At 35.7% G+C, this 284006-nt stretch overlaps 2 protein-coding genes and 2 pseudogenes across 10 annotated transcripts; 1 reads left to right on the forward strand and 3 right to left on the reverse strand.

The window, feature by feature from the left end:
- Positions 1 to 19388: 19388 nt before the first annotated feature.
- ADD3 (adducin 3) lies at positions 19389 to 187649 on the reverse strand. Of its 9 annotated transcripts, none has more exons than XM_074233741.1 (17): positions 185721 to 185831; positions 122385 to 122458; positions 50019 to 50066; positions 46363 to 46573; positions 34407 to 34545; positions 32238 to 32389; positions 31203 to 31283; positions 29819 to 29968; positions 29130 to 29273; positions 28918 to 29016; positions 27881 to 28057; positions 26972 to 27229; positions 25763 to 25882; positions 25085 to 25171; positions 24149 to 24272; positions 22297 to 22392; positions 19389 to 21678 (listed from the first exon to the last, which is right to left on the reverse strand). In XM_074233741.1, the coding sequence occupies exons 4-17, from the start codon at positions 46555 to 46557 to the stop codon at positions 21386 to 21388; spliced, it is 2115 nt and encodes a 704-aa protein (XP_074089842.1). In that variant the 5' UTR covers positions 46558 to 46573; positions 50019 to 50066; positions 122385 to 122458; positions 185721 to 185831; the 3' UTR covers positions 19389 to 21385. The 9 variants fall into 9 exon arrangements, with proteins under 9 accessions (XP_074089842.1, XP_074089843.1, XP_074089840.1 ...); XM_074233742.1 differs by lacking the exon at positions 185721 to 185831 and adding an exon at positions 185535 to 185612; XM_074233739.1 differs by lacking the exons at positions 50019 to 50066; positions 185721 to 185831 and adding an exon at positions 187435 to 187649.
- Positions 105517 to 123009, reverse strand: LOC141522704 (succinate--CoA ligase [ADP-forming] subunit beta, mitochondrial pseudogene; annotated as a pseudogene).
- LOC141522705 (uncharacterized) lies at positions 178061 to 189097 on the forward strand. The gene is made up of 4 exons (XM_074236205.1): positions 178061 to 178099; positions 185262 to 185432; positions 185562 to 186389; positions 187502 to 189097. The coding sequence occupies exons 1-4, from the start codon at positions 178061 to 178063 to the stop codon at positions 187676 to 187678; spliced, it is 1215 nt and encodes a 404-aa protein (XP_074092306.1). The 3' UTR covers positions 187679 to 189097.
- A 33712-nt stretch (positions 189098 to 222809) lies between these two features.
- On the reverse strand, positions 222810 to 222927 carry LOC141523171 (U6 spliceosomal RNA; annotated as a pseudogene).
- Between the last annotated feature and the right edge of the window lie 61079 nt (positions 222928 to 284006).

The raw sequence follows: 284006 nt of genomic DNA on the forward strand, positions 1-284006 counted from the left end.
CATAGGTCTAGTCCCAGGAACTATTTTGTTTTGTTTTATTTTTGTGGGGCAGTGGGGTTAAGGGACTTGCCCAAGTTCACATGACTAGTATCAAGTGTTTGAAGCTGCATTTGAACTCTGGTCCTCCTGACTTAGGAACTGATACTCTATCCACTGCACCACCTAGCTGTCCCTCCATGATTATTAAAAACTTAACATCAAACAGAAAGTGTCTGAGGTTGGATTTGAACTCAGGTATTCCCGACTCCTGGACTGGTGCTCTATCCACTGCGCCACCTAGCTGCCCCCCAATGTATATTTCTAACAGTGGAATGATGGGTAAGACCTCAAGGGTTTCAATTCAGGCTTAATGAGATAAAGAAATCTTGTAATTCATAGAATTCATACTAGATCCTATGAAAGCATACCCAAATTGGTTAATATTTTGAGATTTTCCTTTTTTTATTTCTATGGGCATATATCAAGGGAATCTTGAGGAAGATTCTTTCTAGGAGTGACAGGTTTGTCAGAGTATATGGAAAAGAATCACAAGATGGGAAAGCATAGATGTGTTAAAATCTGCATTATTGGGGGGAATAAAATATCATGTGAATGAGCTCAAGGAGAAGATGATCAAAGGGCAAATCCCAGGGGAGATGGGAAGGAATAAAATCAAAGGCAGAAGTAGAAACAAGGTTGGTCTTGGTGTGGAGAACTATTTTTTCATTAGAAATTGAATCAAAGAAGAGAATGAGGGGTACAGAGTCAGTGAGGAGGGAAGAAGAGGGAACTTATGATAGATGGCTTCTATTTTTTCCTCAAAATAAGTCTTGGGTCCTCAGTTGAGAGGGGGTAGAAGACATGAAAAGAAAAAAGGTTTTGAACTACTGCAGTAGAGAGTTTTATAGTTAATTAGGAAAGAATAAAAGAATGCCATTCCATGCTGAGTGCCTCATCAAGATGGTATAAATTTGTAGTGTATATATACCACTTAGCCCAGTGATGTGACCACTTCTAGAAATACAACCCTTCCTTAATTGCCTCTGCTGCTTCTTCATCTATATTCTATCTCCTAACCGTGGTTGTCTACCCAGGCTCTGTATTGGACTTTTCTGTTCATTTTCTTTCTTGGTGATTTTATCAATTCTTTTAGGATATATTATCATCAGTCAGTTCGGTTGGATAGAATGCTAGACTGGGATTCAGGAATACTAAAGTTTAAATCTAGCTTTAGATACTTACTAGCTGTGTGACCCATGACAAGTCACTTAACTTCTTTGGCCTCAGATTCCTCATCTGTAAGATGGGGGATAATATTACCTATCTCTCAGCATTGTGGTGAAGATAAAATGCCTTGCAAACCTTAAGGCACTATATAAATACTAGCAGTTATTGTTATTATTATTATCATCATTATTATGCAGGTGACCTCACTCTCTATAGCCAGCCCTAGTTTCTCTTTTGACTTATATTACCAATTATCTATTGTTCCTTTCTACCTGGTTGTTCCATTGGATTTCATAGAATAGCTTATCTCAAACTCATATTCGAAAAGGACTCATTCTTTTCTTTCTCCCTCAAAAACCCCAACAGCAATAACAATTTATCCCTTTTTTGAACTTCCCCTTTTCTGAGGAGAGTATCCTCATCTTCCTCATCACCTGTATCACCATCTAGAAGCCATCCTTGAATCTTCTTCTGTCTTTATCTCCTACATCCTTATCAGTTGTCAAATCTTAATTCTTTTCCCACCACATCTGTTCTTTTCTTTCCTTTCACATGACTACCAACCTAGTCCAGCCTTCACATCCTCTTGCCTGAATTACTAAAAGTTTTCTATAGTCTCTCTTCTGCAAACCATCTTATGACAGCTACAAAAATTACTTTTCCTAAAGCACAGATCGATCTAAGTTGCCTTCCATTCAAAAAATTTCCATGACTTCATTACCTACAGGTCTAGGATAAAATACAAACTACTTTCTTCAATAACCTGACTCTTGCTGACCTTGTTGGGGTTTATTGCCGATTACTTGTCATGTACGGGGTTCCAGCTAAATGGGTCTGCTTATTGCTCTTTGCATAAAACGTCATTTTCCACCTCCGTACCTTTATGCAGGTTGTCCCCATACCTGGAATGCACATCTTCCTCCACCTTTAAAAACCCTCACTTCCTTCCAAGTTCAGTTAAGTGCCCTCTTCTCTAGGAGGCCTTCCTTACTTCTCCCCTTGGTAAAGCCTTTCTAATGTGTATTTGTGTTTATATGTGTATGTATAGACACATGGATGGAAACGTGATTTCACCCCCTATTTGTTGCAGCCTCTGTATCTTTGGTGCTTATATATGATAGGCACTTAATAAATACTTGCTAAATGAATGACACAGTGAACTTCAGCAAAAGTTTGAGAGTTATGGGGACTAAAGGACAGAGAAATTGAAATTCAAAGGGAAAATCTTCAGCTACAAAATTGACATTTTCTGCTCTAGAAAGGGTCTAAATTTTTTATTTTTTTCCCATTTACATGCAAAATCAAGTCTCAATATTCACTTATAAAACCTTGAATTCCAAATTCTCTCCCATCCTCCCATCCCAATCCCCCTATTGAGAAAGCAAGTTATTTGATATATGTTAGAAATGTGTAAGTCATGAAAAAATTACCATAATCATCATGTTGTAGGAGTAAACATAACTCTCACCCCCAAGAAAAATACAGTAAAAAAAAAAAGTATGCATCAATCTGGTTTCAGATACCATTAGCTTAGTCTTTGGGATAGATAGTATTCTTTACCATAAGTCCTTAAGAGTTATCTTGGTTCACAGCAGTGTTGAGAAAAGTTAAGTCATTCACAGCTGATCATCCTACAATATTGCTATTACTTTATATATAGGAAAGGAACTAAGTTTTGACTAGCTTCATTGCATATGAAGATGCCACAGAGAAAATGCAGTTCATCTGTATAAGATCCTCAAGGGACTATAGGAAGTGGAGTTGATCAGTTGGGAATGAAATTTTTAAGGCAATTTGGAGTGCTTTCCTGAGGGAAAAGACTTTTGAACCAGAAAAAAAAACAAAGTTTCAGGCTCTGAGGGAGTCAAAGAGAAGCATCCCACTGACCCAACTGAAAGAACACTATCACACAGCAACTGAAGAGAAAGTACATGATACCTCCTGGTATAGTCAGTAGTTAAAGGTAGAAAAAGTAATGTTTTTTTTCTGTCCCTCATTTTTGAGGAAGACCATGACATCACATGAATTGGATTTGAATGAGGGGGTGCTGTGCTAAGTCATCAGCCTCACTTTCTCCTCCAGAGTCACTTGGTTCCAGTGGTCAGATATGAATCAGGATGACTGGAGATGACCCTGGATTGGGGCAATCAGGGTTAAGTGACTTGCTCAAGGTCACACAGTAATAGTCAAGTGTCTGAATCTGGATTCAGACTCCTGATCTCCTGACTCCAAGGCCAGTGCTCTCTTCACTGTGCCATCTAGTTGCCCAGAGAAAAAGGTAAAAAAAAGACTGCAGCATTGGAGGAAAAGCAAACCCAGGAAATAACTTTTCAATTCATCCAGGATGGTGCACTAGAAAAAGCACTGGCTCCAAAGATTTGCTCATTAAAATTTTTAGTGCATACTTTGGAAATGATGGAGAAATTTTTATTTTTTTAGGTTTTTGCTAGGCAATGGGGTTAAGTGGCTTGCCCAAGGCCACACAGCTAGGTAATTATTAAGTGCCTGAGACCGGATTTGAACCCAGGTACTCCTGACTCCAGGGCCGGTGCTTTATCTACTGTGCCACCTAGCCTCCTCGATGGAGAAATTTTTAATGATAATGATTAATTTTAAAAGTATGTCAATATGTCAACCATACCTTTTTTTTTTTGAGAGGGGGTTAAACATTTTCCAGCAAACTGCTGAATATCTTTCAATTCCAAGGCCTTGGGTTCAATTACATCATACTATCTGTATGGCCTTGACCAAATCATTTTACTTTTCTGGGCCTCAATTTTTTCATCTGTAAAATTAAGGGAACTGAATGAGATGGTTTCTATGTTTCCTTCTAACTCTATTTATGACCCTATTTACTACTGAATCAAATCTAAAATCCTTTGGCTGGCTTTCAAAGCTTTCCACAAGTAAAATGATTACAAATTTAATGTGAATCTCAACAAATACAATTAAATAAGCAAAATGAGAAATTAAATCCCCAATAAAACCTTAAACTTCAACTTAATGTACATTTTGATAAAAAAGAAAAAAAAAAGCTTTAACAAAAAACTGTAACAACCCATTTGCTTTGGTTTCTCTTCTGGTTTTCTTTCTGTGTCCTGATAAAGACTTGTTGCTTTTTAATATAACAGCACTCTGGACTTATCCACACATGTACTAGCAAGTTGAGTTCTCAGAGTAAGACTCTTCTTCAAGTTTCCTGGGGTGAGAGATGATTCTCTAGTTCTATTATCTGGTGTTTTTCCCCCCATCGTTAATTAACAGTTATACAGTTATTTGTTAGGTTAATGCCTTTTGATTACATGTCTGGTTTTGGCTTAGCCAATCAAAAAGTTTTTTCTTTTTTTTTTTTTGAAAGGCAAGGGGGTTAAAGTGACTTGCCCAAGGTCACATAGCTAGGTAATTATTTAAGTGTCTGAGTTCACATTTGAACTCAGGACCTCCTGACTCTCCTGGGCAGGTATTCTATCTACTGCAGCATTTAGCTGTCCACAAAAGTTTTATTTTCTTTACATTCATGTTCAAATCTGGGGATTGCATCAGTAGGGTAGACTACATGTAGTCCTGAGAACTGGGCTCATTCTATTATATTCTATAACATTCTATTACAAAGTGGTGATTAATGTGTCATTTCTCTAATTTTGCTTTCTTCTCTCTAAAGCAGCCTTTCCATTTTTTTTTGTACTCTTCCTACCCTGATGACTTTGCTCAAGGTCCTTTGACCTGGATCACTTTATCCCTTCTTCCTCTAAATATTATCTATTCTTCAAGGGTCAGATTAAGTTCAATCTCCTCAATGCAGCCCTTCCCTGATTATCCCATCTTTCTTTTATATTCTCCAACTTCCTACAGCTCTTCATCATATGCTTTTAAATATAGTTCACTGTCTTCTCTTGCCAGCTAGATCATTGGCTCCTTGCTTGATAAATTTTGATTGAATATTTGATAGACACAGAGGAAAAGTCATTCATTCAATAAACATTCATTTAGTGATGTTAAGGGCTGGGGGATACAAAAGAGGGAGAAGATAGTCCCTGCCCTGAAGGAGCTATAAACTAATGGTAGAGAGGATGTGCAAATTGTGTGTGTGTGTATGTATGTATGTGTGCATACCTATGTGTGGGATAAATAGGACAAAATAGAGACAGTGCTAGAATTAAGAGGAATGGGGGGGGGGAAAGGCTTTTTGAACAAGATGAGATTTTATTTGGGACTTAAAAGGAAGTCAAGGAATTATTTCTGAGATTATTGTTTTGTCCTGGCTTTGTGGTGTGAAGGATAAAGATGCTCTAGACCTCCCTCAGAGGCCTGCCACCAAGGTGCTCACTTTAGTAAATTATTAGATGACTCCTTTGCTTCAAGGAATCACTCAGGCCTACTGATCCAGATCCCACAGGACATAGATTTTAGCCTGTCATTCATTCATTCATTCATTTATTCATTCTGATGGATATCATCCTGATGGGTGTCTTGCTACTGGATCTGGATGGTTCTGGAGGAGAAAGTGGGACTGATGACTCTGCACAGCACCCCCTCCCTTAAATTCAATTTATTTAAATGTCATGGTCATCTTCAAGAAAGGACAAACAACAACAATATTCATTTATTCACAAATTTGCTGGTCTACTATTTGCTCTAGTATTTACCTTGATACCTCTTAGACCCATCTGAGCTCTAGATGACTAAGCTCTAAGTCATTTTTAAGACAGAAGGAATGCTTTCCCATCTGTTGATCTGAAGCATCCTTATCCTTCAAGGCCATCTTTTCTTCTTCTCTTCCATGAGGTGTCCTGTGGATCCCCTTCTCTCTACATTTACCCCTCTTCTGTACCCCTAAAATACTCATATTCCTATAATTTTCCATTTCCTTTACTTAGCACTTATAATATATTCATGGTAATATTCATTACCACCTTTTCAAGTGAACATAACTGTAGGACAACGATCCTATATCAGTGTTGTTTACACTCATTCACAGTAAAATGCATAAGGAATGAACAAGAGGATGAAGAGGGGGAGAACTCTGACTCATTTCCAAATCCTTGATGGACCAAGCCAATATCAGCTCAGTAAACAGAAGGGAACTGGGACTACTGAGTTGGGGACAATATGGGAAAACCATCCTTCCCAGAAGGTCCTTGCTATTCCCCTTTGCTCTAGAAAGAGGGCATTGGCTGTAGGTGGGTTCTGAGAAGAAAGCCATCCATCTTTGCTTTGTCAATTGACGCTGGGGCCATGAGGTAAGAGACTGAGGATCTAGGCTCCCTGAGCCAAGCCTTCCCAGGCATCATTTATGCCTCTCCATGTACTTGGCAGTCAGCAGAGGGCCCAAGGACCCCCTGGCCACATTAACATTCATGCTGTCTATATGGAGGGCCAAATATGCTTCAGGCAGTTCCTGGCTTCCAATCACAAATGGGTGCTCGGGTCAGGGAAGTGGTGATGGGAAAATGAGAAATAACTTCTGAGGGTGGAAGGAAGATTAGTGGCAGTGGGGGCTGGATTATGAAAGATCTCTCATAGCATTGACTGGTGTGGAATGGAAAACCTCTTTCCCTCCTTCCCTCCCTCCCCAACTCCCATACCCACTGATACCCTCCCCCAATTCCTCTTTCATCCCCCACACATGCTTTGTCTCTCTAGAATCGCACTTGGCTTCAGGTTAAAGCAGCACCCCCAGGCCCAGACACAGCCCCTCACAGGAAATGTGGCTGGGAGCCATCTGTTCTTTCCCCAACTCCTCCACTCCCCCCATCCCTTCCTCTCCCACCTCACCAGTCACTTCTCATCCCCTCCCAGCCCCCAAACTTCTTTATCCATGTTTACTAACTGTCAATTAGCCGGGCTCAATACCCTGAAAATAGAAAGGCAGCCATCCGCAGCAATCACTGTTTCTCCCCTTCCTGGCAAAGAAAAGGGGAGAGAGCAGGAGAGAGAGGGAGGGAGGTGCCGTCACCAGGCTGAGGGCTCTGAAACCTGATCTCCCTCCTCCCCCTCATCCCCAAAAGTGAAGAGGGAGTTGGCCTGTTTAGATTTGGCTGCGTCTCCCTCCTGGCTGACCCCCAGTGTGAGGGGTGAAAGGGCCTGTTGTGAAGCTGAGAATGGGGGGAGACTTGGGGGTTTAGGTACTTCTGACAATAGGGAGAGGGGAGGAAGAATGGAAAAGAAAAAAAAAAGATTCCATTGTATAGGGAGGAGTCTGGTCTGAAAGCTGATAGATCTTGACCTAAGTTGTTACTTTCTCATTTTAGCACCCCTCCTCTCTCTGCGCCCCCCCATATACCTACCCCTCTATAAATTCCTATTCTGCTCGACAGGCTCCGTATACTCTCTCCTGGCCTGGGCTGAGTTGCTGTCTGTCTCAGTAACCCTTATGAGAAAGAAGCATCCCAGGCTGCCAACACATCTACCCTTCTAACCCCTCCACAGATTTAATCATTGTGCAGCCAACACTCTAGCCCTTGGGGCCTCTACAGAGGCTTACTTGCCCTCCTTCACAAGATGCAGTTCTGTGTGAGAGGATGTCTCTGAGGAAGTTCCAGGAGAGGCTACTGGTCTCTAAAAAGCCTGTATCTTCATGCACCGCCCCCCCTCCCCCAGCACACTTGGAGGGGTCAGGAGACACAATTTTTGAGGCAGGAAGATCCAGGTGAGGTTAATATTCACCTCCTATGGAGGAGAGCAGAGTAAAGAGGTTGAAAGACCAGGACATGGAGCTGGGGGGGGGGTGCATTTGAAAAAACAACTGTTCTTTTGAACAGACAAAAAGCTGGTTCCTGGCTCCCCTTGAAGGCTTTTGAAGCCCTGTTGGATCTCACAGATCAGTTTGGACTTGCATAACACATTCTCGAGTCTCACACTGAATGTTACTCTAGGTGTTCTCTGGATCGAAATAGCTCCACAAAGGAAAGGAAGCAAAAATTCCACCTTATTTCTCTAAGTGGAGAGAATTCATCGGGGAGATGAAAAAAGTCTAGTTACTCAGTTTCACGTCTGGTCCTTTTGTAGCATCTTCCTTCCCCTACAGCACTGATTCTGGCTTCACTTCCACATCTAATCAGTAGTGGCTATGGTAACCCAACCTAATGAAATCCCACAGCTCAGAAATGCATATACTTGCAGGGCCATGTTGCCCCAAACAATCCTACTCATTAACCAAGAATGAAACAAAATCTCCAAACTTTAATACAAAGCGACACCCCCTTTCCCCCTCCCCCCTAGACCTTTCAGAAGGAACCACTAGGGGAGCAGAATTCCAGTTCATTTTTCAGTAAGAACTCTAGCTGGGAGGAGGGGTAGGCAATGTGGGCCAGAGTATCCTCTGGAAAGAATCCTTAAGCTGTCCTGAGTGCCCAGCAGAGCAAATACCCTTGGCCCCAGGGGAAGCTGGGGGCCCCTGAGCACTGGCTGCTAGAGTCAGCTCCCAATTGCCCAGCTACTCCATGGACCCACTTATATCACCAGTTAATGCATAACCCTATAAGCCCCCCCCCCCCCATTTATCTTTAATTGAGCCAACCGATCTGAAAATGAGGCAGGGAGAGGTTAGTGGGATGGGGAGACATCTATATGTGGAAGAGTAAATAAAGCCAGGCAGGTTCCTCCCTTGTGTTATCAGACCCGAAGCAGACCTGCATCCATATGTCTGGCAGTTACCTCTTCAGGGCCAACAGGACCTGTTATCTCCATTCTGCCTGGTTCCCAGTTCTTCACCAGCATCACCCTTCTCAGAGCTAGGCCGCCACAGTGACCTCATTTGATTTCCAAGTCTCAGCCAGCCCCATGTGAAAGAGGAGCTGGGTGCCTTCCAAGATCAGTGCTAAGGGAGAGAATGGCAGTGCCTGGACTCCAGCCTTTCACATGCTCAGGGACCCTGTTGTGCAAATGCAGGTCTCCTTATTACTCTCCTGCTGTGGTAGACACCATGGGGGATATAGGCTGGCATGAGCTATTGAGAGTTAGCACCCTCTCTGAGGTCAAAGTACCTGGAAAGAGCTGAAGCAGCCTTAATATCAGAATTCATTTAACAACTTGAGTGACATTTAATCTCAACTATCAGCAGTCATAAAAAGGAACCTCAGGTTGACTAGCCCAAATCCACAGAGGTGGAATACTTTTCATGATTTATACTTTGCCTTTTTTCACCTTTGATGCTGCTTAGTAACTACCTGTATTTGGCTTATTCCACCACTACCAAGTTTTCTCCAATTATGATTTGTACAAAAGTACAGAATGTCCATGTGCAAAGAGACCAACAGAGCAGTGCACTTGCAGCCTGTTTGACATCAATGAAATTCATGGAGTGGCTTTCAAGAGTATTGTATTATAAAAGTAAAAACTACTTGCATCTATTTGAATAATTTAAGTTAATAATGAGTTAACAGAATAATTAAATAATTTTAAAGAAATATTCTTTATTGAGTGTAATGAATACTCAGGGGCCAGCTTGCATTGTCTACCTCAGTATTGTGTAGAGTGGAGGGGGTGGGGTGGGGAAAGGAAGCACTTTGTAAATCTTAAAGTCTTCTGTAAACGTGCTTTACTGCTGTTCTTGTGATTTCCTGAGTATACTCCCACTGATAAGTAGGGGAGGTCCAATCTTATTCTATTTGGCTACAGAAAATTCCCAAGATAGAGAACAAACGACCCTGGTGGGCTTAATTAAAAGGAGAACTTACTCCAGTCTGTTGTGGAAAGGTTCTACTCAGTAATACCAGCACTGAAAGACAACCAAAGTTGGGGACCAAACAGTCAAGTTTCATTTCCAGATCAAAGTTGGGCTAGAGATTTCTTTTGGGAGGGACAGGAAAATAGGACATCCTTTCCAGAAACAACCTAGGTGGTTCTCCTAAACACACCTTAAATGCACAGTCCTTTGTGTTTTTAGCTAGATCCCCAAAGAAATTGGCTCATACCCAAGTGTTCTCATTGACCTCCTGAATTTAGTATAAGGTCATTCAAGGCTCTGGAGCTTCTAAACAGTCTGTTGGGTGAAACCAACACAACAGTTCCTTTGTCCATCATCTTTCCATGCCATGTGAGATCCCAAACCACACCTCAAAAAGTTTTCTATTGGCCCATTGGCCCATTCAAGCCAAGCTACATAGAGGACATCTGTTCACTCCTTGTCTCCTGCCTTCCCCTTTCAAGGGAATACAAAGACCAGACGCCTTGTCAGTTAAGCAGAGAGGTTTGGAGAGAACAGGAGAGAGAATCTCTCAGCTGGCCATCAGACAATGGATAATGGTGAAAGGGGTAGGTCTGCTGTAGTTTATCTTTCCCTTAATATGAACTGCTCCTATTCTACTAGGTCACGGAGACACTGGAAAAAATAGAAAAGAAGCCAATATAAATGAGATGAAAACAACAGTCCCGTGCAACTTCTATTCTGAACGCTTCAGGATATTTTAAATACAAATAGTTTCATCTGTTATGTGCACTTTGCTATACAGACATATATACAGTTAATGCTACAGCTTAAATCTTGCCTGACCAACAGAGAATAGAAAGGTGAACTATATAAGCTTATGGTTTATTTAATTGATGGCCACTATCCTCAAAAGTTTTAAGTAAATCTCAAAGGTGCTAAAAAAATTATTATACTTGAGAACCAAAGAGCAAATAATAGATAAATTTACTATTTCTCCAGCATTTTCTTTTAATGGACTCCTAGCAAATCTCCTAGAAAAGGCAACGGACTTAAGTAACACAATAAAATGTGACTGATGACTGTTCGACTTTTTAGACTTTAGGCAGGACAGTGTTCCCCCTCCCCCCACCACAGAAAGACTTGGCATAATTTGCCATGCTGCCATCTCAATGCTGGATTCAGTTGTTAACTGAATTATAATTTTTTTCTGTATTCTTAAAGATTATATTTGGTTTGTAATGTCAGTCACAGAATCTGCCATGATTTGTAGCACTGTCTCAGAACTGGTAGTCCAAGTCTTTGTTTCTGTAATGCCTATTCCAGAATCAGGTTCTGAAATGTGGCAGTTTGCCATATTGGCCAAACACTTCCTTACCTGCAAGTCATTTTCGTCTAAGAGGTGATGCACAGCAATACCAGAAGTCTCAACAGTTGTAGTTCTTAATAAGTTATTAGCACATTAAAAGAGAAGGCTGGGGAAACAGTAAATTTATCTTATACTTGCAATTGCCCAGATTATCACTGCAGACTTCCATGTAATTCTTTCTTTGCCCACTGGCTGGTGAGAAGGACACATCCACTCTTTTCTTCAGATATACAGCCAGAGGAAATGCCTAGAGCCAAAAGTTAGAATCTTGCTTGTGGAACAGCCAGAAGACCCATGTGATTGGATATAAGACTATATGGAGAGGAGTAAGAAGATTGGACAGGTAGGATGGGGTTAAGTTAAAAGACTTTGAATGCCAAACAGAAGATTTTGTATTTGAACCAGGAGGTGATTAGGAATTACCAGTGTTTATTGAGTAGAGGGTGTGATATAGATGGAATAGTACTTTAGGAAAATCTCTTTAGAGGTTGAATGATAGCAGTGGACAGAGATTTGAGGGAGGCATATCAGACCATCCAGTAATAGGGCCTGCCAAGGGGGTGGCAAGACCAAAGGAGAGAAGGGTACATATAAATTAAAAGATGATGCAAAGGTGAAATCAACAAGCTTTAGCAAAAGTTTGGATATAGGGGTGAAAATAGTGAAGAGCTGAAGATGATATCTAGGTTGTAAACCTGGGGGAATGAAGGGACTGGGATGATGGTTCTATCCTCAATAGTAATAGGGAAGATGGGGGGGGGGCTTAGGGCAAAGAGAATGAGTTTGATTTTAGATATGTTGAATTTAAGACATTCAGTTTAAATTGCCTGAAAGGAAATTGGAGATGTGAGATTAGGTCAGTAGAGAGGTTCAGGTAGATAGATTTAAGAATCTTGTTAGCATGGGGGCGACTAGGTGGCAAAGTGGATAGAACACTGGCCTTGGAGTCAGGAGTACCTGAGTTCAAATCCAGCCTCAGACACTTATTACCTAGCTGTGTGGCCTTGGGCAAGCCACTTAACCCCATTGCCTTGCAAAAAAAAAAAAGAATCTTGTTAGCAAAGAAATGATAATTAAATCCATGGAAACTGATGAACTCAATAAGTAAGCTAGATAGAGTGGGGAAAAAAAAGAGGGTCCAGGAGAGGACCCTGTTGGAAGGAGTGATCTGGATGAGGATCCCAACAAAGGAGATGGAGAATGAATCAGGTCAGAGAGGAGCAGGAGAAGAACCAGAAGAGTGATGTATAGAAAGAACAGTATATCAAAGAGGAGTGGGTGATCAACAGTGTCAGCAATTGCAGAGAGAATAAGACAGAGGATTGAGTAAACACTATTGGCTTTGGTACCTAAGAAATCAATGGTAATTTTGATATCTGACAAGTTTTGATATCTTTCAAGTTAAATTTTGGTTGGGATCATTAACCTGAGAATCACACTGTATTTTTTTTCTGCTTTTCTTTGACATGCACTGTTATTGACCCAGTTAGCTACCATTCAATAGAGTGGAATAGAACAGAACATGAGGAAGTGGTAGCAGTGGGGAAAGATGTTTCAGAGAAGTAAAAGATAGAGTGGAAAGGCTGATAAGTCGAAGACCATGGAAGAGGAAATATCAGAGAATAGCAAGGAAAAGCTTGCATTGCAGGGTGGTATTAGAGGAAGACAACTATTAGTTACAGTCAATTATTGGCTTTGGCGACTTGGTGGTTAACTTACGTGGTTCCAAGTTCCAGATTTCTTTGCCTAATGATGGCAGACTTCAGAGAACTCACAGTCATGTCTCCTAGAAGCAAGCATCTCTAAACAGGCCAGAGGATGAATTCAGTGCATGAAGTTATAATTTATAAGCTTCCTTCATTTCTGATACCATTAAGTTTTGTATCCCAAATCATATGTAATCATATGGATGTAGTGGTTGTAACATGCTGGAATAAAGGAATAGATACATTTGGCCTTGGAAAGAGGGAACAAATGATACAATAGAATGAGAAGAAAAGAGGGTCCAGGAGAGAACCCTGTGGGACACCTATAGTTGGAGTGATCTGGATTAAGATTAAACAAAGAAGATGGAGAATGAATCAGGTCAGAGAAGGGTAGTCAGCAGGGATTTCACTTCCTTCCCCTTCTTGAAAAGACTTATATTTCTATTTATGTACCACACATTTTGAAATACAGTTGCCCAAATCATATTAAATACTTAAGCATTGCTCTCTCGCTCTCTCTCTCTCTCTCTCTCTCTCTCTCTCAACATTAACGAAAAGATAAAAAAAAATAAGGCCACTGTTAGGTCATATATCTCAGTGAGAGGAAGTGTAAATATTTTTAGAAAAATTTACATTTTTGAACTGATCCTGAGAGAGATGAGCAGAACCAGAAAAACATTGTATACCCTAACAGTACATGGGAGTGATGATCATCCTTAATGGACTTGCTCATTCCATCAGTGCAACAATCAGGCACAATTTTGGGATATCTGTGATGGAGAATACCATCTGTATCCAGAGAAGGAATTGTGGAATTTGAACAAAGCCCAAAGAATTTTAATTAAAAAAAATTATCTTATTATGTAATTTTGCTATCTCTTATACTTTATTTTTTTCCTTAAGGATATGATTTCTCTCTCACCACATTCAACTTGGATCAATGTATACCATGGAAACAATGTAAAGACTAACAGATTGCCTTCTGTGGGGGGGTGGTGGGAGGGAAGCAAGATTAGGGGAAAAATAGTAAAACTCGAAATAAATAAAATCTTTCTAAAAAAACTTACAATATTTTATAAGAACATGGAAAATAGTTGACATTTATAAAGCAATTTATGATTATAAAATACTCTTGCATGTATTCATAAAGAGGGGAATATGGAGAAGTGCTGAGTGGTAAAATGAATAGAATGCTGGGTCTGGCATCAGGAATACCCAAATTCAAATCCAGTCTCAGACATTCACTAGCTGTATGACTTTAGTGAATTCATTTAACCCTGTTTGCCTTAGTTTCCTCATCTGTAAAATGAGCTGGAGAAGAAAATGGTGAACCATTTTAGTATCTCTGCCAAGAAAACTCCAAATTCATGGAGAGTCAGACATGACTAAATAACAACAAATGGATTACTTAAAAGAGTTCTGGACAGGGAATCAGAGGACCTAGGCTTGACTAGAATTTACCTCCAGTGAGACCTATGGTGACCTTTCTAGGTCTCAGTTTTCTCATATGTAAAATAAGGGAATTGGATGAAGAGATGATTAAGGGTCTCATCTAGCTCTAAGACTATGATCCCATAATAATAATAATAATAATAATAGTTAACATATATGTAGTGCTTAATACATGCCAGACACTGTTCATTTTCTGATCATTATCTCATTTGATCTTCACAACAACCTAGGAGGTAGGTGCTGTTATTATCCCCATCTTTACAGATGAGGAATTTGAAGTAAAAAGAGGTTAAGTGACTTGCCAAGGGTCATACAGTTGTCTTAAGCTGGATTTGAACTCAAATCTTCTGAGTTTAGGTCCCTATCCACTGTGTCACCTGTCATTATCTTATTTGATATTCAAAGCAATCTGGTGTAGCATTTTATAGATGAAGATACAAAGGCTCTGAAATGTAATTGATTTGCTCCAAGTAATACTTTTAGTGACAGACTTTCATTTATTTTTGCTCAGATGATTTAAGTCAATAATTCTAAAATATATTAGTTAGAAAATAATGTTTAGGATCAATATGTTCACACAGTGAAGATCTTTGGAAGAATCTGACACTACATACCAATGGGTTGACTATGATCACTTTTCCTTCAATTAACACCAAGGATATCTGGTAGTGTAGCCTTTAACCATTTGTGCATGAGTAGAACATCATATTTTCCAATAGGAAGGGAACAAATAGTACAGATAAACACTATTTCCTATCAGTTCTTCCACAATAGAAATCTTAAGGACCCATCAATTATGAAGAAATAGGCACCTAGAAATTTGATAATAACTATTCATGTCAGAACATTAAGCAGTCAGACTATTTAGTTTACAAACAATCGTTAAAAAAACCCCACTCAACTCTGTTGCTCTGGTTTCAAGGTGGAATAACAATTATATTTCTTACCCAGAAAAACAAGCAAAGTAAACAGTACCCTAAAGGGAGTCCACAGAACAGCTGTCTCACCTCTGAAAGTTCATAACCATACCTTTCTCTTTACTACAATTGGCATCTGCTAGGGGAATTATTGCTTTTGGCAACCTGGGGCTGTACTCCAAAATCTTCAATTCATGTATTGACCTGATTTGACTCTTTGGCTTATGAAATCTGATGAAATTATTATTCATTTTGCTATAGGGGCCATAGGCTAAGTTACATTGAGAAATTAGCTGGTTCATGTTCTAGTTGAGCTATGTATTTCCTGTATCACTACAACAAGGATGAAAGGGTTGGGAACCTCTTTCTGTATTTCCTTGGCATGTCATCTAGTGTCTATTATATCTTGGAGTGGCTGATAAATTACAGTAGTTTAACCTTTATCCATTTCAGAAGCACAATTTAAGGATAGAAGAAGGGCTCCTTAGCAATCTGATATTCTTCAGTGAACAATTAAAGCATCTTCAAAAAATCAATGGCATTGATTTTAAGGTTTGAGGATTGACACGGAGCTGGTAGTTGGATTTGTGATAGGAGTTATCTGAGACAAAGAATAAGGGGGTTTCAGAATCACAGGCAGCATCATGACTGGACTGGGAGAATGACAAACCCAAAGGTAGTTTATGCAGGAATAAATCTTGTTCAAATCTGGAGACAAAGGAGTAGCTTAATCAGTAACCTGCACTATTGCTCTAGGACAAAGACTCAAACCTTCCTGAAATGACACAGGTTTCAAAAAAAAAAGGAGGACTGGATATCCTTCTATCTTCCCATATGTTACTGAGAGGGCAAAGGAAAATATACATCTTTGTGGTCCAATCATCAAAATACAGCTGCTAGTCATGAGAAGTATAAATAAAATTCAAACAATAAAAAAAATCAGCATCTTCATTCACCCAAAGAAGTATCCAAGGGTCCTCCAAATAACCATTGACATATTCCTGAATAATGGATCACCTTCTCCAATTTGGGAACATCACATGGTAAAGGCTTTTTTTTCACCTTTATCACCTATCATAAAATCCTGCTGATTAATATTGAAATCACTAATGTAATTTAAGATACTGTTTATCAATTCAATACTGAAATGCAATCCATTATAGGAGCATTAACTATTGCATACTCATTTCATTTATTGTTTGGTGTAATTTTGATTTTAAAAAGTCACTTTTCTAAAATATCTTTAATCTTGGTTCTTTTCTGTAAATCAAATTTATACGTATTCTGAAGCCACCAGGTCAAGTCCAAGAAAACAAAACCTGAAAAAAAAGCCTAGATAAGATTTAGTATATTTCCATCTCAAAATAATAATAAACATATGGTCAACTCAAGGGAGTATGTCTAATTCAGAATTGTGGCATACAAGTAGAAGGGCAGAAAGGGATGAATATGTAACTGGAAGTTAGACCTAAATGAACGTCTAAATCTCAAGTGTCTGTTTTTGACTGACTAGGTCACTTTTGTTGATGAGTTGTACAGGTCAACATCAACAACAGATCTATTTGTACACCCAGCATTTTGCCATGATAAGCACTAGTAAGTCTTCATTCATTTGGCAGACTATCACCTATGTCTCCTAAAAGCTTTTACTATACATACCCTGAGTAAAGTTAGGGTTGGCATCTAAACAATATCTTTTAGCCAGCCATAATAAACACATACCTACTATGTGACAGGCCCTCTGCTAGACTCAGGGAACCATATAGGACTGAAATAGAGTTGTCAAGCCATTGGCCAAGGCACAACACCTTTTTAAAAGTAGCTTGTTAGTTGGCTAAAACCAAACCAAAGCAAGCCCACCAATGCCACCTAATGGCCATCTTTCAGTCACACACTTGGTAAGTGATAGTTTTTTGATTCTTGGTGAAAGTTTCAATGCCTTAGCTGTTTTAATTTCCAGCAATTTTTAGAGAATCGTAGTCTGTTTAAGAAGATGCTTTTAAATAAAGGTGTAAGGAGAGGACTTTAGCACTAGTCTGACTTTAGAAATCTTTTCCTAGTTGGGTGGGGGTTCCTTTTTGGTTGAAGTCTACTTTTACTTTGGCCTAGAACCCTAGCCCCATAATTGGGAGGTGGTAATAGTCTTATGTCATATGCCATTTTAATTGCACAGGTATAAAGAAAGGCTCTTCTAATTCTATCTGCAACTGTAATGAAAAGGACAGAGGCTGTTTTTGTTTTCTACATATGGTGATGTGGATTCTAAGAGAAGCCAGGTTCTTATCACCACAGGTCAGTCCGACTTGGAAGTTCTTCAGTTTTCTCATATTTTGTCACCTCATTCAAAAATACTTCCCTTTAAGTTAAAGGTGATTGCTGGCTGCAAACATCCCCCTGACTGAAAGGAATTCAGGGTTGCATGGGAACTCTGACATTAGGTCTTAGGTCACATGTTTGCCCCCCCCACTGGAAAGAATTCAAAAGTTGAGGCACACACAGATATCCAAGATAAAGAATTAAATGATAAATTAAAAGTTTTGGAGAATAAAAAGAGTAAAGTATTATTAGATCATTTTCCTTATACCTGTCCCCTGGAATCCTCTGCTCACAAGCAAGCCAGACTTTTGCTTTTGTCAGTTCATTTCATTTCAATTTGATTCAACCATATCCATCATGTGCTTTCTCTGTATTACAGTGCAGCATTAAGTAGCAGGAGATTCACAAATTAATGCAGAAGAACTTTCTTTCCTTCTAAAGTGAAGGGTCAACTGTGTAGGCATGTCATCTAAGTTTGCAACTGTTAGTGACAGAGAGATACCTTTTTTTCACTCCCAGCAATTCTCAAAGACTAAATACCCAAATGGAGGATAGTCCCCACACCAGTGACATTTTGGGATCTTTGAAATAAATATGAGAAAGGAAAATCCTAGGAAGTGGTTCAGGAAGAGGCCTTTCCTGGGGGTGACTGTGTAGCGAGAACTAGTTTTGGTGGTAACCATGCTGGTGAAACAAGAGAACACCTTCTGCCTTATAATCCTGCAGTGAATGATGAACTGCAAATGGGAATCACTCCCCTCCCAAGTCCCTGGACAGAGTCTGTGTTTTGTAACATACATGAATGATCGAAGCAAAAATAAAGGGGATTTAAAGGGCAGTTGGAACCTTTCCTGCTGGTGGACGACCAGGAACCAGCAATAGGACTAGAAGACAAGACTTACTGCACCCTCTAGCGGCTAATAACTGGACAGAGTTTCAACAAAAAACCCCTCTTCAATTTATATACCACATAGCAGTTAAATAAATAATACTGTGCCTGTTGTTGCATAATGGCTAAATTATTTTCATAGGTTACTATGAAGAAAATTGTTTTTTGAGTTTTATAAATAATAATCATCATCAAAAATTGAGATTTTTTTCCCCCCAAGGTACACATAATGGAGTAGCTTCATTTCAAATGTTCTAGGACAAATATTTTTAAATAAAACAGCTTCAGAGAAGAAGCTGGCAGGGGGATGGGGGAGGGAGTCCTAAGGAGTCATCTTTGCAGCTGAAGGAAAGGCAAGTTTTGAAATGAGTAGTTTACATTGCAGTGTTATGTCAAGGGAATAATTGGCTATGTTTAAAAAAAATGAGTACATTCATTTTCCCATACCTTTAATTTTCATAAAGTATATTAAAAACCTCAGGTAATCAGAACCCTCAATTGACTCCAACTCACAAGAAAATAAGCCCATTTAAGGAATTTAGTTTTTTAAAGCTGATTTCTAGACTGTACCAGGGATTACAGGCACTTGTTGTACCAATGATCCTAGACAATGCTTTCAAAAAATGAACTTTGAGAAAGAGTCTTAGATTTTAAAAAATGTTAACTGGCTAAGACCTACCAGGTAGGGAAAGAAAATCAGGCAATTTTTTAAAAATTTCATCTATAAAGACTCAAAAAGGAAGAAGTTTGTGTTTAACTGAAAGACAATCAGAAAATAACTCCTAGAAATATTAATCCAAGTTAACTGAAGTTTTTATAAATGTTAAGAGACAACAAATTAATTTTGCTAGATGACCATCCTAAAAATTATCTGATACTGGAAAGGTCTATTTAAAATACTGTTTATTTGTGATTTAACATTAATTAGCATTACATCTAGGAGCAATCTCAGATAACATTTATATATTTTTCCACAGGACACAAGAGTTGGTTGGCTCATTCTTTATGCCAAAAGCAAGTCAATAGAGGCATTAGCAGAAGGTGCAAAAAGCTCACTTGCATTTAAAAAATACTTATGCACATTGTATTCATTTAGATAGATTCTTTGTTTAAAAAAAGTTATGAAAAGCATAGTTCACAGATTACTGTTTCTACATATGTTGTAATACAACACAAATGATGTAGAACATAAACAAAATCCTTAAAAACAAAATGAAGCAAAACTGAAAAATTTCACTAAGAGATTAAAAACACTGATTCCAGTAGTTAGTGATATCTAGAAAATGGTTTCCAGGATTCATTTTAACTTGGCATCATCATCAGACATATACAGTCAAAACAGAACCAGCCCCATAACACACCATAATCAACATGATTTTTTGCATGCCAACTCACCCTCCAGAAATACTTTGGATTATTTTGCCCACTGGCCATTTGGGAGTCACAATGATCAGTCACTAATTTGTGGTGGATTCATGAAGTCAAATTTTCACAGAAAGAAAAAATTGCTATGTTAGTTTAGGTTTAGATTTCTATTTACAAGAGAAAGGAAGAAAACAGAAAAGATGAGACGGTTCATAACAGTGAAGAAGTGGTAGTTTCCCCTGGTGGCATAAACCATGCTTACCTATCCTAGTGCTGTCTAGTGGGACATAAGCCAGAAGGATCGGACCCTTTGAAAATGTAAATGCAACCAAGCAAAGAGTTGCTTTTGGCAGAGACATGGATTTAGAAAGCTTTAATACACATTCTCCATGCCAATTTGAGAAATCACAATCTATACTGCATAGTGAACACCAGGTCTTACTAAGTAGGTACTTTTCTCATCCAACGTCTCATTTTATTCTTGACATTTTACTTTCTATTGAACATTTTCTCCCTTTCATTTGGCTGTTTATTGAGATTAATTTTTCTCTCATTACCAAGAGAAAATATTTACTAGGTTTTTAAGCATGAATCCAGTTTCATTTTGATGTGCCACGATTCTTTTGCTCCTGAGCCCCTGGATTCTTGAATTCTATTTAAATACACTCAGTCCAAAGCATTTTCAAATAAGCTCTACTGTTAAATGATTGGCTTAAATGCTTATAACATTTTTTTATACTGAATGGTATACAAACATCTCAACATACAAAAATTTGTTTTGCCAGAGTTAAACTAAGTTATCCATGTTATGTGTACAAAATCCCCTTTATTGAAAAATAAGGGGTTTTCTAACTAATAAAAAAGGAAGTTTTCAAAAATTATATTTCACTAAAATGAAATATTTGGCAAACAAAGTTACTTTAGATGAGGCCATTTTACATAATGCAAAAGATTCCAAACCAATCTTTGCTTAATTTTTTTTTCTATTAGGTGCCAGTGTATACCTGTTCTATAAGCTATAGTCTAAAAAGATTTATATATTCTGTTGCTGTCTATCCACTGAAACAGTGGGTACAGAGACAGAAAAGATGTGGTCAAAAATAATAATAAAAAAGTATAATCTGATTACCAAGTGAGGCAAAGCAGTTGAAAAATAAAAAATTCTCTTGCTTCCTCACTGGTTATGTTCCCAGACAGACATGACGGTGAAGGAAGGCCTGAAGCACTTCAGGAAGAGCTCAGACTATGGGGCACTGGATGAATACCTGCCAGGGCAGATCTCATTTAAACTGCATAATGTTTCAGAACTTGGGAGTAACTTTTGGACCTACAAAGTGAGAGATGAATTTGGGTTTTACCTCTTTTCTTTTTTTACCTTTTTTCTTTTCCAGTTCGATTTTTAATTTTAAAGTCCAGTTTGCTGTCAATCCCTAATGCTGATCTACTAATGTATATTAATGGTTGACTTAAATGTGGTTTTTAAGTGTGCAATATCACATTATAATAAAAAGGAGTTACTTAGGCTTCGACTTTCTCCTTTTTCTTGTTCTTTTTCAGAAAAGATGGAGTGCGGAATTTCTTCTTTTTCTTGGATGGTGATTTTGAAGGAGAGCCTTCTGGGGAGTGGACTTCTTCAATTTTCTCAGAAGACCTGAAGGTGATCTCAACATTCTCTACAGCTTTGCTTGTGGTTAATCGACTCACACGCTTGGCAAGATCATCTTCTACATCATGTAGATCATCTTTGCCATTCACTACCACAACAGGCACTTCCATGGAAAGGATGCTCTTGGAAAATATCTCATGGTTTTCTGTAAAAAAGGAAATTGTCCTGTTACTGTTTAGGCTTAAAATGTTCAAATATTTGGATTTTATGCAAGAATTGCTTTTTTTAATCACATTGAAGAAAAAGCTTTAATAGAATATAGTTCCTCAAGCTTCATTAAATGTCAGTTTTTGGATAATTCTCATGACTATTACATGGGTCTGGAAAACATTTTCATATCAAGTTTGGGGACAATCCAAGAATCATAGCAAGAACTTAAGACATATCAAATTGGATACAATTTAATGCAATTTGAAAAGTCTACTATGTACCAAGACATTGCTATATTACCTTGGATATTACTAAGGTGATATCCTTAAATTGGGCATAAAAACTCAAGAAGGAAAATAGTCCTTCAAAGAACCCAATAAGTGCTTATAGCTGAAGTTCAGCATGTCAATTGTCTTTAAAATAATCATTCTTTTCATAAATTGAACAAAATCATCAACCTTTTATGAAAAATCTCACCCACTGGACAGTTCAATAATATCCAAGGCAAACATATCACTGAGGATTTAATTTCTTTGCATGCAGCAACATGAATGATAGAGGAGGCAAACTCTAAGACCACCTCAGGATGATTATGGGAAACTATATTGAATACCTTCTAATTTTACAGGGACATTTTGCGGTGACTGAGTTTGAGACTGAATTTGTGAGACAGATGAACCATCATCTGAGACTATTTCCTGCTCAGCATCTGTAGGATAAGAGTTTAGTTAAAAGCCATGCAAAATACAAGATCGAATTTTCAGTCCAAGTCAGTGCATTTATTACAGGCTCTGTCTATGGTAAGGCAATCAATCCATCTTCATCAATGAATTTATCACGCTAAAGCTTATCACAAGATTAGTAACTATTAATTTGGGAGGTTAATGCATTGTTAAAGGTTTTGACTGGTACAAGGAAGCATCAATAAATTAGCTTGTTGGTCATCCAAGCAAGAAACCGATATGAATAACTTTCAGTTACAATGCTACCTAGAAAATACAAAATGTACTTTGTGATCTTGAATGGTTATGCAACATCGCTCATCACTGCAGTGCAAGACAAGGCTCTGTGATCTCTTTGAAGAATATCCAATGCTAATTCCTGCCATAGCAATATTAGTAGGCCATTTCAGAATATTACGATGAAAGTGAACAAGCTTTAAAGGTACAGACAGTACATTTAAGTTTCTAAAACATATTTGTTATCCAGAGCTTTAGGCTATCAAAAGTAAGAAATTAAACAGGGGCATTTTATAAATATGGAAACTGGAAGTAGTTATCAACCTTATGTTAATATAACAATAAGTTCAAAAATACTCCTTAAGAGTATTTATTATTTTGAGTCAAGATGGCTCTCTTCTTTAGTAATACACTGATGAAAACTTCTACTGTAGAACATCCAATTATCCTTAATTCCTCTTATATTACTTCCAACAGGGACAGAGTTCTTGAACTACCTTGGCTCTTTGCTTCTGGTTGAGGAGTAAAGAGAATTATTTTTTTCTTAGCTGTGATGTGAGTGAGAGCCATCATGCATGCTAATAGAGTTTCCTTAGGAAAAAAAAGAATTGGCTGGGATGCTTTTGTTAATTCTTCCAAGATCGAGTCCTAAAGCAGACTTGAGGAGACAGTACATTAACTTGGTATTCTGGCATTCATTTGGGCTTTGCCTGCTGGGCTGTCACTGAGGACTGATTTTCTCCAAATACCTGTGAATTCTAGAGTTTGGCTTTTGCCACTGATTTTTCAATTATTATATTGCATAACCATGCACTGAAAGTTATCCAGGGAAGACATATATCTTGAAAGAATGGGATATCTTATACCACAAATTTGAAAGAAAATTATTACTATCTTAGCCTTAGCTTTTAGAATGTGCCTATTTAGTTTTGTAGTTGATTTCTTACTGAGAAACATTGGAAAATTTAGTTTCTAGGGTCACAGAATCATAGCTATGGAGTTGGAAGGGACCTCATAGATCATCTAACCTAAACCTTTCCTTTTATACTTGAAGAAATTGAAACACAGGGAGATGATGGAATTTGCCCCAAATCGCCCAAGTATTAAGTGGTAAAGTCAAGATTTGAAGCCAGGCCATCCAATCACAAGGTCTTCTCCTCTTACAATATAGTTGGAGCACTTACAGCACACTGCCTCTTGGCAAACTTTGCCTTAAGCAAACCCAAAATCCCCTACTATTCCAAAGCTGCCATCTATAGATGTGCTTAGGGTATCAAGAAGGCACAGTCCCTGGTCATTCTTTACTTTGCTCCTTTCCATTTATGTATTAATAATATGTAGAAAAAGGCAGATGACCAGGAAAGATGAAAGAGTTTCTTTTGTTTTTTTAAAGCAAAATACCTTCCTCTGCCCTTCCATTCATGATTCAGAGATCTCACAAAGATCATGAGGAATTCAGGTTCAGAGATTGGCTGCTCAGGACTAATGTGCCATTAAGTGACTGACCTTCCAGGCCTTGCTGTTTGCGTTCGATTGTCTTCTTATACTCTTCAAGTTCCCGTTCGGTCAGATCACTGAAGGGGTTAGGTGGTGCTGGTGGAGCATGCTCATCTTCTTCAAAATGCATGCTCTAGAAAAGAAAAAAACAACTGCTCTGTGTAACAATCAATCAATCAACATTTATTAAAAGCCTAGGGTGTGCCAGACCTGTGTCAAACACTTCTAGTAAAAGATGGGATTTTAATGGGGACTTAAAGTACATGGAGGGTAGGAGGGGAGCATTTCAGATCAGAGGTGGGAATGAGAAAGGCAGCAAAAATGCCTAGAAATGAGACAAGAGTTCATGGAACAGCCACCATTGATCCTGGAGGCAAATGGGAATACTGAACAGGGGAGTTTATTAAAGAGAAGGGTGTGTGTGTGTGTGTGTGTATGTCTGGACTTGGGCTTTAGGAAAACTACTTTAGTGACTGAATGAAGGATGGATTAGGGCTAGCAGAGACTTGCAGTTGAAAGACTCACAAACAATAATAATAGAGCAACAGTAACAAGCAAATGATCTACCTTTTGGGAACAATTCATTTTTGTGGTGCACTTAAGGCTCAGGGTTAAATAAAAATCTCAATCCATTTCCTGAATCTGAAATACTGTGATTGCTGATAGAATTTTACAATTTTCCATTAACTTTGTGGGTCAATTTTAGGGAAGAAATTTATAAACTGAACTTAGGTTCTGATAGATGTTATTAGACAAATACTAATAAACCAAACAAATGATTCTTCTTTTACAAAATAGTAATCATAAGTAAAAAGCTAAAAATATATGCAAGGAATACATCTAAATTTGTGATGAAGATAGACTTTAAATATTTCCTCCTAGAATTACCAATTAATTCCAATTAATGTGGTAGCTTAAATGAAATTATTTGTCCTATTGACTTACCGAAGAAGGCTTATCAACAACAATGCCAGCAAGCAACTGGGATTGTGGTCCTGCTGTCTTCAAGTCATACCTATTTTGTTCCCGAATCTATAATGAAAAAATAATAAAAGCAAAAACAAAGTCTTTGTCATCAATCACACAGATGCCTTGACTTTCTCAGAAAAAACATCAACATCTGTCAGTCAGAGAGTAAGTACATATTAATAACCAAGAATTTCTTTAGTCATTATCCTTTAAGGTATACCATTAGGCTCCTTTTTGAAGCCTCATTGATTACCAATAGCATTTATTATCTGTTCTACTTAATTTGTCACTTGAGTATCGCCACATGGGGTTGTTATGATTAAATGCCTTGTAGGCCTGTGTTCCTACAACAAGATTAATAATAATCCCTTAAATATTAAGATCTTATCTTATACATTCCAGCAAGCTGGACCTGGGTACAGATCTGGGTAGATGTTCAATGAACATTAGTTGAAATGTTGAATCCAATTCAAATATTACAACCTTCCTCTAGCCCTTAACAACTCTATTCCCTCCCCCTTCCTCCCTGCATATTTCACTTTGGAATTGTAGGATTTGATCATGATTTTAGTATAACACTGAGATTTACTGAATTGTGAAAATACCTAGCAGTAATACAAATTAGTCTGATGATCATTCTGTAATAATTATTACCTTATTTCTTTTTTCCAGGACCTCACTTGGGTTTGTATTCAGAGGAACAAACTGATTTGGATCTTCAATTTTGATGGGTGTTCCACCACTAACTTTAGAGGAATCCTCTGCTTTCATCCACTTTAAGAAAGATTAATAATGTATTTAATAGAATGGAAAAGTCAAACATAAAACACTGTGCAAAGGACTAGTTTTATAAAGAATTTCATTAATAATATTAAGCTATTTAATCTGTGGCATCTACCAGTTTTACCTATGTCCCATAATATATGTCTCCTCATAAATAAATATAATAGGCATAATGATTTACTGATTCAAATTTCACTTTTTTTCTTGAGGTAACAAACTTTCTATAAATCTTTTACCCCAAGTAAAAATACAGGAGACAAGTCTCGTTCAGTGCTGCCCTCTGGTATTCAGAAATTCTACATGGCTTTTTCATGTTCAGAGATATGGAGCCACTCAGGAGGTTCAGTGCCCATGCTTTCTAGACCCCCATTTTCCATTGCCAGTCACTAGGAAAACAAGGTGATGCAACTGAATCAGCATTTTGGAAAAGGAAGCACTCTTGGCAGCTCCTCATCCTGATCCTTAAAGGATCATGATAAAGTTTAAAGTTGTTGGGGACAACGATCCCAAGCATAATGCCAGTTGCTGATAAAAATGGATAAGAAAAATTCACAAAGGTAGAAGCTGGTTAAAAGGTTTATCTCACTACCCACAGCTTTACAGGTTGATAGACAATCTAAAATGTAAAGTGAGAAATAGTTAGAATACTTAGATTTTAAGTGAATGCTAGGAATTTAAACATTCTAATATTCTTAACTTACATGATGGAATTGAATATTTTATTAGATACTCAGGAATTTTCATGTGAAATGCCAGATGAAAAGAAAATTATAAGAAAAAAAGTCTGAACCAAAACCTTTGATGAGAAAAATGGATTCATCTGTTCTCCAGTGTCACACACTACACCTTAAAGTGCCACATGGACATAGTAACAGCTTCTGGAAATTTCACCCAACTCTCTCTGGCATTACTTGAGTTAAGTTTTGCTAATCTCTTTGAATAGGTTCTGATACACTGCTGTCATATTAAGTGCTTCTAACTATATCATTAATGATTTGCTAGAATGAAGCTATTCAAAGCCTGGGTAATTCAAGAGAATCATGAAGACAGATAGGCAGAAGACATCAAGTCAAGGCATACTGTGATTTTTGTTCTGGGACTGGTTTCCCCATTCCAAGACTCCTCAGGTACATTCACTCTCATGTAAGTATTTGGTGAGTTCAGCCATCTTGTCTTTTCACGCTGCTGTCTCTGTACTAAGAATTTGAGAGGTGAAAGGGGCATCATGTCGTCTTCAAAGGAAAAGGCTGTCACAGTTGCAGGGATCTCCACCTCACTTTTGTGTCTAGGCTTCTCTCGGATCAAAGGATGCCTATAAGCATAGCCAGTTCTGTACCCCTAAAGGAGGGAGAAAATAGCACTTGGAAAAACAAAACACCCAAATTTCAACTGTTGCTGTTAATACTTCAAAAAAGATGATTGCAAAAGCTGTTTTTTTTTGTTGTTAATCTATCCCCCCCAATAAACCTGAACTGCCTCTCAACCAAAAAAACAAGTTTATCCAACAAAATAAAACTTCTCCAACCTTCCTGTTTAGCACTGAAGTTAGAGGTAAATTCCCTTTTTGCTGAAAATTCATTCCAGTTAATGACACTTTCTAACTAATTATGAAAGTTTCAGACAATGCTACTTTCATAATTCCTGACTAAAAACTATACATTTCCCACCAAAATGTCGAAACATTGAGAAGTTCTTTGCTACGCACTCAGATTTGATGTGAATATTTAGAAGTTTTACTACTAAATATTCCTATGGCTTTGGGGTTTCTTTTCTTCTGTTTTGGGTACTCTATCTCAGGACATTTGTGAAAAGATAGGGAATTCAAAATAAAATGTCATCTATATTTTCCATTCTCACTTTTATTTAAACCAAGATATAACAAACCAGAAAACCTTTCAGAACAATTTTTCTCTGAGAGAATGTAAAGGCAGCCAGGGAACCTCCTGGGGCTGACATAACATCAATGCTCAGTTTGGACTGTCCACGTACCAGGTTGTCCAGCGTCCTCATCAGTCCTTCAAACTCAAGCTCCCCAACTTTCCACTTCTGCTGGGAACTCATGTTCACGCCTCCTCCTCCTGTTGCTGCTACAGAGTGAGTGAAAGTCTTGTATTTCTGCAGGTCTAGTACAAGTAGATTGTCTACTCCTCCTGCTAATGCCCGTACCTATATCCAATGGAAAAATGTACAGACACAGTGATAATGAGTGAATTATAATTTGTTTAAAAGAACAAAATTCTTGATTAGTAAAATGACATGAGTCTTGAGAAGGCTACTAAACCCAAAGAAAAAGGCTAACACCTTTGATGAAATTCATAGTGAGAGATAAAATACCAAAAAAGAAAGGTACATTAAAAATTTTAAGGTCAGTTGAGAGCTTTAAAAAAAAATTCTCAATGAATCAATATTGCTACCTATTTCTCACATAACACAAAGTAGGAGAAATTAGTCTTAAAGTCATTAAAAGAAAAACATAATGATAATAATTTTAATAACATATGCTTCATGTTTACAAAACGCTTTCCTTAAAAAAAAACCATAAGAAGTAGCTAATATTATTGCCACTTTAAAAAGAAAACAAACAAAAAATAAACAATGCTTGAGGAAAGAAAAGGAAATCACTAAATTCAACATTAATCTAATTCCATTGGTTTTAATAAAAGCAGTTACAAGTAACATAAAAAGAGTTGAAAGTTGTGGTTCTTGCTTCTCTTGACCTCTCAGAACCTATATAAGAAGGGAAGCAGTAACAGAAGGACTCTGTTATTAAACTTCTTGTTTAGAGAGTTGACAAAAAGCTTTGGCATGGGGAAGACTGACAATAGATGATATAGTTGGATAATCTTTTGCTTTCAATAGCACTCCCATTTCCAGTTCAACAGATAATCAAGTATTGGCCCTGAGAAGGTTATTATTATTTTTTTTGCAAGACTATGGAGTTAAGTGACTTGCCCAAGGTCAAGAGTGTTGTTATTTATTTTCCAAGTGGAATTTTAGACATTATGAAAACAGAGCATTCATCTTACCTGCACCTCACAGGCTATTTGCACATTAAAAATATAATGAAAGGCTTCCTCTACTGTTTCTCCAAGTGCTACAACACCATGGTTCCTTAGCACCAGCACCTAAAATAGAAGCCCCAGAATTACTTGAAAAAAAATCACCATAGCTCACACTGTTTGAATCAACAGCAGGAACAGCAAAAATAGCTACCAAAGTCAGAAATTCTGCCACATACCTTACAGCTTGGCCCCAGAACTTTCTGTAGCTGAATTCTCTCTTCCTGTTCATCCAGGGATCCTTGGTAATCATAATATGCAACTTCTCCCAGAATCAGTGCCTCTTGAGAGATTGGAAGGATCCCACACTTCATTGAAGATACCTATTTAGTGGTATCAACATGATGATGAAGCCCAAACAGTAGTGAACTTCTACAGGGACTAGATACCCTTCAGACAGCTGATGAAGTACTCGGCTACTCCTTTTCCCCTGCAATCTTCTGCAAAATACTAGATATGAGATCCTGAAATCTTCAGGGTGCCACCAATTTAAATGGTGTGTCAGTTTGTTACTACAGAGAATATTACATGTCCTGTTCCTAATTCAAGGTTACTAACATAACTTCCATCAATTGGCTCAGATTTTTTTTTAAAAAATCCCTATTCCTGATTTTACTGCTCCTTTCACAAACTGTTATAAACAGCAGAATTTAAGCCTCTGGTCCAAAGTATTCTACTTTTACATTTCAGGTACAGAAAAAAAATCACTGGAAAGAGGATTTTGACTGTTAATGACTTAAGAAGAACTTCTGTAAAAAGGTAATAACGTGGAACAGAAAAGAACAAAGAACACAAGGGAAAGTACAAAATTAACTCCTCTCCCCCAGGTCATTATAGGGGACCTTCTCCTCCCCACCCCATAACTTACTGCTGCTGTTGCGGGAGTATGGATGTGTATCACACATTTGACATCAGGGCGTGTAGAGTAGATAGCAGCATGAGGACTGAATCCTGTGGGGTCAATTCTCAAATTTGTACTTCCCTGATCAACTACTTCTCCTATTATATTGACTTTTACCTGCAGAATAAGAAAGAGATACATGAAGCTCTGCTTGTGTCTCTCTAACCAAACTCAAAGAAACTATGGTAGTATTTGCCATCAAACTTAGTACCATCAAGACAGTACAGTCCTTGAGAAGTCTGCCAGAAACTCAAGCCTTTTTATTGGGAAAGTCAGGTGGTCTTCAACTTTTTACTACACTAGCTAGAAAATTTCCATTTTGCATCACTACAGCATCTGGGACCAATGTTAAGTCCTTTCATTCTTGAGGCTTTTGCTAATAGATAGGAATGCCTCCTTTAACAGGTCTATTTACCTCCAATTTCTACTATATGCATAGCTTTAACTGTAGACTCAACAACAAAAACAATAACCACTTCCAAATAAAGCCTCAGTTTATATTCTGGCATTCAATCTAGTGTTGGCATTCAAACACCCTACAATCTTTCCTACAAACACCTTACAATCTACCTCACCTGGATGGATCTCATGCTACATTCCACACATTCCCTCTAGGGCAACTGAACTGCTTACTGACTTTCAAATACATGTTATGTTTTCTCCTCTTGGTGTGTTCATGCTTCTTCTTTAGCCTGGAATAGATTCTTTCCTTTCAATCTCTCCTGTCTGTTCTTTAGAAATCCTTTTCATCCTTCCAGGCTACCTCCTCAATGAACTTTTCTAGATCCCCTCTCACCTCCAGATAAAATAATTTCTCTGAGACCCTCTTCTTCAAAGACTATACATTATTAAATGTATAATATGTGTCCAAATCTTCTCATCCTCACTATATTGAGGGAAAGTACTATGTTTCTTATTTTCTCTATTTTTCTCAGCACCTAACACCCGATATGCATAATAAATGCAAAAGTGCATAAGTGCAAAGTGCATTAGAAATGTTTGTTGAAGAGAAGTGCCAGGCTAAGATACTATGAAAAATCCTTTTTATCCATATCTGTAAAGCACTCTTTCTCCTTTTCTTTAGTAAGGTGGCCACATAGACCACGAAAAGCCAAAGATTACCATTACTTTCAAAATATGAAGAGGGGGACTAATCATACTCAGCTTACTTATCAGGCCACTTGTCTTAAACTTCATCCTTCCAAACAAACAATCACTTGAATAATTTTCACTCAGTCAGTTTTTTCTTTTGCATCTCTATGTTTACTCATTTACACCAACACTGAAAATTGTAAGATGTTCAAGAAAGGCAAGGAATCACAGAGAAAAGTAACAAGAATGAAAATAATACCAAGTTGGAGGCTGTGGCTTCAGAAAAAGACAGACCCCTAGGAATAATGAGAATGTGGTCTTGTTCCTTGCTTATTCTTACCTGGAAATGAGGGGAAAAAAAAGTCAAACACACACAGGAAGTTACAATCTAGCACCAAATATTACATATTTTTTAATAAGTACTACTTGCTATGCACACATACATACATATACATATACATATATAAATTTAGTGCTTTATTAGAGGTTTACAGGATCAATTGATCTTTTCAAACCAGGAGACCAAATATTTATTTCAATTTTAGATGAAGGAAGTAGTTTAAGATTCATAGCTTAAGTAACTTCAACTAAGGACATGGTGAATGGCAGAGTTAAGACTCAAGCCTAAATCTAAGTTTTACTTTGAACTTAATGATTATATTTCAGGAGGTAAGGATCAGGGTATGGTGTGTGTGTGTGTGGGGGGGGGGAATACTTTGTCTACCAAACTTATGTCACAGCAAATTTAATCACAGCAAAACTACCTTGAAAATTGTAATTGTTCTGCCTCTCTTCCTAAGCAACAGAGAAAAATCAGGTCAAAGTGGACAGTGAAATGATCAAAATCATTAGAAATCTTCTATGTCCATCCCTGCCTTTCCCAATATATTGATTTTTTAATGCCACAAAAACTCAAAGGATAACAGGAATGTTTTCTATTACCACGAAAATAATGTGGCATCCTAGGCTTCTAAGACTTAGTGGTAGAGAGATTTAATGACCTCCTGGTTCAGTTCTCTCATTTAGAGATTTCCTGGCCTGGATTAAAAGCATGACAATCAGTGAACTGAGCTGAACAATTTAGGAGAATTGTAGTCTCTTCTTCAGGGATGGTAAGATTTAAATAAATATTAGGTGCTCTACAGTTAGAAGACAGGCTGAAAGCTGCTTCCCTGAAACATTCCCTTTTCTCTTCTACATCCTTACTATGAGGAAAGGAGAAAGAAATCAATGATACTTTCTAAGTAAGAGTGGATTATCAAAAAAGAAAGTTATTAAATGATAAAAAACTCACTGTGATATAGGAATTTGCCAAGTGTGCCCACCCAAACAAGTCAGCAAGTCTATATAAGCTGGCTAGCTTACAACGAGTGAGTTTTTCCCCCTTTACATATGATGTGGTATCTGCACCAGGGAGGTCATTGATGGGTGTAACCATTCCAAGGCCTGAGAGAGAGAGAGAAGTAGACTAAAGTCAATTCTTTGTGAGTACAATTCATATTTCCTCAGAAGCAGTCTAAATTTGGGATAATCCCTGCCCTTTGAGCTCATACAGGTTTCTTCAGATGGGCTTCCTTCATGGAACATATGAAGAGGATACAGAGTAAAATTATTATCAACAACCTTTTCTAGATTCCCTTTATACTTAACTACTATTGAAACAGTAAGACTACTAATTTTGTTACAAGGAAAAATAGTCATATTTCCAATCTAAAAACTACATAAATGCAGAAGGCATTTAAATAGAATGGAGTTAAATAATAATCTGGCTTCTGCCCTCATTAAATGACAGAAACTGCTCTCTCAACAGTCATCAGTGACCTAATTACCAAACCTAATGGTATTCTCTCAGCTTTCACCCACTTCGACATCTCTGCAACATTTGCTTACTCCCCATTCTTGAAATTCTACCCTCCTTGGGTTTCTATGTTCCACTCTTCAGGTTTTCCTTCTGATTGACTTTCTCTACATCTCTTTAACTGGCTCTTCTTCCTTTACTTGACCCCTAATAACTGCACAGCAGCTGTGCTAAACCTCTTCAAGCCGCTTGTTGACCCTAACTCCTTTCTTTCCCAACAGATTGACCTTGCATCCTCTTCTATTTTACTGTGCAGATTGAGACCATCTGTTAGTAATTCTTATTTCCATTCCTCCTTACCTCAAAACCTCTGTGTTTTGACTTATTTCATTCCTTTGAGTTTGAGATGGCCTATGATTTCTCCTTGCCAAGGCCAATCTTTTTACTTACGTACTTGATTCTATCAGCCAGTCATAATTAGAAAGTTTTGTTCCAATATTCTGAACTGAGAAAGGTACTGATGTCCCTTAAAATCCTTTGCAAATGTAAAGAAATAACTGAGTTTAGCATCTAGTTAGCAAGAATAATTACATAAAATAGGAAACCACCAGATGGCATACTGGAGTGGCTCCACCTTCACTTCCACCAAAACTCTCCAGTAGTGACTTCATGCTGTTGTCCCAGATCTCCCCTCATCTCCCCCCATGGGGCAATGTCCAAGCCTTCTGCATTACTTAACTGAAGACATCATGGGCATGGTGGGTAGTACTTGCCTCAGCTCCAAAATTTAGTTATAGTTCTACCAACACTTTTTCTAGAACCTTCATAATGCCATTGCTCATCTTTCCCTATTCTTCCTTGCCTCTCCTAACCCCCCCCCCCCACCATGGGAAGTTTCCCTTACCTCCCTTTGTTTTTACTTGCAATCTTACTCTAGTCTCTTGCATTCTAAAAATGAATAAACCCAATCTCTTTTCCATCACTCTACCTCCAGCTCATACTCTATTCAAACTATGCCCTATAGTAAACCCACTCATTCCTTAGCCCCTAACATCTAACGAGTACACAAACTGCTGAGGGGTTGCAAATAGGTTATCAACTCCTAAATTAGATGGCATATTCTCAATTCTAACACTTGATTCTTTAGTAGCATTTGACATTGTTGATTACCCTCAATATTCTCATATCTCCCAATGCACTCCTCTCTCTTCTTTTTCCAACTTGTATGCCTTCAGCTTGGTCTCTCTTTTGGTAATTTATCTTCTCTTGCATCCTAGATGTGGGTATCCCTCTCTGGAATCTTCTTATTTCTCTATATTTTTCCTCTTGATTAATTATCTACTGCTTAACTTTCTATAGATTTGCCCCTTCTTCCAACTTCTTTGTTTATATTGATGGTGTTTTTCCTTCTCTTAAGTCACCCAGGTTTGAAATGTCATTTATCTTTGACTTTTTTCTCTCCTTCACATTTCCTTTTTCTACTACAAAAATTAGCATGCACAAATGATATGAAACAGTAAAAATAAGTATTGCTATTTTATTTTAAGGATTAAATGCCTTCCTGGAAAATTCTACTTAGAAGACCTGGAGTATAAAGACATAGAAAAGAGCTATGATAGAATGATAGAATCTTTTCAAAGCGAAACCACAGATGATAAAACTTACTGAGGGGAGTTGAAGCAAAACCTGAGAAAGAGCTGGCCATGACATAATCTGCAATCTGTTGCAATGCTAGCAGTCCAGTTGGATTGTGACCCTTTTTCATTTGCTCTTGAATAAGGCATTCCAGGTCTTCTCGAAAGGCCTGCAACAAAGAAGGTTCATCAGTGGGCCCAGTAACTTTGATATAATTAAAAAATATCTGAAATAATAAAATTCTGTTGACTAGATGTGGTTTTTATTTTTTCCCTTTTAAATAAATTTTTAATTTAAAAATTTAAAGCAATTTAAAAATTTAAAATTTAAAATATGGAAACTAAAAAGAAACACTGAGGCCTTGCCTTTCAGAATGAAGTAAAATCAGTAAAGTAAATGAGGCCTTTTAAACAGTCTCCGGCATCAAGGGAAATTAAGTTACTAATACTTTTCACGAGCACAGAATATAAGCTCTTCTGAAGACCCATTCCTTAAATAAGGGAGTTATAATCCTAACCAGGACTGATTCTTTGCCTTTATAGTATTTTACATGGCTTAGTATTTTACATTCAGGCTGCTATTTCTACAATGTTTTAAAGTTTATAAGATGATTTCTTTTTATTGTTTCACAATAACTCTGTGAGGAGGGTACTAAAGGAATCATACCAATTTTACAAATTAAGAAACCGAGATTAAACAAAGTTAAATTATTGTAGGCTGTCCCATAACTAATATCAATCACAGGATTCAAAGGATGTTCTTCCTGATTCTCTCTTCACTCTACCATATTCTCTTACTTCTTCATGACTAGTTAATCATGAATTTCTAGTTTGTGGTTTCCAGGGCAGTTCTTTAGCAGCCTGAAAAACTATGAAAATGAGCTGGTACTGGCTACTTTCCAATAGCAGCACTTTGCAAGGGCCACCAGGTGCTGATGCAATTTAATTCTCCTTGACTTCAAGTTCCAGATGTTTCCATTTTGGCCATAGGCCCATAGCAGAGATTTGTTTCACTTTTAGAGACAGAAAAGAAAAGAGGTATACTCAGAAGTGTTCTTTATGTAAATCGAAGTGTGTGTACCCAGGAGAAAAAACATCATTCTGTTAACTCAGATTTTTCCTACAATGAAAAATTTTTACCAGCCTTATAAGTTCTTTCAGGCCACTCTATCAGCCTAAAAGTTTATTTTACCTTCTGCCTAAACTAATTTTATTAAACTGCTATGTGCCCTCTCACTTATTGTTTTCTCTTTTGTCAGTAGCCTCACATATTAAATGCTTTTTTAATTCATATTTATCTGTCTGCCTTGATTGAATTCTCTAAAGCATAAGAAAACAACATAAATATAAAAAATACAGTATTTAATAGCTCTTGTCATATTCCCCAGAAACAAATCAAAGCATGTGCCTCAAGACTCAAAAAATCTTCTCACATTTGTTTAACTAGGTCAAAGCCTTTAATGTGCATATCAGACAATCTTGGTTCTCCTATGTAAGACTATTTTCCTAATTTTTATTTTAGAAATCTAGTGCTTAAGAAAGGGAAATTGAGAGGATGTCCATCAACTAGGAAAAGGCTGAACAAGTTGTGGAATTGGATTGTGTTGGAATACTATTGTTCCATAAGAAATGATGAAGGTGAAGGTTTCAGAAAAATCTGGGAAGATTTATATGAACTAATACAAAATAAAGTGAGTAGAATCAGAAGAACGTTGTCCACAGTATTGGCAATATTGTAATGATGATCACTGTGAAAGATTTAGCTATTTTGACAATTACTAATGAAAAATGCTATCCATCTTCAAGAGAACCAATGAACTCTGAGGGTAGAATGAAACATACTTATTTCATTTTCTTTTTCTTGCTTCCCCCCAACATGGTTAATATAGAAATATGTACTTCCATGATTTCACATGTCTAATGTACATCATAATGCTTTGCCTTCTTAATAGGTGGGGGAGTGTCCTGAGTGAGGGAGAAAATTTGGAACTCACAATAAAAAATAAATGCTCAATTTTTTTTTAAATTTAGTGCATGTGAGTATGTGTTCACAATACAATCAGAGAAATTGATGTAAAACATTGCCAGTTTGTCAGATGTCTATTGCAATAATTTTCTCATCAATTTTTAACATTAGAAAATCTTATCCAGTCCTTTTCTAATCTATAAGTGAAAAGTTCTCTAAATACAGTGCAGAGATTCCAGGGTATGTCTGAGACTCTGAGTGGATGTCTGTGAGGTCAAAATTATTTCATAATTATACTAAGATGTTTTAATTTCTAATGTGATAAATATAGAAGCAACCCATGTATACAAAAGCTCTTTGGTGCTGGTGGGCCCTCAAAAACTTTTAAGAACATAAAGGGATCTTAAGATTAAGAGTTTGAGAACTGCTGCTCTAAGCATACAAATAGTTAGGACCAAGTTGTATTCTTGTAGCTCTGCTTCCCTATGAGCTGTACTCAAACGTTTCCTTGTCTGCAGCCTTCAATTTTTGGTTTAATTAAATGAACATTAATTGAACACCTATTATGTGCATAAAACTATTTGTCAAAGAGGGACAAAAATATGAATATCATATGATTCCTGATTTAAGGGTTCAATTACCTTCACAAACAAAATGGGATATTCAACACCAATATGGAGGATGCTTCCCTTACACAGTTAATATAATGCTTTCTATGTCCTGAAAACACCCCAAAAAGTACAATCTGAAGGAGCCCCTAACCCTTTAAATTATGGAGAAGTGACCACTACTGGCAAAAAAGGCATGAAGATCTTGACTTTAGGAATGGAGAGGATAATAAGCTAGTTTAAATAATATATATATTGTTCCCAGAGACATATAACACAATGACTTCTTTGGTTTTTTGCATGTGGGAAATTTGATCATCAGATTAAAAGATTCCAATCACATATCTACAGGTCAAATAATTGCTATTTTCCTGAAATGTAGAGGTGATAGATTAGTTTCGTCACAGTTTTAATGCAAACAAAGCTTATGCTGTAGACCAACACAATGCAACTAAACCCTTTAAGGTCTCTCCAGGCAGTGGGGTACAGTAGAAAGTATGCTGAATTTTCAAGTCAGAAGGTTGACTTCAAATCCCAGCTCTTCCAAGGGCAAGTTATTTATCCTCTATGGGCTTCATTTTCCTGATGTGAAATGAAGAAGATGGACTAGCTGAGCTTTAAGATCAGCTCTAGCTTTAAGTTTGGATTCCTGATAGCAATATATAGTTAAAAATTATGATTAAGAAGCTTCAAATTGCAGTAAATATAAATATAACAGCCTTTGGTTTAGCAGAATGATCAAGTGTGTAAATTGTGAGATGCGTAGAACTCTTTGTTCAAATTCCTTCATCTGGCATTCAGAATTCTAAGATATGGAATCTCTATTTATATTTCCTGTCCCATTTCTCCTGCTTAATATTGTGGAGATTAAGAAAGATTATTCAAGTCAGAAAGATGCTCACCTCTGAGCACCAAGCTCCTTCATCTAGGAAGTGATTACAATTCTTAGCCATCTCACAGAGTGTACATCTGGACCTTTGACAGTCATACCGACTCCTGACCTGCCACGGATCTTCAATGAGAGTGAGGCTTTGCGCAGCTCTGCCTCATTGAAATGCAATTCACATACAAGTCAAAGCTTATAATAAATGCTCCAAGCTTTACCTTTTCTACCTACAGTGCAAAGTGCACTCTGTCTCGACTTTGTGTAGCACTTACCATTGCCTATACCATTCATCTAATTCTTAGGATCTGTGATTTCTGTGATTTCTTTTTCATCTGAGTTTCCTCCCTCAATGGGGATAACCAACTCTTTACACCTTTGCAGACTTTTTCAAAAATCTCTGTGGCCAAAAAATTTGTGTCTTTGTGAATAACTTTCTAGCACTGAGCCTCTTGAAATCTAGCCAGACCAGAATTTAGGATGACATAGAGTCTATGGCTTGGTCTATATTCAAAAGCCTTTCTGTATCAGTATAATCTGCCAAAAGCTTGCACTCTTTACTGTCAAAAATCTATGAGAATCTCGTTACCTCCTTACCAAACTGTGACTATAAAAGCTGGGTTTCAGTGGGAAGGGACATTTATTTATACTGGTGTTGTTGGCTTTTTTTTTTGTATGACTACTCTCCCATACAATGAGATCGTTGGTGACAAGAGTTGTGCCTTATGCATCGTTATCCCAGTTGATAGAATATATTAGGCTTATAACGAGAAATTTCAACTCTAATCTGGATGGAATAACAAACAATTCAGTTCACAATATAAGCAGTACTTTTTTTTTTTAAAGAGCCTCATCAGCTAAAAACCATTAATGAAAACTTCTCACCACATAATCCCTCATCTATTAGGGGAATGGGGTCTTCACCTTGAGCTGATGGTAGGGAAACAGTCACCACATTCTTCAACACTGGTCACATAAATGAATGCCCAAAACTTTAGCTCATTCCAAGTATGCTGAAATGAATACAGTGATCCCAAGAAAACAATTCAGAAAAGCATGGCTAAAGTTACCAGGTCAAAAATAAAAGTTTTAAACCAGAGAGAGGATGATGTCTTTTCAAGCTGGAAATTTAAATACAAAAGGGTTTCAAAGTCTGAATTTCACATAGGTTAAGGCTATTCTTTAGTACTCAGTATATTCACATTCTCAGATGTTTAAAAGACTTTTTTTTTTGATAAAATGAAAAGACTTTATAATCTTTTTGAGTTGGGTTTTTAAAAAAAAATTCTAACAGGACTTTCAGGAGAAGAAGTAACAAGAGATGGAAAATGTGAAAACACAAAATAGAATTTAATTTAAATAAAAGTAATAGGAATTATTTCAGTGAATTTTAAACAAAACTAAATTAAGATTAATTTATCAATATTATTCAATTTCAATTCATGGAGGGTCACTTAACAGAACACTGACACATTTTAAGAATATGACAGAGGCTGACATTTTAAAAAAACATATCTGAATGGATAACCTTATAATAAGTAATTACGGAGGGGAGGAAAACTAGGCCGGGGGGGGGGAAGATTACAGACTAACTGTGCCCAAGGAACCTTGCAATTATGTTATTAGATCTCCTCTGAAGGGGGGATTAGAAGCATTACAAATTAATTCAAATTCCTCTATAAAGTAATGTATCCATTTGGAAACTAGATTATCACTATCTGTGGAGGGGAGAAAAACATAATGATATATCTTCTGGAAAAGTTGTCTCTTGTGACAATTTATGTGACATGTTCAAGGTTAGCATGGTATCTTTCCAAGAGACTATATGGGAAAATCACACTCAAAGATAATAAAGAGCTCTTATTTTTTAAATTTTCCTCAAAATTCAAATAGGTAGTTGGGGAATTTGCCAACTATTCAGATTTTTTATATTGTAGGATTTTTAGATCTTGGTTATATGGATAAACATACTAGAATTATATGTGACTTTGAATTTCCACCTAACTTTAAGATGTTTATAACATTTGACACTTTTGATTTGAAAAATTTTCAGGGTACTGAAATGCTTAAATTATCATCACCTACACTCTTGTCCTATTTTACAAATGACATTGAACATTCATTTTAACCAGCCCAAACTGCTTCTTGTGGAGGGAAGGCCCAGAAACTTATTTTATTTTTTCTCTCAAGTCCAGCAGCTGTTTTCCATTTTAGACAGTCAAGTTTAGCTGGGGCCTGTTGAAAAACTTTCATTTTTTTAAACCAATTCAAGGACCACCCAGTTCTTTACCAGTTTTCGAATTTAGACTTTACCTCACTAAGACTTTATGAGCAATGGAATGAGATTACACCTGATTCCTGCCCTGTCATGAGCACTTCATTATTTGTCTACAGAGAGTCCATATATTCCAGTCTAGTTTTTCCATAGACACTATGTAGAGTTTATACAAGGCAAAGAGAACTTAGGCTTTTCCTTTGTTGCCTTAAAGCAATTCATAGAAAAATTAGCTTTATGATTGCTGTTCAATTTCTGTTACTTAATTCATTTTCTCATTAAAATTTGTCAAAGCAGTTTTCTATTTAAGAATCTTATTTTTGCTATACCTTGCAATTAAAATAAGAGGCATGTATCACTTTTTTTGACTGTCTGACAGTGAAGATTGGTAACCATGAAGTTCATTATGAAAATAATCACTCTTCTATTAAAAGAAAAAGAAGACTATAATGTATCATGTTGTAGTCAGGGAACAGTTAGGAAGTATCTGAAGAAAAGTGGATTTGAAATCAGAATCCTGGATAGCAAAGGGAATGGGAAGAGTGTGCTACACCTCTAATTTCTCAGCTCCAAGTGGTAAGAGGTATACGACTTAAGTTTCTGTCACTCATACTTAGGATCACAGAATATTACTGAGGGAAGGGCTAAATATAACCTGGTTTAAGCTAGCAATTTTACCCACTGAAAACAGAGACAAGCAAAATTACTTACCCAAGGCCCTGAAAAGAAATGGTGACAAAGACCCATAGTTCTTCCTATCAATCAATAAACATTTATTAAGTACTCACCATATGTTGGGGAAAATACAAAGGATGAAACAATTTTTCTTCTCAAGAAGCTTAAATTCAAATGGGTAAGATTACATATATAATGTATATACTGAATAATTATAAAATGAATAAATGTAAATATTCCTGAGAGTTTTTATTTTGGGATCTCTTTCAGGAGGCAATTGGTGGACTCCCTCAATTTCTATTTAACCCTCTGCTTCTAGGATATCAGAGCAATTTTCCTGTAGAATTTCTCAAAAAATTAAGTCCAGGCTTTTTTTCTGATCATCATTTTCAGATAGCCCAGTAACATTTAAATTATCTCTTCTGGATCTGTTTTCCAGGCCAGTTGTTTTTCCAATGAGATCTTTCACCTTTTCTTCTAGTTTTTCATTCTTTTTGGTTTTGCTTTACTGTTTCTTGATTCCTCACAAAGTCATCAGGTTCCAGTAGCTCCATTCTACATTTTAAGGAATTATTTTCTTCAGAAAGCTTTTTTAAATCTCTTTTTACACCTGGCCAATTCTACTTTTTAAGGCATTCTTCTCCTCATTGACCTTTTGTACTGTTTTTTTTTCCATTTGACCTAAAATGGATTTCAAGATGTTAGTCTTATTTTTGATCTCTATCACCAAGCTATTGACAATTATGGTTTTCCTGCATCGCTCTCATTTCTCTTCCCAACTTTTCTTCTACCTCCCTCACTTGCATTTTGAAATCTTTTTTTAAGCTCTTCCATAGCCTAAGACCAATTTCTATTTTTCTTGGAAGATTTGGATATAGAAGCTTTGACTTTGTCATCTTCTGAATGTGAATTTTGATGTGGGACCAAAGTATTTGTCTAATGCTCAGATTTTTTTTCTTCTGTTGTTTGCTCATTTCCTCAGCTCATGACTTGATTTTAACTCTTTGTTAAGGTGGGGCTCAGCTTCCAGAGTGGAAGATGCACTTTCCCAAACTTTTAAGGGGTTTTGGATATCCCTCCAGGGACTTCAATTCCTTCAAGGTCTTATGAGTGCCTCTGATTGCTCCTCTGACCTGTGTTCTGGTCTGTGGATGACCACAAGTCCTCCCTTCTGTCTTGCTGCTGTGAGGAGGGTCTGACAGTATGGGGTCCCAGACTTTGATCTAGATCTGAGTATGGGCAAAGCCACAGAATTCTGCCCCAAGAATAACAGAGAGACCTCTGTGATCTCCCCCAATGCCCTTACTGTCCAAGGGATAAGCACTCCTAGGAGCAGCTGCTGGGTGGCTCTGCAGGCCTGCTTCTAGTTCCAGGTCCAGGGCTTTACTTGGGGTTCTTCTGAGGCCTGAACTGGCCTAAGCTCCAAACTCACTCTGGTGTGGCAGTGTTTTCCTTCTGACCTTCCAAGTTGTCATTGGCAATCCCTGGGCTGAGAGATCTGTAAACTGCCCCACTCCCAGGGAACCAAGTGCCCCATGGGTTGTTCCTGGAAGACTAGAGTTGGTTTGCTCTGGCACAGTGCAACCCTAACTGCACTGTAGCCCTTTCCAACCCTGGTGGAATAGACCCTTCCCATGGATTTTCCAAGTTGTTGGCCAGAAAATTGTTTTATTCAGTCTTTCTGTGGGTTCTGCCATTCTAGAATTTGGTTAGAGTAATAATTAAGGTATTTGGAGGGGTTCTGGGAATTCCAACTTCCACTCTACCATGCTGGCTCTGCCCCCCCCCCCCAATATAATACTTTTAAGAGGAGGAGGAGGAGAAGGCATCATCTTGAACAGTTAGAATTTTACCTTATGATGGGCATTTCATCTTAAGAAGAGTATGGTTTCATTCTCACCAAATGGGAGACCTTTTGTAATCTCAATTAGATATATTGAGAATATGCCATAATCAAGAAAAGTCATGGGTAAGAGTTTATAGTACTTGTAAATAATATATTTAAGTGTGCAAAAAAAAATCATTGTTTTATAAGAATCCCGTGAAGATGAAAAATTCATCTACCTCTTCTCCAGATTCCCTTGCCCCAAATAAATCAATCAAACCCCAAAAATAGACCAACCTTATAAATGTTTGGAAAAGCCAGAAGTTTAACCAGAAGATTTGAAAGCATAGTGATGTATCAAAAAGTCACAATGACTACCTTATTTCAGGCATTCATCACCTCTTACCTGGATTAGCACAGTGCTCTTCCCTTCCTCAGGTCTGTCCCTCCTCTAATCTATCCTCCAAAGTGATTTCCTCTAAGCATATATCTTAACCATATCATTCCCCCAATTCAGTAAATTCCAGTGTTTCCCTTTTGCCTCTAGGATAAAATATAAATTTCTCCATTTCACTTTTAAAACCCCTTTACAACCTGACTCTATCCTATTTTTCTAGTTTCACGTACAGTTTGTACATAATACCTCTTCCTGCACTGTGATCTAGCCAAACTGACCCTTCTTTCTGTTTTTCACAACTATACTCCATCTCCCATGGGCCATCCTGAATACTTCACTCCGTGGAATCCTTCTATTCCTTTAAGACATAGATCAAGTACTACTTTCTAAATGAATGAAGTTTTCCTCCCAACTGCTAGCACCCTCTTGCCCCAAATACTTTGTTTTTATTTACATTTATTTACTCTACAAAACTGAACATACTTTGATGGACATTCAATGAAATCGGGAACTTTCAAACTTTCCTGTTGAAATGACCAGAGTTGAACAGAAAATTTGATCTTCAAGTACAGGACTCAAATATTTAATAGTTGTGTGATAACCTTTCTCTGTCTCAGTTTCCTCATTTGTAAGATGGGAATAATAAACACATCTACTTCAGAGAGTTGTGAAGATCAAATGAGATAACATTTGTAAAGCACTCTGCAAACTTAAAAGTGCTTTATAAATACTAGCTGCTATTATTTTTATCTTAATAAGAAATTTGAAAAAAGTAGCAGATTTTCAAAGCTCTCATGCATAGGATTTTAGACTCACAGTCAAGATTTAGAAGAATTACATGCCTATAAATTATTTCTAAAAATTAAATCACTGCCTACATTTTTTCCCCCTCAGATAGTATCAAAATACAGCCACCTTTTATTCTTTATTAGATACCCAGTAAAAAAAGATTCATTTTACCAGACCAGCTGGAAAGAGAAACTCCACAAGATTAATCATTATTATTCATCTCCATTAGGTGTCAAGATATCCAATGTTGTTAAGCCAATTTGCAAAGAGTAAATAAAGGAAAGAGAATGAACCTATGATTTCCTTGGCAAAGAGAATTCCTCCATGAAGAAATTCCTCCAGTGCAAATCTGCTTTCTCTGCAATTTATAGTTCTAGAAAGCTGGGAAGGGTATGAAGAGATTAAGTGATTTGCCAAGAGTTACAAAGTCATTATTTGTTAGAGGTGGGACCTGAACATCTTCTTCACTCTGAGGCTGACCCAGCTCTCTATTCCCTGCTTCCTCCGCCCCATTTGCAAAAAAAGAAAACAAAATTAAAAATTCAATGATTTGCTTGTCAAAGTCAGAGCCTACACAGGTTAGTAAGAGAAAGCCAGCAACTAGGTGGGAAAGCTTATCTGATTTTGCATCTACTAAACTATTGGACAAAACGATGGATTCAAAGATATAAATTTCCTTATACAAATTTTATTTTCTTATATGTACTAGGGATCAATAATCTATTCTTAAGTGTATTTCACAAATAACCTCAATATGTAAGGACTCATCTAAGGATTCTCAATTCTATCTTCTTTAAATTGAAGTGTTACCAATTATTTGCCTATCTAGATTGGTTAATTCAGTTTATTGTATTCTTGTCACAACACATCTTTTTACTTCTTGCCATCTGGGCTACTTTAATTCAGTTGATAGCAATCAACACAGTTAATACACCATTGTAGAATTTAGTAAATAGAAAAGGTGTAATATTTTAAAAAAATTAGATCACTCCTGAATTCTCTTTTTTGTGTTCTTTTATGAGGAAATTATGTTTGTCTAAGCTCTGCCCTCTTATCAGAGGCTAGAAGAACTAATATTCAAACTGAAATACTCATCTTTTCTCCAAAGTTCCACTACCACGATCCCCTAGTATTTGTTACTCCCTTAACAGGCAGGCCTCGTGGCTATTAGTCAGAGTCACTTTTATGCATGAATTGCTTGGGGGGAGAATACCCAGTCTGCTTTTGATTCAAATTTTGCAATTCCATCCAAAGAAAGAGAAATATTTTATTATAGTTGCCTTGAACTCAAGGCCTGTATACTCATTTTAATATCAGTTAGAAATCCAATATTCCCAAACAGGGTTACAGGACCATTCACATAAATGATGCCTCAGGGCCAGAGTAATTTCATTACTAATGCTGCTTTGAGTTCACTGGGCACAAAACAAGCCAGTCTGGCTGCATTAACAGATTTGACCAAACCTTTATAATATAGTACTTGAAAATGTAAATACTCTGGGATATTATCATTATCCAGAAAAACAGAGTCACAAACAAAAATGGTTCATCCAAGAGCCACTTGAGCTGAGTTGGAACCTGTAGTGAAAACAGGCTGAGACTTCATGATCCCTCTATCACCTGTGGAGAAAGTATGTGCATTCTCAGCATCACTGTGGTTTTTCCAATCATGTTCAATTAGATTCTCTCTCATCCTCCACAACCAACACATATAGCCTTTGTGATTTTACTCTAAGGTTAGAGTAACAGTAACAATTCTCAGAGAATCCGGATGTTGTCTCAAAGACAGGATTGCCACCTATTAGTGAGAAGGGCTGAACCTCTGATTTCATAAGTAGGGAGAGAAAATAATAAAGGGTCTCATTTTCTCTGCAATTTTGAATCTTTGGGAATTGACTAAGTCACCGAATAGAAACATGAGTTATGTACTGCTCACATTTAGTATGTGTCAGAGGCAGCACTTGAACCCAAGATTTTTGGCCTAAGTCCAACATCTACCATTCATATTATAGCTTAGTATGCTTTTAAAATCAGTTCAGTCAGGCTGAGTGTTTTTTTTTTTTTATAAAAACAGGTTTTAGATTACAAAATCATCTTTTCCTTCCCCTATCTCTTGCCTTTCTCTAACCCATTTCTGAACATCCAGGTGACTACAGGAAGGATGACATCTCTGCATAAACCATCTCTCACCAAGATCTTGATTCCTACTAGGTCAGTCATGCCTTTCTTCAATTCAGTAATTTCCCAGCCTGAGCTCAATGTTCTTGAGCTCACTAGTTGCTTTTGTATTTCTTTAATGAAGCATAGTCCTCAGAAAATTCACAAGAAGAAGTAATTCCTAGTGAATGCTAGTTTGTTCTTAAGTCTTTACAAGCCAAACATATAAATTAGCTGTCTGTTTCTCTGAAAGGATTGGGGGCAACTGGAACTTCCTCCATGTCCAACCTCATTCTGATTTTTTTTTTTGAGGTGGCATTTTGAGTTTTCCAACTCTATAGGTCAAAGTTCCTAGGCAGGGAATAAAAAAAAAAAACCCAAATGATAAATTCTTTAAATTTCTTTGACTCACAGGACTTTGCAGAATCTGAGTGACTCTCTTCCTTTGCTCCATCATATTGAAGTCTTGTCTCAGGTCTGGAGACATATTCCTTTCTCTAATGTATTCAGGGTCATTTTCATTAATGCGGTCAAAATATCTCTCTTTGTGAGGCATGCTGGGAGGGGGAGGAGAAGTGATCACTTCTGGATTAGCATCTGAACTCATGCTTCAAGGCTGTCACCTGTATCAAGAAAAAGAGAAATGAAAGACATTAAAGTCACTATAAAATCTAACTTAAAGAATACAAGCTTAGACAAATATCTTGTCTTTTTAATAATGATGTTCCCTTAAATAGAGTAGTTTCTCAAATGAAATCAGATCATTGTGAAAGTCTCCTAGGCAAAAACACTAAACTGAAAACTATGATTTGGAAGCTGATGAAAAAAGTAGCTAAATCATGATAATAGAATAAACTAATTGCCAAATAAAACTGTGAAAGAGAACTGATTATAAAATGGAAAACTAGGATATTATTTAGATTTTAAAAGACTACATAATCTGAACAAAACCATATCTCTATTATTATGATCCACAGTGATACTTTTTGCTTTCTTGATAAGTTAAAACTAGGCTTTAATTAACAGGTTCACTTCATTCCAGAGACAATTTGCCAGCACACTAGAAGAAAACATAATTCCAGGATTTTCAAATGATTCAGAAAATTCCTTGGAAAATGAAAATTGTGGGCAGATTAAAAGGGATGTGAGTATGTATATAGGTGTATATTTGCTTATGCCCAATGAAATGCTTGTTTATTATAAGAAATGGTTTTCTTTTCTCCCTTTTTTTAAAGGATTTTTTGCAAGGTAAATGAGATTAAGTGGTTTGCCCAAGGCCACACAGCTAGGTAATTATTAAGTGTCTGAGGCCAGATTTGAACTCAGGTACTCCTGACTCCAGGGCTGGTGCTCTGTCCACTGCACCACCTAGCCGTCCCTCTCCCTTTCTTTAAATGAGATACTTTTAAATCAAAGAAATGTGAACTGGGTACAAATGAGGCAATCATGACGTTAGTTTTGCTTAATTGTTCTACTTTGTTGTAAGAGATTCAGAGAGTAAAGGTAATCAGGAAATGTTTATATTGTAAAAATAAATCATATCATTAATTTTTTTTAAATGAAAAAGATCTGGTTCTTAGTGGACAACCAACTCAATGCGACTCAACAGTGTGATATGAAAGCCTAGACATTTAGTGCAATCTTAAATTGCATATAAAGAGACATCTAAGTCATATTTTAAAGCAACCAAAATGGTGTATGACCTTCAAATCATGCTATATGAGGAATAATGAGGATGTTCAACATGGAGAAGACTTAGAGAAAACTCTGAGAACTCTTGTTGAGTGACAAGGGCCAAGGAGCATAACTAAGGGGAATTAATGAAAACGCAAAAACATATCTTGAATCTAAGCTTTTTTCGAAGCGGGCCAGATGCAAAGGCTGGATTTGAACCCCCTAATGTGTGATCTTCTCCCTTAAGACCATGAACTGTCTTACTTTTTGTCTGTATTTGTATTCCTAGCACAGAGCAGTAAAGTGAATGGAACACTGGGCTTGGAATAAGGAAAGCACCTCTTCCTGAGTTCAAATCTCGTCTCAGTCACTTAGTAGCTGTGTGATCTTGGGCAAGTCACTTGACCCTGTTTGCCTCAGTTTCATCTGTCAAATGAGCTGGAGAAGGAAATGGGTTCATGAAGTGTTAGACAGGACTGAACAATAGCAAATGCTTGTTAACTGAAATGCTCTATTGATTGACTTTAAATGCCAAGATGAAGAGGCCCCCATATTGTAAGATACCTTGCTACTGGTTTATCATGGCAGTGAAGCAGCGCCTTTCCCAACTCCTCCCTATGGAACATGGTTATGGACTGTGATGAATTTTTAAGCCAGTAAGAGTAGGGATTTCTTCTGCAGAGCAGCTATGTTGACTTGGACAAAAGGACCCTGCATTTGCTGCACCCTTGCTCTAGCAGGCAGCCTCTATGTTTAACAGTAGTGTCCTCAGGAGGTGGTAGTAAAGGCAGCAGTGGTGGAAGACCAGCAACTGGTACAGCTTTGTCATCCAGGTGGTGCAGTGGATAGAGCTTTGGGCCTAAAGTCAGGAAGTCCTGAGCTCAAATCCAAACCCAGAAATATTTACTGTGCGATCTGGGAAAAAGTCATTTAACCTCTGTTTCCTCAGTTTCTTCAACTCTAAAATGTGGATAAGAATAGCACCCACCTCACAGAGTTGTCTTTTTTTAAAATTTTTCTTCTTTTGCAAGGCAATGGGGTTAAGTGGCTTGCCCAAGGCCACACAGCTAGGTAATTATTAAATGTCTGAGGCCAGATTTGAACTCAGGTACTCCTGACTCCAGGGCTGGTGCTCTATCCACTGTGCCACCTAGCTACCCCCAGAGTTTTCTTGAGGATCAAATGAGATCATACTGGTAAATGCCTAGCACAGAGCTTGGCCCATAACAGGCCCTATATATTCTCTTTCTACCTCTAGAACAAAACAGCCACTCTGCACTGACCTGGCTCTTAGTAAACACCCAGCTATGCTAGGAAGTCCATCAGACTACATTTCTCAGAGACTTTATAGGTTAAGCAGGAGCTGTGTTCATTAGGCCATGTGCTACTCCTCAGCATTTCCTTGCTAATTATACACTGGGATGTTCCTGTTATAGATGGCTTCCCTGTACAGGTCTGGGATTGACAGTAGAGTCCCTACCATTTTACAATGGAGAAAGGAATTTGGGTAGTGGTGGGAGGAGACTGATCAAGGGAAATTCTAGGGAGGAAGCAAGATATTAACTTGTTATCCTTAATAATAAAAACATTTTTATATAGTGCTTTGTTGTTCACAATGTACTCTAAAAGAATTATTTCATTTGATCTACTCTCTAATCTTGTAAGATATGTAGTTAGGGTAATAGAACCACAAGAATATAGTTGGAAGGGTCATTTTGCTCCCATTTTATAGAAGAAACCATGACTTATTAAAGTTTCTTCCCCCTCTCCCCAAAGATTCAAACCCAGTCCTCTGACTTATGCTCTTCTTATTCCCATATTATAGATGAGACACAGAGTTTTACGAGGTTAAATGACTTGCCTAAGACTATATAGCTAAACTAAGTGTATACCCCAAAGAGATCAAAGGCAGAGGAAAAGGAATGAAATGTACAAAAATATTTACAGCACCCTCTTTTGTAGTGGCAAAAAACTGGAAACTGAGGGAATGTTCATCAATTGAGGAATGACTGAACAAATTATGGCATATGAATGTAATGAAATACTACTGTGCTGTAAAAAATTATGAAGATGGTAGTTTCAGAAAAACTGGGAAAGATTTGGATGAGCTGTTATAAAATGAAGTGACAGAACCAAAACAATTTATACAATAATAAAAATATTGTAAAGAAAACAAATTTTGAAAGATTCAGTAATGCTAAACAATATAATCACCAATCATAGTTCCAAAGAATTAATAATGAAACATGCTCTCCATTCACAGATTGAGAACTGATAGATTTGGAATACAAACTGAAGCATATTTTCCTTTATTAAATTTTTTTGTGGACATAACTATTGTAAGAATTTGTTTGCATGACTATACCTATTTGTATTGAGTTGTGTTTTACTTGCCTTCTCAACAGGTGAGGAGAGAGACAGAAGGATGGAGACAATTTGAAACTGAAATAAAATTGAATAAAAAGATTACATAAGTAGTAGAATCAGTTTTCAGTCTATGACTTCTGATCACAAGTTGAGAAAACTTTATGCTTAGTTCTCAATCTAAAGAATTGAACAAGACAACACATAATCCAAGTCAAATGTAGAAGAAAATATCCAAGATCAATAAGCCCCTTCAAAAGTTTTTTGGGGGGCAGCCACTTAGGTTTTTATCTATTGCAGACTGTGCTTCTCCATCACTCTAGAAGTTCCAGTTTTTACATGGATGAATACCATATAAGCTAAAGTATTAGAATTGCTAGGATGCTAGAATATAAAGATAATACAACAGCATATTTGGATTGGAACTGTATAAGAAAATCTGGGATGTGTAGTTGACACATATAAAGGGCTACTCAAGGGCCCTTTTTCAAGTGAGCTATTTTGAGCTGGTTATGTGTCAGGGGATGTCTACTTTCAGCTTTCAGTTGTGTCCATCTAGAATTTGCTTTTAGAAATAGCTATGTATGTGTATGTCTCTCTCTCTTTGGGTGTTTATGAGTGTGTATGTGGGAGGTGGGGAAAAGAGAGAGGAAAAAAACCCATCCATGTACAGTAACTTCTTAGAAAGTTTAGTCTTCTCTATTAATTTTTGATAATTTGTTGGGAATTTTCTATACTACTGAATAGCACCACAAAATTTCAAATATTTATATATATATATATATATATGTATATATACACCCACATATGTGTATCTATCTATTTATCTATTTAATAGCTACATATCAAGAAGAATTATGAGTTATCCTGTTGGATTTTAGCAGTTTTCCTCTACTAGGGGCTCTTTTCCATAAAAGATTTTGTATTGAAGTATGTGCTAGAGAAGGGAATCTCATCGTTGTCCAACACTGATATGAAAATAAATATAATGTACCTCATAAATGAAGATTTCCTCCCCAGTCCCCCCACCCCCCACCTTGCATCAGATAATCTCACCTCAATATTAAAGAGACATTGTGTGATGCAGGAGGTAGGAAACAGTTAATGAATCTTATAGAATTCAGATTAAAATCCCAGTGGCTAAATCAATCATCTTTGAGAAAGTCTTTATTTCTAAAGTAGTTTCCTAGTAATAGTTCTCCCAGTAAGTTTTCTAGCTACTTTGAATAAATTCAAATAAAAAATTCAAAACCACTTTTTAGTGAGTGGCTTTATAAAACAATTCCAATTCCAGTGCATATAAGAACTTGTTTGTTTTTTACCATGAATATTTGTTACAAAGTCTTTGTTTTTATTTTCTTTTTGACTTACAGAGAAGAAAAGTATGAAGAGGAAAAGGGTAAAAACAACAATAACAAAAAAGAAAAGTCACTGAAGCATCATTTAAAAGTATAACAGTGAGGCAGCTAGGTGGTAGAGTGAATAGAGCACCAGCTGGCCCTGGAGTCAGGAGGATTCGAGTTCAAACTCGACCTCAGATACTTAATAGTTGCCTAGCTGTGTGACCTTGGGTAAGCTGTGTGACCTTGAGCAAGTCACTCAAACCCCATTGCCTTAAATAAATAAAAAATAAAAAATAATAAAAAATATATAACAGAGTAGATGGCAGACAAGTAGGATAGCTTTGAAAGCTATAGTTTGAATTTTTATTATACTTTTAAAATAATTTCCTCCAATTATATATAAAAACAATTTTAACATTTTTTAAAATTTTGAGTTAAAAAATAAAAATAAAAAACTTTTGAGTTCCAAATTTTCTTTCTTTATCCCTCCTCTCCTTCCTTCCCAGAGACTGAGGAAGCAATCTGACATGGGTTATACATGTAGAATTCTGTAAAACGTATTTTTATATTAGTCATTTTGTAGAAGAAAATTAACCAAAAAAAATTAAGTGAAAAATAGTATGCTTTGGTCTGTACTCAGACTCCTATCCTTCTTCTGGAGGTGGATAGCATTTCTCATCCTGAATCCTTCAAGATTGTCCTGGATAACTATATTGCTGAGAATAGCTAAGTCATTCAAATATTGCTTTTACTGTTTACAATGTTTTCCTGGTTCTACTCATTTCATTTTGAATCAATTCATGTATGTCTTTCCAAGTTTTTCTGAAATCATCCTGCTCATTCTTTTTTTTTTTTGCAAGGCAAAGACTTGCCAAAGGTCACACAGACATATAATTATTAAATATTTGAGGTGAAATTTACACTCAGGTCCTCCTGACTCCAGGGCCAGTGCTCTATCCACTGTGCAACCTAGCTTTCCCCTGCTCATTGTTTCTTATAGCACAACATTATTCCATTACAATTATATATCACAACTTGTTCATTCCTCAATTGATGGCCATTCAGACAGTTTCCATTTCTTTGCCACCACAAAAAAGGTGCTACAAATAGTAAATCCTCCCCCCCCCCATCCCTTTTTTGATTTCTTTGAGTTACAGACCAAGTATTGATATTGCTTGATCAAAGGGTACGCAATTTTAGCCCTTTGGGTATGGTTCCAAATTGCTCTCCAGAATAGTTGGATCAGTTCACAACTCCAACAACAGTTCCTTATTGGTCCAATATCCTCACATCCCCTCTTATTTACTTTATAAAAAAGTAAGCTGTACATAATGGAGATCTGCAGTCTCATATAAAATTTTTTTCTTCCTGTTTTACTATATGGAAATGCCTATTTCATCTGTATTTAAGTTCAAAATAAAAATAAGATCTTAAAGATAAAGACAGTTTTGGCTCTATTTTTCAATAGCAAATTTTTCTGAAATAGTTTCTTTTTTAGAAAAGAGGTTAGTATCATAGAAAATAAATATTTAGACCTTTGAACTGTTCACATATATAGCTAAGCCTAAGAAGCGATATGATTTGATACCATGAACTTGTTCATTCTTAGTTTTCACAAAGATAAAACAATTACTGGTATTGATGACAATCCTACAGTTTGTAAAAGGATCTATAACTAAATTCTAATTAAATTTAATAATTATTACTCTCTACTACCAATTCTCCAAAGATTTCATAAAACTAAATATTTTTCAAGTCTTTTACACATGGATAGTCTAATGAATCCTCCTCTAAGGTCTCTGACATTATTTAACATAGCCCCATATTCCTCAAGTTTTACTGTAACAGAAATGGAAAATTGCTGATTCAACTTAGAGTAAAATATATAGCAAGCATAGTCTGTGTTCTAATTATCTTTCCTAACACACTATAAATCCCAACTTCCAGAGAAGGAGGTATTTTAAGTAGTTTAGATTGTTTCTAAAGGAAAAAAACATGGATTCTGTTTCTTTCTCTAGGAAAAAGCACAGATTCTGTTAGTGCCAACTGGTAACTGCAAAACATTTTTCATGGTGAACAATCTGGGAGTAGTTATGGAAAACAAAATGGACTTATGTAACAATTTTTTCCAATCAAGGACAGTAAAATGGGAAGTTGTCCTGGGAGACATGAATAAAATTTATAAAAACAATTTTAATGGGTCATGTCATAAGTAGAGTATTAGTCTTTACATTCTAGAGCAAGGAGAGATATTGCTAATTTTTTTGCATTTATTGGGAAACTTTATTTTTAAACATTTCTTGAGAAAGCCATGTTTAAGTTGAACAAGACTGGAACAGTTCAGTTATCCAGTCAATTAAGACAGAAAGTAGTCACTGCCCTCAGATGCTGACATTTTAATGGGGGAAACAACATGCAAACAACCTTGTACAGACAAAATATTTATAGTAAATTGGAAAAATCTCAGAATGAAGACACCATTATTAAGGGGCATAGAAAAAAGCTTCTTGCAAAAAGTGGGATTTTAGGTGAGACTTGAAAAATACAGGGAAGTCAGGAGGCAGAGATGAGGAAGGAGAACATTCCAGCAAAGTGGGATGATCAATGAAAATGCAGTTGGGAGAAAAGCATTAAATTAGTATCCTGGAAAATTCAAACCATGAGTGACTGAGGCAATTGTTCAATTATTTTTAAAAAGAAAAATGTACATCAATATGCATATTTTGGACAAGTACAATGCAAGGATGAGATCAGTTTACAACTGAGTAGAAGGAAGAGATTAGGTAGTATTGTGCTTGGAACACCATGAAGTGCTTTTAATGATTTCAAACTGCATGTTATATAAACCTTTTTTAATAACACTTATCTAATATTCTCTCATTGTACTAGGTGTCTCTGAATTATTGGATACCATAATTTCAGTAGTCTTAAAGGGTAATGGAAATATGAATGGTGGGTATTAAAACTGTATCAATGATTTGCAATGATTTGCAAATGAGATATGAGAGACCAGAAAAAGATATGAATTATTTGTTAAGTGAGAATGAGAGACGTGATAGGTCCGTTGGTACACTGGTTATCTCTAATATACTATAAGAAAAAGAGAAATCCCCCTGGCACACCAAGTAAGATTTTCTGCGAAATATTTATGGGGAAACATGTATATAAGCCCACAGGATTAGAAGGAATAGAGGAGGTATGCAGGAATACCTAAATCAATTAAATCATTAATTTATCAAGTTCACATATCTTGTTGTAATATCCTTTCCAAAATATTACACTGCCTTCTGAGGAAGCTGAACTGGAAGAATTGAGTTCTAGGTCGTCTGCTGACTAGTCATTGGACTTTAATATATTTTCCTCTCAAAGTCTTTACTTTATCCATCTATATAATGGAGTTAGGCTAGATGATTGAAAGTTCTTCAAACTCTAAAATTCAATAATGTTGTGAATATGTCTTCAAAGACCCATTTGTAAATAGATGTTTGACATTCCTACTTCTGATCTACAGTAGCATTCATTGTCTCTGGAAACATTCTAACAAATAATTGTTGCCCTTGCTTTGGGTAAAGGGTCAGAGTTGGAGATGGAGCTGCTTTCAGAGTCTGAAAGAGAGGAAATGATTGTGAGATTCTACAGATCTTATCTCAAACAAATGATCCCAAACATAACCATTTCCAGTTGATAATTTAAATGGGCTAAATTCTGGATTGGATCCCCCTTATAACTCTGTCATGTCTGAAGAACCTAGCATGACGATCATTCAATTTTGTTTTTAGGAAAAAAACCGTTGTTATAGTCTTTTAATTGAAGATTTTTTTAAAAAAGAAGCCTTCAACATTAATATCATAAAATATTTTGTTGATGCTATGAACCTCTTCCTGAAGAGGCTAATTTACTGGAAAAGATTTAAACCCTAAATAAAACTCATTTGAAAAAAATCTTGTCCAGATGTTTTTTAGAATTGCCATAAGAATATGTTTAAAGTACCATAAGTTTATGACACAAATGGATGAAATAGCCCAGAAATTCAAAATTATGAACAGAATCATTTAGAAGGTGAAGAGGGAGTAAAAACAAAGAGAAAGAAATAAAAGGGGGCAGCTAGGTGGCGCAGTGGATAAAGCACCGGCCTTGAAGTCAGGAGTACCTGGGTTCAAATCCAGTCTCAGACACTTAATAATTACCTAGCTGTGTGGCCTCGGGCAAGCCACTTAACCCCATTGCCTTGCAAAAAAAACCTTAAAAAAAAAAAGAAATAAAAGAGGAAGGATGATGGACAGAGCTAGAAATTGAAAGGAATATTTCACAGATGTTCACTGCATATTTAGATTTCTCTAATAGAGAAGCAATATTGTATAATATAAAGCACCTTGGATTTGGAATCAGAAGCTGTGGGTTCAAGACCCTGACTCATCATTTACCAGCTCCGTGATTCTTACAGCACTTTACTCCCTGAAGTCTAGTTCTTGCTTTCTTCTGCTATAAAATGGGGCTAATCAAATCTATACTATATAAGGCTATTGCAAGATCAAATTAGATAGTTATTTTTATTTTTAATAGTTTGTATTTCCCCCTTTATCCATATTTCCCCAGTGTTTTGTTTCTGAATACCACCACCTTCAGTATGTTTGCCCTCCTATATCCAACCCTCCTTCCCTTTTTCCCCCTTTTCCTTTGTCTCTTCTTCCTTCATAAAATGAATTGAATATACATTAGAATATAAATCACTTTTTATCCTTAGGTCCTATATGAATGTACTACTATTACTATGTATCATTGAATGAATCAAGTCCATATAAAGTGATATTTAATATATTCATATTATCATCATGTTAAAGACTTGGTCATATTAGTAAAATAGGATTCAGCTCATGTGTTAGTTTCAAAAAATTATGTAAACCACATTAACTGTAAAATCATTAGAATTAATGGACACAAATAGAAGTTGGTCCAATGTCAGTTAATATGGATAAATATATGCATATGATGGAGTTTTGTTCAAAATTACATTAAACTGAAAACCTATTACAATTTGAATGTTAAAAGAATTCTAAGTAATTAGTCCTAAAGAAATGTTATATATAAATCTACTTTCTAAAGAGGGAGAGGCTTTGATGATAGACCTATGTTGGGAGGCCTTATAGAGCACATTCCAATGTCAGCTGTAGAGAATGATGAAAGCATTCTAGAACTTTTTGAGGGTATCATGTAGGTCATGGCTTTTATATATCTCTAGACTGTACATTTGGAAAAGCACAATGTTCTTTTCATTTGACTGATGAAAACATAAATGTCTATAATACATACCCTCCAGGAAGGCATTTAAATTCTAAAATACTGACTCCCTTAAGAAAGAAAGAATGCAACCCAAAATGTCCTTCCAAATGCAGAAGATAAATAATATTGGAAGCTTCTGGACTTAATATACATTATTCTCCACATTCTTTTCAGATCAAACTTGTCTTCCTCTTGTTGCTTGTACATAAAACTCTCCTATCTCTGTGACTTTACATGAACTATCTTATACCTCTATTGTGTACTCTGTCTACATCTCTTAGAATCTCCTAGTTTCTTTAAAAATTTATCTCAAAAATCATCTGCTACAAATTCTTGATTCCCCTTTTAGTACCTTTCTCATCTTGTACTCATTTTGTATCTAGCATGTGCATATAAATGTACATTTTATCTCCCACAATAGAATGTAAACTCCTCAAGGGCAGGGACTTCCATTTTTGCTTTTGTATCTAAACCTGAGAGCTTTAAACAGTTCCTTGAACTGATTTTGACCATATTTGGAGAATATTTATACTAAGATTTATATTTATTTATTATAGAATTTATTCCAGCTGGCTCTGAAGTCAGAGAACAGGCTTTCAAATTTCATTTATGACATTGTGTGATCCTGGGCAAGTTTAGTTATCTGTAAAATGAAGAAGTTGGATAAACTAGCTTCTGTTGTCCCTTCTGATTCTAAATTCATGACCCTTTAAATTGATAAAAAAAAAATAGAAATAAAAAAGAAAGCCTGGCTAAGGTTAAGCATTTTTGAAATAGGAGGAGAGATGGCAGAGGATACTGGAAGTGGGATGGTGAAGAAGACACTATATATCCTTAATTAAAAAGGAGCAGCTGTTCCCAGGACTCTGCAGGCAGTCTCTTGCTTCTGTGAATTTGTACAACCCCTTCTCACCTTTGCTTTTCTGAATTCTATTCTTCAAGGTCAAGGATTAGTTCAGATACTATATGCTCTTTGGAAAGTGTTCTTTGATCCTCACAGTTGAAGTATTCTTTACCTTCTCTAAAATGATTTATCCTTAGCCAAGATGGCGGAGAGAAGACAGGCACAGTTCTAAAGTCTCCTGAAATTTTCCCCATCTATCACATGAAACAAACCTCTTAAAAGAAATCTGAACCACAAAACCCAGAAAGAAAAACCAGGAGAAAGAACATCTATCTCAGGATTTGTCTCCCACAGCAGCCTTGGCTGAGTACCGGCCAGTAAGTCTGGGCTCAGAGGGAGGATCAGCCAGATTAACAGCTGAATTGGAACTGGGAGTCTGAGGGCCTGAAAGCTGGACCTGCTGGATCAGCGGTGGGGCTGGACAAAAGGGGCTTGGGTCCCCGGGGAAGCAGAGGTGCTGGTGTTGGTGCTGTCCCCCTGAAGCTTGGGGGAAGGGGCTGCGGGGAGAGGTCTGGTGCAGGATACCTGCGAACACCATTGCGGGGCTCCTTGGGTCTGAGAAACTCTGAGTGCACACCTCCACTGCACTGAGGCCTCCTCCAAAACAAACAATTGCAAACTACTTCTGCCTCAGGCCCAGGTGTCTGAGCAAAAGAACCAGCCCAGCTGAGGAATGACCTCAGGCCAGGGTAAAGCCCACCACTGACTGAAGGCAAAAGAATTCAATAGCTCCAATTCCTTCCCTCAAGCAAAGGGAGAAGGCCCCTCAACCAAGGTCACAGACACTCCAGAGAAAGCAACAAGCAACTCCTACTGGCCAGCCAGAGAAACTGCACTCAGTAAAGTCTTTAGCGATCCCAAGCCCAGGTGAACCAGCGCCCCCCAACTCAAGGTCTTAGCATAATGAGGAAGGGTCAGCAGAAAGGTGGATCCATAGAAAAATTCCTGGAAGGGAAAGACCCCCCAACTCAGAGAGACCTGGAACCTCTGAGAATACAATCTGGTCTCCAGCACAGAAAGACTTCCTTGAAGAAAAAGGAAGGAGCTTAAAAATTTGGGAGAGACAATTAATACCTTGCAACAAGAAAACAAAACCTTAGAAAGTACAACTGGACAAACACAAAAGGAGAATAAATCTCTCATATCCTCAAATGAGCAAATGCAAAAAGAAATTAATTCTCTCAAAACCTTAATTGGTCAAATGGAAAGCTCTTTCAAAAGTAGAATTGACCATTTGGAAAAGGAGTTGCAAAAGGTTAATGAAGAAAACTCCTTCCCCCAAAAAAGAATGGAGTCTACAGAAACTAATGACTCCATGAGACAGCAAGAGTCAGTTAAACAAAATCAAAAAATAGAAAAAATAGAAGCAAATGTGAAATACCTCATCAACAAAACCACTGACCTCAAGAATAGATCGAAGAGGGGCAACCTGAAAATTATAGGACTTCCTGAAAACACTGAAGAGAGAAAAAAAGCCTGGACTTAATATTACAGGATCTAGTGATGGAAAACTGCCCTGACATCATGGAATTGGAGGGCAAAGTAGTTATTGAAAGAGTACATCGATCCCCACCAGAAAAAGATCCTAAAATGAAAACACCAAAGAATGTTGTGGCCAAACTCCAGAACTATCAGATAAAAGAGAAAATCCTGCAAGCAGCCAGAAAGAAACAATTTAAATATCAAGGAGCCACACTAAGGATCACGCAGGACCTGGCTGCATCAACTTAAAGGGATCGAAGGGCCTGGAACGAGATATTTCAAAGAGTATGGGAGCTTGGAATGCAGCCAAGAATCTACTTTCCTGCAAAGCTGAGCCTTCTCTTCCAGGGAAAAAGATGGACATTTAACGAAATGGAAGAATTCCAAAAATTTCTGATGAAAAGACCAGAGCTAAACAGAAAATTTGGACATCAAACAGGAGGTTCAAGAGACACATGAAAAGGTAAAAAAAAAAAGGGGGGGGTGGTAAGAGGGAAAAAAATGCAATCCAGTAAGTTGAAACTGGCTATATCCCAGCATGGGGGAGGGGGGGGGGAAAGATTCTCATAATTCCTGAGAAATGTAACTCTAACAGAGAGAATATACCTAGCCAGAAATGATGGACATTCATGACCTATCCATGAGACTGCTATCTAATGGTATGTAACTGGCTTTAACCCCACTTGGGAGAAAGACTCTAATAACTCTCAGGAATTTTGACTCTATTCAATAGAATATACTGAACTAGAAGGGACAGACACTCAGAATTTTCTATGACTTAGATAGAATGATCTAAAAAAATACACCACCTCACTAAAAAGGGGGACAGGAAAGAGATGGAAGGAGGGAGGGGATTGAATAGGACAAATCTCATTACACTAAGAGGTACAAAAAAACCTATGGTAATAGAGGGGAAGAAGGGAGCAGAGGAGAAACACCTGAATCTTCTTCTCATCAGACTTGGCTTAAAGTCAACCTACACATACTCAGTTAACTTATAAAACATCTAACCTTTCAAGTATTAAAAGGGGAAAAGGGGAGGGGGGAGATGGAGAAAGGGAAGGGGAGTGGGGGAAATAAGGGGAAATAACAAAAGGCAGGGAAAAGGGAAAAAGGGAAAGGGGAAAGAAAGGGGAGGGTGTGATATAGGAGGGCAAATACACTGAAGTGGGTGGTATTCAGAAACAAAATATTGGAGAATATGGATAAAAGGGGGGAAAGGGGGAAAAACACAAATAGAGGGAAGATAGCACAGAGGGCAATAAAGAATTAGTAATCATAACCTTGAATGGGAATGGGATGAACTCTCCCTTAAAACATAAGCAAATAGCAGAGTGGATTAAAAACTAGAATCCTACAATATGCTGCTTAAAAGAATATAGAATAAAGGTAAAAGGTTGGAGCAAAATATATTTTGCTTCAGCTGAAGTAAAAAAAGCAGGGGTAGCAATCCTTATCTCAGACAAAGCAGCAGCAAAAATAGATAGCGTTAAAAGAGATAAGGAAGGAAACTTTATCCTCCTAAAAGGTACCATAGACAATAAAGTCATTTCAATATTGAATATATATGCACCCAGTGGGACAGCACCCAAATTCTTAGAGGAGAAGCTGAAAGAACTACAGGAAGACATTGACAGCAAAACTCTACTACCTCCCGCTATCAGATCTAGATAAATTGAATCATAAAACAAACAAGAAAGAAATTAGGGAGGTAAATAGATTGTTAGAAAAATTAGATATGGTAGACTTATGGAGGAAACTGAATGGGGTTAGAAAGGAATATACCTTTTTCTCGGCAGTACATGGAACTTATACAAAAATTGACCATGTACTAGGACATAAAAACCTAATGATCAACTGCAGAAAGGCAGAAATAGTGAATACATCTTTCTCAGATCACAATGCAATAAAAGTCATGTGCAATACTGGGCCAAGGAGATATAGACCTAGAACAAATTAGAAACTGAATAACATCATTTTAAAAAATGAGTGGACCAAAAAACAAATTATAGAAAGAATTAACCATTTTATCCTAGATAATGATAATAATGAAACAACATACCAAAACCTATGGGATTCATTCAAAGCAACTCTCAGGGGATATATTATAGCTCTAAATGCTTATATGAATAAATTGGAGAAAGAGGAAATCAATGGACTAAACATGCAACTAAAAAAATTAGAGAAAGAACAAATCAAAAATCCCCAGATACCAAATTAGAAATTCTAAAAAATTAAAGGAGAAAATTAATGATTTATCCTTTGTCCCTATCATATTTTATTTATCATTGTACACATATATATTTTCACATGCCCATGGTATGCCACCCCTCAACAAGAATATAGACTTTTTTTTATTAAGCAAGGCTATTCTACTTTTTAATCCTTAAATACCTTACCTGGAACAATGCCCTACACAGACAAAGGAGATATTTAATGTTTGTTGAAGTATACCTTCATAATAAAATACTGCTTTTTTTCCTCAAAAAGTTTGTTTGAAGGCTTTTCAAAGGTAATATAAAAGAAACCTTAGTAATTTCAGGAAAATTAGATCTCTAATAAGTCTGTGGTCTAGTTGATTTTTATAAAACTTTAAAAAGTAGACTATGCATTAATTTTTTTCTTATATTTTACATTGGATAAGGCATGCCTAATGTTGCCCCAACTAATGCTGTCATACAGTAACATTAAGATAAGACTACAGAGTGGATTGAGAGCTGAAAGGAGTCTGGAGGACTCCATTTTGCATTTCATAATGTTCTTTATCTCTTCTTTGGTGATAAATTCTTCTCTCCATAGATCTGACAGGTAAACGATTCCTTGCTGTTCTAATTGGCTTATGGCATCAACTTTTATGTCTAAAGCACAGAGTATGAGATGTTGGTCTTGGCCTAGTTTTTGCCATACTATTTTACAGTTTTTTCAGCAGTTTTTATGAAATAGTGAATTCTTATTACAGAAGGTGGAGTCTTTGTTTTATCAAACAGTAGATTAATATAGTTATTTACTACTGTGTTTTGTGAATCTATCCTATTTCAATGATCCACCATTCTACTTCTTAGCTAATACCAAATAGTTCTTATAACTGCTGTTTTATAATTTTAGATCTGGTATGGCTAGATCACCTTCCTTAGCATTTTCCTCCATTATTTACCTTGATATTATTCCAGATAAATTTTGTTATTTTTTTCTAGCTCCAGAAAATGCTTTTTTTTTGTTGTTAGTTTGATTGTTATGCACTGAATATTGACATTCTTCCAGATAAACTTTGTTATTTTTTTCTAGCTCTATAAAATGCTTTTTTGTTAGTTTGTTATGACACTGAATACATAAATTTAGGTAAAATTGTCATTTTTATTATATTAACCTGGCCTTCCCATGAGTAACCTATATTTTTCCAGTTGTTTAGCTCTGACTTTTATTTGTGTGAAAAGTATTTTCTAACTGCATGCATATAATACCTGGGTTTGTTTTGGTGAGTAGATCCCAAAATATTTTATGTTGTCGAGAATCGTTTTTTTAAAAAATGTTTTGCAAGGCAATGGGGTTAAGTGGCTTGGCCAAGACCACACAGCTAGGTAATTATTAAGTGTCTGAGGCCAGATTTGAACTCAGGTACTCCTGACTCCAGGGCTAGTGCTCATCTACTGCCCTTTACAAGGCAATGTGGTTAAGTGACTTTCTCAAGGATATACAGTTAGGTAATTATTAAGTTATCTGAGACCAAATTTGAACTCAGGTCCTCCTGACTCCACTGCTGGTGCTCTATCCAATGTGCCACCTAGCTGCCCCTAGAATTGTTTTGAATGGAATTTCTCTTATTTCTTGTTGTTGGGCTTTGTTGGTTATGTACAGAAATGCCAATGATTTATGTGGGTTTATTTTATATCCTGCAACTTTGATAAAGCCAACCCTGTATCCCTGGTATATTCCACCTAGTCATAATGTATTATCCTTGTGAAAATTATTTTTGTGAAAAAAACTTTTGCAAAAGTTTTTTTGCATCACTATTCATTATAGAAATTGGTCTTTAATTTTCTTTCTTAGTTTTGGTTCTTCCTGATTTAGGTATCACCACCATATTGTTATCATAAAAGGAATTTAGTAGGACTCCTTCTTTGCTTGATTTTCCAAATAATTTAATTAGTATTGAAATTGATTGTTTTTTAAATGTTTGGTAAAATTAATTTGTGAATTCACCTGATCCTGGAAATATTTTTCTTAGAGGGTACATTGATGACTTGCTAAATTTCTTTTTCTGAAATATTATTCAATTTTTTTCTGAAATATTTATTTTATCTTCTGCTAATCTGGACAGTATGTATTTTTGAAAATATTCATCCATATCAGTTAGACTGTCAGATTTATTGGCATATAGTTGGACAAATAAATTTTGAATTATTGCTTTAATTTCCTCTTCATTGGTAGTGAATTCACCTTTTTTCATTTTTGAAACTGGTTGTGTGATTTTCTTCTTTCTTTTTAAAAATCAAATTAACCAAAGGTTTTTTCTATTTTCTTGGTTTTTCCCTAAAACTCTTAGTTTTATTTGTGATTTTACATTTTTTCTAGCTTTCTTAGTTTCATGTCCAAATTCGTTGATCTCCTCTTTCTCTATTTTAGTCATTTAGAGATATAAAATGTTTCCCCAAGAAATGTTCTGGCTGCAACCCTTTAGTTTTGGTATGTTGTCTCATTATTGTCACTCTCTTGGATGAAATCGATTGTTTCTATGATTTACTCTTTGATCCACTCATTCTTTAGATTTACGTTTTCTAATTTCCATTTAATTTTTATTCTATTTTTCCATGGTCTTTTATTACATGTAATTTTGTTGTATCATAGAAAGATGCATTTCATACTTCTGTCTTTCTGCATTAGACTGTGAGACTTTTATTCCTTAATATATGGTCAATTTTTGTCTAGGTGCTATGTACTGCTGAGAAAAGGATATATCTTCCTTTCTATCTCCATTCAATTTTCTCCAGAGGTCTAACTGTCTAACTTTTCTAACATCATGTTCACCTCCTTCTCTTCTTTCTTGTTTGTTTTTTGGTTAGATTTATTTAATTCTGAGAAAGGAAGGTTGAGGTCCCCTACTAGTGTAGCTTTACTATCTAACTCTTCCTGTAACTCTCTTAACTTCTCTAAGAATTTGGATGCTATATTATTTGATGTATAAATGCTTTTGATTTTACTTCATTGTCTATGATGCCTTTTAGCAAGATGTAATTTCCTTCCTTATATCTTTCTCTCTGTCTTTCTCGCTTTTGCTTTGTCTTAGATCAGGATTGCTACTCCTGTTTTTCTTTTTTTTACTTCAGCTGAAGCATAATATATTCTACTCCAACCTTTTACTTTTACTTCAAATGTGTTTCTTGTAAACAACCTATTGCATGATTCTAATTTTTAATCTACTCTGCTATCTGCTTCTGTTTTATGGGAAAATTCACCCAGTCACATTCACAAAAAAAACATTATTAATTGTATTTTCTTATTTTTTCCTATTTTTTAAAAAACTTCTCTCTCCTTTCACCTTATCCCTCCTCACTAGTGTTTTGCTCCTTCCTCAATCTGTCCTCCCTTCTGTCAGTTCTCCCCCCCCCTTCTTTCCCCTTTTCCTTCCTCCTTCCTAAAGGGAAAAATAAATTTCTAAATTCAATTGTGAATATATATTATTCCCTCTTTTGAGTTAAAACTGTTGAGAGTAAGATTTAATCAATGCTCATACCCCTTTTTCTTTCTCTCTACTATAATAATATGCCTCTTCATATGATATGATTTATCTTCTGCTGTCTCTTCCTTCTCTCAATCTTCCCTTTTTTTTATATCTTAATTGTTATTTTTTAAATATCCTCAAAGTGGGTGCAGAGCCAAGATGGCAGCATGAGAACAGCCTTTCCTAGGGCTTCTCTCCAAAATTTTCCAAAAAAACTTTAAGATTATGGCTCTAAATAAAATTTCAAGAGACAAAACCCACAGAAAGATCTAGTGAGGTAATTCTCTAGCTAAAAGGTAACCTGGAAGATCTTAGGAAAGCTTTGTTCCACAGGGGTGGAGGGGGCAGCAGCACAGCCAGGAAGCTGGAACAAAGGAGCGCCATTCTTATGGGAATAACCCGCTGGGGGCCTGGGCACCTGGGTCACAGGGAGTACTGGTCCTGGCAACAGAAACAGTTTCCTGACTTGCAACCCAGGGAACACCAAGCACAACTTGGAAAATTAGCAGGGAAATCTCTGCCAGAGCAAGTGCAAAGCCCAGGCAAGCATAAGTCTCCTCAGTGCAGTCTCTTCCATTAGCATCCCAGATCCCAGGAAATGGAAGCAGGCCTGTGGAGCCATATAGCAACTGCTTCCAGAGTGCTCAGGCCACAGAAGGTAAAAGGTGGGGGAGATGATTGAGGTCTCTCCTCTGGCTCTGAGACAGGACTCTTGTGCTTTCTCCATATTCAGATCCTGGCCACAGTCTGGGACCCCCCCCCCCCCCACTGCCATAGAGCAGGGACCCTCCTCACAGCTCCAGGGTGAGGGATGTGCTTGTGGTTATCCACAGACCAAAACAAAGACCAGGAGAGCAGTCAGAGACTCTCATAAGACCTTGAAGGAACTGAGATCCTTGTGGGGGTGTTCCAACAATACTCAAAAACTCAAGAAGCATTCCAAAACCAGCACAGGCTGGGGAAATGAGTAAACAGAAAAAAAGGAACCTGAGTTTACTTTGGTCCCATGGAGGACCAAAACACACATACTCTTTAGATGAAAAAGTCCAAGGTTCTGCATCTAAATCCTCCAAGAAATATAGAAGTTGGTCTCAGGATATTTCAGATCTCAAAAAAAGATTTTGAAAATCAAGTAAGGGAGGTAGAAGAAAAATCAGGAAGAGAAATGAAGGAGATGCAGGGAAAACATGAAAACCAAGTCAAGAGCTTGGTCAAGGAGATCCAAAAAAATTCTGAAGAAAATAACATACTCTAGTTTAGATCAAATGGGAAAAAAAAAGCAATTCAAAAGGTTAAAAGAGGAGAAAAATACCTTAAATAGCAGAATTAGCCAGATTGGAAAAGGAAATAAGAAACTCTCTGAAGAAAAGAACTCCTTCAAATGTAGAATGTTAAAGGAAGTTGATGACTTTGTGAGGAATCAAGACACAATAAAACAATATCAAAAGAATGAAAAACTAGAAGAAAATGTGAAATATCTCATTGAAAAGACAATGGATCTGGAAAAGAGATCCAAGAGAGATAATTTAAAAATTATTGGGCTACCTGAAAGTCATGATCAAGAAAAGAAGCTTGACTTCATTTTTAAAGAATTTCTACAGGAAAACTGTCCTGATATCCTAGAGGCAGAGGGTAAAATATAACTTGAGAGAAATCCACCAATCTCTTACTGAAAGAGATCCAAAAAAATCCAATGCCCAGGAATATTATAGTCAAGTTCCAGAACTCTCAAATCAAAGAGAAAATATTACAAGCAGCTAGAACAAAACAATTCAAATATTATGGAGCTGTAGTTAGGATCACACAGGATTTAGCAGCATCCACAATAAGAGTTCATAGGGCTTGGAATATAATATTCTGGAAGGCAAAAGAGCTTGGAATGCAACCAAGAATCAACTACCCAGCAAAACTGAACATTCTTTTCCAGGGAGGAAAGAAAGTTTGATTCTCAAGTACAGGGCTCAGGTGAAGCATAGAGAGGGTGGATGAGAAGGGTAAATTATTAGGGATTTAATGATGGTGAACTATGTGTATTCCTGCATAGAAAGATGATACTGATAATACTCATCTGAACCTTCTCATTTATTAGAGCAGTTAGAAGGAGCATATATAAACAAGGCACAGGAGGGAGCTGAATATGAAGGTATAATTATTTTTAAAATGGAGTCAATAGGTGAAAAAGGAAATGTACCAGGAGAAAGGAAAGGAGAAGTAGAATAGATGAAGTTATTGCATGTAAAAGAAGCAAGAAATAGCTTTTGCAGTGGTACGGAAGGGGGGGGTGAGGGAGGTGAGGGAGCCTTCATTCTCATAAGAAATGGGTCAGAAAGGGAACAATCTATACTTAATAGGGCAAAGAAATCTAAAAGAAAAAAGGAGAGAAAGAGGATGGGGGAAACGGGGCCAGGGAAGGGAGGGAAACATAGAGTACTATTAGTTAAACTGTTTCTTTTGCCCAACTGATATAACTGAATTCTATTAAGCTAAATGTGCACTGTACTTAAGATGGTTTTTACATAGAACTTAGCCTCTTGCCTATCTACACAAATAAAGTGAATGCTTTTGTTCTAGTTGAAATGAAATACAAGGAGCAGAAAAATGTGCAAAGAAGAGAAACTTCTATTAAGTTGGGAAGCAAGTGTTCTTGAAAACAATGGAAGGCAAAAAGGAAGGTAAAGGGAGGAAGGAGGGAAGGGAAAAAAAAGAGGAAGGGATGAAGGACAAAGAAAGAAATTAGGGAGGCAGGGGCCACTAGGTGGTGCAGTGGATAAAGCACCGGCCCTGGAGTCAGGAGTACCTGGGTTCAAATCCAGTCTCAGACACTTAATAATTACCTAGCTGTGTGGCCTTGGGCAAGCCACTTAACCCCATTTGCCTTGCAAAAAAAAAAAAAGAAATTAATGAGGCAATGAAGATTAATGCTTCATTTTGTATTGTTTGTAAGCAGGAACTTAAGGAATTTTGACACCAAGTCACAATGAAGTATTGAAGAAACTAATCTGTTATATGCCAGGTATATCATACTACTCTGGATGTTGAAAAGTTACAGGTTTTTCCTTAAAGCAATGTAAAAATAACCTGAATTAGATTAAGCAGTATTTAGTAATATATGAAGTTTAGTAAGAATAGTAGTTAAAGCCTACCTACATGTTTCTATTCCTTTAGATTAGTGTGTATTTTCTGACTGCCCTCTGTGATTTATATCTAGGGAAAACCTCACCAATCTATCCTTGTAATACAATTGTAATCCACAGAGTAGCATGGAAATCTTCCTGGAATCAGGAGACATGAGTTTAAATCCTGAGACTTTACCTTGGTTTACTTCTTCCTCTATAATTTTTTGAAAAGTTAATAATATTACAAGCTAGTCATACATTTGTGGGTATTATAAGTTTATGATTGTGCTTATGATACTTAATAAAATCTAGATATTATTTTATTGTTATAGCATTTTCCCCTTAGTGGCAAAAAAAACCCCTAATAGATATAGTAGTAGTAGTAGTAGTAGTAGTAGTAGTAGTAGTAGTAGTAGTAGTAGTAGTAGTAGTAGTTGTTATGGGGTCCCTTACTCCGTTGTTGACAGACTCCATATATTTGAGAATCATTGATATCTAAGGACATTAAGAATAGTCATTATTCTTGGTGGCTTATAATATGGGGAGAGCTAAAAGACTACAATAAAAGTTGTCTTGTAACAAACTGTTATTGAAATGGATAGAGAATTAAGGTATATTATATTTGACTTTAGTTCAAATCAAATACTTTTCCAGTGTATCATTAGACCAGGTAATTTACTATGACTTGCTTAAAATATGATCCTAGTTCTTTATCAATTAATCTCAAGTTTAATTGCTACTAGGTAGGGTATGTAAATCAACTACTCTATGGCTCTGCTCACCATTCCATGACTTCTTATTCTTTCCAGAACATCACTTTCCATTTTTTTTGATGGACAATGGGGTTAAGTGACTTGCCCAAATTAACATAACTAATAAGTATCAAACGTCTGAGGCTGTATGTGAAATCAGCTCTTCCCAATTCTGGGATTGGTGTTCTGTGTCACCTTGTTGTCACTCATCACTTTCCTATATGCTTTTCTCACCTTTTTTAAGAATATAATTTCCCTGAGGACAGGAACAGGTTCGCTTTTATATTTGTACCTTAAGTATTTAGTCCAATGTAAGTAGTAAGTGCTAAATTTTTTTTTCATTCCTTCATTTAATGAAAGGTTATCTTGAAATATTGAAATAAGTTGTCTTAAATATTTTTAAATAAACAGGAAAAAACTCAAGTGTTACTTAAACTGTCCAGGCTTTAGCTCTTTTATTTAAGGGAGATAAACTAAATTAGGGCTCGGTATTTTTTTTTTTTTTTTTTTAGGCTTTTGCAAAGCAAACGGAGTTAAGTGCCTTGCCCAAGGCCACACAGCTAGGTAATTATTAAGTGTGAGATGGGATTTGAACCCAGGTACTCCTGACTCCAAGGCCTGTGCTTTATCCACTACACCACCTAGCCGCCCCCGGGCTCAGTATTTTTGAGCAGGAGATTTACAATAATTAAAATGAACAGCAGTCTCTAACAAGGAAGAGAAATAAATTGAAGTTGTCAGCACTACCACCTTCCATCTTGATAATATACACAGTCAGATAAATTGTCATTGGCAACTACTGGGAAGCATTTCCTGATTTACTTTGCAAGCAATAGGGAGAAGGCTATGTTACTGTTGACACAATTCCTCCCAGCATCTCTTGGATAGTTCTAGCAAGAAGGGCTCCATATTCATGGTTGCTAGCCCACAAATGACTTGATTTTCTTTGAAGATTGACTTCATTGACTGGTTGGAGACTTTTGGATTAAATTTTCTATTAAGGTCCTTTCAAACCAATAAAATGTTATGATTTAATGAACATATACTTTGTCTTTCTGAAAAGATTCTGACAACTTCATAGCCATTTTGTCCTTCATCCAATTTCAGATGTTCCAGATGTGGGAAGTTCTTATAAGACAAATGCTCAAACATTCAGAAGTATAATTCATGTCAGTCTCCTCTCTTCATCTTGTAGATGAAGGAAATATAAGGGTCTTACTATTTTAAAATCATTGTAATTCCTTCTCTTCCATAAATAGTGAAGCTAAAGATCTTTGTTATCTTGTTAACAGGATCTAAAACTGGAAAGGATATTATACATTTCCTAATCTAAGACCCTTATTTTACAAATGAGGAACAAGAATCCTGGAGAAGTGGGAGTCAAGCATACTTAGAAAGAAAGTAATACATCTTAGAGATTTAGTTCCAGGTCTTCAAACTTCAAATCTATTACTATTTTTCCTACACAAAACTGTCTCCAAGCAATTCAAATCAACAAATAATTTTGTTTCTACTATGTGTGAAGCCCAACACTAGGTGCTAAAGTTACAAAAACAAAACAATAACTGCTTCCCAGTTGTATTGTCTACTGTATGTCTACTGTATAGAGATAGGCAAATAGAAAGTAATTTGAGGAGGGGGAATGAGCTAACAACTTGAGTGAAATCAGAATAAAGGTTTAAGATGTGGCAATACAGTATATTTTTAACAGTAAAAAGAATATACTTGCCATCTCAACAAGTAGGCATGAATTTCAAGGGAGGATTCTCATCTCTCCAAGCACTAGCAGTAGAGCTTTGTTTCTTCTCTTTTTCTCAGAGCAATGGTGAGGTCTTTTCCCCTCAGCTATATTTGAGGCTAGAGTAGAAATAATTTTTGAGGGCTTATGAAATGTCTTTAGTGACCTCTAGTCACTATCTTACTTTGTTATTGCGTAACTCCTTCCAAATGAATACAGCAAGCATTATTTCTGTGCTGAAAATATGAAAATTAAATTCTCTTATGAAAAGTCTTTCCCAGTTTAAAATTCTTGGCAAGTTTGAGCTAGAATATATGCAATGAAATTGATTTGGTGACTTTGAAGATAGATTGGAATGGTGAGATTTGAGGCAAGCAAAATTGGGTGGTTAAATAAATGTGAACTAGAATGATGGCTATATGAATGGAGAAATAGGGACAGATGTCAAAAATATTGCTGAGGTAGAAATTACAACATCTGGCAACTAATCAAATATATGGGGTGATGAGAAAAAGAGAAAACCCAAATCTAAGAACCTTTGTGATGGAAAGTATGGCAAGATCTTCAAGAAATATAGGAAAGCAGAAGATGGATATATTTGAGGGGAAAGAACAATTTTTGGTTTGGACATATTGAATTTGAAAATGTCTATGAGATTTCCATTAGACATGTTCAATAAGCAGTTCATGATGTGAGACTGGAGCTCAGGAGACTGGGACTGAATTTTTATATATGAGAGTCATCTGAATAGAAATGATAATTAAACTCCATGAGAGGTGATGAAGTTATTGAGAAAGTATTGAAAAAGAAGAGAGTTCAGGTGGATGATAATGTAGCAAGAGACTGAAATGGTCATATAGGTAGAAGAATGAAGAGTGAACAATGTAGAGAAACCCAGAGAGAAGAGAGAAGGTATCTAGGAGAGGGTGGTTAACAGAGTCAAATGCCACTGAAAGGTAATCAGATAAAAATTAAGAAATGATTAGTAACTCTTAAGAGGACAATTTCAATTGAATGAGACATCAAGGATAAATAGGTGAACATTTAGGAGACCAGAAGTATCATGGTTCCCACCTTAGAAATGAGATTTCTAGAAGAAATTTGGGGAAAAGATAATGTATTGCAACTTATCCATGCATGCTAATTTTTTCCACCTAAAAATGTGTGTGTGTGTGTGTGTGTGTGTGTGTGTGTGTATGTATGTATGTATGTATGTAAAGGAAGAAAGAATTAGTCACTGGCTACTTCCCCAGAGAGCAGAACAATCCTACTTGTAGAGGACATAGTGTTAGGATGGAGGAATTTCACTGTACAGGAGGTTAAGGGCCTGATTCAGGCTGTTATATCCTCAAAACTATGAGAAGGGACTGAATAGAGGAGTGTTAAAGGGTGTTATAGTTGCATTAAAGATGAGTCTATAATTGGCAGTGTAGTGGAATGGGGTAGTGGAATGTGGCCCATCTCTTCACTCTTTGATTGGGTGGTCATCCCTGCTTTGGAGCCAAGTAGTGGCCCTCCCCTTGGAAACTACTGCTGTAAATACTAGGCTATTCCCATGACAGTCATTAATGCTTCTATTTCTAATATAATTTCTCTCTCTACATATATCTAATTTCTATAAATTATCATTCTATTTCTAAGAAATGCCTGGTACATTTCTAGCACAAAAATCAACCTTGTTTTAATTTTTCCAATTCTTTAAGATGTGTATTTTGGGCAGCTAGGATGACCTGAGTTCAAATGCGGCCTCAGGCACTTAATAATTAACTATCTGTGTGACCCTGGGCATGTCACTTAACCCCCACTGCCTTGCAATCCCCCCCAAAAAAGATGTATATATATTTTAAAATATTATCAAATTCAAATATTTTTTAGAAAAATGAAGTTGAAATTTAATGTCAGGTTAACAATTACTTTGAATACTCATAATTAAAATCCTTATCTTCCAAATGAGAAAGCTGAGGCAAAATGACTTCAGCTAGTTAAGTTTCAGACAAATCCAGTGTCTGTCAATGTTTCATTTACTTCCACATGACATCATATTGGACTTCTTTTAATCCATCTGGTCCTTTATTATTACTGATAATAGAAAATTTTTCATAGAAAGATGCTCACAGGAAGAGAGAATGAGTTAGCAAGGAAGACAGGTAGAACACTGGATATAATCACATATAAAAGGGGTGAGTATAGTTTATTTCTAATCTAGATTCTGATTTTAGTTGGTGTGATCTTGGTGTGAGACACCCAGCTCCAAATTCTGGAAAGATTTGTTTTTTAATGTATATTCTCAGAAGGACATGCTTATCGGCTCTATCTGATTCTTTGAAAACAATCTTTAACCCACTGGATTGGGAACAAACATATCAAAATAGCCACTATCTACTATTAGGATTGTTATTGATTCCCATCAGCCTTATGTACATATTTGTTCCTAAACCTGAGATAAGGTGTGGTACAGTGGTTAGAAAGTCAGTCAGTTTTCCCAACTATAAAATAAGGGTAATAATACCACCCCGCCTCAGCAAATGAATTAATATTTGTAAAGTTCTGGGGCTTGACACAAGGTAGATGAAAATGAAATGCATCGGGCAACTAAGGTTCTGAGGTGAAGTTCCCTAGGCTAATGAAATAAGAGTTTTCATTCTTGTTCTTCACTTCTTTTGTGTTTAAATGCTGATCCTGAAGGAATGCTCTGAGAAGTCTCCTCAGATTCCCTCCAGGCTGCATGGCTACTCACAGACCTTGGAGGAGGTGGCAATCACTAACCTTCTCCCTTCTCCCCTTCTGGATAGATGGAGGACTCTCCTATGAGAACATCTTGCTTGACTTGCACTGTCATCTGATCTACTGATACAACATAAGGAACCCTGATCTGGCTGAACATCAGCCTTGCAACTGCACTTTTCTTTTCTATGTTAGTTTCCCAAATCAGAATGCCTGTCTGAAAACAAGGAATATTTTGTCTTTTTTCTTTTTATCCCCAACACTTAGGTCCTGTGCTTGGAGCAGAGAAAGTACATATTAAATCTTCATAAATCATTCATTCAATTCATGCAATGAGATGTGGGTATCCGTTTTTGGAAAGATGTTAGGATGGGTCAATGGGATGTTGCCCAGGGGAGGACTGCAAGATGACTCAAAATCAGGTCATATAATCATCGGTTGAAGAGACTGGTGATCCTCAGCTTGGAGAAAGAAACACTTCTGTGTAACAGTGGGTAAAGGTCACCAGTCTTCATGTATTTGAAAGGTTGTCACATAGAAATGGATTTAGACTTCTTCTGGGCTCAAGGGGTAGAATAGGTACAAAGCAATTTTGTTGTGATAAGAGGAAAAATCTTATTCACATTCTCCAGAAGAGGTTGCCTTAGCAGGCAGTGAATAAAAGTTTTATCTATATGTGTCCTGTTAGGAAGGCTTAAGAGATATTTTCTTTTCATGTAGGTATAGGATAGACAAAATAAACTTGAAGGCCTTTCCTAAATCTTAATTTCTGAAAATGATATATTCACTGAATTCAAGCACAGTTGGGGTACATCTGGATTTCTAATAATCATGGCTCAGTGTGGAAGACATTAGGCAAACACCATCTGATTTAAATCCTCATTGCTGATGATGAAATGATATTCTCAAAGTATTGAAAATAATAAAAATTACATAATAACACGGCACAGCTATAAAATTGTTAAATGTGAAGTCAAGCCCCTTCTCACCAATTCATATCAATGAATTGAATACCCATCTGCTTTTCTTAGATCTCTGCCCTTCTGAAACATTATTTCTTAAATATATATATTTAACCTAACCCTAACCCTAACCCTAACCCTAATTTGTATATTTATAACATAAAATCTAGATTTTAATATCAATTCCACAATGAAATCCATCATCCTTCCAAAAGGATACTGGTATCTGGATGACTTGGACTTATCCAACCCCCTTTCCTTAATAAAAGGTGTTTCATTATTGCATACAGTATTATGGGCAAATCCTAAACCCTCAGCTAAAAATTGGACTTTAGGACAAAAAAAAATATTAATCATTTTATAAATACTGACTAGTGATATTGACTACTCGTTTAGAACCTATAGAAAAGCAGACATACTTGTCAACATGAGAGAGTACTGTGAAAAAATTTCAACTTAACATAGTTTTCCATAAATTGGAATAGAACTGGTTACTTGACAGAAATACATCAGAAGAAATGAAAAAGGTTGGTTAGCTGTATGTACCCACCATGGACTACACAGTAAGTACTCCAAGTCGTGAGGTAAGGGAAGTTGATATAACAAGGTACAAAAAATGATATCTAGGTACTTGTTAATCTGACAAATCATGTGGCCACCTGGTACATAGGTAAAAGGATACTGACTTCTGAATATTGTCTTAGATATATTCAACCCCTTTTGTCTTAAAGACACATTACATACATACACATAAAGTCTATTTCATCATTTCCACATGGAAAAAGCAAGTATTGTCTCCTGCACTTGAGAAGTGGAACAACAAAACAAAGAAATCATAATTCGCTTAAAGACTTCAAGTCTTTGCATATCTGGAACTAATTCCTTTTATAAACTTTTTCAAAAACTACTATGTTATATAAAAAGATGAAATTAATTGATAGATACTAAAAGGGTATAAATTAACTTTAAATATTAAAAATATGAATATTTTCTAAGAAAGTTTTCTTATCATCTAAATTACAGAATAATCTAGAATTGTTTTCAATTGTTCCGAACATGAATAACTTGGAAAAACAAGTATGAGCTGAACTTTTAAAAATATAGTCTTGTAAAATAATGGGTAAAACAATTGAGCACAAAGATGCAATCCCTGAGGTCGGCTACAGTTTCTAAAAACACATGAACAGAGTGCCCTTTTGCCTCCTGTCCTCCTAAATATAGTGAGTGCTGCTTACACCCCTCAACTCTCATTTATCTAGAACATCGATTCTCTGGAAATTTGAAGAAAAAACATTTTTTTAAAGGGAATGTTGATGGAGACTAGCAGATTGATTACTCAAATGTGCCTCCCAGACATTTAGTTTCTCTTATTGAGTCCCCTGGTATCAGTGGAATCTTTAAAACTAAGAACCAGGAAGCGATCCAGAACTTGACAGCTTATGATAAACGAGAGGTTTTAAAAAGTGACTCACTAAGGGTTATGTCTTTTAAAGAGAGATTTATTGCCTTCAATTTCAGGAGATATCTTAAATCTACTTCTTTACTGTTTGATAGTGCTTAAGGGCAAAAAGCTATTCTTTAGTAGAAAGCAACAAAACTTTGCATATTTTAAAAAATATCCATTTTGTCATTTGTTCAACTCTAAACTTTAAAAGTTTAGAAGTCCCCTTTTAGAATTGCATGAACTGATGCTGAGCAAGATGAGCAGAACCAGAAAAATATTGTACACCCTATATGCAACATGGGGATGATGATCAATCTTGATGGACTTGCTCATCCCTTCATTGCAAACCACCAAGGAAAATTTTGGGCTATCTGCAATGGAGAATATCCAGAGAAAGAATTATGGACTTTGAACAAAGACCAAAGACTATTACCATCAAATCAGAAAAAAAATGTTTTTTATAATTTTGTAATTTTTGTAATTTGTAATTTTACTATCTCATATTTTATTTTTCTTTCTTAAAGATATGATTTCTCTGTCATCACATTCAACTGAGATCAATATATAATATGGAACCAATGTACTAACAGAATGCCTCCTGTGGGGGGTGGGGGAGGGAAGCAAGAATGGGGGGGAAATTGTAAAACTCAAAATAAATAAAATCTTTCTTAAAAAAATCCCCTTTTAACCAAAAAAAAAAATCATTTGTTAAATTTTCTTGAGCAACATTTGTACTTAAAACTTAATCCTAACTAAAACCCTATAAGCTCTCAAAGAAAACTGTGGCAAAGTGAGCAAGAAAGATTGAAATTTGTTTCTCTAAATGCTTGATACAAGGATTATTCAACCATTTCTAAAATTCTACTCCTTATTTAACTGGAAATGCAATTGCTAGGTAGGGGGGCTCATATACAAATCAAACTCAAGGAAAGACCAATACTAAGAGTGAAATCATTTTATAAAATAAAGCTCTCTGGCCTAAGAATATAGAAAACCAATTTTCAAACTGTGGATATTATCTAATCAGTTTGAAATTTTGTTGTTCTTCAGTCATATCTGAGTCTTCATGGCCCCATTTGGGGTTTTCTTGGCAAAGATACCAGAATGGTTTGCTATTTCCTTCTCCAGCTCATCTTGCAAATGGGAAAACTGAGGCAAACTGAGTTAAATGGCTTTCCCAGGGTCACCCAGTTAGTCTCTGAGGTCACATTTGAATTGAGGAAGATGAGTCTTCTTGATGTCAGGCCTGGACCTTTAAATGTTCAACTAAATGAGTAATTACTGTGCAGAACATTGTGGAGAAAGAGAAACATTATAGTATTATCTTGGTCTCCAAGGGGCTTCTCGTTTGGGTGACTTGAAATATAACTAAAACAAATAACATAGTAAAACAATACAGTGTATGATTAAGTGTCAAATGTCCAACTAATCCCATTTCAGGTGTTTGAGCTAAAGAAAGTAGTTTCATAGTTCTATACTATCAAATAGTCGAAAGAGTCAAATATAAAATCATAGGTAGCTAAACATTTCATTACAACAAACCAACTTAACTTAACTTGGATTTTCCCTGGCAGAGATGATTTCAAGGCCATCATTCTGGTCCTAAGCCCTGAAGATTCAAATTATTAACTGTACATGATAATGATACTTCGTTAGAAAATACCTAGTGATAAAATTTTTTCAACCACTAAAATAAACAAAAAACCCAAGCCTGTAATAATGTATTTTAGGAATGTGATAATAGTTAAAACATGCACTGAAAGAGATGCTTTGAAGACTCAGAGATCCCTTTTCACGTATTACCCACCATCACATACATGAATGATCAATTTGCTCTAAATTTTGTAGTTATATCAAAAAATGTTCATTTTGATATTATGTTTATTTAGTAGGGCACAAAGTAAATGTTTGTATATATTTTCAAAATCAACTCTACAGAAATGACAAAGAAAATTGCAGCTTAACTAAGATGTTTGGCATGTTTAGCAGCAATGAAACATGGGTAGATTCTATAATGACATGACCTTTGCAAACTACAATATTAGACTCGGAAGCAAAGTTTCCATGGAAATCTGAAGCAAACAGATGTGAATGTCCTTATTTCAAAAGATTTTGAACAAAAATTCTTTTGTGAAAATTTATGAGAATCTACAATAAATGCCAACCACATACCCAAGTTATGATGGATGGCCTCTTCCAACTAATCATATTGGAAATACAAATATTTCTTTTTGATTTAGTACTAAGATTGATTACGAACCTAAAATTGTTACAGGTACATAGATATCACAATATTAAAGGAGTATATCCTGATTTAAATACTCTATATCGCTATTTTAAGTATGAGATATTTTGAAATATATATATATATTTTAGATTTTTCAAGGCAATGGGGTTAAGTGGCTTGCCCAAGGCCACATGGCTAGGTAATTATTAAGTGTCTGAGGCCGGATTTTGAACTCAGGTAACTCCTGACTCCAAGGCCAGTGCTCTATCCACTGAACCACCTAGCCGCCCCAAGTATGAGATATTTTGTGAATATGTTTCTATTTCCTAGATGACCATGGGCAAGTCACTTCAATTCTTTCATCTTAATTTCATCATTTTAAAAATAGCTATAATAACATGCATACTATCTATCTCACAGAGTTGTTTTAGACTGTAAATTTTATAAAATTATGCAAATCTGAACTCACTGTTAGAGTTATCTTGTTATTAATCAAAATGAAAAATATTGCATGTCAATTTGCTACCTGTCTTCACTTACCTTCTGGTATGGAAAAAGATAAGATTTAATCTTGGAAAATCACTCTTTCAGATGTTCGAAACTGTCTTTCCCTTCTGTCGTAGTTGTAGGATAATAAGGTATACTATTATGGACTTCTCTTGGATGTCAGTAAAAAGTCTCTAGAAGAGACATATCAGGTTTATAACCTCACTGTCACCCTTGTCTTCTCACTCTTACTCCCTTCACATATCGAATCTATTCAAGTCTTGTTTGTACCTTCACAACATGTCCTATGCTCTCTACCAACACAGTTGCCACTCAAGTGCAGGTGGCAATAACCTTCTGGTCTCCCTGTCTCAAGTCTTTCTCCTCACCCTAATCCATTCACCACTTGGCCCCCAAAATGATTTTCATAAAGAGCAGGTCTGATCATGTTGTCTCCAAATATTTCCTGTCTAACAAATACGAAATGCTCTGTTCAGCCTTTAAATCTCGCAGTAAACTCTAGCCTTCTTGTCCTTTATGACCTAGCTACACTGACTTGCCTCCTTGGTTTGTTGTTTCTTCTACACATATCCCATCTCATGACTTAGGACTTTTCTCCCTTCCATCTCCACTGTGTATATGTCTTGTATGAGTACAATTACTTGCCTTAGAATGTGAGCTCCCTGAAGATAGGGATTGAATTTTTGCCTTTCATTGACTTCCCAATACTTAGCAGGATGTTGGGCATAGTGTTAAATATTAACAAATATTTCCTGTCTAACAAACATATCTGTCTAGGACAGCCCAGGACTTTGTAGGAGGCTCAAGAGAGTGGAAACACGAAGAGCTAAAGAAATGGATTTGGGGGGGCAGAGCCAAGATGGCGACAAGAAAGGATCCAGTCTTAGGAGCTCTCTGATAAAACTCAACTGCTAAGGACTCTAACTAAACTTTCAAGAGACAGAACCCACAAAGGGACCCAGTGAGGCAGTTCTCCTACTCAAGGTAACCTGGAAAAGAGCAGAAAGGTTCTGTTCCCCGGGTCAGAGGGGCGGCTTGCCAGAGGGGTGGCCCACCAGAGCCAAAGAACTTCAGCCTCCTGGAGGCAGCCCCAGGGCGCTGGGAGTCACAGCTCACAGCAGCGGAGGAGTCTTCTGAGCTGCACCCTGAGGAGCACCAGGCACTAAGTGGGGGAACAGCCGGGGACCTCTGCCAGAGCAAGCACATGGAGCCCAGCCCTCAGGGCACACAGCAAGCAGCTTGGTCTTTCTGCAGCCCAGATATGGAAACAGAAGCAGGCAGAGTGGTAAGTAGGAGCCCCCAGGGTATGAGCCCACTGAGCTGAGGGAGGGGAGTGAAGAGAGACTGCAGAGTTCTGTCCTCTGCCTCTGGAACAAGACTTTGGGGCTCTGACCACATTCAGATCATGATCGCAGTCTAGGCCCCCCCATAGAACAACAGGACCCCCCCCCCACCTCAGCCCTGTGGCAGAGGGAGGTGCTTATGGTCATTCACAGACCAGGAGGGAGGACAGAGCCTCACACACTAAGACCCTTGTGGGAGTGGCCCAAAAGCTCAAGAAGCACCCCAAAACCAGGCCCAGGCTGGGAAAATGAGCAAGCAGAGAAACAAAAGGAAGACTATTGAGAAATATTTTGCAAATGAGCCCAAGAAGGCTCAAAATACTCAGTCTGAAGATGAGGAAGCACAAGCTCCTGCATCTAAAGACTCCAAGAAAAACAGAAATTGGGCTCAGCTATGACAGAGCTCAAAAAAGACTTTGAAAATCAAATGAGGGAGTTGGAAGAAAAACTGGGAAAAGAAAGGAGAGAGATGCAGGAAAAACATGAAAATGAAGTCAGCAGCTTAGTCAAGGAAATCCAAAAAAATGCTGAAGAAAATAGCATGCTAAAAACCAGCTTAGGTCAAATGGATAAAACAGTTCAAAAAGTTATTGAGGAGAAGAATGCTTTAAAAAGCAAAATTGGCCAGATGGAAAAAGAGATAAGAAAACTCTCTGAGGAGAACAAATCCTTTAGACAAAGAATAGAATTCAGGGAGATTGATGAATTTACCAGAAATCAGGAGTCAATACTTCAAAACCAAATAAATGAAAAAATTAGAAGAAAATGTGAACTATCTCATTGAAAAAAACAACTGATATGGAAAACAGACTTAGGAAAGATAATTTAAAAATTATTGGAATACCTGAAAGTCATGATCAGGAAAAGAGCCTTGACATCATTTTCAAAGAATTACTACAGGAAAATTGCCCTGATATTCTAGAAGCAGAGAGCAAAATAGAAATGGAGAGAATCCACTGAGCCCCCTGAGAAAGAGATCCTAAAAAACCAACCCCTAGGAATATTATAGCCAAGTTCCAGAACTTCCAAGTCAAAGAGAAAATATTACAAGCAGTCAGAAGGACACAGTTCAAATATCGTGGAGCCGCAGTCAGGATCACACAGGACTTAGCAGCAACTACATTAGAAGCTCGTAGGGCTTGGAATACAATATACCGGAAGGCAAAAGAGCTTAGAATGCAGCCAAGAATGAACTACCCAGCAAGGCTGAATGTCCTCTTCCAGGGAAAAAGATGACTTTCAATGAACCAGGGGAATTTCAAATGTTCCTTTTGGAATGGCCAGAGCTGAACAGAAGTTTTGATCTTCGGATACAGGACTCAGGTGAAGCATGGAGATTGGAGGAGAGGGGGGAAATATGAAGGACTTAATGAGGATGAACTGCATGTATTCCTGCATAGAAAAATGACACTTATAATACTCATATGAACCTTCTCAGTTAATAGAGCTGGTAGAGGGAGCTTTTATAGTTGAAGCACAGGAGAAAGCTGAATTCGAAGATAAAATATGGTGTAAAAATGGAGTCAATAGAAAAAAAGAGAAATGGAATGGGAGAAAGAAAAAGGAGAGGGGGAATAGTTCAAGATATTTCACATAATAAGATTTTTTTTATTACAATGAGCTATTGCAATGATATGGAAGGGGGGGAGGCAAGGGGGAATGAGGGAACCTTTGCTCTCATCAGAGATGGCTAGGAGAGGAAACAGCATATATACTCAATGGGGTATAGACATCTAGAGTAAGAAGGAGGGGGGAACAGGGGGAAGGGGTGGGGATGTGAATAAAGGAGGAGAGGATGGACCATGGTGGGTGAGTGGTCAGATATAACACATTTTCTTTTTTACTTCTTGCAAGGGGCTGGGATTGGAAGGCCTGCCCAGGACCATAGGCCCAGGTGGATTCTGGGCCTAAGGGGTGGTATGGGGTCTCAGGGCTTCTTGGCCCCAGGACCAGGGATCTGTCTGCTGGACCACTCAGCGACCCTACAGCAGAGTCAGAGTGAAAGGAGAGAGAAAATATAGTACATGGTAGTGGAGAAATAAGAAAGGAGGGAGTTGCAATCAGCAATGGCAATGGTGGAAAAATATGGAAGTAACTTTTGTAATGGGCTTATTATAAAGAATGTGATTCACCCGTAACAGAGTTGTTGGTGTTGGAACAAAGACTGAAGCACATTTTTGTTATTATTATTTGGGGGAGGGTGCAGGGCAAGTGGGGCTGGGTGGCCTGCCTGGGGCCACATAGCAGGGTGATCTTTGGGTGTCTTGGGCCGGATTTGGACCCAGTTGCTCCTGGCTCAAGGGTCAATGCTCTGTCTGCCACCCAGCCACCCCTACTATTATTACTATTTTTATTTTATTTTGGGTCTTTCTTTTTTCTTCTTTTTGGTTTTTGCAGGGCAGTGGGGATCGGGTGGCTTGCATGTCACATGGCTGGGTGATTGTTGGGTTTACGAGGCTGGATATGGACTTGGGTGCTCATGGCTCCAGGGCTGGTGCTTCATCCATTGCACCACCTGGCCATACCTACAATTATTACTATTATTTTTTTAATTTTAATTTTTTTCTCTCCCCTTTACTTTTTTCGCCCAAAGCAAGTCTATCTATATTCATGGGGGAGGGGTATTTTGTTTACTTGTAAACAAGAATATTTTTATTAATTTAAAAAAAAATTTGTACAAAATGAGAATAAAAAATTTTTTAAAAAAAACCCATGATGTACAAGGTCCTACATTCATACTGGGGACCTAGAGACAAATTGGGATACAAAGACAAAATGTGCTGCTAAAAGTTAAAATCCAAAATGTTGTGATTTGATTCATAATAGGGGAGTAGTTTAAAGAAATCTGTGATCAATACTTTTGTAAAAAAAAGGATGTTTATACAAAGTCAGAAGTTACCCACAGTTTACCTACTTTGAAAAGTTTGTATTTCATATGGCAAGATTTGAGGTATGTTTGTAGTTTTGGCAAGACTTTGGCACATTAGTACAAGAAGGAAAAACTCATTTAAAATGATAAATCCTTAGTAAATTAATAATCTATACCCTAAAATTCTAGACTTGAGGAACATAGGCTCAGTGGAGGGAAGTCTTTTAGATTTTAAGGTCTGTTTTTTTGTTGTTGCTTAGTTATTTTCAATTGTTTGACCTTTTTTGTGACCCCATATTGGGATTTTCTCAGCAAAAATCATAGAGTGGTTTAGCATTTTATATGTGAGAACTGAGGCAGCAGGGTTAAAGGATTTGTCCAGAGTCATAAAGCTATTAAGTGTTTGAGATCACATTTGAACTCTCGGTCTGGCACTACTGCACTCCCAAGCCATACTTTTTCTTCTACCATCCTTCTTTAAAATTGGGCGTGTGGCTGTATAGTATTTCAATAAATGTTCTCCAGTAATGTCAGAAAAAATGAATTAACCTTGAAAAGTTCTGCCTGGCACATGAATAAATTAATAACATTTTCCCCCTTTCTTCATTACCTTTATTTCTGTTGAATTTGTCATTCTTGTTTTTTGAATTTGCAATATATTTCATTCCCCCCCATTTACATGTTAAAAACAATTTTCAAAACATTTTAAAAAAAGTTTTGAGTTCCAGATTTTCTCTCTCCCCTCCTGAAGATGGTAGGCAGTCAGATACAGGTTACATGCATTCGTTTAAAACATTTCCATCTTAGTAATTTTGTATAAGAAGATTTGAATGAAAGCAAATGAAAGAAAGAAATTGTATACTTCAGTGTGTAGCAAAAACAATATCAGTTCTTTCTCTGAAGATGGATAGTAAGCTTTATTAGTCCTTTGGGATTGCCTTGGATCATTGTATTGCTAACAATAATTAAGACATTCACAAATGTTCATCGAACAATATTACTGTTACTATATATATAATGTTCTCTTGATTCTATTTGCTTCATTTTACATCAGTTGATCTAAGTCTTCCCAGGTTTTTCTGAAATTATCCTGCTTGTCATTTATTAGAGCACAAATATTCCATTACAATCATATACCATGGCTTGTTTAGTCAGTCCCTGGTTGATGAGTATCCCTTTGATTTCAAATTCTTATCTATTACAAAAAGATTCTATAAATATTTTTTGTAGAAATAGGTTCCTTTCTTGGATGCCTTTGGGATATTTCTGGATCAAAGAGTATGCATAGTTATGGAGCCTATGGGCATAGTTTCAAATTGCTTTCCAGAATTAATAATATTTTTGAATGAATTTAGCTTATGTCTCTACTTAAATTACTACATTTCCTATTTTTATTAGTTTTATAGATGCATATTCATGACTAATAACTAATCAACCTTAATGGATTTGTTCATCTCATCAGTGCAATAATCAGGGACAATTTTAGGGTATCTGCAATGGAGAATAACATCTGTATCTAAAGGAAGAATTGTGGAGTTTAAACAAAGACCAAAAAGTATTATCTTCAATTAAAAAAAAAGTTCTCCTATGTATTACATAATTTTTCTATCTCATATTTTATTTTTTCCTTAAGGATATGGGGGTTTGGGGGAGGAATTGAGGTTGGGGAAAATTGTAAAATTAAAAAAATAAAATAAAATAAAATAAGAAGATATTTACTGTAATGTGAATGCTTCCTCCACCAAGTTATTCTAGTCCTTCACTTGAGAGAATATACTGTGCCTCAGTTTTTATTTATATCCACTCAGTCCAATTCTGGACTCCATTTGATTTGCTGCCTCTTTCACATAGACTTGAACTTGGATTTTGACTTTTCCAAAGCTCACTAAAATTATACTCACAAGAAATAGGTACAGTAATCTTTTTAGTTGCTCTTCAAACCCACTCTGCTATCAAATAAAATGAAGGCTATATAAAACTTATTTGTATTAATGAATGGATATCTGGTACACATCTTAAACTAAATATTTCCAAAACAAAACTCACTATCTTTCCTCCTTTCGCTACTTCTCTTCTGTCTTTACTATTATTATAAAGGGCAAAACCATCCTCCAGGTTCCTTTAGGCTCAAAGTCAATAAGTTATCCTCAACTTCGCACTATCTTGTAACTTCCTTTCCCTCCCACCACCCCAATTCTTAACTGTTGCCATGGCCTGTCTTTTTTACCTCTGCAAGATTTCTCCTATATGTCCTGTTCTCTCTGATACTGCTGTAACAGACTCCCGTCATCTTATGCCTGCTGGTGGGTTGGCCAGCCTCAAGTCTCTTCCCCACTCTAATGCATACTTCAGTGATATTCCTAAAATGTAGATCTGACCATGTCAATCCCTCTAGGCAATAAACTCTGGTGACTTCCTATAACCTCTGGGATCAAATACAAATATTTGGCTTTCAAAGCTCTTCATAACCCAGCTCCCATCTTCCTTTCTAATTTTCTTATTCCGTATTCCTTACACCCCAATATATACTCTTCAATTCAGTGACACTAGCCTTCTGGATATTTCATAAATAAGACATCTCTGATCTCTGCGCATTTTTTTCTGGGTGTGTCTTATTCCTGGAATGACAGCATTCTTCAACTCCACCTCCTTATTCCCCACCTTTAAGCCCCAAATATAATCTCATTTTTTTTTGGCAGTAAGCCTTTCCTAACTCCTCTTAATTTTAGTGCTTCCCTTCTATTAATTATTTTCTTTTCATCCTGTACAAAGCTTGTTTTGTACATATTTTTTTACACATGATGGCCCTACTTTAAATGTTAGCCTTTTGAGGGCAGAGGTTGTCTTTTGCCTCTTTTTATGTCTCCAACATTTGGAATAGTGCTTGACATATATATAGTAGATGCTTAATAAATGTTTATTGATTGATAGGTTACTATTAAATATTTCCATTCTATTTTTTAAGTTTTATTGTGAATATGTACTTTGAAATAATGAAATGCTGTTAATAATGATTATTAAGAATCTTAATGAAAGCATTGCTGGTATTACAACCAGTGATTTTCCTTCTATATTAGAAATAAAAAGGCCAGATGATCCAAAGAAATAATTCTTATAATAGCACAGTATCCTGGATCAGAGTCTCATATCAGAATCCAAGAATAATATTCTAATTCCATTATCAGCTTTCTAAATTATACTTCCTACTTGGAAGATGACCTGAAATGGCTTAATTTTATTTGTTCCTTTATATAGGTAGAAATGATTACAGTAAGTCTAAAATTCATCATTAGCTTAAGTACTGTTTTCCTCTTCCCTTTTAAAAGATTGTAAAGTACTTTATGTTCATTATTTGTTGATGGTCAAACTGATTCTGAAGACTACTCAAAGCTTTCTTTTAGGATACTGCTTAAAAGAAAGTAAATGTTGGTTTAGTTATTGTTCACTGTAGTTGCCTCAGCAAGATAATACATTGGAGGAGGGGGGACCATTCCCTGGAAGGAAGTGATTTCCCACTGGCCAAGGCTTGTTCATTATAGGAGAAATAGCAGTTCTCTTCTTTAAGTGCATAATGGAAGAGAGGAATGATGGGATTCTTTTTTGTTTGAAGAGCTTTTTTTTTTGCTTCAACTCAAACTATTGTCTATTTGGAAGACTAATTTTTTGAACTGTTTTCTTAAAACAGCTTCAAAATGCTTTAGAGAAACTTTGTTCAACATCCTGCAGACAGCAACATCCTGTATATCTTAAGCAAGCTATGAGAATTTCCTCAGCTGATGTATTAATACCACAAAGCTTGAATGATAACAATGGTCGGATTGGGTCCTCAAAGCCTAGAACAACCATTGGCAAGCTACCATTTAGTGAGAGTAATAGTTTTCAAAATCAATCAAACATACTAGGCACAGCTGTTCCAACAAGATTTTAATCTCATATATGAATTTTAGCAGATGATACTCATGTGAGTAGACCTAAGTTTAATTTAATTGTTTACTTCTTTTTAAAAAGTAGAGCTGAAAGAAAATAATGTCATTAGTGCATACAAAAGTTGCTCTAATAGGACAGCAGGATTGTTAGCTATGCTAATTCATAATAAAAAATATGCTTCAACTCAATTATTTTCACAGAATTTCTTAAACCAAAGATAATAGGGGAAAACTTTCTTAAGAGTACCACTGCCTAAAAGAGACCTGGAAAATTATCACACTGAAAAAAACAAAAGTATGTTATTTTAAGTAGTTGGCAATAGGAATTTGTGGCATAGAATCAACATTCAATACCAGTTGTTATGTTGTACCCTAATATTTTAGGGTTTTGAAAACCCACTCTCTTAGAAATGAGTCAGCCTTCAACTGATAGCAATTTCCATTTAACATTTAAATTGCATTTTATGCTTTATAACATTTTTTCTCACAATTCTCTGAGGAAAGTAGGACAAATATTATTACCTCTTGTTTTACAGATGCATAAGTTGGGACACAAAGAAATTAACTTACTTGTTCCAGTATGAGGAAAAGATAATTCTAGAAATGTAGAGAAAACCTCTGGGGCCATGATCACTGGAAAAGCTATGCAGTTTCAGTTTGTCTCATTTTTTGACACAGAGCAAGAAACTTCAGTTTTGTAGGCCTCAGTTTCATCATTAGGAGACTGGGATTAGAGCACCTTGAAGGTCATTTCCTACTAACAGTTTATAATCTATAATCTTATGGTTAAATTTATAACAGTAGTCTCCCTATAAATAGGATTAAAAAGTCCTCCTACCTTTAGTTAGTTGTCCTCTTGCTGCAATTCAACAAATGGAACCCAAACTCTAACATGGTCTTGCTTTTAAATCATCTGTCATTTGAAGATATGACCAAGATGAAGATATGAAATTCAGAATGCCAAAAATCCTTTTTGAAGAGCAGCATAAATTCCTGCTTCTGTAACTCTGTAACTTAGTAGGCAGGATGATGGGTTAAAGTTCGGCACTCAGGTTGCTTCCTCAGCACCAAATCAGAAAGCTCTAGTTAAGTCCATTGATGTCAGTTTTGGTATTCAATGAAGCAAGGAAATGGATTAGAGGGCTAGAATACGAAAACAATATTAAACAGGGAGACTAAAGCCAAGTACCAAAGCCCTCAGCTCAACTGTGTATGGCTGGCTTCACTGAAAATTACAAGGATCCTTTTAAACACATATTCACACTCACAAACATACTTATACTTGTGCATACTCTCCCTCTCTTGTAGTCAAGTTTTGAAAAAAGTTTTGTCTTAGGGACATGGATTTAACCTGTGACTTCATTTATAGCAGAATCTCTCACCAATCTCTCAGCAGAATCTCTTTACCAATACAAGAATGCCCTCTGAAACTTAGGAAGAAAGAGGTTTATCATGCAGGATATGATGGCAGTATATGTAAAAGGCAGGATATGAACCCAGCTCTCCCTGGCTCTGAAGTCAGTTTTTTTTAACCAATACCTAGCTCTATCTTCATGAGCTTCATAAACTTGTATCTAAGCCTTGATAGATTTTATTATGCATGAAAATGGAAAATATAACATCGTCAGCTTAAATGTGGTAAAACAGCAATCACATTTTTTCAGGATAACTTTGAATATGTTAAAAATGGAAATATAAAAAGATAGATGCAATTAGGATTAATTTTTCCCCACACAATTTAAATTAAGAAAATTGGATCTGCTCAATGTGGGAAAATACATGAACCACTCACTCCCTTGTGAGGTGGTTGAAGTATTTTTTTTCAGCTCATTAGGATATCACCTGGGTCAATGAAAAAATAATTTACTAAACAATTTATTCTAGGGAAAAAAAAAGAAGTCATCTTTCTAAACTGAAAAATTATTGTCTTACCAGACAAGATTCCCTCATGAGTTGCCCCTGAGTAATATATAATAGTATGGTAACACTGAAGACCATCAAAGTGTCTTTTACTATGAGAGAGGAAACCCTAGTCATAAGATGAAGTAGGGATACCCCTTATCATCTTCTTATTAATGCCTGCAATTCTCTTTCTGCCATGAAACTTGAATTAGAAAAGTGCAGGTAGGAGAGAAGATAGAACCCTGTTACATCCAGAGAATACTTTGACGTATGGAATTACAGAGTCAATTTTATGTTGAATACATTGAGTATTTAAAACTGGAAATTTGACAATAAACAAAAAAATCTTATATATTATTTTTCTAAAACAGTTATAAAAGACAAGGAATCCTAATAAGGACATTTTTAGGAAAACTCAAACATATTAATAAAATAGAAACAGAATGAAAGAATTTTGTTTTGGAAATCCTTAAAGAAGCAAATGCTTCTTTCCTTTCACTAACTCGAACTAATTTTTCTTAAATTATCAATATAGGCCAGACATATTCTGAAAAATGGTTTGCAAGCTTCACCAGAATGCCAAGGTGGGGGGGGGGGTTGTCCATAATGTATAGAAAGGTTAAAGAACCCCTGCCTTAATTCAATAAATATCTTCTGAATATCTATGATATGTCAAGTACTATTTATAACCTGGTCCAAACTTGTCTTTTTTTTTTTTTGCAAGGCAAATGGGCTTAAGTGGCTTGCCCAAGGCCACACAGTTAGGTAATTATTAAGTGTCTGAGGCGGGATTTGAACCCAGGTACTCCTGACTCCAGGGTCAGTGCTCTATCCACTGCACCACCTAGCTGCCCCCAAACTTGTCATTTTATAAATGAGAAAACAGTCTGAAAAATAAATGAGGAGCCCAAGGACACATGACTTGTCAATAGCAAAGGAAAAATCAGAGAGCCCCTTGTTAAACCCCTACATTAGTGTTTCCTCTGACAGATCTCTTGTATTTTACTTAGCATTCTTTTATATGAGAAACAGTCAAAGAGAATAACTATCAATTTGCAGATACTGAAACTGAAATGGAAATATATTTAAAGGGGTAGCTAGGTGGTGCAGTGGATAGAGCACGAGTCCTGGAGTTAGGAGGACCTATGTTCAAATTTAATCTCAGACACTTAATAATTACCTAACTTGGGTGAATCACTTAACCCCATTGTCTTGCAAAAACAAAAACAAAAAGTCTGATTTAGTCAGTTAGATTTAAGTTGGATTCAAAATTAATAGATTGGAGCCCCCCAAAAGAAACTATCTTTCATCCTTGAATGTCTACTGCTTTAGTCATCAGAATCACCTTACTTTTTGAATTGTAAAATTATTTGTGATAAGTGGGGGGGCAGTTGCATAAATTCTCCATTAAAAATTATGATAGCACCATCATTTCAATTCAAATGAAAATGTGAAGGAGATAACGTTCTATACAGATCCTAACAGAAGTCTGTCTAACCAGACTCTTATTAAGTCAAATATAATAAGGCAATTAATGTGAATTTCAAGCTCAGTCACAAAATAAAACCCTTATACATTAAGAAAAAAGGTCAACCCCTATTAAAAAAAAAACCTTAACATGAGCTGTATTGAGCCACAATAACTCAGCTGTAATTCAACTTAGCACTCACGTCACTAATTCTAGAGAGCACAGAAGCATAGAAAAGACAAAGCAATGAACAAAATTTTGGTCCCCCCCCCCAACTCTTCTATCAAATACACAGCAGTAACAGGGACAAAGCATCATTATAGGAGAAATAAAGGCTCTTTAGATGCTGGCTTTTTTATTCAATGAACCCACTCTTACACACAAAGTTCATGCCACGATGTCTCGGAACGCAGTATTGCCAGGGTATGCTAAAAATGGACCTGATAAGTTAAGCATATAAAGCAAAATCCAAGTATTTCTGCATTAAGAACTGTTTAAATCTATAACATATCAGACAAGCTTATATAAATAGTAAAGTTTGTTTCAATAGTTTATGTCATCACAAACTTTTGGTTTAAAAAAAAATCCCCATATTTACTATCCAAATTGATTGAATATTAAGTTTCTTTGCAACTTTTTAAACCCTTCAGAAACAAAAATCTAAAGTATTAGCAGAGTGGCAAAGTCCAGTGGATTCTCCTAACCAGGATATTTTGGCAGTCTATCAGTAGCTGGCACAGAATTATCTATCTATAGGCAGTATATCTCTTTATCTATTGATAGTCATTGTAACAGAAAACTCATTACTTAAGAAAAAAGAAATGAGGTTTTTTAAAAAAAATTTCTTAAACTGGTTAGCGTGTGGCAATTCTGATGCAATGCTGCCCTAAAAATGAACTTTGTTATAAACAGCAAGATATCCCCAGTAAATGTGGTTAGAGCAAGGGTGGAGTACACTCTGGGGGAAATAACACACCCCTGCTAGCTTTAGCTAAACCAAGTTTTGCATGTTAATAAAGTTTTCCAGGTTTTCTCAGACTTAGCTGTCACATTTGTTTATGAATTCTCAAAGTAATGAGGGAGGTGGGAGTATATATCTTCTATCAGTCTCCCCACCTTAGTATGAGAGACAGATTTTTTTTCCAGGTACCTGCTGTTTGTAAATGAAAAATGAGAGGTAGGTCAGGCCAGCCAACCAACAGAAGAACACTAGGCAGAAGAGAACTGGTAAAAGGGAAGTCAGAATATGCCAACTTCCAAGTTTAGAAATAGTAGGTTTTATATATCCCAAGGCATGAAAAAAAGTTGCAATTGGTTTGATATTTCACTTTGATCTGTTTTTCAGAATCTCAAAACTATGAAGATGAGCAAATTCCCTAAAATCCTCACTAATACTTCAGCTAATCTAGTCTCACAAAAGACAGCACTAGGAGAATGCTGCTTGCCAACAAATGAGTTTTGATGGAGAATGATTACCAGTGCTTCATCTCTAATTTGGCTTTGTGATTTGATCGCATATAATGTAAAAATAAGTTTGAAGAAAATGGTCAGCACATGCTCTTCCAAAGCAAACCATTTTTGTTTATACCAAAGACTCTGTCTTTTTATTTCACAACTACCACCCACTCTCTAAACAAGTGATTCAATGTTCCATAGGAATTTTAATTGTTTCCATGACTTTCTACCTGCCAAAAAAGACCTTACTCTACAGGGTACACATAAGAGACCCTTTTAAAAACTGTTTTGGTTTTTTTTTAAAGGCAGAGTTCAAGACTAAATTTTTTTTTACCTACATGCAAGTTTTCCTCAGTGTTATTGAATAACATATCCTCATCCTTCCCCAAAGATAGCCATCACTGAATTCTCAATAGTTAGAAGATACCATAGAATGTAAGGGAAATATCTAGAAACAAGCCACAAAATTGTTGAGACCAAAAAAAAAACCTTAACAATACAATGAAGAGATTATATGACCATATTGACCCCCATTCCCTCCTTCCCACTCAACCCCCCGTCCCCCAACTCCAGTATAATAAATCAGCTTACTTCATTAGATTTCAGGTATTTTGGATGGTACCCTGCAAGCAAGCCTTCTCTAAGAATATTTAAAGGGAGATCTAACAGACCTAATATTCCTTTATATTGCCAAATTATGTGAGCAACATGTTATTCTTAGCATGTTATGAAGTAAACTATATTTTGCTTCAAGCAGAACTGGGTTCTAGTCCTACAATCAGCTGAGCACATCCCTCAATTCTCTGCATTTCAGCACAATCATCTTTAAATAAAAGAATTGAACTAGACTATAGGTTTGCAGATTTTCAGCTAGGAAGAACTTCAGTGATCATTTAGACCAAACCTCTTAAGTGAGGACAAAGACCCAGAGAGATGAAGTTACTTGACTTTTGTCACACAGGTAGTCGCCCAATTTAACCAATTTCCTTTGAGTCCAGTGATGGTTTTCTAATGGAGGAATTGTTTCCACTCCTGGGAATTTAGGGAAGAAAGCTGCCCTTAGTTGGGGATAGCAGGTAAGACAGAGACCCTGGGACACCAACAGAAGGACTAGAAGAGATAAGAGAGGAAAATTCACCCCAGAAGAAAAATTTGGTAGTTTTAGAGATAATCCAGTCTAAAAAAAATCTCTTCTGCACTGAGTATACAAAAACAAAGGAAAACTGGAGTTAAAATGGAGCTTATATTTCATGGTATGGGATGGGGTGGAATATATATATATATATAATTTAACCCAAAAGTCCATGTAAGATCATTTGAGGAGGGGAAAGTATTAAACAACCATGGGGAATTGAATTCGGAAAGACCTGTGTGGGTGATAGCTTATGACCCTGACTGAAGCTAGGGATTTAAGAGTGAAGGTGACAAGGAAGTATAAAGGAATAGCCAGGGGAGACTGAATGCCAAATTCACCTCCAATCCTCTATTCACTGTGCCACCCGGATACAGGAAAACGGTTTACTATTTTAAAACTATTATCACTGGGGTATTATCTAAGCCATAGGATCTTGTTCAGGATGGTTGATCGGGGAGGAAAAGTAAGCCTCTTCTGTCCATTATTAACAACCATATACTCACATAAAAGACAACTCCAGATATTGATTGCTCTCTATTCAAGCTCTTTCATTAGACTTTAAGCTTCTTGAGGGCAATAACTTGTTTTATTGTTGTCTTTGTATCCCCCAAATAGAATAGCATCTGATACATAGTAAATTCTTGTTGAATTGAAGAGGACTTAAGGTGGGCAAGGCCCAGTTTCAGTTTGAGTGTGGTCTGAGGTTACAACCCTCTACTTGGGCTAGAAGGTAGTAGAAATAGAGTAGAAGGGATGCCTGAGAAGTTTCACACTAAATATTAGTGCTTAGAGGCCAGACACCCCAACCTCTTCTTCCCTTTCCCCAATTCATCCTCAATGAAAAGTTTAAAAATCAAGGATAATTCATCACCATATGCCCTCCTGAACTCTACTTGTGAGGAATACAATCTGATGGGAGTCTTTGTGGGTTGTGGGAAGAGGAAATGTCCTGTTAGGACTTCTCCAACATGAGTAAGGGTAGATGGAGCTGGGAAGGTTGGTAGACCCACTTACTTTCACCTCAGCAGACTACAACCAATCTACTGCCTATCCCTTACCCTCATCCCCATCCTGTCCTGTTATGGTGCTCCACTCTTTCCAAGTTTTGTTTCAGCTAGTCAACTTCACCACTTATTTACTAAGCAATTACCATATCCAGAGCATTATGTTAGGTCCTAAGAGAGATGACAAAGATTAAACAAAAATGTTGTCCCTGGGGCAGCTAGGTGGCACAGTGGAATAGAGCACCAGCCCTGGAGTCAGGAGGACCTGAGTTCAAATATGGCCTCAGATACTTAATAATGACCTTTGGCAGGTCACATAACTCCATTGCCTTGTAAAAGCTAAAAAAGAAAAATGACTAAAAATGTTGTCCCTATTCTCTCAGAGTTCATAATTTATTAAATGGGTGCAACACAGGCAGCTAGGTAGTTCAGTAGATAGAAAGCTGAACCTAAAGTCAGGAAGATGTGAGTTCAAATCTCATTGTAGACACTTACTAGCTGAGTGACCTCAGGCAAATCACAACCTTAGTTTGCCTTAATTCACTGGAAAAGGAAATGGCAAACCACTTCAGTATCTGCAAAAAAAAAAAACCCAAAAAGACCCATGGGCAATATTGACTTGCTATGGTCCATAGGGTCATCAAGAATCATCATGACTGAAAAAGACACTATGTACACAACTAATCAGTATGAAACAATACTCTAACAAACAAAAATGTGTACCATTACTGAGGAGATAATGGAAACCTTTGAGCTGAACCTTAAAGGATGAATTGAATTTTAATAAGCAGATTTTGATGGGAAGTGGCAAAAGGTATATCAGGTACACAGAATATTTCTGAAGTTTTAGGATTATAATGCAATATGTTTTTGATGGAGTGATCTTATTTATGACTATATGAATGAATAACCATAAAGCAGTTTGCTACCTTAAATTCACTGAACCAAAAGCACTTGTTGGAGTTTTTCTTCAGCAGACTCTCATCTTAGTACTCTTGAATTTGCATTTTGCTGGAAATATCTATTTTCAAGTCAAACTTGACTTTCCCAGCTGCAGAGGAAATGACAAGAAAAGAAAAACATGGCCAACAGATATCAACAATTAATTCCATGCACAACTACCCAGCTGTTTGTGCATGGAAGAATCAGCCAGATTCCTTTTGGGGTTTTCACCACTGAAAACTGATACTGCGCTTTCAGAGACACAAGCTGTTTGTAACATGTCAGGAATGTGAGTAAGATCACAAAAAGTTGAAGAGGCTAAAATGAAATCCAGAGCTAACTCTCTTTAGTATTTTCCAGTATAATTTCTGAAAAACCTACATACATCTATTTTTTTATATATGAGTACACAAACCCACTTTTTGAAACTCACTGAAAAATATTTCCCCTCTGATAAGAATGGAAAACTGCCAACTATGTCAGAGTCATTATCCAGAACAGACATTGATTTATCAGCAAAGGTATGACATTCTCAGGAATCCATATAACCAAAGAACATTGAATTTGGCAAGTCCTTTTAGATTATAACTTCTTGTGCAATGCTTTAAAAGTTTCCTTATAAATATGAAAGTTACTAGGAGTTAATATTTTGCCCAAGGATAAAAAGAAAAGCAGGTTCTTCTGCCCAATTCTCTTTACACACTTTCCATGACATACAAATTGGGTTATTCAACATTCTCCATTTTGTCCTGCTTTGGCCTTCCTGTATGCATTTGTATTTGTATAAGCCCAACTCCATTTCTTGAAAGAGAACACCATTTTGAACATTGAATTATTTTATTTCTAACATGGTCTAAGTCAGGTGCCATTTTCTCCATAACTTTCCTACAGTTACAGATAAAAATGATATCTGGAAGTCATGAATCTTGGTCACAGATGAACTCAGAGCCAATAATGCCTCCAGAGAATCTATCTCCCTGTTTTTATAGATAAGTGGGATAAAATAATTTTTATTTTATTTTAGGATTTTGCAAGGCAAATGGGGTTAAGTGGCTTGCCCAAGGCCACACAGCTAGGTAATTATTAAGTGTCTGAGGCTGGATTTGAACTCAGGTACTCCTGACTCCAGGGCTGGTGCTCTATGCACTGTGCCACCTAGTCATCCTTTTTTTTTTTGTTATTGAACCCAAATTTTATTCATCATGAAATTCATTCCCAAAGCTAAAAGTAATTTCTACATTCCATGAATCTCTCAACCTACTATTTGACCACTCATATATGCATTTTACAGTATAATTTGCAAAGGTCAAAATTTTCAGTTTTTATTCCCATTGTGCCTAGTACAAAAACACAATACTCTGCACGCAATAAAGTCTAACTACAAGTTCTTTTTAAAAATAGAAGATGTGACTTTATTATAATGTTTTCCCTAAACACTGATAAATAGCTAATACAACTTGTTGCTGGATTCACACCAATTCAATTAATTTTCCTCATCTGTAAAATGTGGGGGGTTGAACCTTTGAATTACATTCTAGCTCCAAGTATATATTTCTAATTGAACTTGAAGTTTATCAGAGACTAAAAAAAATCAAAGCCTTCCAACAGAGAGTGGAATACAAATGAAAACAAAACAGAAGAACTGAAAAGAGGTGTTTTCCTTTTAAACAAATGAATTTAGTCAAGGGAACATTTGAGGAAGGAGTTGATTGTTTAATCTTAAGCTGGTAGACACACATCCTTTTACAAGTCTGATATTATCATAGAGTTAATAAGCAATGTTAGGGATAATCTTTGCTTGATGAACTTCAATTCAATGAGACTTTTAGCTTAGCATAAAATGCCCCAAGAGAGCCATGCTAACCTCCAAGTCTGACTAAAAAGAAAGCTGTGCAGAATTCTGCTACTGCAGGTGGGCAGCAATGACAAGGAACTTTTACCAAATGAAAAAGTCATTAAGCTCTTGGCACATTAACCAAAAAATGGTTATATTCATACATAATCATGGCTTCATTAACAACCAAATTAGAATCTTCTCTGAGGTTCCATATAACTTTCCTACGGTTACAGACAAAATGATTTCTAGAAGTCATGAATGTTGGTCACAGACAGACTCAGATCCACTAATGCCTGCAGAGAATCTATCTCTCTGTTTTTATAGATAGGTGGGATAAAATAATTGACCCCATGGTTATAGAACTACTTAAAACCTCCAGATTCTCTGATAAATGCTCTTTCTTCCATACAAAATTGCTTCTTAAAGGCAAAGAACATATAAATTACTTGGGATGGTATACTTTAAGTGATCTATGAGAGTCTATTTCAAAAGAGCATTGGGCATCTCTCAAACTAACATATTTCTACTACATTCTCTTTTGCTGACCCTCCTTGCCTTTTGGTTTTTATTTTAAATCTTCTAATCAAAACAGGAACTGATAAAATTATGGCATGCTAAGACATGTACAAGTGTGACATTTCCTGAAAGATCACATCAGACTTGCCTAATTTCTTACTGCCTTCTTATCTTCAATTTGATAAGAAGTGGGGAGAACAGGATCAACCTGATATTGAAGAGATTGCTTATGTGTGTCTAAATGGCAGATTCTCCAGGTAGGCCCAAAGATCTCAAGGACTAAAAACAATGATGTACAAACTTCACTGGAGATGAATAGGAATGAAAATATAGTGGAGAATAAGGAGAGTAAGTAAAATAAAATATTATTTTGAGTCTACAATGTATAAAGCACTAAATAAAAAAATAGGTGAAAGCTGAGATTCAAATTTCCCTAATTAGAAGAATTCTTCACTTTGTTAGACTTCCAATTCATGTAAAGTTTCCTTCACAAGAATATTGAAGTATATATAGCCTATTGGGAAGAACACTAGGTTAGTAGCTGAGTATATTCTTGGATAAATCATGGATTTTTCTCTTAATTTTTATGTACACACACACACATATATATATATATATATATACACACATACACACACATGTGTACACATATGTATAAATATAAATCTCACCTCTCATAGGGCTGATAAGAACAAAGGAGACAAGAGATGCAAAAGTGTTTGGACAACTATCAAATACTCTAGAAATATGAGATATTCTTATTGTTATTATCCATGTTAACAAGTGGTCCTTATTGATTTTTGAAGATATCTGAGTTGAACTGCCTGATTTATATAAGTGAGAAAAATCCTAAAACTAAATTTGTGGGCAGAAAAGTCTTTAAAGTCTGAAGAAAGTAGAGGGTTGCTTTCAAAATAGGTATAAAATAGGTCTAAGACAATGTTAAACAAAATGAAGAAGCTCTGGGGAAGAGTTAGATAACTGACAGAGGTGATTAAGTGATTCTTCTTTATAGAGGGGCAGGAATCAATGAAAGAAAGCATCATGGTGGGAAGATCAGCAAAACAAACAAACAAACAAAAAAAGCACACCAGAGAAGAGGAAATAAGAATTGCTGGAAGCCTATTCCATAAATTACTAGTAATTGTTCTTTGTCACTCTCTAGCTAGGAAGTAGAAATACTGCTTGGGCTAGACAATCCCTTAGAAAGTCAAGAGGGAATAGGTGAGAAGAAACAATTCTCTAAAAAAGATTTGTAAACTATTAACATTTCTTACTTTCTTTCAAGTAGGCTTTGTCTTCACCTGAGATAGTTAATAAACTCATTGTTTTCAAACATGTTTTGCCAAAATTTAATCAAAGCTTCATTTTATTTCAAATAATTCTTTGCTTTAGTAAAATATCAATATACTTAGTAAGTGTAGTTTGCCAGTTAATAAGATGTGACAAGGCTTTGAAACTCATGATGTTCTAATAGGCTTATTTATTATTATATTAGAATACTTCTTTTATTGTCATAATATTTCTTTTATTATATTATAAATACTTATTTTATCATAATAAAATTTATTATTTATATATGATAAATATATCTATTATATCTTATAATTATTACATAAAATATTATGTATTAAAATAATGTAACAATACAAAATATATATTATATAAGTCTTTGGGAAATGATTTCAAGTAAAAGATTCACTTTTAACTATTAAATGTATTTTACCCATTCTTACTGTTTCCTACAAGTATTTCTTTCTAAATACCTGATCATTTCTTTAACCATATGATCATCAGTTATTGTAATCTTTGATCAGATATCATTGAAGCAGAGACGTTTGAAAAGCATGCTCAAAAATCAGAAATTTTGGCATTCATTTCCTTCAGAATACTAAACCTCTCACTCTCAAAAAACACTGTACAACCAAAGCATACCTCAAACTTAAACTGATTATTTCAGACTGTAATCCCTAAAAGGCAGAGTTATATGTTATCAGATTTATAGACTCCTTTACACCTCCTAAAGCAGAGGTTCTTAATATTATTTTTTCCCACATATCCCTTAGGCAGTCTGGTAAAGTCTAATGACTCTTCAGATTAATATTTTTAAATTCATAAAATAAAAAATTAAAGCTACAAAGGAAAGCAATCATTGAAATAGTTATAAAATATATTTTAAAACAAATTGATGGACCCCAGGTTAAGAGGATGTGCCTCACAGAGTGAGCACAAAGCATTTATGAAGTGTCTGAGTGTTTGAGGGAGGCATTGATGATAATGGAGACTCAAAAGCAAAACAGGCTGTGCCCCTCAGAAGTTTATATTCCACTGGGGAGACTTGGAGGTATACATGTTAAGTATATAAAAAATAAATACTAAGTAATTAAGGTGCTGTGTTTAGTTTGGCTCCTTAGTGACTTAAAATGCTTGATAAGTATGACAAATCGTTTTTGAAACAACTCCTTAGGATTTTTATTTATACATTTTGTTATCTCCTAGATTTCTTTCTGTATTTTTCCCTTTAACCCCTCCCAAAGAGCTATCCCTCATGACAAAGAATTTTTTTTAAAGGAAGAGAAAGAATAGGAAAAAAAATTACCAAGACTAATCAACTTATTTTTAAAACTCTGATGTTATATGCAATGTTCCAAACCTCTGGACCCTGAACTCTACAGAAGAGCAAGGGGAGGTGTTGTCTCATAGTTCATCTTTGGGATCAAGTTTATTTTTATAATTGCACAATATTTAGTTTCCATCTTTTGGTAGTGGTCCTTTGTTCCATTTCCGTTGTGTTTATTGATTATATTGTTTCCTAGTCTTCCTTTCTTCAAATTGAATCAATTCATACGTAGTTTTACATTCTGCTCTGTTTTTATCATGCTTATTATTTCTTATAACACAATAATATTCCATTATGCTTATTCCACACTTTGTTTAGCCACACTGCCATCAATTGGCAACTGCTTTGTTTCCAGTTCTTTGCTACCACCAAGAATACTGCTATAAATATGTTGGTACTTGTAAAGCCCTTTTTTTTTGGTCAATGACCTTCTTGGGGTATATACCTTGTAGTAGAATCTCTGGTCAAAGTGACATTGTAGCCACTTTCTTCTCATAATATGAAATTGCATTCAGAATGCTTGGAACAATTTATAGCTCCACCAACTATTTGTGTACACTTGTCTCCTTATAACCTCTTAAAATGTTCACATCTTTTGTCATCAATGCCAGTTTGTTGAATGTGAAGTGATTCAGTCTCTGGGTTATTTTGATTTTCACTCTTTTTATTAATGATTTGGAACATGCTTTCAGATGACTATTAATAGTTCACAAATCTGTTTTAAAGAATTGTTTCTTCACACCTTTTCACTCCTGACTTTCTAAGGGATTGTCTAACCCAAGCAGTATTTCTACTTCCTAGCTAGAGAATGACAAAGTAATTGTAAGTTGTGGAATAGGCTTCCAGCAATCCTTATTTCCTCTTCTCTGGTGTGCATTTTTGTTTTTTGCTAATCTTCCCATCATGATACTTTCTTTCATTGATTCCTGCCCCTCTATAAAGAAGAATCACTCAATCACCTCAATAAGCTTTGATCCAGAGATTCCACTAATAAGTTTATGCTTCAAGGAGGTAATTGATAAGGTCACCATGGAACTCAAAAATATTTAAAAGCAGTCTTCTTTATTTAGCAAGGAATTGGAAACAAATTCATCAATTTGTGAAAGGCTAAGCAAATTACTATCCATGTTTGAAATGATAAATATGATGAATACAAAGAAAGATTTACAATTGCAAAGCAGAAAGAGCCAAGAAAAAGGTATGCTCAAGGACTTTAACAATGTAAATAGATCATAAAAAAATCAATTTTGCAAAATTGTGAACAACAAGCATCACTCAAAAGAAAAGAGAAGATATTCACATCCCATTTCTTTGCAGAGGTGGGAGATCCACAGTGTTGCAACATTCCACAAATGCAGATTTTTTGGGGTGATTGTTGGACAACTTGCCAAATGCTAATCCTTGGCTGACTGACTGAAGTGCTGGATTATGAATATATCTTATCAAAACACACCTGAGAACAGATGTGGAATATTGTGCTGTGTTTAGTTTGGCTCCTTAGTGACTTAAAATGTTTGATGATAAGTATGAGCATATTCTTAATACTTACATAGTAGGTAAATGAGAGCAGTTATAAAACGAAAAAATTAAAAATAGCCAGCCAACTTGACAGGAGAGTTTATTTTATAACTTTAATTAAACCAAAAGGGATAATAATGTCCCTTCCAGCTTAATATCCTATGAGCTGGGGACAGCTGGATGGCAGAGTGGATAGACCACCAGCCCTGGAGAGGGATCTGAGTTCAAATCCAACCTCAGGCACTTAATAGTTACCCAGCTGTGTGACCTTGGGCAAGTCACTTAGCCCCACTGCCATAAATAAATAAAATTTAAAAAAAGAACAAGAAATGAAAAAATTCTGTGAGCCTATTAATTTTTTTTAGAAATTATATTGAGACAATAGTATACATAATAAGGCTGTACTTTAATTTCTTCAGTTAAGTCCTCATAAAAATACAATTTATATCCAATATTAGTATATTCCCTAAAGTGATTTTTTTTTTGGTGAAACTTTTTCCTGGACAAATTATTTGAAATGAAAAAGCAAATTTTTCTACTATGCATTGTGGTTGGACAAAAAAATAATACCTAGTATTTACAGAGTACTTTATGGTTTGCAAATATTTAGAGATATCTCATTTTATCTTCACAACTCTGGGAGGTAGGTTTTCTTATTGTCATCTCCATTTTACCAATGAGGAAACTGAAGCTGACAAAGGTTAAATGAAGAAGCTGGAGTCATAGAACTAATATGTACCTGAAACTAGATTTGTATTCATGTCTTCCCAATTACAGGTTCAATACTTACTCCACTACCTCATTATATTGCCTCAGCTCTTTAGATGAAGTCTGCCAATGCAAAAAATTATATTTTTAACAATAAATTGCTCTTTGGGGGGAAAAATGGCTCACTTTTACTTTTTCTCCAAAATATCACCACCATTGAAAACCTATTTTTAAAAAATCCTTCTTGGTTTCTACAGTTTTGTTTTTTTCCTTGAGTAATAGAAATCTTGAAACTATTAGGATAAATAATCCTATCTTACTTTTTTTTTCTCTTGAAGATCTCCCTGAAATTTTTCTACAAGCTTAAGTAGGGTTTCATGAGCATTTCACTTCTAGGCAGATTATTCCCTCTTAGAAAACTCTTGGGGCTGAGAAAAGGGCAAGTTTGAGGACCACAGAGTAATGTTAATTTTTTACTTAAACCTGGATAGTAATTTCCTTAGCCTTTCACAAATTTTGATAAATTTGTTTCCAATTCCTTGCAATAATAAAAAGGACTGCTTATAAATATTTTGAGTTTCATGATGACCTTCTTATCAATTACTTCTTGAAGCATAAATTAGTGGAATCTTTGGATCAAAGTATATGAGTGTTTTAGTCACTTTATTTTCATAATTCTAAACTTTTTTCCTTTTATAGTGATTAACATTAATAATGTACCAGGTAAGGGCACACAACAATTTCATCAAAAATGAAAACAATTAAAACTACCAGCACTTATTCTGTCAATGAATACTGATATTTGTGGGAAACACCAGGATATTTTTTTTTGGTTTAGAAAATTTGGGGAGTAAACTGATTATAAATGCATATACAAACAACACACACACACACACACACACACAACACACAACACACACGCTATGCATACATTTCACATTTATATAAAGGTTGGCAAATTGAATGTCTGAAAAACAAGTGAGCTATACTTTCTCCGTTAGTTACTGTAATCATTATAAAATAGAGTAAAATTAAAGATTTTCCACATTTAAGTATATGTAGATAAATATAAGTTATTGTTTGTTCTTCTGTTATAGACTACATATAATATGTGTAATATTTAACTATGAACTGCTTTGAGAAAACCAGATACTTGTAGCAAATATATGAATTTGTCAAAGTTCCTAATAAAAAGCAGTTGAACTCAAATGAGATAAAACATGTAAGATATTTTGTAAATCTTAAATTATATATTCAATATATAACCATTACCATCATCATGATAGTAATAATTATATTTTATATATTAATAACATATAGTCATATAACAACAACATAATTGTAATGACCAATCTGGGTCCAAGAAAACCCACAATGACATATACTTTCTGTCTCTCTGTAGTAAAGTAGTTGATTACTGGTATAGAATGTTGAGGTTTTGTTTAAATATTTTTCTTTGTTAAAAAGAAGGTTCAAATGGTGGGAAAAAAAGATGGGAAGGGAAAAAATCAATTAAAAACAAATAATAAATTGCAATAATAAATTAAAAAGACAAGTTTATTCCACAAGGTACTTTCTGAATTTATGCACATCTAATACTTTAACCCTAGCAAAGGGAAATAGGCTGAAAAACCTGTCTGTCTTCAAAAACTAGGAGTTCTGAACTTTTGGTAGTTGAATTCGTCATTGAAGCAGATTTCTACAAAGAATTTCAGGGAGATTCATCAAAATATGAATTGCCTAAGTGTTTTCAAGTCACAGAAGTGGGAAGTGATCACACACACACACAAAAACACACACACCCCTCCCCCAAGGAAACAAAGGACAGAAACTAGCAGTGATCATAGATAAGACCAAGTAATCACAGTGGAAATAAGAGACACACCCACAGGAAGATAGTGAGTGAACAACTTTGGTTTTGTTTAACAGAAAGATTTTATAGTCTTCTCTGTGAAGAAAGGGGGAAAAATGTGTATTTTTATTATGGGGGAAAAATTTAGTGTAGAATAAGAGGCTTTCATTTTTAGAACCAATCTAATAAAGGCAAAATGGACTAATAGTAAAAGAAAATCAAATTTACAAATTCTCAGTTGGGAAAAAAGTGGCAAAGAAAAGGATTGTTCTTTTTCCGGGGGTTGCATGATAACTAAGGTGCTAAGTACATAAGCTTCCTAAGTATAACTGATCATGTGATCCTCCTGCTAGAGACCTGTCAGGGTTACTGTGACATCTAAGATGAAACAGAAAACTCCTAGGTCTGACATCTGAAGCCCTTCACAGTCTGGTTCAGATTCCAGCTGAGGCTCAGAGCAGAGCTCAGAACAGGAAGAAGAGAAGGGGATCAGGGAAAATTTGTTCCTGTGTTGTGATCATCATTATTTTACAAGGATTTCACTTTTTAAAATAGGCGTTCTCACTGTAGTTCTTTTTTTTTTTCAGATTTGTAAAGGGTTTTATTTTTCTTCTTGAATTTTACAATTTTCCCCCTAATCTCACTTCTCTCCCCCACTCCCCATAGAAGGCAGTCTGATATTCTTTACATTGCTTCCATGTTATACACTGATCAAAATTGAATGTGTTGAGAGAAATCATATCCTTAAGGAAAAAATAAAATATAGGAGATAGCAAAACTTACATGATAAATAACTTTTTTAATCTTTGGTCTTTTTTTTTAAACCACACTTCTTTCTTTGAATACAGATAGTATTCTCCATCACAGAAACCCTAACATTGTCCCTGATTATTGTACTGATGAAATGAGCAAGTCCATTAAGGATGATCATATTGATTACCATATTGCTGTTATGGTGTACAATGTTCTGCTTTTGCTCATCTCACTCAGCATCAGGTCATGCAAGTCTCTGTCTCTCTCTCTCTCTCTCTCTCTCACCCCCCGAATATCATGTTACAGTTTTTTTTTGGTGAAAAATTGGATCTGTCTAATAAATGTAAATATTTTGAAATCAGGGAACTTTATTTTTGTCTTATATTCTCATGGCCTAACACAGTGCATAACCCAAAATGTAAATGTTGGATATTGTACTGTGCCATGAGAATACAAGAAAAAAATTAAAGTTCCCTGATTTCAAGATTTTCCATTTATTAAGATACAATATTTCACATATATATGTATCAACATGTAATAAATACTAGGAAGATTGGTTTGGACAAAATGAATTCAAGCTTTACTTCCAAAAAACCTTCCTTCAGAAATGAATAAAACATTGGCAATTTTAATTGCAAAAGCATAAATATTACAGCATAAAATAATGCAACAAGTACTAGATTTGGAATCAGAGCTGTGTTCAAATTCCAGATGCCATTGATTTTGGTGACTTTGGGCAACTTTATTACTTCAAACCCTTCCCTACTTCAGTTTTCTTCCTCTGAAAAAATGGAAGAATTAGTGACCTCTGAGCTTCTTTTCTAGCTTTAAGCTTAATTTCAATTATTAAAACAGTAGGTGCCTACTCTGTACATTGCTCATTCATTGGAGATACAATTAAAAATCCCACCATAAAATTATTTCTGCTCACAAAATGCTCACATTCTATTGGGAGCAATATTATATGTACAGTTAAGTACATTAAGTACAAAGTTAAGTATATTACAATATATACCTATTATTCTAATAAAAAAAAAACTTCAGCAAAATAGTGAGTGCATGAAGTCAACTTTGTTATTGATTCTTGTTTTATATAAGAAAAAACACTGAGGTAAGACACCATAAATTATTTGAAAATGCAAAGCTGTAATGTTTGTTGATAAACAGATATAATTCTTTTTTTCTCTCTCTTTTTTTAAAGGGTTTTTGCAAGGCAAATGGGGTTAAGTGACTTGCCCAAGGCCACATAGCTAGGTAATTATTAAGTGTCTGAGGCTGGATTTGAACTCAGGTACTCCGGACTCCAGGGAGGGTGCTCTATCCACTGCTCCACCCAGCCCTCCCAAACAGATATAATTCTTAATTGCTATTAAGAATTCAATTGAACAAAACAGGCATTTACTAAGCACCTACAATGGGCTTACTGTATAATCAGGAGATCCAAAGATGAATAAAATATAATCCCTGTCAGTTAAGGTGATATAGCTAATTCTTTATTTAATAACCAAAAAAAAAAACCCCTTAGGCACTGGAAAACTTTTTTTGGGGGGTGGGGGCTGGGGAGTAGGAGTATAAAGTTGCTGGGTGATAAGGAAAGATACTGTTTAAGATGCTTTTACATTCTGGTCAAAGGTTAAAGAAGTTTAAATGGCTAAAGGAATCCTCAGTGGTTGAAGTTATTAAAACTTATCCCAAGATGTACAGGAGACTGGTATTTTGGCACACAGCCAGCACTGCATACACCATTTATAAACACCAAGACAATTCAACACTTATGTATATATGGGTATATATATATATATATATATATATATATATATATATATATATATTTTCTCTTCTGCTGCTGATCCAAATAAATAATACAGTACTCACAAAACCAACAAAATATTTGGAGTTGCACTTGACTTTAATAAAAAAAATAGAGATCAGAGGAAGTTGGGTAAGACATAATTTTCCTGTTTTCACTTTTTAAAACAACATAACTAATAGGTAGAGAGGCCATGTTTGGAAAACTTGTTACCAGACCAAGTCCCCACACTTAATTGTTTTCTCACATTTAGGGTCAATAGTTAAATACTTTACTGCACTCCCATCTCTTTTCCTTTGCTTTTTGCCCCTTGAAATGAGATGTTTTGTTTTTTCCATCCATAAGCCTATTTAGTAAGTGAACTGAGTCAGCTCCTTCTCCTTAGTATAAATTAAAACAGGACTTCCCCGGAAACATCATGAGATGAATGACATATACCTTTAAGAAATGTTTGTTTTAAGTAAAGACTGAGGGAGTGCTATCTGTGGGGTGGGGGTGGGGGGAGGGAAGCAAGATTGGGAGAAAATTGTAAAACTCAAATAATATCTTTAATAAAAAAACAACAACAACAAAAAAGAAATGTTTTTGCTATAATCAAGATGTATTTGGAAAAATAGTAAACTTAACAGTATTTAAGCTAAGCATAGTCAGTTTATTAATAGTAATTTGGAAACTTATAGTACATTAAGCAAGAGAAAAAGCACAAAAAAATGCAGCTGCAATTTTAATAACTTTTAACTTAATGCTGATTTGTTGCAGATACAGATGAGATGTAAAATTATATCAACTGGATCCAAACAAACATTAGGTTCCTACTAAGTATAGTACATTATGCTGTGTTCTCCTAGTAAAGTCAACATATGGCATGGCCCTTTATCATTATGATCAAAGCACTTCTCAAATTTAAAAGATACTCATACATAATCATAAACAAATCTATAAGAGCTCAATATTTAAGAGAACTTGTCCTATTCCCCTACCTTGAAAGCAGTAATTAGGCTAAATGATATAATAATAATAATAATAATAATAATTACAATGAATTATTTCCTTCAGAACACTGAAGGCAGGGGAGATGAAGATGGTCATGGGGTAGCAGTCCCACATTCTTCTGAAGCATATGTTGTTATACATAAATACCAACTTGTTCTTTGAATTTTGACTTTGTGAACACATTAGCATCTAAACAAAATGATTAATATTCCTTATAAAATTAAGCAAGTTATTTGTTGATGGGCACAATTGAAAAATAAAACACCATCTTAATTCTCAAATATTACATATTAAACTGTTTATTTTCAGAAAAAGTCAAAACAAATCCTAATATGTTGTTATAACTGCAAATATACCAATGCAATACTATCGTAAGTAATTTTCAAATCAGTTTATTAATAAAAAGCACTTCGGTTATGCCAGATTTAAATTAACAAAATATTTATATATGTGTGTGTGTGTGTGTGTATGTATGTATATATACTTTTATTTTCCCAGTCCCAATTAGCTCAAGAGTTTTATCAGTAGTGTTAAAAAATTAATGTTCCACCTCTCTAAATTCAATTGTTTCCTCTCTTCCAAGATACTCTAGTACAAAAAGAACAGTGTAAACATTCATTTAGTATAAAAAAATTTTTTTAAACATATTTACACCAATGTAAAGATTATCAGACTGTCTTCCGTGGGGAAGGGGGAAGTATAAAATTCAAATCCTTACAAAAAAGATAGGTAGAAACTACTATTGTATATAATTGGAAAATAAAATAATTTTTTAAAAAGTCTTCCTGAGAAAGATGGGATTAAGAAAATGTTTATAAGACAAAATTCTGCTTTAAGTCACTTGTAATTTTTAAACAGTTTAAAAAATTAAAGTAAAAAAATCAAACAAAATGCAATCACTAACCTGAAAATAAATGGCCAAGATTTATTTTTTCTTTTTTATTTGTTGTCTTTTGAAATTCAGTTGTCCTTCTCTGCTGGGTTAAGATCTCCAAATTTACTATTTACAGCTAGCACATCTCCAGCTTGCAAAATTATGTCTTAACATAATAGATGTTCTGGTCTTTACTGTAATCAGAGACTTTACATTCAACTTATCCTCCTTTTTACCCTACTACTGTTTTATCTCATAGCCCAGGAATCTGACAGTAAATGTGATATGGAAACTTATCTGCTGACAGAGAGCTGTTTCCATGATGTTTTTGAAGAGCAAAGGGGGCAAGGGAAAAGGAAAGGCAAAGGGGAAAAATCCCATTCATCACCATTCCCCAGGCAATGGGAGCAGAAATTTGCTTTTCACAGATTTTTTTTTACTATGAAAGGTGTACATACACATAAAATTAAAGAAAAAGACATTCATAGTTTTGAGATGAGTGCAGTAAAATTAGTAAATGATAAAGTTTCTATTTTGACATTTCACATTCCAAATAAAATATTGTAAAATATGTTTGCATTCTTAATAATAGCTAACATGTCTATAGTACTTTAACAGTTTAAAAGTTTTTTCATACATTATCTCATGAGACTCTCATGATGACTCTATATAGTAGGTAGCATAAGTACTATTATCCCCATTTTACAAATGAAGAAACAGAGAGATCAAGTGGTTTGTCATCATACCATAGCTAATATATATTTAAGGTAGGATTTAAACCTGTCAAGTTTCATCTGACTCCAAGTCCAACACTCTTACCACTGTACCAAAGTGCCTCTCAAAACAGGATAAGAAAATTTTGATTTTTAATTTGATCTTCCATTTCCTTGAAATTTTATCTTATCCAATTTAGTTCACTCATTGAACCTCAGTCTCCTCATTTGCAAAATAAGAATGATATCCTACTATGTTTTATTTTGCTCACCTTACAAATTGGGAGAAATAAATAAAATATCCTATGTGAAAGCATTGATGTTAAAAACTGATGTTTGAACCAATATAATAAAAATGACTTTACTTAATTTACTTGTTTAGTGCCTTACAAATCAAATGACCAAAGAATTATTTTATAGAGCTAGGAAAAAATAACAAAATTCATATGGAAGGAAAAAAGGTCAAGAATATCAAGGGAATCAGTAAAAATAAGTGTCAGTGAAGGAAGTAATAGATTTCAAACTACATTTTAAAGTGATAATCAAAATGGTTGAGAAATAAGAGTTCTGCATTCAGATAAAAATCCATGGAGTCTGAATACAGAGCAAAACATGCACTAACTTCACTTCTTCAAAATTAAGTTTTCTTCTCTATTTCATGCTTTTTTTCTTTCCCCTTAGGTCTAATTCCTCTTTCATAAAATGACTAATATGGAAATATGCTAAATATAAATGTACATGTCCAACTTTTATGAGACTGTTTGCCAACTGTGGGGAGAGGGGAGGAAAGAGAGAGTGGTAGAAAAATATGTAACTCATAAATTTGCAAATGGATAAATACCAAAAAACTATCATTGCATGTAATTGGAAAAATAAAATAAAATTTCAATAAAAAAAGAAATAGAATGCTGTGTCAGTAGAATAGACTAGGTACATAATAGAGAGTGGTAAATGAACACACTAATAGTAATCAGTGACTAACCCAAAAACACAAGCTTTGGGGGAAAGATCTGATCATTTGAAAAAAAGTGCTAGGAAAATGAAAAGCAATCTGGCAGGTACTAGGCCAAAACCAATATTTCACACTGGATATCAAGATAAGGTCAAAATGGATAAATGATTAAGACAAAATGTGATATCATAAGTAAATTAGGGGAGTATGGAAAAATGTACCTATTAGATCTTGGATTAGGGAAGAGATAAAAAAGATCACAGGAAGTAAAATAGATAATTTTGATTATATGAAATTAAAAAAAAAGCTTTTGCACAAATAAAAGCCAAAATTATAAAAGGAAACAGGAAAGTGGGAAAAAATTTCACAGCAAGATTCTCTGAAAGAGGCTTCATTTCTCAAATATACATGGAACTGAGTCAAATTTATAAAAAATAAGAGCCATTTCTCAGTTGATAAATGGTCAAAGGATACCATTAGGCAGACTGTGGAAGAAGAAATCAAAGCTATCAATAATCACATGAAAAAATGCTCTAAATTACTACTGATTAGAGAAATGCAAATTAAGACAACTCTAATGTATCACTTCACATCTATCAGATTGACCAATAAAAACAAGGCAAATGTAAGAGGAAATGTGGAAAAACAGGAATATTAATGTTCTCTTGATAAGTTGTGAACTAGTTCACAACTGTTTTGGAGAATGATTTATAACAACACCTAAAGGGCTATAAAATTACACATCCTTTGTCCCAGCAATACCACAATTAAGTATTTATTCCAAAGACATCAAAGAAAAGGAAAGAGGACCTATTTGTAGAAAATTTTGGTAGTTAAGGATTGGAAATTGAAGGGATGCATAAATCAATTGAGAAATGGTTAAACAAATTTTGATACATGATTTTTAATTTACTATGCTAAAAGAAATAACAAGATATTTTTAGAAGAAACTGGGAAGACTTACATGAAGTCATGTAAAGTGATGTGAGCAGGACCAGGAGAACCTAGTGAGGTTACCCAGTGGATAAAGCACTGATCTGGAGGTAAGAAATCCTGAATTAAAATTTAATCTCAGACCCTTACTAGCTGTGTGGTTTGGGTGACTTACACCCCAGTTTTCTCATCTATAAAAGGGGAATAATAACAGCACCTCCCTTTTAGGGTCATTATGGGGATCAAATGAGATTATAAAGTGCCTAGTACAATGGCTATTATGTAAATATTAGCTGTTATTCTTATTTGCCTATTATGTGAGATACATGATAATGCTTACTTTTATATGGTGCTTTGAGATCAAATGATTCCATATATCTGTCTAGCCTTTAGCACAGTGCTGAAACTTGAAAAATGTTATCTCACTTGAGCCTCACTGTTATCACCATTTTGCAGATGAAGAAACTGAGCAAGATAGAGTGAGGTGACTTGTTCTGGGTCACATTTAACTAGTGTCTGAGAGTTGATTTGAATTCAGTTCTTCGACTCCAGACCCGGGGCTCTACCCACTGTGCCACCTAACTGCTTCTAATTTAGTAGAACATAGTATATGCCTGACTTTACCCTTCTCCAAAATAATCTCCAGAGATTATGGTTCCTGAAAATAACAAAATTGGCTCATAATGGTTCTCTTAATTATACTTGGCAAATAAGTACCACACAACAGTAAAGGAAAAATAATTCACCAGGTTATCGTTATACCTACAAATGTGAGTATGCTCTCCAGTTATCAATTACTAAGGCTAAAATTTGGAAGGGAACAATATGTAATCAAACTGGAAAGGTAAGTAGAAGCTAAATTGTGAAGGGCTTTAAAAGAGTAAATTGTTCATTATACAAGAAGCAACTAGGATCCACAAAACTTTCTTAAGTAGAGGACTAAAGAACCTGTGTTTTTAGAATGTCAAACTGGCAGTTGTGTGAATAATGAATAGAAGGGATTAAGTGTAGGGCAGGAAACCAGTCAGGAGGCTATTTTAATGTCCAGTTTGGACACAGTTATGTGAGGATGGACAAGAGGATGGATGCAAAAGATGTCATAGAGGTAGACTTGATGAGTGTCAGCAACTGACTGGATATGGAAGGTAAAGCAGAGGGAAAACTGGAGAAGGATAACTAGAACAATGGAGCTGCCCTTGGCAGAAATAAAGGAAGTGAGGAGCAAGTGGTTTTAGAAGAGATTATAACATATTCTGTTTTGGACATATTGGGTTTAATATGTTAATAGTCATTCAGGTAGAAATGTTCAATAGGAAGTTAATGATGTGGAATTGGAGCTAAAGAGGGAGATAAGGACTGGATATGTAGCTTTGGGAGTCATCTACAGAGATGACAACTGAATTCATGGAAGCTTTTGAGATCATAAAGATCACAAAGAGAGAGAGAATGGGAAAGAATGGGAAAAAATGGGGGGGGGGTGTCCAGGACAGAGTCCTGGGATATGCCCCCACATGAAGGAGAGGAGATGATTAGAGATCCTGTAAAGAGTAAGGATTCAGAAAGCTGAGCAGTCAGAGTATTCTGAAAAATAGTCAAAAAATGTCAAAGAAGTTAAAAATGGTAAGTAATGAGAAAATGATTTAACAGTCCAAAGATGATGGAAGCAATGAAAGAAACAGGAGAAGAAAGTTGCTAAAGCGATCTAAGACTAAATTAAAGAGATTTTAACTGGAAAAAAAAGAGGATTATATAGTTATATAACTATAGAATGACCCAAATTTCCCCATAGCAAAACCAACTAGTACTAAGCCTTAGCTCTTAGCACCTTAGCAATTCTATATCACTTTTCATTTTGCATGTCTAATCTTTGAGTTATGTCTTGCACATTTGTAGTGGCTTAAGCAGGCATCATCACATGTGAACCCTACAACTTAGTCTGGAAACTGAGGCTCAGAGACATCAAGTGACTTGCCCATGGTCACACCACTAGTTCAGATGAGATATGGACAAAGGTTTTTCTTACTCCAAGGCCAGCATTCTGTTGATTCTCTTACTGACTCTCATCACTGGAAGACTTTAAATAAACCTCTAAAGAATTTTTTCAATCCCTTTACTTTTGAAAGAAAATAGGCTCACTGTGTGATTCTACTTTTGAAAAGTATACACCCAATATATAATTCTCTCTGTCTATAACCCTGCATTTAACAACTGTTCACATTAATATCTGGGAAAACATCCAGTCCTTTGCTAAGAGATTGCTTTACTAAATCCTGTAATAGTGTTCAATGTATTTGGAAAGTAGAAAGACAGTCAAGTAGAGGTGTGGGAAAGTAAATCATTACCATGCATAGCACAGGATACAGCTGGGACCAGTCAAGCTGATTCAAAGTTACAGTCATTCCCCTTAGCTGAACAGGAAGTAGTAATCTAATAAAGTGATTCCCAACTCATACTTCTTTCTCTCCTACCCACTCCCATTCCACTTTAATAAAGAGCTGTGTGTGTGTGTGTGTGTGTAAGTTAAAGTTTTTATACCACAAAAATTTACATTCCACCAAAAATATTATTATAATGGAAAGAATTTTGAGAGAGTATATAAATTATGCTTTTGACTAAGAAACAATAGGTACAATTGACATATTGATTGCAATCACCTCTGGAAGAACAGGTTATAGCAAAAATGACAAAATCAGTTTTTGGCACCTAGTATAGATTATCTTTAATATTCAATTCCTGGAGTTTGCTTCCATAGCATCAAAATATTACCAAAGTAGCACTGTGCTTCTTTTAAAAAAGACATTGCCCTAGCAACAGATTTCTTCACCATCTTGTTGATAATTCAAAAAGTATCTCTAACCACAATACATTTTTTCTAAATCTGTCCTGACTTCTGAACTTGTTATGAAAATTTGATGTCAATTTTGATGCTTTTTTCATTACTTCTCCAAACCAATTTAGATTCTGTGATTTTCCTTCCATAGATGTGTTGCATCTTTCTACTATTGACCCTACCAAATTTGAGTCTCTTACTGCCTTCATGTTATCCCCTCCAAGCCATCTTTATATTGCTACCTGACTAATCTTTATGCACAGATATGGACCAATTGGTAGTCTGCTAAAAAAAAAATCTCCCCTCTGGTTCCCCACTAGCTAGCAAGTAAAATTTATATACCTTTGTCTCTCAAAGTCCAACAATTGAGTACCACCCAATTCTCTTCAATTCATCTCATAATATTTGCTTGTATAAACTATGTTCTAAACCAGAATTTTCCCCTCATCATGCCCTAAATAAACTTTCCTGACTTCATGCTTTTGTTCATACTACTATGACTTGAAATTCCTACCTTTCTGTCTTTGCCTACTGATTTCTTCTCTTCTCCACTAAGGTCCAACACAAGTGCTAACACCTCCAGGAACCTTTCCCTGGTTGCAACACTGCAAAACTCACTCTCTCTCTCTCTCTCTCTCTCTCTCTGATTTTACAAATCATCACATCACATGTTTCTAATGTACTTGTCACATAAACCTATATGTTATGTTAACTTAATTTTTTTCTTGTTATAATAGGAGCATCTATGAAATGTTTACACAAGATCTAGGCTAAATTCTGGGATATAAAGACAAAATGAAAGCATCTTTGTTCTTAAGGAGCTTAAATCCTAATGAAGGAGACAGTATGTGTAGATAAACTTACAACTATAATATATACAAAATGAATGCAAGGTGGTCATCAAAGAGAGGACAGCAATATCCAGGAACATCAAGAGAAGTTTCATATAAAAGGTTTCTACCTTTTAAAGAAACCAGGGGAGTCTTAAGAGGCAGAAGAAAGAAGGGTGTGCCCAGGTATGCAAAATAGCCATAGGGATCAAAGGCATAGGGATGGGCACAGAATTCAGAATGTGAAATAGTAAGTAGACCAATATAACTGGATCCACAGAACAAGCAGTAGTGCACAAAGACTGGAAATAATAAGAAGGGGCCGGATCATGAAAAGTTTTGAATGCCAAACAAAAGAATTTATATTTGATCCCAGAGGTAATAGGGAGCAACTGAAGTTTATTGAGTATGGTGTGGCATGATAAGATCTGTACTTTAAGAAAATTACTTCAGTGATTGTACAGAGCACAGGAAAGGATAAACAAATGGAACTTTATTGCAATAATCTTCAAGAGATGGACTTAACTAGATTGCCAATTATGTGACCAGAGAGGAAGAACTTGAAAGCTATCATGGAGATGGAAAACCAATATTTAATAATTAACTGGATATGAGAGAAGAGAGTGAGGAGAAATAAGGATAAAATTGAATATGGGAAGATATCTTTTTTTCAAAACTCTGAATCTCCTCCACCCTAAGCAGATTGTGTTATTCTGACACAAAAGGAATTAATGTTGAATGAAGGGCACAAAAACAGCCACTAGTCCACCTTGGATGCATATTGGACAACTCAGGTACAATACCTCCTATCTGCTCCCCCATTTTATAAAGTAAAAACAGAAACTGATATCATTCCATCCACAGTAACTTAAAGGCAATAAGATAAACCCTGGTTCACATTTCCATATGAAAATATGTCTTTGTACACACTATCAAATTACTTATCAGTCTCAAAATAGGATCATAAATTCCCATTATAACTCAGATAAACCAGTCCAGCCTAAACAATAGCTCTACTTACCCAGTACATAAACAAGATAGGTTAAAAACAAAGGAAATGATGGTTGGTGAGTTTAAATGGGTGTGCCCAGAGCAAGAGAGGAAGTGCTAAGTATTTTTAGTGAAGAAGACACTTGATTTACCTTCAAAAGGTTGTTAAAGCAATACCAAACTTTCCATCTTTCCCAATTCATAGTCCTTTTCTTTTTAATCAAAGTTTAGGAAAAGTAAGAATCTATGCCAGTGGTTAAAATAGAAATATCAAAACATTCTTTTTCAGGTAGACAAATGGCTCACATTTGAACAGGAAAAAAAAATCAGCTCTACAGAAAAAAAAACAATTTGATAACATAGAGAGTAGAGAAGAAGCAATATATTTTTCTGAGTTTTTGCCCTTTCTCCACGCAGTTTCCATATTTTATGAACAGCTGGGAAATTTCCTTTTCACAGGAAAAGGATGACTTCATAGTTCACACCGAAATGGAAATGACAAAAACTAAATGCATCATCCAGACAAAGGTGTTTCCTGAAGAAAGGGGACACTGCATTGTTTGAAGAAAAAAAAAACACATGCAAAAAAATAATTCTCTTAGAGGACACAAAAAGAGATTAGACTAAGGAAGTTTTTAAGGCAAAAATAAGCTTCAGTGGGATAAATTATGCCACACTAAAGCATTTCAATTATAAAGATAAAGTTTAGACAAATATTCAAGGAGGAAGACTCTACATTTCCTTTTAAGAATAAAGGGGGGAGGACACTTGAATCTTCAAGTTTTAAAGATACATTTTTAACTTCAGCATTTTCCCAATGGAATAAGGATCTTAACCCCAGCATGAAACTTCCATTTGCTCTTAAAAAACCAAAACACAATACTAATAATTTACTTTTTAAAATGTTTTTCTTAACATCAGTTTTAGTATCACTCCTCTTCTTCTCTGAGAGCCAACAGTATAACAAATAGTATTTTTAAGACAAAAAAAAGAAAAAAGATGATAATATCAGCACAACTGTGAAGATGATGGACAACCTAGCAGAAGGAGATGTTTAGTTATTTTAAACGTAGTTAATAACTAAATGGGTTCATTGCAAAAAGTTGATTTTATAAAAAAAATATGAATTAAGATTATTGTTTTTTACATTTCAAAATCTGTTTATTGCATTTCATTTACAGCACTGACCTTAGGTACATGAGCAACAATTGAATCATGATTATTTTCCTCTGGTTCTCTTATACCAACTTACAGTCTGGCACACTCTTAGTTCTGCTTAGTGCTCAAGCCACCTGAAGCTCTTATAGGTAATTACTATATTTCAACATATTGATAATTGATTTGCCTGACATCAGGTATGATAAAATAGAAAGACAATACCCCAGTGAAGTCATTTAGCCCTATGGGATTTGATGTTAAATGCTGCAGATGGAGTAAGTGACCTTTGAAAGAATGTCCAGAGCCTCAACTGGGGTAGGATTCTCTTAAAGGAATCCCTCACCTGGCTCATTGAAAAGGATTGTCTGTATGACTTCATAAAAGAACATGTCCCCATGTCCCTCTCTACTCTGTAATAGCAATTGCCATGATCATTCCAGGTGCATCATAATTAAGTATGAAAGTGAGGCAGTGGATTAGGTATTGGTATATTTTTAACTACTTTAAAGAGAGATCCATTTTTCAACTGGAATTTTTGTTCATTCTAAACATGGCCAAAGCAAGACAAAAAATTTTGTTGTAAATTACTTTTTGGACACACGCAGTTTTAAAATGCTTTGCAGTACATTTGTTTATACTATTTTTGAGCTTTTATTTACAACTTATGTGGTACCCATCAATGAATCTGTGTCATATTGGAACCCATTTTCGTATTTTGAAACTGGCTTATAATTCTTAACGCCTTATAGACCTTATAGGTTTTTCCTAATTATTGGACCTCTGTTAAATAGCTTTCTCTGTTACAATGTCTCTGGTTTTTGTTTGCTCAGTTTCTTCCCTTGAGTTTTGTTTCTCTTAGCTATTTATCTCTGAGACCAGCCTGTACAGGATACCAGCTAGCTTTGCCAGCTGATCATTTTCTGGACCCTGCCTCAATGAAGTCATCACTGTAATGCATTCATTTCCAAATGGACTCAGAAAAGCCCAGAAGAATCTGGGTCCCAAATAATTTGGGGGGGCGGGGATGATGCAGAGAAAAGATAAAGAGAATTGTGAATGTAGAAGTTGGGTGGAGATGTAAATTGACTATAAACTGACTAGAAGTAGAGATTTAGGATTGTAACAAAAACAATTTGTAATCTGCTCAAATTGGGTGGAAGATACCATTACCATTTATTCATTGTTTAATATAAAATTTGTAACCTGATCTCCTTAGATTTCATCTTCTGCCTAATTCCAGACCCCATAAGGGGAAGGAGTTCACCTTTTTGCCCTCTGGATGAGAGGCAAGACATAAAAACCTGGGTTGGACCCTGGCTTGGGGCTGCAGTCTTCTCTGACTTGGTCCAGTCAATGCTTCTTGGCTATTCTTTTATCTCTCTCTTTCTTCCTCTCTCTCTCTCTATCCCTTCCTATCTGTTGTAAATTCTTTTAATAAATTTTTGTTTTATTTCCACCCTTACTTTCCCAAGTCTGAATAATGATTCCTCATAGGCTGATCCGAACTCAAGTAGGCAGTGGCTACTACTGAACAGTACATTTAACAAATCTCAAAGTATTTAGAATGTTAACACCTGGGATCTCCCACCTCTGCAAAGAGGTAGTATGGAAATTTCTTTTCACAGTTCTTTTGAATCATATATAGTTGGTCATATGCATGTATGTATATATGCATTTATACAGGGGCATGAGTTGTTAATTCTTTATGTATCTTGGATACTAAACTTATCAGAGAAATTTGTTAGTTTTTTTCCTCATTTGACAAGGAACATTAATTTTAACTGTCCAAAAGCTTTTCAGTTTCAAGAAATTTAAGTTATCTTAAATAATTGCCTCTATTTCTTTTCTAATTGACTTTTGACTATTCCTAGTCATAAAACATTTATATTATCTGCTTCTAATTTTTTATTCCTTTAATATTAGTACATTACCTTAAAGTATACTACCTTAATATTAAAGATAACATATTTAGAATATTTTGGAATACAATGTAATTTATCAGTTTAAGTCTAATTTCTGCCAAACTTCTTTCCAGTTTTCCCAGCTGATTTTTTTTATCAAGTACAGAGTTGTTTCTTTTCTTTTTTTTTTTAAGATTGTGCAAGGCAATGGGGTTAAGTGGCTTGCCCAAGGCCACACAAGTAGGTAATTATTAAGTGTCTCAGGTACTCCTGACTCCAAGGCCAGTGCTCTATCCACTGCGCCACCTAGCTGCCCCCCCCCCCCCCGAGTTCTTTCTTAACTTATCTATATTTTCCTTCATCAACACTAAATTATTGAGTTGAATTGTTTCTGATTTTCCCTTGACTGAGTTATATCATTGATCTTCCACTACTTTTTAAGCAATACTAGATGATTTTGATGATTACTACTTTTTAATATAGTTTGAGGTCTGGAAATGTTTTTACCCTTCCTCCACTTCTTTATCATTTCCTTGATAATTGAGGTATTTCATTTTCCCAAAAGAATTATCTTTATCAGGTTCTATATAATAATGTTTTATTAATTTAATTGGTATGACACTGAAAGTACAAATTAACATTGGTAGTAATATCATTTTATTATATTGACATAACCCAACCATGAGATAGAGGAAATCTTTAGTTATTTAAAGTATCCATTTTTTAAAAGAGTATTTTTCTTTTTCAGTTTTTGCAAAGCAATGGGGTTAAGTGGCTTGCCCAAGGCCACACGGCTAGGTAATTATTATGTGTCTGAGGCTGGATTTGAACTCAGGTACTCCTGACTCCAGGGCCAGTGCTCTATCCACTGTGCCACCTAGCCGCCCCTAAAAGAGTATTTTGTAATTGAGTCTATTTAAGACTTTTGAGTGATTTGTTTGATTTGTCAGATAATTTATGAATTTTATAGTTATTTGGAATTTGATTTATCTATTATTATCTACTGCCTTTTAAAATTATTATTATATATAAATTCAATTCAATTTTGAGAATTTATTTTGAAGCCTGAAATTTTGCTGAAGGTATTTTCTCAAATAGTATTTTTGTTTACTCTCTAGAACAGTTCATCAACAAATATAGATGGGTTTTTTTAACCCCCTCTATATCTATGGCAGCTAAGTGGTGCACTGGATAGCATTCAGAGCCTGGAGTCAGGAAGAATCATTTTCCTGAATTTGAATTTGGCCTCAAACAATTACTCACTGTATGATCCTGGGCAAGTCACTTTACCTTGTTTGCCTCAGTTTACCCAGCTGTATGAGGTCACAGAGTTGAGCATGACTGCAATGACTGAACAAAACATTTAATTTTTTCCTGTTATCTTAGTTAAGGATTATATCAAGCATTTCTAGCATTTTCAGGAGTATATCAAGTAAAAATATGGGGAGAGTGGGCATCCTTTTAATTTCTTGCATGTATTTAGAAAAGTTTTGGTATATCTCCACTGCATATGTAGTTGCTTTTGATTTAGATAGATACTTTTTTCTGACATTAAAAATGTTCCTCTATGCCTATACTTTGTAGGAATTTTATCATAAATCAGTATCAAATTTTGTCAAAGACTTTTTTCATGTGTCTTGAGATGTAGTTTTAGATGTTTTTGTTTAATCTGGCCTCAGACACTTAATAACTAACTAGCTGTGTGACCCCTTAATCCCATTTCTTTGCAAAAAACAAAAACAGGGAGGCTAGGTGGGGAAGTGGATAGAGCACTGGCCCTGGAGTCAAGAGTACCTGAGTTCAAATCCAGCCTCAGACACTTAATAATTACCTAGCCCTGTGGCCTTGGGCAAACCACTTAACCGAATTTGCCTTACAAAAACCTAAAAAAAAAGAATAAAACAAAAACAAATTCATCAATGATATTGTTCTGAAGTCCTGCTTTGACCTATCTCTGGTTTAAGTATTAGGATTATATTTGCTCCTAAAAGGAATCTGGTAGGATATTTTCTCAATTTTTGAAAACAATTTTTGATTGGTTTACATTTTTCTTTAAACTAGTTCCTTTGTTGCCAGTTCTATTTCCTTTTCTGAAATTTGGTTAAGATATCAATTTAGTCTTCTTTTAGACTAGTTTTTTTTTTTTACTTTGGAGCCTTTTATTAAATTTGCATTCTTTTGGTTGTTAAGCCCTCAGTAAATATGCTTTATTTGCTCATAAACAAAACTACATAGTGCTTATTAATAGCACCATAAAATCATAACTTTCAGTGCTACAGTATTTTGTAGTGATTAAAATATAATGTCCAAATGATTAATCAGTCACTGTTTACCGAAATACTTAAGGGAATCCTCTGGGGAATGTTTGGAAGCACTGGCTTATAAACAATGATTAAGTTTTTGACAGATGTTGAAGATAAATACCTCTGTTATAGAACATTATTTCAATACATTTTTCCATTAATGAAACTACTTTTTGAACCTAGCACTAAGACTAGAAGGAAAAAAAAATTATCTTCAGATTTCATCATAGGAATCTATTATCAACTGAAAAGCTTTGTATCTAATGATAACAGGCATATTGCAAGTGACACTTTGTAGCAGAAGCTGAAGAAGGCTGCAACAAAAGATTTCAGATTGCTACATTACACTTTCTTAACATGAACTGACTATTCTGGATGACAAAATTAATGTAGATAAGATATTTTAAAGTTTGTGTGCCCAGAAGGCAATTAAAGCCTTCAACTACACAAAAGGGGGAAAAAAACAAACCCCACAGTATTTCAAAGAATATAGAACACTGAACAGTTTGAGTAAATCATAGCAGTCCCAGATCAGATTGGCAACTGAAACTTCACATCCACCTGAACTTGTTTGGCTAAGGTGACTATTTCTGATAGTTTTACCACCATTTTAGCAACTTCATCCACGTCATCACAAGCTAGAATTTTAAGTCCACTATCTGCTATCAATGCTTTGGCATCATCAACTCATGTTTCTTGTAACCATACCACAATAGGTATTTTAATTTCCAAATCCTTTACTGCCATGACTATACCTTATGCAATAACATCACACTGCATGATTCTTCCAAAAATATTAACTAAAATTGCCAGTACCTTTTTACCTGAAGTTATAAGTTTAAATGCTTGTGTCACTTGATCAACTGTAGCACTACCCCCAACATCAAGAAAATTGGCTGGAGTGCCTCTATGAAGTTTTATTACATCCATTGTGGCCATAGCCAAACCAGCACCATTTTCTAAACATACTATGTTTCCATCTAAGCCTTTATAGTTGAGATCTACCTTAGTTGCTTCTTTATCTCTCTCATCTTCCTGAGTCCAGTCTTATAGATCAAAGATTTTCTTTTGATGATAACCTGAGTTAGAATCAAAATTGATCTTCTCATCTATACACAGCATACCTCCATCTGCATCCACTATCACTGGATTTATTTCTACCATGGTTGCATCATATTTCAAAAATAGTTCATACAACTTGATCATGTTATCCTGCTGTTGAATCCAAAAGATTTAAAGGAAATCCCATATTCTGTGCAAGCCTAATGGCTTGTTCCTTTTTGATGCCTTCCGTAATATTAATAGGTTCTTTAAATATTGCTTCAGGATTCTCTGCTGCAACATTTTTAATGTTGACACCACCTTGAAAATTCCTTTCCTATGTTATTGCAAAACAGTATTCTTTCTGGGGATATCTGCGCTCATAGACCAATATATTATTGCATATCCTGCCCTTTCCCCATTTGCTTAGTAAATAGCTTCTTCCCAATCATTGGGGCAGAAACAGCTTTTTGCTTCTTCTAGAGAAAAAACTATCTTCACTCCACCTTTCAGGCCACTCTCAAAAGTTCCTTTTCCTCTACCACTGGCTAAAACTTGTGCTTTTATCATGATGACATTAGAACCTAATTTTTGGCAACTGTATAAGCTTCATCTGGTGATTTTGCCACTTGTCCCTTAGGAACAGCAATGCCAGCTTCATGCAACAATTCCATGCTCAAATATTCACGTAATGAGAGTTTCCTCTGCTGCTGATGTTGTAGTTAGAAGCTTTGGTTGTTCAAAAGCCCGGGGCCCCTCAGCACCACTGCGGCCAAGAGCTAGCTGAAGATCACAAAGGCTGCTATGCTAAAGCCGACCTCAACTTGTCATTCTTTTTAATTTTATTAAGGTTGTTTAATGCATTTACATTTAAAATTGAGAGTTTATATTTTCATCCATTTATTGCTAACCCTCCATATTATGAAATAATTTATTCTTATATTGTGTCTCAAACACCTATATGTCATGGCATAGAATACTCAGAGGAATATACTATTTTTTTTAAAATTTATTTTACCTACCTGTCTCTTCTTTTTCCACCCAGGACATGAATTCTCAGCTTTATTCTGGAACTCAACTTTGGGTTTCTGAAGGCCTAAAGAAAGAGAGGAAAGACCTCAATTAAAAATCCATTGCCTTATCACATAACAAGAGATACAATTTCTGGGGACCAGTGGAAAGACTAGACATTTCTTTGATTTCCTTCAACTTCTCAAACTTCTCCAAATTATTGTATTATGTGCTGAAGAGAAGGAAGCTTCAGCTGTCTCCATGATTTAGTATACTTGGAACCCAAAAGAAGGTGAAAAACAAACCCATGAATTGACATCTGCACTGAGCTCACATCCCTCCTGCACATGCACACTGGGAGCAGCAAGGTTGCATTAGCTGAGCCATATTGGCCTGCAACAAACAACGTTCAAACCTCAATCTCTGTTCACTCTTTCCAGTGCCATTGAAATCCTGGTTCTAAGTTGGAGATATTTATTTAGCTAGGATAGATAGCCTACCTCTGTAGGACTCTAGACTACTGAATCTTGCAGGGACCACACAGCCTACACCACAGCAGCCTTCTGTGCTATAGCATTCTTTGTGGGAGAGCCAAGAACAGAAAGAGGCAGAATGGGTGTCTGAACCAGGAATCATGGTTAGTCTCAGAGATGTAAACTGTAAAGATCACCCCACTAAAACCCTGAGCATGGTATTTCACTAAAACAGAATTAAGGAACAGAAGGAGCAAGACAAGATACCTGAATAGCTCACAGTGTAAATCTGGCAAGGCTTGGGGTGGGGAGGGGGGAAGGAATGCACCATGTGGCATTCTACTAATTACCCAGATGGAGCCAGTTCTGTTCATCCAAAACTCACTTTTGGCAGAAATCTAGGCTGCCATGAAATGTCCAGCATGAATGGAAGTTAAGATGCCTTGTAATACAACCTCCAAAGAAACTGACAAGTCAAAGTCCCAGAAAACAATTTAGAGGGAGAAATGGGGGGGGGCACTGAAATTACCAAAGATCTCAGGAAGAAGCCTTGAACAACAGCAGATAAATCAACAGGGAAATCATTAACAGCAGAAAGAATAGTTTCCAGATCTAGTCAATGAGTTGATCAACCTGAAAACTCAATAGAATTTGAGGAGAACATGGAACTAAAGCATGTTGTTCCTGAGCCATTCAAAAGAGAAATGAAAATTATGGAAGCAGAATTTATTTCCTGAACAGGAAAAATAATGGGTAGAATAAAAAAACTGGAACCTATGATAACAAGTATCACCAAAGAAACAAAGGAGAGAATAACAGATCAAAAATGCAAATATAGGGACAACAAAAAGTCAGCTCTAGGATCAGACACTTCCCTCTACAACAGATGATTTTTCTCCCACCAGTAAAGCCATCTAGAAGATGTATCCCAGCTGCTAACTTTCTAGACTTATCTCAAGATTGCAAATGGCAGTTTGGAGTGGAATTAGGCTAGGGAAAAGGGAAGACTACGTAATCTGGGAAACATGCTACCAAACTTAAAGAAGGTCATATTATGATAATTATTATTATTATTATTATTATTATACATGGATTCCATTTTTTAAAATAGATATGCATTTTAGTTCTTTTTAAGTGCTTTAGGGTTTGCAAAGCTTCATACAAACTACCTTGCTGTCTAATTAGTTAGAATATCTCTGGAAGGGATATCAATAACTCAAAAACCAAAAATATTATGCTTTTAAATGTAAAGTGGCAAAAATCATCACAAATTATAGTACTCTATATTACTGAACACTACTATAACTAAGAATGATAACTACAGTTGGGCATGGGAGGGGGAGCATGTGTGTGTGTGTGTGTGTGTGTGTGTGTGTGTGTGTGTGTGTACGTACAATTTCTGTTGCAGAAGAAGGTTAAAGCTCTCAATGAGCCCTGGTAATTAAGGGCCCCTTTAAGTTAAAACTTCCATATCAATCAGTATTGAAATTAGGTCTATAGTCTTTCTAGTCTCTGAGAGATATGGAAGAGAAGAGAGAAGAGAAAAGAGAGTGGAGTGAGACAGACAGAGGATGAATATGAATAATTCAGAAAAGCTTTATCTAAACTAATATAAAACAAAATAAATAGAACCAGGAAGGAAAATAATAGCTACAACATATAGAGCATTTTCAGAACAAATTTGCAAAGTGCTTTATAACTGTCATCTCATCTAATTTTCACAACAATCCTGTGAGGTAAGTACTATGATATTCCTAGTTTCACAGATGAGGAAAATGAGGGGAAAAGAAGTTAAATGTCTTGCTCAGGGCCACTAGGAAGTGTCTTAGCAGGATTTGAACTTAGATCTTTCTGACAAGTCCTTTGCACTTGCTCTCTCTCTCTCTCTATGTATGTATGTATGTATGTTTATACACACACAGACACACACACACACACACACACACACACAGAGACACACACATAATTTAGTTGCTCCATAGACTACCACAATGTAAAGGGAAAAGGATGGCAATGAAAAACTAATGAAAACTGATGCTGTAATTATAATGACTATGGAGCGCAGTCAGGCTAGGGAGAGTTCTAAAAGGTACCTTGTGACTAAACAAGGGTTAAAAATCATCACAGAAGATAAAATTGACAATTTTTATTACATACAATTTAAAATTCTTTGTATAAACCAATCCAATGAAGACAAAATTAGAAGGGAAACAGTTAATTGAGGAGGGGAAAAAATCTTTGGAGCAACTATCTTTGACATTTTCAAGTCCTGTCAACAAGCATTTATTAAATAACTATTATCTACTAGGCACTTTGCCAAGATAAAGATGATGATTCCAAATAAAAGCCTCATTCAAATTTATGAGAATAAGAGCCATTTCTCAACTGATACACAGGATAGCTTTCAAAGAAAGAAATCCAAATCATTTGTTGTATATGAAAAAAATGCTCCATACTATTAGAGAAATATATATTAAAACAACTCCCAGATTCCACTTCATACCTATCAGATGAACAAATCTGACAAAAAAGGAAAATAAAAAAATGCAGGGATATTGAAGAAACATGTGCATTAATTCTCTAATAGTAGATCTGTAAATTGGTTCAGACATTCTGGAAAGCAATTGAAATTATGCCCCAAAGGCTCAGAAGTATGCACCTTTTGATCCAGCAACATCACTTCTAGAAATTAGGTCCCAAAGAAATTTAAGACAGATTTAAAAAGAAATCTATATGTACAAAGATATTTCTAGAAGCTCTTTTGTAGTGGCAAAGAACTAGAAAACTAAAGAGATAATTATCACATTATAATATATGAATGTAATGGAATACTATTGTGGTATAAGAAATAACAAGCTTAATTTCAGAAAATTAAGAATTCTTGTATGATTTGATATAGAGTAAAGTCAAGAGGATAATTTATGTAATAACATCATTGTAAAGACAAATAACTTTGCAAGACATAACTCCCTCTGATCAAAACAATGACCAATCACAATCTTAGAGGACCAGTAATGAAGCATGCTCTTAGTTACTTCCTGACAGACAAGAGTTGTATACAAGTTGCAGAATGTGACAAAAAAATTCATTTTTTTGAATCTGACCAAGGCAGAATTTGCTTTGTTTGACTGCATATTTATTACAAGAGTTTTGGTTTGGGTTTTTTTTTTCAGTGAAAGGAGCAAAAGGGAAAAGGAGAAAACAAATTTTTATTAGTGAAAAATCAATTTTTTTTTAAAGGAAAGACATCTTCCTTCGGCACAAGCAGGAGATTATACATGAAGCATTGCTAGTCTATCAGACTCCACTGATTTACTGGTTAGTTTTTTAATTTCTTTTTTCCTTCCTTTTTTATTCATTGCTTCAGAGGACTACTTGTTAGGAGAAGTAGGAGAGAAATATTCAGAAACAAAATAATATAAACTAAAATATATCACTAAGAATTTTAAAAGAAGTAAAACAAAAGATAAGTACCAGAAATAGTGTAGTGTTTTTAAAACAAAATATACTTAAATCCTATATGTTCAGCAAAGTGTTTATGAAGCAATTAAACTAATAGCTAGTAAAAGCAAAGCAAAGTAGCATGTTATTCTTTTATGAAAAATTTTGATGCATAGAAATATCATTAATAGCAAAAGTCTGATTCAAAAAACTGAAGAGGATCTCTTCTATCTGTGGCCATGTTTTCCAGTTAGTACTTAAAGGTATTCTCAGAAGATACACTTGTTAAAGTTCCTCATAACTATTTCTCCTACTATCTGTTGTCCAATGGGAATCCTTTGGGTTGTTTTTTCCTCTCTCTTTTATCACCCATTAGAACATGGATAATGTTTGTATTTGTATCATGGGATCTTCACTACCACAAACAGAAACCTTAAAGGAACCATCCATCATCCCCTATTGCTTACTAATTGGGCATTGCTATTAGTGTAATGGTTATTATATCGTTACTCAAACTAAACCATTTCACATTACTTTAAAACTTTCCAGTGACTCCTACTCATATCATGAGAGAGAAAGAATTAAGTAAATGTCCTTCAATTGGGGAATGGCTTAGCAAACTGTGGTATATGTATGTCATGGAACACTATTGTTCTATTAGAAACCAGGAGGGATGGGATTTTAGGGAAACCTGGAGGGATTTGCATGAACTGATGCTGAGTGAGATGAGGAGAACCAGACAAACACTGTATACCCTAACAGCAGCATTGCTCATTCCATCAGTGCAACAATCAGGAACAATTTTGGGCTGTCTGCAAAGGAGAGTACCATCTGTATCCAGATAAGGAGCTGTGGAGTTTGTACAAAGTTCAAGGACTATTCCCTTTAATTTAGAAAAAAACCAGACATCTTATTGTCTGATCTTGTTACCTCTTAGAATTCTCTTGAAGGATATGATTTCTCTCTCATCACACCCAATTTGGATCAAGGTACAACATGGAAACAAAATAAAGACTGACAGAGTGCATTCTGTGGGGGGAGGGGGGAGGGAAGCAAGATTGGGGGAAAATTGTAAAACTGAAATAATATCTTTAATAAAAATAAATTAAAAAATAAAAAACAACAAAGAGCTTGCGTTCATTAGTAGGAACAAAGTAGAGTGTATCCAGAAAAGAATAATATGGACTTTGAAAGAACTAACCTATCAGTACTAATTGAACAACTTAGGGATATATATCTGGAAGAAGAAAAGATTTGGTCAAATGGAGAGATGATTTTCAAATATTTGAAGGACTGACATGTGGGAAATGGATTTAGAGTTGTTCTTATAAGCCCTTTATAAGGCAAAGTCAAGAGCAATGGATAGAAGTTGTATCAGAGACAGAGATAAACCTAATGTAAAGGGAAAATAACTTGCTAATAATTAGAATTGTCCAAAAGTGGGATAAACTGCCTTTGGAGGCAGTTTATCCCACTTAATAGAGATCCTTTTAGTGAAGTCTACATGACCACTTATTTAGGATGATGGAGAAGGAATTCTTGGTTTAATAAGAGTTGACCCAATTGACACGGTCAGCTACTAGATGACCTTTGAATTTCTTGCTGAAACTTGATGTCCTTGCTTCTAGTTTTTCTTTTCCAAATCATTCTTCATACATCTGCCAAATTAGTATTCCTAATGTTCCAGATCTGATCAAGATATTCATTTGCTCAAGAAACTACTGACTTTCTATTACTTCTCCAACAAACTATATACTATCCTCTTTAATATTTAAATCTCTGATTTTACATGTCTCCTTTTTATATATGCTGTTTGTGCCAAATTGGCCCATGTGTCCCCTTCATGACATTGCATCTCCCATTTTCATGTCTAGAATGCTCTTCCTCATATCTGGCTCCCTTCAAGAATCAGTCTAAGTAAAATGAGGCCTTTACTGAGGTCTCTTTTTTAGTATTTTCCTTCTGCTTCTTTAATTAATATTTTATATTGTCTTCTATACATGCTGTTTCCCAATTAAGATATTTTGTCTTTGTATTTTCTTGAGCTGAATATAGTAAATTGTAGATGCTTAATAAGTGCTTTTTTAAATTTAATTGAATCCTTAATCTGTAAACTGAGGCTTAACTAAGCAAAGTGATCTACCCCAAGTGAAACCAAGAACTGAATTTGTCTTTTTAAGAAGTGTTGTAACAGGTTTGCCTTAGTTATTTATTTATAATTAGTAATTAAGTCAATGTTGTTTAAGCAGACTTGACATGAAGCAATTGTATTGGTTTCCCCTTTTGTATCAACTCTACTGAAATACTCCTGATTATACTCTGAGGCACATTGTTATTTGTGCAACTCATAAAATTTTTTAAAGTATTTGTTATATTTGAAATTATAAGATGGTTAATTTAATAAAGATGTATTCAAAATAGTGTATTAATGAAATTTTTCAGTCTAATCTGCTTTGGGCATATTAAAGAAAGACTTTTGTTTGAGACAATAGCATACATTCCAGGCCTCTAAGAAAGGTCCAGTGAAGAGGAGAACCTCATCATAACCAGAGACCCTTGCCAGTTCCTCCCTCCCCCTTCCAGTCTTCCTTTCATAGATTCCCAAGCACTACAGGGAATGTTTGGTTGGTAGTTACCACCATGGAGAGGATGGAATTTTAATTAAGTTATTGTTGGTTCTTTCCAGACTCATATCTTTGTTGGAAAGTTGTTTACATTCCTGTGGTCCAAAGTATAAGGAAATGATCCATATTAACAATTTCCAATTATTTCCTCAAGGGTTCCTTTATTGGCAAATTCCCTTAATGTCTTTTTTTCATAAGAGAGAGGAAAATGACTCAAAGCATTACTTTAGATCTCTGTGGACTCATCTGATATATTTTCTTCCACTTTTTCTAATTCAGCTCTAACCCAAGGTGATATGCTATGTTCTCTGACAACTGTATCCTTTCTCATTACATTCTCATTATGTTTTCAATAATAATTGCTAGAGATCTAGTCCTTTACTCAGAGTCTCTGAGGTTCTTTTATCCTCCTCATAATTTGGAACTAGACAGGATTATAATTGACTCGGGATTTTTAAGTGTCCCTTAATTCTTTCTCTCTCATGATATGAGTAGGAGTCACTGGAAAGTTTTAAAGTAATGTGAAATGGGTTAGTTTGAGTAAAGATATAATAACCATTACACTAATAGCAATGCCCAATTAGTAAGCAATGGGGGATGATGGATGGTTCCTTCAAGGTTTCTGTTTGTGGTAGTGAAGATCCCATGATTCAAATACAAACATTATCCATGTTCTAATGGGTGATAAAAGAGAGAGGAAAAAAACAACCCAAAGGATTCCCATTGGACAACAGATAGTAGGAGAAATAGTTATGAGGAACTTTAACAAGTGTATCTTCTGAGAATACCTTTAAGTACTAACTGGAAAACATGGCCACAGATAGAAGAGATCCTCTTCAGTTTTTTGAATCAGACTTTTGCTATTAATGATATTTCTATGCATCAAAATTTTTCATAAAAGAATAACATGCTACTTTGCTTTGCTTTTACTAGCTATTAGTTTAATTGCTTCATAAACACTTTGCTGAACATATAGGATTTAAGTATATTTTGTTTTAAAAACACTACACTATTTCTGGTACTTTTGTTTTACTTCTTTTAAAATTCTTAGTGATATATTTTGGTTTATATTATTTTCTTTTCTGAATATTTCTCTCCTACTTCTCCTATCTAACAAGTAGTCCTCTGAAGCAATGAATAAAAAAGGAAGGAAAAAAGAAATTAAAAAACTAACCAGTAAATCAGTGGAGTCTGATAGACTAGCAATGCTTCATGTATAATCTCCTGCTTGTGCCGAAGGAAGATGTCTTTCCTTTAAAAAAAAATTGATTTTTCACTAATAAAAATTTGTTTTCTCCTTTTCCCTTTTGCTCCTTTCACTGAAAAAAAAAACCCAAACCAAAACTCTTGTAATAAATATGCAGTCAAACAAAGCAAATTCTGCCTTGGTCAGATTCAAAAAAATGAATTTTTTTGTCACATTCTGCAACTTGTATACAACTCTTGTCTGTCAGGAAGTAACTAAGAGCATGCTTCATTACTGGTCCTCTAAGATTGTGATTGGTCATTGTTTTGATCAGAGGGAGTTATGTCTTGCAAAGTTATTTGTCTTTACAATGATGTTATTGCATAAATTATCCTCTTGACTTTACTCTATATCAAATCATGCAAGAATTCTTACATTTTCTGAAATTATGCTTGTTATTTCTCATACCAAAATAGTATTCCATTACATTCATATATTATAATGTGATAATTGATAATTATCTCTTTAGTTTTCTAGTTCTTTGCCACTACAAAAGAGCTTCTAGAAATACCTTTGTACACATATATTTCTTTTTAAATCTTTCTTAAATTTCTTTGGGACCTGATTTCTAGAAGTGATGTTGCTGGATCAAAAGGTGTATGCTTCTGAGCCTTTGGGGCATAATTTCAATTGTTTTCCAGAATATCTGGACCAATTTACAGATCTACTATTAGAGAATTAATGTGCATTGTTACCAGGTTGAGATGATATCAAAATCAAAGTGCCTAGGACCAGTAAGTAAAATAGACATATATTTGATGCAGTAACTTCCACTTCTACAAGCCTACTTTCCATTTCACTCCTTTAATACTTGGTCAGTACAACATAATATTTCTAAAAACAAAAAGGTGAATTTGCTTTTATTTTTATCCCAAGCCTTTGGAATTTGTAAAGAATTTCTTTTCAAGTAATCAGCCAAGAATTTCTTGAATTTTCAATCACAATATATCTGACCCTGTAAACTACAATTTAACAAACTCAAGGGCTGGGCTACCATCATATAAATACTCCCAATTCTCAAAAGTAGAGTGAAGTCAAGACTTCTCCCTTTCTTGTTTTTAGGTTTCACTTACAATTTTCTCTGCCTTTCAGAGAAATACTGTTCATTCTGAAAACTGGCCAGAGAAGTAATCAAATGACTATAAGAAGAAAATCTACCAGCTGAATCCAAAATTGAAATGCCATCAAAGGAGAAACCCAACAACTAGCCCTCACATGCAATATATACAATTGCCACAAAGTGACAGATATACCTGCAGAACATTAAAAATCTCTTTAATGTTTGGTAAAATCATTAGGCTCACTGAAGTCAAAACTTTGGGGGAATGCCACCCCATCTACATATCTTGGAACTGCAATATGAATTTAAAACTATATGTTAGATGAATGATAAAAATATTTTGAGCAATTTAAGAACTTCACTGTCAACAGAATACATACATGCTACCACAGTCAATATATTGTAGTGCATATCTCAGCCAAAAGATTTCACAGTGGTTAGCATAGTTTTATAATATATGCTCTAATTTTAACCAATACTATCTCATTAAGTGGGTTGTTTAGTTTATCATTAAATGTTAATAAAATTTTCTATCTAAGGAAAATATGAAATTTTATTACAAGTCAATTAAGTATTACAAAATTAAAAATTCAAGTTTAACCCTAAAGGAGACATATGAAAAGGTACTTTCCATTTTCTTTGCACAAGTATGGGACTTTGGGGGTGGTAGTGGTAAAAACTATATATCTTGTCAGACTTTTTTTGGTTTGTTAGTAGGTTTGGTTTTTTTTATTGCTTTAATTCTTTCTTATAAGGGTTGATTTTTCTGGCAAAGGAGGACATTTCCCTTAGGCCTGAGAATGACACTTTAAAGAAGACAAAAATAACAATAAAAATGTATTTTTTAAAGAAAAACTTGGATAACAACTCCTTATATTTACACCATACCTTACAGTATAATGCAGGTTTTTATATACATTCTCTTATTTATTTCTCACAGAAATACTATTGGATTTCCAATGTGGCATATTATTAAATGGATTGTTCATGAACATCTGGGAGCTGAGATTCTGGTCTTAGTTTTATCACCATCTAGATAAATGACCATAGACAATTAAGTCTAATAACTTCACTAAATATCTATCTACTAATCTAAAAAATGAGAGGGAAGTAGACTAGATGATCTCTTAACATTCCTTCCAGTCTTAATAGTCTGTTTTTTGGTTTAGATAAAGGAAACAAAATAGCAACAATAACAAATTTCTACTATACTCACTTTACACAAGAGTAGGTTCAGAAAAGTAAAATGACTTGGCAAGAGTCAAGTAGCTAGTGGAGGGTGAGAAACTAGACCATTTAACTTAAGTTTATTCAAACTCCTCAACACAAACTAGTTTATCTGGACTTTCTGTGTCCTCTGCTATATCTGGAAGGGAGAAAAAAAGAAGAGAAGAAACAATAGAAAAGAGAGAAATGGAGAGATGGGGGAGAGAATGAGAGAAGAAATGGAAGGAGGGATATTGGGGGGAAGAAGGAAGAAAATAGGAAGGAAAGGAGTAAAGAAGAGGAGGAAAAGAAGAAAGGAAAGAGAACACAGATTCTTTGATCAAAGGGATAAACCAAATTTTCATTAAAGATTTTGAGCCTCAGACAAAACAACAGCAGCAGCAACAATAACCAACCAACTTTACCAGATGAGACTTTTAAATTCCTTTTTTTGGTCAATTCTGCTCAAGTCTGCTCAGCACTTAAGATAACTCCAATGATGCTTGTTTTTAAGCAAAGTAATGTTTAAGAGGCACCACAAACTATGTATTTCTATAATTAAGGATAATGGAGAAACTGACCTAAGTAACTAGAAGGTTTCAAAAACATATTAACTCTACTATTTTTCCTATAAATTTCCCACATGCTGGCTTTATGTTTGATTTCCAAAGTTTTCAAATAAAGGATTCAAAAGTTCAGTCAATCATATGGGACAACACTTAGTTGAAAGTATTGACTACCATTTCTATTTCAGAGGGGATCCATTTAGATCACCTCATCCTATCCCTCCAAGTTTTTCACTTTTAAATAAAACTAATACAAGTTTTTGGAAGTTAAAATGTCAACTTTTTAAGCTCAGTTTTTTTGGGGGATGGCCACATGTAAGAATATCATGCAAGACTACTAAATTAGTGATTCCCCTCATCAATCCTAAATCTAACCAGAACAAACTAGAATATCAACAGTTAATGCCAATAACTAAATATGTTCCTTTTCCCCTCCCTTCTAGTCATAAATATCTAGCTATTCTTTTGACTTCAAAAATCTGAAAAAGCAGATGATTTTCTGCTTTAAAAAAAACTTTATATCTGATTTAGCACAAATGTATATAATTTTTTTTTCTATTTTAACTTTAGTTAGAGATCATTAGAATCACTCTGCTCAGGAAATAATTGTACACTACAAATATATGCCAGAGGCAGAATTTGAACTTGGGTTTTTTGACTATTCTTCCAAATGAACCATGTAGCAAACCACAATCTCCTGATCCTCAGTTTTCCTACCTGCAAAATGAGCTTAACAATACCTGCCTATCTTGCAGACTTGTAGTCTGTATATATTTATGTATACAGTTATCCCTTTCATATCATGACTTTCCTCACCAGATTGGCATTTGAAATTAAATGGAAATTTTAGGGGAGTTTTGTGGAAACTACAGATGACACATGAAGGCCAAAGATGAGATGACACAGAGACTATAACCTAATATTTAACCCAAATTTTACAATAAGATACTGTAAACAACACCTCATAAAAGAAAAAAAAGCAAACTTCTTTTTTGACTATGAAGAGAGGACCAAAATATTTTGCATGGATTGTCTGGATTGTGGGAAATCATGCCCTAAGCTCTGAGATGTGGAAGGAATACTGTATACACATTTCTAAAGTTCTTAAAGATTTATCCTGCATTATAAAGTCGTCCTCTGATAGAGCATAATAATAGCTCCTATTTCTATAGCATTTATAAGATTATAAAGGACTTATAAAGTAGGTAGTTGCAAATATTATGATTCTCCTTTTCTAGATGAAAAAACTGAGGCTTAGAGAGGAAAAAGAACTTGCCCAAAGTAACACAGGGTGCCTCTGACAGAGCCAAGATTTGAAACCAGATAATCAATGTTCTTTTTCACCCAAAAAATGCTACAGGAAAGGGCCTGGGTTTTCCAAGAAATCTCACAGTTTATGGCTCCTTTTCATCTTGAGCCTATTGTGAAGTAGGTAAGATTTGTCCTTGGCATCTATTATCTTTCCTATTAATGTCCCTTTTGTAATCATGGTCTGTCCCTAACTCATACTTTTTTTTTTAGCTGATTGTCAGCTAATTTCTGCTAAGATGAGAGCCAGGTAACTCAGGTATAAAATAATGGGGCTCAGTGCCAACATTCTGGGGAAGGGGGGATCTGCTTAAAGATTCATAACAGGGCAGCTAGGTGGCACAGTGGAATCAGACCCTGGAGTCAGGAGGACCTGAGTTCAAATCCTATCTCAGACACTTCATAATTACCTAGCTGTGTGACCTTGGGCAAGTCACTTAACCCCACTGCCAAGCCAAAAAAAAAAAGATTCATAGTCTTGAAAATAAAAATCCTTCCAAACTCAAAGGAATGAGACTTGGGGTTGAATTTAGGGGAAAGTTCTCTCTCAATTTAAGCCTATGGGTGGTAAAAATAACAATTCCCATTTTTCTTCCTTTAAGTAACACCTTCAATGTGCCAGTTACTATGTTAGATGTTAAGAAAAAGCACAATTATCCCCACACTTAAGAGTTTAACATTTTTCAAGGGAAAACAAACTACATGCAGACAAATATAGTCAAGATTATTATAAATTGGGTTTTACAGGACACTAACAACTAGGGGCATCTGGAAAGTTCTCTTGTACTCAGTGGCCCTCAAGATGAGCCTTGAAGAGATCTAGAACTTATAAAAAGAAGTAAAAAGGTAGCATTCCAGGAACTGGGGATCACTTTTGCAAAGACCTGGAAGTGACATCATAGTACTTCAGAGAACAACTATTCCAGTTCTATCATTTTACAAATGAGGAAGCTGAGATCAAGAACAGCTAAATAACTTGTTAGGATCACACTGGTAAGGAAGCAGGATTTGTACCCTGGTCTTTTGATACCAAAATCAGTGTTCTTTCAAACAGAAGGAAGGGATATTGCATATTGGAAGAGAAGGGAACCAGTATGTCTGGAACATAGAGTCTACAAGGAAAGAAAGATGGAATCAGGTCTTAAGGGCTTTAACTGCCAAAGAGCTAAATGTTCTAGTCCTTTGAGATGTGCACACCACAACCAAATGTACAAGTAGGACCACCCTTTTCTCCTTTCCCTCCAATCAGGACGTAAATATTTACTGAGCATCCATAATAAACAATTCACTGTGCAAGGCCCTAGGAGATACACAAATTTATAAATAAGATGCAGTGTCAGTTTGAAGGAGTTCATATCATACTAGATAGAAAAAAATGCACAATATCAAATATAATATAAATTTATACATGTGTAAAAAGTACTATATAATCAAATGAGACAACATAATGTCTGAAGTGAATACCAGATTGGAATTTAGGCAATTTGAGTTCAAACCTCATTAATTAGCTATGGGATTTGGGGTATTTCACTTTGTTAGGTTTTTGTTTGCTTATTTGTAAAAGCAGAGGGGTGACCAGGTGATTTCTGAGATCTTTTATAGTTTTATCAAATAATGATAGACTTATTGAGAGAAATCAAATGATATACATATAAAAGCTATTATTATTATTATTATTATTATTGTTATTCTCTTACTTTCCTAAAATGAGCATATAGTTAGCATCACTGTTTTTTAGTTGGACTACTGATTTTCTTTTCTCCTTTTAAGACAAGGAGATAATCACCAGTAACTAACGGCAATGTTGTTCCATACAAGGACATTTTCAAAAACATTGGAATCAACTGTGAGACTGTCCAGCAAGACAGACCTGAATCAAAAAAAGGTGCTGTGCTCTAGGTGCAAAATAGAATTCAAAAGAAACATGAGTTGCATAAATTTAGAGAGATCTCTACTCCAAAAATTCATAAAAACTATTAGTGTCCAATCTATTGTAGAACCTTCTGAGATCATATTGGCTTGTGATGTCATTTTGATCCTCTGAGAACAACAACCAACCAGTTTGCAAATATAGGCTATGCTAAAAGTTTTAGTGTAGTTTTAAGCTTTAGTGGCTTTTAAGTTACTACATAATTGGTATATAAATATGATTACTTTAATTTGAAAGTTAAACTATCATTTATGTCATTAGATTGTTAAAAGTATATTGACACTAGTTAATTTATGAGTCAAGAAAAAAGTTTTATTATTCTATTAGAAACTAAATTTGACACATTTAATTAAGTAGTCTTTATTACTGTAATTTTCCAGGTGATGTGAAGGCTTTGTTTAATTGTATGAAATGTTCAGTTCAGTTCTTGATTAAGGTATACATATACATATACACATATATATATGTACACACACACACACACACACACATATATATATATATGTATATATATATATACATATATATATGTATATATATATTAGGATCTCAAATATGGGCAAATTCAAGTGTTCATAAGAATCTCTAGATTCCAGTGACTCTGACCACTGATAATAATACTCAAATGGATCTGTGAACTCAATGATTTGGGAATTGCATCCAATGACACAGATTGAAGCCTATTTGTAACTGCCTATCTTATGATACTCTTGTCTATAACCCCCCATATATTTACCAGAGAGTTCATTTGACTGGAGGTCTTTCTTGATTTTTCCTGATATTTCAAAGGGAACCATGGAGTATTCCTGTTGTTCATCTGCTATCCCTTGCCCCTATTAACATAACCAATTCTTCTCTTCCCAACATACATTTCCTTTATGACATCTTTTTTTGAAGCTCCTCATTAGTTTTATGTTGGTTATATATTGGCTATAAATTCTCATCTCAAATGAAGACACCATCAGTAACCTCTGCAAAAAGTGAGTTAATTAATGAGCATGATGTACTTTCTGAAAGACATATAATTCTACAAATTCCTAGGGAAATATAGACATTAATTATTGATTTGGTAATTAGTGAACATGACCCCAAAATTGTAGTGCCTTTATTCATTAGTCCAATGCCTTTTGCTCAATTTTATAATTATGGTGGCTTATTTCTACACTGTATCTATAGAATATAGAACCATGTATAAATATAGTAAGAAACTGGAAGTATCAGAAGTCTATATAAAAGTTTCTACTTGAAACATGCCAACACAATAATGTGAAGAATAATTGATATAAAACAGCATTTTTTAAGAAAACACTTTAAGCCCATTATAATTCTGCTACACATAAATCCAGTATTGTTTCTCCTGAATATAAGTGTGGCTTCTAAATTAAAATGTGAATAAAAGCAAATCATCTTCCCTTATTTGATGTAAATGCATGTCATCAAGCTATATGGTTCCAATGAAAACATACTAAACAACTTCTCCAAGTTTCCATTTTATCTGTGTCATTTTTGAATTTGATAAGCATATAATTATTAACATAAAACAAAGTAAGATGGAGACAGACAGTGAGCTTGAATGTGTAGGTCAAATTAATCAGTGGATGTAGGCAATAATACTTTGATCTCTTCCAGACAAAACATAGGTATACTAAAGCTACTAACAGAAAAGGAGTGACTGAATATGTTAAAAGACTCACTGGCATCCTGAAATCAAAGCTCAAAACAGGCATATATAGTAATTAACATCTACACAATCCCATTTATAGTATCAGAAATATTAAGCAAATAACAGACTTAGAAAAGAATTCTAACAAAAATCTGTATAATATTAATGAAAGCTAAGGCCTATCATTCAAAGACAGTAATAGAAAGATGAATACTCACCAAAAAGGGGGGAAAAGATTGATAGATATTTTTAGAGCAACAGATTAAAAAGATAAAAAAAACCCTACTTTTGCAAAAAGTAGTTATCATTTCAACAAATAAAATCTGATGAGCCATCGGATTTATCAAGTGTACCAAAATATGTTTTACTTCTGGAAGGAGCCCATGAAATAGCTCAGATCTACAAATATAATTAAATGGCCTCTCATAGGCAACAATACATGAACTCAGCTAACAAATGTCAACAAAGAAACAGTGAACAAGTGATTGAGTGATGTAGATTTGTTTCAGAAAATGCAAGATTTATGACAGCAATTCAAGACTAGGTCATTACAACTAGACATTTCAAAAGGGTTATCCCTAAAAAGTCTTTCTATGGCAATCAATTAAAAGTATGCAAGGAAATATTAAAATTATCTAATACATTATTGGAAAAAGTGAGCATCTACAAAATAATTACTAAGTCATGACTTATTGTCTGGAATTATAAATCAGAAGAGTGCTATCTTTTATGAATTGGCAGGTGACAAATTTCTGTTTTAGAAAATGTCCTTTAGAATTCAAAAAAAATTGTGTCTGGAACTGCTTTTCTTAATCACCCAGACATAATATTGATTCATATATATCAATTTAAGAAAAATATTTTAGATGTTGCTATATCAACATTTCCTACTGTCCAAGGTACATTGAATGGGGGGAAAAATCAAAATAAAGGACTGAGCAGAAGAAATCAAAATCATATGGAAATAGATTGAGTTACATGTCATCTCTGTCATCCTGTATGCTACTTTTTTGTGGAAATTGTTTTCAGTTAGACTTCAGATCCTAATATTTTTATTCAACTATCAAAAACAATTATATTATCTACCTGTGCAATAACCCACAGAATGTGAAATATAAAAGAATAACGTCAAGACAACAGTTTGTCATGAGAACCCCAACTTAATCTGAGTTACATTAAAGATGAGAAGAATGATTTTTAAAAATAGCAATAGACTGGATTTATACTTAGGCAATTTTCATTCAATCAAAAACCAAACTTTTTGCTGTGTAAAAAATTTTGGCAACACACATACATATTTGTCTTTAAATATATTTGCTGTGTGGCTTAAAAAAATGACATTTCTAGGGGCAACTAGGTGACACAATGTATACACTAGCCCTGGAGTCAGGGGGACCTGAGTTCAAATCCAGCCTCAGACATTTGATACTTACTTAGCTGTATAACCTTGGGTATGTCACTTAACCCCATTGCCTTGCAAAAAACCAAAACAAAAAATAGCATTTCTAAAAGGACTTACCTAATCTTTTGTTTCATTAAAAGATTTACGGGAAAAACCTCTTAAGACATTTGATCTTAAAAGATGAGTTTAAAAATTTTCAATTATAGAAACTCTTCTGGACAAACAATGAAGTGGGACATGGTTCTTTTTACTCTGAAACTACATCCAAAGAGTACAAAACATAATAGGACAAAAAGCACTTGTAAAAGGAACAAAATAGTTGCAGGAATATTATGTAATTAGACTAGAAATTAGAGAAGTCTTGTAAAAAAAATATTTCCCAGAACAAAATCAAATCAAAAGACTACTCCGTTCCTACTATATCAGGTAAGAAATTAATTAAGGCAATCTTCTTTATCACTGAAACAGGATAAACCATGATTGGCCCCAGACAGTTTTCCAAAAATTGTACGGAACAATTTAAGATAAAAAGTGCAAAGTCAAATTGCTTCTCTGTTACTGAAAAATATCTCTTGTGATAACTAGATAATTGAATCTATTCATGCAAAACCTATTAGTGTATCATTCAAGGGATTAAATTTGACCCCAAAGTTTAAGCCAATATTCTTATTAAGGATAGTAACTCTATCAATAATTTGTGATTATATTTTTATGCACTTGTTAAGAACTTAGTATATTCTATATAGTGTACTAAGACAGAAGACAAAAATTCAACAGTACTTGCTTGTTTTTTTTTTAAAGGGAAAGGGTTTGGTTTTTTTTTTTTGGTTGTTTTATTTTTGTAAGGCAGTGGGGTTAAGTGACTTGCCCAAGGTCACACAGCTAGGTAATTATGAAGTGTCTGAAGTTGGATTTGAGCTCAGTTCCTACTGACTCCAGAGCCAAGGCTCTATCTATCCACTGTACCACCTAGCTGCCCCAACAGTACCTGCTTTTGAGACTTCCGAGGGCAGAGCCAAGACAGCAGTGGGAGGCTTTGAGGCCCTATGCAGTTCAGGTCCTGACAGCCTGACAACAGCATAGGTCCTTGCAGTTTTATAGCTAGCCAGCAGGGAGGTTCCCAACCCCCCAAAAAAGCTGAACCCTGGGAATAATGGGGGAAAAGACAGGGACCAGGTTGGGGACAAACTACTACATAGGCAGAAACTGGACTTAAAGGAGGAAACAAACCTCTGCAAAGGCAAGGTCTGGACTGCACAGGCAACATTTTGTCCAATGACAAGTCAGGGATCAGACCCCAGCCCCAGCTTAAAAAGTTTGGGTCTATACTCCCTATACCCCAGGATTAGAGCTCAGGCATTTCAAGATGAGCAAAAAAGCTAAAAGAGGGCTCAGTATAGAAAGCTACTATGTAAATGAAGAGGATAACAATGTCACTTCAGAAGAAGAAAATAGTGAAAAATTATCCACAGGGGAAGTCTCAAAAATGTCTATGAATTGAACTCAAATCCAAAAATTCATAGAAAAATTTAAAATGCAACTCAGCAAAGAGTATACCAATTGGAAAAGGAAACATAAAAGCTAACTGAAGGAAATAAAATGATAAAAATTAGAGTTGGACAAATAGAAATCAATGAATCTACAAGAAAACAATATTCCATCAAACAAAGTAAAAAGGCTGAAAAAATAGAACAAAATATAAAAGTACCTTTTAGGAAAAATAAACAACCTAGAAAACAGATTTAAGACAGATCATTTATGAATTATTTAACTACCAGAAAGCCTAGGTCAAAAAAAGAACCTGAAAAACATCTTGCAGGAAATTATCAGGGAAAACAGATTACATCTGCTAGAGCAAGAAGACAAAATGACCATTGAAAGAATACATAAAACTCCTCCAGAGAGAGAGAGACCCCAAGATAAAAACTCTAAGGACTGTACAGTCAAATTCCAGAATTCTCAAATAAAGGAGAAAATAAAGCAAGCATCAAAAAAGAATCAATTTTAATGCAAAGGAAACAGAAATAGTCTTACATAGCACTTAGCAGCTTCAACATTGAAGGACTGGAGGACTTGGAGTACTATTTATAAGGTAAAGGACCTTGGATTATAACCAAGAATTTACTACCCTGCAAAATTCAGCATATTCTGTCAGGGGAAAAGATGGCTGTTCAACAAAATAAAAGATTTCCAAAATTTCCTGATAAAAAGATCAGAACTGAACAGAGAATTCAAGCTCCAAATCTAAGACTCAAGAGATGCATAAAAAGGTAAACAAAAAGGGGAAGGAAAACAAAGCAAAACAAAAGTTAGACAAGAGCATCAAATTGTATACAAAAGTAAAGATATTACACTTGTAACTCTTGAGAAGGGTATTTCTCTTAGGATAGTTAAAGGGTTGCATATAATTGAAGATATTGGATTTAGAGGATATGGGTATGGTTATTTCTTTATCTTTCAATTGAAGAGGACCAAGATGACATCACTGTATTTGAGACAAAAAGCCCAGAAGAAAAGCAGGGGTGTTTACTTTAAACATATGTATCTCAGTTTCCTTTGGCCTACTTTAATTCTGCTTTGCTTACAAAGTGTAGCATTTTCTCTGTGGAGAGCATCCTATACTGGGTGGTAGGGAGTCAAGTGTCTCCCATACCTTACAATCAATTGTAAAGTTCTTAAGAGAGAACACTTAGAGACTCTATAGTTGATTCATTCAGAAGTGACTTTAGAGGCAGAGGATGAGAACCTACTTAGAAGGGTTGGACTTAATCCATACTTCAGTTAACAAGGGTTCAAGTATCCTAGTTGGGGAGCTAAAAGGGATGGTAGTATGGAGGAGAGTATGCTTGGGGGGTACAATTGGTTCATGAAATGATTTGATTTTGGATGATACTTTGGCACATGAGAATTGTGTATCCTTGGAGGGTACTTGAAAAGGGGTAAGGTATAAAATAATTATAATTGATGCAATTTATGATTCTTGGGAAGTGCATTTCTAATGAGACAGAAGAGGGGAGGGTACTTAGTGATTATAAGGCAATGCTGCTTATCAAACAATCAAGAAATCAATTAATCAAGCTTTGAATAATGGTACTCTGATTGATGGTCCTTGATTGATAGTTCTTCATGGATAAATAACACCAGATGAAGAGCACAAAGATCTATTATATTAGAAGGAAAGAAGGGAGGGTGTGGACACTGAATAAATTCTATTTAATAGATTTTGCCCAGAGAGGGAATAAAATACATTCCCACTTGGGTTTAAAAATGTATCCTACTCTACAAGAAATGGGGGGGGGGGGGGAAGAAAGGACTGATAAAAGGAAAGGCAAAGGTATAAGTGAAAATAAACTGAAAGCTAAATTTTTAAAAGAAAAGTTAGAGGGGAAAGGGAGTACAACTTTGGTGAGGAGGAATAAGAGGAAAGGTAAGAGAAAAATATAAACGGGGAAAGATAACATGGAGAAAAATACAGAATTAGTAATCTTAAGTGTAAATGTGAATGGGATGAACTCTCCAATAAAATGGGAATGCATAGCAGAACAGATTAAAAATCAGAATCCTACAATATGTTGATTATAAGAAACATATTTGAAGCAGAGAGATACACACAGGGTAAAGGTAAAAAGATGGAGCAAAATATATTATGCTTCAGATGAAGTAAAAAAAATCAGGGATAGTAATCCTGATCTCAGATAAATCAAAAGCAAAAATAGATCTTATTAAAAGGGATAAGGAAGGAAACTACATTTTCTTAAAAAGCACCATAGGTAAGAAGCTACATCTTTATTAAATATGTATGCACCTAGTAGTATAGCACCCAAATTCTTAAAGGAAAAGTTGAATGAACTACAACAGTATCTGTTTTTAAGAACTGTATCAGAAGAAAAAAATGTACACAAGTGAAATAGAGGTGGGAGGAAATTTCCTTGATCCACACTTACTGCACTACAAATACATATATAAACATTTAAAAATAAATGTTATAAATTATAATACAAGTTATAATATAAATACAAGTGAGGAAGGAGAACATTATCATGCTGTAGAGGGGCAGAGATAGGAAATACAATGAGAGATGTGAAGAAAAGCAAGAAAGTCAGTTTGACTGACCCACATATGAGTAATAGACAATTAGTCTGGAAAGATATAGTCGAACCAGGTTGTAAAAGGCTGAACCTACAAAACAAAAGCAGTTGTATTTGTTTCTAGAAATAACAGGTAGAGAGATAACTGAAGGTTAGTGGGTAAGGTAATAACATTGCCAATCAGACCTATGATTTAGGAATATCACTATGGCACTTGGGGAAGGACATATTAGAAAGAAAAGGAGAGTTGAGGAAAGGATGACAATTAAGAAATTCTTTCAAAACCAAGAGAGAGATAATGATAATGAACCAGGATGATTATTACATAAGTGGAGGTGACAGAATAAATATGAAAGATGTTGTGTTGGTAAAATCTACATGACTTAACAAGTGATTAGGTTTATGGTATAAGGGAGAATGAGAATAATTCCTGAGATGCATATTTGGGTAATGGAAAGAGGGAATGGAATACCTTACTTCATGTGCCTGCAAATGGACAACTTAAATATTAATACAATCTTTTAACTTTACAAACCAAAAAAACTATGTAAATTCCATGTTTTATTCAATAATCATTCTCTACAAAATACTTTTCTTTTGTGCATGGAAAACTAATTTGTTTTTATTGTTAAATTATGAGATTCTTTGTTATAGGGTTATTTTTCAACCATTCTCATCATAACCCATAAATGCCTAAGAGACTTTTGAGCAATTATAGCCTTTGATGAAATTCCTCATGCTACCATGCTTAAGAAGCTTCCTTAAGAAGCAGTTCTTTATACAAGTTGAAGCTCCAAGGTACCTGTAAGTTTCCTCAACCTCCTGACTGTCCTCTGGAACTTAAAATTTAAAAATTAAAATGAGGACTTCATACATAAAACAATAAACTTTGTTAAGTGTGCATAAAATACTAGTATGTTGAGTTTAATTATATGAAAACATGACTTGCCTATAAAAAGAATCATTATTTAGAAATTAAACGATAACTCTTCACCTACAAATCTTATTTAAGATTATCACAAAGTTTTATAGCAAAGAAATCCTCTTTCCCAGTGAATGATGTTAATGAATTTAGAAACTTAAAGGATTAGAGGAGCAGATGATTTGGAGCTAGAAAGGATTTAGAGATCACTTTGTTTGCCCCCTCCCCTCCAATTTCATAACAGAGAAATCTAAACCCAGAAAGATTCAGTGATTTCTCTAAAGAACATGGTCTAGCTAGCTGTGTAATCTTGGATAAAATTAAATCTGCTATCCAGGCTCTAATGGTCTCAATTACTGTACTACAATGCCAAAACTAGTATGCACACAAGACTTTTTTTTAGCTGCCTTCTACAAAATTCATTTCAGAACCAAAAAAAATGAACTATTGACTTATTAGAGTTATCCTCAGATATTCTCATTGATCAGTGATAGATGGTTATAGAGTAGTTGGTTTTAGAAACAATAAAAAGGGCAGTATCATGGAATAATGGAATATCAGAGATGAATTTAACTGCTGATGGTCACCTAGTACAAATCATTCTGAAAAAGAAATCCCTGTCAAATTTGACCAAGTACGCAACCAGATTTCTCCATAAATCTCCAAAAGGGGAAAGCCAATGTCTCTTGAGGCAGACTATTTGAATGACAAATCAAAAGCAAGGAAAGATAGAAAAGGAAGGGAATAAGGGGTGGAGGGAAACAAACATTTAGAAAAAAAGGAAGGAAATAAGGGGAGGAGGGAGGGAAATATTTAGTAAGTGTTTACTATATGTTATACTCTGTGGTAAGAACTTTACAACCTTGGAAGGTAGAGAGTATTATCATTCCCATTTTATTTTTGAGGATCCTCATTTGCCCAGGTTCACATATCTAATGTTATGAAGACATATTTGAACTTGTATCCCTGACTGCAAGCCTAGAGTTCTAGTCACTGTGTCACCTAGCTTTCCAAGGAGACTTGGATAAACCCCCTGTCTCCAACATAAAATGGTTATGTGACCATAGTAATTTTCTAAGACTGTAAGTTGTAGAAGGTACTGAAAGGATGTTGGTATGCTTTACTACAACAAGGAAAGGAGAAAGGAAGGTTTTATGGAAAGAAAATGTTGTTTTGGAGATGATTGATTTGAGATGTATATAAGACATCTAAGTCCAGATGTCTAAGAGACATATGAAGATGCCTGACTTTAGCTCAGGAGACATACTAGAGAAGAACATATAGATCTAAGAATGAGATATTAATTTAAATCATGTGAGTTCTCTGATCTAAGTGAGAAAGTATAGAATGGACTCCTTAATTTGAGACAATGAACCTAAAAATATTTTTTCTGATAATTGTATTTTCCTATAAATGGTATCCTTAGTAATCCTTATGTATTTTATTTATTCATTTAAAAGATTATTCTGAAAAGATCTAAACTCCTGTCAGAGAACAAAAAATAGAAGTGGGCTCCAGAGTCTTGGAGACACCATTAAGAGGTAGGTATGACATTAATGCCATAAATGAATGACATGGTATGAATGAAGACCCAGCAAAGGAACAGAGAAGGAGTAAAGCAAAGAGGTAAGAGGAAAATCAGGAGAAAACAGTGTCAGAAAAACTTGAGAGGAGAGAATATGAAGGGAAGGTGAACAACAGCATCAAATGCTACAGAAATGTCAATAAGAATAAAGTCTAAGAAAAGGTAATTAGATTTTTCAATTAATATATCATTGGTAACTTTTTAGAAGTTAGTTTAACTTGAATGCAAATTCAAGATCCCTTTGCTACAGAAATGACAGTTAAAATGACGGAACATAAATCTTTAATGGACTCAAAGAGGTTTTCTGATTTCCTCCAACCCCATTCAGCAGCGTCCCAACTTTGCCTCACCAGCACATGTCATAGTTTTGTTTTCATCTTGTTACCTTATCAACTATCTTTTTCTGTTGAGAAAAATCATTTTAAAAAATTTCTTTTGAAAAGCAAAGGGGTTAAGTAACTTGCCCAAGATCACATAGCTAAGTAATAATTAAACATCTGAAGTCAAATTTGAACTCAGGGCTGACTCCAGGGTTGATGCTCTATCCACTGGTGAGTTCCTAAGCATATTTCCTGGCCTATATGGACAACCCCAACTTTATTCTCATTATAATAACTACTTTTGTTGCTTTGCAGTTTCTTACTTGAGAGATTCAGAACATCTCTCCTGGACTTACTTCCCCTATAGAATTTTAGTAAAGGCATCCTACCACTCACCTTTCCTTTGAACCCTTTAAAATTTGCTCTCCTATATCTAGGTATTTTTTAATATTATGTTCATTCATTTTTCATTTAAGTATATTTCCTTAAATTATTCAAAGTAGAAAAATGAATGTTTGTGTAAAAAATGTCTCTATTATTGAAGGAATGAGGATTTTTTTGCTAATCACCCACATGATCAAATATATTTGAGAAAGTATTAATTAAATATGCAACTGTTTGATTGATTACCTTGTGGGATAAAAGCAATATCTATAGTTCATGTTTCTAATTTTTAGTAATAATATATGGTAGGGGAAAAATCCCATGTTTTACAGTTTGAATACATTCATTAGACGTTAGTGCTTTACACACTATATCCCATACTGTGAAAAGTTTCCAAGGAGCCACAAAAATAACAATGAATATATTAGATATTATGTAAAGCTTAGTCCTAGAAGAGATCTTAGAGATCATTTAATCCTTTTTTTTTTTGAATGAGAAAAACTGAATTAAGTCCAGAGACAACAACAATTTGGGTCATATTTGGTAAGATAAGATCAAGAGAATAGGAAAGCAATGATGGGTAATAATCATTGAAGGCAAAAAATTTTTTTCTGTATTGGACATGATCATTGATGTAGAGTTAGAAGGAATTTCAGAGGCCACTCAACAAATCTTCATTGCACCAGAGGATACCTGAGGCCCAGGGATTTTAATAATTTGCCTAAGGTGACAAAGGTAGTAAGTAACCTTCAAAAATTAGGATTTGAATCCAGATCCTCTGACTCAAGAGTCAGTACTCAGTCCACTGTGCTGACTTGTAGTGGGAATCACATATGTTAATTTATTGCTTTTGTGCTTAATTCTAGAATAAGGTCTATAGAAACACAGTTCTAAAAAGGACCCCAGAGGACACTAAATCTAACTTCTTTGTTTTGTAGAAGATGAAACTGAGTCCTAAAAAAGTTAAAGATTTGAGTGGGTTCACAAACCAGTTTTTTAAAGTATTTTATTTTTTCAAATTGCATATAAAGAATTTTTTTTGTTTCTGCAAAGCAATGGAGTTAAGTGACTTGCCCAAGTTCACATAGCTAAGTAATCATTAAGTGTCTGAGGTCACATTTGAACTCAGGTCCCAGGGTTGGTGCTCTATGAAACAATTTTTGATATTCAGTTTTCATAAAATGTTGAGTTCCACATTTTCTTCCTTCCTTTTTCCCTCTCCTACCTCCCTAAGATGGTAAGCAATTTGATATTGGTTATATATGTACAATCATGTAATCATATTTCTGTATTGGTCATGTTGTGGAAGAAACAGAACAAAAGGAAAGCATACAAAAAAATAAAGTGAAAATAGTATGATTTGATCTGCATTCAAACTATTAGTTCTTTCTCTGGATTACAGATAGAATTTTCAATCAGGAATCTTTTGGAATTGTCTTGGATCATTGTATTGATGAGAAGAATCAGGTCAATATACAACTTAGCTCTTGAGAAAAGATTTGAAACTAGAATGATGAAGTAATATTCAATCACTGACACAGAACTAGAAAGATTAAGGTTTTACTTATAAAATCTGGATCTGGATTCAATTTATAGATCTGGGAATCATGTATATATAACATTGGAATGCATAGGAGTTAATGAGATATCCAAGAGAGTCTCTTAACCTTTCTGGGTCTCTATTTCCTCATTTCCTAAGTTATTAAGGACATTGAGATATTCCCCAAGTTGATCTTTATGAACAGAAAATGTACTGAAATACCAAAACTGCAGACCCAGTAGGACTTTCCATGTGTCACAAAGTCATCAGTATTTTATTTATAAAGTAGTAAACAGACAGACAGGATGGATATGAAGGATGATAGACAAACTGGTTTTTATATATGTTACAACAAGGAAATCTAATGCTCCAGATCCATAATTTCAAATGTTGATAAAAATGGATCCTTGTGGGATACATATTGACTTTGAAAACCACAAGTTTACATTTTCTATGTGTATTTTTATTTGTTTTGCTTTATTTCTCAATTATATTTCAATCTGGATTCAGATTTCTCTAGTTTGTGGCAGCAATCTACAAGTTTGACACCTGTTGCACCAGAGTATTATGAGGTATTAGATCTAAAGAATTATAATTTTAATGTTTTAAATTTCAATATCAAAGAAGCATATAGAATTTTAGATCTGTAAAGAGCCTTTATGATGATCTATTTGAGGATGGGGAACCTTTTATCTTCCGAGGGTCATTTGAATATTTATAACATTCTCAGGCCATATTTGATCAAACATTTAATTAATTCATCCCTTAAAAACTGCTAGATTTATCAAATTTCAAATCCTGCCTATGGTTGCCTTGGCAACACCACACTATGGGAGGTTCTCTGCCTCATCTAGTTAAAACTCCTTGTTTGATGAGAAAGTGATATCCAAAGAAGTTGATTTCCCATGGTCACATCTTTAGAGGGAAACATACCTAGAATCCTAGTATACTGAATGTCCTTTCCAATACTCTAGTATACCACCCTGAAATGTCATTACTAATATGGGCTTTTTGGTACCAGGAAAATGAATATTGGAAAGAAAGCAGACTATTTTTTTCTTCTCTTAAATTAAAAAAAATTTTTTTGGTGCTTTCTCTATATCACAGTTGGGGTTAGGGTTAGTCATTTCTTTATATATATATATATATATATATATATATATATATATATATATATATATATAATTTTTTTTAAGTTTTTTTGCAAGGCAAATGGGGTTAAGTGGCTTGCCCAAGGCCACACAGCTATGTCATTATTAAGTGTCTGAGACTGGATTTGAATCCAGGTACTCCTGACTCCAGGGCTGGTGCTTTATAGGGTTAGTCATTTCAATACCCTCTTCCCATGAACATTCTCTTGTGACAAATTAAAACAAGTTCAATACAGTAAATATATCTAACAATTAAAAACCCTAACATTCCATTTCTTTGCTGTGAGGTCTGGGGGTATTTATGTTTTATGATTTGTTCTCCTAAAACTTTGCTGGCTTTTCAATTACTCCAAATTAGTTTCTTTTAATAATTTTGTCGTTCACATTGTCCTATTTATTGTATATGCTCTTCTTTTGGTTATATTTATTTCATTCATCATGAATTCATATTATTATTCAGTCATTTTCAATCCCGGCCAACTCTTCATGACCCCATTTATGGTTTTCTTGGTGCAGATATTGGGAGTGGTTTGCCATTTCTTTCTTTTTACAGATAGGAAACTGAGGTAAACAGTAGGTGACCTCCCCAAGATTACAAGTCAGTGTCTAAGGCCAGATTTGTACTCAGCAAAATAAGTCTATCTTAATTCTAAACTTTTACTCTATCCACCGTGCTGCCTGTCTGTCCCTCATGAGTTCATACGCAGCTTCCATTATGTGATGAATTCCACATATACATTATATGATATTCAGTTACCCTCTTATACAACTACAATTTTTTAGCCATTCCCAAGTCAATGGGTACTTTATTTCCAGTTGTTAACAAAAAATGTGCTTCAATGGCTATTGTGTGTGTGTGTGGGGGGGGCTTTGCTTTTATCTTTGATTTCCTTGGGGTACACACCTGGGACTGAAATTACTAGGTCAAATTCCAAATTGGATTGAGAGCATATCCATCAACTGGATAATGGCTGAACAAATTGTGGTATATAAATGTGATGAAGTACTATGAGTGACCAGATTACAGAAAAGCCTGGAAAGACTTTCATGAATTGATGCTGAATGAAGAGAGTAGAAACAGAAGAACATTGTACACAATAATAACAACATTATGAGATGATCAACTATGATGGACTTGCTCTTCTTAATAGTACAATAATCAAAGTCAATTCTAAATGCTAAATGACATTTTTCTTTTAGGTTTTTTGCAAGGCAATGGGGTTAAGTGGCTTGCCCAAGGCCACACAGCTAGATAATTAAGTGTCTCAGACTGGATTTGAACTCAGGAACTCCTGACTCCAGGGCCAGTGCTCTATCCACTGCATCACCTAGCCCCCCCCCCCCCTTTGGATGGGAAAAAGAAACCCCACATCTAGAGAAAGAAGTATGGAATCTGAATGCTGACCAGAATTTACTATTTTTAATTTTTAAAATTAGTTTTATATTTTTATTCCTCTCATGATTTCTCCCCTTTTTTGTTCTGATTCTTCTCTCACAACATGATTAATATGGAAGTATTTCTAACATAGTTATACACATATAACATATATACATCTATAACTTTTTCTGTTGAGGGGAGAAAAAGGAGAAAAATGTGGATTTCAATACCTTACCAAAACAATGCTGAAAACTATCTTTACATATAGTTGGAAAAATAAATAAATTTGTTTAAAAAAAACAAATCCCAAAGTAATTCCCAATTGATATCCAGAATAGTTGGATTAATTCATAAACTTGCTGGTGTCTTATTTATCATGTACCTGAATTGCCAGAGTCTTTCAGCATTAACTGCTCTCTTTGTTGTTATCTTTGTCAATTTGAATATGGTAAGGCCAAAATTTAGACTTAGACTGAATTATTCATGTTGGATTTCTTTCACATGAGACTGAACTATGTGGCTTCTAATATTTCTTCCAGCTCTAAATCTATGATCCCATAAACCTCCCAATAGAGTTTTAGATAATTTCTTCACCAGGACATATACATGCTACATTCTTCTTATGAAAACTATTCCCATCCAGTTATCTCTGGCTTGGAATTTTGCTATTGCAACAGTTTTTTATTTTTTGATATCAGACTTTCACTATTTTTCTTTCTAAAGTTTTATTTTTTTAAGAACAATATTATAAGGTAAATTTACATGAGAAAGAGGAGTTCTTTATTTTCGTATGACTTCTTTTTTGATTAACTATATATACTCCTTAGATGTTTTGCATTTATCTTATGCCATTTTCTTGCTACTTTTTAAAAGAAAATTTATTTCTTCTGCTCTTTTATAAGAGGAGTTCTTAATTCTTTTTTTTTTTGTCAAAGACCCTTTAGAAGTCTGGTGAAAACTATGTAACTCCTTTCTCTGAAAAGCTTTTAAATGCACAATATAAAATACAACCAATTATAATAAAACACAGTTATCAGAATATACAAAAAGCAAGCTATAGATCCCAGATTGAGAACTCCTGATTTTTAGGATGAGAGGATTATTCAGTGAGCTCTTTACTAATTAAAATGATCACTTTTCTTTTTAAGAATGAAATGTTAGAGCAGGAAGCAGGAGAAGCTGAGTTTAAATCTGACCTCACACACATAATAATTACTTAACTGTATGACCTTGGGCAAGTCACTTTAACCCCAATTGCCTTGCAAAAAAAAACAAAAAAATAATGAAATATGTACATATTAGGTTATCCAATAAGTAAATAAATAGGTACTAGTACTAGGAAAATAACTTTTCAATTAGGCTATAATTATTTAAATGAGATGGGGGAAGGGGAACCTAAGTAAGTGAATTTTTTAATCTGATTAACCTAGAGAATGGAGAATGATAAGGATTTATATTGACCTTCTACAAACATCATCTTTGATCCTTACCTAACTCCAAGAGATAAGCAGAGTGGTTAACTCCATCTCTAACTTCAAATCTACCTAAAATCATACCTTCTACAATAAGTCTTTTTCAATCTACCTTAATACTGGTATCTACCCTATGTTAATTATCTTTACTTTTCCCTATATATCTCTTGTCTGTACATAGTTATGTGCATGTTGTCTCCCCTTTAGACTATGAACTTTGTAGAATAGGAACTTTTTTTGTTTACCTTTGTTTCTATCCCTAAACTGAGCACAGTGATGGCCCCATAGTAGATGCTTTATAACTGTTGACTTAGCTTATCCACATTTTGTAAATTAGGAAAGTGAGTCTTAAGTGATTTTAGTGACTCCCCCAATATCTTTTAATTAGTAAACAAGAGAGAAAGTAGAGAATCTTCTAACTCAAGATCCAATCATGTTCAGAAGACTACCCATCCATCATCAAATGAGATAATGTTTGTAAAAGATGCTTAGCAGAATGCCTGCAACATAGTAACCATTTAAGAAATTCATATCTGTTTCCTATCATCTAATATACACCAATTATTTGTTTTAGCTTTCCATGGTGGAGTTAAAAGATAAAATAAATATACATACACATATTTTTATAAAGTGTCTGAGAGAGAGAGAGAGAGAGAGAGAGAGAGAGAGAGAGAGAGAGAGTGTGTGTGTATCTATATGAACCAGAACCAAATGTAGCTCCTGAATCCTCACCAGGTTGGAAAACTGGAAAATTGTGTTTATGTGACACAGAAAGACTACTTTATATAGTCAAATTGTTAAATATGAGCCAGTGGATAAAATGAACTATTTTTCTAACGAACTATTGCAATTCAAGTTCAGGACATTTGAAACATAAATCCAACTTTTAAATGAAGAATATTTTTCTTCCCATCAACCAGCAAACCAAAAATAAAAACTGTTTCTCTTTGTCTTGAAGAACATGAAAATGTTGCATTTAAACTAACCATTTACCAAATTAATAAAAATAGCCTACTGAATGCTAAATATTTTAACAGGACTTTTAAACCTCAAAAAGAATGTCTCAAGTTCTTTTTTGTAAAGGAAATTCATAACGATCTTAAATCTCTTCACAATTATGTTTAAAATAAAAGGTTCAACTCAAGATATAAATAAAAGAATATAAATAAAATATCTAAAAAAATAAAAGGTTCAGTGTGGTTGTGTAGTTTCTACAAACTAAGAATTATGAACCTTTCAGTATAAGTAGTGTGATAAAATGGGGCCCTAAACCCAAGCCCTTTCACTTACTGATTTAAGTTTCCTTCTTTGGTGCATTAAGGGATGTGGAGGAATAGATCAAGAAGGAAAGAATTTTTGGCAGTATCCTCTTTTTCATCTATCATGTTCATTATAGTCTTGGTATAATAAAAAAAGTTCTATGATATGAGAAATTTAGGGGACAAACTGTGATGATACTCAACTGAGCTCATATTTAAAGTGTTCAATTCTACCCCTGTCACTTAGGGTAACATAGATTTCAAAAAGGAATAACTCAGACCTTATTGGGGTACAGATTTTATTATTCTCCTAGGTCTTGATTTAGGACTTAAAGCATTTGGACTCAAATGATTTGGGGCTCCAGTTCTGACTCCTTATTGCCTGAGTGGCTTTGAAGAGGTCACTTCCTGAATTTAGGTTTCACTTTCCTGATTTGTAAAGTGAGGTGGTAATATTGGAGGGTAGGTCTAAATGATTTCCAAGGGTTTGTCCAATACTAAAAATTCTCCTATTATAAACTCCTGGCGTAGCTAGTGGCATAGGGAACAGCAGACCTGGAGTTAGGAAGACCTGAGTTTCAAATCCAGTCTCAAACATTTACTTGCTGTGTGACCCTGGACAAATTACTTACCCCATTTGCTTGAGTTTCCTTTTCTATAAAGAGTTGGAGAAGAAAATGGTGTCTTTGCCAAGAAAACTCCATATGGGGTCACAAAGAGTTGGTCATAACTTAAACAACTAAACAACAGACAACAAAACACTTGGATGGCTAGGTAAGGGAACTCTAGATGTTAAGAAGTAGCATGGAAAATCTTTTATTTTGTAATTAGTGTCTGAGTGTGCTGGTATTAAAGGTGTGAATAAAACATTACAAGATATCCAAGACAGTTACCAATATCAATTTTTATTATAGTTGGTGTAGAGAAACTATAAAATTGTTTTAGCTATGTAAAATTGATTATAATCATGTCTCATTACCTAGCAATGCAATAATGATTATGTGTATCATTAAATATATGTCATAAATTTTGTACATTTTAATTTATTTTAATAGCAGTTTATATATTCAAACTTTAATACCAGAAAAAAGAGGGTGAATGTTGGTTCTGCCTGTCAATTAGTCATGGTGACTTTGGGCAAATCACTTAACCACTTAGTTTTAGATCATGCATCTTTGAAATAAGGATATTAGGATAGATTCTATTTTGACATTCTATTATTTTATGTTTTACAATTATCAATTTTTTTTCCTAAACAAATTATCTTGACAGGGCCTGATAGTCATAATCTTCTTAAAACTACCATCTGCATGAGGAAGGAATGAGTCATTTGGAAAGCAGCACCAATCTCTTTCCATGTATTTTGTGAATACTTTGCAGTTTTCTTTAGATTCTATGGTGATTTTAGATTTTTTCCTGCTGATTTTGTTTTCTTCCTGTTCTAAATGCAGCAAACTGAAGAAGTTCTTTTCTGTTTGTAAAAGACTGCAAATACAGCAGATTTTTTAAAACTTCTTGCTAGGAGTTAACTTTCTGTGGGAAATTTTTTGTTTATGGAATATAGGAACTGCCATAATGAAAACTCAAAAACATGTTCAATATTAAAGACATCCCTAGCTCACAATCAGATCTTAATTTAACTTTTGAGAGGTTGAGACATTAGGGATGATTTATTTATTCTATACAAAGTTGTCACATTATTACAACTAATTATTTGATTCCAGATCATTTCTTTTTGTAGTAATGGAACTAGGTTTTGTAAAATCTTTGCCAGAAAGGTGGTCAGTGGACTTGCTTATCTGAAACAGGAAGCTGGTGGTAAAGTGGTTAAGGTGCTTAGCCAGGAGTCAGGGAGATGAGCTCAAATCTACCTTCAGACACTTACTGGATGTCACTTAATCTTTGTTTGCCTCATTTTCCTCAAATGAAAAAAATTGGGGATAAGCACTGAATTCACAAGGTTTGTCATGAGGCTCAAATGAGATGTTTGTGAAAACCTGGAACATAGCAGATTCTTTATAAATATTTTTATTCCCTTTGCTCCCTTCCTCCAGTTATCATAGATATTGTAAAGTCTCATTGTATTTGTATTTCCAAATAATGGATTTTTGTAGTTCTAAGTTTTTAGGCATCACCTATAATAATTATTTATTTGCCAAGTACTCATTCCTCAGCTGAGGTATAAAGCAGATAGTGTCTATATGATTTGAGAACACTATGTACAGATAAATATTTTCTTTGTAAATGTAATATTTGTAGCAATTGACATGTTTAATCAAAACCAAAAAGTTTATGATTGCCATTTAATCACTTTTTGCCTTCATCTTTTGAATGAAAATTTTCTTCCAGAGCCTGGAATCTTTTTGTTTTTTCACAAAGTTCCTAAATTAGATTTTGAAAACATTTTCAATTCCATAAAAAGGTTAGAGTTTTAGGAGAGGACTGTGTCACGTTTTTGTTGTTGCTGTTACAAAGTGAATTTCAGAAACACAGAGGATCTTCAGTTTTGACATGTTAAATTTGAGATGTACTACAGGACATCCAGTTTTAAATGTCCAAGAACCAGTCGATAAAGTATTAGAGTGGAATGTTGAGACTAGGGCTTAAATGTATAGATTTGGGAGCCATCTGCACACAGACCATCTAACCTCTGATAGCTATGAGGTCACCAAGTAGAAAAGGTATGGAGAGAAAAGAAGGAGAACCATGAAAGGTTAGTGATGTGAAAATCCAGCCAAGAGAAAGTAGTCAACAATGTCAAATGCTGCAGAGATAAAGAAAGATTAGTATAGGGATGGCTCACAATCAAAAGGAAAGCATAGGTAGTGGATTATTTTCTAACACAGCAACTCAGAAAATCTGCTTCTAAGGGGTAGGGAGGTTTCAGAAGTTCAAGCACTGAAGTAAATTCAGGAAGAAAAAATGAAAAGACCAATAAAGTGGATACCAATTCAACAAGACATTTGTTATGTACTTGTTTTTGCAAAGCATTGTACTAAGCACTGGGATCCAAAGATAAATTTGCAATTTAGTAGGGAGAATATCATATAAAGACATAACTTACTTTACACGTGCACACACACACACACACACACACACACAGACACACAACCATAAAAGGTGATCAAGAAGCACAATGTACCATATGAAGTGTAAGATAGAATAAAGGAAAAAAATAGCTTCCAATGGAGAAAGTGAGAAATCAGGAAAGGTTTTATGAAGGAAGTGGCATTTGAATTGGGTCTTGAAATCTGTTACTTATTAAACAATTATAGCATATAGAAATATTTACAAATGCTATTTTTTAACTTGATGAATTAAACACCAATGCTAAAATAAAATTAATACAAACTATCCCATTAAATAGCTGAGCAATGTGTTGCTTGAACTGTTTCCCAAAATTCTTAAACCATTTATACAATAAGTATGTTATGCCAAATCTAAATTAACTAGAAAATTCAATGAAAGGGAATATTAGATATACCTGCATTTTATAGTTAAATAAAAATAAGATTGACTCTAATAAAATCATGATGAAGAAAAATTTACCTCTAGTACCTTCTCACCTTAACCATCATCCTAAAATAATCACTCGTCTTGTCACCTTACAAAACTTCAATTCCATCTAAGATATATTTTCCCATTATCTGTGACAAAAGGAAGAAAGTGGTCTGAAATAGAAATCACACTCAAATGTTAATGAATTAGGATAGATTGTTATTAATGGATTTGTTGCCCCTGTAGGCCCATTTTTATTTTAAGACTGAAAAAGAAGTTACCTTATTCCAAAGTAAAGACACTCTTTCCTTTCTGCTTCCTATTTTCTTCCCTCTACTCTCTCATTCTCATTCTCCTTTCCTCTCCCTCCCTTTTCTTACCTTTCCCCTTTCACTCTCTAAGGCGAATGGAGAATAACTGACAACTTTCAAATTACACTCTCTAGCAGACATATCAAAGCTCACTGCCCACATAAATCTTATACCAGCAACATTCACAATACAGCTAGAACTAGATTAAATTATAATTGAGGGGGCAGAGCCAAGATGGCAACAAGAAGGGATCCAGTCTTAGGAGCTCTCTGATAAAACTCATAAGCTAAGGACTCTAACTAAACTTTTGAGAGACAGAACCCACAAAGGGACCCAGTGAGGCAATTCTCCTACTCAAGATAACCTGGAAAAGAACAGAAAGGCTCTGCTCCCCGGGGTCAGAGGGGTGCCCGCCAGAGCGAAAGAGTTTCAGCCTCCTGGAGGCAGCCCCAGGGCACTGGGAGCTGAGGCTCACAGCAAGGGGGGGGAGTCTCCTGAGCTGCACCCCGGGGAGCACTGGGCACAAAGTAGGGGAACAGCGGGGGACCTCTGCCAGAAGGAGCACTTGGAGCCCAGCCCCCAGGACACACAGACAGCAGCTTGGTCTTTCAGCAGCCCAGACCCGGAAACAGAAGCAGGCTGAGCCGGTAAGCAGGAGCCCCCAGGGCATGAGCCCATTGAGCTGAGGGAGGGGAGTGAAGAGAGAGAGACTGCCAAGTTCTGTCCTCTGCCCCTGGAACAGGACTCTGGGGCTCTGACTACATTCAGATCCTGATCCCAGTCTAGGCCCCCCCATAGAACAACAGGGCCCCGTGGCTGAGGGGGGCGCTTATGGTCATTCACAGATCAGGAGGGAGGACAGAGCCTCACACACTGAGACCCTTGTGGGAGTGGCCCAAAAGCTCAGGAAGCACCCCAAAACCAGGCCCAGGCTGGGAAAATGAGCAAGCAGAGAAATAAGAGGAAGACTATTGAGAAATATTTTGCAAATGAGCCCAAGAAGGCTCAAAATACTCAGTCTGAAGATGAGGAAGCGCAAGCTCCTGCATCTAAAGACTCCAAGAAAAACAGAAATTGGGCTCAGGCTATGACAAAGCTCAAAAAAGACTTTGAAAATCAAATGAGGGAGTTGGAAGAAAAACTGGGAAAAGAAAGGAGAGATGCAGGAAAAACATGAAAATGAAGTCAGCAGCTTAGTCAAGGAAATCCAAAAAAATGCTGAAGAAAATAGCATGCTAAAAACCAGCTTAGGTCAAATGGATAAAACAGTTCAAAAAGTTATTGAGGAGAAGAATGCTTTAAAAAGCAAAATTGGCCAGATGGAAAAAGAGATAAGAAAACTCTCTGAGGAGAACAAATCCTTCAGACAAAGAATAGAAGTCAGGGAGATTGATGAATTTACCAGAAATCAGGAGTCAATACTTCAAAACCAAAAAAATGAAAAATTAGAAGAAAATGTGAAATATCTCATTGAAAAAACAACTGATATGGAAAACAGACTTAGGAAAGATAATTTAAAAATTATTGGAATACCATGATCAGGAAAAGAGCCTTGACATCATTTTCAAAGAATTACTACAGGAAAATTGCCCTGATATTCTAGAAGCAGAGGGCAAAATAGAAATGGAGAGAATCCACCAATCCCCCAGAGAAAGAGATCCCAAAAAACCAACCCCTAGGAATATTATAGCCAAGTTCCAGAACTCCCAAGTCAAAGAGAAAATATTACAAGCAGCCAGAAGGACACAGTTCAAATATCATGGAGCTGCAGTCAGGATCACACAGGACTTAGCAGCAACTACATTGGAAGCTCGTAGGGCTTGGAATACAATATACCGGAAGGCAAAAGAGCTTAGAATGCAGCCAAGAATGAACTACCCAGCAAGGCTGAATGTCCTCTTCCAGGGAAAAAGATGGACTTTCAATGAACCAAGGGAATTTCAAATGTTCCTTTTGGAATGGCCAGAGCTGAACAGAAGGTTTGATCTTCAGATGCAGGACTCAGGTGAAGCATGGAGATTGGAGGAGAGGGGGGAAATATGAGGGACTTAATGAGGATGAACTGCATTATAGAAAAATGATACTGATAATATTCATATGAACCTTCTCAGTTAATAGAGCAGGTATAGGGAGCTTTTATAGTTGAAGCACAGGAGATAGCTGAATTCGAAGATAAAATATGGTGTAAAAATGGAGTCAATAGAAAAAAGGGAAATGGAATGGGAGAAAGAAAAAGGAGAGGGGGGGAATAGTCCAAGATATTTCACATAATAAGATTTTTTTTATTACAATGAGCTATTGCCATGATATGGAAGGGGGGAGGCAAGGGGGAATGAGGGAACCTTTGCTCTCATCAGATATGGCTAGGAGAGGAAACAGCAAATATACTCAATGGGGTATAGACATCTGGAGTAAGAAGGAGGGGGGAGCAGGGGGAAGGGGTGGGGATGTGAATAAAGGAGGAGAGGATGGACCATGGTGGGTGAGTGGTCAGATATAACACATTTTCTTTTTTACTTCTTGCAAGGGGCTGGGATTGGAAGGCCTGCCCAGGACCATAGGGCCAGGTAGATGCTAGGCCTAAGTGATGGTATGGGGGCTCAGGGCTTCTTGGCCCCAGGACCAGGGATCTGTCTGCTGTGCCACTCAACGACCCTACAGCAGAGTCAGAGTGAAAGGAGAGAGAAAATATAGTACATGGTAGTGGAGAAATAAGAAAGGAGGGAGTTGCGATCAGCAATGGCAATGGTGGAAAAATATGGAAGTAACTTTTGTGATGGACTTATCATAAAGAATGTGATCCACCTGTAACAGAGTTGTTGGTGTTGGAACAAAGACTGAAGCACATTTTTGTTATTATCATTTGGGGGAGGGTGCAGGGCAAGTGGGGCTGGGTGGCCTGCCTGGGGCCACGTAGCAGGGTGATCTTTGGGTGTCTGGGGCTGGATTTGGACCCAGGTGCTCCTGGCTCAAGGGCCAATGCTCTGTCTGCCACCCAGCCACCCCTACTATTATTACTATTTTATTTTATTTTGGGTCTTTTTTTTTCTTCTTTTTGGTTTTTGCAGGGCAGTGGGGATCGGGTGGCTTGCATGTCACATGGCTGGGTGATTATTGGGTTTACAAGGCTGGATATGGACTTGGGTGCTCATGGCTCCAGGGCTGGTGCTTCGTCCATTGCACCACCTGGCCATACCTACAATCATTACTATTATTTTTTTAATTTAATTTTTTTCTCTCCCCTTCACTGTTTTCGCCCAAGCAAGGGGGGAGGGGTATTTTGTTTACTTGTAAACAAGAATATTTTATTAATGTAAAAAACCATTTGTACAAAATGAGAATAAAAAATAAATTAAAAAAAAGAAAAGGTCACCAAGGCAAATTATAATTGAGAAGTATTTAACAAATAGAAATGCAAGAAAACATTACATTTGAAAATTAAGTGAATATGCAGTTCACAGGGATTCTTAAGTACAGATTGCTATTTAGTCATTTCAGTTGTGTCTCTTTGTGATTCCATTTGAGGTTTTCTTGGCAGTGGCTTGTCATTTCCTTCTCCAGCTCATTTTACACATGAGGAAACTGAGGCAAAAAGAGGATAAATAACTTGCCAAGTTCACACAGCTAGTAAGTATCTGACACTGAATTTGAGCTTAGTGACCCAATGTATAGATTAGATGATCCCTTTTCTATTTTAGTTTGACACCATTGCTTTATGGATTATGTTATTTATATGTAAGAACAGGAAAAATAAAGAGTAAACTTCTTACACTAAACATCTATGGCAGAAAAACTTTTTAATACAATAATAATTGTATTTCCCTGATGGCTATGAATACTGCAGAGGTGGATAGTTCTCATTCTGATCAAGTCTCACCATAAAAAATAGTCATTGGAGAAAAAAAAATCACAAAACTTATCTTGGACAAATCATTTCCCCACTCTGGGTCTTAGTTTTCTTATCTATAAAAATGATTGGGTCAAAATAAATGTTATCTAATTCATTCATTCAAGCCCTAAAATTCTCTGAATCTATGTGCAAAATTAGACTGAATGAATATTAATTTGAGAATTTTTTATAAGTTGCTTGCTAGAATAACTGATAGAAAAATTAAAAATCATTTATTCTACTTATATTAAATTGGGAAAAACCAGAAAATTTTCCATTAAAGACTCCCTTTAATTCTGTTTTATTTATTCTCTAAAGAAAAAAAAATTGAAATAAAGAACCAAATAAAATCAATTAGATAAAGTCATATAATCACTTTTAAGTTAACTTAACTTATAAGGAATTTAATATCAAAACTTTCACCCTGAAACTCAACCAATTCTCAAATATGTTGTCATTTTAATAAGAAATTGGACTCAAACTCCTCTTTGTTCTAATGGAAGTATCTTGATCTTGTATCTATTTCTATTTAAAATTATTTTTAAAAAAGTTCTAAAGTCATTACTTAATTTAACAGTTAAATGAAAAGCAATTATATTTTATTTGGACTCTAACCATAACAATGAATTTTTTCAGCTTCTCAGAAAGGCCATATTGTGGAAATTATCTTGAAAATTGCCTTCTAAAATTGCTGCTAAGACAAAAATGTCATAGCAGAACATTTTCTTCTAAAGCATCAGTACAAAGCTTTTTAATTGAATATTGAAATGAATAAAAGGAATTAATGGAATACATTGTATTGTCTATACTGATAAGTAAAATTTAATCACACATACAAATCAGAGCAAGATACTATTATTCCTGAGATATATATATAATGATTTCTTCCCTTTCTTATATTGTAACTCATGCGTGAGGTAAATGCAACATGAGATAATGGAAAATTAGGTCTTGAGCTCAGTAAACTTTTCAAGTGGTATCAGAACCTTCCTGTTTCTGGTTATTGGCAACAGTAACTCTCTTCTATTTAAATATGTTTCTTGATGGAAAAAAAATTCAGCAAACATGTCCAGTTTAAAATTTCAAAATTATATTGTTAACCATGTCAAAATTATTTACCTGGTGCATGACTTGCTTTAGAGACAGCCACACTAAAACTGAACAATATATAGATCAGCTTGGCTCTGTATAAGGATAACAAGTTCATGATTCATTTTTGTGACTTCACAAAATCTTTCCTAACTAAATAGAAGAAAGAGTTTAGTTAATAGGACACAATACCTCCTGAGGCAAGCATTAGGTTCTGTAAGAGACAGAAATAGTGGAAACAACAGAAGATTTCAATCTGATGATGTTCATCTGAACCTCACTCAGCTTTACTGTTTCCTATCTTGTGAGCTGAGAGAAGCCACTTTGCCTGTTCAGGTTTCATTTTCTTCCTTTATAAAATACAAAGATTGTTCTAGAGGATCTTAATGATGCCTTCCAGCTCTAAGACCTAAGATTTTTTTGGTTCAAGTTTATACTTTCTGAAGTATAAATGGGGAAGGTGGCAGAATTTTAGCCTGATCCCTTTTCTCCAAAGCTGTAAGACCTTAGAGCTTCAGATAGTTTAATATATTAAAAGTTAGTATTGATACTGCCTATTACCTTCTTCTCCCTGATAATCTCTTTAGGTTTTTGTGACACCATTCTCCTATCTTTATTCCTACCTATCTTATAATTGCTCCTAGGTTTTCTTTGCTGTAGCTTTATCCAAGTCTGAGTCCTGGGTCCTCAATATTATTTTGCTTATCCAAGATAAGATCTTGGTGTAAATTCCCTTATCACCCCCATTTATTCAGCCCTAACACCTCCTTGTTGACCTCCAATCTCATCTCCAACTGATTACTGGACATCTTGAATTGATGTCCTATAAACATCTTAAACTCAATATATCCCAAACTGAACTTGTAATCCCTCTTACCAAACCTTCCCTTCTTCCACATTTCCCTAAAATCGTTAGTACCATCCTCTCAGTAACCCAGACTCACAACTCAGGTTGTGACTCCTCTCCACTTTGTCCCCATCAAATCCAATCTATTATGAAGGTCTGTCAATTCTCCCCTTTGCAGTAACTCTCCTATGTGCTCCTTTCTTTATTCTGAACCACCCTGGTTTAAGCTCTCATCATTTCATGTCTGTATTACTGCAATAGTAGAATTGATTGTCTTGCCTTAAATCTCTTCCAACTGCATTCCAGTCTCTCCTATTATCAAAATGATATCAAACTACTATTATCAAGCTTCCTAAGAGGCAGATCTGATCTTATTCAAGTAACTCCAATGGCTCCCTAGGATCAAGTACCATATCATCTATTTGGTCTTAGAACTTCAAAAACTGACCCACATTCTTTCCAAACTTCTTCCATTTCTCAGTTCTTTATCTAAGGCTCACTTAAGTCTTGGAATTCAAACACTGGAAGAATTCTCCAACCCTACAGCCTCTTCTTCTTACTGGGTATCTTCTTCCAAACCTCCCTTTAAGGAGGGCTCCCAGACCAGATTAGCCTCATTTCTCTCCAGGACTTTCTCTTTCACTATCATGCCCTCTTTATCTTTAAGCTCTCTCTTGTCTAAAAGTTCACATATTCTCTCCTTCTGGAAATTTCCTCCCCACTTAAGTCAATTAGTCAATAAACATTTATTAATTGCTTCCTTTATGCCAGATACTGTGCTAGACTGGGGATACAATGACAGTCAAACAGTGCTTTCTTCAGGGAGCACAGAGGCTAATGAGGGAGACAACATGAAAAATATAAAGTACAAATAATCTGCATACAGGATAAATTGGTGATAATAAAGAAAAGGCACTAGAATTAAGAAAGAACAGAAAAGGCTTCCTGTAGAAGGTAGAAGTTTAGTCGGGCTTTGAAGGTGGTCAGGGAACCCAGGAGGTGAAGATGGGGTTCCAAGCACAGGAGATAACCAGTGAAAATGCTCAGTATCTGAAAAAAGTCTTGTGAGATCAGTAACAAAGCAAGGAGATCAATGTCATTGAATCACAGAATGGGAGGGTGAGTGGGTGGGTAAGATGTAAGAAGAGTGGAAAGGTTGAAGGAACCAGGCCAGTCACGATTCATTCCTCTCCAAGCTGCATACCAGGTACCTTCTTCCTCTGCCACCTAGCCCATTTCAGCTTCCATTTATGTGTTGTCTTCCTCCATTAAGATGTAAGCTTCTAGAGGCAATTACACACCTATCTGGACACATGTTGGTACCATTAAGAAAATATCTCCTTCTTCCCCTCCCCCCACAAAAAAATACCCTGACCAGTTCCTACTGCATACTCTGGCTAGGGTAGGTGTTCTTGTGTTAAAAAAAAAAGAAAAGAAAAGAAAAAGAAAAAGAAAGCTAATGACCAATGAATAAGAGACATGCAGCTCTTCCCTTTTAATTTTGGATGGGATAAAGTGAGTTGCATAAAATTAACAAGCATGGATGAAAGATGAATATGTACCACAGATTTTATTACATAATCTTTCTCATCAAATCCAACTTATAAACTCTCCCAACCAAGTCTAACAAAGTCTGACCCTGCTTAGCTTCTAAGATCAGATGATATTGAAAAATTTCAGGGTGTATGACCTTATTCCTAATTAGGGCATCATCATCTTTCTGTTCTGTCTTCTTACCTTTCATATCCATTCAGTGGCTAAACACTACCATTTCTATCTTCACAACCACTCTCTTATCTATGTATTTCTATTCACATAACTAAAGCACCACTCTAATTTATTTCTTCACCTCTTATCTTGACTTTTACACTAACCTAATTTTTCTTCTTGTCTCTGTGCCTCCAATTCAATTCCTATACAATTGCTAAAATGCTTTAAAGGATACTTATTATTCAGTAAGCTACAATTGCTTCCTTTTGATCAAATGTTATTTTATGTTTATTTCATCCTTTCAAAAAACTTAGTTTTTGGTAACATTTAATTTTTAGAATAGTACATAATATTTCTACCAGTTATAAAAACCTTATGCCATATTTGTTAAAGATAATGCATGTCTGAAGCCAAATAAAATAAGCATGGTACCAGTACCTATACATAAACTCATGGAACCTTCTAGTGAAGTCAAATCTAATACAATGTTCTTCCTTTACCTAAATGCATATCAGTTATTACTATATTGGATTTTCTAGTAAATTTACATTGTCAAAGCATATAATACAAATTTTGGTTTGTTGGCTCTTCCAGTATATTTATATAATATATTATATATTTTTGTCATTTAATTTTAACAATTCCAAGGGCAAACTGGCAACCTCATCAAAGAGGAACCTGTAATATGTCACAGTGATTTTATGTAAGGGGTATAAATAATACTGGATTTAGCATGTGCTAATGTCAATATTCTTTTATTCCCCTCAAGGGACAACAAAATAAGAAATTAAACTTATATTTGGAAATAGAAAGTCTACTATTTAGTCAAAAAGATAACTTTTAAACCATTGCTAAATGTACCCAAGAAAACAAATTCAAAGAATTTGTGATGGGTGATAGAGACTCAGTTGAGAAGTAGAAAAGTATTTTATTTAAAAGAATAGGCATTGAGAGTGATGGAATTATAGAAGATTATGATGAGATAAATGAACTTTGAAATTCTTGAGCTTCAGTGGTGGAGCACTTGGTAATTGTCCATGCCAGCTGAGAAATGGCAATTATAAAGAAAAAGGTGTGGTTAAATCAAAGCTCTAGATGATTAACTGCAATTTCCTGGCCCTGGTCTATATTGGATTCACTCATATAACGACCTTAATTGCTTGTATATTGGTACTCTTATTATTAGAAAAGTTATATCTTATCAATATCATTAAAAATCTTCCTCAATGAAAGTTCATTAAAAAGATTTTCCCTAGACTTTCACTCAGTCCCAAATACTGATGCAACACTAGTAGCTGTATAACTTAGCTTTGCAACTACAGTTTCCATCATTCTTCAGGGACCCATCAAAGCCATAACCAAATTCAGTCCATCAGAGATCAAAGCACTTTAATGATGTGTACAATATTATGTCTTAGTAATCCAGATATAATTCTTGCTCTTTAAAAAAAAATCATTCTTAACAAGAATAACTTACAAAGTAAGTTCTAAAAGGTTCAATATCATACTTCTTTTAAAAAAATGTCTTTGGACACAGATATACTCTAATTATAATGGTGACAAAGTATTAAGGAGGGTAAATGTCTTCAAAAGTTAAGGAAAAAATTAGAAATGAATCCTCAATACTTTTAGCAATTGGCAATGAGAACAAGGAAGGGACAAATCTTTACCTGTTTAGGGTCAGTAAACTAGCTTGTCCCCACTATATGTTAATACTATGATAAGCACTGGGGATACAAAGAAAGGCAAACAACAACCACAATCTCTGTTCTCAAGGGGAAGACAACATACAAACAACCAAGAATATATCATATACAAACCAAATAAATATACAGGTACAAACATGACTACTTATCGATACTAACACAAGTACTTTATTATCATTTCTGCCTAGGTGAAGTTGAAATATTTCACTGTCTCTTTTTTTTTTTAAGATTTTTCAAGGCAATGGGGTTAAGTAGTTTGCCCAAGGCCACACAGCTAGGTAATTATTGAGGTCACATTTGAACTCAGGTATTCCTGACTCCAAGGCTGGTGCTCTATCCACTGCACCACCTAGCTGCCCTTTAACTGTCCCTTTAGGAAAACTAAACTAAACCAAGGATCATTCTTTCACCACCTTTCAAATGGGACAAGAACAACAATTCAAAATTAAGTTCTACCTGAGCTGTCTTAATAGAGTTTGTTTGTGCTTTGAAAAGGGTGGCAACAGATAGTATATTTATATTTTAGCTATATAGACAACACATACACTATGCTCTCTCTCTCTCTCTCTCTCTCTCTCTCTGGATAAACAAGTGTCTTGGGACCAAGAGATTGCAATTAGGAATGAAAATAAATATTAGATTTTACAAGACAGATTTTTAGCATTTATGAAAAGCACATAAATATATAGGAACAGATCTAAATCACAATGAAGTAATATTTTTCTAATTATCTTAGGAACAAATTTACAAATTTAGGGAAGAGGAAAAAGAAGGCAGGGCTCCTGCAATTCTATGAAGGAAGAAGGATAGGAAGAAAAAAGAGAGTTCAGAGAAACATTTACAATGAACTCATACTACATATAATGAAGCAAAGGAAAAAACTGCCAAAACATTTCTTTAAACTTCTCTAAGGAGATTTTTGCTATCCTTTATCATCCCATTGTTTTTGGAAAGGCTCTGTCCACTGCCAAGGGCCCACTGTTTCTAAGAGAATTAAAATATTGTACCCTAAGACTTGACAATTTCCTGGAGTGATGAGGCCCTCTTCTCAATTACTATATATACACAGAGAGGAAGAACTTTCCTGATCTTGCCTTTTATTAGTCCATTCACAGGATCTTAGACAATAAAACCTCATTTTCATAGGCAACATTGGCAGAGTTCCAGTTGTAAATCAGTGTAATGTGTACTAGCCTTGTTCTGCAATGGAGTCACAGTATCTTACAGTTGAAAGGGATCTTAGAAATTCTCTAGTTCACTTCTTTCAATTTAGAAATAAGCAAACTGATGTCCATAGGGTGAGATAACCCAATGTAGGTGATACTGTGGATAATGAGAAGAACTTAAGAGTCAGAGAAAATCAGAGTTTGAATTCTGCCTCAGATGATTACTAGTTATACAACTGGGGACAAATCACTTAATCTCTGCTTGTCTTAGTTCATTCATCTGTAAAATGGGAACAAGAATAATGTTTATCTTGTAGAGTTGTCATAAAGGTCAAATGAGTTAACATATGAAAATATTCTGCAAACTCTAAAGTACTATATAGTTATATATTATTATAATGCTATTTGTTAAACATTTTTGCTACTTAAAACAATATTATACAACCAACAAATAATTAATTAATGAATGGATAACTGATATCAATGAGAATAAATGATAAACAGAAAAAAAAGTTACAATCTACCTGAAGGAGGGGAGAAATAGCTACAGTGCAATGCAAAAAACAATTGAATTTGGGGTCAGCAAACGGGTTCTAATTCTGATTCTGCCACCCACTCACTATATGACCAGTAGCATATACCCTCTCTCAGTCTCATTTTTCTCAATTTGCTAAACTAAGGAATTGGGATCAGATGACTTATGAGGTCCCTTCCATTTTAGTATTCTACAACCTTGGACAAGTTACCTTGTGTCCCTATGGGCCAGGTTTCTATACCTATAAAATGAAGAGTTTGGACTAAAATTCTTCCAATTCTACCATTCCATGATTCTAAGTTGTCATAATCTCCTTAACTTTAGTTTCAGGGTAGTAACATCTTTCATTTTAGGAAGAAAATAGAGAGGGGAGGCTAGGTGGCGTAGTGGATAAAGCACTGGCCCTGGAGTCAGGAGTACCTGCATTCAAATCTGGTCTCAAGACACTTAATAATTACCTAGCTGTGTGGCCTTGGGCAAGCCACTTAACCCCATTTGCCTTGCAAAAAACCAAAAAAAATAAAAATAAAATAGAGGGATAATTTTGAGAAAAGGAGAACAAATGAACCGAATATAAGGATTCTGTAGCTATTGATAACTTCATCATGTGAAAGGGGTGAAGAAGAAAGTGCCAAAAGGTACCTGAGGGTTAGAAGACAGGTAAGAAAAGAGAAGAGATGGTTCATAGTAAATGATCTTAATTTCCACCCCCCCCCCCATAAAATAAGAGGCAGAGTTCTCAACTGAGAGAGTGGAGGTAGACAGAACCATAGGAAGTTGAGGAGGGATGAAAATTTTTTAGAAGTCACTGTGGAAAGTGGGATAGTGACTTAAAAGAGAAGTTTAATAAGTTTGGCTAGTCAAAGGGAGGGCCTAGTTAAGTTTATGAAACAAATTTGTAGCAAACCCAGTCAGAACAGTTGTGTGATTTTTCTCCATCTTCCTCCAGCAGTATGTATGTAGGAGTAAATCTGGAAGTGATCCAAGACTGGATGTAAATCATGATATGATAAAGGGGAAAGGGATTCAAGATTGTGTAGAGTTGAATTTAGTTGCTAAAGAAGGGGAGATAGGAGTAAGAGGAAAGAGCAACTTGAGGGTTGAGGAAAAATAAAAGAACTTGCCAAGTTTATTGTGCTTTTTTTCTTGATCAAATCTTCCTGCTTCAATGGCAAATCCTTTACAACTACAAATGCAAAGATATCCCAACCTTTGTCATGAGGCATAACTACCACTTGGGACAATTGTAGTTCTCTTGAAAATAAAGGAGTTCTGAAGTTGTTTTGCTTGCAAAGAATTTTTCCAGAGATGAAACTGAGAAAATACAATAGCCTTTCTGAAGGACACTAACTTATAATAATCTGTACTAAACAAGGAAAGAAATAGCAGGACCAAAAAGGAAAAGCAGCTATATTAAATGTAAGAATGTTTATACACTATTTGCATCTTGCTAAGGAGAATATTGCTACTGTCAAGAAAATATGATGTACTCTGAAAACATCTCAGCATATCACAGGAAGAGTAGCTTTGTGTCAATTCAATTATCAAATCATATAGAGTCAAGTAGAAAGTATACCTGGGATGGAAACCCACTTGCTAAACACTTGAGAAGCAAACAGCATTAGCCAAACACCATTTTTATAAACAAAAACAGATAAAAATTCAATTTAGTCTCTAAAACAAAGTAGGCCACTTCAGCTTGAAAAATGATTGATACCTTCTCAATTATTAGCACTCCCTTGTGCTACTCTACAGAAGGCACATATACTTCATTTATGAAGGAATGTCTATACATTTAGACTTTACAATAACTGAAAACTTCAGAATAACGTTATTCTTCATATGTAACAATGATGTTATTGATATTTGATCTTAATATTGATAGAGGGTCAAACTTTAAATTTTTTTTCAAAATGAGAATTGTATTTCCTTATGCAGTCCCTACACTGTGAGCAGAATCTCACATTAATAAGTTAATTTTCCCCAAATACTTTGTAGTTGAGAAAGAAGCATACTCAATTGGCTAAAAAAAAATCTACTGCTGGGATCTCCAAGCAAATAATAATAGCTCATACCACTAAAACAGAAATGCTTAGCTCCTAAAATAATATCAAATACATTTTTAAAAATTCCCATCTTAACTACGCCCAAAAGGCAACAAAAATGTGCATACCCTTTCATCCCGCAATACCACTACTGGGCCTATACTCTAAAGAGATGATGAAAAAAGGGTAAAAACATCACTTGTACAAAAATATTCATAGCAGCCCTGTTTGTGATGGCAAAGAATTGGAAATCAAGTAAATGTCATTCAGTTGGGGAATGGCTGCTGGCCCTGGAGTCAGGAGTACCTGAGTTCAAATGTGGCCTCAAACACTTAATAATTACCTAGCTGTATGGCCTTGGGCAAGTCACTTAACCCCTTTTGCCTTGCCAAAAACCCTAAAAAAAATAGTGTTTTGGGGCTGCTAGGTGGTGCAGTGGATAGAGCACCAGCCTTGGAGTCAAGAGTACCTGGGTTCAAATCTGACTTCATACACTTAATAATTACATAGCCAGGTGGCCTTGGGCAAGCCACTTAACCCCATTGCCTTGAAAAATCTAAAAAAAAAAATTGGGGAATGGCTTAGCAAACTGTAGTATATGTATGTCATGGAACACTATTGTTCTATTAGAAACCAGGAGGAATGGGAAGATGGGAATTCAGGGAAGCCTGGAGAGATTTGCATGAACTGAGGCTGAGTGAGATGAGCAGAACCAGAAAAACACTGTGCACCCTAACAGCAACATGGGGGTGATGGTCAACCTTGATGGACTCGCTTATTTCATCAGTGCAACAATCAGGGACAATTTTGGGCTGTCTGAAATGCAGAATGCTATCTGTATCCAGATAAAGAACCATGGAATTTGAATAAAGTTCAAGGACTATTCCCTTTAATTTAGAAAAAGAAAACTGATATCTTATTGTCTGATCTTGTTATCTCTTATACTTTATGTTTCTTCCTTAAGGATATGATTTCTCTCTCATCACACTCAATTTGGATCAATGTACAACATGGAAACAATGTAAAGACTGACAAATTGCTTCCTATGGGGGGTGGGGTGGAGGGAGGGAAGTAAGATTGGGGGAAAAATTGTAAAACTCAAAATAAATAAAATCTTTTTTTAAAAATCCCATCTTTTAGAACTTGTAACAAAGCAAACAAGTTTGCCATGTGCTTTTTTTTTTACATTAAGCAAAATCCTTTATACTATAATGGAAAAATGATAATAAATGTTTATGGATTTCTCTAGGTTGTGAATCCAAAACTTTGGCTACAAGATCAATTTGGTGGAAATCCTTACCAACTAGGGTTACCAAAGTATAATAGGTAGTCAGTCCATTGCTAATTTCAAAAAGTCACTGATGACTGATACTGTATCAATCTATATAAGGAGAAATAAGCAAATGGAGGGTTCAAGGCATTCACTGAGTCCTTAAGTCATTATATCAACTAAATTTATGAACAAATGCATACTATGAACATTCTTCCAAAATCTTCTAGTCGGTAAGAGAAAAAGAGGAATGCAAAATACCTATCATCCACAATTCAAAAAAGGAAGTGACACAACCTAAAGAAGATGATGGAAACAGTATTTTATCACAATGCTCCAGGTTAGATACAATTCACTGCAATGTTTCAATACTTTTCCTTGAATTCCTAAAAAAGGAAACAACTTTTAGCAATGGGGCCAAAGAAACAATAAGGAAATAGTTAAATGTGGAAAAAAGTCAAACAAAAAACAAAGTTTCAGCTTATACTTTTTTTCTCCAGGAACTCTTAAAAGAGTTGCATTCACAGGTTCTTCCATACTAAAAAAAAAACAAACCAAAATTACCACCAACAAATGCATAATATATGAGTTCTGTTTAAAGTCCTCTGTTCAGTGACACAAAGGTGGAAAAGTTTCTTAAAGTAATCAAAAAAATAAAGAATGTTACAATCATTGTGATTGTTTTAAGGTATCTTATCAATTTATATTACAGTATCTTTCTTTAGTTCTAGGGAAGCAAGCCCAATTGCTAGGTCACACTCCTACATACTTATAATATCTCCTAAAATACCTTTATCTCTTCCTAAGATCATTATCACTGAGGACAGACTACTGAAATCCTTCTTCAAAAAATGTACTACTCAATTTACCCAGGTAGGACCCAATTACTTTCCACACAGAAGAGTATCTGGAAAAGGGGGAAAACATCAATGAAATGTATAGTCTTTAAAAAATTCTAAAGTTATCACTTGATATTTTTATGTCTAAGTGTAACTTTAAAAATAAGAATTAATCAGTGTACTGGAACAATTTATGATTCTGACTGCCTAAGAAAAGCACTGAAATGTTTTCCCCCAGTTTTAATGATGATTTCACATTTGCTAAGTTGTTTTTTTTCCTGGAACTCACAACTTTCTAAACTCTCTACTTTCCCAAACATTTCAACAAATACTGGTTCATGTTGGCGAGTACCATCAAAATTAAGCAAGCAGCAATTCCATTTGGCACTATGATCACATCAAATCCTACAAATGAAAAAGGGCCTGGTCTGTCCAGTACTTTCTTGGCTAAAAGCTCTCTTAGAAAACTCAGGTGCTACACAATTTAGAGCTGACCATTCAATCATTTCCCTTGGAATGAACAGTGCTTACATCAAAAACCAAAGTCAGGAAGCTGAATGGAAGAAAGAACAGACAAAAAAGCATCCCACCATAAAGAATTATGGTGATGGGATACTGAAGAATTTAATATCTCCAAAACATCTACAAACAAACAAAAAAGAGAAAAACAGATTGGATACAAAAAAAAGTTTAAAAAGAGTTTAAAAAGATTTTGAAATCCAAATAAGAGTGCTAGAGGGAAAAATTGTAAAGGATCCCTGAGAGTTTCAGATGGAAGGTTTAGAAAGTGAATTGACACACTGGAGCAAAATGTTTTTTGAAAATTGGAACTGACCAAATGGAAATTAATGATTCCATGAGCCAATAAACATTTAAACAAAGTCAGAAGTCTGAGGAAAAATACAGAAGGAAAATATATGATAAAAGGGCAAAAAACAACTGATCTAAAAAAAAATCAAAGAGAGTTATAATAATAATGTTTGTCCTTCATTTTTGAAGAAGACCACAACATCAGGATAATGATGCCATGACAAGCTTGTGAACTGGATTTGGGTGAGGGAGAGCTGTACTAAATTACCAGCCTCACTTTCTCCTCCAGAGCCATCTGGGTCCAGTAGCCAGATAAAAATCAAATGCAAGGCAATCAGGGTTAAGTGACTTGCCCTAGGTCATGTAGCTAGTAAAAGGCAATTGTCTGAGGCTGATTCCAACTCTTCTCTTCCTGAATCCAAGGCCAGTGAGTTAATTTAAGACTGAATAAACAACAAACAAGAAAAAAAATAAATAGACTACCTGAAAACCATGACAAAAAAAAAACCAATATCACATTTTTTCAAGAAACATTCTAGGGCGGCTAGATGGTGGATAGAGCACAGGCCTTGGAGTCAGGAGTACCTGGGTTCAGATCCGACCTCAGACACTTAATAATTACCTAGCCTTGTAGCCTTGGGCAAGCCACTTAACCCCATTGCCTTGAAAAATCTAAAAAAAAAGAAAAAAGAAACATTTAGAACTTTCAGAACCAAAGGGCAAAGAAGAAATTGAATTCACTGTTTGTCTCCTATAAAAGAAACACCCAAATGATAACTCTCAAGAATATTATAGCAAAAATACCCAGAACTTCTAGGTTAAGGGGGCAGGGGGAAGCAGAAAAGAGAAAAAAATGAAGTATAGGGTAAACACTGTCAAACTTACACAAAATTTAGGAACTTATATTGAAGGGGAGAAGAACTTGGAATATATTCTAGAAGACAAAAAGTTTAAAATCAGGAATAACTTGCACATACTGAGTACAGTATGATCTTTCTGGAAGACAGGGAAAATGGACCTTGAATAAAAGAGGAATTCCAAATATTCCTGATTAAGGGGGGGGGGAAGAAATCAGAGAACTTTGAAATACAAATACAGGAGTCACAAGAATAAAAAAAGTTAAAAATGAATGAGCAATCATCAGGGACTAAGTAAGACTAAGTAGTTTTCATTTCCACAGGAAAATGATACCTATCATATCACAATTCAATCATCACCAGGAGTGAAAGATTCCACAGAAGGTCTGGGAGTGGTTCTATTCTTTTCTTTAAAAGAAGAATGGAAAGGGATGGGAGATATTATTCACAACTGGGATACATAAGTAGAAGTTTATACAAATAAGGAAGAAGGGGTGATAGGAAGGAATAATTGATACTTTGCCCTGAACTGGTCAAAGAAACAAACAATTTGAATACACAAATACAGAGTTGGATATAGACAAACAGAATGGAAATGGGAAAAAAAGAAAAGAATAATAAAAGGAAGGATAGATTAAAGGATATAATGCTATCCAGTAACTAAAAGATCCCTGGGTTTTAAGATCAATCAGTAAGAATTTATTAAATGCCTGTTATGTGCCAGGCATGGTACTAAGCACTGGGGATACAAAAAAGAGGCAAAAGACAGTCCTTGCGGAGGAAACACACAAATATATAGAAAGTGAGCTATATACAGGATAAATTGTTGTTTGTCCTTCATTCTCAAAGAAGATCATGATTTTAGGGAAGTGATGCCATGGCAAGCAGAAGAATTAGATTTGAATGAGGGAATGTTGTGCTAAATCACCAGCCTCACTTTCTCCTCCAAAGCCATCTGGGTCCAGTGGCCCAATACAAATCAGGATGACTGGAGATGGCCCTGGATGAAAGGAAATCAGGGTGAAGTGACTTACTTGCCCAGGGTCACACAGCTAGTAAGTGTCAAGTATCTGAGACAAGATTCAAACTTCTGTCCTCCTGACTCCAAGGCCAATGCTCTATCCACTGCACCACTTAGCTTTCTTCAGAATAAGTAGGAAATCAATAACAGAGGCAAGGCATTGGAATTTAAAGGGGTTGGGGAAGATTTCCTGAAGAAGAGATTTTAGATGTGACTTAAAGGAAGCTAAGAGGAAGGTCAGTGAGTCAGAGCTGAGAGGGGAGAGCATTCTAGACATGGGTGACAACCAGAGAAAAAGCCTAGAACTGAAATATATAGCTCTATTATATATGATCACATTATTTATATATGTATATACATGTATATATGAATACAAAGTTGTATACTAAACACATATTCATGTGGGTATATATGAGCACATGTAAATATATACATGTATATAAATTTTTAATTACTTGATGCCAACTATCATAAGAAACAATAAATTCAACATATGGATTCATAAGTAATTAAACCTTAGAGATAATCTAATTCAATTTCCAACCCCTTCATTTTATAGGAAGCTCAGAGAGGTTAAATGATTTGCCCAAGAGCACACAGACAATTTAATGACACACAAACCCAAATCTCCTGGCTTCTGGACTAAAACTCCTTTTACTAAATCAGGATGCAAATGTTCTTATTGAGTACTAATTTATTCCTTCATATTCTCTAGTAGTTGGCAGAAGAATTTCCATCTATTTATTGCATGGGAGGGTAAAGGGTAATGGGGTCAACAGATGCCATTTACTGAAAGCTATAATTCTTATTTTCAATATTCACTAAAGCCTAAAAACATATAATTTAACTAAGTTTAAGAAATGTAGGAATGAATCCACTTTATGTGTTATTTATTTTAAAAAGGGAGTATGGAGTGTCTAACTTTAAAAGTAGTGTCAATTTTTAAAAAATCTAAATTCTCAGAATTTTAAAACATTCAATCTCTAAAATGTCAGATCTTGCTTTCTTTTCTTTTTTTTTTGCAAGGCAATGGGGTTAAGTGGCTTGCCCAAGGCCACACAGCTAAGTAATTATCAAGTGTCTGAGGCTGGATCTGAACTCAGGTACTCCTGACTCCAGAGCCAGTGCTCTATCCACTGTACCACCTAGCTACCCCCAGATCTTGCTTTCTTAATAAAAGAGTTTACAAGGACAAGAATCATAGAATTTTAGAGGTAGAAGAAACCTTTGCCCATCTTTATTTTCTCTTTTCTCTTAAATTTTCTACACTTTCTCTTGAGATTTTGATCTTCCATTTATGTTGATTAGATAGAAACTCTTCAAATAAAGCAGTAGTGATTTCTCGTTCATTAGAAGTCTTCCCCCCAAAAGGCAATAAAATCATTTTTAGGAAATTTTGTAGAGGAAATTCCTATACAAATTTACCTCTAAGAGCCTCTTTTATAAAATAAAGATAAAGCTCTTAAACATGTTTTATATTTTCTATAGTACTTAATACAGGGTGGGAACAGAATGAGATTGGATATACTAAATAGTTTATGAGTAAAGGGAAATTACTCATGCATAATTTTAAAGTCAGAAGGCCATCTTCAAAAAAGAAGTATTCACATTAATAAAACAAAGTAATTATATATGAATAGCTACTAAAATGAGAGGGGTAAAATTAAAGTAACCAGACTGTTAAAGATAAATAATCTTATTTTATGCATAAGGAAATTCAGATTCAAAAGTCAACTACATGAAACCCATCTAGTGAGTTATTATACTTGTTTCAGAAAGCAATTTTTAGTATATTGCTACTATAGACTTTCCCACTGTTTCTCAAAACTGTATTTTTATATCACTTTGGTAGGTTGGGGGGGGGGGGGTTAGGTAGTTCTCCATCATCCCTACTTGATTTTCATAGCTGTCCTGTGACCTGTCATCTAATATAGGGTTTTTTTTTAGGTTTTTGCAAGGCAAATGTGATTAAGTGGCTTGCCCAAGGCCACACAGCTAGGTAATTATTAAGTGTCTGAGACCAGATTTGAACCCAGGTACTCCTGACTCCAGGGCAGGTGTTTTATCCACTATGCCACCTAGCCACCCCCATCTAATATAGTTTCAAGCAATCAAATATAGAGTACTTAAATATCAATCACTCCTTTATTTCTTTAAGGTTTCTTAAAGATGACCTGGTTCCAAGAAGGTATAATGTTTGTCCTTCATTTTCAAAGAAGATCACATCAAGGAGGTGAGGCTATGTATGATAAGCACATGAATTGAGTTTGAATTGGGGGGGGGCAGGCAGGATGCTATGCAAAGTCAATAGCCTCACTTTCTCCTCTAGAGTTCTAGAGTCATCTGGGTCCAGTGGCCAGATATGAATTAGGATAACTGGATATGGCCCTAGATGTGAGGCAGTCAGGATTAAGTGACTTGCCCAAAGTCACACAGCTAGTAAGAGTCAAGGACTGAGGTCAGATTCAAATTCCTGTCCTGACTCCAAGGCCAGTGCTTTATTCACTGTGTCACTTAGTTACACCCCCCCCCCCCACAAGAAAATGGGTTGCTAAAGACCAAAAGACATAAGAGAAAGAAAGATAATCTGAATAACATTTTAACATAAGAACATAACCACTGTTTGCTAAATGACTTTCTTTCCTCTTAACTGAAGAGTTCTTTAGGAGCAATAACAAAATTATTCCATTCAGAACCCCATATAAGTTCCTTTTTCTGTCTCCCCCTTTCATCCTCTGTGCATACATACTTCCTCGGATATTAAAAAAACACTAATCTCATTAAATGTTCTTTCTATACTCATTAACATGACAAATGAGGTCAAAAGAAGCATTGCTTAACAATTGCTAGCTTTGATTTATGGAGAATCAAAAGTAATATGCTTTATCTTAAAGGGAGTCTTAGAAGAGCTTGATCATAATATACACTTCCTCAGTTGGGCCAAATAACCTTGAAAATAATTTTGAACAGAATATTGCTTAAATCCCATATCTTTAGGCATTCAGGCAGAAAATCAGGAGAGATGTCAATAATATATTAAATAGGAAAAAGAATATTTTTATTATGCCTGGAGGGTATGGTCCTTATCAAGGAACTTTCTCGAGAATTGCAGGCAGTGAGATATTTAAAGTACACACCATGCCCTCATGCAACTGAAAATACCAGCAGTTTTACAAACTTACTGCTTCAACATTGTTGAAATTCCACCTCCTTAGTAGAGCATCTAATGGTTGCCCTTCATTCTCAAAGACCATAACATCAGGGAAGTGATGCCATGACAAGCATATGAACTGGATTTGAGTGAGGGGATGCTGTGCTAAGTCACCAGCCTCACTTTCTCCTCCAGTCATCTGGTCCAATGGCCAGATAGGAATAAGGACAACTGGAGATGGTCCTGGATGCTAGGCAATATAGCTTTGAGTTAAGTAACCTGCCCAAAGTCACACAGTAAATGTCTGAGGCTGGATTCAAATTCCTGTCTTCCTGACTCCAAGGCCAGTGCTCTAACCCCTGTGCCATCTAGCTGCCAGGAACAATATCCCTTACTGGCATAGAATTCCAAAATGAGAAAATGAGTTTAATGAACCCCAAATTTAGTGTAGTTCAATTTAATTTCAGGTTAGGGCTCAATTCAGATTCTGCTATTTAGCATGAATGTGTATAAATGTCATACAAAAGTTGTTCTAACAAAATTAGAAAATAGACAAAGACCCCTTTCCACTAAACAAACTTAAAAAAACTATAAACTATTTAGCTGGGTACTTTTTACTACTTCCTACCAGTTACACAATTTGGGAAGTTAAATTCATCTGCTTCAGGCCCCTGGGATACTTTTCAGTAAGTTATTGCTTAAATCTAACTCCCATTTCAGTAGTGTTTGAAGGTTTTATAAAACACTTCTCACAACAGTCCAAGTAAAGACACTCTCCCTCCCCAGCCTGACACATGAATACTAGTAAGGCTCAGACATCTCATTATTTCAACCCCTTGTCTTCTGATTCCAAATCTGGAGGGCTTTTTTTTTAACCACAGTACACTAAAGTAAATAATATGAAAGGAGTAATTGAGTATTGCTGAAAACTGTTCCCTGTGTTACTGTCTACTATGGTCTTTAAGCCTTTATTATGCCACATGTGATTTTATTTATCACAAAATAAAACACATGCCAGAGAAAATAAATTTAACAGTTTGCACATTCATGAAAGAAAAATTAAGACCTCGTCTTTTTTTTTGCCTCACATCTCATCATTCCAATAATTAGTGCCTTCCTCTATATCTTACTCTACTCATAGTCCAAAAAGAGATTAATGTAAATTTCAGAAATTTCCAAATTTATAAGTTTCTCACTAGTTTGTGAGCTCCCTGAGAGTAGGAGTTGGTTTTGCCCTTTTTGTATCCCCATCATTTAGCATATAGTGTCTGACACTTAAATATTTGTTTGCTTATAAAGGAAGAATAGCCATTAGGAGAAAATGTCAAGGACAATTTATGGGGTTTTATGTAACTGAACAATACTTTATCAATCACTCAAATATAGCTTTGAGTTCTATCAAATTTCCAAAAGAAATTTTCCCCTTTGGCATTCATCTCATATTTTACAACTCATTTCCTAAAAGTATTAAGTGAACTTACTTCCTAGAGATCTTTTTACTGTTAGATGCCAGTATTCCTCTTCTGCCATACTTGGAGAATTCAATATTTCATTAGAGTGGATATACTCTTTTTAACAGTGAAGCTTGCAATTCTACTCTATGCATTAGTAAATGAAGGATCTTTCATGAGTTTCTATCACTGATTAAAAAAAAAATCACCCAGTGGCCAACCTTGTGGTGATGAACCCAGACTACATCAAAGGAATATTACAAAATGTGGAAGGGCCTAATAATCTTTATAAAAAAGACTTCAAGACAGTGCTATTGACTGAAGACCAACTTATTCTGGAGAGGTTCAATCTTAAGATCTTTATAATTTTTTTTAATCCTAAAAATTCTTCTCCATTTTATACCAAATAATTTTCTGTTATTCCAGTTCCATCATTGTAAACTTGTAAACTTGTTGATTGTAAACTTGACAAGGTTGTAAATTTCTTAGCTAGAATGTAAGTTCAAGGGCAAGAATTTTCTTATATAGTTTTGTATAATTTCTTTAACATAAGACTTGGCACACAATAAATGTTTATTATTTACTGAGGCAATGAATTTCAAATGAATCATTTTTTTTTTAGTTTTTGCAAGGCAATGCGGTTAAGTGGCTTGCCCAAGGCCACACAACTAGGTAATTATTAAGTGTCTGAGGCTGGATTTGAATTCAGGTACTCCTGACTCCAGGGCTGGTGCTCTAGCCACTGCACCACCTAGCTGCCCCCAAGTGAATCATTTTTAAGAATCTTTAAAGGTAATTTGCTAATACTCTGAGACAAAAAGAAAGTAGCCAAGCTATTCAAACTTTTATCTATCCTTAATTCAAAATCCACCTGGAAACACATAGGGATCACTGCCTTAATGCAGACTTGGGAGCTATCTTGGATCCTGACCAAAATAACTTAATTGGAAGTACCAAAACGAATTCATGAGTCTCACCTAAAAATACCATAGCAAGAACCCCAAAACAGGTATATAGCAGATTAACAGGCAAAATAGTGTAATGGAGGGTGTGCTAAATTGAGTATCAGAGCATCTGAGTGTAAATCCTGTGTAATTAACACTGTTTGCCCTTGGATAAATCACATCCCTAGACCTCAATTTCCTCCTTCCTAAAATAGAGCTAGAAGAGCTGACTTCTAAGGTCCTTTCCATCTCTAATACTCTATAAGTCCAAGATGATAGAATACATTTTGACATTCAGTTTGAATTTTTAACAATTATAATTATTGTGAATATTACATATTGCTAGACATACAACAAAAAAGTATCACTTTCACATATTTTGTATTTATTTGCGATGATGAGCACAAGCCGTGAATATTATGTCTTCTCTGGATTCAGACTTTAGGCAAGAATTCTTTCCCTGAATAACACTGGAGATATATAATTGTACTAAATTGCCCACTCAAGTATGTCATATATTTGCAGTACATTAACTGAAAACTATATTTAATTTCATATAATTTACTACCAAATAGAATGTCACAAGAAACAAAAATGATGTAGTCCAACATCAACAGTACTGCAAGGACACAAGCATTTAAATACATTGTAGGCAGAACTGAAAATTGGTTCAATCATTTGGAAAACAATATAAAATATGTAATAAGGATCACAAACTTCATAAAATCTTTTGATCAAACTGGGACATCTATAGGAACTCCCATGATGGGAACTACTTTAACTGGCTATATTTCAAAACCAGTCTATGACTTTATATAAGATAAGGAGTTATTTGACTAAAGCAGTATAAGACTGATTTGTTCAGGGTCACACTGCTGGTGTGAGGGATGGGATTTAAATTCAGATCTTGAATCCTGAGTCTGGTATTTTATTCACCATTCCATTTGGGGTATAAGAATAATAAATACTTTTAAAAGGAGAAAAGTTAATATCCACAAAAATGTTCATAGCTTAGCTGTTTTATTTGTAATAGGAAAAACAATTGAAGCATTCTATATGTCAACAGTGACCAATATTGGTATGATAAAATATTTAAATATATAATATCTGTATGAAGTGATGCTAACAACTAATTTTTTAAAAAAGAAGAAAAACCAAGTCAGACAGAGTTGAATTTCAGCTAAAACTTGGATGTGGACACATTCTGGGGGACTTATTTTTTAATTTATTTGATTCTTTATTAGATGCTAAGGGATTTGTGCAAGATTTCACTCATTATTTTACATTTATTTTGCTGATAATTGAGTTTACAATAAAAAATGTCTAACATGCTATAATGTATAATTAATTTGTTCTACATGCTAGTTACCCTGTTGAAACATTAACACATTGAAATTTGTACTATCACCAAGTTACTCTAAAGAATTAAAATGGTTTAGAACACAAGCAACAAAGGACATTTTTAAAAAATTTTGATTTTTGTAAAGAAAGCAGAAATTATGGGGCAAGATATTGCATAAAAAAGTTTTAAGATGAAATTTTTTGCTAATGGAGCATCAGCAAGTGGAAGTTTCCACACTGAAACAATGAAGAAACAAAGTAACATGATATTAGAATGTGTTTTAAAATGAGTTCACTCTGGGGCTGCTAGATAATACCGTGCATAGAATGCCAGTCCTGGAATCTGGAGGACCTGAGTTTAAATTCTGCTTTTGACATTTACTAGCTGTGTGACCTTAGAGAAGTCACTTAGCTACAACTGCCTAAAAAAAAGGTGCTTATTACAGAAGGCACTGTGACCATTGAGTGTGGATGTGGTATATTATTAGACTAGCTAAAAGTAGTGGCTTTTACTATTACTATCATTGAAATGTTTAACATCTACAAGACTAAACTCTTCCTCATTCTATCTACCCATAGATTGTTTCTATCAAACATATTTTCCAAAATCAAAAGTAATATAACTTTAGAACTGATTATACAGCTTGGAAGACACTGGCACAACACCACTGAGCATGGCACGCCCTCATCGGTGAAAGTGCATCACTCTTAAGAGGAGGGCAGAATTGAAGCAGCTCAAAGGAAATGTGACATCCATAAATTCAGAGTACCCACCCCAGGTGTTCACATAGACTATTTGTGCCCAACCTGTGGTAGAGCATTTCAAACTCACTTAGGTCTGATCAGTCACAGTCGGACACACTATAATTTGTCTCAAACATAGTGATGTCATTTTGATCTTCTTCAATGATGAAGGACAAGAACCAAATTTTCCAAAATCAAAAGTAATACATAAATCACTGTTAAGAGACTTAGTTTTAATTTTTCACCTGAGTAGTATATTTAAAAAGGCTAATAAAGCTTGACCATAGAAGCCATCTGAGTTGTATAGGAGTTGGGGTTGGAATAGACAATCTCTAAGAATCCAACAGGTCCTTTAAATAGATGAGCAAGAGTCTTTTGCCTAAAAGGCTTTCCTTTGATTTCTAGTACTCTCTAAGCTGCCTTTCAATAGTAGAGACATAGCCTCCTTATCTCAGAGGTAGCATGACACCTTTCCTTAAAAAGTCATGCTATCACTCTACTGATAAGCTGATACCATTGTTTTCCAGAACTCCTTTCCCATTCTATATGGCTTCAAATCATTTCAGTATAATCTAATGACTTTTCTTCTACATTACACTACTTTTCATTGCCCCTTTGAAGTGCTCAAGAACATAAGAGAAAAATGACAGGAGAACAGTAACTTGGCTATATTCTGAAATCTATGTCCTACTTTTCTATTTGGTCTTGCTTGACTTTTTTGACTCATGAAACCATTTATGCTAGATAGGAGACTTACCACAGTCAGCAAAACATAAAAGCTGGGTGGTCACCACTTGTTACAGAACTTTAGACTGGGACATTGTTGGATGCTCGTCATAGTCTATTGGTGTCTCAAAAGGCACTCTGGTTTAGATTAAATATTATTTGATAATTCAATCCAATTTCTACTGGCACTCACCCACACCTCATTCTCTTCAGAGCTAAATCTTATAGGAACAAGACATAGCAATGAGGTAGAAAATCTACACTTTTCCATTTTCTTTAGCAAGTCAATCATTTCTATTTAAGATGTACATATAAAAATACTCAGGACAGAAAACATTTCTTTTACATGGGTTACATTTTCCTAGTAACATTCTTAATTTATATTCAAGGTCACAATAAAAAGCACCTTCCAAAGCTGGTGAGTTCAGTTTATTTTTTTTAACAAATTGTCTAATAAAACAAAAACAACTATATCTAAAAGTATTAGATAGCCAAATAGAACAAAATAATGTAAATGATAATAGAACAGATTTAGAGTCAGGAAAACCAGAGTTCAAGTTCTAATGCCCCAGGGAAAATCACTTAAACTATCAATGTTCAGGTGGCACAGTGGATAGAGCACCCGCCTTGGAGTCAGGAGTACCTGGGTTCAAATCCGACCTCAGACACTTAATAATTACCTAGCCCTGTGGCCTTGGGCAAGCCACTTAACCCCATTGCCTTGAAAAATCTAAAAAAAAATATCAATGTTCCAGGCAACTCTCTAAGATTCAGTTCATTTAGCAGCCAATCTGACCTGCTGGAGGGAGTTTCCCGTGCTCCTCCTTCATTCAAAACACTTAAAAAAAATAAAAACGAAGCTAGCCATCATATATGCCTCTATGCTTAAAAATGGACACATTTTAATATTGGGAAATGATTTACATACATTATCTCATTTTATACTCACAATGCCCTGAATTATAGTTGTTACTATCCCAGGAGAAAATTGAATTGCTCTTGGTCACAAGACTACCAAGCGTGAAAGAACATTCAAACTCAGGTTTGCCCAGTTCCACGGTTCAACGAGTTCTATTCTATTAAATATATGGCATAGAAGTTAACAGAATGAAATCTGCAGCGAGCTGAAAATTCAATATTTTTTTAAAAGAAATTAGTCTTTCTCTCCGATTCTCTTCTACTATACACAATTAAAAACATTCACCTATTTAGTCAGAAAAAACTGAATTTTCTATCTGTTCAAAATCTTGTTCCAAACAATTCTACTGATGCTATAAAAGAAAACTGGATCCCAAATGAGCATAAACCGACACTGGTTCTGAGGCCGTCATCTCATCTGCAAGACCGTACTCAGATGGAGGAAAAAAAAGCATTTCAAAAGATTCACTCTTCTCATAAATCAAAATGCTACTCAAGAAGTTGAGTCAAGTCAAATCGAGTTCGAAATTGAATGGGGAAAATCTACTAACAATAGACATGATATCATAAACTAACATCAATAAATGCAGTCATTTCCCAAAGCAAATTTTAATTGATTACAGAAAATGACAAACTGGACCCGCTGGAAAGGACCTGGCAGGTACCCCAGCCCTTTCAGTTTCATCAAAAGGGTCCCTTAAGATCTTCAACTATCCGCTGAGGAACTAGTCATTTTATTTAGCCACTTTTCAAAGGTGACCTATTTGCAATCAAGTCTCTGCACCAACATGGCTCACCTGAGGTCATTCCAGACGCTTTAATTAGAGGAGTCCAACTTGCCCTAGCTGCCCACAGCCCTAGCTCCGGATTATAAACCTTTTAACTTCAAAGAGGTTTGCCCATCCGCATGAACACAAGCAAATCAGATCCGCGGAGCCCTCTTCCTGGTCACCCTGGCCAGAGTGTACTGGGAAACTGGCTTTTTTTTTTTTTAAAAAAAAGCCTCTGTCGAAAGTAAAAGGGGAGAAAGGCGACAGCGTTGGCCCGCACACCCGCCCAGCCTTGGGCTGGGAACTGCTCCTGTCCCCTAAAGCCTCGGCCCCTCCCACAGAGGGGTTCGGAGCTCCTGGGTCCAGGGGAGCTGCCAAGCTGCGCACCCCGCTCCTTCCCGGGGTGGGGGGCGCCCTAGCCGGGCGGGACAGGCAGCCCCTCCGGCCGGGCCCCCCTTTCCCCGAGGTCGGCACCCCGGTTCCCCCAAGGAGGAGGGGGACTCACCTGAAGCCATAAAGGGGCAACCAATAGGAAGGCAGCTCGGCGGCGCTCGCCCCCGTCCACGCCGCCCCGGCCCTCCCGGCCCTCCCCGGCGGCCCGACCCCCGCCCCGCCGCTGTCCCACCCCGGCCGGCCGCGGCGCGGGCAGAGGGCTGGGGCGCCCCTCCTGCGGCGCCGCCGGCCGCGTTACCTCGGGGCGCGCGGCCGGCTTTGTGCTCCCCTCCCGGGCCTGGGCTCCGGCTGCTGGCGCCGCCGCCCGCGCTGGCTGCGCCGCCCCTCCCCCGGGGAGGGGCTGGGGGCGCGGGGCGGCCGATCCCTCTCGGCAGGAAGCCGCGGCACCTGGGCCGCAGCCCCTCCTGCCCGCCCTGCTCCGCCTCCCTGGGCCCGCGCCCCTTCCCGGGCGACCGTTACGGCCCCTCCGCGCGCCGCAGCCCCCTCCCCTTCCTCCGATCCCGCCCCTCCCCTCCCGGCTCCCGAGCCCGGGGCCGCGCGGCCTCTGGGATGGGGGCGGGGCCGGGCCCGAGAGGCTGCGGGCGCCCCCTCCTGTCCCTCGGCCGGGGGTGCATCCTCGGCCCGCGCGGCGCCTCCGGGAGGGCCCCCGCCGGAGACCCCGAAAAGGGCGCCCTGCCCCCGGGCTCCGGCCAGTGCCAGCCGCCCCTGCAGGCCCCCCCCCGGGTCCGGGAGAGACGCCCAGGAGCCTCCCGACTCGCAAATCTCTACATTTGGGGGAGCATCTGGGGGGATTTCTGCCACGGAGATGCCCCCGTTTTTCCTCTCCCGGGCTCCCTGCACCCCGACAGAAGGCAGCCAGCTGAGACAGCAGGGCCACCCACTCGGGTCAGCCAAACTTTGCAACCTGGTAGGGGTCCCATAAAAGTGATTTCAGGGGTGTAGGTCGGCCATCCCCTTCAGGCGGGGCACGTTTCCCTCCTAATCCTACATCCCCGGGGCAGAAGTCCCATCGAGGCACGCCGTGTCTCGCACACCCCCAGATCGGCACGTCCCTCACAAGCGCATGCCTTCCACTGGCACTAATAGCTGTCTCCCACGCCCACCAAGAGGCACGCCCCTCCCCATCTATCCCTTTCCTGGTGGCTCTGGATTCTCCTGGGTCCTCTCCACCGAATATTCAAACTTCACTCCCACTTGTCTCCCTCAGTTCCCTTAAGAAAGGTGACAATTCACTTTCCCTCCTCTCCAGCATAGCCTCTTCCCTTACAATTCTGCCCCTCCTTCCTCTGCCGGAATATCTCGCACCATCTCCCTCATCAACTTCATCTCCTCCCTCTAAAAATGTGCTAATTAAGATGTAGTTCACTCTTCTTTTTCAACATTGGAAGTGTGAAAAATGAAGCTTGTCTTGGCGTAAGAAATGATTCATTTACCCTTTTCATTTTCTGACTCCTCTGGACTAGGGCTAGAGTTTAACTCTGTCATAATTTTCCTTCTGCTTAACACGGCTTGTATATATACATGTATATATATATATTATATATACCATCCCGCATTATTATTTTAAATCCCCCTAAAATTACAAAGAGTGCTGTCTGTTCTAAAATACAAAGATTTGGAACATGCTTGTTTCATTTTGGATCTGCAGTGGTTAGAGGGAGAAATACTGGGAGGGGCTTGAAATTTTCTTGCATTTAAAAAGCAAAAATGAAAAGCTTGGCATGCCCCAGGGTCAATCTTTTTTAAAAAATGAATGTCAAAAAAGTACCTCTAATGCAGTTACATTGTAATCATCTTCAAAATACAAGGTTTATTTACTAGACAAACCTCTAAACCCCCAAAAGAAGACCGATTAGCATAATCCATTTTAAACATGTCTGTTGAGCAGTCTTTCCCTTTAACATCCCCCTTCACACAATTACTAGAGGAAAAAAAATGAAAGATCTGCTTACCTAACCTCCGTACAAGGCTGTAACAGTCCACTGTATATTTTCATGTGTATGTATGTCTTTCCTTTAGGTGTGGATTCTGCAGTGCTGCACAGAAACACACTGCAGCTCCAACACTAGTCGCAGCAGCAGCAGCAGCAGCAACAGCAACAGCAGCAGCAGTGGCGGCAGCAGCAGCAGCAGCAGCAACTCCTCCAATGTTGCCTGTAGTAGAGTGAGCTACTTAGCAAAAGCTCTACAATTATAGTGGTGCTCACTGGAGGAAAGAAGAGTTCTGTCTTAAAGCTATGACTGTTTCCCCCTTCTAATATTGTTTCATAAGATGTAGAAAGGGTGGAAGTGGAGATTTTTTTGGATTTAGAAAAGCAATACAGCTGTAGGAGGTCAAGGTTAAAATTAATAGAGTGATTGAGGTTAAGATTTAGCATGACTCAAAGAAACACTGGAAACATTAGTTTTTTAAGAATCCTGCTAATTTCAAACACAGAGGGAGCAGAGTGAGATAATAAGGACACATGATCTGCAACTGCTGTGGATCTTGGACCAATATTTAATTTCCTATCATTACTCTGTTATGATATGTACATAAAATAAACCTATGTAAGATTAAGTTCATGAATTAAGGCATTAAACTCCCATTCATGTATTTGGCAACAATGGATCTAAGACCTATCAACACATATCTGTAAACTTGAGACAATGAGTAAATGACAATACTAGGAAATAAGATTGACAGATTTTAGTATCTACTGTATCTTTACAACCAAATAACATAAAATGATTTCTAGAATTTACAATGGAAAGAAGTATGTAAGATCAATATAAAATGAAATTAGATAAGAACTGCTGATGGATTATATTTTTTGAAACATTTCTAAATACATTCAAAACTAAATAAAACAAGTTCTCATAGCTGTATTAACTGGTTTAAAGCTAAGGTGGTGCTATTATTTAGGCAGGTAATGAATGTTTAATGATGTATGCAACTATAGTGTGTACTTCCCCCCCAATGACCTTTAGAATTTGTGTTTTATGTTTTAAATGTTGTTTTTAACTTTCTCAAAGACAGGTTTATCATTTAACTTCTAACATTACTTTTAGGTGGGTACAAGAGAAGAATAGGTTAAAATTAAAATGTAGAACTTCAGATTCTGAATTTACTTCTACTATTGACATTGTACAACCCACTGTAAATGAGCGATGTGACCTTGGATAAATAATTTTTATTTTTATGGGTCTTCTAGTTCCTCATCTACTGAAAACAAGAGGTTGTAATATTATCTTCTTTTCCTGATCCAGAAACCCCTCCCACATCATTTTGTAACAATCTATAACTATGACTAGTCTGGGCTAACATTGACTGGGTTTGATCCTAGGGGCTACACTAAAATATTAATCATCCCCTTGGTTAATTTGATCTGACTATGACTTTTTTTCTGAGAAAATTTCCAAATATAATTCGTACTGTGATTTACATAAATGTGACTAGCAGATTTCCTAAATTCCCACAGAAGCATCCATTATAACAAATGCATATTAACTACAAGAAAACCTTTATTTCACCCCACAGAAAATGCAGAAGATGCATGAGACTCACAGGAGCCCATAAATAAATATAGGAAACACTTAGAATACTCACAATAGCCCGGGAACAAACAATATAATTCTCCACTTTCTTCAATATGTCTTGCTTTTCTCACCAGTGCACTAAAAATCCTTCTAACTCAATTCTCCCCCATGGTTTTGACTCCTCTCAGAAAGACATCAAATTTGAGATTGATGATAAAGGAAGTAAAGTCCAAGTCTTCTGCTCTCGGAAATCATGGCTTGTGTCACTAATTGGCCTCAACTCCCACACACAAGGATAATCCTCTTACCTTTTCACGAGGTGTATTGTTAAAGAACTCCCTCTTTCTAGAAGACAGATCTCTGAAATCTTTTATTTTTCATTTTTTCCCTTGATTCTCAAAGTTGTTATTGTCCAAGAAATCTCCCTTATTTAGCTAGAAGACTAAATTATAGGATTATGCTATCTAGGAAATTCTCTGCTAACCAGGTGACACAGCTTCAAAAATGGCATTGTCCATGGACAAAAATTAGAAAAGGAGCCAACAAGGAACTGAATGTATCAAAAAGCCTTCTCCTTTGAGAACTTGCCACATTTTGTTGTGATACAGAATCAGTTTTTAGTTTATGAACCAGAAGATGAATTTTTTCCCCCTAAAACTCCCTTGCTTTCTCCATAATCCAATATATGTTGGCAATTTGGTCTTTAGTTCATCTGCCTCTTTAAAAACCAGTCTTCTCTTCTAGTAATTCTGGATACATATATTTTGCTGAAGTCTAGCTTGCAGAATCTTGAGCAAGGGAGTTTCAGGGGAAAAAAACCCTGCAACACACATCTACTTCTGGTTCATAGACTGCTAAATCATCTTGTTTGTCTCTGGAGGAAGCTCTATGCAGGCTAAGAATCAACAGTTAAAATGGAACATAAAACAGTAGTTTAGTTTAAGATTAGAAAAGGAGTATGACAAAGCTGCATATTGTCATCTGTTTAACTCTTATGCAAAGTACATCATGCATAATGTCACGATGGCTGAATCAAAAACTAGAATTAAGGTTGCCAGGAGAAATATCAATAATCTCAGATATGTAAATGATACCACTCTGATGGCAAAAAGTGAAGAAGAAATATAGAAGCCTCCTGATGAGGGTGAATGAAAGAAGAAAATGTAAAAATTTGAACTTAATATTAAATAAGAATTTGGTAACTGGTCTCATCATTTCCTGATAAATAGAGGGAGAAGAAATGGAAGAAGTAATGTCAGATTTTCTATTCTTAGGCTCAATGATGACTGCAAATGAGGACAGCAGTCATGAAATTAAAACATACATTCCTTGAAAGGAAAGTGATGACAAATCTGGGTGAAATACTAAGAGTATAGACATCACTTTGCCAACAAAGGTCAGTAGGATTTTTCCAATAGCATTCTATAGCTATTAGAACTGGGTTTTAAGAAAAACAATGTTCACATTTTCAAATTGTGGTGGTTGTGGTAATAGAGAAAAATTTTGAGGGTCCCTTAAATTTGAAGATCAAATCAGTCAATTTTTTTTATATTTTAAACTTTATTCACTTTTGTATGTAGCAATTCTAAGCATTACACATAAGACACTGCTTTAGATATTTTATAGAAAATGAAGTTTTTTTTGGCTTTAAAAAAGAACAAAGAAACCAACACAAATTCAATTGTCAGCAAGAAGCAAAAATCCTCACCCAAATGGGGACCAATACAAAATTCAAAATGATGGTACATACAAACTATGTGGCATACAAACTATTCCTCAAACTCTAATCTAGCAAGCATGACCACATTATTTGATTACAGCTAAGTAAAAACATTCCAAAAACTACACTAAAAAAGTCTCATTTCATCAAAGTAAAAACATTTTAAAAATATTGCTTGTAAAACTTATCACCAAAGTTTAAAAATTGCAAAAACTTTTGCAGGCATTTTTGTAAATAAAGTTAAAATTCAATCTTCATTGAAGGAAAAAAAGCACTCTTAAATTTCTTATAAATACCCTCTAGAGACATATATTGTAAATCTGCCACAATCTTCACCTGAAGGAATTTCCAAGACTCCTTCACCAGAAAGGATCACCCTATAGAGTTATTTCCATTAAACCTTGCTCATATAAATAAGGTCCAACTTCATCTACATTTGAATTTTTACCCTACTTTGTTTCTCTCTGACTGATTCAAAAATTCTTAAAAGGGGGGGCTCTTTGGTTCAAAATAAAACACTATTCCTCTCTTCTAAAATGACTCTCTGTATGATTCTGATTAAACATCCATTTGGGGAGGAATTCAGGAAAGCTGAAGGGAAAGACTTCAGACTGAATAATTATATTTCCCATAGTTTATGTGAACTGCTCTCCTTAGATCCTATGTTTTGGAAGCCCCAAAGGAAATCCCAGTTGTATCCAGAATATAGCACTAAGTATAAAGTTGCTAAGAGTTTAATAATTACATGACAATGGGTAGAAAGTTCAAACAATGCTACAAGGCAAAAATTCAGAGTGTAGCCCACAAGTTATTAGTCAAATCCCAAGTTGCCTTTGGTCTTTCCGGGCTAGGGTCCCACCACTTAGCATTTTTCCTGGGTTTGATTTTTCTGACACTGGCATCACTTTCCTTTCATAAGAGAACATTCTTTCACTTAAAAAAAAGATATGTATTCCATTGTGCATCAAAATGACATTATTTAAAGAGGAGGAAAGGGGGCAGGGTGTGTGGGGATAAGGAGCCACAGCACTTTAAATACAATCTCTGGGGTTCCCTTTTCCAGGGCAACATGAAGCACCAGTGTAGTAAAGTCATGGTGGGGAAAATGTGAATATATACTGCCTTGGGATAAAGGACAGTCTTTGTTTGGAATATTCTACACCCCAGTGTTCATTACTGCTCACTGATCAAATCCTGCTAAGGGACTAGGAAGATTGAAACATGGAAGCCTCCCAATTAGCAAACCTCCCATTCACAAGTACAGGAACTAAGATTCTCAAAATTCCCCTGTTATGCATATATACATTTCAAATCCCTTCACCTCCTCTCCAAAAACAATGGCTCCAAATACTTCTGCCAAGTAGTTTCATTAAGCTCTTCTCACAGAAGAAGAAGAAAAAAAGGTATATTCCCCAAAGACATGAAGATCTTGTGTCAGGAGGTGCTGGATATGATGCAATTTAAGGATCAATTAAGCAAAACTTAATAGCTTATATGATAAATAGATTGCAAATCAGTCAGTTCTTAAAGAAATTAATTCAGGATATTCACTGGAAAGTCGAATGCTGAAGTTTAAGCTTAAAAACTTTGGTCACAAAATGAAAAGACAAGAGAAATATCAATAATCAATGATCAATTGGATCAAATGGTCAAAAATCATCAATAATCAATTGGAAAAGACCACTGATGCTGGGAAAAATTGAAGGCAAAAGGAAAATTTGTGGGATGAGATGAATAGATAGTGTCACAGAAATATACATGAACTTGGACAGACTTTGGGATATAGGAAGGATCTGGCATGCTATGGTCTATGAAGTCATGAAGAGTTGAACACAAAACTCAAAAACTACAAATACTTTTTACAGGGAGAAGGTATGGAGAATCAAATGTTTTGTAACCTCTAACAGGAGAGAAGGTATAAAGAAATAAAAAAATCTGGTAAATCTACCAGATTAATAGGGAACTCCCTTACATTATTATTCTACATCTTAATTGTTTTATGCAGGTACATCTAGCTCAAAACTCCATTGTCTAACTGCCTAGCTCCTCTACTCCATTTGTATATACACCTTTGTATATACACATTTGTACATATATACACACACACACTTGAATTTTCAGTCTTATTATATATATATATATATATATATATATATATATATATATATATATATACTTGAGGGGAATTCACCATTCACAAGTTAATCCTTTCATTAAATATGGAATCCTTTTATTAAGAATAAATTCTCATCCTGATTTAAATACTTTGGAATTTGATATTTTGTTATATAAAAATTTCTTAAATCAGAGTCCACCTCTATTAATAAGACTACTAATCTAATACAGATAACTATGATTGAATAATTGAAAAGTTGAATAATTAGTAACTGAAATATGCTTAAAGATGTTGATTAATGATATTTGTCCTTCATTAATGAAGACGACCATGATGTCAGGGAGGATGACATGCACCCCCCTGATGTGGTGTTCTTCTTCGATAATGAAATAATATGCTTGTTATTGTAAATGCATTTTTTGTTTATCTTTTATAAAAGTTAGATATAAAATAACATAGAATTTCCAATAGCTAAAGTAACTAAACTCTAAATTATTCAATTACTATTTGTCATTTGTCATTCAATTACTATTTGTGACCTAGCACAAGCCTGGGGAAATTTTCTTGGGACTTGTCACTTGGGCCTGGGACTTGGGCTATGTATGAGGAAGAAGATATGGCCTTTGATTGACTGAGAGAATGCTGAGCCTAGTCACTGTGTGAGTGGAGAGGGACATCAATTTTTAAATAATTTGAGAGAAAAGCTCTAGAGATACAGTAATAGAGACTAGATCCTTAGACTTGTGAATGGTAGACCAGAATTACCCACATATAGGGGAGCAAGTTCCCATCATGTTCTTTGACTTTGTTTTTGCCACTCTAGGGACTTCTGAGAACATACTCCCTTTCAATGAGATTGTTCTTTCCTTGGTTGTGCTGAGACATCTCATTCTCAGCTAAAAAATTAATTCATTTCTATATTTTCTTTGATATATTCTGATCTGGATAACATTGATTTAAGGGGTTGATGATGTTCTTTTGTATAGTCTGTGTTTGACAGAAAGGGACCAAGGTAAGCTTAGAACTACTCTGTCCCTTGAGGACTACTGTATTCCTAAACTAAAGATATTTGAGGTGTGGCAGATAGCTATAATCTAGCCTAACACCCCTCTTAGAGGTGAGAGGGGGAAAAAAAAGATTGCTCATCCTCAGCCTTTGAATTTAGAAAGTATAAAACAAGTTCAGAAGGCATAACTAAACTAAAAATAAGTAAAGACCTAGTCTATATCTAGCCTGCCAAGTAGCATGATAGCAGTGTCAGCATGACCCTCTTTATGTTTTTTAAAAAAAGGTTTTAACGATATGTTTTGATTTTATTTTTCATTAATTTACAAATTTCCCTCACTCTGTGAGATCTCATAAAAAAGAAAGACAGTTAAAAAGCTAATAATACAATCAACTCATCAGAAATTGTATGATATTTCATATTTGGAGTATCCCCTATGCCTCTTGATTTAAAAAAAAAACAACTATTTTCTTTCCTCTCCCATCTCAGACCCAATAAAAAAAGTAGAAAAGAGAAAATAAATTTCTTGTAAAAAATATTCTTAGTCAGGATAAACAAATTCTTTCAATAATTGTAAGCCGAGATATTGATATGGTTTTGCTTATTTCATTCTTCATTAGTTTATAAATATTCTCAAAATTGTTCTGTATCAATTGATATGTCTTTCCATGTCTTTTTGTTCTTATAGAATAATAAAACTTCACCACACTCATAGACTACAACTTATTCAATCATTGTTGTTGTTGTTCAGCCATTTTTCTATCATGTCCAACTCTTTGTAACCCTATGTGTTTGGGGTTTTTTTTTTTTTGGTAACTACCAAAGTAGCTTTCCATTTCCATTTCTAGTTTACTTTACAGATGGGCAAACTGAGGCAAATGGGATGAAATGACTTGCCCAGAGTATCACAGTTAGTAAGGGTATGAGGCCAGATTTGAACTCAGGAAGAAGTGTCTTCCTAACTCGAGTCCCAGAATTCTATCTACTGCAACACAGAACTGCCTATAGAGTCATTTTATAGTCTTCAAAAACATTTTTTGATTTTTCTATCCTTTCTGTCCTTGCCACCCACAAGACCTTTATATATATTTAGATAGCATATACATATTATACATTAGTAAATAAGAAAGTTTTTTTTACTAAGAAATTTATTGACCTCTGTCCTCCTATCCCTAACCAGTATCAATTTTCTGAGGGTAGGATGGGTGGAGGAATGGAATTTTTAGGGGAGGAAAGCAATGTGAAAATGGTCAAAAGTATCTTGGATTTGCAACCAGAGAACTGAAGGTTAATTCCTAAAGCTGCCACTTTCTAATTGTATGACCTTGAGCAACTCATTTCATTTCTCTTGAGTCTCAGATTCCAAAGGACAGAAGTCTTTTCATATCATGTAAGACTAATCTTCATGGTTAGATGAGCTGTTCATTAGAAGGTTGGCCAACTACATAAATTTTCTTTCCCCCTCTTTTATACTAAGCCAGTCTGAAGAATGCTCCAGGAACAGGGCAGGGGAGAATGACATGGAGCTCATGTTAATGAGTTCTTCATTCCCTATGGAGAGATAATCAGGGCACTACTCCAAGATTCATCAACATATTTTATTAGCACTATGTGACCTATATGGTTTATTTTTAAAAGAATTACCTCAGCCAAATGTTTGAGTGCCTTACACAACTGTTATAGCAATCAGGTCTGCTAAAATTTTTTGTTACCCTTATAAAGCATCACACAGAGTCTTCTTCTTTAACCAAGGGCATTTAACTTTGTCTTCTTTCTCACTCTGTATTCCCCTGCAAGTCACTCTCTCTAAAAGAAACTGTTTGTTGGAATGAGAGAGGAGGGAAGGCATGGGGGGGGAGAGAAATTGTACAATTCAAAAGCTTGAAAAAATTATTGGTAGGAACTGTTTTTGTATATAATTGGAAAACAAATAAAATATTTAGATAATTTAAAAATAAAAGAAATTTCTCCCTGCAACTTTAATTGTGGCTTCTGGTTCATTTTGCATGATGTATTCTTCACATGATTTTAATAAATAAGGTGACAATATAAAAAAAGAAACTGTTGCAAATAAGTTTTTCCCAAGGAGAAATAATAAATATTTCTCAAAGATATGATATTAGAAACTCCTATATTCTTATATAATAAATGCACAATTTTCAAGTGTTGGGTGATAAAATTTATTCAAGACATGACCCTGAGATATGGACCTTATACTACATTTGCATTCACATCTTTGGTACATGCAGTGATATGAATGGAAATCCTTTGGAATTTCTCCTGCTTGTGTTAATAATACAGTAGTAGCATCACTCAACAGTGCCTACTTATTAAGTGCCCTAGTCAGATGGTTCTGTGCATAATAACTTCAAAGGAATTTTAGCTCCCAGAGCAACAATTTTATGGTGTTGAACTCCAGGGACTCAGGGATGTGAGGTGTGTGTTTTAGTCTTCAGTTTGTGAGAGGAAGTCCAAACTTGATTTTTCCTGTTCATAAAAAAGAAAAATGTATTCCTCTTATGCAACTCCTCAAGGTCTCATTAATAAAGTAAGATGAACTAAGGATTTGTCCCAAGAATGGGTATCCTATACATCACTGACTGTATATAAATTAACCTTTTATGTTGAACAGTTCATTCTCCAAATGGAAGTCTTCACACATGCCAGTTCTGAAGATATTGTGCCATATTACTTTTTTTTATTAAAGTTCTCTTTTTTCTTTTTTGCAAAGCAATGGGTTAAGTGGCTTGCCCAAGGCCACACAGCTAGGTAATTATTAAGTGTCTGAAGCCGAATTTGAATTCAGGTACTCCAGACTCCAGGGCTGGTGCTCTATCCACTGCACCACCTAGCCACCACACCATGTTACTTTTCAACAGCTGTTACCAATAGCTTGTAGAGATTTCCCCAGTTTGCTGTTTAAGCAGCTATTAATAAATTAATGAGAGTTATCACAGTCTAGTAGTGTCTAAGACAGTATTATCTGGGTTCAAATCACTTCTTTAACACATATTGACCCAGAGCAAGTTGCTTAAACTCTCAATGTGCCCTGATTCCTCAAGTAACTTTCTCAGACCATAAGTTGAAGAACAGTTAGTCATTTGCTTTGGTGGAGGGAGTTCCCTAGAAAGGTGAAATTATAGGTCCACTAAAAAAAAAGAGGTGAACAGGTCTGGGGCATTCCCTTCTTAAAGCTTCTAAAAGAATCATTTTAATAAATGTAGAAATGGAAGTAAAAATCAAAACTAACATTTTTATAAATTCAGAATCAGGTCAATTTATATTCCAGGACAATTTATATATCTTGTGCTGCAGCATATAGTAAGTCAATGTATCTCAAAACAATCCAGAATTATCATTATCAACATCTATAAACATTTATAGATCTCATACTAAGCTTGTGGGAGATGAAAAGTATGAAATGTAATCCCTATCCACAAGATGCTTATAGATTAACTAGAGAGATAAGACAAGTGAAAAAAGAATGATTGTTCAAGTAGATATGTTAGAATCAAATGACAGGTTAAAAAAAACAATTAATAGTGGTGTGGAGGGGGAGGAGAAAGAAAAGTCCCAAGAAGGGAATTATTTCTTTAGGTTGGCATGGCCTTGGGAGGCTTCATGGAGTAGATGTAATTTGAATTGGGTCCTAAAGAATGGGTAAGATTTGAATAGAAGAAGAACAGGCTAAGCCAGGGAAAGGGATTCAGCAAAGACTTGTAGCTGCAAAAGCATAAAATATATTGAGGGGACAAAGAATAAGCTAAATTTTAGTAAAGTACTAGCCTACAAAAAGTTACTGGTCACCTTGAAGGACAGGTCTGTTTTAGGCAAATCAATTATTCTCTCTATGCCTCATTTGTAAATGAAGAGGTGGGATTAGATGATCTCTGAAGTCTCTTCTAGCTCTAAATCTTATGATGATTTATGGAGCAATTTCATATTTCATATTTTTATGAGATATCTTTAACAACTATGATACCAGGATTCTGGTTTAACTGGAATGAGAAATTCATGTAAGGGAGCATCAGCTAGTAGCAGTAATTTTTTTAATTACCCTAGAGTCATTTTAGAATTCCTAAACTAATATAAATATTTCCTTAGGAAATCATATTCCACTATACTTTGGAATGATCACAATTGAGTAGGATACTATATTTTTAATTCCCAAAGGAATCCTGAGACTTCCCCTGTTGATCTATTTGATCTGTCTTTGAAGCTGAAGAATAAGCTCTTTTAATGTTTAGTTACTCCACTAGGCTAACTTGACACTTAGGGATAGGTGGGCCACCTTTTAGGAGTAATATGAAGTAAACTCTAGAAAAAGAATATGTTCTCCACCTGATGTCGGATACCAGAAATACCTCCAACAAGGGGTGAAGGGAGGGATGCCATTCCACAATTAGAGGTATGGGTTTTTTTTTAATTTTTGTAAGGCAACAGGGTTAAGTGACTTGCCCAAGGCCACACAGCCAGGCAATTATTATGTGACTGAGACCAGATTTGAACTTAGGTAACTCCTGACTCCAGGGCCGGTGCTCTATCCACTGCACCACCTAGCTGCCTCTAGATGTATGGTTTTATAATTTGAATAACATTTTCAGACAATATCAAAATGAATGGTATTTATGCTAAAGATGTAAATAACTGATAACATGCTCTAGAGAAGGAAATGGCAAACTACTGCAGTATCTTTGCCAAGAAAATCCCAAATAAAGTCACAAGAGTCAGACACAATTGAAAATGACTGAAAAGAATGAAGTCCCTATAATAGGCTTTGAAGGAGGGACAGAACAGAAGATATAGCCCTGTTGGTTAGAGGTTTAGGTATAGATGGAAAGGAAAGTTCTAACTTCTGGGATACTTCTTAGAAACTTGAAGAAAAGTAATTTCCATACTTCAGTTCAGTATTCCAGTAATTTGAAGTCTACTTGACCTTATCAGGTATCCTGATACTGCATCCAAAACCTGATGCAGTATCATTTGATATGCCTAAGGAACTCTGAACCTTGACATCTATTCAGTCACTGACCCTAAGGACTTACAGTTCTTTCCATTAGTCTTGCAACTTAATTCACATTTACCTCATTAAACCTTACAGTTTTAACTCATAGCCTCCCCCTCCCCCCCTTAGAGTAAGAACTCCTTGAAGGCAAGGATTGCCTCACTTTTCCTGTTTGTATTCCCAGAACTTATTATAATTCTTGCTGGGTAGCAAGCACTAAATAAATGTATATTCATTCATTTATGCCTGCATCCATTCAACTACACTCCAGTCCAGCACGGCTATGTCTTCTATTCTCTCCTTCCTTCAAAACCCATTAAAAGGATTTCTCAGATACTTCATTCATTGTGATATTGACCCAAAACTATTATATAGATTGTAGGATTTTACATCTACTTGTGAAATGAAAGACTTCTTTTCTTAGAGGCATTTCTTGCACAAGTCATTAGGTGGGGAGATATTATCTTCTATTCATTTCTATTCATTCATTCTTTCTTTTTTAATTTTTATTTTTTAAACCTATTTTTATTTTACTTGTCATTTGTGCAGCAAAACATGAGAGGATTCATAATATAAAATAATAAATTTTATAATATTATACATCATGTTTAAAGTTATCCATCTTTTTTTATTTTTTGCTTCAGTCTAGATTTTCTTCTATTCTCTGCTGTGCACCATTTATTTTTTTTCCTTTTCACTTATGCCCAGGACAATTATAATTAAGCATGGATACACACACACACACATACATACACACATACTCATATACATATTCACATACACATAAGGCCCATATATGCACCTATTTAGAGAGACATTTTTAAATATATATACATATATACACTTGCCTGCACAATCTAGATATATAGATACATATGTACATACATATTCTTAAACATATTTAGTTTGTGTATATCTCTCATTTTTTGTTACATTTCCTGAAAGCCACAACCCCTCTTCATTCCTCTGTTCTACTTCTACTCACTACCTTGTCCTCTTAATTCTTTTTTTTTTAAGTTTTTTGCAAGGCAAATGGAGTTAAGTGGCTTGCCCAAGGCCACACAGCTAGGTAATTAAGTGTCTGAGATAGGATTTGAACTCAGGTACTCCAGACTCCAGGACCATTACTTCATCCACTACTCCACCTAGCCGCCCCTTGCCCCGCCCTCTTAATTCTTAATTCCAATTGCTCTTCAAAGAATTCCTTCCTTACCTACTCTTCTATACCCCTTCCCTGTTAATCTACACTTCCTTCTATAACCCATCCCCCCGCCATTAATCTAGATGCTCTTCTATGTGCCCTCCTATCCTATTCCCTTACACTCTAACTCATAACTCTCCCTATTCCCTTCTCTTATTTCTTACTGAATTTAAAAGACTTTTATAGCCATATATTTGAATCCCTTGTAATTAGTCTTTGGTGTTTACTTATATTTCCTTTGGTTCTTATATGAAAAAAATTCTATTAAGTTCAGGTCTTTTTGCAACAAAATCCTGAAAGTCTGGCAAATCATTGAATGTTCATTATTTTTTGTTTAGGATTACACAACCCCAATTCTTTTGCTCTTTGACATATTGTGTTTCAACACTTGCAGTCATTTAAAGTAATGTGTTTTTTCCCTTGCTGCTCTTTTCTCCTTAACTTGGGGTTTTAGAATTTAACTATGATATATATATCACTTTTCCTCCTAGGATCCCTTTCAGGTGGTGATCTGTGAATTTTTTTCCTGTTCTCTTGTTCTAATACTTCAGAACAATTTTCTTTAATTATTTCTTATATTATTGTATCAAGATTCTTTTTTTTTGATCATAGCTTTCAAGAAATCCAATTATATTTATGTTTTCTCTTGATCTGTTCTCTAAATCTGTTGTTTTTCTTATGAAGTGTTTCACCTTCTCTTGTATTTTTTCATTCCTTATATTTTGTTTTATTATTTCTTCATCTCTTATAACTTCACTGGCTTCCCCTTGCTCAGTTCTGAGCTCCAGGGCCGGTGCTTTATCCACTGTGCCACCTAGCCACCCTTCAATTCTGATTTTCAAATAGTAATTTTTTTTAAGATTCTGGATCTCCTTTTCTAGTTGGTTCATTTTCTTTTCATAATTTTCTTGATTATTCTTATTTTCATTTTTAGTTTTTCCTTAATCTCATTTGATTTTTAAAGTCTTTTGAATTCTTCTGTGAATTCTTTTTTGAGCAGGTAGCCATTTGATATTACTCTTTGGGGTACAAGAGGCTTTTTTTTTTACTTCAGAATTTTCCTCTGAAGACCCACTGCAGTCTTTGCTATTCCCGTAGGAACTGTCTATGGTTGAATTCTTTCTCCTTAGCTTGCTAATTTAAAAAAATTAGCAGCTTATCATTACAGTCACTTCTAGTCCTACAGGATGGGGGATGATACCTTTAATCTCAGGAGTTTTGTCCTGGATTCACCCTTTGCACTCTCCCCCGCCCCCCCACACTCCAAGCCACAGCTGGGACCCCTCAGCACAGTGTGCTGGAAATAATCTTACCTAAGAATCCTACAGGGACTATAACCTTCAGTTCTCCATTCTGTCTGTAATTAAGACCTAGAATTCAGTTCTCCTTTAGGTGTCAACAGCCAGCACCATCCCTGTGCCACTGCTTATGCGCTAAATAAACTGTGTTTTATTTTCTTCTTGTTCAGGACTGTCTCTCCTGCAGCTGGGCCTGGCATCCCTTATCAGCAGAGGTTCCCTCTACCCACCCCCCCAACACACACACTGTGTGATTGAGGCAGAGGCACCTTCCAACCCAGCTGTCCCAAGAAGATTCCTTTCTTAACTGTTTCAAGGAGCGTACACTTCACTCTGACAATGGAATCTCAGTTCTGGTTCAGATCTTCTCTGACTGCTCTTTGGCAACTTTTGCTTGTTTTTGCTACTCTATTTTCACTTTGAGGTATTTTTCAACTCAGTGGAGGAAATTTGGAGAGCCTTGAATTTTCTGACATATTCCACCATCTTCCCAGAATCCCTTCCCCATTCATTTTTTTTGTTCTTATTGTTTTTTTGCAAGGCAGTGGAGTTAAGTGACTTGCCCAGATTCACAGAGCTAGGTAATTAAATGTCTGAGACCAAATTTGAATTCAGATTCTCTTGACTCCAGGGCTAGTGCCCTATCCACTACAATACCTAGTGGCCCTCTCATTCATTCTTAAAGACAAAAGTTACCTTATTCATTGTTTTGCTTAGGGAAAATCCTGGTCTCATTGATCTGAAAAAAATATCTTTTTAAAAAACACATTGCACTTTCAAAGTATCTGCCCTAAGGACCATGGAAACATTCTTTCTGACATGCCACTGAAACTTTCCATCAGTATTATCTTCCATATTAGAATGAGAGCTCCTGACAGCAAAGACAGTGACTTTTTATTTGTATCTTCAGCACCTAGCCTAAAGTAAGTGCTTAATAACTATATCTGTCTGTCCATCCATCCATCTATCCATCCACACATTCACTTTCAATTATTCATATTAAGCTCTCCTACTTACTAATTTGTTGTTTTTGATATAAGCAATTTTTTTAAGTCAAAGTAAAAAGTACAGTGCTCTTAAGGACAGGAACAGTTTTTAATTTTGTTTTTGTATTTCTAGTGCCCAATACAGTGTTTTATACATATTAGGTGCTTAATATGTGACAGAAGAAAAAAATTAATGAAAAGAACACTGGATTCCAAATCAGAACACTTGTATCATAATTCTGAATTTGACATGTACTGCTCAAGTGATTTGGAGCACTATTTCTTATCTTTGGCTCAGTTGTCTAATCTCTAAAAGAAGGACAAGAACAATTTAACTACTTATCCCACATTTCGTTATTAAAAAAACAGCTTTGTAAAGCATTTTGCTATAAAATGTCAGTGATTATCAAGTTTACAGATATGAATTACAAAGTCTAGGTCTTCCTAGTGGATCACATAATGACAGGAGAAAGTAAACTTAAGGCACCAACTTAAAAACATGAGAACATTATATTTAGTTTTTATTTCCTTTAGCTGTCCCCAGGGAAAGAAAGAACATTTTGTTCCTTCAATAACTGAAGCAAAATTCTAGTTATCCTTTCCCTATCCCCTCCCCCAAATACCCAAATAATCCATAATTCTTATTCTTGTCTTTCTTGGAAATCACCTAACTTCACTTCATGTATTTTTTTTAATAACTTCTATCAACTAAATCAGACAAGTTTCTTACAGCATCATTTGTGTCCATGAGAGAAGTATTAGTAGATAGAATATTGAATGAGCAAAGCCTGGGGTCAAGAAGGGTGTGGACTACACCCAAAAGGAGATAAAAGAAATGCTATATTTTAACCAAAGCAATAAAAAAATGAAGTCGAATCACTTAAAGCTATGATACATTTTAAGTAGAGGACAAACAGAAATTAGTGCCAAATAAATTTTATCAATGTAGAACTAGACCAAAGACTGTTTCTATTTTAGAGGTAAGAGAGAAATAATACCAAGGATGAAAGAAACATTGTAAAAAGTATCTTATTGTTATCAAATTAGGGATATGATAGCTTTTACTTATGCACATATTTGGACTCTATAGATGCTGAATACATATTTGACATGTTTTATGAATTATTGTGGTGTTTTATGATCTTTTTTAAAGCACTAGTAATTCTCATTGATTAAAAATTCAATTATTTAGAACTATATCTTTAAACTACCTGGAGCCAGAACCTCAAAATAAACATTTTATAGAAGCTAAATATCTGAACAACTGGAAGTTAATTGTTAAATCTGTGAGTAACTCTTCCAGAACTTAATATCAGAGTCCAGGATATCCACAGAAATTGCATTCCTCAAATACACAACTCTCCTTAGTAAATGAATGAAACAGTATTGATCAATATTTCATTTTAAATGAGGAACCTACTTTTTTCCAGAGGAAGAACTTCAAGTAAGTTAAGATTTTAACCCAAGTCCTCTGACTCCAAAGCAATAATTCTTTCCATTTCACCAAACTGCTTCTAGTTACCTAAGGTTCTTTCTATTACTATGAGTTTGTGATTCTTTTCCTCTTAACACCTTAATGATTAACCAATATTTATTAAGGGTGTATGGAGTTTGGCATTATTATGGTAGTGATTCTATCAACTCTTTCCCCATCTCATTTTGTCTAAATTTGTGTGTTCTATAGTTGTTCCATCAGTCACCACTTCATACTATTCATTTACCTCCATGCTTTTTTCTTGTTTTGGGGATTAGGGAATTATCGGTAAGGGAAATATTCATGATTGAGATGAAGATAGTGTTGGGTTTATTTCTTTTGAATCAACTCAGGAAATATTTACAAAGGAATAATTTTGAGGAATGGTAGTACATTGATTTTTATTGGGAAGAGAGGTAATTTCTGAAGTAAGGAGCTGGCAACCATTTCTTATTTCTGGGAATCTTATGCTATTTAAGAATATGTTTTCAAACAAGTTAGAAAAAAGGGATTGACATAGAATCTTGAAGATGGAAATTCGTCTTGGTTCAATCCTTAATTGAGAATAGAAACAGAGGCCAATTTATGTGAAATAACTTGCTAAAAGTTGCACAACTAGTTAACAGCAGAGTGAGTACCCTGGTCATCTGACTCTCAGTTTATCACTTCCCACTGAAGCATGTTGCTGCTTGTCATGTACCTCTAAACATGTTAATATCATGGCCTACAACTATTAAAAGTGTTCAATTAATTGATTTTTTAGTATATTAGTCTTCAATACAAAAAAAAGTTTTATTAAGTCTACAAATGGGTTTGCCCATGGCAGTGTGGGAAGATATGTACAATGCAAACCAAATGTATTTCAAGCTCAGGAACTTTCATTGCAAAACATTGTTTTGCATATACTTGTAGCCCAACTTTTGTTGAATGCTAATTCAGTTGATTATATAGCACAGTATTGCTAAGAATTTGAATCTGATCACCTTAGGAGGTATGTTGGTTTCAAACAGAGAAACTGTTACCTAGCAATGGAATATACTTCTGATCCTAGTCAAGATACCTCCTGAACCCATTGATCTCAGAGGGAGAGGGAGAGTGCAAATCATTATTTGAAAAGTAACTCAAAACACATGACTTACTTAACAGAATCCTTCATAAAACTGCACAGGAGAGAAAGAGAGCAGATAAGTAGATATAGACTGTGTGGAAACAGATTTTCCTTACTCTTCCAATACTTGTGCCATGAAGAAGTAAGAGTCAGAGCTAGTATTCAAAACCCTTCTCTTAACTCTCAAGATTGTGTAGTGCTCAAAATTTAGCCCTAATGAAAGCAGGAAAGCATAGAAAACATTTTAAGACAAACATATAACATGGGAAAATATTAAGTTTTTCCTTTAGATTGTAATGATGATATCCATTGAAGAGGTGGACCACATTCAATCTTGAAGACAATAAAATTATCAATGTTTATGCCATTGTTCAGTTTCTCTGGGAAAATTTCAATTTCTTTTTATCTTTCACTATAAAAATTAGATTCTATTCTGAAATCTAAAGTGTCTAATAAGCATTTAAAAAAGAATATGCAGGATACTAAGAAAAACAACAAAAGTTCATAGTTATGTAGAGCTTTAAGATTTCTGAAGTGCTTTAAATGTTATCTCAAAAGTAAACATAGCAAGAGGATAGTATCTCAACTCCTTAAGCAAAGTAAAAGTTAATTATTTTATCTCTAGATGACTTCTTTTACTATTTATCTATCCCCAGGTAATTTTGTTTCAGTGCTTGGAAACAAGTCTCCAACAGAGGAAACCTGGGAAGGTTCCCACTAACCATAATGCATTACAGTTTCTAGTCCCATAGCATATGTAGGTTTTGCAAACCTATCTGTTAGACTTTCATGTATAGGGTCCAGTGTGCCATTTAAAGTTTTGTTAACACTTGCATTCTAACTCAAGTACTTCTGGTCATTTGACCACCAGCTGGCAGACAAGTTGACTCCCATTCTCTAATAGGTGAATTAGATGCCACTCCATCTTTCCAAGTCTTTTTCTATACCCTACTGATTCTTCTACCCCCAGCACTACTATTTTTTAATATTAATAATGTATCTTCATTCCTCATCCATGAAATGGTGGTTTTTCCTATTGTACTCATTTCTGTACATCCTGAAATCCACAAATATATCTTTTACTATCTTTCTTGTCCTTCAAAGGGAAGTTTAAAATGAATGGGAAGATCCAATTATCTGTAGACTCTCAAACATATTTACATGTGTACTAAAATTGTCTCATGGAATTTGTGTGTGTGGGGAAATTTGTGGGGTATAGGGGAGTTTTAGTTTAAAATAAAGGTTTTAGGAAAGCAATATTGAGAAAAAAGGTCAAAAAGGAACATGTTAATGAAAACTTGAGATAAAACTTCTTGATCAAGGGAGAATATGGAAGAAATAAAAGTTTGGAAAATTTTAGGTGAGAACAAGTATAGTTTTTAATTTTTCTTATCTAAGTTATGCTTTCATAGGGCTACATAGAAGAAGAGAGGGACAATGAAGGGGGAAGAATGGGAAGAAAAAGAGATAGGAGATGAAACAAAGAAAACTGGAAGCAAGGAAAAGATGAGGAGGGGCAAAACAAAAAGTTTATAATAATGGAGATGAGTTAGCTGGTTTCATAGCAGGGCCTCTCTTATATGTTTATTAAATTTACAGCTTAGTCAGGATAATTGAATGACTTCTTTCTGCAGAGAAGTAATCATGAAGGCAGTCAATGTATCAGAATACAGAAAGTTCACACAGAAAGCAGGGAGGCACCCACATTCCTTGCTAATTCCACAACAATTATGGAACTTTTTTTATCTGTTTTCATGTGAAAGAGAGAAAGGAGATGAACTACTTACTAAATTCCCTGAAGAATTAAATATTTGTTCTGGAAAATATTTATCTGAATAGTGGAATTTCAAATTTTGGTAGATCCACCTTTTAAAAACCAGTTATTGCTTTCAGGAAAACTTTGGGAAAATCACCATGGTGATGCACACAGTGACCTATTTAAAGGTTGAGTTTTAACAGATTTCTTATCACTTAGAGAAAATTTTCTCTTTGCTTTCTATATTCTTTTATTCATTTTCATACTTCATATTTTAAAGTCCTTGTGATTTCCTAAGAATTATTCTTCCTTCTACCAACAAAAATTACAGTCTGTCTGAACTACAGTATCTAGTCTTCCTAAGCTGTGGCTGAAAAAAATATATTATCTAATAATCAGCTCTCTGAGGATGAACTTCAAATAGGATATGAAATGGGCTCATAATCACAGGACCCTAGATGAGGAGCTCCTCACTATCTCCTGAAACAATCCATTCTGTTTTTTGGTAACTAAATTTGACTTTCAGACTTAAAAACTATACTCCAAATATTGTCTGGCCAGGATAGAATACAAGACTATCATTTCTTTGGTTTTGGACCCAATATCTTACACATTAGAACCTAAGATAATACTAATGTTTAAAGTTATTATATCATACTGTTGATTCATATTGAACTTGCAATTCAATAAATCCAACAGCTCTTTTTCATCAAAACTGCCATCTAGATGCACTTTGAATTTTTTTTTTTGCAAGGCAATGGGGTTAAGTGGCTTGCCCAAGGACACACAGCTAGGTAATTATTAAGTGTCTGATGTCAGATTTGAACTCAGGTACTCCTGACTCCAGGGCCGGTGCTTTATCCACTGCACCACCTAGCTGCCCCCATACACTTTGAATTTTAAAGATGTCAGTTGTTTTCTTTTTTTAATCCAGTTGTAAGACTTTACATTTATCTATGTTAACTTTCATCTTCTTAGATTTGGCCCAAAGTTTCAGACTGTCAAGATCTTTTTGGATCCTGGTTTTTATTGAATGAAGTTCCTCTTTTCTCTAATGTAGTTTTCAGAAACAACCCCACACAAGGAATTAGAAATTGAGGGGATGCCCATAAATTTGAGAATGGCTGAACAAATTGTAGTATATGTATGTGATGGAACTCTGTTGTTCTATAAGAACTCATGAGGGAAAAGTCTGGAAAGACATGCATGAATTGATATTAAGTGAAATGAGCAGAACCAGATGAACATTATATACATTAACAACAACAAGGGGTGATCAATCATGATAGACCTGTTCATTTTAACAGTACAATAATCAAAGACAATTTTAAAAGATTTGTGTTGGAAAATATCCACATCCAGAATAAAAAGAATTGTGGAGTTTCAATGAAGACCAAAACTTATTAACTTCATTTTTAACAGCTTTCTTATGGATTATGTCTTTTTTCCCCTCTTTAATGTTTTCTTTCTTCCATTTGGATCTGATTTTTCTCTCATAACATGATCAGTATGGATCCATGATTAGCATGGTTATAAATGTAGAGTCTATATCAGAATGCTTTCTGTTGGGGGAGTGGGGAGGGAAGTGAGGGAGGGAAGGAGAAAAATGTAAAACTCAAAACTTTGCAAAAAGAAATGATTAGTAAAAATTACCATTGCATGTAGTTGGAAAAGAGGAATAAATAAAATGTTAAAAAACATACACACAAAAAACACCTAATGCTTCTAGCTTTCCTTAACTTTCCTCACCAGTCTCAATTCATTCTGAGATTTAGTGTTCTGGACATGATTCTTATAAGACCTTTTATATTCATCTTGCTTCCACCCTCTCTACCAGGCTTATGATCTGTTTTTTAGATTCCTCATTTCCTCATTCTTTCTAGGTTGTCTCCAGTATTCTTTCATGATAATACTACTTCTGTTTTTGCCTCTGTTGATCTTCACCCAGATGAGGATACTGAAGCCAAAAAAGTTGAGGGACTCTCCTAAGATCCTACAGGTAGTAAATGTCAATGAAGAACTGTAGAATTCATAGAAGGGCAAATATCATTCAGTTTTTTTTATAAAAGGAAAAGTTAGAATATAAAACTTATTGATTGGTGAGACTGGCTTTGATATTTGAGGCAAATTCTAGAATATATTGTTAAAGGGGTAGTTAGTGATAATTTAGAAAAGAAAGTGGTGTTCATAAGGACTCAACGTGTTTTCAAACCCCTACCATCTTAGAATTTGTTCTTAGAGAAGAAGAGAAAGCTGGATAAACATTAATCGTTTAAATATAAATCATTTGAAAACTGTACTATATATATATATGAAGGATTGTTAATATTAATATGGATTTCCTTAGTCAAAAACCTCATATTTCTGACATTACTATCATTTTTCTTACTTAGCATCCATTGGTAGAGTGAAGTCTAAATTTATTAGTTGAAACTCAGGGATGTAGGCTGAAGGGGTGGCAAGTGAGGCAGAGCTGAGTGTCACTTCTGATTGCAAAGGGTTGATGGCATACCCTATATGCTCAAAGCCTGGGGCTCTGCCTCACCTGCTGGCCCCTCACCACATATCCCTGAACCCTACCCTCCAAATCTTCAGCTCTTAAAGCGGAGGGGAGGGGTTCTTAACCTTTTTGGTATTATGGATCTTTTGGAACAGCCAAGAGGAGACCTTTGTATCCCTTTTCAGAATAATACTCTCTTAGTTCACGATATAAAATTCATAGATTTTTACAAAGGAAACTAATTATACTGAAACAAAGATGGAATTTTATTTTCCCATCTAAATTCACTTATCCCTCGAATTCTCTGTGAAGATCTCAGGGTAAGAAGTTCTGCTTCAAATGAACTGGAGTTTTGTATAACCAAATACCTCTGATTGGGTTGTATTATTTTCTTTTCAAAAGTAACTTTGTTCCAAATGACACTAAAGTCTACAGGAAACAAGGAGACCTCCCCCAAGAAAAGTGTAAAAGAAAAGTCTGAGTCTGACACAGTTTCATTTTATTTCTTTCTTAGCACTTTATCACTGGAGAAATTTAACCAAAAAAACTAAAATAAATAGGGATCTCTGCTACTTTGTATTTAATTTCCTTTGACTTTGTATTCTCTTGAAAAACCTGAAATCACAATCTCAGCTTGCATCCTGCTCTCTTGTTTTCTGTGAGCATGATTAGAAGGCTATAAAACAAAATCTTCTTCACAGCAACCACAAAAAAACAACTTTCCTTTGGCATTACTCCCCTTTTTTATGCAACTCATTGGTAACAAAACACTAATTGATGGGTCCTAGTACTATTAAAGTTACATTTTTTCATAGGTAACTAAAAAGAGGTGAGTGCCAGCTGTAACAAGAGCATGTACATCACCTTTAAGGCAAAGGCAAATCCATCTTGTATTGCTGGTTACTTAAAGTGATTGCTATTTGGCAAGCCATATGAATTCATCTGCCAGTGGCCAGGCTTCTAATAAGCAATTGGAATAAGATTATTATTACAAATTGACTCGAATCCATAACATGATGAAGTATAATGACTACCAGATTGGAATAAGAGAGATCCATCTCTCAGATTTACTCTGTCATGTCACCTTGGACAAGTCAGTCAACCTTGCTAAGTCTCAATATCTTTATCTGTCAAATGAGTATGAAAATATTATCTGAAATCATATGGTTATAGGGAAGATCAAGTGAGAAGATATATGTGAAACCCTATATAAATGCCTGCTATTATGCATATTTACTGTCTTTTCTTCTGTTTATAGGAAAATGAAACAGCTTCTCAAACTGAGGGTAAGGAGCTATCCTATTTACAAAGGGCATATTGGGTGGGCTGGTAATGTAAATATAACTGTATAAAGTATGTCATTTTTAATTTTGCTTCCTCTGTTTATCATATTCAATTCAGAATTAACCTTGAAGGGAGTCTGGAATGCTCTAGGTAAAGATGGAATTCTTAAAGAGAACACTCATCAGAGTTTCTGGTCTTTGTTTGAAAAGCATGATCTGCTTACTTCTCCCAACTCTTTGATGAGGGAGAGAATATTCCTTTTCCAATAATGTCAATCTGGCATCTCTAGCCAACACTAAATCCATTTAAAATTACATTGGGTACTATAATGCAGTTTTTATGAAGTATCTTTTATTTTGAACTTGATTATTTTCTAACAAATGAATGATAGGTTTTTCTAAAAATTTTAAATGTATCCAGAGTTGTTTTTTTTTTAATAGTGAAGCAGAAGCCAAAAACCAGTAACCATATCCCCTCCCAGCTGCTTTGCTTTAGAGAGAGCTTTCATCCCTATCAATCTGAGTTCTCTTGACAAGAATGAACGACTGACATCCGGGTTATATGTTGTCCCTGAGAAGTCTACTGTGGCTGAGGGGGCCTGCTAGCTAGCTAGTGAGTCTTTGCTAAAGAATTGCCAGGCAAAGTTATTATCTAACACTTGTTTGCCACATTCCACAGGCCTTAGGAAACAATAATGGGGAGGGGGAGGGGGTTTCCTGACAACTCAGTTCTCTTGGTGATTTGTGACTTGCTCTAATTCAAAGTGAGTTTTTGAGAGTTTTCTTTGGAACATTAGGTTGGAGAATCCATTGGAGCCTCCCTGTAAAGTTATTCTTGGCTGAGGGGAGGGGGTGCCTCCTGCATTCTCCTCCTTTTTTTCCAGGCTTTGCCCCAGGCATTCTGCTCCCAAGTAGCCATTTCTCTAGTTTTTCAGAGGCTCTTGGGATCTTCAGTCAGAATAGATCTGCAATATAATCACCTCAAAGGTAGTAAATAAGGAAAACTAGGTTTTGAGTCCAAATATTCTAACCTCAAATTTGGAATGGTATAGCATTTTTACTGTTAAAGAATATATCAATAAACATTAATTAAGCTCCTACTATGTATCAGGTATTATGCTTAGTGCTGGAGATAGGGAAGGGGAAAGAAAGGAAATGAGTATTTTTTTAATATAGAAGCTAGGGGGGCAGCTAGGTGGCACAATGAATAGAGCACCAGCCCTTGGAGTCAGGAGGACCTGAGTTCAAATCTGACCTCAGGCACTTAATAATTGCCTAGCTGTGGGCTAGTGCCTTTGGGCTAGACTTTAGGCAAGTCACTTAACCCCACTGCCTTAATTAAGTAAAATTTAAAAATAATATAGCATCTAGGATATGACAAGCATTATGCTGAATTTATTTTACAAATAAAATCTCATTTGATTCTCATAATAATTTTTTAAGGTGGGAGGAATTATTATCTCCATTTTACATAACTGGGGAACCTGAGGAAAACAGAACTTAAGTAACTTACCCAGTCACACATTTAGTGTGACTTTGAAATTAGATCTTCCTGACTTTAGTCCACTGTATCACCAGCTGCCTCTTAGATACAAAGAACAAAAAGGCAAAGACATTTGTCTTCAAGGAACTCACAATCTAAAGGAGGAGGGGGGGAGTCAATAAGCAAGCAACAATTTACATACAAGATCTATACAGGGTAAATTGGAGATAATTTTAATGGGAAAGCACTAATATTAAGGCTTCTTTGTAGAAGTTGAAATTTTAGCTGAAACTTGAAGGAAGCCAGGGAAGATAGCAGTTGGAGATGAGAAGGGAAAGAATTCCCCTCTGTCATAAGGGATAGTCAGTGAAATTCTATAAATTCTAAATGGTATTCAGAATAAAACAGAATCTTAGATCTTAAAGGAATCCAAGAAATCATTTAGTCATGTCCACTTTGCAGATGAAGAAAACTGAGGTGGAGAGAAATGACTTCTAAGTAGTAAATTACAAATTGCGAATCAGACTTGAGCCTCCAAACTCTAAGTCCAGTACAATGAGATAACTTTTATGATGTTGCCAGTGATGACATCCATCTCAGAGGCAGATCCAAGACTTTAAATTCTTTAGTCATGTCCAACTTGGGCAGGAAGCAAACTTTATTACTGCCACCTTCAATTCAAAGGTTTTGAGCCTATAATAAAGATGAAACAAAACACTAAGCCTTCTATTTCTCTGAAAAATGGCTCTTCTTTATTAATCAATCAATCACTCAATAGTTATTGAGTGCCTGCTAGGAACCAGGGGGAGCCATTGGGGAGATACAAAAAGAGGCAAATTAGAGTCCCTGCCTTAAAGGAACTCACAAGATAATGGAGACAACAATGCAGACAACTTAAGCAATATATACACAGGCTATATACAATAAATAGGTCATAATCAAGAGTGGGAAGGCACCAGGATTATGAAGGGTTGGGAAAAGCTTTCTGTAAATGACAGGATTTTAGTTGGAACTTAAAGAAAGCCAGAGAAATCAATAGGTAGAGTTGAGGAGGGAGAACATTCCAAGCATGGCAACAACCAGAGGAAATGCCCAATCAAGAGTTGGGGTCTCTTGTTCATGGAGCAGCAAAGAGGTCACTGAATCAGAATACACATCTAGGAGTAAGGTGCTAGAAGACTGGAAAGATAGGAAGAGACTGGGTTATGTAGGGCTTCAAGTGTCAAACACAGAATTTTGTATTTGATCCTGAAAGCAATAAGGAGCCACTGAAGTGTATTGTGTGCGTGTTTGTGTATGTGTGTGTGTGTGTGTGTGTGTGTGTGTGTGTGTGTGAGAGAGAGAGAGAGAGAGAGAGAGAGAGAGAGAGAGAGAGAGAGGAGAGAGAGACAGATAGACAGACAGAGACAGAGAGATATAATTGGATCTGCACTTTAGGAAAATCACTTAGAGACTGGAGGGGTAAAGACTTGAGGTTGGTAGACCCATTTATCCATTTATTATACCAATAGTCCAGGTATGATGTGATAAATACTGAACCAGGATGATGAAAGTGAAAGAGAAGAAAAGTAATATCTTAGAGAGATGCTGAATAAAGTGAAATTGGCAGATTTCCCTGATTGTTTAAATATGGAGAGAGATAATGAGGAGACAAGAATAACTCTTAGGTTACAAGCCTGAGAGCACAGTGCTGTGTCTAACATAATATATAAGCCCTGCAAAGGACATATTATTACTTTTTAATTCAACATAAGTAGAATTAGTGATGAGAATTTTTTTTCATGTTTGAGTCAGCAACTGCATATGAGTTGGCCAGATCACTTTTGTACTCAACAAATGTTTATTAAGTAGAAACTGAGGAAGATAAAAAAATAAATTAGACCAAGTCTCACAGGACAATGAGAAACTTTGCAAAACTGAACACCTAGAGAAATGCAATTTATCATCATCATATTTCAAGTTAGATGAAAAGTAATTTAAGAAAGTATAAACAATATGTATAAATACAGATGAGGAAGAAAACATCAGAACAAAGCTTCCCATGTATTCATCTTAATTACCAGTAAAGACAAAGATGCTCCTAGCATAGTTCTAGGCATTTTGGCTGTTTCTAGCATCACTGAGCAGTGAAGAGGTTGAGCACCATCCATAGTGCAGACTGAAATCTCTTGGACAATGGCTATGTTATAAAGTTTTTCACAAAAAGAGGAATCTGATGCCTATGAAAGAAGTTTGGTATTGATCAAAGAAGTTCCAAGGCATTTGAAATCCTGAACTCAGGGGAGAAGGTGACATTCAGATCAGAATCAGGGGTTGGATATAGGATCAGATGTTTGAAAAATCAGTAAAAAGTCAGGAAGTAGGGGAGAGAAATGACCTAAGGAAATGACCATCTTTAAGCAGGATAGCTGACATGTTGCCTCAAAACCCTGAAGAAATAAGAATTTAAACAAATACTCTGAAACTTCTCTCCAACCCCCAACTCACAATTGCAATTCTAGCCTCCAGAAGGTGTTTATTACATCTCTTCTCAGGGTTCCAGATTGGAGGGGATCAGTTGAGTACTGTCAACTCACAAATCACCATCAGTGTTCTTTTCTCTTTAATTATCTGTTAATGTCAATTTATCAGCCAAATGTAACTTGCTTTTAGAAAGGGGCCATTTTTCTAAGGAGGTATAGCAAGAACAAATGATATATAATAACCTTGAAAAAAATCTCAACTTTAGCCCCCCCAGTATATACTAGTCATGGGGAATGTGGCTTAATGTCCATTCAAGCATAGAACACATTAACTCAATACTTTTGATTGATTACTTGATTTAATAGAAATATTTTTAACTGACAAAGGTATCAGAATTTTTTGTTAGTTATTTTAAATGTTCTAGGTATTGACTCAAGAACCCCACCTATTCAGCTATGAATTGTGCTTTAATATTTTTATTTTCTTAGCTATAATAAATACTTCATTTTTCTATGCCTTCAGGAACTTTAACCCATCTTTCTAACCACTTCCAAAAATGATCATATATGAAATCTGCTGACATGTTTACACCTCTACCTAATTCATCCCATGAGTAAGGACTCAATCTATTTCTCAACAAATACTTTGATCACCCTCAAAGGGACTTTTGCAAACTGATTCAGAACCATGCCAACATTTTTTTCTGTTTTTTTTAAGGTTTTTGCAAGGCAAATGGGGTTAAGTGGCTTGCCCAAGGCCACCCAGCTAGGTAATTATTAAGTGTCTGAGACTGGATTTGAACCCAGGTACTCCTGACTCCAAGGCTGGTGCTTCATCCACTACGCCACCTAGCCACCCCCCCATGCCAACATTTGAATGCAAAAAGAAACCCACCAAAGTTCAAACAATGCTATTTCTGTCATCTTGCCTTAACCTTCTTGAAGAATTATAGTGTCTAGATCTTAAAGGAATTCTCAGGCTCTGTACTAAGGATAATAATTCTTATTCCTGGGTGCAGGTTATGCTCTGTGCAGATGTCCATTAACTATTTTGCTGAATTTCTTCTTTTTTAAAAAATTATTTTATTTTTTGCTTTTTCTTTTGCTTTTATATCCCAATATATCTTTCTCCCTTTTCCTTGCCAAAGAACCATCTGGGGGCAAAGGAATATTCAATACAATTAGCTGAATTGTCAAAATCTGTCACTGTCTCTAGTATTCCATATCCCCCAATCTCTCACTTCTGCAAAGAAGTTTGAGGAAATGGGGGAGAGAGGAGGAAAGTACCTTTTTGGGAGCCAAGATTGGTCTTTATCATTTCACAGCATGCAAATTCAGTTGTTAGTTGTTATTGTTTCCATTTATATTATTATTATTATAGTAATATATGTATATATATATATAATATATATATATATATATATATATATATATATTGCTATCCTGGTTCTATTTAATTCATTCTGAACTAATTCATATGTCTTTTCATGCTTCTGTATAATAATTATTTTTATAGTAAAAGCAATAGATTTTTATAACGATGTTCCAAAATTCATTTAGCCACTCCACAATTTATGACCATCTAATTTGTTTCTAGTTCATTGCTACCACAGAAAGTGATGCTAGAAATATTTTAGTGTAGATAGAACCTTTCTTTTTAATCACTGATCACCTACTAGATATGTATGCCTATCAGTGAAATCACTGGTTCCAAGGATAGGGTCATTTTAAACATTTTATTCCCATTCTTCCAAGTTGCTTTTCATAAGAGCATCAAAACTTAGTTCCACAAATATTTATTCCAGTAGGCCTGTCTCCAATCCCTTTAGCACTGTTTTTTCCCATTTTTTTCATCTTCACCAATTTTGCTTGATGTGAAGTAAACACACAGAATTATTTTTATTTGCCTATTAGTAGTTTAGAGTTATTCTTTCATATGGTTAGTAGTTTACAATTCTTCTGAGAACTGATTTCATAGCATTTGAAAAACATCTTTTAAGAAAAAGTTTTTAGTTTAATATTGGTTAGAGATCTCTTTTGGGGTCTATATAGCTTTGATATCATCCCTTTATTAAAGGTATTTGACACAACTTTTTTTCTCAAATACTTCCCTTACCATCCAATTTGCATTAATTTTGTTCTTGCAAAAGAAGAGTTTCAATTTCAAGTCATTAAAATGATCTGTTTAGTCTTTTGTGATCTTCTTAATCCTTTGAAACAATATCTTCTTCTAATAATACCTAGAATCAGTGTTGGAGAAGGGCCTCAGATCCTGTTCTTCAGGGAATCTTCTAGGTTTAACAGTTTGATACACATGATCCTAGTCCAATGCTCAACAAATATCTCTGTCCATAAGTGTGATTAAAAAAAAATCAGTTTTTTCCTGGCCTCTTTTATCTTCTCGATTGGAGGGGTCAGTTGAGTACTGGATCTCTTTTGTGTGCTACTTATTCTAAGAAGCAATTTATCTACAAGAAAATATGGCATACAGTTCATATAAATGAAAATGAGGGAATGCTAAGAACTTTTAAAAAAGTTTATCTTATAAGTTGCTGAGATTTTCCTTATAACTTAAATTTCTCCAAATATTTTAAACAATATAGGAAAATAAATTAATTGCATGCTTTGCTAAGTATTTTTTATGTGGAGTCAGAAAATTTGGTTTCCAATCCTGGTTCTTACACTTACTACCTATGTGATCTTAGGAAAGATATCTCTAGCCCTGGTTTCCTCTTCTATAAACAGAAGGGATTGAATTTAATCACTTCAGAGGACCCTCTAAGCTCTAAATCTATGATCATGTGAAAGGTGACCTGAAAGATTCCTTCCTTCTTTCTCTGAGTCTCTGATCCTATAATCCTAGTTCTTTGCCCTATTAAATTTGCTAATACTGCTCTTAACAATGGATTCACAAAAATCATGTTTACACAAAAAACATAATGAAGGACAGTTAGGTTCATGGAAAGAATAAGCCTGAGCTCACTTTAAGGGTCAGCTCCAATCACAAGATTTATCCTGATCCATCTCCAATTTGTGTTCCAGCCCATATTAGTTTGTATTTAATTTGTACAGTTGGTATTTACTTACCTGTACATACATTGTTCTCCTCCAATCAAACGTAAACTTTATGGTATTTTTTGTTTTTGTTTCTGTATCCCTATGATCTAGTTCAGACATTCCACCTCCACATCTTTGCATGGGCTGTACCTTATGAATTCTCTCCTAAATTCTCTGCCTTTTATAATCCTTAACTTCCTTCAAATCTCAGCTCAGATTCTACGAAGCCTTTCTGGATACCTCCAGCTGTTAATTCTTTAATTCCCTTTCCCATAAATTGCCTTGTATTTACTTTTTGTATATTTAATGAAGGGTATTTAGTTTTCCTCACAAAAACTCAGTTGATATAATCACAAAAAGTGTCAGATAACTGAGATAACAAGGTATTAATATGCTAACAATGGATAAAGATATCCTGTGATCCCTTTATGAAATGTGAAAAGACTCCTTGAATCAGAAGGGGGAGTTTGGTCATTGCCTGGACAGACAGTCTGTATCTAAGATGTCCTTTAAAAAAGAAGTCAGTCATTTGAACAGTCTGACAGTGTTAAAGGCAAGGAACAGTTTTGTAGAGTTTGACTCCTATATTTCTACTAGAAGGCCACTGAGGTGGGATGGTTTTTCCCATCCTCTTGCCTCATTAGCTATTGCTGACAATAGAGTTTACCCATCAAATAGGAAACACCACAAACCAGTGCTGAGACAGAAAAGTGGAGATGTTGGAGCCAGGTAACAGAAATGAGCATTCTTGATGCATACATACATACATACATATACACACATACATACATGCCTGTCCATATATCCAGACAGATACAGTCACAAAAAGGCTGTATTCATTGCAAGAGACAACTTCAAGTAGGAGGACTTCTAGTGGTAAAGAGAGAGCTGACTGTGTATTTGGGAGACAATAAGTTGTCTTGACCATGCATTTCCTATATATGTCTCATTATCTTACCACTCTACCCACTCGTCCCACTGCTCTGTATAACTGTGGGTGAGTATGAGGCAGAGTTTTTAGGAGGATGTTGTATAGCTATTGTTCTAACTAATACCTTTTTTTTTGAGTTATTTGTGTCTAACAATGGGGGCTCATGTGCTATGATTTTAGATGTGCAGACCCACATGTGAGAATAGTTACTCTTCTCCTGTTTTGAACAAACCTGAAAACCTGTAAGTACTAAGGTAGTCCAGAGGGGCCATCCACATTTTATTTTATTTATACAGGTGTATACACACAAATATTTCTGCCTGCTGTGCTTGTTCCTCCCCCCCCCCCACCTGCCCCCAAGAATGTAAGCATCTTGAAAACAGAAATTTTTGTCTTTGTATGGTTAGAACCAAAAATAGTGCCTAGAATGTGCTTAATAAATTTGGATTGATTGACAAATGCATTCTTGGGTACTAGAGTCATAACTAAGATTCCCCCTTCCCTCAGGAGAAGTGCCAAAAGCCTTGCCTTGGGAAAATCTGAATTTGAGGGGTAGATTGTTGGCATGAAAAAGATGCTATTAGTATTATAGAAGCCAACCTGGTATACGATGTCTTCAGAGCAGAGCTAGGATCCCATAGGAAATACTCGGTGGAGTCAGAATGAATCAATTTCCGATATCCCCATGGAAAACAGAGTTAGGGGACAAAAACCACACAAAGAGCCAAACCCCTAATATTGAAACCTGCTGGTAATAAACACCAAATGTTTTTAGTTTCTGAATCCTGAGTTACCCAAGACTACAGTAACCAGTGCTTAAGGTCTCAGTACTGCAGCCCCTAGAGATAAGAGTCCTTTGAAGAATATGATTGTGTAAAAAGATTCAAGGATGCTTTCTTTCCAATTTTTGTACTAGAAGAACTGCCAAGAACTGTCCCATCTGATGATAGGTTAATTCAAAAGATATGATATATATATATATATATATATATATATATATAGTATACATACTATATATATATATATATATATATATATATATATGTATGTATATACTTGACTCTGTTAGTGGCAGCATGATCTTGAACAAGCTATATGAGTTCTCTGAACTCCATTTTCTTTATCTATAGAATGGAGATAATATTTACCATACTTACCTTACAGGGTTGCAGTGAGGAAAGCTGTAAATTATTAGATAAATGAGTTGTTGTTATTATCTTTATGTTACTAGCCTATAAATCACAAATAAATAATACAGTTGCATACACATTCAAAAAGGTTTTAGTGTATTATGGCAATGACATCAGTTTGTGACAGATTTTGTAGAATTCACTCTTACCAGAAATTGGGTCAGAATTATAAAAATGAGTTGAGGCCATCTTCTTTAGCAATTTTATTTCAAGAAATTCAGTAAGAACCTGAACTGAGCACTGACCTAGGTAAGGCAAAGCAACAAACATTTATTAATCATTTACTATATATCAGGCTTCATGTAACGTGCTGGGGACACAAATTGTTCTTTCTTTGTTTTTTAAAGAGGACTAATGATGTTTGACTTCACTTGCTAGTGAATTGGATTGGATTGGAGTCATTGAAGTCCAATGGCGAGGAAAAGTCAAGATAACTTTCAATGGCCTAGGATTCAGTGAATGACTTTGGTGTCTTTGATGTCTGACCAAGCTCTACGTGTTCCACAGCACCTGCATCAGCTGCCTTCACTGCCAGTGGAACAAATTGTTCTCAATTGCCTCTCCCACTGGGAAAGTAACTAATAGGCCTCATACCTATCTGTGAGTTAAGACTACGTCTACCCCAAGCATGTGAAAAACACAAATACAAGCAAAGAAAAAGACAATACTACTTTCAAGGAGCTAAAGGAGAGGGACACAAAAAAAGAGCTAAAAAGAGGGAAGAGGAAGAATGGGACACATAGGGCTTACTAATTTCACTGCTTTTTATTTTTAAAATATTTTTTCTTTCTCATGATTTGTCCCTTTTGTTCTGATGCTTCTTTCACAACATGACTAATATGGAAATATATTTAGCATGATTGTGCATATATAGGTTATTGTAGATGACTTGCTGTCTTGGGAATGGGTGAGGGAAGAAGAAAATTCAACAGAAATGAATGTTGAAATAAATGTTGGATGACTGTAAAAAATAAAGGGAAAAAAAGAAAGAGCTGGAATTGGTTAGCTTAGATCTACCTCAAAATGGATGAACTGATGAATGAGGGGAAGGAGCTGACATGACAGAGATTTTCTAGTGTGAGGGGGCTATGTAGAATAGATGTATGTTAGAGGTTGAGGAGGCTCCAGGTGTTGAAAAAAATTCAAAAAGCTGTCATGGTACAATGGTACATGGTACTCTAGGTACTGGGGAGATGTAAAGATGGATAAGAGATGTTTCCTACCCTCACAGAGCTTACCATCTTGGTGGAGGATATAATGCATTTGTAAATGATCATAATAAAAATACTTCTTGATAAGTTCATAGAAAGACTATAAATGAAGCAATGGCAAAAATGTGGGGTGGGGAAGACTCATTAATGATTGCATTGGGGAGGTGCAATAGGAAAAATATTTTTGAAACTGGGCATTAAAGTGTGGACAGAAAGTCATCAGGAGATAGTGGTGGGGATGGGAGTGGACATCATTTCTATTATAGAGAATAATATGAAAAAAGATGTAGAAGAAAGAAAATGTGGAGTGGGGAGGACCTTGAATAACAGCCTGTGGAATCTGCATTTTATTTGATATGCATTAGAGATCTATTAAAGGTTTTTAAAAAGAAGAAGAGCATATGCAGAGTTGTGGCCAAGTAAAAGTTATCATTATTTATATCTATACTGTTAAAAATGCTTAATTTAAAAAAAGAAGAGGAAGAATCCAGGCTGCTGAATCTGAGAAAGTACTTTTACCTATAGAAGAAATAGGAAATCAAAATCTCTGCTTTCAAAATTTTAGCTACTATTAAACTCTTGCTAACAAAACCAACCTTCTCCTATTGCTATTTCCTGGCATCTTTCTCTGACTTTCCCTTCTGACTTTCTGTTACCCATATTTCAAAATCCTGTTCTTTTAGTTCAATTCCCTACTTTCCTTGAATACTATTTCTTTTTAAGAGATTCTTTTCTTTCTAGTTTCAGTAAATAGTATTTTATTTTTCTAATAATATGTAAAGATAGTTTTTCAACATTCATTTTTTATGAGTTTGCATTTCAAATTTTTTCTCCCTCCTTCCCATCTGCTCTCCTCAAGATGGCAAGCAATCTGACATAGATTATACATATGCAATCATGTAAACATATTTCTACATTAGGCATATTGTAAAAGGAAAAAAATGGAACAAAAAGGAAAAGTCACAAAAACCAAAAAATGAAAATACTATTTTTTTACAAGGCAATGGGGCTAAGTGACTTACCCAGGGTCACACAGCTAAATAAATATTAAGTACCTAAGGCTGGATTTGAACTCAGGTCCTACTGATTCCAGGGCCAGTGCTCTATCCACTATACCTAGTTGCTCTAAAAATTCTATGTTTTGATCTGCTTTCAGTTTCCATAGTTCTTTCTCTGGATATAGGTAGCATTTTCCACCAAAAATCTTTTGAAATTGTCTTTGATCATTGTATTGATGAGAAGAGTTAAATCAAATATAGTTGATCATTGTACAATTTTGCTGTTACTGTGTACAATGTTCTCCTAGTTCTGTGTACTTCAGTTAGCATCAGTTCATGTAAGTCTTAATAGATTTTTCTGAAATATGCCTGCTCATCATTAGTTATAGAATAATAGTATTCCATTATATTCACATAGTACAATTTGTTCAGCTATATCCCAATTGAGGGGCATTACCTCAATTTCCAATTCTTTGCCACCACAAAAAGAGCTGTTAAAATTTTTTTGTACATGTCTTTTCCCTTAAAAGATTTCTTTTAATCAGATTACTCTTGCTCACATGAGCTGTTAGTGCTATTCATTTTAGAAGGCTCTGGCCTTATGTTGCATCACCTTGGCAACTAGATTTACAGGCAAAGCACTGGCCTTGAACTTGTCAGAGTCTCTGACTATGTGAACTCATTTCTTTTTGCTCTCTAGAAATCAAGTTGTCATGCCAACTGCTAACAATTAAACCCATATCTCTCTCCCTTCTATTAGTTTTAATTTAATAACTTGGAAAATATGTTTCTTATATAATTCAGTTGACCCAAAGTATATATTACTTGAATATATACATGGGTGTGTGTTTTTAATAACCACTTATGGCCTGTAAATAGATGACAGAAGAACTGGAAAGGGCCTAGAAATGAAATATGGGTCATAAGTTCAATGAAAATTTGTGTTGAGTTTACAATGGGAGCTCCAATTATAGAATGATAGACAAAAGATATAACTAAGTCCTGGGAACCAACTCCTGGCCTCTAATATATGCTCCCAGCTTTTAATGTCATAATTGTAAATTTTATGAATTATGCAGGGGTCATGCCTAATCTTTTCTGTATCATTCCAATTTTAGTATATGTACAACCAAAGCGAGGACTGAATTTTATATTCATGTGGACAGACACTGAAGATACATATTTATACCTCTTTTGGTAGCTCTCAGCACTGAACCTCTTGAGCATTTTAAAAATCACTCTATCTCTATATAATACACCAGCACGTAGCCCTCCAAATACCTTAATACTATTCTGACTCCAACATCTTCTCCTGCTTTGAGAACCTGATTGGTGAAAGTTTCTTAATATCTAGTTTGGTGTGGACCTGAGCACAATGCTGTTCTCTGCCCATCTTGATGTTTGCTACCTCCTGCTCATCCTTCTTACCTTCCTGTTTCTCCCCTCCAACTCTGAGTACAGAAATCAAATAAACACTACCATTTCTAGAAAGTGATATTAATTAGTTTCCCCATAACTTTACTCTGCATTCCTATGTCTTTCCTGACCAAAACACCATTCTTTGTTCATTGCTCCTTTGTGTTGCCTTCCCCTTTAGAATGCAAACTACTTGACAAAAGAGATCTCACTTTTGTTTTTGGGGTACTGGTGCTTAGTATTTGGCACATAGTAAGTAGTTTGTAAATTATTTTTCATTCATTCATTCATTCATTCATTCAGTACATACTCACCCTCTAAATCTCAAAAGTTGCATTTGGGAGAAGTAGTTCATTTAAGTTTCTTAGCCCTCTCAAATTCTCTCTCTCTCTCTCTCTCTCTCTCTCTCTCTCTCTCTCTCTCTCTCTCTCTCTCTCTCTCCCCCCCCCCTCCTTTCTCATTTTTTGAAATTGTAAAGCATTTTTTTTTAAAAATTAGGAACCAGGGATGATGCTGGAGGAACTGAATTGGGTACATCAGAAAAATCCAAAAGATAAGGAAATATCAAGAAATACATGGTGTAAAGGAAGAAGGGAAGAAGATTTAGAAAAGGATTAGTTTCCAACTAAAGCACAGTTGGTTTGTAACTGAATAAAAAAAGATAATATTGTGACTTTCACTATATGGGACAGACAAGATGTCCCAGGTGAAAACCAGAAAGACAATAAGGATTGAAGGAACATAGAACACAGAAAGAGAGAAGGTGGATTATTGCCCACAAAAGTAAAAATCTGAACCATCTTTTGTATATTCTCCAAGGAGAGTCAGCCTGTAGCCATATATATATATATATATATATATAAACAAGAAAACAGATCATTAAAATTCATTTAGAGATCATGATCTTACTTATGAAGGAACTCAATAGATGATTCAAAACCAGATGTTAAACCAAACAATTAATCAAATACTCATTGAGCATCTACCATCCTAAAGAGCTATGTTGAATGGCAGGGGTAGAGTAGGAAGGAAGATAAGAGAAGTATAAACTCCCTGTCAGAGTTCACAGACTAATAAAGAAGACAATACACAGAAAAAAATGATTGGGGAAAACTAATATAAAATAATACAGTGCTAAATTGTAAAGTTTTAATGGTAAGTGCTAGAGGACTTCAGATGAAAGAGGGATACATTGGTATAAAAATAACCTTGAAGCAAGGCAAGATAGCTTTGATCTGTAGGTTAAGAAGTTTAAAGACATCATTCAGAGACTAGAAAAGGACTTTGTAGGGTGAGATCTAAAAGGCTCTCAATCAATATAGCCAGTTGACTAATAGATCATGAAATGGATGAGCAAGGAAGAAGTTTTAAAAATTAAAAGTCTACTTTGTAGGGGAAATGAACCTCTTTGTGATCAGAATAATAATTAGATCAGAAGGATTTGAGCTTTGTCCCAAGATGCTGAAATGAAGAGGATATCAATAGCACCTGCTACCCTTCTTCAGCCTAGAAACAACCGAATTTTCATCTGACTAGAAAACTGTTAAAGGTGGTGCAGTGGAGATAACACACTGGCCCTGCAGTTAGCAATACTTGAGTTCAAATTCAGCCTCAGACACTTAACCTCCTAGCTGTATGATCTTAGGCAAGTCATTTAACTCCATTTTGCACCCCTCCCCCCTTGCATATACACAAATAAAACAAAGTAAATCATTAAAATAAACAAATTCCAGATAAATATGTTCTCTTCTCCCCCCAGTCTTTCTACCCAATTCTGCTCCTCCCCAGTGTCAGGATCTTTCAGAGAATTCCTCTACACTTGACCCACCTAGCTCTGCATTTCCCAGACAGTAGTCTCCTTAGTGGCAGCCCTGAGGTATCCCAAGAGCTATGCCCATAGACCTCCTTCCCCTAACATTTGTTTACTGCTGTTTACCCCACTCAAAACTGTCATATGTTCTGGCTCTGGATTAAATGCATATAGAGAAGCTGCCTATAAACTCAATGATATTTGGAAATTTTTTTTTTGCAGGGCAATGGGATAAGTGACTTGCCCAAAGTCACACAGCTAGGTAATTATTAAGTGTCTGAGGCCAGATTTGGACTCAGGTCCTCCTGACTCCAGGGCTGGGTGCTCTATCCACTGTGCCACCTAGCTGTCCCGATACTTGGAAATTTCAAGGAAATTCTTTGAGCAAGTTTGTATGAAGGACTGACTGATTAGATTAACATCCCTGATAGGACAATTATGTCTTACATTCCAGTGCTTGCAACACTCCTAAGTGTGAACTGAATAAACCAGAATAAAATATAATTTGTAAATATTTAACAAAATAAATAAAAATACAATATAACATAGATAAAATAACCTTTTAAAACCAAGGCAATGTGTGACCCATAAGGATCCTTTGTGTATGGTTTAGTGGCCCCTATTTTTATTTGATTTTTACACTATTGCTCTCCAATATCTAGCAAACAATACTTTATACATAGCAAAGTATCCAATAAATATTTATTTGTTGAAAGGATGATATATGAGCTTTGGAGGTCTGCATAGCCCAGAACCACTTTATAAAGTCAATTTTTTTTGCTATTGTCAGACAGAAACTATTGTCATACCTAAAAAGCATTTATTCTCTGGCTCTTTCAAGTAATCTCATGCTAGGCACCATACCAACAACTACATTGTTACACTTCCTGCAATCTTGGCTCTTACCATACAGCTAGATAAAGACATTCAAACAGCAAAATGAAACAATTAACTTGATACCTGAAAGGGCAGGCAGTGTTATAGAAAAATCCCAGCATTTCCTATACAACATATAGAGAACCAAAAAAGAATGCAACAGAAAGACAGTACCATTGATTATCACAGGGGAGAGAGATTTATATCATTAAGGCTAGGGGTCTCCAAAGTTCAAGGATGGAGTCATAGAGTTTGATGGATGAGATTTGGGGAGTTAAAAATGGCAATGAGGGGCGGCTAGGTGGCGTAGTGGATAAAGCACCGGCCTTGGAGTCAGGAATACCTGGGTTCAAATCTGGTCTCAGACACTTAATAATTACCTAGCTGTGTGGCCTTGGGCAAGCCACTTAACCCCATTTGCCTTGCCAAAAAACCTAAAAAAAAATGGCAATGAAATGAACCAGAACTAAGAATTATGTTAATAGAAAGATTAGGAAGGAAATCCTAAAGTAATTGGGACAGTAGATAGGTAAAGAAATGACAGGACATCACAAGTACACAGCATAGGTATTGTAATTTGAGCTCTCCAAAGTCCCTTCCAACCTGTTCTTTAATGCCTTAGATTCCTTTAAGAGACAATTTTTCCTGATAAGGTTAGAAATCAGGTTTAAGATGTAAATATAAAAGGGAGAAAGAGAAAGAGAGAGAGGGAGAGAGAGAGAGAGAGGGAGGGAGGGAGGGAGAGATAGATAGATAGATAGAGAGAGAGAGAGAGAGAGAGAGAGAGAGAGAGTGACACATTTGGAACATTTTTTAGTACTTAATTTAGATAAGGTATAAATGACTGATCATAAAGAATAGGTAGTGTTAGAAGAGAAATGAATGAACAAATGGATGTGAGGGGTTTGGAGGGGGCACTGGAATGTAGAGGTAGGGTATGGAGGGAAGAATGCAGAAAATCTTATGGAAAGCCCCACCAAGGACAAACTTAAATGACTTGAAAATTTTGTGTAAAGCTTCTTTGCCATGAAACACTAATGTATGTGAAAATGGTAGAAACTTCAGAGAAATGTTTACTATATGGAAGACACAGTGTTAGAGATTTAAAAACAAACAAAAAACCCCATATCCTACCTTAAGGGAGATATACAGAATAATGCATTTTAAGTATGTAAGATATGTACAAAGTGCTATGTGAAGTTATGTACATAGGGGTGTAGAATTAGAAGTACACTTTTCTCCTATCATTAAGACCAGTAATTGTATAAATTGCAAATGTGTTTTGATTTTATGACCTCATTACAACTCACCCCTGCCCCTCAAGTTGAAAGATAAAAGAAATGTTCATCCTATTTGGGTTATTCTCTGCAAAATGAGGCTTACCAACTTAGATTCCATATGGTCTTATAAGAACAGATTCCATATTCAAAGGTAAGGAGGCAAATCAAGTGATATATAGCAAAATATACAAACTGAGCCAAAATTCTCATAAGGTATGAACAGTTTGATCTGCCCTCTGAGTTGAAGCCTCTAAAAGGAGACCATGTGTCTGAAAAATTCAAATATTTTAAATTAACAAATTTATTATGAATTTAATGTTGATTATTAACTATTTTCGTCCTTTTGTTAAATAGAACTTCTGTTCTATCAGGACTTCTGATTTGTTTGAATTCCTTCATGGAAAGTAGTTTTAATAAAATATCTTACAATTCAAACTTTTTAATAATTTAGCTTGACTTTTTTTTCATTAGTCTGTTTGAGCGAGTTACACACACACACACACACACACACAATTACAGAAAAAAACCTGGAGTCATAGAAGGATCTAAGATTAAATACTCTTGTCAGTAACTGCCTGTGTGATTTTGAGCAAGTCACTTAACTTCTTGGATCTCAGTTTCCTTATTTGTAAAATAAAATTTGACTATATATATATATATATGTATATAAAATTTGACTTTATCTCAAAGATTCCTTCTAGCTCTAAATCTATGATCTTATGATACTATGACTTCTCTGGTCTTTGGATCATTTGCAAAATGAAATATTTGAACTGATTGATTTCTAGGACATTCCCAACTCTCAAATTCTATGATCCTATTACATTTTGTTTATGAGCTGGTGGGGAGGCTATTCTTCAAGGATGGGGAGGACAGCAGCTGATTGATATTGCTGTTATTTTAAGGATCAACTGGCCAAGTGCTTAGGACTATGTCATAGTTCTGTGACTCTTACTATCTCCTTATCACTTGATCTTTCTGCCATCATGTGCTCTCTTCAGCATGCCAGGCTCAGAGCCTCATTTCATTCAGTATTTCTGGAATTGGCTTTGGCCATAAATTATACATTCTACTACTATGAGGATTGGAAGTGTTCTTATATGGTATTGTTGAATGGGAGTGCATTTATATCCCTGAATCAGTTTAGGAATCTTCACAGGGCCAGCCAGCCTCAGAGTTATTATAGATCATTGTATATGGTTCTGAGACCAAACAAAGATTGCTATCAATTAAAAAACATTTATTAAAGATCTGTTTTGTGCTTTTTTGCCAGGCATTTTGCCAGTGCAGTGCCAGTAGAAAGCTAAAGGAAAAGTGGATGATCTCTTTTTTTGTTTGTTTGTTTTTTGCAAGGCAACAGGGTTAAGTGACTTGCCCAAGGTCACACAGGTAATTATCAAGTGTCTGAGACTGTATTTGAACTCAGGTCCTCCTGACTCCAGGACCAGTGCTCTATCCACTGTGTCACCTAGCTGCCCCAAGTATATGATCTCTAAGATCCCTTTAAGCTTTGAATATATGATCCTTATCAAATTCCTTTATAACTCCAATAAGATTAAATCAATCCAAGAGCAATCAGCAGGCATTTATTAAGGACCTATTTTGTCCCAGACACTGTGTAAGATGACATAAAGAGAAAATATAATAGTGCCAGACTTCAAGGAGTTTATATTCTATATGAAGAACCAGCATGTAAACAGATAAATAAATACAAAATATCTGCAAAGTAATTTGAGGTAGTCACTAGTAGGCATAGGGGGAGGATCAGAAAAAATCTCTTTTTTTAATTTATTTTTGCAAGGCAATGGGTAAGTGACTTGCTCAGGGTCACTCAGCTAAATAAGTATTAAGTGTCTGAGGTAAAATTTGAAGCCAGATCCTCCTGTCTCCAGAGCTGGTGCTCTATCCACTTTGCCACCAGCTGCCCCCAGAAAAAGTATCCTATAGGAGATTGTACTTGACCTGAACTTTGAAGGATTCTAGGGGGTTCTTCTAGGAGATAGGATTAAGGAAGGAATGAATTTCAAATCTGGGAGAGAACATGTGAAAAAAGAATGGAGATAGGACATGAAATGTTGTCTATGGGTACAACAAATAGACCCTTTTGATTAGAAAAGAGACCTTGTATTAGAGAATAATGTGTAATAAACCTTTAAAAATAGGCTTTAAACCTTTAAAAATATCACTTTGGTAGTTATGTGGAGCATGGAGTAGAAATCTGGGAGATGAATTTGGAGGTCTTCATAAAGTCATGATAGAGATGAGACACTGATTTTATTTAGTTTGGGTTGTGTATGTGAGAATTAGGGCACATTTAAAGTATTAATTGATCAAGATAGGATAAGAAACGAAGACAAAATGGTACTACCATTGGGCTTCATGAAGACAAGGAACATCTTGGGTGGGACAAGGGGTGGATATTTCCCAGAAATAAGCAGGTTTGACTTAGAAACATTGGAATAAGGGGAAACAAAATTCACTGGTATCACACTGTCACCCAAGACCAGCCTTAAATATCAATATTCCTCAGGAACAAACTGGTCATGTCTTTAATGAGCTCTTGAGAATAAATTTGCATTCCATCTTAAAGCATACTTGTACTCCTGAGCAGGATTGACAGCTTTAAATATTTAGGTGTCCACAAGTCAAGACAATTTGCCCAGTTTCAGAGATTAAATAGCAGAAGTTGGCATATTTCAGGGCATCTTGCTCTGATTTCCATAAGGATCCTTGTATTGGAGTAGTTCTTTGATATTCTTGGAACTGCCTGTTTGACATCCATTAGAACATCCTGAAGCTAAGGAAGTAACATTTCAATTCTTGTGTAGAGAATTCTCAGTGTTCAAAGATGATAAATGTCTTAATACCATTCCCACATTCATACAGCAATAGCTAGAGATCTACAAACAAGGAGAGTCAAAAGTCAAAGATTGGAAACAGACTTGTCCCCCATCCCTCTCTTTCCAGGACCAGAAGCCCAACAAGATATGTCTCAAATGGAGAATGCTGATACAAACAAGAACTGGGGGAAAACAGCAATTTTGCCTTTCTCCAACACAGCTCAGATTCTACTGGCACAGAAAACAATTCCAATAGAACATAATTGATTTAGACTAGAAGGGAAACACATTTAGAGATCTACCCATTGTCTCAAATGTCAGTCAGCAACAAGTTATGCTTCCATTTTTATTTAATTTAAATTTAAAATTTGTAATTGAAAAAATAAAATAAAGTAACATTTAAAATGACTACTAGTATTTGTAAAGCATTTATAAATTAAGGGTATGAATGCTAAATAATGATAACAACTTCAGTGTTTGCAAAGCACCTGATTAATATGATCACATTTGAGCTTCACTACAACCCCGTGAGACATATATAAAACCATTATCGCATTTTACAGATAAGAGGCTCTAAGAGTGTATTGTGACTTGATCAAGGTTACACAGTTAATGAATGCTAGAGAAGAGATGTGAATTGAGAGCTTCCCAGCTCCAAGCTCAATATTCTATTCATTATGCATACTGCTTCTAGAAAAACTTTTTGCTGTCATTTATATAATCCCTCAAGTTTTGCAAAGTAGCATATATATATATATATATACACATACTTTTTTTTTTCCATTTCAGTTTTACAACAACCCTGTAGAGTAGCTCCTGAAGCAATTTCTTCCCCCACCCCCCATTTCATTGTTAAGGAAACCTTGACCAAGAGATATTATGCAACACCTCTGAGGTCATCCAGCTATTAAATTTCAGAGGTGGGATATAAAAGTTATTCCACTTTCCTTTAGAGGGTCCTTGCTGGTGCCAGTGCTGCTATCAAAAAGGAAAAAAAAAGAAAGAAGTTTTTGAGTTTTTTATTTGAGTTTTTATTTATAATGTAGGACCGTGACAAATTTAGTTGAATTATTTCAATCACATAAATACTGCTTATCTGCTCACTCAAGATTTGGAGTCATTTGCTGGTCAAGAGAAGACTGCATATTACTTTCAAAGAGGAAACAGTTACTCCAATTTAAACAAGCATTTTAAACAGATTTTTTTTCCTGGTGCACTCATCACAGAATGATTATAATTCAAACTTATCAAGACTAAAAAACACACACAAGAAAGTTGGAAATGGGATAGAGAAAAGCAAAATGCAGGGGCCTGTTTGTAGCAGTATTAGACCTCTAACTTCTTGGAGGAGGCATTTCCTCTCTCACACTGGTTTGAGTCAAGACCTTATTGAACTCCAAATAGGCAACCAGCCAAACCAGCAATAAATGCTACACTGAAGCATCTCTTAGATCTAGGTCATAAATTCTGATTCTCAGAGTTAATTTCTTCCTCAGGCTAAGTCTATGCAACCCAATTATCCAGATAATTTAGATTATAAAATGTGCTTTGATCTGTTTAATCCATGAATTGACAGGAAAGTGAACATTTATTTGTAAGTTATTCAAGTCTTTAGCTGGTCCATCAGAACATATATCTTAGACAGACATGGCAAATGGATGATGAGCTATGTGCAGAATCTAAATGGGTAAGGAGAGCATGCTAGATTGCTTTTGGAAACTGTGCTGTTCTTTTAATGACCTCCCAGAATTCTCCCTGGGTCAAAGATTCATCTTTTTAACAACAATATTTTTTTTTTCTGGTGATAGTCTGTTTGCAGTGCATGGATAATCACAGTCTCAAAAATATTAAAGTGGAAGGTCCCTCAAAGGGTAAAGAGTAGATGCATAGGGAATGAGCAGGCAGGAATATATTTTCAACAAAGGAGTGGCATCGTAAAAGGTAGCATCAGACTATATGTCCAGAGGGGGGAAAAAGGTTGTTCCACTCACAAAAGAGCAAGACCTACTCAATGGATTGGCCACGTGTTCCATAGGTATTTATGCAATTATCACAAATCTAAAGGAAGACAGCTTGTTATGAGGCACTCCTTTGAAAGATTTTCTAGGGGCAAACAGGATGGATTTAAAATTGCACGGAATGGACAAGCATGGATGCATTGTGATATACACTATTGGAACCCACATTGACAAGATCACATATTTGTCTTAAGTATAGAAATTGGCCAAATAATGACCTGAGTTTTACTAGTGGAATGTAGACATGGCCAAAGGGAATCAGTTTTTGATTAAATTCTCTCTTCCCTGACAAAAAGAGAGGTAGATGTTTGTCATTGGGTATCTTATGATAAAGAAATAAATTCATCACTGTCTTATTTAAAAGTAGAAATGTTATAACAAGTCTTACTTGATGAGAAATGACAACTCCTATATTTCTTGATGAAGTCAAATTATGAATCAGTTGTAGAAAAGCTAGTTCAAGGATTTGAATTTGAACTCTCATGTCTCAGATTCTGAGATTTTTATTCTCTAGCACTACTGACTTTGGTCTGAATGTTTATCCATTCATTTTTCAGATCTCTAATCGTTTGTTTATTTTGGCCAACCCCTTGCAGCCAGAGACTTCCTACACCCTGCCATCTGGCACCCTCTCTGGTTTCATTCCCACAGGCTAGTCAGGAGAAGAAATCTCAAAGGAAGTTGAGATACTTTAAGATCCAGAATTGGTCTCCTGAGTTCTTGTGCCCAGGTGTCTATGGCAAAGACAGTCTTTAAGTGGTCTCCCTTTTAGGGATAACTTTTCAGATTTCAAACACAGCATGAACTCTGACCATTGTGATAAGCTTAAATTTTCAGAAATGAAATCATCTTTTCTAAGTTACTACTTAACATCATCTCCTGTCTTTCATCAGACAAATGGACCTTTCTCAGGAAATTCAGGGTTAGCACAGTTTCATCCATTTTAGGTTGCAAATAATTTAGTTTTCTAAAAGATTTTTTAAAAAAATCATTAAAAGAAGTTTAAGGGGCAACCAGATGGCACAGTGGATAAAACACCTGGAGTCAGGAGAGGCTGAATTCAAATATGGTCTCAGACAATAATTATCTAGCTTTGTAACCTTGGACAAATTACTTAACCCCATTGTCTTGCAAAAAGCCCCCCCCCCAAAAGAGATTTAAATGAATCATTTTGTAATCTAGCTCTTCCCCCCCCAAATAATTGAACTTCAGCCAGTCTTATTCATTATTCCTTAAACATACCTTGTGAATTATCACCCCTCTCTCTCTTTATGTGCATCTATGATGTCATCCTCCTACCTCTCAGATTATTTTAATCTTGCCTAATATTCAATTCCTACCTCAAGTTTCATCTTCTTAAAACTTTCCACTACCCCAATTTACAGTGATCTCTTTCTATTGAATGACAAAGAATATTTATATCATTTTATTTTGACCTAGAATGTTGAGTATCATAGCTTCTTAAATTTTGAGCTACAAGGGACCTCAGAAGTCACTAAATAATTTTAGAAACGAGAAAACTGAGACCCTGAGGGAAATAATTTGTCCAAAGCCAAATAGTTAATAAACAACCAAAATGAGATTTAACTCCAGGTATGCTGATTTTTAAACTCAATATCCTTTCTAACTTCTTTTCACATCTGTGTGATTTTTGTCTCTCTACATTTGGATTCTAAGCTCTTTGAGAGTAGAGGCTGCATGTTTTTCATTCTCTGCTTCCCCCCAATTCCGATCAGTGCCATATTACAGACACTCTACACACACACACACACACACACACACACACACACACACACGCACATGCACATGCACTCAACTCTGTAAATTGTTAATTGACCACTAGAATTTTTCTTCTTTAGTTATTTTGTTTCTCCCTCCTAATATGATAGCCTGGGGGCTATGAATGAATACATACTTAATGAGAAGAGTCTATAGGTATGATAACTATACCTGTAAACCTGTAAAATGCCTCACCAGTCTTTCAACACTTGACCCAGGCATTGTTATAGCTAGTGGCGTCACAAGAATTATGCATCTAATAGCAGGGAGCACCAGGACCATGAAATGTTGCCACCTGTAATAATATAGTTGCAGTTCTTCAAGTAGATGGGGGAAGTGTGACTAGCACCATACTTTCCAACTCCAAAATGTGGCAGAGTGCCATTAAATTAAGTAAAGAGAATTACCCAAGACTGCCAACATTCTGTAATACCTGCTTTCTAAGCCTGTACTCTGTATCTCTGCTCTTCCATTTTCTGTTACTTTAAATAAAGACAGATTTATTTACCATAAGTCCACTTTGGGACTTGTTTGATGGTTTTAATCTTGTGCTCTGTGTAACCTGTTTCTCTGGATCCAAGTCTTGATTTATTCTAAACTGGTATTTTTAAATCCCTAATATAATATGGACCAAAAAAAATTTCTTCACCTTGACCAATCTGCTTTCCATAGCCTCAGTCATACTCCTCCAAAAACTGGAAACTGAAGGAAAAGAAAGTCAAAGGTGAGAGTTGAAGGATACTGGGAGAAAAGAAAAAGGACCAGTATTTTCAAGTTTCTAGATTTTAAGGACTTAGTAATTTGATAAACTAGGAAAAACAACCATAAAATTTCAAACACTGTCAGTGCCCTCCTCCCTAAACTCCCCTTCCTCCCACCTTCCCCTCCACCCCACCCTTACTCCCTGCTTTCTATATTTCTATGAAGAACACTGAGTTTCTCTCTCATCAAAGTTTGTGTTCAAGGGCGGCTAGGTTGCATAGTGGATAAAGCACCAGCCCTGGAGTCAGGAGTACCTGGGTTCAAATCTGGTCTCAGACACTTAATAATTACCTAGCCATGTGGCCTTGGGCAAGCCACTTAACCCTGTTTGCCTTGCAAAAAAAAAAAAACCAAACTAAAAAAAAAGTTTGTGTTCAGTACCAGTCTTGGCTCCTGTTAGGTGGGATAAAACCAAAGGTAAAGTGTCTGTTCTGGAAGTTGTAAAATGAAGGGTTGGATTAGAGGATTCTTTCTAGTGTTAAAGCTATAATTTTATCACCCTATAAGACAGGATGTCCCAGAAGTTTTAGTTTTAAACATTTAAAACTGAATCAAAGGTTTTGGAATACCTAGTAAGATGGTTCAGATTCTTTCTCATCTACATCCATTTTTCAGAAGTCTAGCATGGTAGAAAATGTGTTGGACCTGAACACTAAGATAATAATTCATTGTATGATCTTTGGAATGTCATAGCATTTCAGAGTTTTAGTTTTTTATCTATAAAATGTATACAGTGATAATTGAACTCTCTACTTCACAGAATTTGTTGAATAAAATCTGAAACTACTATATAGCTGTGAGTTACTATTTAATCTACAGACCTATACTAATTGAGATAATTAAATTTTAATACAAATGTTATATTGAAAAGGTTCCTATGGGAAAAGTCAGGTTGAATACTTAGTATTTGTTTTCATCATCTATAGAATAGTAATCATCTAATGGGCAACCCAACATACAAATGACTATGTACAAACAAATTATATACAAGATAAATCAGAAATAATAGAGGAGAGACTAGAATTAAGGTGAATTGGGAAAGACTTCTTATGGAAGATGAAATTTTAGCTAAGAAGAAGAAGAGATGGATACAGAAAACATTACAAAATGGAGGATAACTAATAAAAACTGCTGGGAAATGGGAGATGGAGTTTCTTGTTTGCGGAAGTTTAGCTAGGAAGACAGAACTAATATCTCCAAAGCATTCAGGACAACTGGTTGTTGCCAACACAGTGCAGTGAAAATTACTCTGGATTTATAGTCATGAGAATCTGGATCCACCTTTAAATATATGATCCAGCTTCTATGAAAGTTCCTAAATGAAGAGATAGATTGCTGAGGACTGGAGTTGTTGAAGCACTTAGAAGAGTTAGAATAGTAGCCACACCGGTATTGTCTTGATTTCAAATGCTTCCATGATCTAAATTGGGCAACTATAAGCTCTAAGGGCAGGAACTATTTCTTTTCTTTTTTCTTTGTTTTCTTAATACCTTGGCATCATAGTATTGTATTTTTTACATAAAAGACCCTTAAAAGTTCTTTTTAACTTGAGTTACTAAAAACAGGAATAGGATAGGTGTCATCTGAGATCTACAGATGGCAGGTATGAAGCCACTGGGCAGCTGTAAAAGAAAAAAAATTTAAAGCCCAAACCAGTAAATTATCATAACTCAACTAGTCACTCCTATACTCCCCAATGTAAGGGAATCTACTTAGGGAAGGGAAAGGAGATGATGAACAAAAAACATGCAGAAGTGGTGGTTTATTTACAACAAACTTTTTCTCCAACTTACAAGACCCTAAGGGGGAAAAAAAAAAAGGCTTGTGATATGTGGAAAAGGAAACCTGAGGCTAAGTGAAGAGGAAGTAGCAACATGATTTTTATCTTCAATGATATTTCTTTAACCTCAACAGGACCCAAGGGAGGGTCCCCTACAATCCCATGTAGGCTAGATCAGGAATTCATTGAATCCTATATAAATTTGGATGTCATAATTTTGGTGTGGAAAGGAGTGGCTTTTACCCATAGGGGCTCATTTCTAGTGGAAAATATCTTCATGAGAAAAAAGACCATTTTTCATTCTTGGAGACCATGAGTTTTCTGACTAGAAGAGTAGGCCTGAATTCTCAAAAGGAGTGCTGTCTGCTTTAGTAGATCTATTATTTTATAAATCTATTATTTTATGCCTTGGACAAATGTAACCATGATCTTGGGTAAGTCATTCAGAATTTTTGGTTTTTTGTTTCCTTCTTTGTAAATAAAGGTGTGACTAGTTCAGTTCTAAGTTCTCTTACAACTTTAAATCTTTGATCTTATGAGACCTTTCACACCTCAGCCCTATTGTCTTTGCAGTTTTCTAGCTAGACTGTTTGGCTGGCCTCTCAATTTGCTTTCAGGAAGGCAAGCTTGCCTTGTCCTTTCTCATGACCTCACTACCTGAGGATCATTTGGCAAAGCCTTAGATTGTCATTTAGTACTTACCTTACTGTCTAAAAGGACTAGGCTAAAATACAGTGAATTAGAGGTAGAAATATTCATCCCCAGTGACCTCAGACTTTCATTACAAATAGGCCAGGTAAAATGAGCCACCTCCCAGCAGGTGGCTTCTCCACCAAAAAAGAAGAAAGTAACAGGGAAAAATTCATGTAATTAAAAGTGATATCCAGGTGCAGGGGACAAAACCCAGGCTGGTTAAGCATTGACTCGAACAATTACCTAAAATGAGACTGAACAGAGAGCAGGGCCCTGAATCATGAGGAACAAACTGCTTAGGTTTAAGGGCTAAGAAAACAATCTATCTAATATATCAGAAAATGTTTTTTCTAGCTGCTTTTAGTTAGAACCCATGATTACCTCCTTCACAGCCCTGTGACCTCATCCTTCCTCCCATGCTCTCCCAAACTGTAAATATAGGGTTTTCCCCTGTTGTAACTTAACATATGGTTTACAGTAAGGAAACTGGAGTAATCCTAGAAATGAATATCAGCTCATGGTTCAGACCCTATACTCAGGTAAGTATGGAGGAATGGTCTTTGTTCCAAAGGAAAACAGAGTCCAGAATGGTGTTGTATGACCTTGATTTTTTTTTAATGAGGCAAGACATTTTTTTTTTCAGAAATGTCCACACAGCCCTCTGGACTGGTGGAATCAACCTATGAGGGAAAAAATACTTGAAAGAGAAAATGATTTTCATCAGGATTTTTAAAGAGGTGTATATGAACACTCAATTTCTGTAGTTGAGTCAAATCCAAACTTTTTAAAAAAAATTCAGTGTTGGGTTACTGAAGATGTTACTGAAGAAGAAAAATAACTACTGATCTAGTTCTATGAAGGACCTTACAGCCCATCTCATCTGTTCCTATTCCCTCATTTTTTCAAGTAAAGAAATTGAGGCCTAGGGAAATTAAATGACTTGTACAAGGTCAAGTCGCAGAGTCAGTTCTCTGACTCCAGATATAGAACTTTTCCCACTGTGCCATTCCATCGGAAAGTAAAAATGGCAACTCCTACCCCCTAAAAAATAAAAATGAAAGGTTCAGATAACACATATATTAGATGACTGGGATCTTAGATAGCTTCATCTGTGTATCTATCAGAAATTATGCAACAAAGGATTTTTCTCATCTGTATTAAATGACAGAATTTAACACTTAAAATGCCTCTGTCCATCCATCCAACCCCTTCATTTGTAGAAGAGGAAACTGGGTTAGAAAGGGTAAGTAACTTGTCTCAGGTTAAATAGATAGAAAGTGCCAAAGCTAAGATTCTAACCTAGATTCTCCCATTTGAGTCTTAGCATTCTTTCCAGTGCTCCATTTTTGCAAATGAACAAGACTTATTCTTAGGGAATAGCTTAGACTGCCTTGGTTGTTTTTCTTTTTCTTCTTACAAACTCAACTCAACAAAAGCCTAGCTTTGTCTTTTCAACTTCAGGTTGTGGTAAATAATGTGAGTGTGGTCCTTTGAAATCCTAATTGTCTGGATGTGTTTTGTTACTTCACTGTTGAAATAGAAGACCATTTTCTTTCTTTGCTTTTGGTTGCCAAGGCTTCCTCCTTCCCCTAAAATAGTTGCATAATCTTCTGGGTACATAGCATGAGTTCAGTGGATTTTTCTTGAATTAAAAAACATTTGCTGAATTGAAGCAGGAGATATTCGTGAGTCCCAAGATGTTGGCATCTGTGGTAGTGTTTCAGCTGGGGGGGAAATGAGTATTAACACCCACACACATTGCAAATGGTGACTAGGGAAAAATAAAATCAGTTTAAATTGGAGATGGGGGTGGGGTGGGGTGACAGTAACAGATTGTCTCCCACTCACTAGGTCTCTTTTTTGAGGTTTCTTCATGCATACTTTGTTTTCTACTAAAGATGAGGGTCTATATTTTTTGGGGGAGGGGATTTTATGTTTACTATTTAACAAGAATATTTTAGTAATGTATAAAAATTATTTGTACAAAATAAGAATAAATAAGTAAATAAATGGGGGAAAATAAATAAAAAATAAGTAAAGATGCTAGTGTGTCTGGTGAAAGTTTCATTGTGAAAAGGGCTTTGGTGGTCATAATGTACTTTTGCATTTTATTTGCAAAATCTTGGGTTGTTCTGAATGTTGTTTGAGGCCATCTTAATTTGATGGAACTAGAGAGAGGAGGTGGATGATTTTTAAAAATTCAAATTATATAGTCTACGTGGAGCTGGAATGATTTCCCACAATATTTTTAGTTCATTCATCAGCTCTTAGGAACTTCAGGATTTTGGGCAAAGTATGTCTAAGGGACAAACAAACTACAAATAGTCCCATAGGATAGGCAGACTTAATTGTCACCCTACTTTATAAATGGGCCAACATAGGTACAACAAAGTTTGTGTGTTTTTGCTGGCTAGATTCCTAAACTGAAACAATTCAGAAGCTTCAGACTCCGTCATCCACCCTAGCTCACTTGGTATCATTGGAGTAAAATTCACATCTGGATTCCAATTGTCTTCTTTTAATCCTACAATTTGGTCATATTCTCAGCATCCTGCTATAGCTAGGCATCTCTAACTTTCTCCCAGGATCATTGAAAAAGTATTTGCAGAATGATTTGAATACAACCCAGATTTTCTAAATTGGCACTGACTTAAAAGGGACTTGGATGTTTTAAAATCTCTTTCATTCATCCATAACAGATCAGAGGAAAAAGAAATACTAGAGTGTATGTATATGTATGGGACAGCAAGGTAGCACAGTGGATAGAATGCTGGACCTGAAGTCAAGAAGACTTATCTGTAATCAGTTCAAATCTAACCCCAGACACTAGCTAGGTGACCCTGGGCAAGTCACTTAAACCTTGTTAGCTTCAGTTTCCTCATCTGTAAAATAAGCTCGAGAAAGAAATGGCAAACCACTTTGTTTCTTTTCCAAGAAATTTCCAAATGGGGTCATAAGGAGTTGGACATGACTGAAGAGTGTGTGTGTGTGTGTGTGTGTGTGTGTGTGTGTGTGTGTGTCTCAGTCCAGGCTTCACTATCATTAAGCTACTGGACCTTGGCCAAATCATTTTTGTCTCCCTAGACCTCAGTTTTCTCATCTTAAAATACACTCTTAGACTTTTTGTTCAGCTGAAGTTGATGTCTAGAACTTGCACCAACATATACATTTCCATGTGATTGCTAAGATCCCTCCAAGTTACAACATTTAATACATGAGGAACTTAAGTATGATTCTGATTTCTTGCATTATGAATGATGCAATGAAAATTATGATGAATACTTGGGTGGGTTAATTTTTTTGTGTACTCAGAGCTTATAACATCGAGGTCCCTTATTTGATCTCGTTCCTGATGAAACCTTCTTTGCTGGATAATATCCTCCAGCTTGGTACAGAGTCAAAGTTGAAGAGGGAGACTTTGTGCATAATAAGTTCCTCCAAGTGCATCTGCTTGCAGAGGACATTGTGCTTGGTTCATCAAAATCTAGAAGAGACCTCTAACTTCTCAACAGTTTGGCCTGATAACCCAAAAAGAAAAGACTAAATGGTTGGAAAAATCTACCTCTTGTTCACCTGCTTATCCTGAAATATTTTTCCATTACTAATTCTCCACATATGCCTAGTTTCCAAAATTTGACATACAGTTGGATTGATAACATAGAGTTTTTTCATCTCTTATGCATTTATGAGACAACAATACAAAATGATCAACCAGTTGGATTGAGAATTAAGCAATAGAAGAGATAAATGAATTGCCTTTAGGAAATTACAAAGTTCATTTAATGATCTAAAGTATTTTTTCTCCCCAGAAACATAAATTCATTTTTAAAGAGTTTTTTTTATAAAAGGAGAGCATGCTAAGACCAAAGCTTATTACCTTCAATTTTTAAGAGTTACCTTATATATTATGTAATTTTGCTATCTCTTTTGAATCTGTTTCTTCTCTCACAATGCATTCAATTTTAATCTATGCATATCATGACTGCAAATGTAAAGACTATATCAGATTGCCTTCTGTTAGGGAAAAGGAGGAAGGGAGGAAAAAATGTAAAAATTCAAAACCTTGCAAAAAATGATTTCTAGAAACCACTATGACTGTAATTGGAAAATAAATAAAATATTTATATTTTTAAAAAAGGAAAACATACTCCTGTCACTTGAGGGAGCAGTGGGGCTTGTGGTTAATAAAAAGAGGTGTAATTGCCTTCTGGCTTCTCAGGGAAGATCAAAAGTAAGATTTTTTTAAAAAAAAATTAAGTGATTTTTCACTAAACATTTGCAAAAGTCTTTGAGGAGTATGGGAAAAAAACTCCCCAATGTCAAGAATTATGCTACTCTTGGTCCTATGCTAGTAGATTTTTATCAGATAACAAGTATTTAGCACTATCAGCCACACTGCACAGAAAGCCAATGAGCTATTATTATCTCAGAACATTGCCCATCTGTCAAGATCTGCAGGGTCCTATTCATGCACAACTTATCCTGCATAGTGCTGAAGACATTTTAATGTTTTACTTTTCCATGTAAGTTGGTAGAGCAAGTTAGGACACATGTTATATAATACCACCACCTTCCTTCATAATGAGCAACCTCTAAGGAGGGGTTAGGGAAGGGACAATACAGCCAGCCCTTTGCCAGCCTCTCCAGAGCTGTGCCAATGCACCTGCAGAGAGCTCTGAAGACAGCTTGCAAAAGCAAGAATGCTCATTATGTCCCATTGTGTAAGATGTCAGAGGAACTTTCCAGGACAGACAGAACTGAAAAAATCTTTCTTTGTTCTCTCCCCAGATTTTATCCAAAGAGTTTCAGGACTGGGGAATCATTCACCAGCTGTGTGACTGAACCTCTGCCTTTCACTCTCACCTGCTTTGAGAAATTTGATCAACTCCAACAGGGACATGAAATATTCATTCACTTCTAGAGATTGGTGTCTTGGGACTGCTCAGGGTTAAATTAGGAGAGATTCCTCAAGTTGATTGTACTTGTCCAAGACATTTCTTGGCAATGTCAGAGTGAATTATTTTTAAAAATATTTCATTAAAAAGTCAACATAGAACTTCAGTAATAAATTAATTTTCATGCCACAAAGTGTCACAAGTCTCTTGGCCATTCTTCTTAGTATAAAAGTTCTTAAATTGTTGTCTGTGAACTTAAATATTTTATGACTGTTTTAATGTAGTTGGTTTCCTATATAATTCTATTTATTTTATCTTATGCAATTAAAGACATTATTCTTAGAAGGGGTTCATAGACTTCATTAGACTGCCAAAATGGTCTGTGATACAAATAAGGTTCAGAACTCCTGCTAAGATCTCATTCTTTGTCCATTCATTCTCATTCCTTTTAAAAATAATTTTATGTTTTCCATGATCAAAAATTTTCCTCTCTCTATTTTTTAAACCTTATAACTAAAAATTCCCATTTACTTTTACTGGCTCATGTGAACATATAGAGAGAGCAAGAGGGAACCTCAGAGGCCATCTTGTTTAAACTTATTTTTCATTTGGGCAATATGAAACTGAGAGGTTAAACAACTCTTCTATAGTCACACAAAAGTGATCATAAACACTATTTGAACCCTGAACATCTGACTTCCGAGACAGTACTTTTCCCTTTGGTTGGTGTACTCACCATCTCATAAGATTTACAGATAATATAAAAGTTGGAAGGGACTTTAAAGATCAACTACTAAAGCATAATCTATCCACGCCTCCCCAATCACATCTTGGATGAGTACTTAACCAGCCTTTGCTCAAACCTTGTCTAATAGCTCAGAGGTAGGAGGAAGGTGGTAAATGCAGTGTGAGACCCAGAACTGAATGTAGAGAACACAAGTCTTCAACCAGATAAGCATGAATGCCAATACTAAGAATTGGCCAGAATTCAGTACTGAAGAATACAAAGTAGTCTGGAGTATGCTGGAAACTGGTGCACCTGGCTCCCAGGATTTAGTGTTAAATTTTCACCTTGAACATTTGGAAATTGGAAAACACCACAAATTAGAACTTAATTTATATTTATTATCTAGACTTAAGTGATGGAGAAAATGTCACTAATTCAGATTAAACAAAAGTGAGGAGAAAAGGGGGGAATACATTTAAAAAGAATAGCAAATTTTACATAACAGATTTGAACTTTCACGTGCAATCTATTTTTAATTTTACTATGTTATAGGAATGCTTCTTTCCAATTAAAAATAAAATAAATGAAAAAATTTTAAAGTGTATTGTACCTCCCTCCTCACCCTCAGACTGTTAAATATTTTCCCACACATATCTGTTATAGGAAACCAAAAAGACTAAACACAATGAGCCAGATACAAAGACTACCCATATCAAAGAGAAAAAGGCAAGTGCTCAGAGACTGGGGAATCAGTAGGAATAGAAGGTAATTGGTACATAGAGAAGAGTATGAGTCAAAGTCAAGGAAACATAACCAAAGGCATAATTTCTTGGAATTTCTGTAGTTTCTGTGGAGTAGAAAGCAGGAAGTGAGCACAGTCATACCAGGCAAAGTCATGCCAGTCTTAGGAATAAATCTTAAATGTCATTCAGTTAACCTCAAACCCATGTAGCAATCTTCTCATCTCAACCTGGCAGGTTGACATTTAGCTTCAGTTTGAAGGCAACCTCTAGAGGCAGCCTATTACATCTTTGGATTGCTCTAATTGTTAAAAGGTTCCTCTTTATCTTTATCTGAAATACTGGCACTGCCATTTGGTGGTGGTGGGGAGCTACTATTTTTACCAAAGTCGAGGATGTGTTCCCACCTGTAGCAATAATTGTTGTATTCCTTCCCAACCCTCCAAAAAAAGAAAGAAAGAAAAGAATGGGAAAAAGTTGCAAAGTAGTTCAATCAAAAAGCCCTGAATAGATGAGCTTTAATATAAGAAAAAAATCAATGCATTTACAATTAGAAGTGTAGCAGCTAAATGGGACAAAAATCTCTGTAGTAGATATCACTGGTAAAGGTCTGATATTCAAGGCATATAAGGAATTGATAAAAATATAAGCCTTTGTTTCCTAATGACCTTATTATGGGAATGTGAGATTTTAAAAGAGTTTCTTTCTTTAAAAGAGTTTCTTTAAAAGAGTTTCTGAGATGTTCGAATTTGGAATTGGAAGAGGATACTGAAAGATAGGATTCATCTTGATAAGCTATATGTAAGTATCATTTGGAGTGTTAGACAGGCATACCTGACATGGAGTAACCTCCCATCTTGCTCCTGAGCACTGGAGCACCTTCTGCCTAGAGCTCATAGGAACTTTGGGTGGTACCACTTGAAGCATCCAATCAAGGAATGGTCTGGTGAGCTTTGCCTCAAATATACTGAGTCCCTCAGTACTCTACTTTTCTTTTCTTCTAACACCAGCAGGGGAAAAGTCTTCTGTTAATAGTCCAACATATCCAGATTGTATTTCTTCTCCATTATAGCATGGATTAAGAATTAAGAATTAAGGCAGAGAAATCAATTATCTCCTCAGCTACCAGCTAAAAGTAATCAGTTCTCACACTTTGTTACCTTGACTATAACCCTTTAAATTTCAATGTTTGATATAAAAGATTGGTGACTACCAATCCTTAAAGTGGCTCAGAATAAATTTAGAAGGAATTTTTGCCATTACAAGGAAAGGAGACATACCTCTTTCAATGTGAGAGGTCAGGAGGCCCTAGAAGAGAGACATAAGGGACCTAAACACCTGTAGGGATTTCATTGTAACATTACCAGAAATGGTTATAGCAAACTAAACATATTCTGTCTATGAATTCACCAGTTTCCACAAAATGGAACTTGGTCTTAGAGAGAATTGTGGGAGAAAGAAGGAGGAAGAATATTCATTTTGGTTGCATGGAAAAAGGTCAGTGAACAGAGTCAGCATGGTTCATCTGTTACCTGGATACCTGCCACCTCCCTCCCCTTTCCTCCAAGAGGTTAGGAAGTTGGATTGAAGACAATGCTGATAGGAACACAACTGCAGAGCATCTACGGAATATGCTGGGTAAGACCATTACATGACAAATATGAAGTTGCATTTCCTCTATCCCTTACCTATTATCACAGAGGGCTTAACTCCAAGTTCATATTCCACAAACTAAGGATTCCTTCCAATTCTTTCCCCCTTAGGGAAAAGGGCAGAATTTAGGGAAAGAAATTGATTCTGTTAACCATTATAGGCAGTTCATGCAACTTTCCTTACAAGTGATTTGTCCCTTAATTGGTTACTAAATGAATCAGTCCCCTCATTTCTCCTTATGTAGATGAAGGCAAACTCTTGTATGATTAATGATGGCTGCAAGTAGAGATTAGGAGAGGTCATTCCTTTCGGAAGTTTTCAAATGAAAAAAATGCCAAGTTATCAACAATCAAGGAAAGAATGCTTCAAATAACTAATAATTTGAGAAATGCACATTAATACCATTGTTTCTGCATCACATTGGTCAAATTGGCAAAGAAGAAAAAAGATAGAAATAGTGATTTTCTTTTTGAGGAGTTATGGGTAGGAAAAAGTGTTAATGTCCTGTTGGCAGATCTGTTATCTGTAAACTGGTTCATACATGCAGGAAAGCAATTCAGAATAGACTCTCAATTACACAAAAGGAAAGCATCCCTATGTACATGCTATGTATATGCATAGCAACATTTTTTTAGAAGCAAAGAATTGGAAACAAGATGGGTATTTAAATTATAATGCATGAATGTAATAAAATATTATGGTGCCATAACAATTTATTTTCTAAAAATTTTATTTATTTAAGGAAATGGGATTAAGTGACTTGCCCAAGGTCACACAACTAGGCAATTATTAAGTATCTAAGGTCAGATTTGAACTTGAGTCCAGGACAGGTGCTCTAGCCACTGTGTCACCTAGCTGCCCCAACAATTTGTGTTCTTATTGGCTCCAGTAGGTTTAGTGATCATTTCTATATAGATAATTTCATACATGGATCCTGAGATCCAGTCTTACATCAACAGCTACTTTTGGAATCTCCAATTGGAAGCCCTGTAGACATCTCAAAATCAACATGTCCAAAGTTGAACTCATTATCTTTACTACTTAAGCCCTACCCTCTTTCCAACTTCTCTATTACTACTGAAGACACTATCATCTTCCCAGACCCCAAGGTTTATTGATATCTCACTCACACCTCCCCTATACAACCTGTTCTCAAGTCTTGACATTTCTACTAGGTTCTCATTACTCACACTTGAACTATTACAAAAACCTCTAATTGCTCTGCTTGCCTCAAGCTTCAGTCCATCTTCCACTCAACCACTAACGTGATATTTTTAAAGCACAATAGATCTGAACATCATCTTCCTACTCAGTGAAGTTCAGTGATTTCCTCTTACCCTCAAGATCAAATTAAAACCCTTGGGCATTTAAAGTCCTTTACAAACTGACCCTTTCTATCTCTGTAGTCTTTTTGCATTTAGTCCTCTCCATATGTCTTAGTGAGCCCAGGCTTCTTCTTATTCCTCACACCCTTGACACCCTATTTCCTGTCTTTGTATCTTTTCACTGGTTATCCCCCATAAGAAGTCTCTGCCTTCTTGCCTCCACCTTTTTGTTCCCCGGCTTCCTTTAGAACTTAGTCCAAATTCTATCCTCTGCAGGTATTTCTAGGTTTTTCCTTCCACTCAAACCCTCATTGCTAGTTCTTTCCTCTGAGTGAATATACATCTATACCATATATTATATTGTTATGTATATATTTTTACATGTCATCTCTCCCATTAGAACAGCAACCATGTTTTTTTTCTCTTTCCTTGTACCCCCTAGAGCTTAACTTAGGACCTGTATTATATAAATATTTTTTGACTGATTAGTAGAGCAGCTATATAATTTTTCCTTTTTATGATGTTTTCAAAAAATGAAATCTTAAAAATGAAACTATTAGATTAAAAGGAATGATCAGTTTTCTGACTCACATTAATCTTTAAAATATTTTCACTGGTCAACAGTCCCCCCAGGTATTAGAGTACCTGTTCCTTCACAGTTCCACCAACATGTTCCTTTTTTGTATGTTTATCATTTTAGTGGAGATAAGGTATTTTTAGTATGTGCCATGAAGAAGCAATAGCATTTCCCCTACTTTCAGTACTTTAAGAATTCCAACATTTATTTAGAAAGCTGGCTCTGAGGTTCCCCCTCCCACCCTGAGAATATTCCATTCATTGAAACATATTTAGTACCAACAGCTGTTACATGCAATATTGTTTTGTGGGAAAAGAAGATGAATATATTTTAAAATGTAAAATGGATCATGCTTTAGAATACTGATCAGTACTCATCTCAGCAGCAAATTAGCCTTCACATCTGCTGAACACACACATCAGTATATTTAAAATGTCATAATATTGTGTTTTCAAAATAACAGGCTTATATTCCCCTGCCTCTCTGGTCCTGGTCTGTACTGTCAGGATATTTTATTTGATGCTATATTATTTTGTACATAGCAAATACGCTTTCTCCGACATATTGTCACACTTGTCCATGTTCTGGCAACCATGAATTCTCACAGTAGCATTGTTAACCTATGACATATGGGCCCATTCAGGTTGTACACAGTGTCTGAGCTGAATGTAGGGAATGCCACACTTTTTATTTGCACCCCTGCTAGGTACTAACCTAATTCTCTCAGGCAAAATTATCTTTAGAGCACAATAAGGGCCAATAATAAAATTCGGTCTTACTGGAAAATAGTCCAAGCGTTCTTTCTCTTTGGTACATGATGAAGCAGAGAGGTATTTAAGAAGATCAGATATATAAATATCTCTAATCCTAGAGGTTATAATGTCATCATAAAGTGAAATTATACTTGAGTTTAGCTTACTGTTATTATGTTTGTGTTGAGACAATAAAAATATGAAAATACTTTGCATTTATAGTTATTTTCAAATTACTTTTTTTCTCATTTTGTCCTAACAGGCATGTTATTCTATATAAGTATATATATTATAGAATTTCAGAATTGGAAAACTTTATTGATCAGTTAATTTAATTCACTCTATTATATTTTGCAGTTGTGGAAGCTGAAGCCCACAAAGATTAACACTTCATTCAAAGTCACAGAGAGACTCAGTGGTAGGTGTGTTTTCTGTGGTCTTTCTTCTTAATAAACCTTATCCTAACTTTCCATTCTCCTTCCTCCTTGCCCCATTCCTACCACTATATCTCCTTCACTATCATACAAAAGGTTAAATCAATAGAGAGACCGTATTGTATATATTTTTGGCACTCCTTTAGCTCCCAAGACCAAAGACAGGGAACCATGGAAAAAACACTAAACTGGCTGCTAGAGTGTAATGATGACAGTTGACAGATTGTATGTTGCAAGAATCATATCAATCCCTACATGCATGACAATGTAGAGAAATAATTCCCCATGATGGGTGTTTGCTGAAATTGAACTAGAGTCTGTGTGCCAAGGCTTCTCCATGAGTCATGGCCTGGAGAGGGGATAGGAGAATTAGTAGCCTGGAAAGTTGCAGCTGAGGTTCCAATTTAGCATTTGAAACTATCAGCTGATCCATAGTATGAAAAACAGCTCCCTTTCCTTTCCTCAGATCCTGGGTCCTTTCTGGAGCTATAATACTATTTCAAGTTGAGAAAACAACTCTGGAAAATCTGAAATACCTTGAAGGATTTGAAGCACTGAGTAGGGGGAGGATTTAAAGTGGTTGGCCTTGTGGGTACTAAAAGTGATTGCCCTATTCTTTGAACCCCATGTTTTCTGCTCACTTCTCAGCAACATCATCTTGGCTACAAAGATTTTAAAGTGAGACTGGTGACTTAGCAGCATCCCCCTCACTCAAAATTCAATTCATGTGCTCATCATGGCATCACCTCCCTGATGGCGGGTCTTCTTCAAAGAAAATCCCAAAGGAGGTGACAAAAGAGTCAGACATGACTGAATGAAAATAACAATAGCAAAAAAGCATAATTAGAGACAAAAAATAAAAAGAATATTTCCTGCACTGAAAGACAATTTTCTTCTTCTTCTTCTTCTTCTTCTTCTTCTTCTTCTTCTTCCTTCTCTTTTTCTTCTTTTTTCTTCTTTCTTCTCCTTCTTTCTTCTCCTCCTTCCTCCTTCTCCTCTACCTCCTCTTCTTCATTTTCCTTTCCTTTTCCTTTTCCTCCTTTTCCTCTTCCTTTCCTCTTCCTCCTCCTCTCTCCTTTATTTTAATGTAGTATGGGGGCAACTTATGGAATGTTAGAGATGTGGATAGGGAATCCAGTTTGAGATATTTAATGGGCAACTGATGCAAAATCAAAGCTCTTAATGGTGATTAGATTTTGATATAGAGATCTGAGAATCATTCATTTCCATGACTCAAGATTCATTTAACATTGCATTTTCAGGAAGCCTCTCACTGGTCCCGTAAGTTACCAGTGCCTTCCCCTCTAAAATGACCTCAATCTACTCTACATGAATCTAATATGTACTTAGTAATTTACATGCTACAAGTTTCATCAGACTGTGCACTGCTTGGGCAAGGACTGTACTTTATTTTGTTTTGGCTTTTGCTTCTTTTGATATCTCTAGCATTTATTCTGTGCTGGCACATAGTTATCCATTAATAAATGCTTATTGACTCACTCATTCAACATAAATGAAGCTGGGGATGCCTATCAATTGGGGAATGACTGAACAAATTATGGTAAATAAATGTGATGGAGTACCATTGTTCTGTAAGAAATTATTAGTGGCCAGATTTTAGAAAAGCCTAGAAAGAGTTGTGTAAACTGATGCTGAATGAATGAGCAGAACCAAGAGAGTATTGCACACACTAACAGCAACACTGTGTGTTGAGCAACTGTGATAGATGAAGCTCCTCTCAGCAGTGATCAAGGACAATCCTGAGAAACCTGTTTTGGAAGATATCCACAAAAAACTGTGAAGTTTGAATGCAGGACAAAGTACATTATGCTAACTTTTTAAAAGTTTTTTTATATTTTTTCTTTCTCTTGTCTTTGCCCCCTTAATTCTAATTTTTCTTTTACAATATGGCTAATATGAAAATATGTTAAACCTGATGGTACACATATAATCTATATCAGATTGCTCACTGCCTTGGGGAAGAAGGAGGGAGGAGAAAGTGGTAGAAAAATGTGGAACTCAAAAGTTTTCAAACTACCTTCACATGTGAATGGAAAAATAAAATTAAATAAACATTAATGGGAACTGTGATGGATGGTTATAAGACAGTAGAGAATGGTATCTACAGACTTTTGGCAGCTTATGACTCAAAATCACAGTGGTTCGAGGTAGAATGATTGTCTCTTTCTTCACAACAACAATGACTATGTTGAATTTATTATCAGGCTCTGAGCTGTAGAAGAGAGCAGAATTATAAAAGAACCTCCCTGTCCTATTTAGTGATCTGTCTAGGCAAGGGTTAATGGAGATCTTGTGTGTGTGATTATAGATGGGTGAGACACATTTGAGGTATTCACCTTTCTCAGCTCAGATCACTGCAGAGAGAAATTAATTATCTGGGAAGAGAGAGGGGAAAAAATCTTTTTAAAAATATTTTATGTTTCCCAAATATATACAATAGTAGTTTCTACCTATCATTCTTTTGTAAGGTTTTGAATTTTATAATTTTTCCTCTACACTCCCTTCCCTCCTCCTACCTACCCCCAAGGAAGCAGTCTGATAATCTTTGCATTGTTTCCATACTATACAGTGATCAAAATTGAATGTGTTGAGAGAAAAAACATACCCTTGAGGAAAAAAAGAAAATATTAGAGATAGCAAAATTATATAGTACATAAGACAATTTTTTTTAAATTGAAGGTAGTAGTCTTTGGTCTTTGTTTTAACCCCACAGTTCTTTCTCTGGATACAGATGATATTCTCCATCACAGATGCCCTAAAATTGTCCTTGATTAGTGCACTGATGTAATGAGCAAGTCCATTAAGGTTGATCATCACCCATCTTTTATTTATTTATTTTTTGTATGTATATATATATATATATATATATATATATATATATATATGTACATAGATATATATATATTCATTTTTCATTAATCTTTTTCTGCAAGGTTTTGAGTTTTTCATTTCCTTCCCTCCATCCCTTAACAAAAAGCAATCTAATATAGGCTCTACATGTATAACCATGCTAAACATAGATCCATATTAATCATGTTGTGAAAGAAGATTCAAATCCAAATGGAAGAAAAAAAATTATAGAGAAATAAACAACATAATACATAAGGCAACATGCAAAAATTGAAGATAGTAAGCTTTGGCTTCTCCACAGTTCCTTCTCTGGATATAAATGGTATTTTTCCATCACAAGTCTTTTAGAACTGTCTTTGATTAGTATTTTTTGTAGATATTAAAATTTAATAATTCACTTTAAACTGAAGATGAGTTAAGTTGCATTTCTAGACCTTTGTTCATGATTTATTTTATATTATTACAATAATTTTGTTATAAGAGTAAACATAAACCTCCCCCCCCAAGAAGATAAGAAACCTCAAGAATATTGAGAGTGAGGAAAAAAATGTACTTCAGACTGTGTTCAGATTTCAATGGCTCTATCTTTGGGGTGAGTTGCTTTCTTTATCATAAATCCACCACAGAAGTTGCTTCAACATTTTTTCCCACAGTTGCTATTACTAGCTGTACCTCCACTCTATTCCTCCCCACTTTCATTTATTCTATTCTTTCTCTCCTTTCATCTTGGCCCTGTTCAAAAGTGTGTTGTATCTGAGTACCCTCTCCCTCAATCTTCCCTCTCTTCTATCATCTATCCCTCCCCTTCCCACCCCCTATTCCCCCTCATCCTGTCCCTTTCTTTTCATTTTTCTCTAGGGTAAGATAGATTTCCTCACCCCTTTTAAGTGTGTATATTATTTCCTCTCTGAGCCATTTCTGATGAAAATGAAGGTTCATTCATTCCCCCTCACCTCCCCCCCTTTCCACTCCATTGAAAAAGCTTTTTATTGACTCTTATGTGAAATTTCTTAGCTTCTTCTTTATCTCCTTTCCCTTCCTCCCAGTACTTTCCTTTATCACACATTGACTCCATCTTTTTACTATATTATACCATTAATATTCTGCTCCTTCCTGTGCACTGTCTATATTTGCTCCTTCTAACAGCTCTTATAAATGAGAAAGTTCATATGAGTTATCAATATCTTCTTCCCATGCAGGAATACAAACAGTTCAATATCATTAAGTTTCTCATAGTTAGTCCTTCTCATCCACCCCCTCTATGGTTCACAAGAGTCCTGTACTTGGAGATCAAACTTTCTGTTCAGCTCTAGTTGTTTCAGTAGGAAAGTTTGAAAGTCCCCTGTTTCATTGAAAGTCCATCTTTTCCCCTGAAAGAGGATGTTCACTTTTGCTGGGTAGTTGATCTCGGTTGTAAACCAAGATCTTTTGCCTTCCAGAATATCATATTCCAATCCCTATGAGCCCTTAATGTAGATGCTGCCAGATCCTGTGTAGTCCTGACTAGGGAGCCATGGTAGTTGAATTGTTTGCTTCTGGCAGTTTTTAGAATTTTCTCTTTGATTTGGGAATTTTGGAATTTGGCTATAATATTCCTGGAAGTTTTTCTTTTGAGATCTCTTTCAGGAGGTGACTGGTGAATTCCCTCAATTTCTATTTTACCCTCTGCTTCCAGGATCTTAGGGCAATTTTGTTGTATTATTTCTTAAAAAATGGAATCTCGGTTCTTTTCCTTATCATGACTTTCAGGTAGCCCAATAATTTTCAAATTATTTCTTCTGGATCTGTTTTCAAGGTTGGTTGTTTTTCCAATGAGATACTTCACATTTTCTTCTATTTTTTGGCTTTTTTGGAAGAGTTTTTTCTTCATGATTTCTTGCAGCATCATCAGCTTACTTTAGTTCCATTCTGCATTTGAAGAAGTTATTTTCTTCAGAGAGCTCTTTTATCTCCTTTTCCAGCTAGCCAGTTCTGCTTTTTAAGGCACTCTTCTCCTCATTTGCCTTTTGCTTTGCTTTTTCCATTTGACCTAAACTGATTTTTTAACATATTATTTTCTTCAGTATTTTTTTGTATTTCTTTCACCAAGCTGTTGACTTGGTTTTCATGATTTTTCTGTATCACTCTCATTTCTCCTCCCAATTTTTCCTCCACCTCCCTTAATTGCTTTTCAAAGTCTTTTTTTTTGAGCTCATCCATGGTCTGAGTCCATTTTCTATTTCTCTTGGAGGTTTTGGATATGAAACCTTCAATTCTGTCATCATCTGAGTATGTGTTTTGATCTTCCATGGGACTAAAGTAATTCTCTATGGTCAGATTCTTCTTTTTCCATTGTTTACTTGTTTCCTCTAACCAAGACTAATTTACAGCACTTCCAAAGCTTTGGGGTTTTGGGGGGGGGGACACCCCACTGGGACATTTATTCCTCCAAGATCTTATGCTCTCTTGCCTATACTTTGATTTGTAGATGACCCCAGCACTGCCCTCTACCCTGGAGCTGTAAGGAGGAGCCCTGCTGAGCTATCTTAGTATGGAAGCCCGAACTGCAACCTGGATCTGAGTGTGGGCAAACAGCAGAGTCCTGCCCCAAGGGAGAGCAGAGCTATTTCTGCCTTCTCCCCTGGCCCCCTTACCAATTGTGGGCTGTGCTCTGGGGGTGCAGGCTGGTTTCTCCCAATTCTTGCTACAGGTTCTGTTGCTGGTGCTCTTCACATCATACTTATTCTGATCTATACAGATTCTCTCCCTGCCCCTTCAAGCTGTTCCTGGACTGCGCTGCAACCAGGGCTATTTCCAGCTTCCAGTCCTGGTGAAACACACCTTTCCTGTGGAACTTTTTTTTTTAGGTTTTTGAAAGGCAAATGGGGTTAAGTGGCTTGCCCAAGGCGACACACCTAGGCAATTATTAAGTGTCTGAGGGTGGATTTGAACTCAGGTATTCCTGACTCCAGGGCTGGTGCTCTATCCACTGTGCCACCTAGTTGCCCCTCTGTGGAACTTCTAAGTTATCTTGGACTGGGAAAATGTATCACTCAGTCTTTCTTTTTTTTTCCTTTTTCTTTTTTTAGTTTTTTTTGCAAGGCAAATGGGGTTAAGTGGCTTGCCCAAGGTCACACAGCTAGGTAATTATTAAGTGTCTCAGACCAGATTTGAACCCAGGTACTCCTGACTCCAAGGCCGGTGCTTTATCCACTGTGCTACCTAGCCGCCCCACACTCATATGGGTTCTGCCCCTCTGAATTTTGGCTAGAGTCATAATCTGATGGCTTTTGGAGTTCCCTGGGGAAGGAGTTCCAGGGAAATTCTGTCTTCACACTGCCATCTTGGCTCCGCCCCCCAGGAAAAAATTTAAGAAGAAACTCTTCACTCCTTTATTGGTGACATACATATAGGGGAAGAGGTAGCAGAGTAGATGGTGGTTACCTGGTTCTCCTAATGGATAGTTGAGCTGTAGAGATGTGAAAATGAAAGCTTAGAGAGTTTATGTGACTTGTCTATGGTGGAACTGAAACCTAGATCTTCCAAGGCCAACAGACTAGCTACTAGCTAAACCATGATGTTTCACAGCAAAAGTGGAAGTATAATTTCTCTACACTGAGGCTTCTTGTAAAGGTAGGATCTAGATAGACAGAATCTGGAAAAGATAGTCTAGGTGCAAAGAACAGCTTAGTTCAGAGCCTGTACTAATCAAATTTTCTTTGAATACTTGCTGATTCCCATTGGAGAGAAAGAAGAGATTAGGTTACATTATGGCATCTATTACCATCCCATCTAAACCTTCAGGAAAAAAAAACAAAGCCAAATAATGGGGGAATTGGGCTCTCCAGTTCTTGGGTCAGAGACTCAATTGTTCATGCAGCTTCTTTTGTGGGAAAAGAGCTGGACTACAGAACTTATGTTCATGATCGCAGGAAAGCTAGACGTGTCATCTTAGCACCCTGCAGATCTATGTTCTTTATTGTTGTCCTTAGTATTTGAAAATGTTGCTTCAGGTGTCTGTGTGTTTGTGTGTGTGTGTGTGTGTGTGTGTGTGTATGTGTGTGTATGTTAATGTAGAATGACTAAAGAAAAAAGAAGGAATGCTGGATTTACCACCCTTTTATTTATATACCCTGGGAAGATGACCCACAGAATTGTTTACTGATTGTTTAATGCTTTGGCAGGGAGACTAGGGCTCACAAGTTTCCTTAGCTTTACCCTATTCTTCCTCTCACCCTTTTCCTTAATCCCCATATCTTCTAGCCTGACCACCATACTGCTCATGTCATTCTGCCTGTTGCTGTTTTCCCAGAAGAGCACAGCAATACTGCATTCTTGGAATTGCTTTTTAGAGTATCTTTACAAGATTTCTTCTTTGCTCCAGCTCACTTCAGTGATCACCTATATTCCACTGTGGTTTTTCTTTCTTGGGTAGAGTCTCAACACTTTTACTTACCACATTAATTTTCTAGGCTTCAGTTTCCTCACTTATAAAAGAAGAAGGTTGGATTGGATCAAGGGTTTTCTTTCTTCTTTTTTTTTTTTTTTGCTTTTGCTTTCTTGTTTTTTTTTTTGCAAGGCAATGGGGTTAAGTGACTTGCCCAAGGACACACAGCCAAGTAATTATTAAGTGTCTGAGACTAGATTTGAATTCAGGCACTCCTGATTCCAGGACTGGTGCTCTATCCACTGCTAGCTGCCCCAGATCAGGGGTTTTCAAAGTGTGGTCTATGGATCTTTAGAGGTCCTCAAGACTTTTTTTTAAGGAAGTAAGCAAAATCAATACTATTTTCTTACTAATATGATGTTATTTATATAATCCATATAAGCAAAAGCTTTTGAGGGTTCTCAAATAATTTTTAGAAGAGTAAAGGGCTTCTGTAATAAAAAAATTTGGGCACTGCTAGATTAGATTATTTTTTTTAATTCCCTCCCCATTCTCAAATACCAATGCAGAAACTTGCCTAATACTGTTGCTTAGTTTCTCAAGTATATATATATTCTGTTTCCTTAACTAAACTATAGTTTTTTGAGGGCAAGGATCATATCTTAAAATCTTTTGTTCTTCTGATGCAACCTAACATATCATTTTATTTATCTTTTATTTAGCAAATACCTTATAATTTTCTCCTAAATATCCTTTTTTAGACCCTTGAGTGGTCTACTCCCATACCATTTAAACTCATCACACAGTGGCTGCTTGGGTATCTGAGTATCCCTTAGCTTCTATATGTCCTTACAAGTAAAACCACATCTGCACATCTGCACATCTCAAGAGAGGTATCCTATAGACACTAATTGCCAGTCACTATTAACACCTCAACTGGTCCAACTGAAAACTCCATTCTTTCCTTGGGAGTACTGTGTACAGGAAACCTTTTTTTCTTATGATCTGGAAATAACTGCTTTTCATTGCTATGCTCTAACTGCCCCATGAACTTGGTTGGGGAAAAAATTACATCTTTATTTTCACTAATCTCTAACTGAAAATTGTCATTGACTTCAGTTATTTAAAAACATAATTCTGAGATGGGGTCCTTAGACTTTCAAGTTTGACCATCATTTAGATGAAATAAAAAGAAATGGCTGGTAATAGCTGATCATAGGATCACATTGACACATCTCATTTTGAATGCTGGTTTCTTTTCTGTGAGCCCTGAATGAGGCTGTGGAAATCCTGTTTTCACAGCTGTGCTGACTCCAGTCTGAGAAGGATGTCACTCTCCCTCATGCACTTGGTGACTTTAGTGTTGAAAGGAAGGATATAAATCACTCCCCTCCCACATTTGTTCCTTATGTATTGGCCTTTTAATCTTTCAATATTAAGTGAGGAGCCAAAAAATTCAGGAAACATGAATTTTTGATTCAATTTTACCTATGGATAAATCTAAATAGGGTTATTAAAGTATGACTTCCTTTATGTGATATTTCTGGTTCTTAAGTCAAATTACTATAATCACAGAGTATGAAAGCTTGAAAGAGGTCTAGAGGGACTAGATGATAATTAAGGTCCTTTTTTTGTTCTATGAGAAGTCAAAATCTCTAGGTTTCACTCAATCTCAGCCTCCAAAATGAATGGTCACACTCTTAATCTAAACATCACATAAATATTCAGCCTCCATTATCCAGAAAGGTAAAATTCATCTGACAAATAAAATCTGACAATAACCGTTTATTCTTCTGCTTTCCTCCTGATTCATTCCTCCTAAATATATTCTTCATTCATGTTGTAACCCCTAAGCAGTTCTCTGATCCCTTCTCTCTCAGTCCAATCATCCCTGTTCTGCCCTCACTTCCTTTCTTCATAATCTTAACCTTAAAATTAGCTCATTCAACTTGACAATTGTCATCTATCCTGGAATCCTCTATTACCTTACCTTGTCACCACTTATCCATTTCTAACCCCATTATATATTACTCTCACTATATACCTTCTCTAGTTCTATATATTCTGAGTTAATATTTGTATGTTGCCAAAGGAAATAATCTGCAGGTCACTTATAAGTTTATGCTTATATCTGGTCTCACCTTTTAGTCAACGATTATTAAATTGATCACTTACTGTGTGCTGTGATAAGTGATGGAGAATAAAAAGAAAGGCAAAAAACAAACTAAAGCAAAAATCAATAACCAGTCTCTGTCCTTAAGGAATATACTTCTAAAGGGGGAGGTCTGGGGTTTGCAGGGTTATCCAAATTAGACCTGGGATGGATCTCAGGATGGATCCTCAAGGGACCCATGCATGAATTTCAGGTGACCCATGAACTTGGATGGGGAAAAGGTACATCTTTATTTTCACTAATTTCTAACTGAGAATTAGCATTGCCTTCAATTATTTAAAGACATAATTCTGAGAAGGGGTCCTTAGACTTTACTAAACCACCAATGGGTTCTATGGCATAAAAAGGATTAAGAACTCCTGGACCAAATTGAAAGTAATCACCAATCTTCTGGTCCTCTTCAATGGACACACTTTCAAACTTCCTACTTCTTTGTTCTCAGGATGCTACCAATCTGTCATCTTTCTTTTAATCTAGCACCTTGTCTTATTCTTTACTAAGAAAAGAAAGGTCATCCACAACTCACACCTTCTCCCTTTTTTCTAACTCTAAATCCTTTCAACATATCACATTCTCTTTTCTTTTTCTCCTCTCTAGAGGAAAAGATGGTCCATCTCCCTCCTTGCCTCATTTCTTGTGCAGTTTACCCTAACTCTTCCCCTTTCCTTTTGAGAGTTTGTCTCCCATTCCTTCCTTTCTCTTATCTTCAATCACTCTTTGTCTACTGAAGACTATAAATATGTCTAAAGATCTTACAATCTTAAAAACTTTCACTTGACCTTGCCTTGCTGTAGATCTATTTTCTTTTATGGCTCTTTTCTTTCAAAGCTAAATGACTTTAAAAAGTCATCTACACTTTGGCTTTATCTTCTCACCCTTCCGGAAGTCAACAAGTATTAATTAATCATTGACTAAATATAGTCACTTGAATAAGTAGTATGGATGCAGAGAAAGGCCAAACAAATAAATCAATCAATCAGTAAAAGTAAGAAACCAGTTCCTGATATCAAGGAGCTCACATCTGAACAAATATCACTTTTCAATCCCTTGCTATTTGATTTCCAAAGTGCCACTTGCCACCATTTTACTGAATCTGCTCTCCAAGATTAACATTTATCCCTAGTTTCTAAATATAATGGTTATTTCTCACTGCTAAAAAAACACACCTCTTTGCCATGCTTGACATTATTGATCTTAATTTTCTCCTACATGTCAGGCTCCATGCCAGGCACTGGAGACATTATTATAAATGTAAAGCAGTTTTTGTTCTTGAGGAACTTACAATCTAACTGGAACAGATAATATGTGAATCTATAGGAAGGGGGAAAAATAGATGCAAGCTCTCTATTTGTTATGGGTCATTAATTGAATTATGCCTACTTCATATTTGAGCTGTATAAACCCTTGATTTGTCCTTTAAAAGTAAGAACCAAATATAGAGAATTAGAGATGAGAGATGCAGGAGGCAAGGGCTTGCAGAGATTCAGACTCCGTTTCCTCCAAATGATCATATGACTTCTGAGATGACAGTTGAAGAGGCAGAAGCAGTGGTGGAGCAGGGAAGAATTCCTTGTCCAACCATCCTGGACCCATGGAGGAGATAATGGACCCAGCAGGAGTTGAATTCAGGAGTAGTAAGGGATAGAGTCATGCTAGAGAGGAAGAAATCTGGATCTCATACTATACTAGTACTGTGAATTGTGTGGACAGCACAATTAAGAAGATGGTTGACTCTCTATCAATCCTAAATGATTTCTACCCTTTTTAAGAGGGGGCGGGAAAGAGAGACCTCAACCCAAGAGTAAGGGGAAAAAACTACATAGGTACCCAAGGAAGATAGGGCTTCTTTGAAGAAGGGCTTCATTCAACTCTAACAAACTATAAGTTTTTTCTCCTTTATGGGAAGAGGGAGTTGGAATACCATATGGGATAGTGTTATAAATCTGGAAGATTTACATCCCTTAGGGAATTGAAGTTTATTGGAAGAGGAATGGGAATTGTCTTGAATGTTTATGAACTTGTGTGTGTCTCTGTGCTCTTTTTTGGTGGGGGGAGGAATGGTAGATAGAGTATGTCCTATATTCAGTATCTTAATAGCTTGAATATCTGCTGAGAATTATATAAATTGAGATGAGAAAAATTCTCTAAAACAAGGCCTATTGATTAGAGAAGTATTAATTTGACTCTTGTGAGTCATTTACATTTTGCATCACATGGAATAATCTGTACTATATTTCATTAATCTGTATGTTTGCATAAGAAGTTAATGTCTTTTTAACTTTTTTTTGAGACCTAGCTCAATTTTGAGTTTCCCAAGGGAAATATTGAGAGTGGGAGAAAAATGAGCCGAAAGAAAATGACTATTGAGAGATCTCCCAAATTAATACAATCTGTGTAAACCCAAAGTATAGTTCTGGATCAAAGGTTACTGCAACATTTATTATGACTTTAAATGGCAATGAAAGTCAGATAAAAAAATGTGACAAATTGTTACTAAGAAATATTTTGTTTTCTAATGATTTTCAATAGTAGTTTTTACCTATCATTTTTGTAAGGTTTTGAATTTTACAATTCCCCCCCTTTCTTTCCCCTCCCCTCCACAGAAGGCAATCTGATAATCTTTACATTGTTTCCATGCTATGCATTGATCAAAACTGAATGTGTTGAGAGCAAAACATCCTGAAGGAAGAAATAAAATATTAGAGATAGCAAAATTATGTAGTACATAAGACAGCTTTTAAAAAAATAAATTAAAGGTAATCTTTGGTCTTTGTTTAAATTCCACAGTTCTTTCTCTGTATACAAATTGTATTCTCTGTTATAGATACCCTAAAATTGTCTCTGATTATTGCACTGATGGAATGAGCAGATCAATTAAGGTTGATCATCACCCCCATGTTGCTGTTAAACTGTATAATGTTCTTCTGGTTCTGCTCATCTCACTCAGCATCAATTCATGTAAGTCTTTACAGGCTTCTCTGAAATCCCATCCCTCACATACAACAATTTGTTCAGTTATTCCTAATTGATGGACATCCTCTTGATTTCCAATTCTTTGACACTATATTTTTTGTATGTGACATTTTTTTCCCTTTCTCATAATCTCTTCAGGATATAGACCCAGTAGAGGTATTGCTGGATCAAAGGGTATGCACATTTTTATTGCCCTTTGGGCATAATTCCAAATTGCTTTCCAGAAAGACTGGATCAGTTCACAGCTCTATGAACAATGCATTAATGTCCTAGATTTCCCACATCCCTTCCAACTTTAATCATTGTCCTCTCTAGTCATATTGGCCAACCTAAGAGGTGTGAGGTGGTACCCCAGAGATGCTTTAATTTGTATTTTTCTGATCACTAATGATTTAGAGCAATTTTTCATGTGAGTATAGCTTTGATTTCCTCATCTGCAAATTGCCTTTGCTTGTCCTTTGGCCATTAGTCAATTGGGATATGGCTTGTTTTTTTTTTTTTTTGATAAATTTGAAACAGTTCTCTATATATTTCAGAAATGTATTCTTTCTTTTAGTAAATGGAAAACTAATCCAATCCAATAAGCATTCATTAAACAGCCACTATGTGTAATGCATACTATATTAGGTGCTGGACCTAGCAAATTAGGATGAAAAACTGACCCTGCCCTGCAGGTATCTACATTCTACTGTAAAACTATTAAGGTTTCATATACAATTAATGATGATCATTCATATAATTTTACATGACCTTGAAAGGGGGATTGAGTGTAGAGTATACTAGAGTCTGTAGATGTGTTTAAACAATTTTTTAAAATAAAAATGAAAATGTGTGTTGAAAGTCCTTTAGGTAAAAAAGTCAGAAAAATAAAAAATATCAATACATTAATAAATATACTGAGTACTACTCTCTTCCCTCCCCCCAAGGAAAAAATAAAAAATAAATTAGCAAATTGAACCACGTCATTCAGAGAGCCAGTTGGAACTTCCTGACCTAACTTTTCTAGAGAAACAAAAAAAGTAGTTGGAGCACCTGTGAAGGAAAGTTAAACTCTCTGGTTAACATTCTTATTTCCTGGACCTAACCTTTCAGTTCTGGAAACCTTGGTGTTCCAAGGTCACATGTTGTCTTTTTTCTAAATATTTCTGAAATCATTAGGGACTTTGCTGTCTCTGCTATTTGTTTCCCTGAGCTGTCAGAGGAGAGGCCCCATATCTCCTTCCCGCAAGTGTTGTTTGCTTTCCCCTTTCCCTGTAACGTTCAGTGACTTTCCTGCTGTGATCAGCTGTCACTCTGATAAACTTTCACAGGCAGCAGAAGTCTGATTTCAATTACCAACCCTAAGGCACCTTCCCTTATTTTTCTTGGTCAGAGAAACTGAAGGCAAAAATAGCTCATGCTGATTTTTTCATCGACAAAATGAATTGGTATTCATTCATTTGGGTATCTTAAAAAACAATGGGATTTTTTTCTATCTAAATGATCTAAAAATCATGCAAATTCTCCACGCCACCCTGTGATGTATAGTATAGCTTGCCCTACTCAAATTTTGTTGAAAGTCAGAGTTATGTTAAATGGATTTGGATTTTTTAGAATGAGTGTGGATTGTTATGTGAGTCTGGCAAGCACACCTTATTATAGCAAAAAATGAAAGACAGATGAATTTGGTTTCTAATTATTTATAGGACCTTCAATAAGTCACTATGTTACTAGGTCTCATTTCCCATTAGGAAAAGTGAGGAGATTGGACTAGAGGATCCCTAAACTACTTCTTTTTAAATCATTCCTTCTCCATCTATCAAACCATCTTTTTTCTGGTTTATTTCATCTTTCAACTCACTTTAAACCCTATATTCCAATTTACCTATTAATTTAAAAAATTCCATGAATTTGTGGTTTAGAGTAAAGTGATTGAATGACATCTTCTCATTTGTATTTTATGAAATAGTCATGAGCAGAAGTCAACATGATTTGAATGTATGAAATATTATCCATTTGTGTGTGTATATATATATATATATATATATATATATATATATATAATCAAAAAGGGAGGTGGTTGGACCTCAAGCAAGAGTGAGAGATAACATCTGGACAGACTGAATGCTACACTGTTTTGTTAAAAGGCCTTTGGGAATGACTCTAGGGTGTCAAGTCAATCCTCTATGGAAGATTTATGGCATAACAAGGACAAGAACTGCTAAGATTGAAAAAGTAGATGGACTGAAATCTGGGCACTGCTAGGTAAGAGCATAGATTGAATAAAGAGCTAAGTGGATAAAGGAGAAAAGTGCAGATTAAAGTTTTATTTTTTTTTCAATGGAAAAAATGCAAAATGTTTAATAAAAGAAACCTTTAAGAATTTCTCCCAGTTGAATTCTGAGCTTAAAGAAAATTGAAAAGCATGGAAGCAGTAGAACATTTAGAAGATGATGAAGAAAAAAAGCACAGGATTAAAAAAAAGGAGTACTAAGGGGGAGAAAAAGAAGCAGGAGGGGAAAAGCTGGTTGATAAGGAACTGGTTGACTTTTTGCAACTTCACATTGCAGAAAAATCTTCTCTAGTGAGTAAATTTAGGGTGGGAAATGGAATGATTCAATGGTGATTGTGAGGGTGTGCTGTTAACTAGTGAATATAGACATACAAAACATGCTTCTAAGACTGGCATGCTGACACTCTCTTGAAAGCAAATTGTGGTGTTACCATGGGACTCAGCTTGATTCCAGTTGATTTATGTCAGTGGTGAGATATTGTGGAGAAAAGGAGATATTTGGCAAATTATTGAGAAATCTTTATGGGTCAGTCAAGCATCAAATAAATTCTCCACAAGTCAGAGATGGCAAATGGAAAAAGGGATGTTTCTCTAAACATCTAAAGTAAAAATTTCTGATGAAAAGTCACTCTATTTTTGGCTTAAGACAAGGTGACAACAACTGGGCATATCTGAAGGTCCTGTAGAAAACATTATGTTAAAATTAGTAGAGACAGTATCCATGAGATAAAACTTCAGGCCAGGCTTTAGATCCTGCTTTGATATTCTGTTCTTAGGACAAATACTAAGTTCTTTTCTATCCTGATAGTACCATTATAAGGTATTTGAGAATATGTGTCAAAGGAGAACTTGATACTTCAAACCAGAGACTTTTTTTGCCTTAATGGATCTGTAATCTCATGGGTGTGTATTTTCTCTTCAATGAGAATACTTGCAACCCAGTTATTCATGCCTGTCCAAACTAGGAGACAGATCAGTTAACATCCTTTCATGAATTCAACATGGGTCCACTCAACATATTAGAGGTATTCTTCATTTTCTCTTGACATTGCTATGCCAATGGAACACATAGGCTCTCTACAAGTTCTCTCTTATTCTTGCCTTGCAACTAGGCAATCTCCAGTAGCACATTATCTGGGATGCTTCATCACATTACCACTCTCATTGGTAGGATGGTATCCTAAAGATGGTCAATTGGAACTCTCCTCAAAAATGCTAGAGTTAGAAGAGTTGGTTTTTTCCTTCTGGTATATGGTTCAAGAGCCCCCCATATGGTATGCTTCCTATTAATTCTTAAATGGTCATTCTGAATTAATTGGCTTCTAGATAGAGATATTTACTATGTGGGCCATGCAAAGACAATTGTTACAGAAACAGTTTCTCAAATGTCTGAGACTATTCTTTCCTTTCACACACAAGTTCTCTGAGAAGCCTAGTCTTATACTTCATTAAATCCATATGGTCAAAGGATAAATGCAGAGCTTGTTATTTGAAGTTCTTTTTTCCCTTTGTGGACAAGAAGTTCCCTTTGAGCATAGATATCTGCTACACGCCAAGGTTTAGTGTTCTTTTACAATTCTGAAGCTGCTATTTGTGATTATAATTAGTTTAATCTCATTTTTTTCTCTTTGTTTCTTTCATTGACACTGACATCAGTTACTGCTGTTCAGTGCACATTGCTATTAATGCCAATGGGAAGCCCAAATTTTATGATTTTTCAAGGTTCACAAGGCAAATGGAGAAAATATAATACCTTTTCAGGACTCACTTCCCCTTTCCCCTCACTTATTGCTGTCTTATAACATAATTTACCTCCTCAAGTTGCTCTGAAGCTTGTCTAACTTTCTACTTGAATCTTTTCATTCAAGTATGTATGTATGTGTATGTATATATTTATTATATACCTAGAGGCAGGGACTCAACTCTGCCTCACCTGCTGCCCCTACCCCATGTTGTCCTTTCCTAGAAGCATGTGTAAATCCAGATATACTTCTTATATAGTACCAGTTGATTTCATTCAATAAATAAATTATTACACTCTTGACTAAGGATTTATTTGTGTCTGATTTATACCTTAATTCAATTTGTAATTTTGGGTTCTTGACCTCCAAATTAATTGGAATGGGTGTAATTGATTGTTCAACTAAAAGTCTGGACCTTCTGTATTTGATTGGGAGTGGGGTAGATACTCAAATGTATGTTTCTTTTCCAGTAATATATTTCTTTTCATTCTATTCTTTACAATAGGGGCATCAATAGAAATGGTAAGCACTAAGCCATACATACATAAAGCATTTCTGTAGGATGTATAATGACTTTTAAAAATACATATTAATATTATCTATTTTATTGTTGTTTTATTTATTTTGCTAAATATGTTCCAATTACATTTTAATCTACTTATGGCCATTCTTGGGAAGGTTAAGGGTCTTATGTTTGACATTTCACCTTTAACCCACTTCCTTGTAATGACTAGTTTGTAAGTCATTAAAGCCTACTCATATCCACTGGTCCCTTCTCCATAGCCCTTTGAATGAACTTCAGTTTCAGTACCTTAGTCACCATCTCTAGGGAATCCCTCAACTTGGACTCTGAACTGAATCTCCTCCATGGCAGTAGGAAATACCTTTAGCCAGCATCTTCTTGTTTAATGACTCAATATGAATAATTAGAGGGTGATCAAGTAAGGTTATATTTGTTGTTTTGTCTTTCAAGAAATCTTATATAATTTTGATGTATACAAGGGAAATATTTGATACAGGAAAACTTTTAAGGATGATTTTTGCTCAATTAGCTAAATAAGTGTTAAAGAGTCTACAAGCAATAAACACAGTGAACTCTTTCTTTCTCTTTTGAAATGGTAAATTAATTTTTATTTTATTTCCTTCTCTTCTGAGATGGTAAATTAATATGTAGTTCACTGTAAAAAAAGTTTATAGAAACTTGTCTGTTCTCTTTATTAATCTCAACAAACATGACTTTGTTGTGTATATATATTCATAAAATTTGTGTAGTAGGTATTGGCTATAGGAGTTACTAATGTTTTCTCATATGTCTCTGGGTTCCTTTTTTTGACAACATCTGAAATTTTATTCATGCTTTTAGCACTTTTTCTTCAGATTTCTTAAGAATTGATCCCTCAATGCCCTTACATTTGAGACACCGCCATCACAACCTGTTCAGAATATAGTTGCTCTAAATCTATCACTATTTTCTATCTTTGTTTTCTTTGGTTCCATTTCTTTTACTTCAAACTGGGGTTTTTCCCCGAGAACCTAAAGGGTCTATCATTATATTTAAGGGAGTCCACAGATAGATTTGAGAATATATGCAAACTTGGATGGGAAAATCGCATCTTCATTTTCACTGACTTTTAATTGAATTTTAGCATTTCCTTTGATTACCTAAGAAAATTCTTGGAAAACATTTCTGTTTTAGCAGACTGCCAAAGGAGTCTATGATGATACACAAGGTGATTAAGAACTTCAGTTCCAGAAGAACATCCAGGAGAGTGATTTTAGAGTTAAAATGTAGTGGCTACACTATCCTTTAGGATGAAAAGAGTTTGTTATAAAATCTTTTCAGATATTTTCAGTCTTCCATCTGTTGTTGTTTACCTTCCAGATTCATCAATAAATTCCAAGCCCTTGGGGTTGACTTTTCTTATTTGGGTCTCAACCAAACCTTTTCTTTTGACTGATTCTTTGTTACTTATGAAGTGATTCTGTTCATAATCTTCTATCACAATTCTCTAAGGTTATAATAAAATTTATATTTTAAGCTGGTTTTGCTATTGGTTGCCATTCATTTCTATTTGGCAAGTAAGTAAAATATTTGTTGGAGTTTGTTCAAGGAAGACTAATATCTTTGGTGTGAGGGCTGCCAAGCCTTTTCAGGGCTGCTTTCCACCTTTGATGTCCGTCTGAACCACCTAACTCTCACCTATAGCTCCAAGGCTGTAATATGCACAACAGCAAGCCACATCTCATAAACTGTTTTGTCAGGCAGGCTAAACCAGGTAAATTATGTAAAGTAAAAAAAGAAAGAAAAAGAAAGTACCATGGCACCATCACCAGTGCCTATGCTCCCATCATAACATACCCTAATGAAGTCAAAGAAAAATTATATGAAGATCTGGAGACCCTTATCATAAATGTATCAAAAGAATATAAACTTAAAATTCTGAGTGACTTTAATACCAAAGTAGGTTCAGATTACCAGACATGGCAGGGAGTCCTTGGGAGGAATGAAGCTGGAAACAGAACAGCATGTTCCAATGGTCACTTTCTACTGAAAACTTGCACATCTCATGAATTTCTCATCACAAAAACTATCTTCCATTTACCTAAATGCAACAAAAGTTCCTAGATGCACCCTCAAAGCAAACATTTGCATCTATGCCAATAGCATAGATGAAGAAGAGACAGACAGGGGGCAGCTAGGTGGCACAGTAGATAGAGCACCAGCCCTGGAGTCAGGAGTGCCTGAGTTCAAATTTGGCCTCAGACACTTAATAATTAGCTAGCTTTGTGACCTTGGGCAAGCCACTTAACCCTATTTGCCTTGCAAAAACCTAAAAAACAAGAAGAAGAAGAGACAGACAGGATGTGAGAGTAGCAAGGGCAATGTGTGATGCAGTGTGCTGTACTGATCACAGACTCATCTATCCTCTCTAAGCTAAATATTCACATTCAGCCAAAATGGCATGCCCAAGGCAAAATGACTGCTAGAAGAGTTAATGTCAAGAGACTAGAGTTTCTCTCTGAGCAGGAATTTGTTGCTAACTTGGAGGGAAGACTGAACCACCAATAGTGGAGAAGAAAAAGAGTGGGAAGCTTTCAGAGATCTGGTGTACAGCACTGTATTTGCTCATCTTGGCCAGAACATTCAAATACATCAAGACTGGTACAATGAAAATGATGGAGAAATACAGAAGCTGCTAAAGGAAAAATGAGAACTCCACAGGTTTAACAGTAGGATAGCTCATCCATTTCTAAGAAGGCACCAAAGTACAAGGGGTGGCTAGGTAGATAGAGTACTGACCCTGGAGTCAGGAGTAACAAGACACTTAATAATTACCTGGCTGTGTGGCCTTGGGCAAACCACTTAACCCCATTTGCCTTGCAAAAAAAGTAAAGTACAAGTGAAACTTAGAGAGTTGTAGGATTCTTTTTTTTTTTGCAAGGCAATGGGGTTAGTGACTTGCCCATAGTCACAAAGCCAGGTGATTATTAAGTGTGGGAGGTCAGATTTGAACTCAGATCCTCCTGACTCCAGGGCTGGTGCTCTATCCACTGCACCACCTAGCTGCTCCTTAGTTTCAAGATTCTTGGCTCAGTAAGAAGGCAGATGAAATTCAGTTTTATGAAGACAGTAACAAACCAAAATGCTTTTATGATGCCCTGAAGGCTATTTATGGGCCAAAGACCTATGGTGCATCTCAACTACTCAGTGCTGATGGATCCACATTGATTAATGAAAAGGACATGATCCTAGAGAGATGGGTTGAACACTACCATAGTAGTGTTCTTAACAAACCATCATCAATAAATACAGAAGCCATTGCCCATTTACCTTAAATTGAAGTCAATTACTCCCTAACTGAAGTTCTAACTGAAGAAGTTTTGAATGTCATTAGGCTCCTTTCAAGTAACAAAGCACCTGGTGCTGATTATATTCCAAATTCGATCTACAAGGTGGGAGGCCCATTACTCATTCAAAAACTGACTGAAATTTTCCAGGTTACATGGAATGAAGAGGATATTCCCCTAAGAATTCGAGAATCCTCCAATAGTCCATCTCTTTAGAGCTAAAGGTAATGCTGGATTGTCCTGTGGCAATCACAGGGGTGTTTCTCTTTTAGTCAATACTGGTAAGATTCTTGCAGAGTCCTTCCTCCACCTGGAAGATGGTCATCTTCCTGAGAGTCAGTGTGGTTTCAGAAAGGGTTGAGGAATAGTTGATTTGGTGTTTGCTGCCCAACAACACCAGGAAAAAAAATCCCAGGAGCAGAACAGATGTCTGTAAAACATTTGTAGATCTGACCAAGGCCTTTGATACCATTAGTCTTGAGGTTTTATGGAAAATTATGGCAAAATTTGGTTGCTCAGAGAAGCTCATTAGTATTGTATGTCACTTTCATGATGATGTGACTGCCCGGGTTCTAGAGAGTGGATGATTCTCTCAAGATTACCCAGTCACCAATGTAGTGAAACAAGGATGTGTCCTTGCTCCCATGCTTTTTTGGCATGATATTTTCAGCCATATTATCAAAGGCCTTGTCTGGGGATGAACATGACCTCAAGGTCAGCTATTGTACTGATGGTAAATCCTTCACCTTGAAAAGGCTACAAGCCAAGACCAAAATAGTGGGAGTGTTGGTACATGATCTTCTGTTTGCAGATGCTTGTGATTCAATGTAGCCTCTGAAGTTGGGATGCAACAAAGATAGATTCTCTGCTGCTTGAGCTAATTTTGGTCTAACAATTAACACCAAGAAAACCCAGGTGCTCCATCAACCATCACCACACCATCCATATGTGGAACCATTGATTACAGCAATTGGAGAAGTTTTGAGTACTGTGGACAAGTTCACTGATCTTGGCAGTGTTCTCTTCAGGGGGGTACATATTGACAATGAGGTTGACACACACATTTCCAGAGCTAGCTCAGTATTTGGAAGGTTCTGAAAGAAAATGTGGGACAGAAGAGGTATTAGACTGATTACCAAACAGAAGAACTACAGAGCTGTTGTGTTGACCTCATTACTATAAGCCTGTGAAACCTGAACAGTCTACCAGTACCATGTCAAGAAACTGAATTGTTTCCATTTAAATTGTCTTCGGAAGATTCTGAAGATCACCTGGCAGGAGAAGATACCAGACATTGAGATCTTTTCTTGAGCTAAACTGCCTGGTATTCCATCATTATTACAGAGAGCTACAACTATGATGGACTGGTCATATTGTCAGAATGCCAGAAGTATGCTTGCCAAAAAGACTATTTTATGGAGAGCTCACTCAAGGCAAGCACTCACAAGGGGGTCAGAAGAAGTGATACAAGGACACCCTGAAGGTCTCTCTTAAGAACTTCAGAATTAAAAAAAAACCCAAACCCCTTAATTTAGGGGGCGGCTAGGTGGTGCAGTGGATAAAGCACTGGCCCTGGAGTCAGGAGTACCTGGGTTCAAATCTGGTCTCAGACACTTGATAATTACCTAGCTGTGGCCTTGGGCAAGCCACTTAACCCCATTTTGCCTTGCAAAAAACCTTAAAAAAAAGAACTTTAGAATTGGTTGTGCAGCATGGGAGATTCTAGCAGAGGACATTCCAGCATGGTGTGCCCTCATCAGTGAGAATGCTGTACTCTATGAGAAAGGCAGAATTGAAGCAGCTCAAAGGAAATATGACATATAAGTTTAGAATACCCACCTCAGGTATACACATGGAAAATTTGTGCCCAACCTGTGGTAGAGTATTCCAAGTTCATATTGGGCTTATCAGCTACAGTCGGACACACTGTAATTTATCTCAAACATAGTGTTGTCATTTTGGTCTTCTTCAATAATGGAGGACAAAAACCAAAAATATTTGCTGGCTAAAATAGGTTTTAGGCTTTTATATTTTCTTCTTCATGATAATTGATTTAAATTAGTTAAACTTAAATATATAAAATTATTCTGAATCATTGTTAATATTCTGGATTGAGCTTTATTGAGACCAGTCTAGTTATTTAGACTTGGAGTTAGAATGCAATGACATAATCATGGATGTAATAAATGATAAAAACAACTTTACTGTAACAAAGAATTAAAAAAAGATACAATTAATTCTTAGGCTAGAAAAACCTTTGGTATAGTGGATACTCCAGTAAAACTTCCCACACTTTTTATATCTCAGGCAGCAAGAAAGTCAAATGTCCTCTGTTTCCCTTTCAAAGACTAACCCAGCCTAAGTAAAATGTAAAAGGTGCTAATTCTAATTGGGTCTCATACTTTAATCTAACCATTTCCCACTTTTTTGAAGTCAATATTTTCTTCAGTCATTTCTGTTGTGTCCAATTCATTGCAACACCATTTGAGATTTTCTAAGCAAAGATACTGGAGTGATTTGCCATTTCCTTTAGTTTATAGATGAAGAAACTGAGGTAAACAGGTTAAGTGACTTTGCCAGGGTCACAAAGTTAATATTCAGGGATATGAGTCTTTCTAATTCCAGGTCTGGCACTCTATCCATTTTGCATCTAGCTGCCCAACTCGGTACAGAGAAGGTGCTTAAGAAAACATCAATTTTGTTAATTTTCAGGATATATAATTAGGAACAATCTGATTTTATTTCACTCATTCTTTACTTTTGAACTTTATTTTCAACCAAATTTGCCTGGTCCTGGTTCTGTCCTGTGTAGCAGCATATTTTGATTCAATTTGGAAGATCTTATTGAGGTCATCACAGTAGTTTTCTATTGTTTCATCCTCTACAGAAAAAGTTGGTGTTTAAACTACAATCATTTTCATATTAGTCTTTTTTGCAAGTATTTATCATGAACAGTGAACAGTAGAGTTTTGAAACCAGAGTGCCTGAGTTTAAATCCTGCTTGTGACCCTTAGGTAGTTGCTTTAGGGAACCATGCAGATGTACTTTAATACTTGCATTAGTAACCTCCTAATGAGTTGTACCCTCCTCTTCTTGAGAGCAGGACTGGCCTTGCTTTTGTAGTTTATATTCTGAGATCACTATTCCAACTTGTCTAGTTACCAGGGCTCAGTTAACTTTATTGCCACAGATACCTAGGGGTAACCTTGAGGGTTCAGGCTTGTCTTTCTGATATTAGAAAGGTCAAAGTCCTTCCTAGATTGCTTCCCATTATGACCATAGTTGATTATTAAATATTTGGTAACATTTAATTAGCTTTTAGAAAGGAATATTTACTAAGCTATTACAGTAAGTATGATTGTTTCAAAACATCTCTCCTAAAAGTCTGTAACACACTATTTCACAAGTGTGGAATACAGAATCTAGAGGAAGTAGACTCAAGCTTTAGAAGCTATATGGTACAGCAAATTGAGTGGTGTGGAGTCAGAAATACTCCTCTTGTGGAGTTCAAATTGACCTCAGAAATTTACTAGCTGTATGAACCTGAGCAAGTCATTGAGTCCCATTTGCCTCAATTTCTTCATCTATAAAATGAGCTGGAAAAGGAAATGGCAACCACCCCAGTATCTTTGTCAAGAAAACCCAAAAGATAGGGGCAGTTAGGTGGCACAGTGGATAAAGCACACTTAATAATTACCTAGCTGTGTGGCCTTGCGCAAGCCACTTAACCCCATTGCCTTGAAAAAACCTTAAAAAAAAAAGAAAACCCAAAAGAGGTCATGAAGAAGCATATAATTGAATGAAAAGTTTAAACTTATAGAACATATTTGGTAGAGGGGTAACTCACAGCTTCTAGTTGTTAGAAAGCTTTTTGTCCTCTTTATGGTTTGCTCCAAAGTTTCCTTTTGGCATAGTAGAGTTTTTCCTGAACTCCTTGTGAAGTTGTGAGTCTGTGTGCAGTCCTTCTTTTGGCCCTTTATTTAGCTATTGCTGCCAGCTGTTCTCTGGATAGGAAGTCCTCTGGGTCTCTAAAGTGTACAAGATCCTCCTTATGCCAAGGAAGGGGAGGAAGAAGACCTATGAAAAGGTTAAAGTTGAAGCACTTCTCTCCAGTTTCAAATGGTTCTTTCACAGGGACTTTATTGGAACCCAGGTTAACTTGATATTTTAGATATAGGTCCTAGGGTATGACAAAATTTTCTCAACCAATTTGAACCTTCTTGGGTAACTGCACTTTCAGTTCCTCCAATAGCTCATCAAAGGTGTTTAAATTGGTTAATGCCTTTCCCACACTTAGTTGGATTGCTTTTGAATGATTGATACATCAAAACACATTCTCACTTGGTTAAAGAAATATTTTCTTTTTTAGTTTTGATGTTATGGTAATTTAATTGATTTGTTTATACAATGACACCATTTGTGTTTGCATCCCCAAGGCTTTCCACATGGTAAGCACTTAATAAATGTTTTCCCCATTGATATATTTATGCCTAAATTTGTGCCTAAGTTTCCTATTTGTAAAATGAGTTGGACTTGATGGTCTTTAAGGTCTCTCTCAGCTATAATCTATAATCTCCAATATGATGACAATGGATGACCAAATATCCCATGAAATTATTTTTCTGATCGACTCTGGGCACTCTGTAAAACTAACCTCATCGCTGCTTTATTTTACTTTCCAAGGAGAGCTGGATTGATGTTTATAGATGGTCTAAAACCTATCATTCTCAGTACCCTTTGCTTTAGTTTTCTCCCATTCTATTACCATTACTTCAGAAACAAGATGGTGTTTCATTGGATTAAAGGCAATTTTTGTAGTTTTCTTTATTTCTTGAGTTTCTGTGTCCATAGTATTTGTCTCGCAGTGGTTGATTTATAGGAGATAAGTATTTTTTTTTTTTAGGTTTTTGCAAGGCAATGGAATTAAGTGGCTTGCCCAAGGCCACACAGCTAATGTAATTATTAAGTGTCTGAGGCCAGATTTGAACTCAGGTACTCCTGACTCCAGGCCCAGTGCTCTATCCACTGAGCCACCTAACTGCCCCAGTATTTCTTTTCTTAACCAGGATGTTCTTGGGTATCAGCCTTTTCAGGATGGTTGGATCTACCAGTATGACTTCTGGTGACATTGGAGTAAGACTTTGTGGAACATGGGTTGACACTTTAATGAAAATAAAAATCAAGTCAGTTAAATTAAACAACAACAACAACATTTTAAATTACTTTAGGAGGCAAAGGAGATGATTGTGTCACATTATGCAAGACTAGAGAAAATGTGAAACAAAGTAAACTTCAAATTATTATATAAATGATTATATATTATATATAATTATATTATATTATAAGAAATTATCCCACTAATATTTACAATGTACCTTATAACTTGCAGACACTGTAAAAATGTTTGTTAAATTTCTTTCTTGAGTTTTGAAACACATCATTGAACTTAAACCAGTTTGTGTCTGTTTACTATTAAAATGAGGTAAAGGCAGGGAAAGCCCAAAGAAAAATATTTTGTAACCAGATCAAGGAAGAGAATGTCTGTTTTAACTTTTTTGGCATCTTCCCTACTTGATTTTAGTTTTGAAGTCAAAGAATATATAATACAAAAGGAGGTATGAGACCTATGACAAATTTGTTGATGTGGTGGTATACTTAGCATGTAATTGCTGAAAAAAATCATTTCTTAGAATCACAAAACTAAAGAATATTTAACCAGGAAGAAATCATTTAGGTTATACCTTTTTCCCCCTAGGTAAGGAAACTGAGGACCAATGAGGGGAAATTATTTGTCTTTGCTTACAGAACTACTAATGACCAAAAAATGATCAGAATTCAGTTCTTCTGACTTCCTAGAGGATTACTCTTTCTACTATATAACACCTTCCCCAAATATTAATGCTTTAATTTTTTGAAAAAAAATTCTTATTTTTTGTTTTCAAATATATTCCTACTTCTTTCTCTTCTCAGAAAGCTACTTCTCATAATACAAAATAATTTTAAAAGGAGAAAAAAATCAGTTCAACAAAACTGACCAACATCTTGAGTCTGAAATATATACTATAGTGCAAACTCATAATGCCTCACTTCTTCAATGAAGGAAGGAAAATAAATTTTCTCATCTTTTCTCTGAGGCCAAGTTAACTCATCATAAATTTCTATTTCTTTCCATTGGCACTGTTAAAATCTTCTTGTATATTGTTTTCCTGATTTTGTTGACTTTCCTCTTTTGGGCCACATTACTCAACAAAAGTCTGTCAATGGTGACATAAAAATACAATATCCATTCATGACTATATTGTAACTCATATCACTAATGGATGCCAAGGACTGCTGAGGCCTACAGCCTACAGGTTTGACACACCTGCTCATATTAATCTTCTTAAGCTTGTCTTCATTCTTCATAATCATTATTTCTTAGTAATAGTAATATTCCTTTATATTGAGTTGTAATTGATTTATCCATTCTCTAATTGAATAGGTTTCTATTTTTTGCTAACTTTTTTGCTACCACAAAAATTGATACAATAAACATTTTGATGCCTATGGGATCTTTCATGCTATTTTTTTAAAACTCCTTGAGGCAAGGAAGTTATCAGTGGGATCTCTAGGTGGAAGTGCTGAAAAAAATACTTGAGCTTTCATAGAGTCCCTTAATCAAACCTTTCCTCAGTAATATTGAAATCTTTTTTCCAATGAAGTCCCAATCTAATGTTTCATCATGCTATAGGGGTGACCCTGGATTCCTGAAGCTTATGGTAGCAGAGCTGGAGTTTTATCAAATGTGAAGGACTTTGAGAATGGGTCTCTCCATAGACTGTATCCTTGTCAGTTGAGGATTAAGAATGGATAGGCCTATCACTATAAGACTAACTATGAGGTCAACATTAAAGTTCATCGACTTAAATATGGAGGAACTATGATCTTATATATATGCAGATGGAGTCCCCACATGTACAAAAAACATTTTTTCTTTAAAGTATTGAAGCATGGAAATTTTTGTGTTTTTTAGACACTGTATGTTTTTTATTCATTTACACTTAGCTCATCAATATCCTGTTGCACAAGAATAAGTAGATGTCCAAGAAATCTTCTGGGCCTCTTCATCTTTTATATGAACCAGAAAACCTGAGTTTGCCAAGAATAAATGGAACTCAGACATAAAGAGGTCCGAGTTCAATTTTCACTGAACACAAAGTTTGAGTCAGTTCTTCATTGACTTTGCCAAAAGCCTTCTCCCCCTCCTTAATTCTTGGGACATATTTTTGGCAGAGCCTACAATCCTGAAAGCTGGCTTCTCTTCTCTCGTTCCTTCCTTGGGTGTAACTTAACAAGCCCATCCTTTAGTTAACATTTCAAAAAAGCACCCACAGGAATTTTGCTAGGAGAGTACCAAACTTGTAAAGAGAGAATGTCATTATCTATCCTTGATATCTCACACTAGCATGTTGAGAAATCTGAAAACTTCTATAGTTATTAAAATATATGCTCTGAGACAATGATTTCTGGTTTCTTAAGTCCTACAGGGATGGGGGTGGGGTATGGGGGAGTTCATTGCAAAGGATTTGACTGTTCACACTAAATGATCAGTCATGTTGCCAGTTATTATCAGAGGAAGGACAAAAGTTAATTCTTTGTTTCTAATGAAGTAATTCATGGCAAAGAAGTGATTAGTGTTATGGTTCTTGGCTCTAGGTTTCCAACTTTATTCAGAGAATAATAAGCTAACAAATATTTTACCTTCCTGGGACTCAGGAAGTAAAAACACAGTGCTCTGTCTACCTCAGAGTTATTATGAGGAAGAAATAAGATAATGAATCATTCAATAAGAGTTTATTAAACTATGTGTTAAGTGATGGAGATACAAAGATCAAAATGAAAATAATCCTTATCCTCAAGGAGCATGACGACTGGGAGAGTGGCAACACGTACATGGGAGAGTGGCAACACGTACAAATATAATCCATTATCATTTGCAAGTATCCATCTGAATTTAAAAGAAAACAGTCAATACTACAAAATGGAGGTCTTTAAACAGGGCAGATGAATTGCAACTTCAGGTGTCATACAAGTGCTGGAGTACCCAAGAAAGGGTGCCAAAGCAGAGGAAATGATCAAACTGCAGGTGGGAGAGTTAGAGTTAGTGTCCTCTTAGGTGTTAACAAGGTAAGTTGTGTTGCTTAACAAGTGAAAGTAGATAGCAAATATTTAGGAGTTTCTGGAGGTGAGCATTTAAAAACCTAAATAAAATGGAAGTTGGGAGTGATAAAACCTTAGATAAAGCCTTCCTGGGCAATGAATTGTCATGAGGATAAGGTCAGATTCAGTCAGCTGAGTTTGACATAGGTAATGCATATTTGGATAATACAAATGAAAGGTAAGACTATTATCTCTGTATCACTTTTAGAGCCTTTATTCATTTTCCCAAACTCTCCTAGCAATGGTCAATCAGGGCCCCATGCAAAACCCCTTAGGAGGTGGGGTTTTCCCTCTTCTCTGTTGCTCATTCACCCCATATAGCATATTCTTCTTAATATCTTTATCAGTTTATGCTTCCTTGTATTCTATCAATAATTATAATATATTTTATTTAATTATCACCAAGCAAAGAAGATAAAATAAAACCCCAAATATCAAAATATCTCTCTGAACCAGAGTATACTCTAATTCAAACTTAGAGTGTTTACTGCTAAGCATTTCTACCACCAAGTTTACTTCTGGTTGTGACATAGCCAGTGACCAAATCATTCCTTTGTTTATAGGATATAGTGTTGTCTCCACTGACAGACTGATTCACAACTAGTTTGGATCAAAGATTGTTCCTCAGAACTGGCTACTCACTGGGATTGGCTGTTATAAATACTGGTAAATTCTGTTACAGACTAGTTGCTGTATCTTTATATCTGCTATATACTCGGCCTTCCCAACTTTTATATCTTACAAGGTTGTAATCCAGCTGCTTCTATCTCCAATACGTATTCACCTAAGATCAGAAAAGAATAGATAAATGAGGAATAGGAGAAATATAAACATTCTATGTTAAAGGCCATAAGGTGACTTGAATGGGGGGAGAGATTGTACTAGCTGGAGGTTTACAGTATTGCCAATCTTGCTCACCTCTTAGGAAGAGAATGAGTGTTTATCTATTCAAACCTTTTGGTGTACATATCTCATTCTGGACAATTAAAAGGTACTTGCCAAAGAAAGTCCTACTTTACTCAATGTGACATGGAAGTGACCTTGATTTCTTGGAAACCATGCCAATAGACCACAATTTCTGGCAAGTTCTACAAAGTTGCTATGAAGGTTTTTGGTTTTTTGGACTGAGGAACAATCTAAGCAGGTTTGGGGAGGCTTATGATTGCTCAGCTTTCAGGTGATACATTTTATTTCAGACAGAAACTTTTGATATAGATAGCTAGAGGTGAGATTTTATTTAATAGAGATTGTACTCGCAGTGCTTAATCACAGGTCCTAGAAATATGAAAATAATACCTGGACTTTGACTTTGTAACTGATAGGTTTCAGTTCAATTCAATAAGTATTAACTTTAATTTCATTTTAAGTTTCTTTTAATTTAAGAGGATCACTCTTATTTCTGCAATGAAATTTCCCTTCAATTAAGGAAAACATTTAATTAAAGCAACTAACAAAGTGAACATTCCTCACACCATATTTCATAGTCATAATGTCTTCCTTTCTCTGGAGAGGAGGAATATATTTTCATATCAGTTTTACAGGACCAGCATTATACTTTACCATTCATCAGTTTGCTTGCTTTTAGTGTAATCATTTCCATTATTTGTAGACTGTGACCTCTTGAGGCTTCTTTCTTTGCCCTATATTACTCTATATGTCTTCCCTTCTTTCCTTGAATTCCTCATTTTGTCATGTCTTATGGCACAATAATTTTTTGTAAACCATAATTTTAGCAAGCATGTATTGAGAACTTCAATAAGGCACTGGGCTAGGTACTAGTCTGACCTCAAGGACTTTGCATTTAATTTACAGGGTCCTGTAACATAAACAGAGTAACCAGTTAGATGATACTTTGAGGACAGGGTCTGGAGGAGGGAAGGGAAGGGATGGAGAAAGAAAAACTTTCATTCTGAGGTGTATCTGTGCTGAGTCTTGGAGGAAGCTAAAACTTTGAAGAAGGAGGAAGAAAGAAAGTGAATTTGAGATTTGGGGACAACTTGTGCAAAGGTGTGAAATTCTGAGTGCAGCAAATAGCCAGTTGGTCAGTTTGGCTATAATGTTGTCAGTGAGTGTTGGGCTTGCTATCAAGACGATCTGAGTTTAAATGAGGGTGTTGACTCCTTGGCCCTCAGGTCTCTTCCGGTTCTAAATTTTCATGTTGAGTAGTTCAGTACACAAAGGAAAATAATACAAAATAAATTTGAAAAGGTAAACTGAAACCAGATTGTGGAGGATTTACAACATGTAGACAAGGATTTTTTTTTCAGCTTAGAAGCAATAACAAGACATTGATGATTTCTGAGCAGGATATAGTAAGGCTTTGCTTTAGGAAGATTTTCTTTTTGGCAGTTGTGGGTAGGATATGCTGGAGAGGAAGAGGTTAGCATTGGAGATTGGTTAGGATGTTATTACAGTACTCCCCACATAAAATTCACTTAACCTCTATACAATTTCGTTTCTTCACTTTAAAATGTGGGTTCCTTCTAGCTCTATGATCCTTTGGTCTTTTTATCTTTGATTCTATACTGAGACCCTGTGCTGGAGTGGTAGCTGTGAATGGAGAGGAGAGGATGGTAGAAATGTGTAGGAGGAATGAACAAGATTTACTAACTGATTAGGTATAGGTAAGGGAGGTAGTGAAGAGTCAACAGTGACATCCGAGAAAGGAAATTGGGTTACTGGAAGCATGGTATGGTACCTTTGACAAAAACATGGAAGTTATTAGGAAGGAAAAGTTTTGGGGAAAGTAATTACATTTTGTTTGAGGCATGATGACTTTGAGATTCCTGATGATATGAAGTTTCTAGCAAGCAGCTGGTGACTTGGGTTTGGAATTCACAAGACATACTGGCACTAGTTATGTATATCTGGGAATAATCAGCATCGAGATGGTTATTGAATCTCTGAGCTAATGAGATCACATAGAGAGAAGGAGTATAGGAAGAGGAATGTCCAGGAGAGAGTTTTGGGGGACACTCATTGTTTTGGGGAAGAAGATGGATGATGATGCAGACAGGTAAGATGAAAATCAAGAGTGGAAGCATAAGAAAATCCATGAGAGGACAAAATATATAGGATGGGGTGATAGTGTGAAAAGATAAAGAGAGGTTAAAAAGGATGAAGATTGAGACAGTGCAATCAAATTTACAATTACTACATAACTGGTGATCTTGGAGATAAATTTCAGAGTGATAATATTGAAAGTCAGATTGCAAGGTGAAAAATGAGTGGGAAGTGAGAAAGTGAAGACAGGCATTCCCCCCGACCTTGCAGCATGGGGTTCTTAACTTTTTAAAATTATGTCCTGGATCTCTTTGGCAGTCTGATGAATCCTATGGACTCTTTCTCAGAATAATGTTTTTAAATACATAAAACATATAGGATTACAATGGATGCCAATTTTCAAAGTATTTTTAAATTGTAAAATCATAGATCCCAGGCTAAGAACTTGTTTGGCAGTTTCCAGAGGAAGAAATCTAAACTATCAATATCCATATGAAAAATGCTCTACATCTCTAACAATTAGAGAAATGTAAATTAAAACATCTCTGAAGTATCATCTTACACCATCAATTAGCTAAGATGATTTTAAAAAAAGAAAAACAACACATTCTGAAAGGACTGTGGGAAAACAGATACAAAAAAAGCAAATACTCAATTTTAGAAGAATAATAGACATTTGGAGGGTGGGTGAAGGAAGGATAAGGGATAATGGAAGTGAAGCACTGATTTCAATTAAGTTCAAAACACAAATGTCACATGGAAGGAACACAAATTCTTTAAGTTTCTCCCCAAATGAAGCAATTTGGAACCACATGTTCAAGACTATTAAGTTAAGTTGTGTATATTCTTTTACCCAGCAATACTACTCCTAGATCTATACCCTAAAGACATCAAAGAAAAAAGAAAAGGATACCCATGTGCAAAGTTATTTATAACAGTTCTTTTCGTGGTGGCATGCCCATCGGTTGGGGAATGATTGAACAAGTTATGCCATATGAATTGGATGGAATGCTATTGTCCTGTAAGAAATGATGAAGGGGATAGTTATGAACTAATGCAAAGTGAAATGAGCAGAACCAGGAATACAATGTGCACCGTGACAGCAGTATTTTATAGAAAATCCTCTTTGAAAGATTCTGATCAACACAATGACCTTCCACAAATCCAAAGAACATTATGATGAAATCTGCTATCCATCTTCAGACAGAGAACTGCTGGATTCAGGGTGTAAACTGAAGAATCTTTTCTTTTCTTTCTTTATCATTAGTTTTGGACAGGGCAAATGTGGAAATTTTATTTGCATGACACTATAAATATATATTAATGAGTATTTTTCTTGCTTTCTCAATAGGTAGGGGAAGGGGAGGAGAGATGGGAAGGATTAAGAATTGAAAATAAAATTGAATTAAACAGGAAAAAAAAACCTTGCCCAAGAGTTTGGCTGTGAAAGGGATTTAGAGATATGAAGTAACTGAAGTATTACAAAACTCAATTTTTTTTGAGGGGGATGGGGAAGACCTTTATATGTTTATATAGCCTCACATTTCAAAAGGCATAGCTACATTTATAGATGCCAGGGAAGGAAAAAGAAGATAAAGACTGAAGATTACAGAAAAAGAGGGACATACTCTTAAATGAGACAGGCAGTGATGGGAACAGGGGCCCAAGTAGCAGCATTGGGCTTAGTGAGGAGACTGATGATCTTTTGGCAGAGATTAGAGCAAAAGAAGAGTGAATAAAGATGTTGAAGAGAGTCACTGAAGAGTAGAATGGGAATGGGATGATAACAGAGGATCTTTTTTTTCCCCTTCCAGTTAAACAAGAGACAATCCTTTGCTGAATCAGAAGGAAAGAGGTTAGTTGGAGACTGACAGAGAGAGTATGAAGTTTGGAATAGGCATTAAATATGATTAGGGAAGAATAAAAGGTTTGCCAGGCAACAATGATTAGTTAACATAATTTAAACCAGTTGGTATTTCCTAAAATGACAATCAGTTTTAGTTGAGAAAAAGCAGATTGGGTGGGTCATGTGGACAATCCTGGGATAAGATTTGGTAAGTAGTAGGTAAGTAAGTAAACAGTCTGAGGAGGAGGCAACTCCTCAAATTGAAGAGATTAACGAGTTTACATTTCAATTCAGCATTATAGATAGGGCACTGGCCTTAGAATTAGGAAGACCTGTATTCAGATTTGAACTCAGACCCATAGTTAATAGCTGTGTGACCCTGGACAAATTATTTAGCCTTTCTTTGCATTCCTTATGTGAGTTGGTTAGACCCAATGGCCCTTCCAGCTCTAAAACTATAATCTTCTTATGACTGAAGTCAGAGCAGGGATGATGGATTTACAGAGAGAGGAAAGGATCTGAATGACTAAAGAACATGGTGAAGACAGGTTTAGGAAGAGTGGAACTGATGCAGAGATGAAAGTGTAGAAGAGTGTGTTCAAAGACAGGAGTGTGAGAGATGTGTGTTGAGGAGATACAATAATTATACCTTAGCAAATACATGTGGGTTATAACCCACATGTTGGGGAGGTTGATGTACCTGGGTTTTGAGGAAAGTCCTGCAAACAGTCAAATATTGCAATAAATGTAAGTTTTGTTATTATTCATCTTGGAACTGAAACTGTGTTTAGAAAATGTGCACCTGTGCACATGTGTGTTTATGTGTACCCAGGCACAAGTTTACATGTATATAATGAATTTCTTTCATCAAATATCAAATATTCAATTCAGTAAGTATTAAGGACCTACTATATACAGCTGTTCTACAAATTGGGGATATGAAGACAAAAATGAAATAGTCCTTGTCTCAGGGAGTTTACTTCTACTGGGCACAGAAGTTAGTGAACCTATACAAGGTATAGTCAAATAATTTCAAGAAGGATAGAATACAAAAACTGGGTGAGGGCTGGGTCGAGAAAGGTCTAGGAGTTCTACAAGATAGGAGAAAGTACACTCCAGATGTGGGGAAGTATTTGGACATAAAAAAGTGAAAGAAACTAGAGATGGGATGTCTTGTACTGAAAAGAGTTTGGCTAGAATAGAGAGGGGAGTAACTTGAAATAAGACTTGCTTGGTTCATTTTCCCATGAGCATAATATGGCTTACAATGGTGTGTTTACCTCTTCAAAATCCACTCATCTTTTTTTTAGAATGTACCTATTATGATAAAATATTAGAACAATTAGTTCTTTTCCTCTAGATCTCTGTTATTTCCCATCTGTAAAATGAAGAGCTTGCCCTAGATGGTCTCTAAAGTCTCTTCCAGGCTTAATATTCTATGATCTGCCTGGAAGAAATTAAAAAAAATTTATTTAAGGGAATGGGGTTAAGTGACTTGCCCAAAGTCACATAGTTAGGCAATTATTAAACATCTGAGGTGGGATTTGAACTTGGGGGCCTCATGACTCCAAGTGCTCTATCCACTGGCCACCTAGGTGCCCCCCTGGAAGATATTTTAAGATTGCTTTCCCCACTACATTATAGATTGGAGACTGAGTCACAGATTCACAAAAGTTAAAAACTTAACAATTTGGGGACTAAGGAAGTGCAAATTCTACCCCCCCTTTTTTTTTACTCCAAAGTCTTTATTAATTTGGTTAGGAAAGATTGGAAATGTGGTACTTTCCGTGGGAGTCAGAATACCCTTCACTTTAGAATCCCCAAATAAAGAGACATTGAAGGGATGTTGTGGGAAAAGCCCAGAAATTTAACTTGAAATCTCAGTTTAGCCACTTGTTGTGTAACTCTGGGTACTTCATTCCATGTTTGTTTGTTTTTTGTCTTCTTTGCTTTATCTGTAAAATATTTTTTTACTTATTGTTTGCCATAGATATCATCATATGCATGCTTCCTCCAATTTCTATTTTGCGATTGACTGGATAAATGACTTTGCAAAAAAAAGAAGAAAAAGCTGCCTCCCTTAACCTATTTCGGTCAACAATTTGTCCACAGGGTTCTAGTTAGAGTTATGCTTTGTGAACCGAAAAACATTATAAATATGAGCTATTGTTTCACCGTGGGGGGCTATGTCCTCAGTGATTTTAAAATTCTCCCTTCCCCCCAGGTCTAAGGAAGAACCTGGACTCACTCACTCACTCGGTAATAGCAAGGCTGGCCTGGAAAACCCTCAAGCGACCTACAGAGGGCCAACAACATTATAGTCACATTCCAGCGTACTTATTACCAAGCATGGGTGTATGATAAAACTGTGCTGATTTTTCTTAGACCTAACCGCTGTCCCCTGTTTTTCTGGCCCTTCTTTAGGTCCCTGAAATCCAAGCAGTTCATTTTTGCACAAGGTCTCTCCTTCAGCCTAGGAAAACCTTTCCTTGTTTTTCAAGCAGGAGGCAATTGAGAATAACCGCCTATTCTTTTGTGTCCTTTCTTCCTCCCCCCTTCCCCCCATTGCT

The sequence above is a fragment of the Macrotis lagotis genome, chromosome 4 (genome assembly GCF_037893015.1).
Source record: "Macrotis lagotis isolate mMagLag1 chromosome 4, bilby.v1.9.chrom.fasta, whole genome shotgun sequence".
NCBI classification, from domain to species: Eukaryota; Metazoa; Chordata; class Mammalia; order Peramelemorphia; family Peramelidae; genus Macrotis; species Macrotis lagotis.

What these genes read in the sequence shown, in the direction of transcription:
- ADD3 (XM_074233739.1), bottom strand. Translation starts at nt 46,557, where the DNA reads ATGAGTTCAGATGCTAATCCAGAAGTGATCACTTCTCCTCCCCCTCCC. An exon ending in TTGTTGATAAGCCTTCTTCG is followed by an intron (nt 24,273 to 25,084) that starts GTAAGTCAATAG and finishes TTTCTTTTCTAG; the next exon opens with AGCATGCATTTTGAAGAAGA. An exon ending in CAAACAGCAAGGCCTGGAAG is followed by an intron (nt 22,393 to 24,148) that starts GTCAGTCACTTA and finishes CTTATCCTACAG; the next exon opens with ATGCTGAGCAGGAAATAGTC.
- LOC141522705 (XM_074236205.1), top strand. Translation starts at nt 178,061, where the DNA reads ATGGTCCTTATCAAGGAACTTTCTCGAGAATTGCAGGCA. An exon ending in TTTCTCGAGAATTGCAGGCA is followed by an intron (nt 178,100 to 185,261) that starts GTGAGATATTTA and finishes TTTAAAAAAAAG; the next exon opens with CCTCTGTCGAAAGTAAAAGG. An exon ending in GCACCCCGCTCCTTCCCGGG is followed by an intron (nt 185,433 to 185,561) that starts GTGGGGGGCGCC and finishes GGCAACCAATAG; the next exon opens with GAAGGCAGCTCGGCGGCGCT.